The sequence below is a fragment of the Trichosurus vulpecula genome, chromosome 9 (genome assembly GCF_011100635.1).
Source record: "Trichosurus vulpecula isolate mTriVul1 chromosome 9, mTriVul1.pri, whole genome shotgun sequence".
Classification (NCBI taxonomy): Eukaryota; Metazoa; Chordata; class Mammalia; order Diprotodontia; family Phalangeridae; genus Trichosurus; species Trichosurus vulpecula.
Genome location: NC_050581.1, coordinates 13,751,756 through 14,040,113, shown reverse-complemented (window position 1 = coordinate 14,040,113; position 288,358 = coordinate 13,751,756). Strand labels below are relative to the sequence as shown.

The following is a 288,358-nucleotide window of genomic DNA, read 5'->3' as shown; positions in this document are numbered from 1 at the left end:
AATGAAAAAATTTTCCAGCTCACAATAACTTAGAAGGATGTCAGGAAAGGTCAATCTCACTTGAGTAAAAGGGGAGCACAACCCAGCACAGGCAGTGTCCTGGCAAGCCTGTGGGAAGCTATTAGCCGCAGCACAAATCAGCAACTGAGAACCCAGGGTCCTGCCTCAGCAGGCCAGTGGCATAGCAGACCAGCTGTGAGGCTTCCAGCCCCAGTGCAGTAGGCAAACTGCCATCCTTGGAACTCTAGGCACAATAGGAATAGCTAGGCTACACCACCCTAGTGTAATGGGCAAACCACCAGCCCAGGACACCCCAGCACAGAAAGCCAGTGACCAAGCGCCTGGCCCCCAATGCAAGAAGCTTCGGACGGTGGCCCCTGTGCCCCAGGAGCAGAGCTCAATTTTAAAAGTCACAAAATAGGCTAGGAAATGAGCAAAAAATAAAAAAAGAGTCCTGATCATAAGAAAGCTACTATGGCAACAGGGAAGATCAAAACACAAACTCAAAAGAGGACAACAATGTCGAAATGCCTACATGTGAAGCCTCAAAGAGGAATATGAATTGGTCTCAAGCTCAAAAAGTCCACTTAGAAGAGCTCAAAAAGGATTTTAAAAATCAAAGAAGAGAGGTAGAAAAATGGGAAAAGAAATGAGAGTTATGCAAGAGAATATGAAAAAAAGAGTCAACAGCTTGGAAAAGGAAGCACAAACATTGACTGAAGAAAACAATTCTTTAAAATACAAAATTGGTCAAATAGAAAAAAATTCGTTGAAGAAAACAACTTCTTAAAAAGTAGAATTGGCCAAATGGAAAAGGAGGTACAAAAGCTAACTGAAGAAAATAATTCCTTAAAAATTTGAATTGAGCAAGTGGAAGCTAATGATTGTATGAGACATGAGGAATCAGGCAAACAAAATTAAAAGAATTAAAAAATAGAAGAAAATATAAAATACCTCTTTGGAAAAACAACTGACCTGGAAAATAAATCCAGGAAGGATAATTTAGGAATTACTGGACTACCTGAAAGGCATGATCAAAAAAAGACCCTGGATAGCATCTTTCAAGAAATTAGCAAGGAAAACTGTCCTGATGTCCTACAGCCAGAGGGAAAAATAGTAATTGAAAGAATACACTGATCACCTCTTGAAAGAGATCCCTAAGTGAAAACTCCAAGGAATATTGTAGCCAAATTCCAGAACTATCAGGTCAAGTAGAAAATATTACAAGCAGCCAGAAAGAAATAATTCAAATATCAAGGTCCCACAGTAAGGATTACACAGGACTTAGCAGCTTCTACATTAAAGGATCAGAGGGCTTGGAATATGATATCCCAGACAGCAGAGGGGCTTGGATTACAGCCAACAATCTACTACTCAGCAAAACTGAGCATAATTTTTTGGGTGAAAAAATGGATATTCAATGAAATAGAGGACTTTCAAACCTTCCTGATGAAAAGACCAGAACAACTGAACAGAAAATTTGATCTTCAAATACATGAATTGTTTTTATGCTTCAGCTGAAGTAAAAAAAAAAAAAAGCAGGGATAACAAGCCTGATCTTAGACAAAGCAAAAATAGATCTAATTAAATGAGACAAGGAAGAAAACTACATCTTGCTAAAAGGTATCATAGACAATACTGAACATAAATGCATCAAATGGTATAGCATCCAAATTTCTGAAGGAGAAGTTAAATAAGTTACAGGAGGAAATAGACAGTAAAACTATAGTAGTAAGGGACCTAAACCTCCCCCTCTCAGAACTAGATAAATCTAACCACAAAATAAACATGAAAGAAGTTAAGGAGGTGAATAGAATTTTAGAAAAATCAGATATGATAGACCTCTGGAAAAAATGAATGGGGATAGAAAGGAATATACTTTTATCTCAGTGGTACATGGCACCTACACAAAAATGACCATATATTAGGTCATAAAAACCTCACAATCAAATGCAGAAAGACAGAAAAATTAAATGTATCCTTTATAGATCATGATGAAATCAAAATTATGTGTAATAAAGGGTCATGGAAAGATAGATTAAAAATTAATTGGAAACTAAATAATCTAATCCTAAAGAATGAGTAGGTCAAACAATAAATCATAGAAACAATCAATAAGTATATTAAAGAGAATGACAATAATGAGACAACATACCGAAATTTATGGGATGCAGCCAAAGCAGTACTTAGGGGAAATTTTATATCTCTAAAAGCTAACATCAACAAAATAGGGAAAGAGCAGATCAATGAATTGGGCATGCAATTTAAAAAGCTAGAAAAAAGAATAAATTAAAACCCCGCAATTAAACAACAAATTAGGAATTCTAAAAGTCAATGAGTTTTTTTTGGAGGGGGGGAAGGCAGGGCAATTGGGTTTAAGTGACTTGCTCAAGGTCACACAGCTAGTGTGTCAAGTGTCTGAGGCCGGATTTGAATTCAGTTCCTCCTGATTCCAGGGTCAGTGCTGTACTCACTGTACCACCTAGCTGTCCCAGTCAATGAGATATTAATAAAATTGAAAGTAAGAAAACTATTAAACTAATAAAACTAAGAGCTGGTTTTATGATAAAAACAATAAAATAGATAAACCTTTGATTAATTTGATTTAAAAAAGAGAAGAAAATCAAGTTACCAATATCAGAAATGAAAAGGGTGAATTCACCACCAATGAAGAGGAAATTAAAACAATAATTAGGAGCTATTTTGCTCAACTGTATGCCAATAAATCTGACAATTTAAGTGAAATGGGTGAATATTTACAAAAATATAAATTACCTAGATAAATAGAAGAGGAAATAAAATGCTCAAGTAACCCTATTTTAGAAAAAGAAATTGAAGAAGCCATCAATGAACTCCCTAAGAAAAAATCTCCAGGGCCAGATGGATTTATAAGTGAATTCTACCAAACATTAAAAGGACAATTAATTCCAATACCATATAAACTATTAGGAACAATAGGTGAAGAAGGAGTCCTACCAAATTCTTTTTATGACACAAATATGGTGCTGACACCTAAAACAGGAAAAGCCTGTTTTAGGAAAGAAAGGAAATTATAGACCAATTTCCTTAATGAATATTGATGCAAAAATTTTAAATAAAATACTAGCAAAGGTTCTCACATTGAGTGAGGTAATACCCATTCAGTGAAAAGACTAAGGCCTGAAAGGGCCAGGGTCTCCCAACGCATCCTGGGCCATCTCCAGTCATCCTGGTGAACATCAGGCCACTGGACCCAGATGGCTTAGGAGGAGAAAGGGAGGCTGGTGACCTTGCACAGCCCTCTGCCATTCAAATCAAAGTCAACTGCAAGTCATGTCATCATTTCCCTGAAGTCGTGGTCCTCTTCGAGAATGAAGGACAAACACAACCTGTGAGTAGCCTCTGCCTCTGTCTCTACCTCTGCCACCTCTCCATGTTCCATTTCAGTGGCTGAAGGCTGCCTCTTTAATTTCAGGTTTACTGGCTAAATTTCTCTCTCAAAAACCAAGCCTTAAACCCAATTCATTCTGGAGCTCATAGATTGGACAATAGGTCCCTGCCCTCCTAGCACAGAGTGAATGTAAATACCGAATAGTAACTGTTTCTCTTTTGGCCAGGAACCCTGAGGGTCTTCCCCTCCCAGTTTGATTTTTTTTTTTTTGGAGTTTTGATTAAAGGGGCCATCCCTTGATTAACTTCTTAAAGATGAATGACTTACCTCTACTCAGGATTGCAATGATCTAAGTCAATTCCAAAAGACTCATGATGGAAAATGCTATCCACATCCAGAGAAAGAACTGATGGAGTCTGAATGCAGATTGGAGCATACCATTTTCTCTTTTTTTCCTGTTTTTTGTTTTTTTGGATTTCCCTTTTTGCTCTGGTTCTTCTTTCATAACATGACTAATGTGGAAACACATTTAACATGATTGCACCATTCCTCAATTGAGAAATGGTCAAAGGATATGAATAGGAAGTTTTCAGAGGAAGAAATTAAAGATATCTGTAGTCATATGAAAAAATGCTCTAGATCACTATTGATTAGAGAAATGTAAATCAAAATAACTCTTAGATACCATATCTCTCCTGTCAGATTGGCTAAAATGACAAAACAAGAAAATGATAAATGCTGGAGAGGATGTGGGAAAACTGGAACATTATTACATTGTTGGTGGAGTTGTGAACTGATCCAGACATTCTGGAGAGCAATTTGGAACTATGCCCTAAGGGCTATAAAAATGTTTGACCCTTTGACCAGGCAATATTACTTCTAGGGCTATATCCCAAAGAGATCATACAAGTGGGAAAGGAACCCATATGTACAAAAATATTTACAGCAGCTCTTTTTGTGGTGGCAAAGAATTGGAAATCAAGGGGATGCCCATCAATTGGGGAATGGCAAAACAAATTGTGTTATATGAATGTAATTGAATACTATTATGTTATAAGAAAGGAGGAGCAGACAGACTTCATTACAACCTGGAAATACCTACATGATCTGATGCTGAGTGAGGGGAGCAGAACCAGGAGACCATTAAACATGATTACAGACACACATCTGTAAAGACTAACTTTGTTAGATTTGACTCCTTGCATCAATGCAAGTTTCAAAGACAGCTCCAAAGACTCATGATAGAAAAAGCTATGCACATCCAGAGAAAGAATTATGGAGTCTGAATGAAGATTGATGGAAACTTTTTGCTCTCTTTCCTCGCCCCACCCTTTTTTAAATTTTGTTTCTCCTTTCTCATGATTCATTCCATTGGTTGTGATTCTTCATTACAACTTGACTATTGTGTAAATAAATTCAATGTGAAGGTATATGTGGAACCTCCATTGGATTGCATGCTGTCTTGGGGGGTTGGGGAAGGAGAGGGAGGAAGAGAAAATTTGGAACCCCAAAACTTGTGGAACTGAGTGTTGTAAACTAAAAATAAAAAATAAATTTAAAAAACCTCCATTGTTTGAATGGAGGAAGGGAGAAAAATTTGGAACTGAAAATTTTACTAAAAATGAATGTTGAAAGCTCTCTTTACATGTACTTTGAAAAAACAAAATGTTATTTACAAAAAAAAATTAAAAATAAACATTTTAAAAATAGGGTCAGCGATAGATAAATTTGGGAGCAAAGTTAGCTGGCTCAAATAGCAGCTGAGACTAGGCTCTGATAGAATTTTATTCTAGCCTAGTGGGCTAAATGGGGCAGTGGATAAAGTGCCAGGCCTGGAGTCAGCAAGACCTGAGTTTAAATCTGACCTCAGACACTTACTAGCTGTGTGACCCTAGGCAAGTCACTTAACCTTGTTTCTCATATATAAGATGAACTGGAGAAGGAAATGGCAAACCACTCCAGTGTCTTTGCCAAGAAAACTCCAAACGAGGTCACAGACAGTCAGATGTGACTGAAATAACTCAATTAGCAACACCACCTCATTCAATCCTGGGAAAATGTTAGCACAAGTATTATTATCCTATTATCCCCAATTTACAGATGTGAGAAACAGAATCTCAGAAAAGTTAGGTAAGAAGCCAGTGCTCAGACCTAGGTCCAGTGTTCTTTTTACTAGTGATGTCATTCCGGTTGCTTTGCTCTAAGACTTGCTCCATCTTTTCTTTTTCTTCTTCTCTTTCTGTTGACCAGTTCAGAAGCTTTAACCTGCTCCATTTTTCAAACCTGAGCCCATTAAACTCTCCTTAGGCATCCTGGTGGTCCTGTGCTCCCAGGGGTGAGCTCACCACATTGTACCATTGGTACTGAACTTAGTATGGATACCTGGTTGACTTCATCCCTACTGTAGCTTAGAACCCTGGAGCCCAAGTGATCCACCAGCCTCAGCCTCCCCAAATAGCTAGAGCTACAGGCAAATGCTACCATGCCAATATTGATCCAGCCTTTCAATGTCTCTTTTAAATTGTGGAGACAACACTTCTACAGTACTTACATTTCTATAGTACATATCAAGGCATATCAGGCATATCAAGCGCTTGGCTCACTTTGAGAAAACAGGGTCACAGAAGTTAAGTGACTTGTTCAAAGTCAAAGAGTAAACCAGGACTTCTGATTCCAAGTCTACCATTTTTTCCCATTACCCCATATAATTGAGTCTCAGATGTGGTCTGACCAGGTCAGAGGACAGAAAGACAATCAACTTCCTCCTTTGGGACACTAGACTTCTGGTTTTTGTTTGTTTTGTTTTGGACCAGACCTATGACTTCATTGGTGGAGGTAACCTGAGGTGAAAACTTCTAACCAGGCAGATTGGCATTCTTCTGCAGTCTATGATCTTAGAAAGTTTCTTGGGGTACTGAAAAGCTAAGTGACTTGCCTAGGTTCACACAGCCAGTGTGAGAAGCAAGACATGCACCCAATTCTTCCAAAAATCTTCTCTCAATCCACAGCAGGACACTTCTCAGATATCTGTTAATGGAGCCAAACTTCATAGAACTTCACAGAAGTTGAAGCCAAGAGCTTGTTAGCTCACTTTTGTTGTTCAGTTGTGTCTGACTCTTTGTGACTCTGCTTGGGGTTTTCTTGGCAAAGATGCTGGATTTCCTCCTCCAGCTCATTTTACAGATGAGGAAATTGAGGCAAACAGAGTTAAGTGACTTGCCCAGGGTCACACAGCTAGTAAGTGTCTGAGGCCAGATTTGAACTCAGGTCTTCCTGACTCCAGGCCTGGCATTCTATCCACTGTGCCACCTAGCTGCCCCATAAGGAGAAGTCCTTAACCTGGTGTCTGTGAACTAGCTTTTAAAAAATGTTTCGAAAACTATGTTTCAATATAATTGGTTTCCTTTGTAATCCTATATATTTTATTTTAAACATTTAAAAATATGGTTCTGAGAAAGTATCCATGGGCTTTACCAGTCTGCCAATGGGGTCCAGGACATAAAAAGATCTAAAGCCCTTGTCATAGAGGATCTATTTAACACAATGGAATTCTTCCTCTGGTTCTTTAATAGTTCATGGATAACAGTGAAGCACCTGGGCTGTCCATCTGGTATTCCTCTCTCCTTAAATAACTAGTTCATCTTTTCTAGCCATACATGTCCTTGATACTGTCTCTAAGGCCATTTTTTATGCATACAGTATCTTTGCTGAAATGTAGTAGCCTTATACCATGCACCTTTCCTTTGCCCTCTGGGTCATTCCAAATTCTTATCATTTGCAGAAAGTATTGACAGAATTCCAGCATTTAAAACAAGAAAAGATTTACTCTGGGCCTCAGACCACACCTGGAATATTGTGTTTAGAAGAAAACTGATTTACAAGCTGAAGCATGTCCAAGGGAGGACAGTCAGGATAGTGAAACATTCTATGAGGATCAGTTTTTGGAATTAAATATGTTTAGCCTTGAGAAGAGAGACCCATCTTTGCTGTCTTTAATACTCAGTATCACAGAATTTTAGTTGGAAGCCATATATGAATGAATCTCCTCCATAAAATGCCCAAGAATTAGAAAGAGGAGACAGATTTTCACAAGAAGAGGCAGATTTAAACCTATCTAGCCTTCACTTGAAGACCTCTAGTGATGGGGAACCCACTATCTTCTGAGCAAGCCATTCCACTCTTAGCAAAGTGCTTGAGGGGTCTTCAGTATTAGACTTGTCACTCTCCTCACCTAGGTAGTACCTTGGACAGCCACAACCAACTTCCTTTCCCTTGTATTAGTAGCTTCTTACTTTATTATCAGCTTACCTTGTTTACTGACTAATAACCTCCTCCTCCTCTTCAGCTCTTCTTTTGCTCCTCCTTTTACTCTTCAGGTCCTTCTTCTCAAGACTTGCTCCTTTTCACTAAATCATTCAGCTTGAATGTTTTCTGCTTAGCTCAAGGCCTCTTTCAGCTCTAATCCTTCTCTTCTTTCAACTTCTCACTCCATCGACTCTACACCCTCAACTTTATTCAGTCTCTGGCCTTCTTCACAATACCAAAGCCCACCAAACCACCTTTACAATTGTTTTTTTTTTTAAACTCCAAGCCTTCTTCTACTCCTTCTACCCCCATTGGATTGTGAGTTCTTTGAAGGCAGGACTGTCCTTTGCCTCTTTTTGTATAGCCAATAATTAGCACAGTGCCTCACACATTGTAGGTGATTAATAAATGCTTATTGGTTGACTGACTGAAGTAGTCCTTACACGGACAGACTGAGGCATCATTTTTCTGGTCCCAGTGAGCAGAACTGGGGTGGAGAGGTGTATTTCAGCTTCTTATAAGGAAGAATTTTTTACCATCCCATCCAGTAATGAAATGAACTGACATAACATGATAAGTATTCAGAGACTGAGTGGCCATCTGTCAAAGACGCCATAGAAAGGATTTCTACACTGGCTAGAAAATTGGACTAGATTAGGGGTGGAGAACCTTCAGCCCTGAGGCCACATGTGGCCCTCTATGTCCTTAGGGGTGACCCTTTGACTGAATCCAAACTTCACAGAACAAATCCCCCTAATAAAAAAATTTGTTCTGTAAAACTTGGACTCAGTCAAAAGGCTGCATCCATGGACCTAGAAGGGCCTTGAAACTGAAGATTCCCCACCCCTGGGCAAGATGTTCCTAAAGTCCCTTCCAGCAGGAAGTCTAGGATTCCAAGTTAGAGACCAGAACACGGGAGTAGACAGACTTAGCCCTTCCAGAACACAAACACATTGAATAGGTTCCCTCTCCTCAGAAAGAGTCAGAATGCCCCCTCTTCTGTTGTCATCTATTCCAGAGGAAGCAAAGGTAAGATCCAGAGAAATGGTGGGGGAAAGCATGAGGTTACGCACAGAAGTCAGGCAGAAATGACTAGGACTCTCCCAGGGTCTGGAGACTGACCTAATTATTTCCTTTGGTTCAGAGCTAAAGTTCATCTGTCTTCCTCTAGTTGGTGGAATGTAAAGAAATAGCCCCTCAGGCAGATAATCGTTACTGAGCAATTTCCTGTGAAAGAAGAGGGTGAACTAATCACGTGGACCCCTAACAGAGGTTTAGGACAAGTCAGTTCTTGGTCCCCCTTTCTGAGACTGAGAGGCAAGTGTCTAATCCCAGTCCAACTAGCCCAGCCACTGACAGATACTTAGTCATGGGAAAAGTAGGAAAGAGGCATACCCATATTTCTCTCTCCAGCCCATCTTCCCCAAAACAACAAAAATCAAATATCACACACAAATATCACACACCTCTCTTGACAGGGAGAACCTTTGTTAACCTTCCAGCGTTAAGAGACCTCTGCCTGTCCCTTAGATACAGATCTTTTCGGATATTGTGGCTCGGAGTGGGGGAGTTGGGGGGTGGAGAGAGTCTCTTCTGCTGTGTTCAAGCTGATTTCACCTTTCTGAGCCTCAGTATCCTCCTCTGTTAATTATAGATAATATTTGCATAACCTACTTTATAGGATTATTGTTAATAAAGAGAGCGTGCGAAAGCCTTGCCCCCATCTCCGCACAAAGACCAGCTGTGTGATGGAGAGATAGAAAGGGCTTTAAAGATCTAATCTCTAACTACTTTAAGTTATACACTATTCTTTCCCTCTCAAGTGTCCAGGTGACCGAACGGTGGGTTTCCTTCCCTCCCTCCTCCCGCCCCCGACTTCTCCCCACCCCACAATCCGCCCTATCCTGGATAATACAAAAGAGAGTGAGAGGGGTTGAGCCGGATAATCAGACCCAGTCTTAAACCAGTCACAGAGGGGAGGGGTTGGGGATCGGGGAGAATGGTACTTCTGTGAATGGGCCTACAGCCAGCCTGAGGGAAGGAAAGGAAAACCGGCTATTTGAAAGGGGTGGGTCTGAAACTTGAAACTCGGGTTGTGTTCCCACCCATACCCCATCCACTCCCCGCCCCACCCCCACCCCCCACCCCTTTGGGATGGGGGCGGGAGGTTAGTGCAGGACCTGGCCCGCCCCCGTCCCTGTCCGTGCCTTCCTCCTACACTCCCATTACTTGGGGTCCGGGCCGGGCTGAGGGCGAGCAGCCCGGCCGCCCGGGGCTCAGGGCAAGCGGGTGGACATGGGCTTCTTCCCACGCTGCGCGCTGCGCAGCCTCCTGGGCCGCGGCCGCGTCCAGGGCACTAGCCGCACCCTGGGCACGAGGCAGCTGCTCCTGTCCCTCCCTCACGGAGGAGTGCCTAGCTCTATTCTGCTCCGCTACAACTCTGGTGAGTGGGAAAGGGAGGCCCTGGCCGCCCAGGAGAACGTGAAAGAGCGGCAGGGGTGGGGATGGTCAAGCAAGGGCCCGAACTATCTAACGTGGGAAGCCTCTGCACCCGAGAGAAGCGAGTCCGGCCTGGGATTCCCCCCTGCCCAGGGATGTGAGCTTGACCCGCCTTACCATCCCTCCACCCACCGCCGCCTTTCTCCCTAGTCTCTCTGTCGCCCTGCATTCCAGAGACTTGAAAAGAGCTGCGGAGCCAAACGCAGGCCAATCCTTCCCCCTTCCTTAGGCCCACCCGATCTTCCTGTATGATCGCAAAACCAGCCAACGGTTTAGCCGGCCGGCATCCTTACTTGTGGCCTGCTTCACTTTCTGAACCCTGTTAGGTCGTAGGGAGAGTTTTATGCGCCGGGCTCTTTGTTCCCTAGCCTGCACAGGCGCCCACGTGGACGATGGACAGTGGACAGGCTCTCACAACCGGCAGCGGTGAACGGTTGAAATTGAGGAAGAAAATTAGTCCTTCTCTCCAAACCCTTACCCAATGGTCTTTGCAGCCTACCCCTCACCTTCAAGTCACCCGTAGCTTTTTCTTTCAGACTTGTTTGTCCTTTACTCCAGCTCGGGTGGTGACTCTCCCCATTTCTATGGGGCGACATCCCTTTTGACTTGCTAGTCTGGAGGTCTGCAAAGCTAGCCAGGTTGTTGAGAGCAGGGTAGTATGGCAGTAAAGTGAGCAGTAGAGGGAAGCAGGGCCAGATGACTCTGGGTACTGGTTGGAAAGAACCTTGGAAGGACATCTGGATCGGAATAAGAATTTTCTTTACAACATATTCAATGAATTACTCAAAGTCCTCTAGAGAGGAAAAGCCCACTACCGCTTCAAGAGTCCCAGGCAGCTTTTGGATAGCTCTAATTGTTAGGAATTATCCTTGTCCTTAGAGTAAGCCTAAATATGCTTCTCTGAAAGTTTCTCCCATCTTCCCTTGCTCTGCCCTTGGGACTAAGCAGCACAAATCTAATCTCTTTCCCACTGTAATAATAATAATTTGCTGTTGCTGGTCTTTAATTGTTTCAGTCGGGCCTGACCCACCCCATTTGGGGTTTTCATGGCAAAGACACTAGCTTGCCATTTCCTTCTCCAACTAGTAATAATAGCTAACATACACTTAAGGACAGCAAAGCAATTACATAGGTTATTTCCTTGATTTACTGTTTTTATCCCCATTTTGCTGATGAAGAAACTAAGGCTGAGAGAGATGAAGTGACGCAAAACTGAGGCAGAATTCAGCTGTGGCAGAATGGGAAGTTGGGTGTTCGAACACCAAGTCCATCAGGCTATCTAGTATGACACATAGCTGCCTCTTGAAGACAGATGTCATATTTTCTCTTAATCTTCTCTTCTCCACACTATACCACTTCAGTTCCTTTGACAGAGTATATGGCATGATCTCAAGATCCTTCGTCATCCTGGTCACCTTACGCTCTTCTGGATGATCTCCAGTTTATCATTGTCCTACTTAAAATGTGGCACTCAGAAGCGGACGCAGTGCTCCAGTTAGGGTCTGACCAGGGAGGACTCCAGTAGTATTATCTCCTTGAATCATCTTGAATACTATGCATTTCAATGAAGACTAAAGGCCACATTTGAGTTTTGGGTTTTTTGGGGTTTTTTGGCTGCTATGTTGAGCAAGTGACTCATATGGAGGTTGTGGTCTATTAGAGCTCCTAGATCTTCAGAGCAACTGATTTCTAGCCATGCCTCTCTCACCTTGGATTAGTCAAATTGTCAAATGTAATGTGTAAGACTTTATGTTTATTCCTTTTAAATTTTATCTTAATTTGCTTCAGCCCAACATTCTAGTTAGCAGAGATCTTTGTGAATCCAAACTGTCATTCAACTTGTTAGCCAGCTTTCTGTTTCTGTCTTTGTCTCTGTCTCTGTGTCTCTTCGTCTCTGTATCTCTTAAAATATGAATATTTTATTGATGCTTTTTTTGGTCTTAAAAAATTACTGTCACTTCCCAATGACTCCTTCTCTCCTGCCCCCATCATGGAAACTCTCCTTTATAACAAAGAAGTACAGCAAAACAAATCAACATATTGGTCCTTTCAGACAACACATGCCTCATTCTGCCTCTGTAGTCTACCACTTCTCTTCCTGGAAACAGAGGCATGCTTTATTGTCAGTTCTCTGAAGTCACAAGTGGTCCTTGCAGTGATCTGAAATCTGATGTTTATTGATTGATTAACTGCTGTTTTTTCATGTTGTTTACCTTTACATTAACTATGAAATTGTTCTCTTGGTTCTGCTTATTTCAATCTGTATCAGTTCATACAAGTCTTCCCAAGTTTCTCAAAACTCTTCATAATTATCATTTCTTATGGCACAATAATAATAATGATAATAATGTTACATAAAAAACACAATTTGTTTAGCCATTCCCCAATAAAGGGGCATTTGTTTTTCAGTTCTTTCTTTGAGCTTCTTGTCATCTGCTCATTTGATAAGCATTCTATCTATGCCTTTACCCAAATCACTGATAAAAATTTTAGATAGCACAGGGCCACAGACAATTTCTTGGGGCACTCATTTTATCCCATTACAACCCTGGGAAGTAGATGCCATAATTATCATTTTACCAATGAGGAAACTGAGGCAGACAGAGCTTAAGTGACTTGCCCAGGGTCACCCAACCAGCAAATACTTGGAAGTATTTGAACCCAGCTTTTCCTGATTACAGGACCAGCTTTCATCCACTGCGCCTCCTGGTTTCCTTTAAATATAATCTAAGGATAATAAAGGGAAGGGACCTTAGAAATTATTTAGTTCTACTCCTTTATTTTAACAAATGAAGAAACTGAGGTATAGAGAGGTGAGGTGACTTGCTTAAACTCAAATGGATAGTAAGCTGGGAATTAAATCCAGGTTCTCTGATCCTAAGTCTAATGTTCCTTCTGGTTCAGCATCTGCAAAGGGGAAGCTTTCTACTTTATTTGCAGGTTGGGTGAATCAGGCATCTGTATCTCCCTACCTCCCCATCTATGAAATGAAGGCTGCATCACTTGCTGTTGTTGTTGTTTGTCCTTCATTCACAAAGAAGACCGTGACATAAGGAAGATGATGACATGACTTGCAAGTGACTTGGATTTGAGTGAGGGAGGGCTGGAGGGCTGTGCAAAGTCACCAGCCTCACTTTCTCTTCCAGAGCCATCTGGCTCCAGGACGACTGGAGATGGCCCCCTGTCATCTGCTAAGAAACTGAGCTGCAGAAAGGCTACATTATCAAGGCTGTTGCTTTGAGGATTACTATGTGGTGTTCTGTTTTGTATCAGAAGAGACAAAGGTTTTCATAACCATAACACTTGGTTTGCTTATTTGGGGTTCTCGAGGCTTCCAGCTTACTGAAAATGTGCTAGATTCTCACCTTTACCTACCTTCCTTGAATTGAATTCACTATCTCCAATTTCCTTTTGCTTGGACCAAGCCACAAAAAGGCATTGGCTCCAAGATCCAGGGAATGCTGGCCTGAAGTCATTGATGTCAGTCCTGGTCTAAGAAAGGACAGGTGGAGGCTGGGCAGGTTTAGGGGAATAGAAAACTGTCATTGTGAAGGGGCTGAATTTTATAACCTTCTACCTATGTCCTGTCCCTTATATTAACTCAACTGCCTCTTCAAGACCAAGCGATAGGATCATAGAATCGTAGCGCTAGAGCTAGGAGGGACCTCAGAGTCTGTCTAGTCCAATCCTCACTTTATAGATGAGGAAACAAGCCCAAAGAGGTTAATTCTTATGCCTAAGGTTCCAAGATTGGAATTGACGTCCTATGACTCCAAATTCAGTACTTTTTTTACATGCTGCTTCTCAATTCTGGGACTTGAGGGAGTTTGGAAATTGGGACAGCTTGTTTTCATACAAATCAGAGTATAAGCACTGCAAGAGATGCTGGCAATTATATAATCCAACTCCTGCTTTTTACATATGAGGAAACAGGCTCCGAGAGAGGAAGACTTGTTTAGGCTCACACAAAAGTTAGTAGTAGTGTCAGAACTAGAACCCAAGCCTTCAGATTTATAGTACCACTCATCTAAGGGTTAGGAAAGTGAATTTCAGTACCAGCTGGTACCATTAGGTAGCTAGCCACAGAGCATATGATCTTTGAAACATTTCTTAACCTTTCTGCCTCAGTTTTCTCAGCTGTAAACTAGAGGAGGAGTAAAGATCCCAGTTCTGCCTCCTTCCCAGTGTTGTTATGAGAATCAAATGAGATAATGGATGAAGTCTCCTTGAAAAGTTGAAAATTATATACAAATGCAAAGATATTATTTCCCAAAGCTGTAAGCAAAAACTGGGTCAAACCCCACATGTTCTGACATGGTGCCCAGCTTCCAGCCCTTTGACCCACATACATAAGACTTTGCGCCCTCACTCTTGCCCTTGACTATGACAGGTTAGTTTCGGGCTGGGCACATTGTAAGGGGTTATTAGAAGAACTATTTGGATCCTTATGCAGAATGGGACATTGTATCTTTAGAATGTATCTGACCTTTTTTTTCTTAATTGAATAAAATGGATTGGTTATCCCTTCAATTTACATATTCTCTCTAAGCTTCTGTAACAACTATGTTACTTGCTTGTAGATTTAAGCCCACCCACCCACCCATGTCTGCCCTTTTATGCAACTCTTTTTCAGTTCCTCACATAAATCCTGGCGCAATCTCTTATTCTTTTTCTTGCCATCTTTATCAGCATCTCTCAATCTTGTCCTGAGACCAGCCCATAGATTTCTTTGGTGATAGCTTTCACCCAGTTTGATGACATCTTTCATAATTTCTTCTTTACAATGTCTGTTGCTTCCTGGGAGATTCTCGTTTTCAATCCTTTGTAGACTATGCATCCTTATTAAAAAGATAAAGTTTTGTTTCAGGGAAACGCTTGGGGTCATTAAAAGACCTCTGCATTTTCCTAAAGAGAACACAGTCCACTTCTCTCCTCCCATTCAATTCTGGGTCTTTTTCTCCTAGCTTTTTTCTTTTTTTAAATTCTTTCCAAACCTCTTATCTCCTCAGGCTGCTTGCTAACAATCACCCTGTAGTCCTTGTCATACAGGGCAGGGCTTTAGGCGAATGTGGTATTATTAGGTCCAGTCTGCCCCTTTTTATCTCTGCTCAGTTTATCTCCAAGTTACTGTTGTGGGGCGCTAGGGAGTGCACAGGAGGACTGAGTCTAAGCCAGGCTGGTTGGCAGTTGATCTAACCCTGTTCCCTTCAGTACTTCTCTGTGGCTTTGAGGATAAACTGTTAAATTCTATATGCTGAGAGCTGCCTCTTCGTTTCCAGCCATTGCTTTATCTCCCACTTAGCAGTTCAGCTTAGTTTAACGGAGAGAACGATAGCTTTAAAGTGAGGAAACCTAGCTCCCTCAGTTACTAGCTCTGTGACTTTGGACAGATCACTCCAACCTCGTCGATTTCTCCATGTAAAATAGGGATAAATGCTAGCTGACCTGGGGGGCGGTATTATGCAGCTGGAAGGAAAGAATGCAAACTTGTATGTATGTAGTACTTGCCTCCCAATAACCCGGCCAGGCAGGTCATCTAAGGACTGTTATCCTCATTTCCTAAATAAGAGAACCGAGGCTCACAGCAGTAGTAATAGTAGCTAACGTGTACATAGCCCTTTAAGATTTACAAAGCAGTTTACATATAAAATCATTTGATCCTTAAAACAATCCTATGGGGTGAGTGCTGTTATTATCCCATTTTATAGATGAAGAAACGGAGGCTCAGGGAATTAAGAATAATAATGCTGTTCAGTTTTGTCTAACTGTGTAACCCCATTTGGGGTTTTCTTGGCAAGGATACTGGAGTGGTTTGCCATTTTCTTCTCCAGCTCATTTTACAGATGAGGAAACTGAGGCAGACAGGGTGAAGTGACTTGCCCAGGGTCATACAGCTGGTAAGTGTCTGAAGCCAGATTTGAACTCAGGAAGATGGATCTTCCTAACTTCAGGTCCTGTACTCTATCCACTGTGCCACCCAGCTGCCATGATAATAATAATAATAATAGCTAATGTGCATACAGCACTTTAAGATTTGCGAAGTACTTTACCTATCATCAACTCATTTGATCCTTGCAACTATCCTGTGAGGTAAGTGCTATCATTCTTCCTGTTTCACAGATTAGGAAACTGAGAGCAGCTAAATGACTTTTTCAGCATTACACAGTTCCTAAAGGTTTGGATCAATGTCTTTCTGACTCCAGACCCAGTGCCCCATTCACTTCACCACCCGGCTACTTCACCTGCTGTGAATTACCGTATCAGGATGAAACACAAACACATGCTGATAAGTAAGAATTGGGTGGAACATTGTAAGCTTTAAACTAGACTGTCATCGGGTCTCCAGATACAATAAAAAACACTGGTTGGTAAGCTGCTTTCTTCAGCAAAGAGCTAATGGGAGATGGGGGTGATGAGCTGGGTTGGACTGGCATTATATAGTCCTGCTCACCTTCACCTGAGCTTGGACTTAGGAAGACAAGACTGAGGCATGCATGGTAAAATCAGGAACCATCACCTGAAAGGAAATATCCTTTGGTCCTGCTTCAGGAGCCATGACACTTCTTAAAATGATTTACCCTAATTAAGGAACTACATTTCTATATTGATATTAAAATAACAAGGTTATGGGGAAAAAAGATTTGCTCTAGGTTTGACATAAAGTTAGTGGATGAAAGAAGAGGTGTCAGTCAAATAGGAGTATCTGGGCTGAGTCACTGAGTAATCACTATGGTTTATTTACCTGTACTGATGGGACAGTCTTATCTCTTGGGGAAAGAATAGTCAGGGGCCAAGGAAGAACTCCCATGTTGGTGGGGTGTCCCCATGCTGACATCCTCCATTCTGTTCTTAGGCACTGGGCTTGGAACCAGAAAGACTCATCTTCATGAGTTCAAATCCAGCCTCCGATACTTACTAGCTGTGTGACCCTGGACAAGTCACTTAACCCCTATTGCCTCACCCCTCCTCCAAAAAAAGAAAGAATTCAGGACTAGAGCTTTTTTTTAGGTAGGCTCTGAATGCTTCCCATGGTGTCTAGAATAACATCTGCTTTAAATCCTGCTGCTAACAACTCCCCAAGAAGTTTCATCCTTTAGCTTGGGATGGGGCAGGTTGTAGGGCGTGGTCCACAGTATTTAGAGCTAGAAAAAAATCTGAGCCATCAGGCCAAGAGGGAAACATTGTATAGTGGGGAGGGCGGTGGGCTTAGAGCTGGGTGAGTTCCAGCTCTTCCACCTATTTGCTTAGTACTATGGGTGAGTCATTTAATTTCTCTGAGTCTCGATGTCCTCATTTGTAAAGTAGAGATAGTATTTGTGCCACCTATGTGAAGACATTACTAAGGAGTCAATGTTTTGTAAACTGTAAAGTGCTATAGAAACATAATATTACTATCTTAATATTTATTGATACATCTTGTTTTTATATCACCTTTATTTCAAGCTACTGTATATCTTTTCCTTCATCCCTCCCCAGAAAGCCATTCCTTATAACAAAGGATAAAAAAAAAGAAAAAAAAGCCATTTAGCAAAACTCATCCAAACATCTACGGAGGTTCTGCTCCTCTAATTTCCCACCTCTGCCAAGGATCGGAAAGAAGGGTAATTTTTTTCATTCCTTCTTCAGGGCCAAGCTTGATTAGTCAACAGGCATTTCTTTTTTTTTTTCAAATAAAATCAATAAATGCTTATTAAGTACAAAATAGAATCATCACACATGGGAGCAAAGAACGTTGAGTTTCATTCTCTTCAACTCTAGAGTCAGAATGAACTTTAGAGGTCATATAATCTGAATCATTCCTAGAAAACAGCATATTTGACCCCTCTCTGCTTGAATGCTTCTAGTGACAGGAGGCTCACTACTTTATGAGGCAGCTTGCTCTATTTTTGAAACTGATAGTTCTTTTTAAAAAAAATTTATTTATTTGTTTTTAGTTTTCAACATTCACTTCCATAAGTTTTTGAGTTTTCAATTTTCTCCTCTTCCCTTCCCTCTCCCCTCCTTCCTCCCCGAGATGGCAATTTGATATAGGCTCTACATATACATTCATATTAAACATATTTTCATATTAGCATTCAGCAAGCATTTCTTAAGCACCTACTATGAGCTAGGCACTATGCTAAATGCTGGCGATACAAAAAAGGGCTAATAATCATCCTCGCTTTCAAGGAGCTCACAGTCTAACGAGGGAGACAACTATGTGCAAACAAGCTTTATACAGGATAAATTGGAGATTATCTGAGAGGGAAGATGCTAAAATGAAGGAAGATTGTGAAAAGCTTTTTGCAGATGTGACTTTAACTGAGATTTGAAGGGAGCTAAAGGAGCCAGGAGGTGGAGATGAGGAGGGACAGAGTTACAGGGATGGGGGATGGCAAGTAAAAATGCTAAGAGTTAAGAAATGGAGTGTCCTGAGTGAGGAGAATGGAAAGAGCGCGGAGGGTGCAGGGCAGCAGGTTATGAAGGGCTTTAAAAGTGAAACAGAAGGTTTTGTATTTGATCCCAGCAGTAATAAGAAGCTTCTGGAGTTAATTAAATGTGGGTGGGATGGGGTAACAAGGTCTGACCCACACAGGCTTAAGGAGGATCAGTTTAACAGCTTAGCAGCAGATGGACTGGACTGGAGAAAGACTTGAGGCAGGGACATTAACCAGGCTATTTCAAGAGCCTGGGCATGAGGTGATGAAGGACTGCACTGGAGTGGTGGCAGTGTTATGAAGGGGGAAACAACAGGATCTGACAGCTTAATGAATATGGGAAAGGCAGGTCAGAGAGAATGAAAAATTGAGGATGACACCTAGGTTGTACCTTATATGACTGGGAGCATAGTGATAATTTTGACAGTGATAGGGAAGTCAGGAAAAGAGGAAGATTTGTGGGGAAAAAAAGATGAGTCCGTTACATGTTCATGAGACATCCAAATAGAAATGTCCAATAAGCAGTTGGAGATGAGAAACTGGAGGTACAGAGAGAGGTTAGGATTGGACAAACAGATCTGGGAATCATCACAGGAGTTGATGAGATCAACGAGTGAAATAGCATAGAAGAAGAGAAGACCCAGGACAAAAGCTTTGTGGGACATCCAAGATTAGTGGGCATGACCCGGATGAGGATCCAGCAAAGGAGACTGAGAAGGAGCAGACAGGCAAGTAGGAGGAGAACCAGGAGAAGAGCAGTGTCACACAAACCTAGAGAGAAGAGAATAGCAACAAGAAGGTGATCACTAGTGTCAAAGGCTGCAGAGAGGTCAAAAAGCATGAGTATTGAGAAAAGGCCACCAGACTTGGCAATTAGGAAATCACTGGTAACTTTGGAGAGAGTAGTTCAGTTAAGCAATAAAGTCAGAGGCCAGACTGTAGAGAGTTAAGAAGAGAGTGAGAGGCAAGGAGTGAAGATGCCTATGGTAGATGTCCTTTTCCAGGAGTTCAGCCACAAAAAATGTAGACAGATTTAGAACAATAGCTAATGGGGAAAGATGGATCAACTGAGGGTTTTTTAAGGATGGGGAGACATGGGCATGTTTGCAGGCATTTTTTCATCTCTTCTTCAGGGCTGAGCTCGGTCATTATATTTATACAATGTTCAATATTTTTTCTTGTTATTGCAATTTACATTGTTATCGGTGTCATGTAAACTATTTTCCTATTCTACTTAATTTTTCATCATTTCATTTAACTCCCATGCTTCTCTGAATTTGTCATATTTCTTATTTTTTATAATTTGCTACTTTTCATTACATTCACGTCTCAATTTGTTTAGACATTCCTCAAGCAATGGCTATTTGTTTCCAGTTCTATAAAAAGTGCTGTTAAAAATATTTTGGTATGGATTGGCCCTTTCTTTCAATCATTGACCTCCTGGTGTATATGCCTAGCTGTGGGGTCTCTGGGTCACAGAGTAAGGATATTGAAATGTGACAGTATTACTATTGGTTCCCAGCATTTGCTGCCATGCTAATTACAGTCAGAATTCCCAGAATCTATGACTCTTTGTCAGAGTAAGCACACATGGAAAAGACTACATTCCATTCTCTCCTGTGTACTCTCTTTCTCCTTCTCTCTTTCCCTCTCTCTTCTCCTCTCTCTCTCCCCTTCCCCCTCTCTCTCCTTCCCTCCCTCTCCTTCCCTCCCTCCCCTTTTCTCTCCCCCGTCTCCTCTTCTTCCCTCCCCCCTCCCATCCTTCCCCCTCTCTCCCCCTTTCTCTTCTCTTCTCTTCTTTCTCTCTATTCCCCTCCTTCTCTCTCCCCTTCCCTCTCTCTCCTTCCCTCCCTCTCCTTCCCTCCCTCCCCTTTTCTCTCCCCCATCTCCTCTTCTTCCCTCCCTCCCCCATCCTTCCCCCTCTCTCCCCCTTTCTCTTCTCTTCTTTCTCTCTATTCCCCTCCTTCTCTCTCTCCTTCCCTCCCTCCCCTTTTCTCTCCTCCGTCTCCTCTTCTTCCCTCCCCCCTCCCATCCTTCCCCCTCTCTCCCCCTTTCTCTTCTCTTCTCTTCTTTCTCTCTATTCCCCTCCTTCTCTCTCTCCTTCCCTCCCTCCCTCCCGCCCCCCTCCCCATCCTTCTCTCTCCCCCTCTCCATCTACTCCCTTTGCCTTGTGCCTTATTGCCTGGTTTTGAAATAAACTACCCTTTAGAGGATAACCTAGTTGACTTTCCCCAACCCCCAACCTGGGTCTCTGCCATTCCTTAATTTCAGAAACACTGATTCATGAAACAACCTGATGAGGAAACTGAAGGATGACCCTCTGCCTCTGGGATGCAGGACACAAGTATAATGAGAAGAGGCAAAATCCTGGCTTTTTCCTACTCTGGGGAGCTGTGCTATCTCTGCCTCTACCTCCAGGCCTCCCCATGGATGTGTTCCTAATTAGCCTTCCTCCTTCCCAGCAAGGCTGTCTTAGTAACTGGGCAGACTGCGTCATTGAATGGTATTTTTAGGACTGCTGGTTTGCTCTGGAAAAGCTGTTGTTTTGTGGCTGTGCCTTTTGCCTAGCTCAGAGCTCTAAGTTACCATGCAATCAGTCAATGAATCAAGAAACATTTGTTGAGCACCTACTATGTGCTAGACATTGCCTAAACATGTATATTGCTGTTTTTGCTGGAAGGACCTGGCTTCTAGGTGCTTTTCTTCCAGGTATCCAGGGCAGTCTTAGGTTGAAGTCTCCTCACAATGACAGTGAGACGAGACAAATCCTGAAGCATCTCCATAGACTTTAGGCACTTCTTCTCCCTTGCAATGTAAAGGTGGAGTGTTCTATGGACGCTGAATAAGTTTCCTGAAGAGCAGAAAAAAGAGGATTCCTTTGTCAGAAAAACTGAGACCAAGTATTACTCAGCATATACCGCCCCCCACCCCCAGGCCAGTGGAAGAGATGAAGAGACTGTCTGGTTCATGGAGTCCTACAATTTCTGAGGAGTGTCTTGGGTATTCAGGAAGACTAGCATCTCTGGTGTGAGGGCTTCTGGTTTCAAGGCTTCTCATACACCTTTAGTATCCACCTGATTCACCCAACTCTCACCTGTATCTCCAAGTAGCTGTAGCATGTACAGTGATCATACCCCAGTAAATATCTTGGCAGACAGGTTAAACCGGGTTGAGGGTAATCAATAGATCTCAAACTTGTGAGTTAAGAGGACCTCAAGCATGTGAAGACTTTCCTTGCAGAATGAACAGATGAGAACAGTTTGTTCCAATGGCCATGAAGGCAGCTGAAGCAGGTGCTGTGGAGCACTTAGAGCTCACTCAGTCATTAAAGACACCAAGGTCACTTATTGCATCCCAGGCCATTGCCAGTCATCTTGACTTCTGTCCTGCCCCTGGATTTGCATGACTCTGGAAGAGAGAGTGAGGCTGATGACTCTTTTTTTGGAGTTAATGAGGTTAAGTGACTTGCCCAGGGTCACAAAGCTAGTAAGTGAGGCTGGGTTTGAACTCAGGTCCTCCTGACTCCAGGGCCTGTGCTCTATCTACTACACCACCTGGTTGCCCTAAGGCTGATGATTTTGTGCAACTCATTGGTTCTCTTTGAAAATGAAGAATAAATAACACAAGCTCTAAGTAGGAAGGAACTCCTATTCCATCTCATCCAACCTATACCTGAATACTTGAATAGAGATTTCCTTTATAACAACCCCAATATGTTGTTTGTCCTCTGCTTGAAAACCTCCAACAATGTGGAACCCAAGGCCTACTAGCCCAGCTCCTTTCCTCTTTTGGACATCTCTCACTGTTAGGAAGGCCTTCTTTATGCTGACTTGACATAAATTTCTTTGGGATTTCCACATGTGGTTTCTAGTTCTTCCCTCTGAGGTCAAGCAGAACATGTCTGATCTCTTTTCCATATGATGCCCCTTTGAATACTTCACTTTCTTAAGTGATCATATCCCCGCCACCCTCCACCATTCTCTTCCTTCCTCTGTCTTCTCTAGAGTAAACTCCCTAATTGCTTCAATGATTTTCATATGGTATGGTTTTTAATTCCCACACTATCCTCATCATTCTCTTTGGGGCACATTTCAACTTGCTATGAGGTCCCTAGAATCCAACTCTCCAGATGTAAAGTGGGATTATTTGACACTGTGCCTCTATCAGCGCGACCTAAGGTGGCATTAGCTCTTTGGATTGCCTTGTCACATTGTTGACTAATGTCAAACTTGTCTACTAAGATCGCCAGATCTTTTTCACATTTAATATCATCCGGTCACATTTCTCCTGTGTTGTACTTGTGCAGTTGATTTTGTTGAGCCCAAATGTAGGACTTTACATTTGCACTCATTGAATTTGGTCTTATTAGACCCCAGCAGGCCCAAGAAGCAAGTCCTGGTGATGACCTTCTCCCTTTCCTATAGGGGGACTTACTAGAACCCAGGAACGGACACTAGTTGCAGTAAAGCCAGATGGTGTTCAGCGGAGGCTGGTTGGAGATGTCATCAGGCGCTTTGAGAGACGAGGATTCAAACTGGTGGGCATGAAGCTACTACAGGTAATAGTGCCTACCATGGATGGGCCTGCGGATCTCCCTGTGTGGGTCCTAGACTCCAAAGCAAGGCACCAGCACTGACCAGAGCCAGATTCTCCTGCATGATGCCCTAGCCAACCTAAGCCTCCCATTTACAAAGACTTGAGGTCAAAAAAGACTTGCCTCTAGTCACAATTTCAATACTCTATCCTCATTGGTTCCATGGAGGCTGATCATTTCTGGTCCAAGCAGTCAGGGCGATGTTTTATATGTGAGGGAAATATCATGGAGCCTCTCTAACTTGACCCCTTCGCTTCTTTCGTGTATGCCTACAAGGGCCAATGGCATTTGATTTTCCAACAGCAGCCATGTTTTGTATTTGTAGTTCCTGTTTCCCTCATTGGCAGAGTGGCTGTGCTCTGGGAAGGTGTGGTGCCCTGGGGTTAGAAAGAGAGGGCTTGTTGGCTTTTTGGAACTGAGTGGTACCACTACTCAATTAGCCAACCAACCCAGCATCCGTTGAGGGCTTGCTCCATGCAGTAGGGTCTGAGCAGGCTAACCTTCCACAAGTTCTCCTGTTGCTATCTGGCTCAAGAACTCTTCCCTGCTCTCTCCTCGTTACCTTCCAGGCCCCAGAGGAAGTCCTTGCTGAACATTACCATGACCTAAAGAGGAAGCCCTTCTACCCAAACTTGATCAACTATATGAGCTCTGGTCCCGTGGTCGCTATGGTAAGACTAGACTGGGCCTGGGTTCTGCTAAAAGGGAAAGTGGGAAGGGATGGGGCTTCCTTTGAGGTGTTGGGAGTTCAACAAATGCTACCAGTGCTTCCTTATTAGCGCCTGATGATGACAAAAGGGACACAACTACTATGCTCTTTTGTCAGTCTCTTCCCAAATGTATTAGAGTCTTCCTTTTCTGTCAAAAGGGCATTGCCTGATGAGCAGGTGCACTGTCAGTCAGTCATTCAAAAACATGGTGAGTTAAGTACTTATCATGCGGGCCAGGCATTGTGCTAAGTTCCGAGGATACAAAGGAAAGCAAATATAGACAGACGTGCTTCCTGCCCTCAAGTTGCTAAACGCATGCAAACAACTATCTTTATACAAGATACAGATTCTTTATACAAGATATGGAAAATGTTCTGAGGGTGTGAGGGGGTGAGGGTGTGGGGTGTGTGTGTGTGTGTGTGTGTGAGTCTGGGAAAGCCCTCCTGAGGAAGAGAAAATGTACCCAGGGCACACTTTCAAGTTGAATTTGTATTATTAACATTTTCTCTATCACTTTCTTAAGTCTAGACAAGCAATAAAAGAATAAATCAAGTCCTGATTTGTGGCATTTGCCAAGTTTTGAAGTGTGAATGTTCACACTGAAAATTTAACAATCAGCTCTTGAGAGTTGTTCATCAAAGTGATTCTAGCACAGCTCTGATTCCAGGCATGGGAGAGAACCAGTAAAAGACACAGGGTTGGGAGGCAGAGTCTAGGTGTGAGGAAGAGTTCGTGGAAGGGAGTAAAGTATAAAGAGCCTGGAAAGGAAGGAAGGGGCCACTTTGTGAAGGGCTTCCAATCCCAAAGAAGATTTTATATTTGATTCTAGAGGCAATCAGTCTTCCTAGACGCCAGAGCAATTATTTCATTCGCCAAACATCGTTTAAGCATTCACGTTGTATACAAAGCATTGTGCTAGGAGACGAGTGAGATGCAAGGCTCAACGCAGCAAGGATCCTACCATCAAAAGGGATAAAATACAAAGACCGGTAGCTCTAACATACACAGTTACTTGATGAGTGCATTAGAGAGGTGGAAAACAAAGTTCCTTCAGTAGCCCAGTGTCCTTGTCATTTTGTCCTCCACATTTCTACCTCCTACTAGGAGTATGGAGTTTGGTTAGTGTCAGGTCAACCGCTCCATGAAGATGTACTCAGTTCTATGAGTCAACAGACGTTTATCTCTCACTTAATATGTGCTAGGCACAGAGGGTACAAAGTTGAAAAACAGCCCAGTCTCAATGCTTGCTTAGCCCCGGCACTCAGCACCTTGCCTGGTACATTGTATGTGCTTAATGAGCACTTGCTGATTCATCGATCGCCTCCGAGGGCGGCTGTGACATATGTACAGCCAGGTCCGGTATGAGGTAAAGGGTGATAGAGCAGAGAGGAGAGAGCTGGACAAAGTATCTACAATACTTCTACAACACTCTCCTACAGAGAATTTGAGCAACTGATATTTTTCCATTTGTGTAGATCTGACTTTATTTGTTTGAAAAGTGTTTTGTAATTGTGTTCATATAGTTCCTTGGTTTGTCTTGGCAGGTAGCCTCCCAAGTATTTTATATTGTCTACAGTTATTTTAGATGGAATTTCTCTTTCTATCTCATATAGAAATGCTGATGATTTATGTGAGTTTATTTTACGTCCTGCAACTTTGCTAAAGTTGTTAATTATTTCAAATAGTTTTTTAGTTGATTCTCTAGGATTAGCAGATTCAGAGAAATCTTCACAGAATAGGATGACACCTGAGTGGAATTGTGAAGGTAGAAAAGAGGCTGAGAGGAGTGCATTTGAAATGTGGAAAATGGCCTGTATAAACCCATGGAAATAAAAGGCAGATACTGGGGACTAGCTACTTGTCCAGTTGCCTTTCATTGACAGGAACAGGCTGGGTCTTTTTTGTGTTGCAGGTCTGGGAAGGGTACAATGTGGTCCGTACCTCTAGAGCCATGGTAGGAGACACTGACTCAGGAGAAGCTGCCCCTGGGACAATCAGGGGAGATTTCAGCGTTCACATCAGCAGGTATCGGCGGGGAGGGCCTGGCAGACTGTGAGATCTGAAAGGGGGGAGACTGAGAAGAAGCTGTAGGAAGGGAGCCAGAGGAGAGCAATGTTGCAGAAAACCTAGAAGAGAGTATCCAGGAGAAGAAGGTGCTTGATAAGTGTCAAAACTAGGTGGCCCAGTAAGGACAGTACTTGCCTGGAGCTAAGAAGACCTGAGTTTAGATCCAACCTTAAACACTTTCTAGTTGTATCACCCTGGATGGTCACTTAACCTCTCTTGGCCATCTGTAAAATGGGGATAATAGTACCTATCTCCCAGGTCATTGTGAGGATCAAATGAGAGCATAGTTTAATGCATTAAACACAGTGCCTGGTATGTAGTAGGCACATAATAAATGCTTGTTCCCTTCAAAGGCTTCAGAGAGGTCAAGATTGATGGGAACTGAGAAGAGGCCATTAGGTTTATCGATTTAGGGATCATCTATAACTTTGAAGAGAGAAGTTTCAGTTGAATGATGAGATCAGGTGCTGTGTAGAGAGTTAAAAAGACAGTGAGAAGAAAGGAAGTGGAAACACTTTCTATAGATGGTCTTTTCAAGCAGTTTGGCCCTAAGAGGGAAGACGCAATAGGTCTATAGCCAAGAGCCAGGGGTGGGAAATCTGCAGCCTTGAGGCCACATGTGACCTTCTAGGTCCTTGGGTGTGGCCTTTTGACCCAATCCAAGTTTTATAGAACAAATCCTTTTATCAAGAGGATTTGTTCTGTGAAGTTTAGATTCTGTCAAAGGGTTGCACTTGAGGACCTAGAGGGCCTTGAGTTTGCAGGTTCCCCACCCCTGGAGACAATAGCTAGTGGGGGTGCATGGATCATGAGGTTTGGGGGCTTTGGGGTTTTTTTTGAGGATGGGGGAAACTATATAAATGTGAATTATTCAAATTACTGGAGGGAAGGAAGTATAGAAATTCTGGTGGACTGAAGACAAAACCTAAATGGGGTTTTGGTGGGAGAAAACAATACTCTGTTCTTTGGACCATTCATTTCTCCATCTGTTTAAGCAACATAGAGCAAAAGAACCAGAGGTCTGAGGGTGGGGTAAGATTGGGAATATGGGGGATAACACCAGCGACCAGCTACACAGAGGCCCCCAAACCTTGGAGCTTATCCTTGTTGCTTGTTTCTCTGGTACAGGAATGTTGTCCATGCCAGCGATTCGGTGGAAGTGGCCCAGAGAGAGATCAGCCTGTGGTTTCACAGCAGTGAGCTGGTGGACTGGGACTGTTGCAGTCGCGGCAACCTGTACCACGTGTGAAGGAGGGTTTCAGCCCACCTCCTGCCCACTGCCTAAGGACCCAGGAGTAACTACCTCTGCCAATGAGAATGCTATGTTCTTCCCTTCCTTCCTTCCTGTCCAAGCTACCTGCCATCCCCCTACCCTAACCCCCTGTCCCCCACAGAGACCTCTCCATATTGTGTGCCTTTCACTCCATTGAAGGATCAAGTCTAATCCCTCAACCGCAGTGCCAGTCAACCTTGAGGCTGACTGCTTGTAACCAGAAAGAATGATGACTATTAAAGGAGACACATTAAAATTCCATCTATAACCTGGTAATAATTCACCCTTTCTTTTTTCTATAAATGGGGATCTTCCATAAGCTTTTAAGGTGGGGGAAAGGGGAAGGGAAGAAAGGTGTATTAAGAGCCTACTGCGGGCCAGGAACTGTGCTAAGGCGCTTTACAAATATTACCTCACTCGATCCTCACAACAACCCTTCAAAGCTGGTGCTGCTATTATTATTATTACATTTATTATTTATTATTACATTACTACATATACATTACATTTTACAGATGAGGAAACTGAGGCACACAGCGGTTAAGTGATTTGCCCAGAGTCACACAACTATAAAGTGTATGAGGGTTGGATTTAAACTCAGGTCCTCCTGACTCCAGGCTCACTGCTCTATCCATCTTAACACCTAGCTTCCTCAAAGCCCAGGACTTCCATGTCAGGCTTCTTTATATTCCCAAGAGCACCTAAGACAGTGCCCTGGGAGTGGAAGATACACATATCAAGGTTTGTTGAATGAATGAAGCTAAACCTATATCAGATTGTTTGTTGTTTTGGGGAGGGGGGAGGAGAGGAAGGTAGAAGAGAGGGGAGTGTTTGGTATGGATTTATGAATCCAAGAATTAAAAACAGAGGCATCGGTGAAAGTAGAAAGGAAAATTTATTACGATACCGCGGGAAAGGGCAACTCGGACACCAGGAGCACCGGGGTTCTCTCAGTGTCAGAGCGCGCTGGACACAGAAAATTGGGGTGTTTTTATAGGTCCTTAACCGCAATTCCCCCTCCCAACCTCCTTCCTCTCAGCTTGCAGACGTAAGCTTTGAGGGTACAATCTGGACACGATAAATCTATCCCAGGGACAATGGCAAGGAACAAACAGTATGGTTATTTTTGACAAGCAGGTGATGGACATAACCTTCCCACCATTCTTATCCCATTCTATAATCAATCTGAAGTGATAAATCTATCTTAATGACAATGACAATGAGCAAATGGTTTGGTTATCTGTGACAGGCAGAAGCCGGTTGTTGGTTACTTCATCTTCACATCTGTGGCAAACTAGCCTTTCCCATCACCCTTACATCTGTGATGGATATCCCCAGCACCCTTACACCTTGTCTCCCATCATTCATACCTAACTGGTCTTGCACGTCTACATTGCACCTGGCTTTCCGGCTTTTCATCCATTTTTCTGCTGAGCTGAGGGTCCCTTATCCTGGGGTCAATACTCAGGGGGTGAGCATCCTGTGTCCTATCCTTACTTTCAGAGGATTTTTTGGTTGCTGACTTATTCACCTCAACTCTTTTTTCTTTCAGGCCTCTCGCCATTAGGTAAATACACAGGATGTGAGCATCCTGTGTCCTGTTCTTAACCTTGGGGGCCTTATGGTCACTAGCTTAGCTTGCAGAATGCAGAAGGAAAGATATCTAAGTAGAGAAACGGCCTTACAGAAAGGAGAATATCTAAGTAACTTGCTATCCTACTTATTTCTATTTATCTAATTCGTTCCTTTTTATGAGAGGTCTTCACTCATTCCACACAGGAGGGAAGGGAGGAGAGAGGGGAGGAGATGGAGGGAGGGGGGAGGGGAGGGAGGGAGAAAAAATTTGGAACTCAAAATCTTGTAAAAGTGAATGTTGAAAACTAAAAAAATAAATTTTTTTTTTAAAAATAAAGAAGCTAAAGCCCCAAAATATCCCTGCTCCCACTGCCTGATGGATACAGGGACCTAGCCTGGGAACCTTGGTAATTGAGGCATGTCACAAAGCCAAGTGATTCTGATTTCTCAATTCCACTGCAGTGCAGCAGACACTAAGAAAAAAGCAAACCCAAGTAGCACCTGAGCTCTTTGCGATAGTTTACATGCATTTAATAGTTTACATTCATTTAATCTGCAACAGACCTTTTAGGCAGGTAGTAGAACTACTGTTTGTTCCCATTTTATAGGTGAGGGACAAGGGTCAGGAGGATGAAATGTATTGCCCAAGAACACAACTTGGAGGTGGCAGAACCAATATTTGAATCCATGTCCTCTGATTCCAGGTCTGGGTCACTTTGCCATATGCCCGTTTCCAAGAGGCAGCGAGGTGGATTAATGGATAGAACTCTAGGCCTAGAGTCAGGAAGACAATTTAAATCTGGCCTCATTCACTCCCTAGCTAGGTGACCCTGGGAAAGTTACTTACCTTCTTTCTACCTCTATTTCCTCATTTGTAAAAATGAGGATAATAATAGCACCTACCTCCCAGGTGCTAACAAATATTAAGATATTTGTTATATTAAGATATTTGTTATGTTGTATAGAAAATAACAGCAAGACAAGACCTGGGTTCAAGGTAAATTTAGGGTGTGGCTTTATTGGTTAAGCGCAGGACTACCTGGAGTATACACTCAAATCAGGCAGTCCCGAATTGAGGGACTTACAGGCTTATAAAGGCAAAAACTACAATGACACAGTTAAGGAGGGTCGCTAGTGGAAGCAATGACGTACAGAAGCAAAGATCAGCCATTGGTTGAGCTTTATCAGTTCAGAGCTAATTTGGGAATATGGTTAGATTCAGGGGTGCGACCATCCTGTGAACAGGGTGATCTGCTTCCTAGAATGGGTGGCCTTCAGGGGCACGACTGTCCTGTGACTCAGGGTGGTCCACTTCCTAGAATGGGTGGATGGTACGAGGTGGAATTCCCCAGAAAGTAACCCCTACTTGATCTATGGTCTGAGTGGGAGGAACCTAGCTTGGTCAGCAGAATAGCTGCACCATAACATAGGGTGTGGGGCTACTTGGTAACCAGGAGGGTTTTCCTTAAAATAAACTTTATGCCTTACCCTAGCAACTGATCCTTGCATGTAATGCTGATGTAGAGAGAATATACGAAATGCTGAATCATAAGGAAAGGGGGGCTCAGGGGACTAGCCTTGGGTAACACCCAGAATTATGCCTTAAACTGTTTCAAGCCATTTCAGGGTATAGGGCAGAGACAAAGACAAGAATATAAAGAGGATTAATGGTCGGCTTCAAGGGGATTAATGGTGGGCTTCTAATGGTGGGCTCCATGGTGGGCTTCAGTTTGGGTGTAACAGTTAAATGCTTTGCAAACCTTAAAGTGCTCTGTCAATACTAGCTATGTGCCCCCCTATGCCCTGAATTAGGGCTATTACTTGTTATTTGTTTAAGAAAAAGATTTTGTAGGAATGAGTGCGATAAGGCGGCTTACTCTGGCGGCCTGAATGCAGGTGTACCCTCTCTAGACAGGATGAGATTTTCTTCCCAAACACATGGCCACCTAAAAGAATTGATGCCCATTTCCTTGGTATCTCCCCCACCCCCACCTCCCACCTGGATTATTGCTGAGCAAAGGCCGGAGTCTACCAAGTTAGAAGAGGCCTCAAAGGGCATCTAATAGTTCTGCAAAGTGCTTTCCATATCTTATCTCATCTGATCCTTACAAACAATCCTCTGAAGTAGGCGCTCTTATTGTCACCATTTTACAGAGCAGAAAACTGAAGCTGAAAGGGCTTAAATGACTTGCTCAGGGTCATATATCTAAGGAAGAGTTGGCGGTGGGATTTGAACTCAGGTTTTCCTCCTAGTCTAGCACTCTATCTCCTGCATCTCCTATCTCCCTATATTCTGTATAGGGATCCCCTCTCCAACAAGTGATTATCCAGTGCGTTACTGAAGACCCATAGCTGGGAACCTACCACCTTTGGAAGCAGTCCATTCCACTAATTGTAAATGTTTCCTTACGTTAAGTAAAAGTCTGCCACTCTACAACTTCTACCCATCACTCTGAGTTCTGCTTTCTTGGACCAAGGAGAAGAATCTTAATTCCTCATTCAATTTCTCAGCCTTTTGCATACTTGAAGACAATCATCATCTCACCCCTTAATTTTTTTTTTCAGGGGGGGAAGGCAGGGCAATTGAGGTTAAGTGACTTGCCCAAGGTCACACAGCTAGTAAGTGTGTCAAGTGTCTGAGTTTGGTTTGTACTCAGGTCCTCCTGACTGCAAGGTCAGTGCTCTACTCACTGCACCACCTAGCTGCCCCCTTTTTTGTTGTTGTTGTTGTTGTTTTTTTTTTGGAGGGGGAAGGCAGGGCAATTGAGGTTAAGTGACTTGCCCAAGGCTCACCCTTTAATTTTATCCAAGCTAAATATTTCCAGTTCCTTCAATTGAGCCTTATATGGCCTATTCTGGGGGCCCTCATCATCTTGGTTACCCTTGTTTAGGCATTCTCCAACTTGTCAGTATCTTCTCCAAACTGGAGTGCCCAGAAACAAATGCAAATTCCAGATGAGATATGCCCCAACAGGGCCAGAGAACAGTGTGGGACTATCACCTCCCTTCCCTCCTTCTGAAACTTTCTTAATATAGCCTATTTGCATATAAAATGCAGCATTCATTTTTTTGGCCATCATATCACACTTATATTGATCTTCATTAAAAAGGGCAAAGGACCTATTTGTACAAAAATATCTACAGCAGCTCTTTTTGTGGTGGCAAAGAATTGTAAATTGAGGGGATGCCCATCAATTGGGGAATGGGTAAATAAGTTATGGTATATGCTCCATAAGAAATGGTGAGCAGGCCGACTTCAAAAAAACCTGGAAAGACTTACATGCACTGATGCAAAGTGAAGTGAACAGAACCAGGAGAACACTGTACATAGTAAGAGCAACATTGTGGGATAATTAACAACAAATGACTTAGCTATTCTCAGCAATACAATGATCTAAGACAATTCCAAAAGATTCATGATGGAAAATGCTACCTACATCCAGAGAAACAACTGATGGAATCTGAATGCAGATTGAAGCATACTATATTCACTTTATTTTTTTCATGTTTTTTTCTTTTGTTCTTTTTTTTCTTTTACAACATGACAAATATGGAAATATATTTTCATGATAAACCTATATCAAATTGTTTATTGTCTTGGAGGGGGAAGGAAGGGAAAAATTTTGGAACTCAAAATTCTATATAAAAATATATGTTAAAATTGCCTTTACATGTAATTAAAAATACTATTAAAATTTACATTGATCTTTTACATATATGTATATGTCTTATTTTTTAACATTCTTTTTTAAAATTTTGAGTTCCAAATTATCTTCCTCCAGTCCATCTACCATTCACTGAGAAAGTAAGCAATATGACATTATGCATGTGAAATCATGCAAAACATTTCCATATTAACCATATTGCCAAAAAAGTAAGAAAAATAAAGACAGTGAGAAAAATATACTTCAATTTACACTCAGAATTTTCTTTTTTCCCCTTTATTTATTTAATTATTTAACATTTTTAGTTTTCAGCATTGATTTTCACAATAGTTGGAATTACAAATTTTCTCCCCATTTCTACCCTCCCCCCCACTCCAAGATGGCATATATTCTGATTGCCCTGTTCCCCAGTCAGCCCTCCCTTCTGTCACCCCACTCCCCCCCATCCCCTTTTCCCTTACTTTCTTGTAGGGCAAGATAGATTTCCATGCCCCATTGCCTGTATATCTTATTTCCTAGTTGCACACAAAAACTTTTTTTTTGAATATCTGCTTTTAAAACTTTGAGTTCCAAATTCTCTCCCCTCTTCCCTTCCCACCCAACCTCCCTAAGAAGGCAAACAATTCAACACAGGCCACATGTGTATCATTATGCAAAACCCTCCCACAATACTCATGCTGTGAAAGACTAACTATATTTCCTTCCATTCTATCCTGTCCCCCTTTATTCAATTTTCTCCCTTGACCCTGTCCTTTTTCAAAAGTGTTTGCTTTTGATTACCTCCTCCCCCTATCTGCCCTCCCTTCTATTGTCCCCCCTTTTTAATCTCCTTCTTCCCTCTTTCCTGTGGGGTAAGATACACAATCGAGTGTGTATGTTATTCCCTCCTCAGGTCAAATCTGATGAGAGCAAGATTCACTCTTTCCCCCTCACCTGCCTCCCCTTCCCTCCCAACAGAACTGCTTTTCCTTGCCACTTTTATGTGAGGTAATTTGCCCTATTCTATCTCTCCCTTTCTTCCTCTCTCAATATATTGCTCTTTCGTCTATTAATTAGATTTTTTTATATCATCCCTTCATATTCAACTCACCCTGTGCCCTCTGTCTATATATATATATATATATATATATATATATATATATATTGTATACATATATGTATGTATATGTATATTCCCTTTGGCTACCCTAATACTGAATTATATGAATTATACACATGTAGGAATGTAAACAAAACAGTTCAACTTTAGGAAGTCCCTTATGATTTCTCTTTCTTGTTTACCTTTTCATGCTTCTCTTCATTCTTGTGTCTGAAAGTCAAATTTTCTATTCAGCTCTGGTCTTTTCACTGGGAAAGCTTGAAAGTCCTCTATTTTATTAAAGATCCATATTTTTCCTTGGAGCATGATACTCAGTTTTGCTGGGTAGGTGACTCTTGGTTTTAATCCTAGCTCCATTGACCTCCAGAATATCATATTCCAAGCCCTTCCACCCCTTAAGGTAGAAGCTGCCAGATCCTGTGTTATCCTGATTGTGTTTCCACAATACTCAAATTGTTTCTTTCTGGCTACTTGCAGTATTTTCTCCTTGATCTGGGAGCTCTGGAATTTGACAACAATGTTCCTAGGAGTTTTCTTTTTAGGACTCTTTCAGGAAGTGATCAGTGGATTCTTTCCATTTCTATTTTCATATTCTATGCTCTAGAATATCATGGAAGTTCTCCTTGATAACTTCTTGAAAGATGATATCTAGGCTCTTTTTTTGATCATGGCTTTCAGGTAGTCCAATACTTTTTAAATTATCTCTCCTTGATCTATTTTACAGGTCAGTGGTTTTTCCAATGAGATAGTTCACATTGTCTTCCATTTTTTCATTCCTTTGGTTCTGTTTTATAACATCTTGATTTCTCATAAAGTCACTAGCTTTCACTTGCTCCAATCTAATTTTTAAGGTAGTATTTTCTTCAGTGGTCTTTTGGACCTCCTTTTCCATGTGGCTAATTCTGCCTTTCAAGGCATTCTTCTCCTCATTGACTTTTTGGAGTTCTTTTGCCATTTGAGTTAGTCTATTTTTTAAGGTGTTATTTTCTCCAGTATTTTTTTGGGTCTCCTTTAGCAAGTCATTGACTCGTTTTTCATGGTTTTCTCACATCACTCTCATTTCTCTTCCCAATTTTTCCTCTACTTTTCTAACTTGCTTTTCCAAATCCTTCTTGAGGTCTTCCATGGCCTGAGACCAGTTCATGTTTTTCTTGGAGGTTTTTGATGTAGGCTCTTTGACTTTGTTGACTTCTTCTGGCTGTATGTTTTGGTCTTCTTTGTCACCAAAGAAAGATTCCAAAGTCTGAGTCTGAATGTGAGTCTGTTTTTGCTGCCTGGCCATGTTCCCAGCCACCTACTTGACCCCTGAGTTTTTCGTCGGGGTATGACAGCTTGTAGAGTACAGAGTACTTTGTCCCCAGCTTGAGGGGCTGCGCTGTCATTTTCAGAGCTATTTCTACACAGCAAGCTCTGCCACACCAGTGCTCCTCTTCCCCCAAGAACCACCAACCCAGACCACAGCTCATACCTAAGCAGGCTCTGCACTCCCACTCAGATGCGCCACTTAATTCCTCCCACCAGGTGGGCCTGGGGCTAGAGGCAGCTGCAGCTATAGTTCCTCAGAGCTGCACCCCCTCTACTGCCCCCAGGGCAGTGGCCAAACTGCAAACTCTTTTCATTCTTCCCACAGTTTTTCCCACTAACTTTCTGTGTTGTCTTTGGTATTTGTGGGTTGAGAAGTCTGGTAACTGCCACAGCTCACTGATTCAGGGCACTAGGACCTGTTCTGCCCAGCTCCTAGTCTGGTTGATCTGGGCACCAACTCTGCTCCACCCCGCTCCCAGCTCCAGGCGGTAGACCTCACCCAGAGACCATCCAGGCTGTCCTGGACTGGAGCCCTGCTTCCCTCTGCTATTTTGTGGGTTCTGCAGTTCTAGAATTTGTTCAGAGCCATTTTTATAGTTGTTTGGAGGGTCCTGGGGGAGAGCTTTAGGCTCCCTTTAGGATCCCTGCTTTCCAGCTGCCGTCTTGGTTCCGCCCCCCTGCACTCAGAATTTTCATCAATTCTTTCTCTATAAGTGTATAGCATTTTTCATCATGAGTCCTTTGGAATTTTCTTAGATTATTGTATAGATCAGAGTAGCTTAATCTTTCACAGTTGATCACCATTACAATATTCTCCTGAATCTGCTCTCTTCCTTTGCATCAGTCCATTTGGTCTTCTCATGGTTTTCTTTCTTTCTTTTTGGAGAGGGAAAGGCAGGGCAATTGGGGTTAAGTGACTTGCCCAAGGTCACACAACTAGTAAGTGTGTCAACTGTCTGAGTCCGAATTTGAACTCAGGTCCTCCTGACTCCAGGGCCAGTGCTTTACTCACTGTGCCACCTAGCTGCCCCTTTCTCATGGTTTTCTGAAACCATCCCCCTCATCCTTTCTTTAGCACAATAGTACTCCACCACAATTAGATGTTAGAACTTGTTCAGCCATTTTCCAAAAGATGGTCATTCCCTCAATTTCCAATTTTTCATCACCACAAAAAGAGTTGCTATAAATATTTTTGTACACATAGGCCCTTTTCCTTTTTCTTTCATTTCTTTGGGGTAGAGATTTAGTAGCGGTATTGCTGGTTCAAAGGGTATATACAATTTTGTAGCCTTTTTTATAGCCCTTTGGGCAAAGTTCCAAATTGTTCTCCAGAATAGTCAGACAAACCCTACCAAAAGCTCATTAATATACTTATTTTCCCTCATTCCTTCTAGTATCTGTCATTTCTGATAGGCATGAGGTGGTACTTCAGAGTTGTTTTCATCGGCATTTCTCTAATCAATAGTTATTTAGAACATTTTTTTACATGACTATGGATTGCTTTGATTTCTTCTTCTGAAAATTGCCTGTTGATGTCCCTTGAAAATTTATCAATTGGGAAATGGCTGTTATTTTTATAAATTTGACTCAGTTCCTTATATATTTGAGAAAAGAGGCCTTTATCAGAGAAAATTACTGTAAGATTTTTTGATATTACTTCATTGTCTATGGTACCTTTTATCAAAATGTTTTTTCCCTGATTATCTCTTTTAATTAGATCTATTTTTGCTTTTGTTTTGTCTGAGATCATGATAGATCATGATTGCTACTACCCCTGCCTTTTTTACTTCAGCTGAAGCATAATAGATTTTGTTCCATCAGTCCATATTTTAACTCTGTGTATGTTTTTCTGTTTCAGTTGTGTCTCTTGTAAACAATTGTTCACATTGTTGGATTCTGGTTTCTAACCCATTCTACAATCTGCTTCCATTTTATGCATGAGCTTATCCCATTCATACTCACAATTATAATTACTAATTGTGTATTTCCCTCCATTGTATTTTCTCCTGTTTATCCTTCTCTCTCTTTTTATCCTATCCCTCCTCAACAGTCTGTCTTGCTTCTGACTACTGGCTCCCTTAATCTGCCCTCCCTTTTATCATTCCTCTTCTCTTTTCTTTTTTTCCCTTCCCCTCCTATTTCCCTGTTGGGTACAAAAGCTTGTATGTATACGTGTGTGTGTGTGTGTGTGTGTGTGTGTGTGTGTGTGTGTGTGTATTCTTCCCTCTTTGAATCAATTCCAATGAGAGTGAGGCTCAGGCATTGCCTACTGCCCCCCATTTCCCCTTCCTTGTGCACCTCTTTTATGTGAGATAATTCTCCCATTCTACCTCTCCCTTCTTCTTTTGCCCAGTGCATCCCTTTCTGCCCCCTTCATTTTTTCTTATATCATCCCAAAATAATTGACTTACACCTGTGCCATCTATCTATGTAGACTGCTTCTAACTGCCCTAATGATGCTAAAGTTCTTAGGAATGATATGTATCATCTTCCCATATGTACCCCAGGAATGTAAGCAGGTGAATTTTATTGAATCTCATGATTTCTCTTTCATGTTTACCTCTTTATGCTTTTTTTGAGTCTTGTATTTGAATGTCAAATTTTCTATTCAGCTCTGGTCTTGTCATTAGGAATTCTTGAAAGTCCTCTATTTCATTAAAGGTATATTTTTTTTCCTCTGAAGGATTATACTCAGTTTTGCCAGTTAGGTTATTGTTGGTTGTAAGCCCTCTGCTCCTTTAACATGGAAACTACTAAGTTTTGTGTGATCCTGACCATGGCCTTACAATATTTGAATTGTTTCTTTCTGGTTGCTTGCAATATTTTCTCCTTGATATGGGAGCTTTGGAATTTGGCTATAATATTCCTGGGAGTTTTCATTTTAGGATCTCTATCAGGAGGTAATTAGTAAATTCTTCCAATTTCTATTTTACCCTCTGGATCTAAGATATCAGGATAGTTTTCCTTTATAATTTCTTGAAATATGATGTCTAGGCTCTTTTTTTAAATATGGTTTTTAGGTAGTCAGCCCAATAATTCTTAAATTATCTCTCCTCAAACTATTTTCCAGGTCAGTTGTTTTTCACATTTTCTCCTTTTTACTCTTTTGACCTTGTGTTATTGTTTCTTGATGTCTCGTGGAGTCAGCTTCCAGTTGCTCAATTTTAATTTTTAAGGGATTATTTTCTTCAGTGAACTTTTGTACCTCTTTTTCCCATTGGCCAATTCTTCTTTTTAAGGGGTTCTTTTCTTCAGTGAATTTTTTTGCCTCCTTTTCCATTTAGCCTATTCTTCCTCTTAAGGAGTTCTTCTCTTTAGTGAATTTTTTTTTGTCTCTTTTTACCATTAGGCCAATTCTCTTTTATTTATTTATTTTTATTTAATATTTTAGTTTTCAACATTGATTTCCACAAGATTTTGAGTTACAAATTTTCTCTCCATTTCTACCCTCCCCGCCATTCCAAGATGGTATATATTCTGATTGCCTTGTTCCCCAGTCAGCCCTCGCCTCTTTCACCCCACCCCCACCATCCCCTTTCCCCTTACTTTCTTGTAGGGCAGGATAGATTTCTATGCCCCATTCCCTATATATCTTGTTTCCCAGCTGCATGCAAAAAACAACTTTTTAAAAAAAATTTTAAGCATCTGTGTTTAAAAATTTGAGTTGCAAATTCTCTCCCCTCTTCCCTTTCTAGCCACTCTCCCTAGGAAGGCAAGCAATTCAACATAGATCACACATGTATCATTATGTAAAACACTTCCACAATGCTCATGTTGTGAAAGACTAACTATATTTCCTTCCATCCTATCTTGTCCCCCTTTATTGAATTTTCTCCCTTGACCCTGTCCCTTTTCAAAGGTGTTTGCTTTTGATTACCTCCTCCCCCTATCTGCCCTCCCTTCTATCATCCTCCCTTTTTTTAACCCCTTCCCCTTACTTTCCTGTGGGGTAAGATACCCAATTGAGTGTGTATGTTATTCCCTCCTCAAGTTGGATCCCATGAGAGTATGATTCACTCATTCCTCCTCACCTGCCCCCTCTTCCCTTCCAATGAACTGCTTTTTCTTGCCACTTTTATGTGAGATAATTTACCCCATTCTATCTCTCCCTTTCTCCCTCTCTCAATATATTCCTCTCTCACCCCTTAAATTTATTTTATTTTTTTAGATATCATCCGTTCATATTCAACTCATCCTGTGCCCTCTGTCTATATTCCCTTCAACTCCCCTAATACTGAGAGAGGTCTCATGAATTACACACATCATCTTTCCATGTAGGAATGTAAACATAACAGTTCAATTTTGGTAAGTGCCTTATGAATTATCTTTCTTGTTTACCTTTTCATGTTTCTCTTGATTTTTGTATTTGAAAGTCAAATTTTCTACTCAGCTTTGGTCTTTTCATTGAGAAAGCTTGAAAATCCTCTATTTTATTGAAAGTCCATATTTTGCCTTGGGGCATGATACTCAGTTTTGCTGGGTAGGTGATTCTTAGATTTAAAATAGCTCCATTGACCTCCAGAATGTCATATTCCAAGCCTTTTGATCCCTTAAAGATCTTGTGTTATCCTGATTGTGTTTCCACAATATTCAAATTGTTTCTTTCTGACTGCTTGCAGTATTTTCTCCTTGACCTGGAAATTCTGGAATTTGGTAACAATATTCCTAGGAGTTGTCTTTTTGGGATCTTTTTCAGGAGGCAATTGGTGGATTCTCTCAATTTCTATTCTACCCTCTGGCTCTAGAATATCAGGGCAGTTCTCCTTGATAGTTTCTTGAAAGATGATATCTAGGCTCTTTTTTTGATCATGGCTTTCAGGTAGTCCAATAATTTTTAAATTATCTCTTCTGGATCTATTTTCCAGGTTAGTGTTTTTTCCAATGAGATAGTTCACATTATCTTCCATCTTTTCATTTCTTTGGTTCTGTTTTATAATATCTTGGTTTCTCATAAAGTCACTAGCTTTCACTTGTTCCAATCTAATTTTTAAGGTGGTATTTTCTTCAGTGGTCTTTTGGACCTCCTTTTCCATTTGGCTAATTCTGCCTTTCAAGGCATTCTTCTCATTGGCTTTTTGGAGTTCTTTTGCCATTTGAGTTAGTCTATTTTTTAAGGTGTTATTTTCTTCAGTATTTTTGGGGTCTGCTTTAGCAAGTCATTGACTTATTTTTCATGGTTTTCTTGTATCACTCTCATTTCTTTTCCCAATTTTTCCTCTACTCCTCTTACTTGCTTTTCCAATCCTTTTTGAGCTCTTCCATGGCCTGAGCGCAATTCATATTTTTCTTGAAAGCTTTTGATGTAGGCTCTTTGACTTTGTCGACTTTTTCTGGCTGTATATTTTGATCGTCTTTGTCACCAAAAAAGGAATCTAGAGTTTGGGTTTGAGTCGGAGTTCATTTTCACTGCCTGTTCATGTTCCTAGCCAACTACTTGACCCTTGAGCTTTTTGTCAGGATATGACTACTTGTAGAGTAGTGAGTATTTAGTCCCAAGCTTTAGGGTCCAAGCACTGCTGTTTTCAGAACCACTTGTATTCCACCGTCACCTCAGGCTCTGTCCCTGCAGTGCTCCTCCTCCCCCAAGAACTGCCAGCCAGGACCACAATTCAGATCCATGCAGGGTACAGCAAGAGAATCTGCCTTTGTGCCTACAAAGCGCCTCTTGCACTCCCGCTCTGATCCGCTGCTAGATTCCTCCCACTGTGTGAGCCAGGGACTTGGGAAGCAGCTGATGCTGGAGTTCTGGAAGCAGCCTCAGGAGCTTCCTGCTGCTGCTACTGCCACTGCAGCACCAGCTCCTCCACCCCCAGAGCTGGCAGCCGGATCGCTCTGAACTCAATCCCACAGTTTCCCCCAATCTGTTCTTCGGTGTTCCTGGGTTGAGAAGTCTGGTAACTGCCACAGCTCACTGTTTCGTGGCCCCAAGGCCTGTTCCGGCTGGCTGATTCTGGGTCTGGTCTGTCCCGGTGCGGCCCATGCTGGGCTGCCCTCTGCTCTCAGCGCCATGTGATAGACCCTTCCCGGAGACCATCTAGGCTCTCCTGGGCTGGAGACCTGTTTCCCTCTGCTATTTCGTGGGTTTCACAGTTCTAGAATTTGTTCAGAGCCATATTTTACAGGTGTTTGGAGGGATTTGGGGGAGAGCTTAAGCAAGTCCCTGCTTTCCAGCCACCATCTTGGTTCCACCCCCAATTCTCTTTTTTTAAGGTGTTATTTTCTTCAGTATATTTCTGTGCCTCTTTAACCAAGCTGTTAATTCTCTTTTCATAATTTTCTTGCATGACTCTCATTTCTTTTACCAATTTTTCCTTTACCACTCTACCACTCTTCTCTCTTTCTTTAACTCTTCCAGGAATTCTTGTTGGGTTTGTGCCCAATTAGTATTTTCTTTGAGGCTTGGTTGTAGCTATTTTCACATTGTTGTCTCCTTCTAAGTTTGTGTCTTGGTCTTCCCTGCCACTTTAGCAGCTTTTTATTGTCAAGTTCTTTTTTTTTTTTTGTAGTTTTCTCATTTCCCCCACCTATCTCTTGATTTTGAACTTTATGTTTAAGTTGGGCTCTGCTCACCTGAGGGTGGAGAGGCACTGTCCCAAGTTTCAGGCTTTTTGTGCTGTTGTTTTCAAAGCTAGTTCTGGGGGTCTGCAAGCTTTTGGTGCTTCCAAGGTATTGTGATCCAGGTAGAGGTGTGGTTACTACTCTCTGATACAGTCTTTATCCAGGAAGAGCCCCTGTTCCTCTGCAGCTGCAAGCTCTAGAACTGTTCTTGGCTCTGGAATTGTGACCAGGTTCCAAGCTCTTCTGCAGCCACAAGCACTGGTGTTCCTCTCTGCCTTGGAACTGCAACCAGGGCCCCTTCTCTCTTGTGACTGACCAGAAGTACTCCTCTCTACCCTGGAACTGTGATTCAGATCTACACGTGGGCAATAGAATTGCCAATCAACATCAGCTACTCCCAGAGCCAGCAAAAGGTCCCCTGTAATCTCTTTCTGACCAGTTGTCTGACTCCCTTGCCATTTCTGGGCTGAGAGCTCCCAAAGCTGTTACTGCTGCTATCACAGCTATCTTCAAGGCCTAAGATGGTGCTGCCACCATTTTGCTCTAGGCTGGCCCCTACCCTGGTGTCACAGACCTCTTCTGCTGACTTCTAAGTTTTCTTAGGCTGGAAAGATGTCTCACCCTGACCTTTTGTTGTCTCTATTGTTCTAAAATTTGATTTGAGGCATTATTTTAAAGTTGTTTGGAAGAGAATGTTGGGAGAAGTTAGCTGGGTTGTGGCTTCTAATCTGCCATCTTGGCTCTGCCCCACTTACATTGATCTTGAGGTCTACTAAAACACCCAAATCTTTTTTTTTTTCAAAACAACTGCAATCTAGGCATGCTTCCCCCATCTGGTACTTGTAAAATTAAGTTTTTGAACATAAGTGAACATTTTATTGGAACTGGCCCCTCATTCTGGCCTGTTGGATCCGGACTCTGTTACACAATATGTTAGCTATTCCTTTGGTTAGTTATTCATTTGCAAATTTGGTAAATATGTCATTTGTATCTGTATCCAAATCATCATGAAAATCTCAGTATAGGATCAAGAACAGAGCTCTGGTTCAGTCCACCAGAAATATCCAACCACATTAACATCAAGTCAATAACATGCTATGCATCTCCATATTGATGTTAAACATTTTTCAATCATTTGGATTAATATTAGCATTTACTATTAGCTTTATTTCCTCACAAATGTTGACTCATCCAAATACAACAACTCTTTCTCTTCCTACATAAAATCAAGGGGTTGGCCTAGATGATATCTAAAGTGATATCTGTTTTGACATTCTATGTTCTAAAGCGCCATATATCTCTGACAGGCTATTTTTAAAGTTACTTCCAGCTCTGATATTTTTTAATTTAAAAAATTAAGGATATCTTTTGTTTTTACATACACTCGTTTCCAAATATATCCCTTCCATATATATTCTTACCCCTCCACACCAATATATCAATTGTTTCTAATAGCATACGCAATATTCCATATCATCCTACCAACTTCTGTACTTCAGGGAAAGGTGCATTATCTCAGTTCTTCTCTGGAACTACTTGGTCATTATAATTACACAGATTACAAAGAATTCAATTTTGCTTTATTGTTTTTTCTGTTTACATTGCTATATTGATTGTGTCTATTATTTTCCTGGTTCTGCCTACTGCATGTTGTATCAGATCATAATTCTTCCCATTCATTTTTGAATTTTTTTCAGAATCATCATTTGTTATGGCACAATAAATATTCAATTACCTTCATATACACAATTTATTTAGTCACTTTCCACCTTGGTAGCTGCTTGGTTCCAGTTCTTTGTTGTTGGAAAAAGTCTATCTCTGATAATATATATCTCTATGATTCATAAATTCAATGTTGTGTTTACACACGGCAAAGGTCCCTCAAACAGTTTCTTCAAACATCCTCATGAGGGCAGTGTTGTCCATCGGCACTGTCCTGTTAAGACTACTGTAATTCCCTAAGAGGTGAAGGGGGTCTGACCAAAGTGCATCATTTGCAAAACCTGGAAGAGACCCCCATGTTTCAGCTCTGAGCATTGGCCTTGAGGCGCCTGTGGCCTTTAGTGTGAATGAGTTCCTGTCTATAAAACATTTTAGAATCCATCTAACTATACTATCATCTGGCCCAAACCCCTCCACCTTGTCCAAGAGCATAAAATGAGATTTTTATGAGATTGTTTTCCTTCCTTCCTTCTTCCTTCCTTCCTTCCTTCCTTCCTTCTGTTATACCAAGAGCGAGCTAGACATGTCACAGAGTATAAGTTTTAAATGGAGAATTTATTAGCCGGCGACCATTCGAGGTTCAACCCAAATCAGAATAGCCCCGAGTTGGGGTGAAGAAGTCGTATTTATACAGAAAAACAGGGTGCAGTGGTTAATTATCTCTTGAAATTTATGGGCCAGGTCACAAGGTGGTCCGGGGGAACAGGAACAAAGGTCTTGACAGACTGAAGATTCTGACAGGTTATCCTTAAGTGGGATAATCTTATCTATTGACTTTCCTTGGAGGAGTCATGGAGCCAAAAGGTCTGAGTCCATTCTTTCTTATGCAAACTGGGGTTTTCTCAGGGGCTGTGGGGCAGGGGTCTCCTTAGCAATAACTGATTTCTCCAGTACCACCCTTCCTTCCTTCCTTCCTTCCTTCCTTCCTTCCTTCCTTCCTTCCTTCCTTCCTTCCTTCCTTCCTTCTTTCCTTCCTTCTTCTCCCTCTTCACCCTCTCTCTGTCCACACAGAGAATCATACCCTTTCCTGCAGGTGCTCTGCCCAAAGGAATATAAATTTTGAATGCTGGAACCTAGCAAGATATCTTGAGGTTTACAATCTAGATTTCTTTTTTATGGACCATGCCTTAAACCCAAATCACTCTGGCTCTCATTAATTGGCCAACAATAGGTTCCAACCCAAGCCTTACTTGGTCATTGTTTGGATTCTGATGGCTCAGAGTGAGTGTAAATAGCTATTTTTTTCTGTTTTGGCCAGTGACCCTGAGGGTCTTCCCCTCCCAGATTGATTTAGGTTTTTGACTAGGTAGAAGAGGCCTTTCTGTGCCTAATTTTTTTTACCTAGCCTTAATCACTGAATGGGCGTTGCCTGAGACAAACTGAGACCTGGGAAAGATCTCCTCACCAACATAGTGACCGTATTGCTTTTGTCTGCCACAGTTGTTACCCAAAGACACTCCTCCATGCCCTTCTTCTTTCATTTTGTTATCATCTCATCTTCTTTGTATCTGGGGCTGCTCCTGTGCCCCCCACCTTACCTGTTGTGTTCCTTTTGATATGCCCTTATGGAGCCATAGTCATCTATCTCATTCCAACAAATTTCAGTGACGCCTAAGAGGTCAAATTTGCCTCTTTGCATTAGTATCTCTACTTTATCATGGTTGTAACCCACACTTGGTGTAATTGTAATTGTGTGCTCAGCATTACTGATAAGGGAACTAAGGCTGAAAAAAATTGAGTGCTTATGGCCCTAGAACTACTGAGGGTCAAAGCCAGGGTTGTCTTGCTAGCTCCTGTTTTGGATTTTGTCTTCTGTGAATTTCTGGGTGTTGTAGGGCTTCTGTTGCCTTGGCTCCATTCACCTCTTTTACCTGGACTCTAAAGACACTTCCCTATGCAGCCACATATGGGAGCTAGAGGCAGTGGTGGCTTTCTATAGCAGGTGCAACCACAATGATATATCCCTCACACGTTGCTCTAGCCTAGATAGTAAGCTCAGAGGTAACATGGTATAGTTCGAAGAGCCCTTGACTTGAAACAGAAGACCTAGGTTTGAGTGCTGGCTCTGTCTAACCTTGCACAAGTCCCTGAACATCTCTGGGCCTCAGTTTCTTCATCTGCAGAATGAAGGAGTTGCAGTAGATGACATCTAAGGTCTTTTTCAGCTCTATAAAATCCATTGATTGTTGTTAAATATATTTCACGAAGCATTTGTATTTATTTTAGCATTAAAATGTCTATGTGTCCAAGTATAACAAAGCTCTCCTTTGCTCAATTATATAAAATCGGGGATGGGAAGGGGTTCACCTAGATGAAATCTTAGGCACCCTTCAGTTCTGTTGTTCTGAGCTCCACCTCATCCATCCATTTTTCATCCCTCACCTGTCATCCCTTCCCATTCTGACATTGTATGGTTTCTGTCCTAGAGTCCCTTCCAGCTCTGATATTCTTTGGTCTGTGTTCTAAGTCCCTTCTGGCTCTTCTATTTGGGGCCATCGCCAGTCTTCTTGATTTATGTCTCACCACTGGATTGTGATGACTCTGGAGGAGAAATCGAGGCTGATGACTTTGCACAGCCCTGCCTTACTTAAATCCAATTCCCTTGCAAGTCAAGATGTCACCCTCCTGATGTCATTGGCTCTCTTCAATAATGAAGGGCAAACGACAAAGAAGCTGTTCTATTCTATGTTCTAGGTCCCCTCCAGATCTTTTATTCTATATTCTAAGACCCTGTCGGCTCTGATGTTCTCTGTCTCCATAATTTAGAAGCTGTTCATATTCTCACAAGTTATTTTACATTAAGAGTTGGGCTTGTGACTTCCTTCACAAACACTTGGTTTCTTCAAATGTCCTCACGGGGGCAGTGTTATCCTCTAGGTTTTATAAAACACCACCGTAAGAGGTAAAGGGGCCTGCCTATCTGTCTATCCAAGGCTGTCATTTAAAAGCTGGAAGCAGGCCCTTGTTTTATGGCTTCGAGGCAGCCCCTTTGGACTTCGGGGTGAAGGAGCAAACTCGCCTCCCCATTTTGGTTTAGTTCTTTCCTTGTGTCCCCTCTACCTTCTCCACTCCCTAGGGAGAAAAGAAGATGGCACTCACAGTTGCTCCCCTAGTTCAAGATCCCCTAGACTCCCAGGTTTCCCCAAATAGATCCTGTGCTTTAAAACTTAGCACACAGCAGGTGCTTAATTCATGCTTGTTTGAATCACATTTAAATAGCACTTTTACATAGCCCTTGATGTTGTACAAACATTGAATAGGATTTGTGCCTCCAAACAACACTTTGAGGCAGATTCTAACGGCATTATTTTCTCATTTTACAGACGAAGAATTGAGGTTTTCACCTGTCTGTGGCTGCCCAGAAAACAAGAGGCAGAACTAGAATTTGAAGCAGGTCTGTCGGTTCTTTCCATCACACCACACTGGTTCTTTAAATAGACTATTTCTATTTTGTCACTACTATTTAAAACATAATTATTTTAATTATAAAATTAATCCTAGCATCAAAAAATAAAAGAAGGAATGAGAAAACTATCATTTATTTTCATTCTCTCCTTTTCTTTGGTCTTTTTCCTTCCTTTTCACCATCTGCTTCTTTGGGAATGGAGAAGGCAGATGTTGGCCGGTTGAAGTGACTTGCCTTGTGAACAGCACAACCTGTTTACTTAATTTAATTCAATTCATCAGTTAGAATAGAGAGATGGATATGTCAGGTTGAACCTGAAATGGTAGTGGAAGACAGAGACTGATTCAACCAGCCTAGTTATCTAGTTACCAAGAATAATTATTTCATTTAGGAAGCTACTTCCTCTCTCATTCATTTCTCAGCTTCTTGTAATTTGGCGTTTGACCCTGTAAGAAATGGGAGGAGGAGTTTTGTTTCCACAGAACTGAAGGTACACTCCCCCCACCCCACCCCAGCCTTAGCAGAAACCAGGCCTCAAGGTCGGTCAGGTGAAGGTCAGAGGCTTGTACTCATGCTTTCTGAGAAGGCAGTCAGGCGAACCAGGTTGAACCAGTTCAAGCTTATCTAGGGTCTAGTCTTGGTCAAGAGTCCAGGCCTACTGATTTGCATAATTTGCATATGTTAAAGAGGGAAATTAGGGGAGTAAGGAATGTAGATTAATCCTAAACTCAGACAAGGAAAATCTAATTAACTTCACTTTTGCTTCTGTACCCTTACTATCCTACCTATATAAACTGTATAACCTAGGAAAACTGTAAAAAACTAACTGTAACTCTAGCAGGAGTGGAAGGAATGGTTCCCTGCCCCCCCCTCCACTGCAGCTGTATCAGTGTGAGTGTTCCTGTGAGCAATACACCCACTCTCAAGAGAAGTGTAATAAACGCCTTCCTCTGCCCCCTCTGGTCCTGAGTTCTTTGGGTGAGAATGGGCAAATTGCATGGATCTTCCTAAGGTCAAGTGAAGGGAAGCAATGAGCAGTGGAAGCTCGTCTTGGGCTTACTCCCAGATCTTGCCTTGGGGTGTCCTGTGATCCCCACTGTGGTGTTAAGAGGGCTACTACTCTGGATTCCCTTGGGAAACCTTGTGGTCTGCACAACCTTCTTAAGGGGACATCACTTGGGTCTTCCGGCTCTGTCTCGGGAGCCTTGTGATCTTACTGCTGTTCTAAGGGGCCATCACTTGGGTCCTCCTAGGATCTGACCCTAGGAAGCCCTGTGATCCCCACAGATTAAGGGTGGGCTACCACTTGGTCTTCCCCTGGGAGTCCTGTGGTCTGCACAGCCTTCCTTAGGGATTATCACGGGGTTCTTCCTCAGGACTTTGGCCCTGCCTAGGAAGACCAGTGACCCCAAAACCGCATTTCTCACAACCCTATCACTCAAATAAAACTGCTCTCTTCAAGGCAATCTAGGCTCTCTTTATTTAGGAACTAAAATAGCTTATCTCAATCATCATCCTTCCTGACCTCACTGTAACTCTGGACACAGTTAACCATCCCCTCCTCTTGGGTACCTATTCCTCCCTTGCCTTTCTTAATGCTGCTCTCATTTGGTTCTGTTTCTTTGCTGGATCATTACCCATGCTTCACCCCCTACTGTAGGTGTTCCCTAAGATTCTATCAGGAAACCTGTTTTCTTCTCTCCCTACACTTAGTGATCTCATTAGCTCCTATGGGTTCAATAATCACCTCTTTGAAAATGACTCCCAGATGTCTATGTCTGGCCTGATTCTTCTCCTGAGCTCTAGTGCCACATTGTCAATGGTTGGTTATCTACAAATATATGTATCTCAAACTTAACATTCCTGAAACAGAATTAATTATCTTACCCCCACCCCCAATCTACCACTTTTTCTAACCTTCTTATTTTTGCTGAGGGAACGTGTGATAAGATTAGGGTTCTCCCATTTTCTGCAACAAAGATCAGTTTTCCCTAAAAGGCAACAAAGCTGTCCCTGAGACTTGATAGGCCCCTTCTCCCTGACACAACTTCCTGGTCACCTAAAGATATAAAAAGTTCCACCCACTACTTTACCACAGTCCCAGGCTGCTATCATCTCTGAATCCATGTGGTTTTCCTCTGGGAAATCCTTCCCTACTCTGCCAATCCCTTGCCAGAAGATTTTCTTTATATCCTGGACTGTTCTAATAGTACTGTGAAAAATTATCTTTCTTAGTAATCATTATGTTGGAGACTCAGAGCTTCCTCCCCCATCCCCCTTTCTTCCAAAGTTCAGTCTTTTCTTCAGAAGGATATTAAGCTTTAATCTAATGTGTCTATTCCTGTTCATTGTGTTGCCCACAGATGTTTCCCAGACAGGTCTGGGAAAATGTTGATTCCTCCCTGTTGTCAAGACAGGTGATATGGAAATTGATGTTTCTTTGACCAAGATTGGGTGACCCTCATTTTCATATAGCCCACCTCCCAGTGTATTGACCAACTGGAGTTGATTGGCACCTCACCTCTTGGGAGCACCTACTCTTCGAAGGATATGTACTCCAAGCCCCAAACTGAGCCAGTTCTGGACTGCAACTCCCATGCACTGCATTCATGTCTCCAGCTTAAGAGAAATTAAAAATGTGGACACAATCAAATTTCATTTGTCTTTTCTTCAAACAAACTCAGCAAGGCTGACAGTAGTGAGTCTTAACTTTTGTATAAATAGTCTCAAAATCATTATATTTTAGTTTGCTCTGTCTGGCTTCATTTCTCTCATCTCCTTGGCAACATAGCAATAGCAAATGATACCTGTAAGGTGTAGCTAGCTGCTTATTAATTGTCTAAAAGAAATTAACTTTTCTCTTAAGAAGGCCAGAAGTGGCTACCTTACAGTGCTTCAGCTTCTTGTCTTTCATTTTTGAGCACATTTATAACTTCTCTCTTTCTTTTGAAGAGGATCAGTAGTCTTGGATTGGAAGATAGCCAGGATTCTTTTGATCTTGTATGGGAATTATTTATTTCTGGAAATCCTGCTAAACTAGTCTGTGACTATGTGCTTGTTTATTAGGTCTTACTTGTAGTTATTTTAGGCAGTCAAATTCAGAAAAAAAATTGTTGAAAGAGCAGTTAATAAAATCAAAATATCCTTCTTTGTTGACTTATATGAATTCACCTCTTCTTTTCCTCCACTCTTTGTTAGGACGAACAAATAATGAAGTACTCAAAGCGTAGAAGCAGCAGGAGAGAGACCAAATACTTGATTTCTTCAAACTATATCACGGGATTTTGCATAATTGACATTTCCTTATGCCTTTTAAGTATTTACTAACTTTTCCTCTCCTTCCCTCACCCCTCTCCCAAATCTTCACCGAATTCTAATTAAATATCTAAATGCAATGTTTTTCCAAGTAATGGTCAATGTTGCTAACACTGTCATGGGGGCTGGGCAGACTCCCAAGGATGTAATTAAAACAGGGGCCATCGATCTTTAAATAGGTGTTTGATGATAGTTGTTAGAGCTGAGCTTGTAATTTTTTTTATATTATTTTTTCCAATTATATGTAAAGACAATTTTTAACATTCTTTTTTTTACAAAATTTTGAGTTCCAAATTTTTCTCCCTCCTTCCCCTCCCCTCTTCCTAAAATAGTAAGCAATTTGATATAGGTTATTGATGTGCAATCACGTAAAACATACTTCTATATCAGTTATGTTGTGAAAGAAGAAACAGAACAAAAGGAAAAAACCATGAAAAAATAAGGAAAGTCAAAATAGCATGTTTCAATCTGCATTCAGAGTCTACCAGTTCTTTCTCTGGATATGGATAACATTTTCCATCGTGACTCTTTTGTAATTGGCTTGGACTGCTGAGGAGCGCTAAGTCATTCATAGTTGATCATCACACAGTGCCGCTGTTACTGTGTATGATGGTCTCCTGGTTCTGCTCATTTCACTTTGCATCAGTTCATTTAAGTCTTTCCAGGTTTTTCTGAAAACCCCCTGTCTAGCTTATAAATTAATGGAATATAAAACCAAAAATTTTAATTGGAAAAAAATAAACATAAAAGCAAGGGAGAATGTAAGTACTTTGAGGTCAGGAAATGTCTTGTTTTTGTCTTTGTATCTCCAGAACCTAACAGCACTTTTTAGGTGGTCCATACATGTTAGCTGAATTGAATTGTTGATGGTGGTTCTAGGAACAAAGTGAACCAACCTCAGAGAATTCCCCTCTATTAATTCCCTAGAAGGACTTTAAGAGCCATTACAATACCAAAAGCGAGGTTGAAATGATAGAACAGGTGACTGGTGGTCGTGGTGGTGATGGTGGTGAAGGAGGCGATCGATGCGTTCAAGATGATGCTCCTGATGTGGATGCTTTGTTAGTGTGGTGATGTGATGTGGAGTTTGGGATATCATGAGAATTCACAGAGCCACTAGTAAAAGATGAAGAGATATTTAACCTCATTTGGTATGGCTGAAAAAACAGGTCAAGTGACTTGTCTGAGATCATGAGGTTCATCAGCAGAGTTAGCAAATGGTTTCCTAACCATAGTCCTCTTTCCATGAAACCACGCCACCTTGGACTTCTGTTAATATTAAACTATATTGCTAATAAATGGAAATGATCTTGTTTTTTACTGATTAGGTAGTAAGTTTACTTCTAGGCAATTATTAAACAGAAAAGACGCTTTTGGTATTTAAAAAATACTAAGTAGGCTGGTGGCACAGTGTGAAGAGCCCTGGACCAAGAATCAGGAAGATCTGAGTTCAAATCCAGTCTCAGAAACTTATTAGCTGTGTGATCTTGGGTAAGTCACTTAACCACTCTTGGTCTCAATTTTCTCATCTGTAAAATGGGGATAATAATAGCACCTACATCCCAGGGCAGTTGTAAGGATAAAATGACATGTTGTTTGTAAAGTGCTTTGTAAACTGTAAAGTATTAAAAATACTAGCTATTATTATTATTTAAAATATGAAAATGTAATGTTTCTTTCCTACTTCTTGTTGAACATTGACCTTTCTCCCTCTACCTTCTTTCATGTTATACTTTAGCACATTTCCCTTAGATAAACCTGTTGGTGTACATTAGTATAATGAATAATATAATCTGAGGGTAAGGCTTATTAATTTGTCTAATAGTAAACTATCCTGTTTTAAAAGCCAAGAAGAATTTTGTTTTTGACTTTGTTATTGTAGATTTTTAGAAAGAAATTAGATACCATATTTGGCTTGTGAAATATTTTTATGTTCCAGCCATTATTTATGATCTTTTGTTTATTCAGCGGGTATTTGTTGAATATTTGAAATATATATACCCAGCATTACACTGGGTATGAAGACATGATCTTTGGTCTTGAGGTTTATCTTCCTAGGTTAGGAGACACTTATCTCACAACTATGGGAGGTAGGCAATGCTATCAATCATTTCTCAGGTGAGAAATCTGATGTTCAAAGAGGTCAGATGGGAGAGCCAGAAATCAGACCCTGGTTTACTGACTCCAAGTCTAACTTTCTTCGAATTATACCACAGCAATGTGTGATAAACGCCTTATGACTTAAGCTGTACAAACAAAATACTGTAGAAGTTCAGAAAAAGGAGAGATCACTTCCAGCTAGGGATGAAAGGACAGGGCAGGGATAAATAAAAAAAGCATCTTCTAGGAAGTGGCATTGAGCTGTGCCTAAATGGGTGCTGATGGGATGGTGTATGTTGTATTGTGGGAGAGGTTATTCCAGGCAGGGCAAACGGCATCAATGAAGGCCCAGACAGAGGCAGGAAAGTGTGGAGGATTTTTGAGGAATGGTAAATTCTATAAATTGTCTAAAGCATAAAGTTAGTGTGGGAGGTGAGTTAGGAAAGGTTAAGATGTTGGAGGGTGGCAAATAAAAGGTGGTTGTGGATTTTAGACTTTGTAATACAGCAAACATTTAATTAGTGATACTATGTGCAGACACTGTGCTAAGCCCTGGGAAGGAATTAAAAACCAAAACAATACGGAGTCACTCTTGATTTTTGAACAAGAGACTGAAATACTCCCAGCAGTGCTTTAGAAAGATGAATATATGACAGTGTATGCAGGGCAAATTGGAATGAGAGGCTTGAGGAAAGGAGACCATTTAGGAGGCTATTGCCAAACTGGACTGTCAGCTAATGGGTTACTCAACTAGGGATTCTATTTTCTTCCTCTGAGCATTTTAACAAACTGATGGGGTACAGGCCCAGAGACCTTTTCTTCCTAACCCCCAAAAAAGCCAATTTGTCGCGTCAATATTTTGGGATGTCGAGCACCTCTCCACCTTTCACCTCTTCAAAACTGTCCTCCTTTCTGCCCCTCCTCCCCCATGCCTGGAGTATACTTCTTCATTTCAAACTCTCAGAATTTTTACCTTCTTTACGATTCAGATTAGGTGCCACCTCCTTCGAGAACCTTTCCAGATCTTTTCAATTAGTTGGCTCTTCCTTCTCCAATCACCTTGTTAGACTTATCTGTGTATATGCTTTATTATCCCCTTTACCCGGTACAATACAAACTCCTGGAAGGCAGGGATTTCAACGGGAGGCACTTAACAAATGCTTGTTGAAGAAAGGCAAATTTCTGTGAAAATTAATATTATTCGATTCACAAGCTCATTGCTCTAGCATGTTGGAATATTTTTAGATCCTGTTTTGGGTCATAGATTTAGAGCAAGAAGAGTCCTTAGAGGCCATCTGGTCCACCCCCAACCCCCATTTTACTGTTGGGGAAACCGAGGTTCGGGGAGTTGAAGGAATTTTCACAAGGCACGCAGTGGTCAAACTCCCTCTCTGGGACTTAATCCCTTGGTAACCGCCGGCCAGCAACTTTTTTGCTCTCTCTAGGCCTCAGACTGCCCGTCGGTAACATAAGAGGGGGCTCTAAGTCTCTGATCCTATGAAACCCGTGCCCAATGGCAAGGGACTGGTCCAGGGTCACCCAGGCAGCCAGTCGTCCAGCCCGTCAGCTGTTCGTTCCAGCTTCTGGTCATTTGTAAACTCGAGACACTTCTCTGACCCTTAATCCACGGTGATGTTATCAGCCACCACAAGCCACAGGGCACGATCTCCACTATGCCCTCCTCTTGGCATTTACTGCGCAGGTTAGGCACGTTGCGCAGTTGCAGGAGTTCCAAAAGTCCTAGCCAGCCGCTGGCATCACGCTGCGCCTGCGCCCCTCTCTCTTCCGGCCCGGGAAGACTTCAACTCCCAGCGGCCCACTCAGCTTTCCAGACCCTTAGAGGAAGGGGGGAGGGGGAGGAGTCAGCGGAAGCCACGCCCAGTTCTGCTTCACCCGTGTGTTCTCTGAGGAGGGGAGGAAGGTGGGCGCCTGCGGTCTGCTTGGTTCGAGGCTCCTTACTGGGCTCCCCCGATCGCTCGGTTTTCCAGAGGGAAATCTCGGCGGTGGCGGAGCCTTCCCGGGTCGGGCCTCCCCTTCTTTGCCCCTCCTGTAAGTCCAGGGAGCAGAGGAGCCATTCCACCCTCCCGGGCCGGACCGACTCACCTGTAGCCCCCTGAGATAGCCCACACCCTCCCGGGTCCCCGGCCCCTCCCCCCCAGGGAGCCCTCAGGGGATCCAGGACACCTCTGGACTTCTGGGAAGAGACCCCTCCGCACACACACCTTTGTGCCCTCTAGCCCCTTTCCCCAATCTGGGACCCCTTCCCTGTCCCTGGAAGGGGGGTGGGTGGTAGATAGGGCTGGGTTGCCTAGTTACCGTCCCCTCTCCTGGGCTTTCCCCTTTCCCTCCTCTCACTCTAGTTCCACACCTCCCCATCTCTGGAATCTGATCAGAAATACGGAACAGCAGGGTAGGTGCTGAGGTTGACCTCTCGGGGAGGTACTGAGCCCATTGCCGTTTGCAGGTGCTGCAGTGACCCCGTTCCTAAGTGACCAGCAGCCCGGCGCCATGTCTCGTCCACCCCCCGATGTCGCCACTGATGACTGTCTCCGAAGTTATAACTACCTCTTCAGCCCAGATATCCTTCGGTGAGCCCTCCTAACAATCCACACCCCAACCCCAAGAATTGGGGGTGTTGAGAAGTGGATGCTCTAGCCTAAGACTGGGAAAGAATGAGTGACCTCTTAGGATTGACCCCTTATTGGGGGGTGTTGTAGCAGGGCTTCTGCCAGAAAGAACTGATGGAATCCAAATGCAGACGGAAGCAAACTATTTTCACTTTATTTTTTCCTTCTTTTGGTCCGTTTCTTTCACAACACGACTAATATGAAAATATGTTTTACATGATTGAAAGTATATAACCTATTTCAAATTACTTACCGTCTTAGGGAGGGAGAAAATTTGGAACTCAAAATTTCAAAAAAATGAATGTTAAAATTTGTTTTTACATGTAATCGAAAGAAATAAAACTATTTAAAAATAAACACACTACAGACAAAAAAAATGAGAAGGGCTTCTGGTTTGAGGTGGAGGTGGAACTTCATACTTGTAGATGGAGACTCATGTTGTGCCTCTGGGGAGGCATATGGAAAGAACCAATCTATAGCCATTGAAACTAAAGACACTGATTTTAAAAAAAATTTAATGAAAAATTATCAGTGAGGGACAGAGTAAGATAGTGATTCTTTAGATAGTTATAGTATATAAAGGACTTTACCTTTGGGTAAAAGAAAGTGCAGTGAATAGAATGCTGCTTCAGATACTAGTTGTGTGACCCTGGGCAAGGCACTTAGTCTCTGCCTCAGTTTCTAATAATAGCACCTATCTCCCAGGGCTGCTGTGCGGATCAGATGAAAATAATATTGTAAAGTGCTTTGCAAACCTTAAGCTGCTACATAAGTGCTAGCTATGATGATTATAGGCCAGGAAACATCCTTACTCTGCCATTTACTAGCAGGCCCTGCCAAGCTCAAAAGGATCATTGAATCACAGACCTAAAGCTGGAAAAGTCCAGAAGCTGTCTGGTCCAACCCTTCATTTTACAGATAAGGAAACTGAGTTCCAGAGAAGTGAAATGACCTGCTCCGGGTCACATGGTAATTGTCAAGAGGTGGAATTTGAACCCAGTTTCTTTAACTCTAGAGGCATTATTTTTTCCTGCTGTTTTGTGATGCATCAAGTATAAGACAGGTGAAGGGCTGTATCTCTGTGATCCAAGGCCAGCCTATTTCAGAGAGGATCATCATCAGAAAGTTGGCCACCTTTGTTTCTTTTTGGTACCCATCTACTAAGGTGGGTGGCTAGAGGGCAGGGATACAATCTTTATTGGTGGAGAGAGGCTATACTCTGATGAAATCATAGACCTTGTGAAATATTTTTATTATTCAGAGGGCTTAGGGAACATTTAAAATTTTATTATTTTAGATTTTTATTATCCAGAATTTAACAATCATAAGAAAAATGAGCATTTCCATACATATACATTCTAGAACAGAAGGAGAGACTGCACATGAAATCTCCATTGCAGGGATCTTGCTTTTAAAATCTTTTTTTTTTTATTATTTTGAACTTAACATGAAATAAAATGGGAATTTCCACATACATGGGTAAAAAAGGAAAAGGAGGTGGTACATGACACTGTGGCTCTCTATTAAATGCAGCTTGCAATTCTTTTAAAATGTATAACAAATTCAATATGTATCTTTCAAAGCTATTCTGTTTGTCTGTGATTCTTTCTGGCCTTTTGTCGTTTTTTAGTAAGATAATCAATGAGCCTGTCTTCCTTCCTTCCTTCCTTTCCTCCCAACCTCCTTCCTTCCTTTTCTATTCTATTGCTATTCTTCTCCTTCCCACCCCCTCCCATTGGAAAAAAATTAAAAGCCCTCTTCTAACAGATTTGCATAGTCACTTGTTTTTCTTTTTAAGCATATGATGACTGCAAAATGTAATTTTCTGTAACATTTTTAAAAGGGATTTTCTTTTCTCCACAGTGACAAAGTGGCCTTTATCACTGGAGGAGGCTCAGGAATTGGGTTCCGAATTGCAGAAATTTTTATGCGGTATGTCTCTATTCAGTAGCTTCCCACCTCTCCTGTCTTGACAGACTTTGCTCACCTAGGACTGGACAGACTCATGTTTGGTGGCTGCTTTTTACTCTTTCACCAAATTGTCCATCCTGCAGGGGCTTCGGTCAATGCCTATAGTGTCCGGTCTTCCCCAGCCATTGTCCTTCTCAAATCATGTCAGTTACCAAATCTCCTTAATTCTAGTTCTGCAGTATGTCTATATTTGCTCCATTCTCTCTTCCCACTGCCATTATCCAAGGTTAAGCCTTCATTACTACCAGCCTGCATTACTACAGTAGCCTCCTAACAGGGCTTCATGCCCTTTTCTTTCTGCCTCCTGACGTCCTTCGTGCCAGAGTAATCATCTTCATGCATCCATCTGATCATGCCACTCCTTTGCCAATTCTTCAGTTCCTTTATATTGCTTCCCTGGAAAAATTCATAGTCCTTTGCCTGGCATTAAGGCTCTACACATCCTGTCACCATTCTATCATTCCAGCTTTACCTCCTACCATTTACTTTTCCTTTATAATTGGATAACTTTTTCTCTCCTGTATTCACTTTGTGCTTTCTGCCTCTATGCCTTTGCTCATGCTGTTATGAGCAAAGTTATGTCATGTCAAGCCTGTGCTTGGTATTCCCTTCCTGATCCCCTGCATGTTGAAATTCCTATCAGTCCTTTCCAAGCCAGCTGAAATGCCAATGCTCCTTCAAGAAGCTTTGCCTGATCTTATTGCCCTATCACATTCTTGGTAAATGACATTTCTTCCCTTAGATCTCGTGTAGTACTTTCTCTTTCATGTATTTATCATGGCTTATATTATATTCTAGTGCTGTATGTGTGTTATATCTCCCTACTATATTGTAAACTCTATGGCTGCAAAGCATCTTAGTCATTTTTGTCTATTTTTAGTTCGCAGCATGGTTCTCTGCACATAAAAGGTGCTTAATAAGTGTTTTGTTATACTGAACTGAGTGTAAGATGGGTATAATGGTCCCTGCCCTACTCACCTCATAGGCTTCTTGGGGAGATCAAATGGAATAATGGATGAAAAAATTTTGAAAGCCATAACATGATGTGCAAATGTTCTCTGCACTGGTACTGTTGTGTTGTTCATCCTTTGTTCTCAACGTTTTGACTTGGGAGTGAATTGGTTTTAAGTGAGGCAGAACCATGCAAAGTCATCAGCCTCACTCTCTCCTCCAGAGTCATCAGAGTCCAGTGGCAACACAGGAGTCAAGACCATGGTCGATGGTCTAGTGGTATTTAACTAGCCAAGGAATGCAGGTTTCAAGGCTAGAGAACCACATGGTGTTTTGGGGGCAGGAAGGACATCTCAGTGAACTTGTAAAGAGGGAAGAGAGATTTATAACTTCTCTATCTCCTAAGTCCCCTGGATGTTATATCTCACATACAGCAAGCGTTTATTAAGCACTTTATGTGTACAGAGTATTGCACAAAGTGCTGGGAATACAAAGATGATGAAAAACAGCCCCTGCCCTAAAGAAGCTTAAATTCTGTTGGAGAGGATACCACATGTAAATAGATAAGTATGTGCCTGATAATTTGAGGAAGGAGACAGCACTATCAACTGTGGGGATCAAGAAGGATTTTCTGGAAGAAGTATAACATGAGAAGCCTTTAAGGAAACTTGGGATTCTGAGGCAGAGGTGAGGAAGGAGTACATTCCAGGCCTTAAGGGTGGTTTCTGCAAAGGCAAAGAGGACCTCCCTGCTCTCTAGATAGGTCACAAGTTGGATTGGTCTCCATTTCATCCTATTGCTTGCCTTTCTTCCCAGAGGAAGCCAAAGAAGAAGCTCTTTTCCCCAGCTACTCTGTACACAGACTGCTTTGAATCACTCTAGCTGGGCCTACTGGCTGCTTCCTACCCCTTCCAATTGAATAAGGAGTTTTACTGGCAGATTCATGTGCAGGATATTTTATGTGTTGAGTCCTTGGTGCAAGTAGTCAGTGGTGGTGTTTGAGTCCTGGCCAGGAGTCAACATTTTGTTTATCTCTAAGAGACCCTGGGAGTGGGGGTGGGGTTAAGGAAATTATCCTGGTATTGGTGTTTGGTAGGCCCAAGGTGTGAATAAGGATAAGAAGTTGAACAAATATTTAGACATCTACTGAGTGCAGAAGAATGAGGCCTGAGGACAGATAGAGATAAATATGACTTGGTCCCTGCTCTCATATAATTTGTAACCAACTAGGAGCATATAACCCTGTCTTCAAAACTGGTGCAAAATAGACCATGTTAAGATGAGGAGAGAGGCACAGAAGTACTTTCAAAGAAAAGAAAAAAAATTGATTAAGCAAACTTTCTTTAGTACCTGTTAGGTGCAAAAAGCAAGGAATTCAGAGAAGAAGCTGGACCACGTGGAAGGCAGAGAGGAAAAAAGAAGAGATCCCTGCGCCTCCAAACTCAGTAGTTCTTTTGGCATGGCTTGCCAAAACCGTTTGGTTTGAAATGAGTTAAAAGTATGATACAGCAACAAGACAAAACTTAATGTGATATTGGATTGTGCCAACACAAGTATAATGTCTGAGGCAGAGGGAGGGTTGACAGCCTCACTGTAGTTTTCCACAGTCAAGTCAGGTTTGTTCATTGAACGTTTCATGTTCGTTCTATCTAGAGGATCAGACTTGATGGTTCCATTCCCTGTTCTCCTGACCTTTCCTTCTTCTCCTGCTCACATCCTCTCCCATGGTTGGAATGGACTTCTAATCCACCTTTTATCCATCACCAGTTTAAGCCTCTCCCTTCCTTCAAGACTGAACTCAGCTGCCATTTTCTCCGATATTTTCAACCAACAGTGACTCTTCCTTCTTTAGATTTTTGTAGCACTTTGCTTGTTCTTTTCCTTAAAAATCTATATATGTGTCTTATCTTTCCATAGGTCTAAAGCCTCTTGAAAACAGGGTCTATGTGGGTTATGTCTTTATAGTCTCAAGTCCCTAGCATAGTGCCTTACACATAAAGGTAGTTAATGATTGTTGAATGGAATTCTGATTCCTCATTTTGGGAAGGATATTTACAAGCCAGAGCAGGTTCAGAGGAGGGAAATTAGCATGGTTAGGGGACTTGAAGATAAGTTGAGAGAACCAGGGTTGGCCATCCTGCAGCAGAGGCAATTTAAGAGGAGCTTGCTCACCATTTTATACTATTTGGAGGGCTATCATATGGAAGAGGAATTATTTTAGATTTGATGAGACAAATTGTGTCGATAGGTAGAAAATGCAGGGAGAGATTTCTTCTCAATATGTAAAACTTCTTAGTGTAAAAGTGGAATAGACCTCCCTGTGAGGTTATGAACACCCCATAACTAAAAGACTTTAAACAAAGACTAAATAATGCCCTGTTTAGAATAGATTGTATAGAGTCACATTTCCAAAACTGTGCAGCATACTCATAGGGGCACTCCTAGATATTCAAAATTTTTAACTCAATTAATAAATGGAACTATTAGGTATTTCTTTTAGCCTAACGATTCCATGAAAAAAATTACCGAGATAGTAAGGACACCAAGAAAGTTTGGGAACTTCTGGTATGGAGGACTCAGACCAGCTAAACTATCAGCTCCCTTTCAATTCTAGGATTCTGTGGCTTTCACAGGGCTGTCAAGCCCACAAAACAATAGTTATGAGGATGGTGCCCGGGGTGTGGAGCTCAGAACAATGAGGATAGTTTGTGGTAGGCATAAGTATGGATCAAAGGAATTTAATTCCATTTTATAAATGTTTATTAAGCACCTATTACATGCAAAGGACTGTGCTAGTGTACCCAAAGATGAATGTCATAGTCCCTGTCTTTAATGAGTTTACTGTCTCTAGGGTGATACAAAATATATATAAATAATTAGAATAAAAGTAGAATTTGATGAATGCCTAAGAGAATGCTATGGGAATCTCCTGTATTACTAGCCCAAGGTGGCAAGGAATTGGGGTGGCATTGTGGGCACGATGTTCAAACAGAGTGTGAAAATTTCCAAGGCCCCTTCCAGTTCTAAATTGGTGGTCCTTGTGAAGGATGGAGCAGAGAGGGGTCTTTGTCACTGAAGTGTTCACCATTGTGTTCTGGGGAGAATGAATCTTTATGTTGACTAGGACTGCCCACATAAGGTGGACATTTAACTCAGGATTCCAGATCCAGGGAACTAATTCTAACCCAGTGCTATTCTTTAGCTATTAGCCCACTTGACCCTTACCCAGGCCCCAGCCCCTTTCCTGCCCTACCCTCCTTGCTAGAGCCTCCTTGCTTCTCAGGGATGATGCTTTTAATTCAGTAGGTCCTTTTGTAAGAAAGAACACTGTCCAGTATACCCTCTCAGATAAGTGATAAAGAAAGGAGGAATCCCTGATTATGTTTTGTTTCCTTCTCCTTACTGTTTAATCTTATCCTTTTGGTGTCACCCCGTTCTGCCCCCGCACCTGGTATTTGTTGACTTAAACTGTTTGTTTTACAGGCACGGCTGCCAGACGGTCATTGCTAGCAGAAATCAACAAAGGGTGTCCGATGTGAGTGGTATCTGCCTGACAGTCGGGACTTTCTGGGGCTCATTGTAGATGTAGCACTCTGTTCCTGGATCAGCAGGTGGCCTCTAGAGAATAAGGCATGAGAGTGTGATGGTGGCACCACCTGCCTGTTTCCTCTCTATTGTAGAGTTTCTAAACACCGTGACCCCAAACCTTGCTGCTTCTCCTTGTGTTTGTGCCCCTTAATAGTATTAACTCATTTTGAAGTTTACAAAACATTTTCATCTTTATAGGCCTGGCAGGTAGATAGTGTAAAACATTCCTGCCACTTTACAGATGAGAAGACTGGGGTTTGTAGAAGTCAAGTGACTTAACCTCAGAAACATAGCTGATGAATGTCTAAATATGGATTAAAACTTAGGTCTCTTGGCTCCCCAATTCAGTGTTTTTTCCCAATCTACCTGGCTGCCTTGCTTGGTTTTTTATTGAATTACTGGTATACTTTGTGACACTTGTAGGGTATGTGTTGAAGTCCTGTGGATAGAAGAGGATAGAAGTGGGTTATTTCTTTTCTTACCCATAGCACCTTCAGGCTGGAAAGGGAAACCTTTTCCCTTAGATACCAGTGTCCTGGCTGGTATCAAACCCATTTTATTGTAAGGGAAACAAAAGGGAGCTTGGCATAGCCTCCCTTAGGTTGCTGGTAGAGCCAGCAATGACTTGAGGTTTTCTTTCCCAATCTCCCCGCTCTTGTTCCTCCATGAATTTCTTCATGGGATGAAGATTCTGGTTTATGTAGAGCTTTACATGCATTACTTAAAACCTGTGAATTAGTCGAGTGTTGCTATGCTACCTTTATTATCCTCAGATGAGGAGACGGGTTTAGAAAGGTGGAGGGACTATTGGTAAGTGGCAGAACCATGATATGAAGGCACATCTTTTGGCTCTTGTTCTTTGTGCCATTCTAAACTCCCTCTTGTGGCTGTCACTGCTGCCACATTATAGTGTGAGTAGAAATACTAGTCCAGTGCTCAAATATCTTGTGTTGTCTGCTGGTGTAGGCTGCCAAGAAGCTGATTGCTGCTACCGGCCAGCAGTGCCTTGCACTGTCTCTGGATGTCCGGGATCCTCAGACTATTACTGTTGCAGTCGATAAGGCTCTGAAGACATGTGGCAAGATTGACATTCTCATCAATGGTGAGTTCCCTCAAAGGGAGAACAAGGGGCCTCAATCCTTGGTGGAACAAACTGAAGGAACACGTCCTTTTAAGCACATGTATTCATAAAGGTATGAAACAGTCTATGAAATTTAAGGATTATTGTATTTAGAACTAAAAAGAGATCTCAGAGATTATCTAGTCCAGCTCCCTCACTTTACGGAGGAGGAAACTGAGGTCCAAAGTCACACAGGTATTAAATAGCAAAGTCAAGATTTGAAGTTTAGGTCTTTTGACTTTGAAGCAATCTGTCCACTGTACCACCCTTCCTTATAGGATACCTAGTCCAAATTATATCTAAGAATGCCTTTTAAAATCTTCCACCTCCTATCCCCTGCATATAATCATTCAGTCCCTATTTGAAAACTTTTAGTGATAAGAAACCCACAACCTCCCAAGGCAGTCCTTTCCTTTCATATTTTTAATTTTTGAAGAAGTTTGTTCCTACATGAGCCCTCTGGGACTCAGGGATGGGGAACTTTCTGCCTCAAGGCCACATGTGGCTCTCAAGGTCCTCAGGTGCAGCCCTTTGACTGAATCCAAATTTCATAGAACAAATGCCCTTGATAAAAGGATTCGTCCTGTGAAACTTGGACTCAGTCAAAAGGCTGCACCCAAGGACCTAGAAGGCCATAGGTCCCCCACCCCTGCACAAGTCCAAGCAGAATAAATCTAATTTCTATTTGATAGGCCTTTAAGCCCAATAGAAGATAGCTATCATATTCTCCTTAAGTTCTTCCTGGGGTAATCACCCCTATTTCTTCTATCCCTTCTCTATCCTAGTCACCTTACCTAGAACTGCTCAAGTTTGTCACCATGCTTCCTAAAATGTGGTAACCAGAACTGTCTGTGATATTCCAAATGTGGTCTGACTGTGGGAAAATATACCAGGATTATCTATCACTTTCCTCTTTTTGGACACCTTGCCCTCTTCTCATGCAGCTTAGGGTAGCATTTGAAATTATTGACTCATTTTGAGTTTGCAGGCTACTAAAACACACAAGCTATTGTGTAGTCACAGAGTGTCCCCTCCCCCCAACTTGTACTTATAAAGTTGATTATTTGAACCCAAAGGCAAAATTTTACATTTATTCAATTTCACCTTATTACATTTGTCCCATGGTTTTAGGCTGTCAGGATTTTTTTGGACTTTGATTCTGTATTCAGTGTATTAACTATTCTTCCCAACTTTGTGTTGTGTGCATATTTGACAAGCATGCCTCCTTCAGTAATAAAAATTTTGAACAACAGAGAGCCAAGGACACATACTTAGGGTATTCTGGTAGAGACAAAGTTGACATCTACCCACTAATTATTACTCTTTAAGCCTAGTCAATTAGTTGTGCCAGTTAACATTTTGCAGATTCTACCTTCCTTTTCCTTTAAAAATCTGTATCTCCAGGCTTTTGGCACTTTATTTGTTCTCCAGAATCTTTCAGAAATCATCAGTATTAGCTCAGTAATTATGGCTGCTAGTTCCTTCAGTGCTCTAGATCAGGGCTATCCAACCTGAGGTTTTTATTGAAACAATAGACAATATATTTTGATTTGCCATTTTAGTGAGAACTCTGCAGTAGTTGGGCTTTGTTTACTAAAGCATTTATGTAAATTTCTATGCTTGTAGGCCACATGGGGCCCCTGGGTGCATTTTGGACAGCCCTGCTCTAGTTATAATTTATTTCATTCAGGTCTGTTGTTGTGAACATTAAGGGTGCCTGGTCAAGTCAAATTAACAAGCAGTTATTAGGTGTTGACTGTGTCCCAAAGAAAGGCAAGAACAGGCCCTACCCTCAAGGAACTCATAGTCTAGTGGGGGAGATAGCATGTGAAGAAGTAAGTACACACAAGAGGTGTACAAAGCAGATACAAGGCAGTCTTAAGAGGGGAAGGCCTAGCCTTCTATACCTTCTCCTTAGTTATCGCCTGAACTTTATACAGCAACTGTGGCCCAGAAGCCACCTTGACAAGAGTGGTTCTAAAACAAGGGCAGGGTGTGTCTGATACAGGTATACCAAACTTGCCCACTTGTGCTAGCCTGCAACATGGAAGGGTGAGGCCAAGATGAGGCTGCTCCCAGATAAGGCAGGATAAAGGCTCATGAGGAGGACCCTAAGAACTTGAAAGTATTTAGGAAAGAAAAGTCCTGTTGGGATGCCTAAGGAAGTCATAGCTATCAGTGAAGGGGAAAACTATTGGCGAGTTCTCGTATCAAGGTTTTATTTTAACCTGATGTAGAGTTTTACTTGGGCAAAGGGCTTCTGGCCCAATGTCCTGCCCTCCAGGGCAGATGCTCTCCAGAGACCATCTGTGTTCCAATTTTGGGGGTGGGGAATTATCTGAGGAGACTGACCCTTGGTCAGGAAGCATTTTGTTTTTATTGGACCTTTGATTTCATTGGTGTAGGACACTCCCTCTGCTTGGGGCTATCAGTAGCTATTCCTTAACTTACTATTTTAGAGCAGAGGTTTTTAACTTTTTTGTGTACGGTGGACCCTTTTAACAGACACCTTTGGACTTCTCAGAATATTGTTTTTAAATGCATAAAATAAAATGCGTAGGATTACACATGGTACACAAAACGGACCCCTAAAATCAACATGTAGATGCCTTGGCTGTCTGTAGATCCCTGTTAAGAATATCTCTTTTCGAAAGTCACTTCTAGGCACTGAGAGATTAAGTCATTTGTTCAGTGTCGAATAGCCCCCGTGTGTCAGAGCTGGGCCTCGGAGGCCATTCTTCTGTCCGCAGGACCACACTGCCTCTCAGTATTTTTAAGTACATTATACTTTCACGTGTGCTTATTGAACTGATTGCTTAAGGTCACCAAAAAACCAGATCCACGTTTTTCTTACTTTGTCCAAGGATACAAGAAGGAGCCTACAAGCAACTTTATTCTCCAGGAGTGATTTATTAATCTAATTATGGGGATCATCTCAACAGCAACCTTTCCTATTTTGTTTTGTATTGACTTCATCCAGAGATGAGAATCCTTCCTGGTCCCTGCACCTGAATCTACAGGACCATTTTCTATGGGAGTAAATGTTTGCAAGATTGTACCCAGTGCAAATTAGATACACAGATGCCAGTATTGATAATTGCCCTTTTGGGAGTGTGTGAGAGTGTGTGTGTGTGTGTGTGTGTGTGTACCTTGGAACATGAAATCTAACTTCATGGTCACTATAATTACCATTAGTATTGAAGTAGCAGCAATAATTCAGACTACATTAGTCCAAATTGTTATATAAAATTCCTTATCTATTTATTTTGTACTTATCTGTGTAAATGTTATATCCTCCCAGTAGAATCTGTTTTTCATTTTGTCTTTGTATCCCCAGCACCTTGCACAAAACCATGCATATGGCACAAATGCTTTGTTGAATGAATGAAATACACTGTGTGCAGTGTATCTTTGTTCAAAGATAAAAAGAGTCATAAAGTAATAGGATTTAGAGTGAGACCTTAGAGGTAATCTAATCCTGTGATTTTGTAGATTTTGCAGATAAGGAAACTGATTCCCACATGGATTAAGTGAATTTCCCAAGTCACTCAGGTAGCTGCACATTAGAGCCCACACCTTCTGACTCCAAATGAGTGCTCTTTCCATTGAATCCCACTAATCTGGAATGGATCTAAAGAGCCACCCAGTTGGACCAGATGGCACCTGAACGACCCTGATGGGCAACAAGGAATGTGAGAGCATTTCTCTGGCTGTCTTCATGGGGGACCTTGGACTTTCTGGGGAAATTGACTCTTTGCTCCACACCCAAAGACTGGCATTCATACTGCTCTGGTAGGTTGAGGCATCAGTTTTTATTCCTGTCTTCTTTCCTTAAAGGGCTTTCAATAAGATGTTCACAAAGAATTTAGACTGTGATAAGTATATAGCAAAAGTTTAAAAAAAAAAGTCAAACAGGGGTGAAAGACTAGGGAAGGGGAGAGATTGGTCACTTGAAGCTGTCAGGTTTAGGGATGTGTTCATTGAGGAAGGTCACACCTAAGTTGGGCTTTGAAAGTCTAGAAAAATTTCCATCCAGAAGGGATAGAGCGAACGTGTTCAAGGCATGAGGTATGGTTAGTGTGAAGGCCTGGAGCTGCTAGATGGAGTGTCCTGTGTGAGGAACAGAGAAAAGACCACTTTGACTGAATTGTAGGGTGTGGGAAGGGGAAGAATATATAATGAGATTGGACAGATGGCTTGTGCACAGGTTGTGAAGGGCTTTAAAAACAAAATATAGAAGGTTTCTATTTTATCTTAGAAGCAGTAAGAGCCACTGGAGCTCACCCAGTAAGAATTTAATATTCATTAAATATGTTTTCTTTTTTTTTTGGACAGTTTTTATTTTATTTTACCAGAACACAAATACAAAATAGAGAAAAGAAACAAAAACATATCATAAACTTAAATATTGAAACTTAAATAAAGTAAAAAAGAAAAAAAAACATGTCATGTACATAGCAGAACATAGGAGAGGGTTCAAAATATGTAACAATAAATTTTCATTTCAAGAAAGCCTGTATGATAAATAATACAGCTTGTGTTGAGAATTGTCCATCTTTTCTTTGCTTCCTTGTGTTTTCTTTTGTTCTCTGCTGTGCACTTTTTAACTTTGTTCTTTTTTTCCCACCCCCCCCAAGAAGGCTACAATATAGTTTAGATATGTTTCTTGACACATACATGCACATACACATACACATACATACATACATATACATACACATACACATACATACATACATATACATACACTAATACATATATACATGCATATATAGACATATACTTTCCCACACATACCCTACTGCCAATCTTTGTTTTTGTTTGTACCGATCTCTTGTTTCCTATCCCTCCTGCCTCCTCTACTTTACTTCTACCCACTACATCGCCCTCCTATTACTTGCCTACCTCCCTCCTCCACCAACCACCCTGCCCTCCTGTTACATGCCTTCCCCGCTCCAGAGATCCCTCCCCTATCCTCTCATTCCCATTGATGTAAACTCCCTTTACCTATTCCCTCATTCTCCCCTCTAAAAATCCCTCTCTTGTCCTAATCTCTCCCTTGTCCTCTCTCCCCTTACTAAACCCCTACCATTTTATTTCTTCCAAATTTAGAAGACTTTTATACTCTTCCAAATATATATATGTATTGTTCCCTCTTAAACCCATTCCTGATGAAAGTAGGTTACCAGAACTACCAGCCCTCCTCTCTCGTCTAAATCCTCTGTATCGTTTCTTCTTCTTGCACCTCCATTAAATGTTTTCTAATGAATAAATGGCTTGTCTATTTAACCAGAGCCCCAGACCTGCCTTGTACAACCCTCAGATTATCTCCTCAGACAGGGGACAGTAGATAAGGTATTAGGCAGGCAGCTTGCGTTCTTTTCTGGGTAGGGAGCAGACTGTTTTCTCAGCCCTCTAGTCTACACCCTGTTCCATATGCTAGGCCCTGTCAGTGAGTGCTTGTAATAATAATGACTCATTTCTATAATTCTTTGAGGTTTATTTTTACTGTTATTAATATTAGCTCACATTGCTTCATCAAGTTAAGATTTTGTGAGGTAGATAGCATAAATATTCTCCCATTTTATAGCTGGGAATATCGAGCCCCAGAGTGGTTAAGTGACTTGCCCAAGGTTGGTTAAAGCAGAATTGAACCTAGGCCTTCTGATTCCAAGTCCAATATTCTTTCCACTTTACCAGTCTCCTTCACTCTAAGCCTCTTTATTTTGTAGACTTCTAGCCTTCATCTTTGCAGAATGAAAATCCCTAATCATTTTAGTTTGTGGTCATATGGAGGTTTCATCTGTCCATCTTTGAATTTTATCCAGTTCTGTTTTAGCTGTCTTGAGATGTAGGGACTAAGTGAAGTCAAGTCAACAAGCATTTATTAAGTGTCTTTGATATGTCAGGTACTGAGCTAGTCTCTAAGGATACAAAGAAAGGCAAAAAACAGTACCTGTCCTCAAGGAGGTCACAATCTAATGGGGGAGATAATACACAAAAAAATGTACAAATATGATTATCTATTTATCTCCTTCTCTCTCTATCTGGCTAAATCTTTCTATCCAGAGTGTCCCAAAAGTCTTGAGTGTAGTATTACTTTAGCACTTTAAAACCTCACTGAGACTTTTGAAACATTCTGTATAACTACAGAATAGATTGGAGATAATCTCGGAGGGAAGGCACTAAGATTAAAGGGGACTGGGAAAGACTTCTTGCATAAGGTGAGACTTTAACTGAGACTTGAGGAAATCCCAGAGGATGAGATGAGGAGGGATGGAATTCTAGGCATGGGGGACAAACAGTAAAAAAAAAACTCTGGGTTAGGAGTTGAGTGTCATGTTTAAGGAAGAGCCAGGAGACCAGTGTCACTGGATTGCAGAGTATGTAGGAGGGGACTAAATTGTAAGAAGACTGTAAAGATGGAGGAGGGGAGGCAGGTTGTGAAGGACATTAAAAGCCAAACAAAGGATTTGATATTTAATCCTAGAGGTGATAGGGAGCCATTGGAATTCATTGAATGGGGAGGTGACATCGTCAGACTTGAGCTTAAGAAAGATCATTTTGACAGCCAACCGAAGGATGGACTGGAGTAGGGAGAGACTTGCGGTACCCACCACTGGGCAATTGCAGTAGTCCAAGTGCCAGGTGCTGGGGGCCTGTATGGTTGTACTGGGATGGGGAGGGGCCGAGTTGTGTATTCAGGAGCCATTACCAAGATAGAAACAACGGGACTTGGCAACTAATTGGATAAGGGGGAATGAGAGAGAATGAGGAGTTGTGAACCTGGATAATGGGAAGATGGTAGTGCCTTCTACAGAAACAAGAAGTTGAGAAGAGGATGTTTAAGATGCCTCACCAAACCCAAAGGGTATGGAATTCTGGATGTTTACTCTCCCAGAGTGGCTGCTTAGGAGGTTCTTTGCATTTTCTCTCTTCCTTCCCTCACTTTTCTCCTTTAGGTGCAGCAGGTAATTTTTTGTGTGCAGCCAGCAACATTTCCTTCAATGCATACAAAACTGTTATCGATATCGATACAATTGGTACCTTCAACGTCTCCAAAGTCATGTTTGAGAAGTACCTCCGGGTAGGTTTTTACCAGTCTTTGACACGCTGGGGTTCCTGGGGGCATTTCTGGCTTTTGCTCTCACTTTCTTTCTCCTGTCTGTTTTAGGACCATGGTGGTGTGATCATTAACATCACTGCTACCCTGGACTACCGAGGGCAGGTGCTCCAGGTGCATGCAGGCACTGCCAAGGCAGCTGTGGGTATGGCCAGCTCCTTATGAGGCTTCTCCTCCCTCTCGTCCCACATTATCTGGCTCCTCCACTCCTGACAGCCTGGGCAATAACAACGGTCATCATAGTTCGTGCAGGGTGTCCTAAAAGTGTGCTTGCAGTTTTAAGCTAAATACCCTAAAGCTTAAAACTTTTGGGCCGCCCTCTGTAGCACTTTAAAGTGTGTTTAATACATGATCTCCTTTTATCGTCATAGCAGTGATCTGAAGTAGGTACTGCAAGTATTATCATCCCCTACTCTATAAGGTTTCCTCTAAAAGAAAAGGTTGCTTTTTCATGCAGCAGCCTGAAGAAATTGGCAGGCCTGACCCCTTTCAGCCTAGTCTGACTCTTTTTCTTCTTCGTACTATTCTTCCTGTTACCCTGGTTGAGAGCTACGCAGGCCTTTGCTTCCTACCCTGACTTTTGTCTTGTGTTCCCCCTTGCTGTGATGTATATGTAGCCCCTTCTTCCATTTCTTGACCATTGAGGTGTTCTTGACACTTTTTTCATCTCTCTCTTTTTATCCCTTTGCAGATGCAATGACAAGGCACTTGGCTGTGGAGTGGGGTCACCACAACATCAGAGTGAATAGCCTGGCTCCAGGCCCCATCAGCGGCACTGAAGGGATGCGTCGACTCGGTAAGGCAAGGCCATGGAGACAGCATCTCCAGTGTTATTGAATCTTCTTCTACCTCCCTGTGATTTCACGTGCTTGTTGAAAGGCAGTATGATATAGTGAAAACACTGGGAAACCAGAGATCTGGGTTCAAGTTCTGACTTTGCCAGTTTCTCAACTTGAGACACTTTTTTCAATAACCTCTAAATAAAATTTAGCATTTGCTCTGGTTGTGAATCAAAAAAAAAAATATTATTCTGAAAAGAGGTCCCAGAGGCTTCACCAAACTGCCAGAGGAGACTATGACATAAAAAATGCGTAAGAACCCCTGATCTTAGTGGCATGTTCTTCCATTTTCTTGGAGATTTTCAGCTGGCAAATTACTGTTGTCCGCAGCCCTTTAATGTTTGCAAGCCCTATAGAGGTGAGTATTCTCTTTACTCTCTAGCCTTTGAATGTACTTCAATACCCAATCTTGTTGGTGTGAATGCTATCTCTGACAGTGCAGGTCCCCACTTTTCTGTACCTCATTTTTTATGATATTTGATTTTGGCCGTATCTTTCCATACATCCTCTACAGACAATCTACCAAATGTGCTGGAGGCCAACCTCTGGTTCTTTTGATATTTCATGAACGCCAGGGCAGCATATGGCTGTTATCCCTTATTCTTGCTTCATGCCTTACCTGCATCCTTTTCTAGTCGTAAGTGTTCTTGATGGAATTTTTTTGTGATACCTCTTCCATGGAAGTCACCCTTGGGAAGCCAATGAAATAGCCCTGGACTAGTTCTAGAAAATTCCTGACTGATGTCTGACTTTTCTAAGGGTTATAACCCTGTTTTGATTCAGTCACATTATTATTTTTCATTCCTTAATATTTAGCACCTATTCTAGACATGATTTCACATGGAACTGTTTGACAATGTGGAGAATTCTGCCTTAGTATTCTTCCCCTTTTCCACCACCCACACATATTCTTTAGCCTCACTGGTGAACATGTGACTTGGACCCCCTAATTCTTTCTCCTGTTTTTCTTTTCAGGTGGCCAAAAAACCAACTGGGATAGAAATATTTTGAGAAGCCCTCTCCAAAGATTGGGGAACAAGACTGAGATTGCCCATGCTGCACTGTACTTGGCCAGCCCCTTAGCATCCTTTGTGACAGGCACAGTCCTGGTGGTGGATGGTGGGAGCTGGCTGACTTCTGCCAACGATTCCATGAAGTTGTTGGGGATTGAAACTTACCCTTCCAAACTATAGGTGATGTACACCTCTGCCCTCTTGCCCCACCCAAGTTCTACTTTTAGCAGATGTCCTATCTCATTAGTAGGAGAGGGTGACACTGGTTTCTAGCAATTTGTTGTTGTTTGGAATGGATAAGGGTTGGTTTGGTTGGCCTGAGAGAGGAGATCTGTTGAGGCAATAGGATAGTAGTGAAAAAAGCCGTGAGGGAGTGTCAAGAGACCTGGCTTTTAGTCTCAGTTCTAGTAAAGATGAGCTGTGTGACCTTGTGCAAGTCACTTCTCTTGTCATTTGCCTCCTCTCTAAGATGAGAAAATCAGATTAGCCTATGTCTAAAGGTCCCTTCCAATGCTGACATTCTCTGGTTCTCTATCTCAGGTGCCTTCTATCCCTAATTATCTGTGTCTCTTAAGCCACCAAGTTCACTTAAGGGTGTTTGTTCATAAGATCTTCTTCATGGGTCACAATGCCCTGGGCTGCTTGTGTGCGTGTGTGTGTGCGTGCGTGTGTGTGTGTGTGTGTGTGTGTGTGTGTGTGTGTGTGTAAAATGTGTCTGGGGTAGAGAGTATGGACAGATAGTTTGTTGAATTGGTAAAATACTAGTAGGGGAGGAACCATCATTATCATCATCATCATAATGGCAGCATACAGTTGTAGTTTACAAAGTGCTTTAAGTGAGGTAAGGTAGGTAAAGGAAGTATCATTATTATCTCCATCTTATAGGTGAGGAAGCTGAGATCTAGAGTAGCGAATGTTCTGCCCAAGGTCATTTGACTAGTAATTGAAGCCAAGGACTTAACCCTAAACATCTCCTTCCCTAAAATACACCGTTTTCTACTATACCGTACCTAGTTCCCTTCCTCTTTGAATTGGCGAGTTTACTTATGTGTTGCGGCCAGAAAATGGGGAAACATTTCTTAGTCTGTAGATTCTTTTTCGTAACACCTGTTGGCTAGGAAGCACTGACTTTCTCTGTTCAACCTTAGATTCAAGCTGATGGGTATTTGGGAAAAGTGAGTGGCTCCTTCAGTTGAGTTTCATAAAGGATGGCCCTTTTCTTTAGTCACTTTAATGGCTGCTCATGAGTCATTATAGTTTAAAGATCTGGAGTCCCTTTTTTTTCCTTTTTAAGGTTTACGCTCTTTATTTCTCAGAAGGGTCATTGTACTTACCATACATTAACATTAAGAATTAGACAGCTAGGTGGCACAGTGAGTACAGCACCATCCCTGGAGTCAGGAGGACCTGCATTCAAATTCAGCCTCAGATACTTGACACACTTACTAGCTGTGGGACCTTGGGCAAGTTATTTAACCCCAATTGCCCTGCCTTCCTCCCTCCAAAAGAAAATTTTTAAAAAAGAATTCATGTAATATTAAAATTATAATTCTGCATATATTTAACATCATTGCAAGGTATAGTTCTTATTAAACTTACATCAATATTGTATGAATAGAATATTTTAAATTAATGTTAGTTATTATTAATATAATTCTTTATAGGCTCAAATATCTCAAGGTATGTCAGCTAACAAAAATAGGGACTTATTATAGTAACAAACGATAATTACATAGGGCTTTAAAGTTTGCAAAGTTCTGCATCTCCTCTCCCTTGAGCCTCCTACAACCCTGTGAGATACGTTCTATGGCAGAGGTGTCAGACTTGTTGGGACATAGAACTCCCCAGTTCAGCCGGAACCAGATTACAGTGTAATTACAAATGTTTAACAAAACAAAAATATAATACAACACAGATAATGTTAAGTTGTGGTTTTCTGAGTTAGTATACAGCAGCAGGGATCAGGACCCATTTTTCTTTTGAGTTTGATACCACTTTGTATAGGAATTATTTATTATCACCTTTTTGCAGATGAGGAAATGGAGACCTAGAGAGGTAAAGGGTCTTGTCCATGGTCACCTAGCTAGTAAATACCTGGTCAGGGGCAGGGTTTTGTTTTTTTAATTCTGAAATTAATAAACACCCCCCAAAAACAGTTGCATATTCAAAGTAGAGCAGAAATAGATTATCTGCAAAAACATGCATGGCTATTAAGTACAGCTTACTTTTTAAAAAAGTATATAATACCTTAAACATGTTACTTCCAAATATGTCATGCTTGTCTCTTTCCTTTTGAGCTTCCTCCATTTCTCTCCTGTGTGTTTTAAAACATCCTTCAACGACCCTTGTCCTTCTTTTTTTCACAATCTTGTTGCTAGCTTTCCCCTTGAATTTATCCCTCCAGATAAAAAATAAAAACACAGCCCTTGGAACAAGCAAGTGTAGTCAAGTAAAACAAATCTTTTCCAGATCTCCTTTGGCACCTTCAGTCCTTCACTAGAAATGGGATTTGAACCTAGTTCTTCCTGACACTGAGGCCAACACTATCCGCTCTGCAATGCTGCCTTTATGATTGAGTTGCATATTGCATAACTCAGTCCCAGTTTATAGGGACACCAGTTTCCCCACTTTAAGAAAGAGAGCCCTAGCTGAAGTGAGGACTGGGAAATTAGAATCCTTTCTGTTATTGATTTGCTATGTGACATTCGACTAAATACTGCCCCTCTCTGTGCTTTACCTCCCTCATCTGTTTGGGATTAGATCAAGGGCGGGAAAGGGGATTCTGAGCTCCCTGCACAAAATGTCCTTTGAATTGCACACCCAAGGGGACCTAAGAGCTCTGCTGAGCTTGTGCCTGAGTAGTCAGTCTTAAAGGGGTGCCCCTAAGCCTTCAGTTGCACTTCGTATGACAAACAGTAGGCTTTGAGAACAACCTTCCCCTCTTTCTCCTAAATGTATTTTTAAAATCATCACCAAGGGAATTGAGTATGCATCTGTGTGTATTACAGAGGGAGATGGTGGGAATTCCTTTGCCTTATTCATATGTGATTTATTGTAGTGCCATGGCTGAGGACTTTTCCAGGGGTAACATGCCCACTGCATCATTTCCCTTGATAGGCAAGGGGGTGCTGTGGCTCAAAGAAATGATCAAACTTTTTAAAAGTTTGGTTCTCAAGGTATCTTCATTTCAACACTGAAGGAAGGAGTCCTTGGCCCTGGCCCTTGTGCTGTCTGGTAGGGAGTGCTAGGCAGAACTTGCCGTTCCCTTTCCTAGATCCTTGAGTATACTCCCTAAAACAGGAGAAACTATTGTTTGTCTTGAGAATAATTGTCTGGTTATCCCAGGAAAATACTGAGCTGCTAGCTCCCACCTTCTCTCTCTGTAGCCCTCAGGATGAACAGAAGGACTCCATCACCCATAAACCCCTGAGTCCCCACCATGAGGACTTTGTGCCAGCCACCTGGCCCCAGGTTTCTTCTGGACTGTGGAAGGAATATTTTGCTTCAGCTCTTTATATTCCCTAGCTGTCAGTTCTGAGAGTCCCTGCTTCTCTACCCTTCATCCTAGCCACCTCTGCCACCTGTGCCTGGCTGAAATTAGTCACTCTGGAACCCCAGTCCAGTAAAGAATACAGAATGTTGTTGGGCATTTTCTTTTAATGCTTCCTGATTCCAGTTCACAGTCTGTTCTCACTTAGGTCCTAGTTATACAATGTAATGCTGACATCTGTTAATATTTCTTACAGGTAGCTGCCTTGCTGAGATAAATGCAGGAGGATTCCTCGCTCAGACCTGCTCTTTGATCCAGTGCTACAGCTTTCTCCCAGAAGCCTTTCCTGTCCTTTTCTCCACTTGATTCCCTCTGGCATGCCAAGCTATTTCAAGGCAAAGCTGTAGGGTGCTGAATCTAACAAACCTATTTCTCACAGCCCTTCCACTCATAGGGGTTTTCTGGCAAAAAAGCCTAGTGAATCTAGAAACATCCTCTCCTTTCTAGTGGCCCCATTACTGATGCTACCAGGCAGGTTATGGGGGCCAATTTGTTGAGCTGCTGGTAAGATAATCTTTAATTAGGGGGTAGGACTGGATTGGGTTCAAACAAACAAAACTTGAAATGCATTAAATCTGTATTTCTTATGCCCTTGGAACAAAGGGCTCCTATTGGAAAGATGTCAGCCTCCTCTCCCAACCTTTAGTGCTGACTAACCTGCTGGGAACATTGCTCAAAACTTGCCTAGTAATAAGAGCCTCATTTAAACCTGGGTTATCTTTGCTTGTTCTTTCTAAGGATAAAAAAGATGACTGTGATGAAATGAGTGCCAGGCCAAAATGACCAGAACTTCAGGTTCCTACCATAACTTGGACTCCTTCATTCCAAAGACCTAGGATCAGCTCTTGAATTTGCTTCCTAATCCAAACTGGGCCTTCAGGTTCTCTAAACTTTGGGGAGGGGAGGAAAGGATCATTAGACTAGACTTTATCATAGACAAAAGGAAAAAGAAAATTGATGCTGTTAATAATCCAGGTCCAAATCCCTCTTCTGTCCAAACTCTGGAGTATTGCTTCAACTGTTCCCTTTGCTTAGTGTAGTCTTGACCTTTTTCTTTGGAAGGGGAGAGTACAACAGGAAGGAATGAAGTGTGACTGGATCTACTCTGGCCTCCCAGACTTACCTGGAGCCCTTTTCCCACCATTCAAACACTACCAGCTGAGAATTGCTTATGGCAAAGTGAGACTTAATAATACACAGTGGTGTTTTATAAGGGCTTGGAGGAAGTGATATCTCTTTTTGGGCAGAATCCACCCCTTCCTGGGGCATGCTAATAGAATATTAACAGAAGCATCCCTCCTGGGTTGCATATAGATTTTGCAAGGGGTTATTCACAAGCTCTTGGTAACTGGGAGATGCCAGCAGCAGATAGGTTGCTCTGACTCAAAGCTAATTAGGGCTAGGTGTGGGGATGGGGTAGGGCTAGCTGGGAGAGTGAGTGATTGCATTAATTCATTAATTCCCTGTGATGCCGACTGCTTCAAACATAATAGTAGCAAGCTCTTCAAATGCAGCGAGCTTTTGATTATTCTGGGGACAGTTACCTAGACCTATGCTTTCTTATTCCTCCAGCTTCCTCCTGCTTGCCATTTTCCTGCATAATAACACCTCTACCCCTGTCTGGGCACGGACTAGGGAAATAGCCCCCTGGTTTAATTACTTACAAAGTTTTGTACTGAACTTATTGACCACAGTGGCATTTTGCAGCAACTTTGGAAGTGTTTTGTCCATGCATTCTTGTGTGAAGAACTTGCCAAAGGGGAACTGAATTTATACTATTTGTTTAAATCAGGCTGGGCCCTTTTACCTTCAGTATAGCAGCGGGAGACTGTTGTACCAGCCTTTTCTCAAATCCTCTCTTTTCCCTTCCTGTTTCCTGTCCCCCAGTACTCACTATCCCCAGGTCCATTGGGGCAGCCGATGCTAGTAGCATCAGCCTGGTAATGGGTTCCATCCGCCGTGTATCATTGATTTTTGCTACATTAATCCTGTTTTTACCTAGAAATTTGTTTTTCAGAGATCTTTTTTTCCTTGGTGCCTTATGCCACAACTTTCAAGTATAGGACATTGTAATAGTGGGAAGTACATCTTCCTCTCTTCCTTATGGTGCAAGGCTGAATTATGACACCTCCCTAGGGTCTGATGTTTTGTTTAGGAAAGATTCAGAATGTTGGATGAGGAACACATATAAATGATTGAATATGCTGTTTTTCTCTTTGTATCCTGGTCATAGATGGAGGGGGAAGTTTACAAAAAAAAAGTTGAGATAAATAATAAATTAATAAAATCTTTTATTTGTTTAATTGTCTCCTGCAAAGAATAAAAATTTTGTTCTTGAAGTTCCTTAAGGAGTGTCATTGACTGAAAAATCATCCTCCATCTTTGTTCATCAGTTTAGACTTCTTTTCCCCAAGCCACTGCCTCACCCCCTCCCCAGCTCCACTCTGGCTTTTACCTGTTTAAACTTAAGTTTCTTTCTCATAACAGCCAGAATGGGTGGTCAGTCTGTAACCACTAATGAAATTAGTGGAAATCAAAGCAATAATGCAGAGGACAAAAATGGAAATCCAGCAAATGATTTCAGATCCAAGGGTGAACACAACTCAGGGAGCTGTAAATAGTCCAACTATAAAACCCTTTCTCTACTTTTTCCATGTTTGTGTTGAACTAAAGCCACCCAACAGTATGTCACTGTGCTGGGTTCTCCTGGTGCTTTCTTGGCATCTTTGGCAGCTATACCCATCTGTCCCCTATGCTTAAGATTCCTACTGGTGACCTTTAACTCCCTGGACTAGTGTTCACACTGCATTCCTATCACCAGCAACAAAATGCCTTTGTAATAATGTCAGGTTCCTGCAGGACTCAAAGTCAATCGATCATTGCTAACATGATGTCCTCTTGTTCTGGACTTTCCTGATCTCTTCCCCTGCATTTTCAGCACTCCTCTCCCCTTAAATTATAGTCACCTGGCCAAGCCCCACCCCCCAAATTTAAGTATTTACTTCTTGAAAAGAAAGGAGGTTTTTGACAATTATAACCAGGGTTCAAATGAGTAAACAAAAGTTTATCGATAGAGGCTATAAGTTTTTAAAATGTAATTTTAAAAATTTTTTATATTGTTTTTAAACCACTGTGACTTTTCAATAAACTCTCCTCATACACATATCCAATTTATTCAACAAAAAAATTAAGCCAACAAACCCTACATAGCACCTGCATCTATAGCATATACAATAATCTATACCAACAACTTAAAAAGAGATTGCTTTGTAATTATAACGACCAAGATTAGCCCCTAAAAATAGATATGAGGAAGCCTGTCTTTCTCTTCTTTGTAAAGGTGAAAGACTACGGATATGAAACACTGCATATGCAGTTTAATTTGATCAATGCATTCATTTGTTTTACTAAACTTTATTCTTTGCTAAGAAAGGATAGTTGGGCAGGGTATGTTTGGGAAAGAAGGTTATGTAAAATTTTTAAAAAGAATTTGCCCTTTAGCAATGGTTGTAAAAAGGTACTTTTTTCTGAGGCTATGAGTCTTTGAAGTAACACAACAACTCCTCTTTCATGATTCCTTCACCTATGAAAAAGACACAAGATTAACCTGTCCCCCAAGAGAAAGTGAAACGTGTGCCAAGTCATTCATAGACCACAAGTGCAATGCCTGTGCTCAGTAATAACTGCAGCTGCATGAATATGGTGGTTAGAGAATTCCTGTCTTTTGACTATCAGTGTGTAAATGTCAGACAACTACTCATGGTCCTTTAGGATCACTAATCAGATGAAAGTTGGCTTTTTTTAAGCCTTTACTATTGTAATTTTGTATTTGACTTAATAGTGGTGACCTGAACTGGAACTAATTAGAGTATGTGGTATATAATGGAAATGATGCTAGGTTTGAAATCAAGAGGAATTGGGTTCAGATTCTGAGTATCTCACTGCCTTTGTGACATTGGGCAAGGCCTCAGCTTCCCCATCTATAAAATGGGATAGTTGGATAGATGATATCTAAGGTCCCTTCCTGCTCTAAATTGATCAGGCTATGAATATTTAATAGAATAAAGGATGAACAAATAACAAAACAAGCCAAAAGCTTAAATAAGTCTCTAGCAGAAAAAAGAGGAATCTTGTGGCTGGAGGTGTGTGGAGAGGAAGGTTAGATTATTCAGTCATTGTTGGGCCTTTTTTTCGGCAATTTAAGTATTTTGGCTAGACCAGTGGTGTCAAACTCCAATAGAAATGGGGGCCACTAAGTCACAAATAAGGCTCTCTGAAGGCCTCATCTTGACTTAGTTTTAAAATAGGTTACATGTATTTTTTTAATTTGTTTTGTTAAATGTTTCCAAATTATATGTTAACCTGGTTCCTGCAGCACTCAGGAGTATGGCAGGCTGTGGGTTTGACACTTCTGGTCTAGCACCTCTCCTCTAGAGCTTCCAGACATTTTAGTCCTAACTTAAGCCCCTTGGAAGTCAGAAGGCAATGCCTTTTTTCTGTGGCTTTCATTACTTGGCACTGAGCTTTACACATAATAGGCCACAATAAAGACTTGTTGAACGTAAACAGAAGAAGGAAATTGAAATATGTTTTCTAGGTTGAGGGAATAGCTAGCCATTTTGATTAGAAATTATCCTTAGTTTGTATTTCTACTTGCATGTTTAAATACTGGCCCCAGATGGCAGCACTGGACCTAACTAGCCCAAGAAACTCCTCCAGTTTCCAGGCATTTGGGGCAATTTTTGCTTATGGAAGTTTTGATTCCCTTTGAATAGTCACATTTTGAAGGGAGTTACTGTCACTGATAGTCCTCTGCCCAATTAATCTTTCCCCAGTAGTTCTGCTTACCAGAATAGAAATTCACACAGTAGGACATGGAAGAAGCACTAGACAGAAAATGTGGGTTTCAGTCCTGGATCTTCCACTTAGCTGTGACTGGATCTGTAGAATAAGACTAATGATCCTTTCTCTGTACCTTGCATTGTTGTAGTGGTCACATGAAACAGGATCAGAATAGGGACTAGAAGTGGGATTTCACTGGTGTATGGAACGCTTGGATAACTCCCTCTACCAGTGCAGGTTCGCAGCTTCTCTGCAACACAGAGAGCTACCCAGAGCCCACAGAGGTTTAGGTGACTTACCTAGGGTCACACAGTCAGGATATGTGCGACTTGAGATCATAAACTCAGGCCTTCCTGGCTGTGAGGCCAGCTTTCTCCATAGGAGCCTTTGAAAATGTAATACACTGCATAAATGTGAATTGAGAATCATCAGCGCGGTAGCTGACCTTGTTTGTCCTCACTGAAGGCGTTTGGCAACATGGATGAAAATATGCTAAAAAGCATGTGAACAAGCACACAGCCTTGTTTCACTCCACTGGTGACTGGGAAAGCACCAGAGCATTGTCCATTATCCAGAACCCGGGCAAGCATGCTCTCATGAGATTGACACACAATGCTAATGAACTTCTCAGGGCAGCCACATTTTGACAGAATTTTCCATAAGCCCTCACGACTGATTGTATCAAAGGCCTTGGTCAGATTTACAAATGTTACGTAAATTCTTCAACTTGAAAAGGCTACAAGCCAAGAGCAAAGTAGAGGGAATATTGGTGCATGATTTTCTGTTTGCAGATGATTGTGTACTCAATGCAGCTTCTGAAGCTGAGATGCAACACAAGTATGGAACAATTCTCTGTTGATTGTGCTTGGCCTAACAACACCAAGAAAACACAAGTGCTCCATCAGCCACCACCACACCATCCAGACATGGAACATCAGTTACAGCCAATGGAGAAGTTTTGAATGCTGTGGATAAGTTCACTTACCTTGGTAGTGTACTTTCCAGGGATGTACACATTGATAATGAGGTTGACACATGCACTGCCAGAGCTAGCTCAGTGTTTGGGAGGCTAGTGTTCGAGAGAAGAGGTATTAGACCAAACAGAAGGTCTACAAAACCATTGTACTGACCTCATTGTCATACGCCTAGGAAACCTGGACAGCATATTACTGCCATGCCATTTGAATTGTCTTAGGAAGATTCTGAAGATCACCTGTTGGGATAAGGTGCCAGACACTGAGGCCCTTACTCAAACTAAACTGCCAAAGCATTTAAACTCTGCTTCAGAGAGCACAACTCCGATGGGCTGGCCATGTTGTTTGAATGCAAAATGTATGCTTGGCAAAAAGACTATTTTATGGAGAACTCACATAGGGTAAGTGTTCACATGATGATCAAAAGAAGTGATACAAGGACACTCTCAAGGTCCTTTAGAATTGATTGTGTGACATGGGAGACACTGGCACAGGACCACTCAGCATGGTGTGCCCACATCAGAGAAGGTGCTATGCTCTACGAGATGTATAAATTTAGAAAATCTACCCCAAATGTTCACATGGACTATTTGTGCCAACCTGTGGTAGAACGTTCTGAGCTCATACTGGTCTGATCAGCCACGGTTGGACACACTGTAACTTGAGTCTAGCATAATGATGTCATTTGGGTTCTCCTCAAGAACGAAGGACAGCAACTACCAACACTGTATAAATGTGAATTGAGAATCACAGCATATGACGGTAGTACAGATCATCTCGTCTCACCCTCGACTTGCAGGGCACTTGCCCAAGGTTACAAAGCTAGTAAGCTTGTCCCCTGTACAAATCCAATGTGCTTTTCATCATTTGATGCTGCCAATGTATGGGTGTAGCCCAGGGGTGGGGAACCTGGCATAGCTCATACTAATGGGACTATCATATATGATAATCCTGAAGGATAGTATGAGCAAGAGGTGACCAATGGATAGCCCATATGCTTCACTGGTATTCGTGTAACTGGAAGAATTCCAGGAAAGCCTGTAGTATGGTGGGTGGATGCTTCTGTGGCGAATTTATAGGGAGACACAAATGAATCATACAGGTTAGGTATGGATGGGTTGTATTAAAGGAGGCAATACTTAATGCTGACAAGATCACAGAGCCTTTGGAGTATAGTGTTTAATGATAGTAATATTAGGTGGCATTAGAGTCAAGAAGACCTAGCTTCAAACTCAGTCTCCTGGACATACAGGTTGTGTGGCTGAGCAGGTCGCATAATTTCTTAGTGCCTGGGCAAGTCTCTTAAAGCTCTAAGCTGCAAAGCAAGTGACTGGGCTGCATTAGTAGGGGGACTTTGCTCATTGGGAGCTCCCGAAGCCAATGAAATCACAAGTCCAATCTAAAATTTTATATATATATATATATATATATATATGTGTGTGTGTGTGTGTGTGTGTGTGTGTGTATGTATACATACATACACATAGCTGAGTAGTAGCAGTACTGTTTATGGCAGTAGCTAACCCAAATCATTCCCCAGGATGCTTTTGATAATATAGGTGCTATGTAATTATCAGTAAGAAATATTTGAGATACTGCCTGTGCTGTTAGTTCCAGCCCTACTTGCTGTGGATTTTCCCCGACTAGAAAAACAGAGACACGTTCCAGGGAGAGAGGCCCGTTTCAAGGAGGTGCCTTGATAAACCTCGAAGCCAAACAGCTATTGGTAGTTTTCAATCAGGCGGGCAGTCACTGCTAGGGTTTTGTTACTGAAGCTTTCTAAGTACAATTTTGGGAACAGGGCCACATCCAGGTGGGACTGTGCTAAGGGATTTTATTTTTGAATTTGTTGTACTTGTGACTTAGCTCTCTGTCCCCCCATCACACATATTGCTTTATGTCTCTGTCACCCCCAATGGGCACCAAAAGTGGTTGCTCGATGGAAGCTACTGGGGCTTTAAGAATAAGGAAAAAGAGAAAATCCAGCATTCTTCACCAAGGATCTCAGTACAACTTAAACTGTAGCTCCTATTTGGAGGGGCCTCTGAGGTTTTTGGATCAGCCATATGGCACCCTGGAGAAAGCCCTGGCCCTAGAGTCAGAAGGACCAGAATTCCAATGTGGTCTCAGGCAATAACTGTGTCACCCTGGGCAAGTCACTTAACTTCTGTCTGTCTGCCTCAGTTTCCCCATCTATTAAATGAGGATAATAGCACCTACCTCCCGGGATTATTATGATATCAAACGAGATAATATTTGCAAACCTTAAATAGAGTGCTGCGTAGACGCCTATTGTTATTATTTTCAAGCGTTCTACCTTGCAAAGATTGGCCGTGACCTCTTTTTTCAGGAAGCTAGTGATTGCTTATTAAAACAGCTCTGATTTAAAAGGAAGCTCCAGGTTTCTTATGTCTAATTTCTGGTCATCAAATAAGGCCCAGTTACATGAGCCCTGTGGCTGGTGACAGTTGCTAGAAACCAAACAGAAGGTGGTGTAGGTTGATCAAAAACCCCAATACATTAGCCCTGGATTAACCCCAATAAGTTAGCCCTGGATTTTAGGCAAGATTCCAGAGCCTCTGTTTAGGAAGAATGCCCTGTACCTGGGTGAGGCACTCTGTGCATAAAAGTCAGTGACCCATGATTCATCTGGACCCAGTATAGACTTCACAAGAAGGCTTCAGCATTCCTTGGACTCCCAAGTCTGGGGAAAGTGCTAACCAAGAAGGGCTTTTTTTTTCCTTTTTCTTTTTTAAACCAGAGAAACAGCAAATATAGACCAGATCCTGTTGGCTGAGCTCACACCACTCCCTCTGCTTGGAATGTATTTTCTCCTGATCCACTGATCCAAATCCTTCATACTTAAGGCACCAACTTAAGAACCACCTCCTTAATAAAAACCTTCCTGGACCCCAGGACCCCATGTTGAGTCCACATTTTTCTAAACTTTTCATCTCCGCAACTCATTTTCATTCTAAAATATTTCCGTTCTTTAACTTTCACATGTGTATACCCTGTGTCTCCACTGAGAATTTAAGCTTTTCAAGAGTAAGAACATGCCTGAGGCTTCCTGTGCAACCCACCACCACCTAAATGGTACATAGTAGGTGGTCTATTAAATACTTGTTGCAATGAAAAATTATCAAAGAGAAACATAAAGTAGCAGCTTTGACCACAGGCCAAAAATGAACCCAGGGCACACATCTTGTTCCTATGCAAGGCATGTTGCCTCCAAGCCCTATTCAAGAATGAGGCCTTCTTAGTTAGATCTGGGTATGGTTCTCTGGCTAGGGAAGAAGAAATTCTGAGCAACTCTGCCCCTGGAAAAGGATTTGACCTGAAGAGGCATAGCTTGGCTTAACATGAGCCGCAACTTGGCACAATGCTTTTGCTCATTGATTGTGACTCCCTCCTTTTCCTTTTCGGTACGATCCCAACAAAGCCATCATCAGCTCAGCCAGTTGAAAAAAATGCTCATTTTTTTTGGCAAAGTGACTATTGTCCTATAATTCGAAGTAATGCATCTCTATTGCTTTACCTCTTGCCATTAGTAAATGTGTATCAGATGCTTCTCTAGAAATGACTTAAGTTAAATTTCAAACACATTCCAACTTCTGGGCTGAATCCAGTAGATGGAAAATTCCAGTTTGTGCTTAGAACATATATTCAGTTCAATCTAATGAACATTTTTAAAGCACCTTCTTTGTTCGGGGCAGAGTTGGATACTAGGGGAGAATACAAAGTTTAGTTAAGATAGTTTTTACCCTCATAGATCTTACGGTCTATTAGGAGAATTTGAAATATACAAGTAACTATAATGCAAAATAACGCATGATAGGTGCATAAGACAGATATGAGACAAGTACTTTGTGAAAAAAAAACCATCATTATTAACCATGGGGATCAGGAAAGGCTTTGTAAAGGAGTGGGTATTTCATAGGATGTTAAGATTTAGAGCTAGGAGGGACCTTAGAGGTTTAATTCCCCAACTTCTTTTTATTGATAAGGAAATAGGTTGAGGGAGGGGAAATAGCATACCTAGAGTTATATAGGTGATAAGTAGCAGAGCCAAGATTTGAAACCATCTTCTAATTCTAAATTCTATTCTTCTTCCATGTTGGGCTATAAAGGCTGGATAGGAACTCAACAGATGGAATTGGAGTGGGCAAGTAGAGATTCTAGGGAGATAGCATGAGCCAAGCTATGGAGGAGAGCAAGTATAGAGTATGTACAGGGGATAGCAAATAGTCCAGTTTGACTAGAACTTTGAGTATATGGAAAGGTGGCAACAGACCATGTAACTACTTGACTATTAGGCTGACTGAACTTTACTGGAGCCATTTGCCTGGTTTTGAGCAAAAGAGTTAACATAACCAGATCTATACATAAGGAAAAATCGGTCTAGAAGTGGATATGAAGAATAGATTAGACACGAAAAGTGTGGAGGTAGGAAGACCTTGATTTTTTTTCCAGTAATCTAAAGGGGTGTCAATTAAGACTTGAACTATAGTGGTAGAAGTGAGAAATGAAAGGAAGCGATAGATAGGGGAGATATTTGGGGAAACGAGTAATTGCCTGGATATTTCTCATTGTTGGGGCAGCCTTGAAGTAAGGAAGACCTGGGTTTAAATCCCACCCATGATGCATACTGGCTGTGTGACCACGGACAAATCACTTTAACCTCTCAATGCCCTAGGTAACTCTAAAATTAATTTGTAGAGCTATAGTTGATCTGCATTAGAAAAAGGAGGTTCCTCACTGGAGAGCTCTCTATACAAGTCTGGGCAAAAAATAAAAAACATTTTAGGAAATGTTGGGTCCAAAGTGCTGAGCAAGATACCTAGGTGGATGATCTATAGGCATTTGGAAGCGCAAATCTGGAGTTTGGAAGACAGGTCAGGATAAAGAGACTTGGCGACTTGTGAATTATTTGTAGAGGTTGAAGCTATGGGTTCAGAAAGGGTGTAGGGAGGAAAGAGAAGAGGACTAAGGACTGAACCTTGGGAAATGTCCTCACCATCCCCTTAAGGGGTCAGAAAGAGGACTAGAAAAAAGAAGGAACACTCAGAGAACTAGGAGAACCAGAAAAAGATGGTCTTTAAGAGACTAAAGAAGAAGAAACTCTCCTGAAACATATGAAAGGTTGCAGAGAAGTCAAGCAGGACGAGGACAAAAATAGTCTTGACTATTAAATAGACTTGGCTATTCAGAGAATATGGTGACTTATGAAAGAGCAATTTCAGTAGAATGATGGGGACAGAAATTTGACAGCAAGGGGTTGAGGATAGAGTAGATGGTAAAGAAGTAGAGGTATTGGGTTTGTACAGTATTTTCAAGAAGTTTACTTCTGGGGGGCAGCTAGGTGGTACAGTGGATAGAGATCCAGCCCTGGAGTTAGCAAGACCTGAGTTCAAATCCAGCCTCAGACACTTGACACTAGCTGTGTGACCCTAGGCAAATAACTACATTGCCTTGCCAGCAGCGCCATCCCCACCCTCCCAAAAAAGTTTGCTACTGAAGGAAAGGAAAAATGGGATGATAGGTGAAGTGGGTAGAAGAGTCAAGGAAAGATCTTTTTTGTTTTTTTAAAGAATAGGAGAGATTTGAGCATGTTTGTAAGCATATGGAAGAAGCCCATATTCAATTATTGAATTCAATAAATATTTATTATTATTAAGTGCCAACTATATGTAAGAGACTTTGTTATGCACTGAGGGTACAAAGACAAAAAGAAACGAAACAGTGATAGTGGAGGATACATCATCTACCCAAAGGAATACAATGTCGTTTCAGGAGAGGAGGTATTAATAAATGAGAGGATCACAGAAAGGCCTTATGTAGGAGATAGATGACTGAGCTTTGTTTTGAAGGAAACTTGAGATTCTCTGAGGTCACAGTGAGGAGGGAATACGTTTCAGACTTGGAAGCCCACGTGTACAAAGACATATAAGCAGGTTCCTTTACGTCCAGGGCATTGCGGTGAGAGATTCCGCAGTTTCTCAGCTACAGGAAGAATGATTGTAAACCTCCAGCATGAATTCTAGCAGAATATAAGCTCCTTGAGGAAAGTCATTATTTCTTTTCTTTTCTTTCTTGCCTTCTTTTCTTTTTCTTTCTTTTTTTTTTTGTTCTTTGGATCCTTAGTAGATTCAGCTGGGTGGCATAGTGGATAGAGTCTGAAGTCAGGAAGACTCATCTTCTCTGAGTTCAAATCTGGCCCCAGACACTTACTAGCTGTGTGACCCTGGGCAAATCACTTAACCCTGTTTGCTTCAGTTTTCTCATCTATAAAATGAATTAGAGAAGGAAATGGCAAACCACTCCAGTATCTCTGCCAAGAAAACTCCAAATGGGGTCATGGAGAGTCAGACACAACTGAAAATGACTCAACAACAATGTAGAATTCATTTGAATCTCAAATATTAAAGGGAAAAATAATTACTTGGTTCAATCTGGTCTTTTCCTGTCTTTTAAAGTCAGGTTCATTTAAGCAGGTGGCAATGATTATGCGATTGTTACTGCCAGAGAAAGTCAAGGTCTGGACTACCTCAGCCATCCACATAGTACTCACTGAGTGAGAGCTCTCACCCCAGCCCTGAAACATCAACCTGCTATCTAAAAGCGCTTCTTGTTGTCATGGGAACCAGCGCATTAGTTGCATCAGATTCAGCTTGCTTTTGTGATGGGGCTGCTGAGAAAACTGGTTTGAGGAAATCATCACTTTAACTAGTGAGGGTTACTGAGGGGGGAAGCACATTAGAAATACCACAGAGGCCATCTGGCCTGTTCTTTTGTACCTCTGCCCTTCCCCCACGCCCAAAATGAGGATAATTATTTTATGGAATACCCGTGGTTTGAGAGCGGCCTCCACTAAAGATAGTCCCAGGGACCAGCAAATGACATGTCTCTCCTGCCTTTGAAGGCTGATGGTCAAACCTAGAAGGGAAGGTAGGATTAGACTGAGAGATGTGTTTAGTGCAGAGGTCAGAAGCCTATAGCACTTAATGCTTAAAAATACCACCTCTTCCCTGAAGCCTCCTGGATTTCTTCAGAAAGAATTGATTTCTCCCTTATCTGCCTTTGTTGCTGTGTTATTTTCAGGCTTATTTTTTGATTTCGCATCACCGACACTTCCTTGTATATCCCTCTCTTTTCCCCTTTCCAGAGAGCAAGACTTTAAAATGAAAAATGAAAAACACGGTGGGGAAAACAATTCAGCAAAATTAACCAACACATCAACTGAGTCAAACAGTAACTTCAGGGCTCCACACACTCACATCCCCTTACATTTTTTGCACTTTTTGGGTTTCTTTTTTGAGGCTAAACTTGGCCATTAGAATTTCATAGCATCCAGTTTCAACTGTTGTTAACCCTCATTTCCTTTGGCAGAACTTTGTCGTGCACTCAGTCCTTTTCAGTTGAGTTTGACCCCATACGGGTTTTTTTTTTGGCAAAGGTACTGGAGTGGTTTGCCATTTTCTTTTCCAGCTCATTCTACAGATGAGGCAACTGAGGCAAATGGGGTTAAGCGACTTGCTCCGGGTCACATAGCTAGTAAGTGTCTGAGGCCAGATTTGAACTCAAGAAGCTGAATCTTCCTAACTTCAGGCCCGGCACACAATCCATTGTACTACCTAGCAGCCCCACAAAATCTTATACACTTACTCTAATTTGCATCATCTTTGTCTGAACCTGTACATGTCTTATCTCCCACTGCTTAGATTGTAAGCTCCGATTTGACTATCTTGGTATCTCCCCTACATCTAGCACTGTATTACAGGCAAAAGGCATTTAATAAGATGTTTGTCGAATGAATAATGATCACCTGAGGCAACTGTAAATGGTATTGTCCCACAGTGTTCCATTATATGCACCTCTTTTCTCACTCTTCCTGCCCCCCCACCCTGTTTCTCGTGCCTCCTTTTCTCTTATCCTACTCATATATATATTTTTCCTCCTACCTACGCCTTTGGTCTACCAAAGACACCAGGGGTATTGCTTAGCTCCATCAGGTCTAAAGAGATTGTCAATGTCTAGGCTGGTTGGTCTGTGTCCCTTCCTACAAGCTGAGAGTTCCATGATTTGTGATCCTTGCATGTGATACAATGATCAGCCTATGACTCAAACCTGGCAGTCAGCGATAGTTTAGTTGGCCAAGCCAAAAGACAGGGTAGTTAGTTTACTGCGACTGGAAATTGCAATGTGCAGATCTAGGGTGCTTCCTTTAATAAGGAATATGGACTAAAAGTTAGTTAAGGAAGAAAAGATAGAAGTTTGGGGACACTTATTCAGAAATTGTGCTTTGGAGAGAATATTTTGATTCCTTGAAGTAAGTATCCAGGGTGGTAATTATCTATCTCAGGTTCACAATGCATCCTGGGCCATCTCCAGTCATCCTGGTAAAATATCAGGTCACTGGACCCGAATGGCTCTGGAGGAGAAAATGAGACTGGTAACCTTGCACAGCCCTCTCTCACTCAAATCCAAGTCAAATGCAAGTCACTTCATCATTTCCCTGATGTCATGGTCCTCTTCCAGAACAAAGGACAAACACAACCTGTCTCAATCAGCTCACAAACCCATGCAATCTGTCCTGATTAAGCCAGAATAAATGACATGGCATTATAGTAAAAGACATCTTTACTTAAGACAGAATGTAAGGTAAATAACAAGAAATTAAATCAAATAGCAAGATCTCTCACCACTCATTTCCTAATGTTATACTCTTCCAGGCTTCCAGGGAGCGAAGGCTATGAGTACACCTCCTAGACTGTATTTTCAACACAAGATAAAATGATACTGGCTTTCACTCACGGCCTGGTCTGTTAAAAAGATTGGGGTACAGAGGTGACTTTCTGTCTGCCTCCCTCTCTTTTCCTTTTTCCCTACACACTCTGTCTCTGCTTCTCCTCTCTCCTCCGCCTCCTCTATCATTCTTTCTCTCCATTTCTCTCTTGTCTGTGTATCTTCTTCCTTCTCTTCTTCTCCAGCAGTGCTCTCCCCACCTCCACCCCCCTTTTCTACCATCTATTTTACTTGGGAGCGCTAACTTCAGCATGGTCTAGATACTGCTGAAGGGAAAGAGTGTGCTTCTTTCTCTCAGCTTTTGTTTCCCAGATTTTCAAACCAGACTTTGGGAGACTCCCATCCCCCATTCAAACTGGGTTTGATGAAAACTGTTGAGTTCTGCATATGATTCTGGGAAATATCATTTCCAAAGGGAGCATGGGGTAGACATATATTGCCTTATACACAGTTAGCAAAATAGCTCTTCAGAGGAGTATTTTTTTTTCCTCTCCAAGAGGAGGAAAGCAGCTGGGTCATTGATAGTGGATTATGGAATCTCTTTAAGTGAAGTAGCCTCATACACTTGTACAAGAAGAATGAGCATCTTCCTTAATCCCAACACAACCCTATTAAACCTATTGGTCCCAAGCCTCTGCTTTTATCATCTTTTTTTTTCCTATTTATGTTAATAGAAATTAGGAAATGGTAGGAAAGACAAAATAGGGTAGAAAAATCCTATTGTGACTCTTGCTCCTCACACTTTTGTCTCTACTGTTATAAATATACTCACATTGTCTAGGAATAAACAATACTCGTTGGGAAGCCAGGAAGATTTTAATTATATTTTACATTTATTTGTTTCGAATAAATGGGTACTTCCCCTGAACAGAGTACAAGGGAGTACAAGGACTGAGACAAAGGCCAGTCCTTTTATTGACTCCTGTGTGGGACAGCAACTTCACCCAAAATTAAACTTAGAGGCTCAACAAGTAGAAAGTAGAAGACTGATGGACAATTGGTAGGGAGAGGCGAGGCCCACAGGGCAGAACCCAGCTATATACCCTAACACAAACAACCCTCACCCACCACTGACCTTTACTCTCATTGGTGGAGTTCAGGCTCACAATCTAAACTCGGAAATGTACCCCAGGTACAAGGAACAAGGAAGCGCTAATTTAGCCAATACCAACTCTAAAGAACACTTTTATCCTTATTTGGAGAGGATACAGTTCAGGTGATTTTTAGTAACTGGAAACTTAGGCCTAGCTGTCAACCAGAAGCCCTGAGCCATGCTGAAAAGTGCTCACCTTTATTTATCCCACTAGATTTACAGAAAGGTTGAGATTTAGATTTTATGAGAGGTCTTCACCATCCCACTCAATCGCAATTCGGATCTCCGTCCTGGCCCTTCATTGGTCAGATACAACCCCCTGACTGCCTAAGTCATGCCCTCCTCAAATGGCCGGTGTAAGCACGCATTCCAGCCTCTAACCTTTCACCAGACCAGAAGACTAGTCTCTGCTAGATCACAGCTCTGATTAGAACTGGTTCTAATCAGTCACCTGACTTACATCCTGTAAAGCTGGAAGGGGGAAGATCCTTTTAACTCTGTGGAAACAAAACTGCTTCCACCACTTGTCACATCTACTGAGTAAAAGTAGGCGGCTGGAGTACTGGGCCTAGAGTCAAGAAGATGTTAGCTCAAATTTGACCTCAGGCATTTACTAGATTGTGACCCTGGGCAAGTCAGTTAACCTATGTTTTCTTCAGTTTCCTCAGCTGTAAAATGCGTATAATAATAACCCCTGCTTCACAGGGTTGTTGTGAGTTTCAAATGATAAAAATATTTCTAAAATAAAAGTGCTTAGTAAGTGCTTGGCACATAGTAGGCATCATACAAATGTTTATTCCCCCTTCTTAGGCAGTATTGATCAAGTACAAAAAGCACTAGACTTGGAGATCTGGGAACAAATCCAGCTGTGCCACTTACTGTCCCCTTGAATGTGAGCAAGTCAATTAACTACTCCAGACCTCAGTTTCCTCGTCTGTAAAATGGTCTTTAGTTAGTCTTTAAAGTCTCTCCCAGCTCTTCATTTATAATCTTCTCTATTCAGATTCCTTCCCTTAAAAGTGTTCCTTGTCAACAGCCTTAGCTTCACCAAAGGATTGAGTGGGATGGTGAAGACCTCTCATGGAATCTGGATCTTGGCCTTTCTTCGAATTGAGTGGAATGAATGGGGTGGGGACCTTTTGGCATGGCTCAGGGCTTCTGACTGACAGCTAGGCCTAAGTTTCAAGTTACTAAAATCACCTGAACTGTGTCCTCATCAAATAAGGAAAAAAGTGTTTTTAAGAGTTTGGCATTGGCTAAATTGTACCTGGGGTAGTAGATTTCCACAAAACTGTGAACCTGGACTCCACCAATGAGAGTAGAAGGCCAGTGGTGGGGGGGAGAGGGGGGCGGGGTTGTTTACATTAGAGTATGAAGCTAAGTTCTACTCTCTGGGCCCCGACTCTCCCTATGGGTTCAGAGACCACCCTTTGAAGCGGGATTGTAATAAAATTCATTTCTACTTTCTACTTGAGAAGCCTCTGAGTTTAATTTTGGTTTTAGTTTTTGTCCCACACAGGATGAACCAACCAGGAAGAGAAACAGAGAAGTCAGAGCTAAGAAAACCTTTGAAATGGGTGAAAAGGATGACAAAATGACTAGGTTTTGTTCTTTTCCTCTTTTTTATTCCATCTCAGTCCATAATAGTCAATTAGCATTTATAAACACCTATTATGCACCCAGGCACTACACTAAGCCCTGGGGATACAAAGAGAGACTAAAGGCAGTCTCTGCCCTCAAAGAACTCACGGTCTAATGAGGGAAACAACCAGCAACAAATACAAACAAGTGTAAACAAGCTACACACCATTTCTAAAGTTACTCATTGCATTCTAGCTTCATGATCTTTGATCATTCACTTTCCTTTTTCTGGGCCTCAGTTTCTCATCTGGAAAAGTAGATACAGAGGACTGATGTGTATCTGGAGGGAAGGTTCCCCTAATCCACCTTGATGAGCTACAGAGTGGTGAGCCTTGGGACTTTTGAGTAACTCCCTTTATTTTTTAAAATAATAAATTAATTTTTAGTTTTTAACATTCACTTCCATAAGATTTTGAGTTTTGAATTTTCTCCCCTATCTTCTCCTCCCCCTCCCCAAGATGACGTGCAATCTGATATAAGTTCTACTCATACATTCGTATTAAACATATTTTCACATTAGTCATGATGTAAAGAACTAATGGAAGGAACCACAAGAAAGAAGAAACAAACAACAAAAAAAAACAAAGAAAAGGAGAGCAAATAGTCTGCTTCCATCTGCATTCAGACTCCAGACTTCTTTCTCTAGATGTGGATAGCATTTTCCATTGTTAGCCTTTTGGAGTTATCTTGGATCCTTGTATTGCTGAGAGGGGCTAAGTCTGTCAAGGTCAGTCATTGCACAATGTAGCTGTTACTGTGTACAATGTTTTTCTGGTTCTGCTCATTTCACTCTGTATCAGTTCATTTAAGTCTTTCCAGGTTTTTCTGAAGTCCGCCTGCTCATCATTACTTATAGCGCAATAATATTCCAGCATATTCGCAACTCCCTTTAGATGGTGTGCACATGCCCACTGGCCCTTCATACCACTGAGGAGAGTGTCATCTCCTGTGGTTTGATCAAAACAACCTCCTGGTTAACTTGACGAGCTTACCTTTGTTTGGGACTTTTGATTGTGTCTTACTTACTGTGGAGAGAATAGAAATATGGTGCTCCCTGAATGACATATGCTTCAATCCACATCCTGAGTCCATCATCATCTCTTTGTCAGTAGGTGGGAAGCATACTGTATCATGAGTCCTCCAGAACTGCAGTCGGTCAGTGTGTTGATCAGAGCCTTTGAGTAACACAACTGTGGGCTTGCCTTTGGTTGGAATTATAGTACACTGCTTATTAGACTCTGCGACTATCAGCCATCTAGAAAGTTCTGCTGGTTCAATCATTCAATAAAAATTTATTAAGCACCTACTATGTGCCAGGCATTGTGCTAAACTGTGTTCAGTTCATTGCACTCAGAGTGACAGAATTGCATGCTTCCCTTTAGCCTAGCCTTCTTCTCCTGGTTTTCTGCTATAGATTTTAAACTGGTTTAGGGGCTGATTCTGTTCCATTCCTGGGTTCAGAGCCACACAGCCGAGCCTCACTCAATGTACAATCTGGTGCCTGCAAAAGCTCTTTGCCTTGCATCACAGCCTCTAGGCACAGGTCCTCTGCTCCGTCTGTCCGAGGTCTGTGACCTAGCACTCAGTGGTGGACAACCGAGCTGCCAATTAGCAACTGTTCTTGGTCCTTATACAAGGTCAGCTCTTCTGTGCTTTATCTGGGACCTTTTCTTGCCCTGGTGCAGGTAGTTAGTTGGCACAGTGGACACATCGCCAGGCCTAAAGTCAGAAAGACCTGAGTTCAAATCCAGCCTCAGACACTTCCCAGCTGTGTGACCCTGGGCAATCCAGTCCATGTGTTTCCCTCAGTTTTTTCATCCGTTAAATGAGCATAATAATATCTACTTTAAAGGGTTATTTTGAATCGGAGGAGGTAGTGAATATGGTTAGCACAATGCTTGGCACATAGAAAGGGTTATAGAAATTGTAGCTTTTTTTTTTTTTTTGGTGTACAGCCGCAGGCTGGCCCTTGTTCAGTCCCTGTGCTAAAAAGAATTCAGAGACCTTCTGGGCTAGACCCTGTCCTCAGTGTCCTCCACCCTCTATGTCTCCTTAGGCTGACCTGGGCTGCAAACATGCCTCACTGTGATTTTTTTCCTTGGATTTCTCAATCAGGATATGGTCTGGTGTTTCATTTTTCCCCCCAGTTCTTTGTGAAGTGCATATAGGGGAGAAGTTGGCTGCACTGCTCTCTTCTATTCCACCACCTTCTCCGGTCCCCTCCTTTCCAATCTTCTTCTGCATTTCATACTTTCCATACAATTCGATGATCCAGCATCCTAGTCTGTCCCATTTCCATGCCCTTTCCCTGGCTGCTCTCTATGCTTGGAATGTTCTCCCTTCTTCCCTGTCAGCCAATCAGTTGGTCAATAAGCATTATTAAGTACTTACCATCCAACAGACACTTTTCTAAGAGTTGGGTGTATAAAGAGATTGTTGAAAACACTGTCCCAGCTCTCAAGGAGCTCACGTTCTAAAGGGAGAGATAACATGCCAACATCTGTTTATACAGGTAAACAGAAGGTTATCTCAGAGGCGGAAGGCACTAGCAGAGTGAGGGGTTGGGAAAGGCCTCCAGAAGGAGGTGGGATCTGAGTTGAGTCTGAAAGGAAGCTAAATAAACCTGGAAGCAAAAGTAGGGAGGGAGAGCATCCCAGGCATGGGGCACTGCTTGAAAAGGTCACGTGTGAGGAACAGCAAGAAGGCTTTTGTTACTGGATTGTAGAATACACCAAGGTGGAGAAAAGGCCGGAAGGGGCCGCTTGTGAAGGGCTTTAAAAGCCAAACGGGAGATTTTATATTCGATCTTGGAGGTAAAGAGGGAGTCACTGGTGTTTATTGAGTGGAGGTGGGGTGGGTGACAAGGTCAGACCTACGCTTTAGGAAAATCGATTTGGCAGCTGAGTGGAGAGAGACTTGAGGCAGAGAGACTCACCCACAGGCCGCTGCAATAGTCCAGGCTCGAGGAAGAGGGCCTGCAGGAAGAGGTTGCGGCAGAGGCAGAGGAGAGAAGGCCTGTGTGCAAGAGATGTTAGGAAGGAACATCTGCTCTGGTCAGGCTCTCTCATTTTATAGAAATGGGAATGGAGGTTAATGCAATCCAATCAAAAAGGCATTTATAAAATTTATATAATAGGCAAAGCTCTGGGGCTAAAGAGATGAAATGAAAGCATCCTTCCATCCCCTACCACGGTGGTTTTCTGAAAGTGCAGGAGCTCTCCAAGATTACCTTCCATCTACTCTATAGGTGTCTCGTACAGACCTGTACCTTTATATTTTCTCTCCTCCTCCATGAGAATGTAAGCTTCTGGAAGGCAGGGACTGTTTTGTCTTTCTTTGTTTCCTGAGCACTTAGTAAAGTGCCTGGTACATAGTGAGGTCTCAATAAATGCTTGTTCACTGATTGACAATACAAGGAACAAAAAAGAGAATTGTAGGTTAAGAATTGTATGTTGGGAGCAGCTAGATGGCACAGTGAATAGAGCACCGGCCCTGGGGTCAGGAGGACCTGAGCGCAAATGCGGCCTCAGACGCTTGACACACTTACTAGCTGTGTGACCTTGGGCAAGTCACTTAACCCCATTTGCCTTGCCTCCCCCCCCCAAAAAAAAATTGTGTGTTGATTCTATGTTAAGCTGGGAAATTCTGTTATGTTTGTTTTTTTAAAAGTTCGTATTAAATTTAATGTGGTAGTAACAAAATTGCCTTGTTTTTCTGTCCCCTTCTAATCTTCTTTTGTTTTCTTATGTGTAGTTTATTTATTTTTTGATGGTTTTTTTTTGGCATCTCTATCACATGTCCAAAAATTGAACCCATCTTTTCCACTTAACCCTCCCCGCTTCCAAACTTCCTTGTTACTGTTGAGGGCAACAGCCATCCTCCTAGTCCTCTAGGCTTGTAACCCAGGAGTCTTTCTTGACTCCTCACTATTTCTTATCCCCCACATCCAATACTGAGCCCTATCAGTGTCTACTTTGCTACATCTCTCGAATACACCCTCTTCTCTCCTTGGATACTGCCACCATCCTTTTGGTTGGTCAGCCTACCACAAGTCTCTCCCCTCTCCAGTCTATTCTCCATTTTTAAAAAATTTTTAAAACATTTTTTAGATTTTTTATTTTTAGTTTACAACACTCAGTTCCACAAATTTTTGAGTTCCAAATTTTCTTCCCTTCCATCCCTTCCCCCCTCCCCCCCAAGATGGCATGGAATCCGATATATGTTCTACATATACCTTCGCATTAAACTTATTTACACAATAGTCAAGTTGTAAAGAAGAATTATGACCAATGGAATGAATCATGAGAAAGAAGAAACAAAACCAAAAAAGAAGAGAAAAAAAAGAGAGAGCAAATAGTTTGCCTCAATCTACATTCAGACTCCATAATTCTTTCTCTGGATGTAGATAGCTCTTTCTATCATGAGTCCTTTGGAGCTGTCTTTGAACTTTGTATTGCTGAGAAAAACCTAGTCTATCAAAGTTGGTCATCACAGAAGCAATATGTCTGTGGTTGTGTACAATGTTCTCCTGGTTACTCAGCATCACATCATGTAGGTCTTTCCAGGTTATTATGAAGTCCATGTGTTCCCCATTTCTTATGTCTGACACGTCACCTCCATACTCAAAAATTCTGATACACACACACACACACACACACACACATTCCCTGGCTTTCCCCTATTCCTAGAATGCGCTCTCTCTCTCTCTCTCTCTCTCTCTCTATATATATATATATGTATATATATATATATATATGTATATATATATATGTATATATATATGTATATATATATGTAAAAATATATATTTTTTTTTTCTGGCTTCTCTGGCTTCTTTAAAGTCTCAACTAAAATTCTACCTTCTACAAGAAGCCTTTACTAATCCTTCTTACTTCTAGCACCTTCCTTCTGTTAATTATTTACTATTTATCCGGTATATAGCTTGTTTGTACATACTTGTTTGCTTGTTGCCTCCCTTAGTAGATTAGGAGTTCCTTGAGGATAGGGACTGTCTTTTGCTTTTCTTTGTATTCCCAAGGTTTAGCACAGGGCCTGGCATATAGTAGGTGCTTAATAAATGCTTATTGACTATGAACAAACTCACCTCCCTTCCTCAATACAAGTCCTCCCTTGTAACAATTTAGTATATTTTATTCAACTAGTATTTATTAAAAGCCTGCTATGTACTAGGCACTGTAGTGAGTGCTAGAGATACAGAGAAAGGCAAAAAATAGTCCCTGCTCTGAAGGAGTCACAGTATAATAGGGGGAGACAACATGCAAACAACTATGTACAAACAAGATATACACAGGATAAATTGTGGGTAGTCTCAAAGGAAAGACCCTAAGATTAAGGAGGAATGGGTACTTGTGTCAGTTGTTTACATGGAGAAAAAGAAGAATGTTGTGAATAGGATCTCAAAAAATTCAGCCTGCTGCAGATGGATGGCTTGGATTGATGTGGAAACTGTCTCCCACATAGTCTTGTAACACCCTAATATAATCCATATGTGATGGTGTGCTGTGTCTCTGGTTTTATCTACATGGATAGCAAGAGACTTGTCCTGATTTTCCCTTTCACTAACATTAGTGCAGCAGTGAACAAAAATCATGTGGCTTCAGGGATGATTAGGAGCTACTATTCTGCAAAGATGTTTTTATCAGAGAACAAGGAAAAATAAAACAGGACTTTCACACTTTCAAAGTGACATGTTAAAAATGGGAAAATCATCAAACCTGAGTCAGGAGAAATTATATAGTTCCTCATAAACTTAACTTCTATTTTTTACTTGAGAAATGTATTTTAATTATCAAATTTAAAGCTGAGAAAAAAAATTCCCTCACTGAATAAAACGTCAGTAAACACAAGTAGATAACCACACTTTCCAAAGTGGTAGTATATCAGGAAGATGGTGTGACTGAGAACTAAATTGACTTTTCTTTTTTAATATTTGTTATTTTTAAGATAAAATATTTAAAAAATTAAGATATTTTAAGAAAATATTATCTTAAAATATAAATTTTTAAGATAAAAATACTAATTTGGCTTTCAAGATTGAAAAAAGTCAAGATGATATTTGAGAGCAAAGTACAATTCTTAAAATCACTCAAAGTATATAGGAAAGAAAAGAGAGTTTAAAGAATGAAGGAATGTGTCATCTCAGGATACCTCCACAAATATTTATGTAGGCCCTACTATGTACAGGGCACTCGGGACTCAAAAGGGTGTAAGGGAAGAGACATTAAAAAGGTAATTTACAAAATAAGGCAAGAAAAACAAACCAACCAACCATATATTCAGTCAGGCCATAAAACCAGTCAGGTAATGAACTCCAACTCAAATACTTATGTGCCATGAACATCCAAGACACTAGGCATGGAGATGCAAGCCCAGAAATGAAATCATTCCTGCCTCAAGGAGCTTAGGTTCCATTGGGATGGGAGATAAGCCTAAATGTCTATATAAGTAAACACAAAGCAATTCAAAGAGGGAGAACCCATTAGCTTCATCCCATAAACGAGTGACAAATGAGTGATAGACCATAAGCACAATAGGTGTTGAGTGTTAAGGCAGTCAATGAAAGGCTTTATGGGACTAAAACTACATCTCTAAGGAAGGTAAGGAGTTGGATAAGTTAAATTTAGTGGGTAGGGCATTGCAGAGAAGGAGAAGAATTTGATTGAGTACATGCAGGTGGGGATGCACGTGAATATTTTGGCTGGGATGGAGGTTTTATTGGTGTATAGGAAATGAGGGAGGTTAGGAAGAACAGCAGATTGTAGGGCTCTTGTTCCCAGAATTTGTTATCAGTCACACACTCCAAACATGTGACTCATTTCTCCTAGAACAGATTCCCCACTGGGATATACATCTCCATTTTTCTATTCTCCCAACCCATTACACTTTCTAGAATCTTTGTTTTGGGCTCCCCAACATCACTCTCCTCTTCAGCACTCCATTTTGAACTGCCTCTCATGTTTTTTTTCTTAATTTTGCATTAAATTTCAACCAGTTACAGCTAACAATAACAATGATGACAATATTGGTGTTAAAGAATCCTTACCTTTGGGGAGACTGCACTGCTCTCCTGGTCTGATTGCCGTGATGATTCTTTTACTTTCTACCCATGAGATTTTCTTGACCTACATATGCCTATTCTGGCGGGAGAAACTCAAATGATGCTCTGCAGTAAATCTGCTGATTCGTTGTCCCTATCCTTCCTGAATAGCCCTTTCTCTTCTTATATTTTTCCATTTGTAGGTCATATTATCGACCCTAAGAAAAGGAGTTAAAGAAAGCAGCTTTCAATCAATCAATAAACATTTATTAAGTGTCTATTATGTGCCAGGCACTGCACTAAGTGTTCAGCATACAAAAAGAGCCAAAAGACAGTCCCTGCCCTCAATGGGCTTAAAATCGAATGGGGGAGACAATATATACAGCAAGCTACACACAAGATAAATAGGAAATAAATAACAGAGGCAGATGTAGGCATCAGACAGCTCCTGACTTTAGTATCTTTAGCTGCTCTGCCAGCCCCGCCCACTCATGGTGTTAGGGTTATCTCTCCCCAGTCAGTTCCAGCTCTAGGACTCTGCTCTCCAGTGTTAGAATCTGTAGAGGAGCAGGGCCACAGTGAAAGGGCAGCAGTGGCCCTATTCTTCCCCATCTTCATCTGAAACCCCATCCTATCCTTCTCCCCATCCAAGGTCCCAAGATCACCCAGGAGGGTGACTGGTAGCAGTTCCATGGAAGAAGCTCTAGGCTGGGAGTTAGGAGAACTGGGTTTTACTTCTTACTCTATGCAACCTTGGGCATGTTAGGCAAACTCATTCATTTTCTCACCCGTAAAATGGGGACAACATAACTGCCAAGGGTTATCTTGGTGGGGATGAAGATTAGCATAGTGTGAATTGGGCTTTCCCCTGCTGGAAATTTTACCAACTGAGAATTCTGCGTCAAATCCGTTTCCAGTCCTAGAGAAGGATGGGGAAATGGGTATCACAGAGACATAGATACACACAATTATGCATAGACACAGGCACCTCACACTTCAGCTCAAAGCTCTCGTTCTCACATTGCTCCCTCAAGCGATTGGTTTCAATTTGGAGGTTGATGAGTTCCTTATGAATCTGGTGGGAAGGGGGTGAAGAAGGTGGGTCATAAGGCTACTCGAGTCCTAAGTTTTTTGGGAGAAAGATTATTTGTGTGGCTTCCCATACTTTGTGGGAAATGGGGAGCCCACTGGCTCAGTCCTGTGCTGCACATGGTTACAGGGACAAACAAGTAACAGACCTAGGCTCTGTCTTTGGGGAGCTCATATTCTGGGGACCTAGGCCCCTGACTTTGGGGAGCTCACAGCTTAAAGGAGGAGACAAAACTCACATGTGAACATATATGCTGTGAGTATATGGCAAATGAGGATTATAGAGAAGAGAATTAGGAGCTTAGAGAAGGATGCAATCACTCTGAATTTATGGGATGCTCAGGGCCTGAAAGAGTGGGTCAGGGCTGAGTAGAGAAGAGGGCAGGCCTTTCAGTCAAGGGAAATGATGTAAGCAAAGGCAGTGAGGTGGGGATACGCATTTTCAAGAACACTGAGGAGACAGGCTGTAGCAAAAGGTATGTGTGAGGGAGGAAGGGGAGATATAGTCTTCTCACTTGGTAGAATTAAGAGGGGGTGGAAAAGGCTTTCTGTAAAAGACAATATTTTAGTTTAATCTGCTCAAGAAACACAAAAGAAGAGAGAGTTTCCCCATACTCTTTCAAAAGTAGAAATTCACAGGTGGATTTGAAAAACAACCAACCATGTATGCAATCAGGCCATAAAACGCTAACACATAAATGAAATCATCTGTCTCAAGGAGCTTAGGTTTTATTGGGAGGGGAGATAAATCCCATTAGATTTCACTCAGCCCCCAACCCATTTCCTGGGGTAACTATGTGGGAAGGAGGGGAAGAAAATCTGAAAAAGCTTCCAAAAGTGGGTGGTACATGATTAAGACTTCCTGGCTACCTTCTCCCATGTGTCTCAATTATTCTACATCTAAAAGGAAGAACGATTCTTGCCAAAAGGTAAAGGATTTTCTGCTACTGGTTGTTGGCAAGACTTGATTAATTTAATTGTTTAGAATGCAAAAAATTGAAAACTTGATTACAATATGCTACTAAAATGATTCATTTAGAATGAACTATTATTTTAGTTTTCTGTTTAAGGTAGAGATTTGTTGTTTTTTTTTTTGTTTTTTTTTTTTAACTAAGCAGGAAAATGAATGTTTTTACTGTTGTGATTTTAAACCTCAGCACTTGGGTTAGCCAACAAAATAGTTTTAGCAACCAGAGAACTATTCTCTCGGTACATCGTACAGGAGATTCTTGTTCAGGTTCAGATTGGACTAGATACCCTTTGATGTCCCTTTTGGTAGGTCCTGAGATTCTGAAACAATATACCATAGGGGCTTTTTACAACCAAACCAGCTTTCCCACTTTCTACAGATCTCTTCGGCATGAAACCTTTCTTTATCTTGCAGGAGGAACTGTGGCTATTGTCTCATCTGCATTAACACCACCCTTCTGTTGAGTAAACTTGACACACAAATAAAACTCATGTGAAAAGCTTATCTGGCCAAAGTCAGGAGCCTATTTTCGAATTCCTGCTGAAATAAGAAACAGATCTTTATCTCCCTTGAACACAGGCATTCACTTGTTTCAGTACTTGGCTCACAACTTAAAAAATAGTTTTGAGTCTTTTTCTTCTTTTACCTCCCAAAATTATACACACACACACACACACACACACACACACACACACACAGAGTTTCTGTAGTCTTCCTGTGAATCAAGGATGGGAGATGAGTCAGTTAATTTTCAGGGCTACACACAGGGATAGTATGAAGTAACCTATTCTTTGGCCCACTCTCAATTCTGGAGCTCTTTAGTGGTAAGATAACAGTTCATAATTATATTCATCATAACTTATGACCCTGCCTGAAGCTACCGCCACCCCCTTTCTCTATTTACCTACCTGTTTCCCTCTAAAGTGTGAGAGACTATGTAAACTGCCATACTACCCAAGCGCTATCCTCCATGTTTCCCCAGGTTAAGAGATTGAAATTCTGCTGGTTAGGGATTTTGTCATTCTTCATGTTCGTCCAGTGCTAGAACAATACACTGTGGTTATCCAACTACACTCTCCCATTGTTGTAGTGAAAAGGGCTTTGGAATTGGTGTCAGAAGACCTAGATTCAATTATGAGCTCTGTGGCCTTGGGGAAAGTCATTTAACCTCTGTGCAGTAGTTTCAACTTCGAAAGGGGGATAATGAGCTCTACCTAACCTACCCCACAAAGCTATAGTGAGGATCAAATAAAATCACGAAAGAATCGCAAAATCTCGGCTGGAAAGGACCCTCCCAGGTGTTTTAACAATCTGGCTAGCAGCTCCTGTGGGGGTGTAAGATCCACCCACAGCCAGTACCTGGAAAGCTGCCAACAGCACAGGTTCTTTTGATCTGCTTAACTAAGGAAAGCAAGGTGAAGGGCTTGACAAGCTTACTTTAATCCAGCATACAGACAGCATTCACTTAGTTCAGGGGAAAAATCCAGCACCCTGAACTTCAGAATAAATTATAAACAAAGTACAAACATCAACAGACAGACCCAATACAGATTCATAGTTACCAACATCTAGGTTCAGCCTGGGAGCTCAGACCAAGGGCTGGCCCAGAGTCAGCGCACCACCACTGCTGCAGGTAGAGCTCCAACAGAAAAAAGAGTCTTCAAGCTGTCTTCTCTCCTCTTACAGAGTTTTTGACATCATCAAGTGTCCTCTGAATGACCAGAGCCCAGGCTCTGGTGATTGGTTCTTGAGTTGGCCCCTCCCCTTAGGACCCTGGGAGGTTCACATCCACATAGATTAGGTTAACACCCAATTGGGCATGGCTCTGGAGTTAACACCTCCCCTTAGCCAGCCCCATCTTGGGCGTGGCCCCAGTCACCAATCCGCACTCACATAGGTTCCACACCTAATAGGGCTCTGGACCTAGTAAGGCTCAATGAAATACACTGAGTTACTCAAAGAAAACAAAGGCCATTTTGCTTACCAACACACCAGGTTATCTCCAATGGCTGAACAAATCATTTCTTCAACATCTTTATGTATCTTGGCTTGAGGAACTCTGAAAATGGGGAACTCACTATCTGATGAGGCAGCCCATTCCATTAAAAAAAAACAAACAGTTCTATTAGGAAGGTTTTCCTTATTTTGCATCAAAATTTACCTCCATAGGACTTAGACTTATTATTCCAATTCTGACTTTTGGCAGTAAGTATTAGTCAAATCCTTCAATTTAATTCAGTAATAATCTTTTAAGTGCCTACTATGTTCCACTTACTGTCCTAAGCTCTGGGGTTACAAAGAGGCAAAAGACCTGTTCCCTGTCTGAAGACAATTGTGTAGTGGGAATAACTCTAGGGTGGGGTTGGAGTCTGGTAAGCGGTCCATTTACTGGTTCTTCCACCACAGAGAAATCACTTTGCCTCTCTCTGGGTCTTTTCCCTCCCCTGTACTACCGGCCTTATTAAAAGGTAACCAGTAAAAACCTTTTTTAAACAAACTTAAGTTAATAAATCCTGTCCCTTCCTCAGGAAAAACAAAATACCATCCCTATTGCCAGGTCTTTATTTAATAGACATTGAATGAAGCACCACCTACTACGCGCAAGACACATCCCCAGTTCTTCGTTTCTGAGACAGTTTCTAGTGCCTTCTGTTGCCCTCTTCCGTGTGGAAGTGCTTTACAAACTTGTCATGGGTGAGTTAGCTCTGGGACAAAGATGCTTTGAAATCCCGCCGCCAGTAGCCAGATAAATCACGGCAGTACTGTTTTCTCCCGGCACAGTCCAGATTCCCGGTAGCAAGACCTTGGCGATGACCTGCTCCCAGGAGTTCGAGCCAATAAGCTTCTGTTCCCCAGCCCGGTCCTGGGCGGAAGGGAGAGGGAGGGATGTAGAGAGAGGAATGTGGGGCGGCTCCCCTGAGACAAGGGCAGAATGGGGTGTGTCAATGGTGGGTCCGCGGAGAGGAGGAGGGCAGACCCAGCCCCCCTCCCCTCCAAGCGGACACGGACCGGCTGGGCCCCGCCAGGACTTCAGAGATCCTCCCAGTCGGGAGGACGCCCCGCATTTTGAGGAGAGAATCCCGGAGGGATAGCCACTACGAGAGGCAAGTGGACGACAGACGCTCGGGCTGGCCCGGGAGGTCCCGGGCACTGAGGCCACGCCGCGCCCCACACAACTGAGTCTCTTTATGGGGAAGGCTGCCTCTCCTAGAGGACGAGGACGGCACCAATTCTCCCGCCGGCTGTGGGGGAGGAGGCTGGGAGCCGGCTCGGTCCCAGATCTCCCCATCTTTCAGCACCACCTCCGCTCACCCCAGCACAAGGCAACGAGGTGACGTCACCGCCCAGGCAGCGCGGCGGCCCCGCAGTTCTCACTTCATCCTCGCCCTCCCCCAGAGGGAGGAGAACCACAGGGCCTCTCGGTGCGTTCCGTGGCTCAGCACCTGGAATGGCACCATTGCCACACTCCAACCTCCTTTCTCGTGGAGGCGGAGACAAAGACCCTGGGGCGTGAGTAAGGAGCCCGGTCTAAACTCCCACGTTTGCACGCAGCACATCACCCACCCCGGCACCCGCCGCAGCAGGGCCTAGTCCGGCCACCGCGCCGCTCTTTTATAGTCATCCTGCAAGGGAGCGGGGCCAATCCCGACGCCCATGAACGTGTTGACGCCACGCGGCCGGGCGAAGGGGCGGGGCTAAGGGCTCGAGCTCAGCTGCCGCTAGACTCTCAGGCTACCCTCCGCCCCCTCAGCTTCGGGGATCGAACCCGAGAATAGAGCGGCCGGGGCGGTGGGGTTCTCTCCTTAGGCTTGCCGGCCCGCCGCCGCTCCTCAGCCCGACCCCATCCAAGGCCCTTTCCCTCCTCTCTCGTCGTGGGCCTCTTCCCAGCCTCCATGGGCCCCCCCCCGCCGCTCCCGGCGTGTGTGGAGAGATGAGGGGCGTCGGTGGTCAAGATGGATGCGGGGGCCCGACGGCCCCAGCAGCGGTATCGCCTGCTCCCGGAGCTGGAGGGTCTGGTGGTTCCCGCAGGGCAGCGGCGCCCGCACGGATGCAGTGATGCTCTCGGCAGCCACCTCCGCCGCCGCCCGTCCTCCTCCTCCTCCTCCTTCTCCTCCTGCTGTGTCTGAGGAGGTCTTTTGTCTGCGTCCCGAGCCGCAGGGAATCAACCGCCGCGCAGACCCGCCATCGCGGGCCGCAGCCTCGCCTCGGCTGTGAAGGGGGTGGGGGCTGGTTCTCCGTCGTTGGCCTCCCTGGCCAATTTCCTTCCCATGAAAATGGAGCCGGATTTATTCGTGACTCTGTCTGCATCGGCCGGGACCACGTCGGACTCCCTGCTGACATTTGGGGACCTGTTCCCGGAGCAGAAGGGGAAGTACTTCCTCATGGACCTGGAGAAAGTGTCGGAGGAATCCAGGGGGCAGGTGGCTGGTCCCGATCTGGTGCTGCTTCCTCCGGAGACCTCCCCGCAGCCCTCGGTGCTTCTAGGGCCTGTTCTGCAGGAAACGGGGTCTGTGGCTTTCCAGCAAGTTTTGGGGGAGGTGAAGCTCCACCAGGACTTATTTTCTGAAGGGCCCATCAAATATTTGTATCGGTTAGAAAATCAGGACCTCTGTCTTTTGGACCAAGAATCCAATACTTCCGTCGCTGACATCGATCAGGATTTATCTGTTAGTGACAAGCAGATGTCTTTGCTAGGTGTGGTTAATGATTCTTCTACCTTGGTGCGGGATCCGGTAGTTTCCGACCGGTTAACAGGTTCTGAAGAGCAGGAGCGGGAGGACCTTTATGCTCTTGCTTTGGGCCCTCCTCGGTCACCTCCACAGGATTTACGGTTGAGCATAGAATTTAGGGAGCAGGAATCATGTACGGAAAACCGCCTTCGAGAAAGTGATGACATTCTTCAGGATCAAAGAGATTTGTACTTAGGCATGGACCAGGCTACTTGCCCGGACACCAAAACCCAGCTCTCAGGACTTGATCCAGCTTTTTCCTGGACTAAAGAGCCGGAGGATTATGTGCCCGAAAGATGCCAGAAAAGTGTTTCATTAAGTGCGGATGATTTAAATCACAGTTACCAAATTAGTAATGAAATAAACTTCTTTCCCTCTTACACTACTTCCACTTTGTGTGATCTGAAGTTAGATATAGTTCAGAATAACCTGGGCCAATCCTCTGATTTCAACCAGACTGAACCAATTCCAAATGAGCCTTCAGGGTGTCCGGAAGATGGCCCTCGCCTCAGAGCTGTATTTGATGCCCTAGACAGAGATGGGGATGGTTTTGTCCGAATAGAAGAGTTTGTTCAATTTGCTACAGTTTATGGTGCAGAACAGGTAATATAATCCAAAATTTCTCTGATTTGGATGACTGTATGTCCTTGAGTATGTGTCTCCCATGTTTTTATTTCATCTGAAAATTTATCTCTAAAAGACCTTCCATCCTGAACAAATAATGTCATTTTTGTATCTATTTACGCCAAATACTGGGCAATCTTGAGATGTATGTACAACGATAATAGCTTTGGGAGGTCGTCCCCCCCAAACTGGAATATTCTTTATCTCTGATCATATTTCATTGAATCCTTTCCCCCTTTTCCCCTCCCCCCACAAATACAGTAAATATCTTCTAGATCTAGTGAGGATAAATTTGTCAACTTTAGCCTAGAACAATCTTGGATATAAAGTTAGAGGAGCCAACCTTAACCAAAAACCTGGACTTAAATATCTCGGGTTTTTTGGGGAGGGGGATTGAGGGTAATACATTGAAGTCAAGGACCTATAAAATCCCAATTCTGTTGGAGCAGTTAAGGACATATTAGTAGCTTCTAGTTTTGAACAGTTATTTTAAAACGTGTGGTTAAGAATTTTTTTAAATAAGGGAGGCTTTTATTTTGAGCCAAGAAAAATAGAATAATTTTTCTCTACCTCCACTTTTTTTCTGCCTATGCTCCTGTGAATTACTTAATTACTAAATGCACAAATTAACAGATGATTAGTGTTGGAAGGGAAGGTTGAGTTTGAACCAGCTACCTCTGGAACCTCAGGCAAACTCCCTCTGCCTGAGCTACCAGGCAGGAAGCTCAAAGGCTCTGTACAGTCAGCAAGCAGCCTTTTGGCTTGGCAGCCACAGCCTGCAGTGATGCTGCTGCTGGGTGGGATTCCTCCTCCTGCCTTCCCTCTTCTCTTCAACTCAGGGCTTCTCTCCAACAAGAGATAGTCATGGTATATGGTAGATCCAGAGCTGGAAGGAACCTCAGAGACCATCTAGAGTCACTCCTTTATTTTATAGATGAGGGAACTGAGACCCAGAGAGTTTAAATTACTTGCCCAGTCTCATCTAGTCTCATCTCTTCTTATTTTACAACTAGGGAAACTGAGGACAAATAATCATTTTTCACCACAACTAAACTAGTCACCAATAATAATAACATTTATATAGGCTCTTAAGATTTGCAAAGCACTTAGCTCATAACAGACCTGTGAGGTAGGTAGGTTGTACAAGTGCTATTACCTTCTATATATATGTAGATGAGGAAATTGAGGCACTGAGCAGTAAAGTGACCTGACCATGATCACACAGCTAGTAAGTGTCAAATGTGGTATTTGAATGATTCTGTCATAACAATCTCCTAATGTTTCATATGCATACTTTTTATATATACCTCTAATTATGCATAGGAATTTTCTTATAAGTTTTATTACAAGATTTTGTTAGTGGTAGACATGATTAAGTTTTTAGTTTGCCTTAAGGATTCCACCAGTTTTTCCAAAAATCTCTCATTAAACATTGTCTGCTGATTAGTTGAAAGCTTTAAACATTGTTACAAGTTCTTATCTTAAGTAGTCTTTAAGTTACCATCCTTTTCACAACTCATCATTTTCAGACACATATTTACATTTGTTATACGTATATGGTACAAGATCATGGTCTTCATGTGACTTTGTTTTATTAGAAGGCTGTCTATACAGAGTAATGACAAGTTCTTTATATGTGGCTCTGATAGAATTTTATACTATGCTGGCCTCTTGTACATATGTCAGCAATAAATTGGGCATTAAAGCATATTCACAATTTAAGCAGAAATCCTTTTAAAGATAAAATATAATGTCAACTATTCAGAGTACTATTTACTTACTGTAATAATCTTTGTAAGTCAGCCTATCTATAAAAACACAATATTTATGATATCTGTTGTCCAAAGTATACTGTATATACATGGCAATATAGCTATATCATGGTTCTTTGAGTATAGCCTAGGAAGGTATGGGGGCTGCTTTAAAAAATCTTTATGTTGTCACTGTTAAATGACACCAAGCCTCCCCTCCTTCTGTCCTCCTTCACCACTCCCAAAACCCTCCTTGTAACAAAAGAAAAATATATTTAGGCATAACAAACCAACACCTTGGCCATGTGCCTCATTTCGTGTGGTGGAAAAGTGGTCAGACAACCTACCTCCTATGCATACTACCTGAGTGACCTTGGGTAAGTCATAATCTCCTGTGTCCTCATTTTCCTCATCTGTAAAATGGACTACATGGCTTCTGTGGCTCTTTCTAGCTCTAGATCTATGATCTATAAGAGTCCCCCACTAATCAGAGATTTCTAAAGTCTCAGGTTTTTCTTTATACTATTGTGATCATTGCCCAGGGATTGTTCTCTTTTTTTCTGCTTATTTTGTTCTACCTCGGTTTATTTATATAAGTTTTCTTGTTCCTCTGTAGTCTTCATAGCTGTTATTTCTTATGGGGCAAATAATGTTACATTACATATCATTTGTTTCAATTTTTTTCTTGTTACCATAGAAAACATATTTTTGTGCACATAAGATCTTTCTGTCTTTGATCTCCTTGTGTTACATGCCCAATGGTGATTTCCCTGGGTCTGATGGTACATACAGTTTAGTGCCCTTTCTAGAATAGTTATAGATTGTGTTCCAGAATGGTCAAATCAATTCATAATTCTAATAGTACATTGATGTGACTATCTTCCCAAAGCCTCCCTGACATTTACCATTTGTGTCTTCTGGTGCCTATTTACATCCTGAAACTTATCTATTAATTTCATTGTTATTAAATGACTTATATCCCTGCATTTGCAGGTCATCTCTGTGTTAGTATTTCTATTTGGAATTAAGGTATAACTGAGAAGTGACACACCTGCCAATTCCACATTTACCATATTGGTTGTCTGCTATAGTTCCGATAGTGTTTCTATTTTGCAGCCTTTTCTCTTTGCCATGTGCTCTTGACAATACCTTTGTCTTTGGTTTCTATATAATTGTGTGATATTTTTATCTAACCATTGACCGTGCCATATAGCTTAAGAATGTGGATGGGTTTCAGTTTGTACTTATGAAAATATTTCTTATATAGATCATTAAGTTGTAGTGTGATGGGAAATCTTGGTACATGGGAGCAAACATAAGATAGAATGCTGACTTGGAGTCAGGAAATCTAGAATCCTGCCTCTAACATTTACTAGCTGTGTGACCAAGGGCAAATCATTTCACCTCTCAGTTTCCACATCTGCAAAATGAGGATAACTATATGTATATATAATATTACCTTACAGGGTTGTTGTAAGGCTCAAATGAGTTAATGTATACAATCTGCTTTGCAAGCCCTAAAACAAAATATAAATATCAACTATTTTTATTATCAAATACTCTGATAAAATTTTCCTACATCTTAGGTTCTTTTTCTGGTTTTAGAATTTTCTTATTTACCTTGTTTGATTTCTATATATCACATGTACTCTTTTAGTAGCTAGAAAATCCTTTGAGGAAAGTTTCATCTTACTGACTTCTGGGTCCTTAAAATTATATCCATTTGAAGGTCTCCTTGTCTTCCCTTATTGGTCACAGTGAGAAAACTTTGAATTGCTATTTAGGGGGTTGGTAAAACAATGAATCAATTCAATGAATGTCTTATAAGCACCTATTGTGTGTGCAAGACTGAAGTCTTACCTTCTTCATGGCATAAAAGTGACTTTGGATTCTTAAAAGTTGTACCTGTGAAGCAAATTTTATCCCATTCTATCTTTCCCATCTCCCTTCTCCCAGTGCATCCTTCTTCCTCACCCTTTAATTTTAGTTTTTTTAGATATCATCCCATCATAGTCAGTTCACACCCACGCCCTCTGTCTATATATACTCTTTCTAACTGCTCTAATGATGATAAAGTTCTTAGGAGTTCTAAATATCATCTTTCCATGTAGGAATGTAAACTGTTTAACTTTATTTAATCCCTCTTCCTGTTTATCTTTTTGTTCTTCTCTTGAGTCATATTTGAAAGTCAGATTTTCTATTCAGCTCTGGTCTTTTCATCAGGAATGCTTGAAAATCCTCTATTGTATTAAATATCCATTTTTTCCCCCAAAGGATTGTACTCGTTTTTGCCGGGTAGGTGATTTGTGGTTGTAATACAAACTCCTTTGCCCTCCAGAATATCATATCCCAGGCCCTCCAATCCTTTTATGCAGAAGCTGCTAAATTCTGTGTTATTCTGACTGCAGTTCCATGATATTTGAATTGTTTCTTTTTGGCTGCTTGTAATATTTTTTCCTTGACCTGGAAGCGCTGGAATTTGGCTATAAAATTCCTGAGAGTTTCCTTTTGGGATCTCTTTCAGTAGGTTATTGGTGGATTCTTTCAATTTCTATCTTACCCTCTGATTGTAGGATATTAGGGCAGTTTTCCTTGATAATTTCTTGAAATGTTTCTAGGCTCTTTTTTGATCATGGCTTTCAGGTAGTACAAAAACTCTTAAATTATCTTTCCTGGATCTATTTTCTAGGTCAGTTGTTTTTTCCAATGAAACATTTCACATTTTCTTCTATTTTTTCATTCTTTTGATTTTGTTATATTATTTCCTGATGTCTCATGGAGTCATAGTTTTTGGTTGCCCAATTTTAATTTTTAAGAAATTATTTTCTTCAGTGAGCTTTTGTAACCCCTTTTTCATTTGGCTAATTCTTCTTTTTAAAGAGTTCTTCTCTTCAGGAAATTTTTGTACATCTTTTACCACTTGGCCTACTCTGTTTTTTAAGGTGTTATTTTCTTCAGTATTTTTTGTACCTCCTTCACCAAGCTGTTGACTTTTTCCCCCTGATTTTCTTGCATCATTCTTGTTTCTTTTCGCAGTTTTTCCTCTACTTCTTTGATTTTTAAAATCTTTTTAAGTTCTTTCAGGAATTCTCTTTTGGGTTACTGAGACTCATATTTTTCTTTGAGGCTTTGATGGCAGCTGTTTTGACTTTGTTGACCTTCCCTGTCACCATAGTAACTTTCTATGGTCAGTTTCTTTTTCTGTTTTTACTCATTTTTTCAGCCTATTTCTTGACTTTTAACTTTATGTTAAAAGTCTGCTGTGCTTCTAGAGTGGAAGGGCCACTGTCCCAAGCTTTAGATTTTTCATGCTGCTGTTTTCAGAGCTAGTTCTGCAGGGGAGGTCTATAAATTTTCAGTTCTTCGAAGGTGGTATAAGAAGAGACGTGGTAACTGTACTCCTGGCCTGTGCTGTGGTCTGTGAGCAACCAGAAGCACTATTTTCTGCCCTGGACTGTGACCAGGTTTCTTGCTCCCCTGCAGCCACACACCCTAGTGTGCATTTGTTCCTCCTCACCTTGGGACTAAGACCCAGAATCAAGTGTGGGTAGTGCAACAAAGGCCAGCACCCAGTGCAAACAAATTTCCTTCTGACCAGTTGTCCAACCCCTTTACAGTTTGTGGACTGAGCCCTCCAGAAACTTCTGCCAGTTGATAACATGTGCCCCCAAGGCGTGCTGCAGGCTTATGTCCTGGGTTTGCATTGTACTCTACTCTTATCTTTCCTTTCTGACCTTCTAAGTTGTCTTGGCCTGGAAAATTGTTTCACCCTGTCCTTTTACTGGTTCTACAGCTTTAAAATTTGTTTTGAGGCGTTATTTTAAAGTTGTTTGAAGGGCATTTTGGGAGAGCTCAGGTGAACACCTACCTTTACTCCATCATCTTGGCTCTGCCCCCTTCCACGAATTTTTTTTTTGTGGAGGGGGAAGGCAGGGCAATTGGGGTTAAGTGACTTGCCCAGCTAATAAGTGTGTCAGGTGTCTGAGGCTGGATTTGAATTCAGGTCCTCCTAACTCCCGGTCCAGCGCTCTACTCACTAAGCTACTTAGTGAGTAGAGTTTTACGTAGTATTTGTAACAACTTAGAAGGGAGAGTTGATTCTTTCTTGAATTGGCATTGCTTTGGCTTGGTGGGGTGCTTCTGTTTTTCATAATTTTAGAATCAAAACAAAAATCAAGCCCAGCTGTCCTGTCTTGGTTTAGTGCTTGGGCTACTGGGACGTGTGTTCCAGCTGCTGTTTTGTACTGAAAGCTGCCGCAGATTGTCCGTAGACTGGGCAGGGCATGTTGTATAGTTGTTGACATTTAACAGCCCTAAGATCTTCTGTGAGATTTTATAATATTGATGATTTTAAGTTTCAAGTTTGTGATAACTTGGAAAATTTTTAAATAAAAAAAACAAAGATGATGGGTTATTCATTGCAGACTCAGCACTGCCATAGTGTTGATTTTTATTCTTTTTACTCACAGCTTTCCATGACTTGAAACCCAGATAACACCTTTGCTCTTTCTGGCCTTTTTCTTTTGGAAGGGAAAAGGTTAAAAGAGCTTACTGAAGTGTGTATATATGTGTGTGTGTGTGTGCGCGTATACATATATACATATACATACATACATATATATATATATATGTATATATAATTTGTTAAGTGGGCTTCCTCCTTCTTCCTCATTCTTTTTTTCAGTGTTTGGGATTTTCTCCTCTATATTTGCTGAAGTTCACATATGGTCTTCAAACAGAGACTTTATAACTGGATGTCAGGGATGCTGTAGAGGAAATTCTTCAAGTTGGACTGAATATTAGCCTTGGAGGTAGATCATTGGAAATGATCATTGCAACAGAAAGTCCCTTCCAACTCAGAGATTATGAGTGTAAAACTTACCTAAGTGATAAACATGTTGTAATCTGTAGCAGTGAATACTTGGAGGATCTGTAATTTTGGGTGTTGTGTAGTTTATAAACATCTGAAAATGACACAGGCACGCACAGCAGGTGTACAGGTACTATTGGGGAAATTCTCCCACACAAAACTTTGTAGATGGAAAAGGTATTTTTTGGCCAACTCTAGAGCATTTTAGTGAGCAAGAGCCCTTCCCTCCATTTTATATTTTTGGTGGGACAGAGTGAGACACATGATAAGTAGGCATAAATGGGTTGGGATTTACATTGCTGTTATCATTATCTTTCTCCAAAAGTCAACCCGCTGATGAACTTCCATATTTTTATAAAGGACACTACCATTCATCTAGTCATTCAGGTTTGCATTCTTGCTTCCTTAGGATTGCTTAAGCCCTTATAACCAGTCAGTACCTAAATCTTGTTGATATCTGTGTATCTCTGAGGTCTCTCTCTTTCTCTTTACTAACATCATAAGTCATCACCCTATATTAAGCCCTCATCATCTTCCAGTTAGGTTGTTAGAATAGTCCCAAGACTCTTCCCTCTCCAATCTATTCTTAGCACAGCTGCCAAAGTGCTTTTCCTAAAGCCAGGCCTGACCTGACTCCTCTTCACAATAAACTCTAGTGACTCTTAATTGACTCTAGAATCAAATATAAATTCCATTTGGCATTTAAAGCCCTTCACAATTATGGCCAATCTACCTTTGAAGCATCATATAGATTACTTCCCTTTCTTCACTCTATGATTAGATAGACTAGACTTCTTGCTGTTTCTCATACATGAAATTCTATCTTCCATCTATACACCTTTGCATTGGTTGCCCCATGCCTTTACTGTACTTTGCTTCTTCCTTAGAATCCTTTATTTCTTTAAATACTCAGCTCAGATATTGACTTCTACAGGATATTTTTACCCTTTGATCCAACATGAAGCCTTTCCAGATCTCCCCAGTTCTTAGTGCTCTCTGCCCCCAAATTATTTTTTGTATATGTGTATGTCTGTTCTCTGTTACGTATTTATGTACATATTATTTCCCTTCACAAAATGTATGCTCTTTGAGGGCAGGAAATGTTTTATTTTTTTTGTCTTTGTATTGCTAACATCTGGGTATAGTGCCTGATACATGATAGGTACTTAATCAGGGCTTACTGATTGGTTATTGGAGGGAACTTCAGAATTGATAAGATCACAGATACATTTGAGTATTGGAGAGATTCACCTGTGTGGTTTCAGTATCTTACAAATTTGTCTGAATCTTCAAATTCATGAAATAAGCCACAGGAAAAATAAGACAAATATCTAGAAAATGATATGAAAGGAGTTATGCAATATACTATGAGAACATTTGCAGAATTCTAGACTCAAGTATTGGAAAAGATGCAAATATTTCACCATGAAATATTCATTTGATAGATGCTGCCCCCTCTCCCATGTACACTTTCCCTTTTTTCTACGAATGGTTTTCTTCGTCAATGACCTTCAAATCAGAGGCTTTGGTGTATACTTCCAAGAAGCCATGGGATGACCCGTTGGGCTGCAGTGACGAACAAAAATCTTACAAACTTTATCCCCCAAAGAATATATATGCCAGCATTTTCTCCATACAGAATTTCTGGCAAAATATGTAAAGGAATTGTCAAAAAGATGAATGTCCCAAGTTTGGTGACCAGTGTCTGTAAATAATTTGTTACTGATATTTTCAAATAAACCCAGTAACTTGCTTTTCAAGGTAAAGTGACTTAAATTTCTCTTTTTTTTTGCTGTCTTTTGTTTTTTATATTACTCCTCCCCCCAGTATGTCCTTTCCTTTTCTTCAATCCACAGAATCATCCTTTATAGCAAAGAATAAAAAGAAAGGAAAAAAAAGTTCAGCAAGATTTATACATCAATAGAGTCCAGTAGCATATGCATAAATCCATAACAATAGTCACCCATCTTTGCACAGAAGGTAGGGAGATGCATTCTTGTATGTGTTTTCTGGGGTTAAGTTTGGTCATTATAATTATGCAGCATTCTTTCAGTTTTCTTCTTTCCATTTACATTTTGGAGCCATGTGAATGTTGTTTTCTTGATTCTGCTTATTTCACTTTATTCAAGTTCATAAAAGTCTTTCCCTATCTGAATTTTTTATATTTGTCTCTTATGGCACAGTAATATGTTACATTTGTGTACCACAACTTGTTTAACCACTCCCCAATTGATGGGCATCTAATCTATTTCTAATTTGTTGCTACTACAAAATATTGCTATAACTACTTTGGTATATATTGGACTTTTTCTTATATATGACCTCCTTGGGGGTATCTATCTACCACTGGGGTATTTGAGTCACAAGCTATGACATTTTAGTTAACTGTCACCATAATTCCAAATTGCTCTTCAGAATGGTTGGATCAATTCATTGTTCTGCCTGTCTTTTACTGTGCCTGCCTCTACACAACCCTTCCATCATTTATCATCATATTTCTGTCTTTTGACATCATCACCAGTTTCGTGGATGTGAGTTGAACCTTCAGAATTGTTTGTTTTATGTTTTTGTTACTAGTGATTTGGAAAAATCTTTTATATGGTTGTCAATAGTTTGCAGCTCTTCTTTTGAATAGTTTGTACATATCTTTTGATCCTTTATTCATTGGGGGAACGCTTTTGGTATTAAATATTTGTGTTATTTCCCTATATACCTTAGAAATCAGACAAAGTGATGTTTTAACACTGAATGAGAAAGTAACTATTTTTTAGAAGAAACTTGTACTATGGACATTTTGAAAATGGATGTTTGGAAATGTTTCCATTGTTATGTGATTTTATTACCAAAAATGATATGTGTGTCACCTAAATGAACGTTTAAAACACTTGGAAATAGAATTTTCTAACCTGTTTAAAGATCTTTCAAATGAAGAGTCTCAGTGGATTTTTGCCTATTTGTTAAAAATATAAAAATGCAACATCTTCAAATTAGTTTGCCAGAATAGCTGACATTGGGCAAGACAGAAATTTATGAGCTGAATTTCAAACTTTGCATGATTGGTGGGGTAAGATTCCGGTGAGTGTCACGATTTAGTAAGCATAGCCACTTTGTAAATGAGGAAAGCTGCCCTTCTTTCATTTAGAGCTATATAACTTTGTGGAGCACTTTTTTCACGAACGACAATCATGAAATTAACCAAAATAAAATCAGTTTAGACCCATGCACAAGTATATAATTTACACATAATATGAATAGATTTGGGGTGAGAAGCAGCAAGTTGTAGTGGGTAGAGAGCCAGCTTCAAAACCAAGAAGCCATGATGTAAGTACCAGATCGGAAAGATACTGATTATGTACTGAGCAGTTTGATTAACCTTTCACTGCTAACCTTTAGGCAGCCCTGTAAGACTAGGTAATGTGCCAACCAATGCTGAGGAAGTTTCTTCACCTGGGAGTTTCCAAAGCAATGGAATCACAGGTTCAGGAAAATTCCATGAAAGTAATAATCATCTTCTAGTAAGCTTATAATTGTGTGGTTTTGGATATTTTGTTACAAATCTTGAATAGAGATTGATGATAATTAAAAGTGACTTTATAAATAGTGCTGTTGAAATAATTAGTGAACATCTGAAAAGTCTAGGTATAATACCTTTTAAGGAACAGCTAACTGGAAAATTAGGCATTTTAGAAGCCACATTAAAACTTTCGAGCACCTCCCTTCTCCTGAGCACCAGACTCACATTTCCATTTGCTTCCTCACCCTTTAGAATTAAAACTCACAGCTTTCCATGACTTGAAACCCAGATAACACCTTTGCTCTTTCTGGCCTTTTTCTTTTGGAAGGGAAAAGGTTAAAAGATCTTACTGAAGTGTGTGCCTGTGTGTGTGTGTGTGTGAAGAGCCTCATTTTTGTCTTTGTATCCTTAGTACCTAGCACAGTGCTGGCACATGGTAAATACTTAATACGTGATTACTAATTGGCATTGATTTTACATCTTTTTTTCCACTTTGGACCCCAAATTCAACATGTCCAAAATAAAATCCATCCATTCCCCACAGAAAACCTTTTCTGCTCAAAAAGCTTTCCCACTTAACTTTGCTGTTTCTGTTAATTGACATCAGTCACTCAAGCTCAAAACCTTCTTCAGTACAATAATGGGAAAGTAGCTGGCTTTGAATTCTAGATCTTGTCACTTAGTGGCTATGTGATTGTGGCAAGTTCCTTCGCTTCTCATCTATAAAATGTGGGAAGTGAACTAGGTGACCTTTCTAGCTCTAAGTTTGTGATGCTATGATTTCTGACCCTCTCCTTTGTTGTCCCGATATCCATTTGATTGCTGAGTCTTGTTGGTTCCATCTCTAAAAATATCCTTCTTTCCAGGTAGCTAGGTGGTGCAGTGGATAAAATGCTAGGCCTGGAGTCAGGAAGAACTAAATTCAAATCCAGCCCCAGACACTAGTTGTGTGACCCTGGGCAAATCCCTCACGTTTGCCTTAGCTTTGTCAACTGTAAAATGAAGATAACAGCATCTGCCTGTTGTTGTGAAGATCAGATGAGATATGTGTAAAGTGCTCAGCACAGAGCCTGGCACATAAGCAGGCACTACATAAATACTTATTCCCTTTCACTGCTGTAGCAACCTTTGTTCAGGCTCTTGTTACCTCTGAAGTGGACTGTGGTAATAGTCTCCAAACTGGTCTCTCATTTCTCCAGTCCATTCTTTGTACCACTGCCAGAGTGCTTAATGCCCAGCCCTGGTCATGTGATTACCCTGTTTAGAAACCTTCAGTAATTTCCCATCGCCAACAGGAAAGCACAGATTCCTTTGCTTGGCATTCAGGACCTTTTACTATCTAAGCTCCAGTCTGACTTTCTGAGCCAACTTTGTACTTTGTGCTGTAGCCAGATTTGACTGCTTGTTGTTCCCTCAACTGACCTGGGCCTTTCCTGCCTCTGCCTTTTCGTGCTCTATCCCCTGTGTCTTTAATCTTTTCTTCCCATGTGCCCCATTTCTGTCTGTTAATCTTAGCTAACCTTGAAGGCTCAGTGAAGTTCCACCTCTCCCCCTCCCCCATTGATGTCTCCCTCTTCTAGTTTATGTAGCATTTTTACACTTTTGTACTTCCTACATCACTACATTATCATTTGGATTATACTTATTTGTGTGCATGTCTTCTTGTAAGCTCTTTAAGAGTAGGGACCACGCACCTGTATCACCTTGCCTGTAGTGCGCACTAAGTAGATACTGGTTGAATTGAATTTCTGTTGCATTTTTACCCATTACATTGAATGAATTGTAACCTAATGGTTTGGCAGTGTCTTGGATTTTTAGTGCCTTCTTTTTAGCAAGGAATAATCTTTTTTTTTTGGATGGGGGAAGGCAGGGCAATTGGGGTTAAGTGACTTGCCCAAGGTCACACAGCTAGTGTGTGTCAGGTGTCTGAGGCTGATTTTGAACTCAGGTCCTCCTGACGCCAGGGCTACTGCTCTACTCACAGCAAGGAATAATCTTCAACATTAGGAGGATTGAGTCTATTTTTTTAAGGTTTGGAATTGTATTTATCTGGAGACAGTTTAGTCAGGCTTCCTTAATAGTTTAGATCTTTTCTGGCTTATCCAAAATAGGCAATGAAGGGAAGAGACAGAAAGTACTTGGAAATACTTTTTGGAAATACATCATCTGCTTCAGAAAAAGCTCCTCATTAACTTGTTCCAAAACACAATACTTAAGTCTCTAATCCCAAACTGCTTCTTTTTTTTTTACCTTCCCAGTTTTTTTGGCTTCCTATTTGGCATGGTGAATAATTCCATCATGTAACTGTCGTACAGTTGGAAAAATTATGCGAGACTTGGCTTATTCTGGATGATTTTAGTGTGTATTTAGAAGAACATGTGAAGGGAAAATATACTGCAATTGATGACATTCTGGTTGACTATCTCCACGGGGAGCGTGTTAGTGTAACATGCGTAAAATGTAGCTAATTCCTACTTGTTTTATACTTAAAAGATATTTTAAGGATAAATTAATGAAAATGCCTGGAGATCTTTGGAAGAATGACATTGCAAATTCAGAGTATAATTATTTCAAATAGAAAAACCAGTAGGTTTTAATTTTCCATAAAACACTTCTGTGGTAATGCCTTAAAAAACACAACTGTGTTTCTTTGCATAAAGACTTAGCTATCTGGATTAGGATCATGATTCATAAATCATCAAAGAGAGAATTTAGAGACTAGAAAAGTTATTTTCACTCTGAAATTATTGGTCAGCAGAGTTTATTGAGCAGTTAGCGTGTGTTGAGAAGGATACTAGTTGTGTCAGGGGGTTACAAAAGAAATTGAAACTAGTTCTTGGCCTTAAAGACTTTATGGTTTTAAAATGTTTGTGAAATAGAGGAGGGAAAAAAGAATAATTTTTTTAATTTTAAAAGAGCACGCTGCGCTCTTCTTTTGAGGTACTTTGAAATATCTGTCACTTTTCACTTTCGGCCAATATTCAATCAGTAACTCCATTTGAAGTGACTATTACCCGAATATTGTCTTTGGTTCTCTCTAGGAGGATAAGCTGTTAGTCTGGTGCCAGTAACATAGACAGATGGCTGCATTCTGAATTTAGACAGCAGTAGTCTTATATGTACACATTGATAGTAGCTTACGCTTGTGTGGTGGTGACTTACGGTTTACTAAGCACATTTTTCTCACAGAGCCAGTGAAGTGGGCAGTGCAAGTATTGTTTTCTCCATTTTACAGATTAAGAAACTGAGGCACAGCAAGGTTAAATGTCCTTTTGTCTGTGGTCACTATTAAGTTTCCCTTAGGTCTTTTGAAGTTCTAGTGATTGTTGTGGCTTGGGTCTGGATTTTCTAGCGCTATACTGTGCTGTGACTTGTAATATTAACCTCTTGCTTGGATGTGTTATATTGAACTTGTTATCGTTATGAAGCACTGACAGACATTAAAAAACCCATTCTGAAAAAGTCTGGCAAATTCATCTCGGCTACTTTCTGTTTTTACTTGCCTTTCAACAACTAAAATAAGACAAAAATAACATTGGGTATGGCACTGTATTATTTAGAGAAAATTAAATAGACAAGTTATTTCTACATTCCAAGAAATAGAAGATTTTGCTTTGTGTTTATGACAGAAAGATAGTCCAGTGGATAGTACTGACCCTGGAGTCAGGAAGCCACTAGTTCAAATCCTGCTTCAGACTCTTCCTAGTTGTATGACCTTGCCCATGTTGTTTAACCTCTCTCAGCCTCAGTTTTCCTTTCTTGTAAAACAGGAGTAATAGCACCTATCTCACTGGGTTGTTGGGAGGGTCAAACAAAATGACATAAAGTCCTACACAAGTGTTATCTATTATTATTAACAATTTCTTGCAGTGTTACAATAGCAGTGATGTCCCAACTTTGGTGTAAATAGTTCTGAAATCACAATACCTTTGTTTTGTTTCACTTCCTAAAAGACATTTAGGATATTTAACCAGTTTAAGGTGCTTAGAGCACTTCACCTTGCTATTTTTGAGCAGATGCAGTAACTCCTTTTTTATATTGAAAGCTAGTATATCGTTCTTTTATGTTATAGGGAATTTTTTTATATGGTTCTTTCATATGGAAATTTTTTTCAAAGGAGATTGTAAATGTACCAGAATTTGGTTGTGAGAGACAGTAATAGCAGAGTGGCTGAAGAGCTGGCCTCAAAGTCGGGAAGGACCTGGGTTCAAGTCCTTCCTCTGACAGACATGACCCTGGGCAAATCACTTAATCTCTTTGAGCTATTGCAGAGAAGCTGCCATTTTTAATTCCTGTCCTAGCATTTGGCTAAAATAACCACAAGAAGTGTAAACAATACACTTCAGGAAAAAAAAAACATTCAAGAGTTCATTTAAAAAAAATCCACACAGCCATTTCTTGTTAGGGGTAGTGGGGCAGGGAAAACATGTATAATGTCATTCCAATTCCTGAATACAATGCATTTAACATGAATCAATTTCAACTCTTTAACTCCCTTATAAAAATGCCTAGAAAGTTTCAAAATTGACTGATAGGAATTTACCTTATCTCTTCATTATCCTCTGACAAAGGTAAAGAGCTGAAAAGTAATAAAATGGCAGATTATGTATCGGTGAATAACCTTGGGCTATTTGTACTTTTGAGTATTTATTAATTCTTCTTTCTCTCTGCTCCCCCCACCCCTTACCTAATTCTTATCAAATATATAAAAAGTAGTGTTTTTCAAAAAATGGGAGTGGGCATCTGTACCCTACCTCCACCCCGCCCCCAGTCTCAGGGAGAGAGTGGGGGAAGGTATATAATTAAATCCAGAAGTATAGATCTCTAAATAGGTGTTTGGTGATGGCTGTTTGAGCTTGTATTGCTAATGGAAAATAAAATGTTATGATTTAATGTAGAATGTAAACTTTTCTAGGGCAGGGACTTTTTTGTTTTTGTATCTACAGTGCACCCAGTAGGTGCTTACTAAAGGTTTATTGAATTAAATTGGTGATGGTGGCTTTAGAAGTGGAGTGAACTAATCTCCTCTGCCTCTTGGAGCCTTTCCCTGTACTAGTACCCTAAGGTCTTTAAGAACCCGTGTAATACTAAAAGGGAAGTGACTATAGTTATAGAACTTTAAACAAGTGTTTGGTGATGGTGGTATCTGTAAGATTAGTATGTCAGATAGTAATGTTTTTTTTTAAAGTATTGATGTTCTTCATTATTGGCTTTTTCACCAAAAATTGATTTCTGAATATAGTCCTCCCTCCCTCTCCTACCTAGGCAATTTACTTTTTAAGAATTTAAAAGGAAAAAATAGTTCAGCAAAACCAATCAAGGCATCAGCTGTATTTCAGAGCATAATCGACATTCTGTTCCTATTGGTTCCCCATTCCTGCATGCTTGATCTTTAAAAATTCACAGAATTCAATTTAACATTATTATTCTTTCTGGTTACATTGTGAAACTACTGTATATGTTGTTTTCCTGGTTTTGCTTATTTTACTCTGGTGTTAGTTTATACAAATCTTCCCAAGTTTCTCTGGATTCTTATTTATTATTTCTTATGGCCAAATAATATTCCTTCACATTCATGGACCACATTTCGTTTAGCTGTTATCCAGTTAGTGGGTGCATGCTTGGTTTCTAGTTGTTTGCTTTGGGGGGAGGTTTTGAAAGGATGGTATGGAATTTGGGCTATTATGAGAGCCTACCTGGATTTTATCCGGTGAAAATTTTATGAATCACAGTTAATAGGCATTTTCCCTTCGTTGTACAGGTGCAGAAACAGATTAAGTGACTTGTCTTAGGTCATAGGATCTATTAGCAGGGCTAGCAGATGACTCTAATCTCCTGACTGCAATTCCCTTTCCATAAATCAATCTGCCCTGGCAATCTATAAATGTTGTGCCACATAGTTCTTGCAGAGAAAGAATCTTGTTCTCACTGATTAGATAGTGTGTTCAATTTACCATTATTCCATAAGGAGTCATAAAACATATTTTTAAAAATTGTTTTCAAGCTTTTTTTGGTATTTCTTTCCTTGTTTTTGGCAAACATTAACTTTCTCTACTTGTCCCACTTTCTTTCAGATTTTCCTACAACACATTTCCACTTAATATACCTGTTAATCCATGTTATCTTAGAATAAGTCTTGCACTGTTTTAAGAGTCAAGGGCAGAGTATATATTTTTGAGTGAACCAGATCCATTACTTGAACCTGTGGGAGATTTTTTATGCTTGGGCCATTTTTAAAAAGTATTTGGTTCATATAGTATATTGAGTGCTCTCTATATGCAAAACATTGTGATGCATTTAAAGACAGATATATGAGAAATGGGCTGCGAACTTGAAGCTTATGGTACTTGGAGGGGAGATCACAAGTAACTCTAAGAACAGTCACTCACACTTCTGAAATCACTTCACAAGGCATTTTTCTCCTAACAGCCTTGTAAGGCAGGAAATATATTATCCTCATTTTACTGTTGAGGAAATCGAGGCTCAAAGAGATCAAGGGATTTCCCTTATTCACATATCTGGTAAGAGAGAGTGCCAGACTGACTCCAACGCTGCCATTCAGATGCCAAGTCCGCTTTTTTTAGTAGGTGCCATAGAATTCTTTGAGTGTTACAAATGAAATGTTGACAGAATTCAGAAAAATGAGACATTACTTCCAACTGAAAAGGAGAGGTGGGGAAGGATAAAGAAAGGTATCTTCTAGGAAGTGGCATTTGAGCTGTGCCTATAGGGGCAAATGGTACAGCATGTGGGAGGCCATTTCAGGCAGAGGGAACAGCATGTACAAAGATGCAGCTTCAGGAAAACAACATAGACTTTAGGCAAATGGTGAATAGTTCAAATTTGTCTGGAGCATAGAATTTTGTAGGGAAGTATTTGGAGATAAGTCTTGAAAGGTAAGGTAGTTTTGGGTGGGATGGTAGAGTTTGGACTTTGTTATGATACAATGAACCCTTATTAATTACCACACACACACCCACACACACACACACCCACACACACACCATTGCATTATGGGGAAAAGACAAAGTTCAAGTAATAGGGAGCCATGGAAGGATTTTGAACTTGGTAATGAAAGGATCTAAAAATTCAGGGGTGGGGAGCCTGCAGCCTCAAGGCCAAATGTGGCCCTCTAGGTCCTCACGTACAGCCCTTTGACTGAATCCAAACTTCACAGAACAAACTTTTATGGCCTGCGGCCACAAAATTCTAAATGATGTAGCAGGTTGTTCTGAGTGAATTCAAAGAGAGATACTTGAGGCAGGGAGGCCATTGAAACTGACCGTTAGCTGGTTCTCAAACTGGACTTTCTATCTTTCTATCTTAGGCTTTCAGCATTTGCACAGTTTGTCTCCAAGCTTAGAATACAACTCTGTCCTTGCTTCTTTTCCTTAGAGTCCTTTTCTCTGAGTCTCAGCTGATCTAATATCTTCTCCCTGATGTTCCCAGTTGGCGATGCTTTCTCCTTCCTCAAATTGTGTTGCATTTACTTATCTGTGCACATTATATCTGTCCTCTGGTAATAAGTTCTTTTTTGGTAAGAACTGTTTCATGTTTTTGTTTTTGTCTCAGAGCCCCTCAGACTATAGATTTAGAGCCAGAAGAGATGTTAGAGGTTATTTCAGGCAAACACCCTCATTTTTATAGATGAGGAGAGGAAGGTCCAGAGAGATTCAATAATTTGCCCACAGTCACAGAGGTAATAAATGCCAGAGGTAGCATGTTAAATCTGGTAATGTTTTGTCAAATCGAATACACCTTTTGTTCCATATGTACAGTAGGTACTTAAATAGTTTTCAAATTTAATTTACTTTCAACAGCCTACATTATATGCGAAGTGGTAAGGGGCTGAATTGTGCTGGTGGTATTGGGGATGAATGTTTGTCTTAGAATCTAAGTTACTTTTAAGTACTCGCTGAATGAGTGTTCCTTTCTATGTAGACTCTTTGATATTGGCCTTGTACCCCAGAAAACTGATATCCTTTGTTGTGTCAATTCAACTTTCAACAAACATATTTATAAATGTCTTTAAAGTTATACTCCTATATTCAGGCCAGGCAAGGCAGGCATGATTCCCACTTACTATTGGTCTTGAATCCTATCTCTTTGTTGGCAATCTTTCTCTTCTGATAGTCAGTCTAGTTAGGGTTTAAGCGTAAATGAAAGGGAAGAAGTTGGGAGAGATGGCTGGTGTGCTTTACACGTTGAGTTTAATTATCTCTACCTGTTAATCTGGATTTCATAAGTCACACCTTTTAAATAGTCCTATGAAGGATGCCAGTACTGAAAAGTAAACTGAATGATATTGTATGGGAATAGGCAAAAGAGTGTACGCTACATTAGTCAGGAGCTGATTATCTAATATCTTGGCATCTCTACATGTATATTCCAATTCCTAATGTGTTTTGAATGTTTCAGCGATTTTTCCTTTTGTAGTTCTGCACCTGGAGCACAAGGCAATCAAATAAAAAATGCAATAAATCCCTGTGTTCTGCTTTGGTATGTTCTGGCTGAATAGCCAATTTTTCCCCTTGTGCCATCCAAAATTGTAGAAATGTTATAACAAAAAGGTGTTTGGTGTGTGCTTTTTTGGCTTAAAGTATGATATTGTCCAGGGCTAGCTGTTGAAATCAACCTGATACTAGTTTCACTTGGCTGCCTGATCAGAGACCTCCTTTGAATGAAAAAGGAAGTTGTATGGGTTATTCTTCATTCTGCGTAAGAATTCTCTTGAGGATCAAAAAAAGATCAGTCCCCTGACTAAAATAGTTACCTCTGGAATGCCTTTTCCCCACTAATTTCTTTTTTTTTTTAAATTTATCAAATCTTTATTGGGCAAGTGGGGAAGATTGGCAGGGTCCAGTTTAGTCCTTCTTGGCAGCAGCCTTCCTCATGGCAGCTAGGGTGTTGCTGAGCCCCTCTCTCTTCCTCTTGGCCCGGATGTGAGTTCCCACCCTTTTTTGATGAACTTAAGGGCTCTCTTATCCTTAGAGACCTTTAACAATTCCACGGCTTGCCTCTCATTAGGGGCATATCCACACGCTTCTCAGATCATATCTCTCACAAACTTGGTGTGTTTGGTCAAGCGCCCACGGTGGCGGCAGTGTCACAGCTTCAAAACGTTTTTGGTAACTTTGTGGCCCTTGTTGAGGCCCATGGCCATGGCTGCAGCGCTACTGTAGCCCCGATGGCAGCCACAGCAGAAGCCCCCACTTCTCTCTTATACCTTCTCTCCCCACCTCCGTTGTTTCCCTTGCTGTTTACAAGGTTTAACTCCATTCCACTGTTGGGTTGGTTGATTTATCAGAATAAAGTTTAACAAAAAGAAGTCTTGCATTTAATGCCATTGTCAATGAAGGGCTTACTGGGAAAGTCAATGCTGTGAATGCCAATATCTCTGTACTGGTGATGATAGCAAAGAGGAGGCAGCTAGACATTTTTCTAGATATTTGGTTTCTTTTTTTTTTTTGTTCACTTGGTTGTCCTGTCCTCTGGGAGAAATTAATCTTATTCATTTGCTTGTTAGCAATAATAATTGCTAATGATATTCTAACAAAATAATAATAATATTATAAAATAATAACAAAAATAATAATTTCTAAGAAATCTTTGTTTTGTAACGTATAGCATTTATTGTTTTTGCCATTAAGATGGTGTATGTAATTACTTTATAATGGAAACATACTATAACAACATACTTTGGTATCAGTTGTTCATAGAATCATCATGTTAAAATGGAAAGAAATTGTAGAGATTTTCTAGTCTAATGCTCTTGTTTTACAGTTGAGAAAACTGAGGCAGAGAAGGAAGTACTTTTTCCATCCAGATCAGTTTTCTTTCTACTGTATTACTAGTAATTTCTTCTTTTAGATTAAGAATTAATCTAATTTAATTAAGCTGTTTCTATGTGCAAAGCCCTGGGCTAACCAAGGTGACACAATGAGAAAAGTAGGATAGTCTAGGGTCTCAAGAAGCTCACAGTCTATGGGGAATATAACATGTGTGGAAGGTTTTAGCTGCAATCAGATTGGAAGGTCCCCTGGTCCTTTGAGTGTGGCAGCAAAGCAGATGATAATGCCTCTTCTTTAATGTTATTCCCACTGATAAAATCCTATCAGTTTGTGACGTTGAATCATTCGATAGATCCAAGGATTCTGTTGATGAGAACTTTCTTTTCTGGATCTTTAGTAGCTGTGGCTGCAGCCCCTGCAGAAGCTGCAGCCCCTGCCGAAGCAGCTGCTAGCCTGCATCTCCAAGGGAGCTGCCTCCCAGGATGATGGCTGAGGGGACGGGGCTGGAAGCATCGCTACTGCTATAGTTCTTGGATTCTGGATCCTAAGCCATCTCCTTCAGGGTTTGAGGGGAGATAGTGATCCAGGTGGAGGTGGTGGTCTGATTAGTCTGGCACAGGCTGCTGCCATCTCTCCCACAGGGTGTTTTGCTGCGTCAGCTAGACTGGGTGGCCTGCCCTGTATGTGTGTGGCAGTTGGTGGGTTTGGCTGGCCCCTTCTCTGCATGGTGGATGATAGTTGTGAGAACTGGGCTAAAAGAAGTACTGGTGATGTGGGAGGGTGCTGCTACTCCCAGGGCTCCTGGGCCTGTCTAGAAAATTTTGATTGAAGAACAAATAAAATACCAGAATGAAGAATATACTTACCTGACCTGGTTGTCTGAATTTTGAGTTAGTCAAATTATACATAAATAGGTCATTTATCCCTACCCTAACTGCTGACCTTAAGTCTGGGGTCTCCAGCTGCCTAGCAGACATCTCAAACTTGATGTTCCTTAACATGTCTCAAACTGACCTCATTGTTTCTTCTTCCTTCTAAACTTCCTCACTACTGTTGAGAGCACTATTCTCCTCCCAGTCCCTTGGGCTCATAACCTAGGGGTCATCTTCGATTCCTTACCTCCCATATCCAATCTGTTGCCAAGGCCTGTCAATTTTACCTTTGCAACATCCATATATGTTCTCTTCTGTCATCTGATACTGCTGCCGCCCTGGTAAAGACCCTTATCTCCTCATGCCTGCACTATCGCAACAGCCTGTGGTAACTCTCTCCCCACTCTACTTCATCCTCCATTCAGCCACCAAAGTAATTTTCCTAAAGCATAGGTCTGACCGTGTCAGCCTTCCCTCCCTCATAGTGAGTAAATTCCAGTGGCTCCCTCTTACTGCCAGGATCAAATTAAAAAAAATCCTACGGGGTTCAAAGCTTTCATAGCCTGTTACTCCTTTCCAGCATTCTTACGCCTTACACCCCACCAGCTCCTCTTCAATCCAGTGACACTGGCCTCCTTGCCTTGTTTCCTGAGCAAGACGCTCCATCTCTCAGTTCTAGGTATTTTCACTAGCTGCCCCACATACCTCAAATGCTCTCCCTCCTCATCGCTACCTCCTGTCTTCCTTAGCTTCCTTCAAGTCCTAGCTTAAATCCTACCTTTCCTATTCCCTCTTAATTCTAGTGCCTTCCACCTATTCCTTTTTTCCTATTTATCCTGTATATAATTTGCTTTTACATAGTTATTTGCATGTTGTCTTCCTTATTAAGATTGTGAACTCCTCAAGGACAGGGACTTTCCTTTGCCTATATTTGTGTCTCCAGGGTTTAGGCCAATACCTGGCACATAGTAGGCACTGACTGATTGATTATGGCCCTTTGACAGCTTAAAGTTTTACATCTAAGCATTCTTAGATCTTCATTACTGCTATGCCATAATCAAAATTAGTCTAGGAAGAGATTTTTATATAATATGCAGTCATTTAACTTCAGTGGGTCTCCAACCGCCTATCAGACATCTCATCAGTGTTATGACTCTCACTTTTATCCATGCCTTTTTATTCGGTTCAGTTCTTGTCTTTTTCTTTCCATAAATTTTCTTTAGAAGTTGTATCCAATATATTGGGCGCCTTCCTTTGGGTCTTTTAATATTCCGTGTGTCCTGGTGCAGCACTTGCTGTCAATACATGGTCAGCCCATCTCCTTTTCCAATTATGTATTTCCTGGATGATATCTTTTATGTCCCTTCTCGTGTTCAGTTTTGTAGTGAAACCATATTTCTCTGTTTGAAAAGTAGTTTTCCTTAATGACATAAAATCTGAGTTGGGAGAAGCCTCAGAGGTTATTAGCCTAACCTATTTCATGCAATATTTCCTTTTTAGCAGTAACAACTTAGAAGCACATTTTTTTACAGCAACCCTAAGATAAGTGGTATAAGTAGTATTACATAAATAAGGAAGGTGAAACACAAGTAGGTTAAGTGATTAGCCCTGGTCATATGATTAATGAGTGTCAGAATCAGAATTTGAACCTGAACCTTTCCTGGCTCTCAAATCCAGCCTTCTTTCTCCATTACCATCCTGTAATTCCCTGAGAGCTAATCACCTGTCTTTTTCTTCAATGTCTCCAATGAAAGAGAACTCACTAACTCCTAAGACAATCCTGTCTATTGTTGGACAGCTATTATTGTTCATTATTGTTTGTATCAAACTAAAATCAGCCTCCCTATAACTTCTCCCTATTTGTCATACGTAACTCATTTAGAGCAAGTTAAATCCCCCTTTCACATGACTGATTTTTCTGTTACTGTTCTTCTAAAAAAGCTATCATCTTCTTAACTAGCCTTTACCAGCTAAGCATCTGTCAACCATTCCTCATGTAACATGAGTTTGTCATTTCTCACCATCCTAGTCATGCCTCAGTTTGTCCATGTCTGTCTTAAAATTTGGTACCCAGAAGTGAATACAGTACTCCCACTGTGCTCTGATTCATGATTATTTTGCATGTTACTGTTCTAGTTCTAGACATTATATTTCTTAGTAGTGTAGGGTTATATCAGGCTTTTTTCCTGGTCATGCCTTATTCTTGATTCTTGGTAGTGCCTCTATTTTGCCACGATATGATTGTGCCAACATCTACTTCCTTATATAACTTCTACTTATTGGTCCTGGTTTGCCTTCTAGGGTCAAGCAGAATAAGTATAATTTTTATTTTTGCTGACAGATTTTCAGCATCTGAAGACCTTAATCATGTCTCTTTATATTTTCTTTTCTCAAGGGTAAAAATCCTCAGTTCTTTCAACTGAGCTTCATATAATATTGTTGCCTTCTCACCATTCTGCTTGTGCAAGTTTTTTAATGTCTTACCCATATTTTGGGAAGGACATAACTGAATGCAGTATCCAACATGTAATCTTACCAGGACAGAATTAGATAATTGGTATCTCAGTCATTGTGGACATTGTACTTCTGTTAATATAGCCTAATATCACATTAACTTTTTTTTGACAGCCACATTATTTTGTCGACTCACTGGGCTTAGTTTTCTAAAATTTCTTGGTCTTTTTCGACTTGTATCGCCAGTTCTTCTTCATTCCTGTACTTGTTCAGTTGACATTATGATTTAAAATTTATCCCTGTTAAGTTTCATCTTAATAGGTTTGGCTCACTGTTGCCATTTGATATCTTTTTCAGATTCCAGCTCGGTCATCCAATGTATTATTAGGTATCCCTCCCAGCTTAATGTTACCCACAAATTTATCCCTATCCCAATGTCTTGTACTGGCAGTTACAGATGTTAGCTGTCCAAATGTCTAATATAATTATTCATTTGTTATATGGAAAGTTTTTCTCTTTAGACAAAAAGAAAAGAGAAAAGTCGAGGGTTCAGAATGGGGGTGGGCCTTTGTATATTTATACTACTGTGCTGCCTTAGACTTTGAAACTTTTAGAAATAAGGTCTCCAACATATGAATGTTTTCATAGACTTTTGAATTGTAAAAAACCTTAGGAATTATTCATCTAATCTCCCCTACACCCATTTTACTGATGGAAAACTGAGTTCCATACAACGGAAATGACTTTTCAAGCTTATGATAGAGTTAGAACTTAAACCCATTCTTCTGACTCCTAGTCCAGTGTCCCGCTTTAGAAATGCTTTTCTGGTGATGGTATTCCCTAAGAGGGAAAATGTTTTTCACATGCAACAGGACAATGACAGAATTTGTTATGTAGTTAAATAGTGTTATAGGCTTAGGGAAAAAGAACTGGACCGATGATTTCATTGATATAGGGAACTCCCAAATTAAGGAAACTTCCCCTCTACCTTCTCTGCAACTTAGAGCGATAAACAGTTTGAAAGATTGAAACTATACTTTTTACAAAATCCAAACCTATGATTTCATTGGTAGAGGGAATACCTTCTACTAAGGCTCCCCAACAAAGACAGACAGGCAAATATCTCTGCAATTTGTAGTCTTAGCAAGTTGCTTGTGGTGCTGAGAGATTAAATTACTTGCCTTGGGTCAGAGCCAGAATATGTCAGTAGTTGGACTTGAACTCAGATCATCCTGACTCCAAGGCTGACGAGTCTTTCTTCCATGCCAAGATGGCTCTTATCTACACATTTTTACTATATATGATTACCAAGACATTGATGTCATCAACTAACATTCCCAATTTAGCTTTTAGGAAGGAAGAGTAGGATTTCATAACTTAACAAACAAGGTATGAGAATCAAAATGTAAATTAAGTATTCCGATAAGTCAAAAGATTTTGCTTAGAAATAGAACAAATTGAAACTAAACAAGTAGAGAAAACAAAAGAATATTTGAGTTAAAAAGGGTAATAGCCATGGAATGTCACCTGATAAAAATATAACCTGTTTTCATTGACCAAGGTTGCTACATTTTAAAACTATGCAACTTTTTTTTTTTCAGTTCTTGTGAAACACAGCTGACGTAATGTGAACACTGGGTTCAAGTCCAATTTCTGAAAGATAATAACTGAGTGACCCTGGGCAAGTCACTTAAACTCTTAGTGCATTCTGGGAGGTACTCTTTTCTGGTGCTGGCTTTGTTGGTATGGGGCCTGCTAGACTTTTTGTGCAGGGATAGAAGTCACTTGCTCTAATTTCTTACTGAATTTCTTTATTATTTAGGCTGGTGCAAACTTCAGGTTTTGCTAGAGTAGGTATGTGGGAGTTGGGTGACCTGCTTCCCATTCAGGTGACCATCTTGGCAGGAAATGTACCATCTTATTATCCTGATAAGAATAGAGTTACAAAGTTGTAACTTAAGTTGATGGAAGGGTACTCCCCTAGAGTGGCACATAGGGGATAACTTGACCCAGTTTGGGAAATTTCATTTAGTTCAGATACAGAAAGAATTGATGGAATGTTCAGTCAAGATGTATACTCATGAGATTTTTTAGTTAGTAAATATCAAAGAGACTGTTTGGATTTTAATAATAATAATGGTTGACAACTCTATGTTGTTTTAAGGTTTGTAATGCTCTTCGTACGTGTTATCTCATTAGATCCTAGCAACAACCCTGTGAGGTCAGGACAGTTATTATCCTCATCTTATAGATGAAGAAATCAAGGCACACCAAGGTTAGGTGACTTGTCAGGTCTTCCTGACTCCAAGTCCAGCATTCTTTCCACTAATCTATCTAAGTGACTGCTCAAAATATCAGGAAAAACCTTTGTAACTTCCTAAGTAGAATTATCCAAAAATAGAGTGACCTGCCAGAGAAGGTGGTTGATTTCTTAACACTTAAAGTTTTAAGATAAAGGTAGAGGTCCACTTTTGGGAAAGCTGTTCCAGCTCAAGCTTCTGACTTTGTGGACTATGCACCCTAGATGCAACCTTAATCTGGAATTTCCTTTAGTGCTTGGGACTCCTCACCTTGAAACATTCATTGTTTTCTGTGATTTTCTTATCCTGGAACAACCCTTTACCTTGCTGGCCCCCAGTCCCATTAGTGAGTCGCTTTGCAGGTCTCCATTTTTAGGATGGGTTCTAACAGCGTAGGCTTCATTCCCCTCCTGAGGCTGTGCCTTTGACCTTCTACATCTTCTCCCTGGTTTTCATTTCCTTTTTATATCATCTTCTCCCACTAGAATGGAAGTTCATTGAAGGCAGGTACTGGCTTTCTTTTTGCTTGTATTTGTAACCCCAATGCTTTGCACAGTGCTTGGTATATAGTAAGCGTTTAATAAATGCTCTTTGCCTTGCCTTTTATTTTTAGCTCTTCTAAATTTGACAAATACCAATAAATATGAAAATTTCTAGCTACAAAGAAGAAAATAAAAAGAGGATAGTAATGAAACCATAAATAGCTATAACAGTCAGATTTTTGTAAGTGTATAATACATTTGGAACATTAGTTCCAAAGCTATCTCACTTGTCTATTGCCCTCTGAATTCATTCTCTTTTGTGCATTTAAAAAATGCTTATTATTCCTTTAAAAATATCTGTTATTACATCTTTGCCTTAAATTATCCCCTTCTCCCTTCTCCACTTCCCCCAAAACTTCCTTGTAACCCCTTAGCATGGTTAAAGAAAATAAATATACACATTGGTCATGTTCTTATAGGCAGCTTTTCAGGTAAGTTGTAGAACAGATTCATTTCTGTCAGATATGAGTTGGATCTCTGAAGCCTTTCCTGATTACCCTTATTCCTAACCTGGAAGTGATTTTCCCTCATTTGATCTAATAATCCATTTTTTGTACTTATTGTGGCTTAATTTTAATTTTATTCTTCAGCATGTTTTATCTCCCCTTATTGGATTGTAAGCTCCTTGAGATGAAGGACTTTTCTTTTTGCCATTTTATTCTCGGAGGATAGCACAAAGCCTGGTACATAGAAGGTGCTTAAATAGTTGTCTATTGAATAAATATCTTCCTAGTACTTAATAGGTACTTAATGCAGTTTCAGGTGTTGGTTGGACTGGATGACCTTCGACATTCCTTCTAACTGTGGGATTCTATGATTAATGATACTATTTTTTGAAATAAAATTCAGTAAACACTCATTAAGTGCCTGCTGCCTTCTGAGCAGTGCTAAGCCTTAGGGGAATGAAAAGTTTAGTTAAGACAAATTTTGGTACTTGGAGTCTAATACTACAAGGCATAAGAGAAGTGTAAAGCAAACTCTGTTAGGCCTGGAGGGAAAAGTTCTTTGGGAGAGGAAACTTGGGAGGAAAATCTAGGGAGACTTTTCAGATCAGAGTATTTGAGTAAGGCTTTAAGAAGGAAAGATGGGGTTTCACTTGAGAAGGAGGAAGGGAGAAAGAATGAATGTATGAATGGATGTATAAACTTGCCTGCTGACTCATTTTCCCTTTTTTGTAATAGATCCCTTAAAATTTTTTTTTGTTCTGAATTTGACAAACCAACAAACATGAACATTTTCAAATATAAAGAACAGTGCTATTCGTATGAAACCATGCAATTCTTATAATGTACAGCTTTTTTTTTTTAGCATATACTACATTCAGCATGTTGACTCCAAAAAACTGCCCCAGTTATGCATTTCCCTCTGAACTTCCTCCTGTTCTCTTCTGTGTACTTTTAAACATCTTCACTGATCTACTGAAGCATTCCTTTTTTTTTGGTGGGGGGACTTTAAGGGGGAAAAACAGGGTAATTAGGGTTAGGTGACTTGCCCAAGGTCACACAGTTAATAAGTGTGTCAAGAGGCCGAATTTGAACTCAGGTCCTCCTGACTCCAGGGCTGGTGCTCTACTCGCTGCACCACCTAGCTGCCCCTACTGAAGCCTTTCTTAATAGCTTTAATGATGTATCACTCACTTTAAAAAAGTCTTTTTCTCCTCCCTTCTTCCTTTTAATAGAGGAAAATAACAATTTTTAGCAGTGGCTATGAGATGGGAATTTAGTAATATCTCTGGTGAGGATTGTTGGTATGGGCCTGGTCACACCAGACAAGCAACTGGCATCCTAATTCTTGACTGAGCTCTACAAATGTTTACTTCCAGTTTCTCATGCTTGAAATAAATTTGTATTTTATCTATATGTAAAATTAAACTGAAACAAAGCCTTTGCTTTGAGTAATAAATTCAAGGACACTTTCATCTTTATGATGAAATGCTGATTTCTCATTAAAAAGTAAAAGCACATTAAAGTCCTTGAAAATAGTGTCAGTGGTTAGAAGGCTGAAAAACTAGGGAAAAATAAGTCTGTAGCTTTATAGACCTTTCATTTGATTGTTAGATATCTTTTCATTCACTTTTTTTGCCTCTTAGAGATTCTAAAACAGATTTTTGATGAGTAAGTTTGTCTCATCAGTGCTACTTTCTTTAAATTTTTTCACTTAAGGCCAGTTACAGACTTGTACCAACTAACCTAGTTTCTTAAATTTGCATAAGGAAATTTGTTAACTTCTTGTGTGGGTTTTCTACTTTATAGATCAAACTGGCCTTTACATTTTTGTAGGCTCTTTTGGTACTGTATTTGACTAGTTTGGGGCTGGTTTTTTCATTCCTTTAATTTTGATTCACACTATATTTTCATAATTATTCAACATAGCTCATATTCTGTTTTGTTGCCTTTTAAGAATTATGGTTCATTCTTTTACCATGATTTTATAACCACATGGTATTCACCTCTTAAAACAAATTGTTCTCTGATACACTAATTTTAATATGAGCAATTATTTTCTCAATTTTCCATAGTGAGTTTAAAATTACATGAAGATACATTTTATATTTTTAGTTCTCTCTGACCCCTCCATCCTTGCCCTAAAGCCATTTTGTTGGATTGTGTATTTCATTCAGGTTTCCTCAAGTAAGTACTCTCCATACCTCATTAAAAAGATATTTCTTATCTGGAAATATAGATAGAGGAAAAGAAAACTAGGCAATTTCTTCAGGTTGACATAGGGAATCCAGGGGCAAAGCTGGAGAGAACTGTACAAAATCTTGACTTGAGTCGTCTGCTGTAACCACTTTTAAAATTAATGAAATTCCTAGAAAATGTGAAAACTGAGATGCTCCTTTCATTTTCCTTTCCCTTTTCATGATTGGTTCTGAGGTGCTATGATTCTGTGATTTGCTTGGAAATATTTTCTGCCATTTAGATTTGGTTTCCCTCATGGTGATTGTGTCTTTTACTACATAGGAAAAAATCCTGATTTATTAATGAACATTTCACAGTGGTGTTAGTGAGATATTTCAGGTGAATTTGCCATAATGTGAGAATTAGAATTTAAGAGCTGGAAAGGATATAGAGGATCATCTAATTCAACCTCTTCATTTTTCAGATCAAAGGGTTTTGAGTTGGAAGGGCCCACAGTGTCTAGCCATATATTCCAGTCACCTCTGAAAAACATTGCTCAAGAGAGCCCTCATAAGAAGAAATCATATAGCATGCATGTGTGTGTGTGTGTGTGTTTAGCACAGTGCCTGCTGCAAAGTGGGCTTCTTCAGTACTTGTTGATTAATGGATTTCTTTCAGAGAAATCCATTAAATCTCAAAGCCCATGCTACTTTTGGATAGTTCTGTTAGGATGCATTTCCTTTTATCAAGCCTAAATCTGCCTCTTTGTAAATTCTTCTCCTTGTACCCATATTGTACCCATATAAGTCTTACCTCACTACCCTGATGATAGCCTTTCACTATTATGTCTCCAATTAATTTTTCCCTTCTCTAGGCTAAACATCCTGTTTCAACAATCCAGATAGCAGCTTCTGTGGGGGTGTAAGATCCACCAACAACCAGCACCCAGAAAGCTGCCAACACACTGCAAAAGTACAGGTTCTTTTGATCTGCTTTAGTAAGGAAAGCAACGCTAAGGGGTTGACAAGCTTACTTTAATCCAGCATACAAAAATCATTCACTTAGTTCAGGGGAAAAAGCCAGCACCCTGAACTTCGGAGCAAATACAAACAAATTACAAACATCAACAGACAGACCAAATACAGATCCATAGTTACCAACATCTAGGTTCAGCCCGGGAGCTCATGACAAGGGCTGGCCCAGAGTCACTCGCGCCACCACTTCTGTGGGTAAGAGCTCCGGGAAAGACAAAGCCAATCCCTGGTTTTATATCTTTTTCAGGGTCAGGGGTGAGTCACACATGCAACTCACCCATGTGACCTAAAATCGTCACAAAGAGGCAACTTAAACCCACATGGTCTAAGAGCCTCTGATGTCCCAAACCTATCACTCAAATTCATGTGTAAACTAGGCCCTCCCGTAGTTAGTCCCACGTGGGGCCCCACCTTGGTTACCAGTTCACACCCACATAGGTTTAGCACCTAATTGGGGTTTGGGCCTGGGGCTTACCACCTAGTGAGACTCAAAGACAATTAATCATTTTAAAACAGTAAGAAAGTCCCAACTCAATTGATATTACACATGCCCAGTTCATTCAGTTGATACATGACATGATCTCTAGTTCTTTCACCATCCTGATTGCCCTCCTTAGAATGTAGCCTGAAAAGTTGAACACAGTATTTGTCATGGTCTGACCAGGACAGAATAAAACTAGACTATATCAAACAATATTTACAGAGTTCCCCCAGTCTGCCAAAAAGGATGTAAAGTTAGTCTGGGAAAGCCTGTTCCAGATGAAGCCCTGCTGACCCTTTGTGTTCACCACTTCCTCTTCTAGATGCTCATTAACCATCCTTTGAAAAATATGTTATAGAATTTTATTAGGTATAAAAAGTCAACCTCACCAGCCAGTGGTTTGCATACGCTATTACTCTTTTTTTATGTCAAATCATAACTATTTACCTCTTTTTTTCAGTCCTATGGTGCTTCTTCCATTCTTGATCTTTCAGAGGTCACAGACAATATTTAAATAGTCCCATCTGCCAGTTTTGAGGATATAGTTCATCTGGACCAGATGATTTGAGATCATTCCTGGCAGCTAAGTACTCACACTATTTTTAGAAGGTTATGCTAAGGTATTGTATTCCTATTCTTTCTTTCATTTAAAAAACCCACCAAGATTAATTATCTCTTCTATGTATGTATGTGTGTGTGTGTATATATATATATATATATATATATGTATATATGTATATATGTATGTATCACTGTCTTATACCATTGACTTCTTTCTCCATCTTCTATGTAACAAATAAGTGCAGTTTAGCAAAACAAATCAGGTGGCAAGAACTAGGCTTTGAATTCAAGTCATTTGATTCCCAATCCCACACTGACTCTGTCTAACTCTGCTTGAGATTCAGTTCTCTAATAAAATTTGCCCTTGCTGGTTCCTATACTTTTTTTGACAGTTTTTTTATTTTATTTTACCAGAACACAAATAGAAAATAGAAAAAAGAGACAAAAACATATCGTAAACTTAAATAAAAAGTAAGAAAGAAAAAAAAGCATGTCATGTGCATAGCAGAACATAGGAGAGGATTCAAAATATGTAACAATAAATTTTCATTTCAAGAAAGCCTGTATGATAAATAATACAGCTTGTGTTGAGAATTGTCCATCTTTTCTTTGCCTCCTTGTGTTTTCTTTTGTTCTCTGCTGTGCATTTTTAACCTTGTTCTTTTTTTCCCCTTCCCTCTTCCCCCCAGAAGGCTACAATATAATTTAAATATGTTTCTTGATTATACATACACATACAGATATATACTTACACTTATGCATATATACATACATATATAGACATATACTTTCCCAAACATACTCTACTCCTGCTCTTTGTTTTTTTTTTATATTTGTACATATCTTTTGTTTCCTATCCCTGCTGCCTTCTCTACATTACCCCTACCAGCTGCATCGCCTTCTTATTTTTTGCCTACCCCGCCCCCCACCAACCACCCTGTCCTCCTATTACTTGCCTTCCCCCCTCTAAGGATCCCGCCCCTATCCTCCCATTCCCATCCTCCACCAGCTACCCTGCCGTCCTAATACTTGCCTTCCCCCCCTCCAAGGATCCCTTCCCTATCCTCCCATTCCCATTGATCTGAACTCCCTTTACCTATTCCTTCATTCTCCCCTCTAAAAATCCCTCCCTTGTCTTCTCCCCTGTCACTATACCCCTATCATTTTATTTCTTCTAAATTTAGAAGACTTTTGTATTCTTCTAAATATATATGTATTGCTCCCTCAAACTCATACCCGATGAAAATAGGTTACCAGAACTACCAGCCATTCTTCCCCGTCTAAATCTTTTGTATCCTTTCTTCTTCTTGCACCTCTTTTGTATAAAATAGTTACTGTTTTTAGCTGTTTCTAAATGGTTTTATTTTTTAAACTCATATCATAGTTAGGTTTATCTCCCTCTTTCTTACGAGCTCGACAATTATTAATAAGAATGTTAGACATACATTTTACATTTTATGTTATATAAAAGGTAAGCAGTCTGTTCTTATGAATCCCTTATAGTCAGTCTTTGGTATGTTTCTCTTGGTTCTTGTATGTTGAATCTTCTATTAAGTTGAGGATTGTTTTTAACAAAGTCTTGAAAGGCTGAGGGTTTGTCAAATGTCCATTTTTTTCCATTCAAAATAATACTGAAATTCGAAGGGTATGATATGTTCGGCTGGATCCCCAGGTCTTTTGCTCTTCGACGTAGTATTCCAAGACCTGCGGTCCTTTAATGTCTCTGCTGCTAGGTCTTGTGTAATTCTAACTGTGGCGCCATCATATTTGAATTGTTTTAATCTTGAGGCTTTTAATACTTTATCCTTGAGCCAGGAGTTTCAGAGTTTGACTGTGATATTCCTATGAGTTGTCCTCATAGGATCTCTTTTAAGTGGTGATGGATGGATTTTCTCTATTTCTACTTCCCTGACTTGTTCTAATGCTTCAGGACAATTTTCTTTAATTATTTATTGTATTATTGTATCAAGATTCTTTTTTTGATCATAACTTTCAGTTACTCTGATTATTTTTTGTATTTTCTCTTCTTGATCTATTCTCCAAATCTCTTGTTTTTCCTATTGATGATTCACTTTCTCTTCTATTTTTTCATTATTCATGTTTTGTTTAATTATTTCTTGATCTCTTATAATTTCACTGGCTTCACTTTGCCCAATTCTAATTTTCAAGGTGTCATTTTCCTCCTTGAGATTCTGGATCTCCTTTTCCAATTGGTTGACCTTCCTTTCATAACTTTCTTGTTTTTCTTGGATTTTTTTCTTTTTAGTTTTTCTTCCATCTCTGTCATTTGATTTTTAAAGTCTTTTTAAAGCTCTTCTGTAAATTCTTTTTGGACAAGTGACCATTTGACGTTGCTCTTTGGGGGTTTCTTTATTCAGTATCCTCCTCTGAAGATGAACCCCGGTAATCTCTATTCCCGTAATAGGTCTCTATGGTTGGATTCTTTCTCCTTTGCCTGTGCATTTTTTTTTTTGCTGTGTGTGGTAATGCCTTGATTTTTGTAATACCTCTAGCCCTGGGATATGGGAAATGGTGCCTTCTGGCCAAAGTCTTCAGTTCTGTCCTCTAGCCTGGAACCTAAGCCAAACCTCCAACTTCCTGTAAGTGCCCAGGTCTGGTGTTCCTTGTCAGCAGAGGTTCCCTCAATCTTTCTGGGCTCAAACACACAACTCCCCTCACTATCCTGGGGTGAAAAGTTCTAGTGGCTGAGTCTGAGGCAGCCTCTCAAACCAACTACCCCTGGGGCTTGCACGCTAGTTATTTAAGCAGCTTGCCACTTGTTGAAATGGAACCTAGTCTGGAGTTTACTCCTCGAAGGGACCAAACCTGGTCCTAGGGTTTTTCTTCAGATCTTCTCAAATTGTCCAAGGAAGATCCCGGGTGTGCCCCTGTTTTTTTGTCTCCACCCACACTTTGTTCACCCTGAGGTGCTATTTTAACTCTTTTGTGGAGGAAAATCTTGAGAGCTTGGAATTTTCTGACCTACTCTGTCATCTTCCCAGAATCTTCTCTGGTTCCTATACTTTTTGAAGGATGAAATTCAAGAAATAGTTTTTTACTCTGCTTTGGTCAGGAACAGAAAGTTCTAGCAGATGTCCAGATCTGTAATTACTATATCACATTTCTGTGTCAGCTTGCGGTCTGTTTCCCAAACTTTTCATTCATTTCTTCCTTCTTTCCAGGTGATTTGTAGTATTCTTCAGTGATAATATTGCTTTTGTTAAAGCTTTCTTGGATCTTCTTTCAAATGTCCTCCACTATGCATACCTTCTTTGGTTCTGGGATTTCCTCATATACATTAATGTATCTTTTTAATACACAGTGCTGGTTTGTCCTCCCTTTTGTCTAATCTGTTTTTTTTAAATAAAATATAATTTTCTGAAAGCATATTCTAGACATGAGTCTTTATCCTACCAAATGTTTTTGGTACCTGTAAGAATTTGAGAGTTGGAAGAGTCCTTAAAAACTATTTAGTTAAATCCATACCTGACCAAGAGTTCCATTCTTCTGTAACATCCCTGACAAGTGATCACCCATCCTCTATGGAAGATCTCTAGTAGCAGAGAATCTATTCCCAAGATCTAACCCATTCTACTTTTGGATAGTGCTTTTATTGCCCTTTAAGTTTTCTCTAGGCTAACTGTCATCACTTTCTTCAACCAGTACTTGTATGGAATGTCTTCCAGTCATCCCAGCATCCGGGTAACCCTCTTCTGGACATTCTCTAGCTTGTTTACTTTTTTCCCCCAAAAAATGAGGTTCCTAAAACTGAGCACAGTTTTCCAAATATGGCCTGGGTACAATATAGGAATATGTATGTATGTATGTATCTATCTATCTATCTGTCTATCTATCTATTCCCCATCCCCATGCCCCTAGGAAGAGTGTAGTAAAACTATTACTTTCCTCATTTTAGACATTGTACTTCTCTCAATGTAGCTTCTTTTACTGCCCCATCCTACCTTTGATTCATAATGACCTTGTATTCCATTCAAACTCTGAGATCTTTTACACAGGAGCTATTATCTCCCTATATTGTATCTATGAAATTGATTTTTTGTAATTGGTGTGTAGAGTTTTACATTTGTCCTTGTTAAATATAATTATTTTGTATTCAGTCTATTGTTCTAGTCTGTCAGGATCTGTTTGGATCTTGACTTGAGTGATGAGCAGTATGTAGGGTTGACATACATTTTGGGGAGGCACAATTGGGACCTGGAATTGAAAATGAAGAGGTTTTAAAGTCTCTTGGACCCATTCTGAAGAAAATCATTAGTGACAGAATAGCTAGTATTCAAGCTATTTGTTTTAAGTGTAATACTTCTGAATTATAAAATCAATATTTTTAGTTCAAACATTTCTCAGAGGACCTTAGGCATAAGAAGCGTGTGTTTTAAAATGTATTTTTCTTTTATAATAACCACCCTCCCCTTTTTAGTGGTCTCCCATTTTTTTCTTTAATTTTTGAGAACAGGACAATATTACTCAAATTATTCTCTGCTCCTTATTTTGTAAGATTTTCCTTGAATTATATTGAACAGATATCTACTGCTTCAATGTGGGAACTGTTTTATATTATAAAAAACTAGAATGAGTTTCTAGAGAAGGTTATGAAATAGCCTTCATTGGAAATCTTTAAAAATCATCCAGTCATTCATACATCTTGAATACTTTAGAGTCAGCACCGCAAATGAACAAAGCAAAAGTACATAATACTTGCCTAATTGTAGAGAGAGTCAGTGTCAGATGTTTTTTCATGAGGATGAAGAGCTGGAGAATGAGAATTCAAGAGTGGTTTACAGATTTGAATCTGTGAGACTGTGAGCTCCTCCATCAGACTCCTTGAGAACAGGGGCTGCCTTTTACCTTTCTTTGTGTCATCAGAGCTTAGCATAGTGCCTGGCACATAGTAGTTGCTTCATAAATGCTTGTTGCCTTGATTGTACCATGATTGCTGCATGCATTTGCTCAGTCGTTTTTTCTGACTCAAGTGATGTACCATCTCTTACGAGAATTCTTTCTTATCCCCTTAGTTGTTAGTGTTCTCTCTCTACTCCAGTTGTCTCTTCCATTCTCTAAGATCTTTCAAAAAACATTGACAAGAGCTCAACACTGATATCTGTTTCTTCAGTACTCTTTAGAATGTTCATCTGGGCCTAGTGACTTAAAATTATTGAGAGCAATGCAATACTGCCTGACTTCCTTATCCATACCCTGATAACTCTTTTTGTTCTGTCATTTTCAGTCTAAAGATCATTCTCTTTAGAAGATAAATAGCCAAGGATAAAAAAAGTTGAGTGGTTCAGCCATCTCATTTTTATAAGCTATCATACCTGTTCACCTCTAGCAGCTCTTTCCACCTCCTCTCACCACCATTATATTTTAAACAAACTAACAAAATTTTCTATTGTCTTTACAATTTATCTTCAGCCTCAATTCATATTGGTAAATACCTCTGATGGAATTTTTACTGGAATACTGCTAAACTTTTGTATTCATCCACTGTTACTTGTCCTTGTTCCCATCTCCTGAGAGGCTGCATGACAGTGGAAAACTGAATTGGGAATCCAAATTTCCTGGTTTGTGTCCTACCTCAGGAACAGCTGGGCTGTGTGGGCAGGTGACTTCATCTTGTGGTTCTCTAGGTGACCATCAAAGACATTAAGTTGCAGAGAAGATGCTGGCCTGCATTGGTTAGAGTTGTTCCTCACCTGGGAGTTCTATATGCCAGTGAAATCACAGCTCTAGTTGCTATCCTTTATCCCCTACCATCTCCTAAACATATTTTTTAAAAATCTGAGTTTATCTTTTGAATTCCCAATTGTAAGGTTAATGGGGAATAAGAGCTTCCTCACCCATCGATAGGCCCCATGTGGAACCCATTAAGGGAGGCTTGCTTGTAGGAAGGCTTGCGCACCTTTGGTAATTTCTAATTAGGCAGTGAGCCTAAAGACTATATATTCTGAGTTTGCTTTAGGGACTCACTTATGAGAAAGATATTATGATTCTCTGGTTGAGAATCTGGGTGGCCATATGTTCAGAGGTCCCTGACTCCTCAGAGGTAAAGGCTCTCTCAATGCAGTGGTGGATGTAAAGCTTTGATTCAGGCAGTAGAGCCCTGCCTGTTGGTCATTATTTCTCTTTGTATTTTTTCTATGTAATTAAAGAAAATCATTGACCTGTTTTAAGTTGTTTTCCTCGTAAGGCAGATAAAATAACCTGCACTAGCAGCCATCCTGGGTATGCCAGTGTGGTTGTTATTACACCAGTACATCTACAATTGGTCTTTTTAGGAAATTCCTTTTTTTTCTCCTTTTGATTAAAGTCATCTCTGCTGCAGTCTAAAGAGGGAAAGACTTGTCCAAGGTTATTGGTACTTCGGGGTGGTTTTCAAGTCTTTGAAAAATATTTCTTAGATAATTCCCTTAGAGACTACAAAAATTTTATAAAATAAGAAAAATACCATTTACAGACTTTTCGTTTTGAAACTATGAATAATGAACCTCAGCAAGGGTACCCTTCTCCTTTGCCTTCCCTTTGACTCCTTATTTCCCTACCACTCAGCAGTTGAGACTCCAGTCGGGTAGGTGAGAAGCATTTCACTATGTGCCTTCTCCTCTTTACTTTGCACCTCCCCCTGCCTCAGGCTGTAGCCTTGTGGGCCTGTCCTGATGGGAAGAACCGTCAGGCCAGCAGTATGCCCTTCCCTTTGTCCTTCCCCCATCTAGGCCCTTATACTCCATGGATTATGGAGCAGAGCTACTTGGCTATTCATATTACTTGGATAACCTGGGAGTTACCAACTACAAACTTTCTAATGAGATGGAGGACCAAGGTCCTATATGCTGTGTCACTCTATCCTGAAGTCCTCTGGGTCTTACAATCTGGAAGTATGCCCTCCAGACCCTTGGGTATGTAATCTGACCTGCTGGTGTGCCTACCCTAGGATACCCAGGCCTTTCCATCCTCCATTCCCCTGCACCCTAAGGACTTTTGGGCCTTTTTTTCTACAGTGTTGTTTTGTCCAGTTATAGAGTGAACTTCTTGCAAAGAGGAATTTTTTTGTGGCATCCCCTAGCAGTTAGCACAGTGCTTGGCAGATAGTGCTAAATACTTAGTAAATGCTTTTTTAATTCACACTTAATAAATGCTTTTTTCATTCATTCAAATAAATAAAACTATATATGACTTTGCTGATCTAAAAGTAAGACTAAAAATATTGAAGCAAATGTTTCTCCTGCTTTTTAATTGCAATTGTTAACAGAAGTGTTGAGTGTAAAAGGAAGTTAAATAAAGGACTTCTGAGTATTTGATATTGTTCACATATATCAAGTCTATCATTAAAAAAATAGGTTAGAAAAAAGTGTTATGGGGGGGGTGGAGCCAAGATGGCAGTTGGAAAGCAGGGACTTGCTTAAACTTGCCCCCAGATCCGTCCAAACACCTGTAAAAAATGGCTCTGAACAAATTCTAGAGCTGCAGAACCCACAAAATAGCAGAGGAAAGCAGGGCTGCAGCCCAGGAAAGCCTGGATGGTCTCTGGGAAGGGTCCAGTGCACGGAGCCGGGAGTGGAGCAGAGCAGAGCCCAGTGTGGGCCATGCCAGGACCAACCAGACCAGAAGCCGGGCGGAACAGGTGTAGCACCCTGAATCAGTGAGCTGTGGTAGTTACCAGATTCTCAACCCACAGACGCCAAAGACAACAGAGAAGGTTAGTGGGAAAAGCTGCTGGAACAGAGTAAAAGGAGTGCATGGTCATCCACCGCCCCAGGGATGGCAGAGGTGGTGCAGCTCTGAGGCTGCTTCCTGAGCTACAGCTGCAGTTGCCTCTGGCCCCAGGCCCACCTGGTGGGAGGAATTAAGTGGAGGATTAGAGCGGGAGTGCAAAGCCTGCTTTGCCCTGCCTGGATCTGGGCCGCAATCCTGGTTGGTGGTTCTTGGGGGACAAGGAGTGCTTGTGTGGCAGAGCTTGCTGTGTAGAAGTAGCTGTGAAAACAGCAGCACAGCCCCTAAAGCTTGGGACAAAGTACTCTCTACTCTACAAGCAGTCGTACCCCTACAAAAAGCTCAAGGGTCAAGTAGTTGGCTGGGAACATGAACAAGCAGCGAAAACGGTCTAAGATTCAGACTCAGACTTTGGAATCTTTTTTTGATGACAAAGACCAAAACATACAGCCAGAAGAAGTCAACAAAGTCAAAGAGCCTACATCAAAAGCCTCCAAGAAAAATATGAATTGGTCTCAGGCCGTGGAAGAGCTCAGAAAGGATTTGGAAAAGCAAGTCAGAGAAGTAGAGGAAAAATTGGGAAGAGAAATGAGAAGGATGCGAGAAAACCATGAAAAACAAGTCAATGACTTCCTTGAAGGAGACCCAAAAAAATACTGAAAAAAATAACACCTTAAAAATAGACTAACTCAAATAGCAAAAGAGCTCCAAAAAGCCAATGAGAAGAATGCCTTGAAAGGCAGAATTAGCCAAATGGAAAAGGAGGTCCAAAAGACCACTGAAGAAAATACTACCTCAAAAGTTAGATTAGAGCAAGTGGAAGCTAGTGACTTGATGAGAAATCAAGATATTATAAAACAGAACCAAAGGAGTGAAAAAAAGCAAGACAGTGTGAAAAATCTCACTGGAAAAACCACTGACCTGGAAAATAGATCCAGGAGAGATAATTTAAAAATTATTGGACTGCCTGAAAGCCATGATGAAAAAAAAAGCCTAGATATTATCTTTCAAGAAATTATCAAGGAGACTGCCCTGATATTCTATAACATAGAATATGAAAATAGAAATTGAAAGAATCCACCAATTGCCTCCAGAAAAAAGATCCCAAAAAGAAAACTCCTAGGAATATTGTCGCCAAATTCCAGAGTTCCCAGATCAAGGAGAAAATACTTCAAGCAGCCAGAAGGAAACAATTTGAGTAGTGTGGAAACACAATCAGAATAACCCAAGATCTAGCAGTTTCTACATTAAGGGATGGAAGGGCTTGGAATATGATATTCCAGAGATTAAAGGAGTTAGGATTAAAACCAAGAACCACCTACCCAGCAAAACTGAGTATAATGCTCCAAGGCAAAATATGGATTTTCAATAAAATAGAAGACTTTCAAGCTTTCTCAGTGAAAAGACCAGAGCTGAATAGAAAATTTGACTTTCAAACACAAGAATCAAGAGAAGCATGAAAAGGTAAACAAGAAAGAGAAATCACAAGGGACTTGCTAAAGTTGAACTGTTTTGTTTACATTCCTGCATGGAAAGATGATGTGTGTAATTCATAAGACCTTTCTTAGTATTAGGGTAGTTGAAGGGAATATACATTCATACGTACATACATACATATATATATATATATATAAGCATACATATATATATATATAAGCATATATATATGTAGACAGAGGACACAGGGTGAGTGGAATATGAAGGGATGATATCTAAAAAAAATAATCAAATCAAATTAAGGGATGAGAGAGGAATATATTGAGAGAGAGAGAAAGGGAGAGATAGAATGGGATAAATTATCTCACCTAAAAGTGGCAAGAAAAAGTAGTTCATTGGAAGGGAAGAGGGGGCAGGTGAGGGGGAATGAGTGAATCTTGCTGTCATCGGATTTGACTTGAGGTAGGAATACCATATACACTCCATTGGGTATCTTACCCCACATGAAAGTAGGGGGAAGAGGATAAAAAAGGGGGGATGATAGAAGGTAGGGCAAATAGGGGGAGGAGGTAATCAAAAGCAAACACTTTGAAAAAGGGACAGGGTCAAGGGAGAAAATTGAAGAAAGGGGGACAGCATAGGAGGGAAGGAAATATAGTTAGTCTTTTACAACGTGAGTATTGTGGAAGGGTTTTGCATAATGGTACATGTGTGGCCTATGTTGAATTGCTTACCTTCTTAGGGATAGTGGGTGAGGAGGGAATAGGGGAGAGAATTTGCAACTCAAAGTTTTAAAAGCAGATGATCAAAAAAAAGTTGTTTTTGCATGCAACTGGGAAATAAGATATACAGGCAATGGGGCATACAAATCTGTCTTGCGCTACAAGAAAGTAAGGGGAAAAGGGATAGTGGGAAGGGGGAGTGGGGAGACAGAAGGGAGGCCTGACTGGGGAACGGGGCAATCAGAATATATGCCATCTTGGAGTGGGGGAAATGGGGAGAAAATTTGTAACTCAAAATCTTGTGGAAATCAATGCTGAAAACTAAAAAATATTAAATAATAAGGCATGTGAAAAAAAGAAAAAAGTGTTATTTTTTTTAAAGTCATCTAAGGTTAAACATATTAGGTACCAAAGAAAATTCTTTTGTACTATTTCATTATGAGACTCATTATGAAGGTGTTAAGAATATTTTTCTCTAAATAGATTGCTTGTAACAGGTTTTCAGTGTGATTTTTAGAAGTTTGCTATATTTAGTCCTTGGACAATTGTTTTGACCATTTCCCTGGCCAGAAACCTAGTGTGACATTTGATAGTAGGTAAAGCAAGCCCACTATAACCCTTTTGATTGCTCGCAGTTTAAATTGTACAGTGAAATGTGATAGTAAAAAATAAGCTGCAGAAACTGCCCTGGTTTCTTTTCTTGTTTGAAGTAATTAACTACAAGCTAAGTTGGCTTTGATCTGCTGTCATCATGCCTACCAAAGCGTTGAAGGATTTTTAAATATGTTTCTAAACTCTAGTTGAGAGATGTAATTCCTATGACATAACTTGACAAATTTAGAGTAGCCTATTTAGCAACAAAATCGTTAGCTGTATAGGGTCAGTTTCAAAATGTGAGTTTTTCACTAATAAATCTGGTCAATTTGTTGTTTTAGTTAGTTGGAAAGGGTGTTGGCTGGCTTATGTATGTATTTTGACTTTAGTTATTGTCTCTATTGGTAAGAGTTTACACTTTAGGGAAAAAATATGCAGCTTCATTTTTCATATTTTCAACAGTCTCTTCTCCAAATGAATCTTAAGGACAGAATACCAGTAAGTGTAAGTTAAGTAATATAATTAAATAGTGGATTCAGTATAGTACAACATATAAACAGGTAAGTATATACATGACAATTTGAGGTCTAAGGGAGAAAATAGTAACTAAGAGGATCAGAAAATTATTTCCTTAGGAGATGGCCTATGAGCTGAAACAGAAATGAATGAATAACTTACTTGAGGTACAGATATAACTTTGCAGGCCTAATTCTAAGGCCTCTGTCCTTTGCCTCCATGAAAAAGAATGTTTGACACTTCTGTAGCTTAGTACTCAGGGGAAAACATTCTGCACATAAAATTGCCTGGCTAATCCCAAATGAATCAACTATTTGAACACTTTTTTGACTTAGGGCAATCATTTAAAAATTTACTTCCAACTCTGAAATTCGTTTAATCTAAAGGCCTTTAAAGATGCTACTAAGTTACTGTTTCACTCTTTGTACATCAACAGTACCATTTTGAATCTTCTGATTTGTGTGTATAAGCTAAGATTTTTCATAGTGTTATTCCCAGTTATTGTTTAAAAAAAAGTATTCGCTTCAGGCCAAGAATTGTTTCGTAAGTATTAGTATTTGTATTTTCATTAAATGTATAATTATATCAGTATTGACAATTCTTAGTGTTGAACTTCCACTTAGGAATTAACTTGAGTGTTCAAAGGCAATGGAGTTTAAACTGGCAGATCTTACTGAGCTGGAAAGGCTTTGATATAGGCTTAGGGATGAACCAACTTTGTCTTTTGTCTATTGTCTGACGACTGGCTATCTTGGAAAAGGCTCATTCTAAAATCCTGGATGTCTGGTAACAATTTTTTTTGGACACAGCAATTCATGAGTACTTTCTGATAAGGTAATAGATTATGATGTGTTGGTGGAGTTAATACCCATAAGCAACAAAATTATGAATCTTCAAAGAGTGCTTAACTCTAAATACTGAAATTCTTAGGAGTTCTTAGGCAGAGTATTTGCTGTATATAGGTTAGGTAGGATGATTTAAGTTTTAGATAGTCCCTTTAAGTGTACTCTTGAATTCTGTTGATAGTCTAGCTGTACATCACATGCTTTTAAGAATGACTTGATATAGATAAGAGAATGATATTTTCAGAAGAAACCCTCTTAGTTTCTAAGAAATCAGCTGATAAATGGACTTTGGACCCCTTTTCTGCATTAGAATGTAAGAAGTATAATTTTGGGGAGGGAATGAATTCTCTATCTCATTTCAAGTGAAAATTAAAGGGAGTGGTTTTGTTATAAGGTTCAGCTTTTCAAGGATCCTTGATCTCTTTGGTATAGGTAATTCTACCATTGACCCAGATCATAACCTCTCTTTAACTTAGAAGATTGCCTTCTAAATTTGTTGTGGACAAAAAGTTCACCACTATGTCCCAAACAAAGACTTTCCAATTTGGTAGAAATGCACTCTTGCCTTCAAGAACATAGATTACCTCTGTGCTGGTAATGAAGTATTAGAAATAAATCTACAATAGAGTCTATTCTCCTATAATTGGCTATAAAATACAACTAATCTGTATTACAGTATTTTATATCAATTTTTCCTTATGTACCTCCTTACAAAATAGTCTAACAGCCCAGTAGAAATAAAACATTTGCATATCACATTGTAGTACAGAAATCTCAAAATATTATACTCATCACTACTTGGAAATTACTATAGTTATTAGCTTACTGTTACATAATATGTAACTATGGTCTTCCTGTTTGAAGACTGTATTTCAATATAATTCTATATATTTTATTTCATATATTTAAAAACATTATTCTGAGAAGGAGTCAGACATCACCAGACTTCCAGAGGAGTCCAAGATACAAAAAAGGTTAAGAACTCCTAGACTAAATGATCTCTAAGATCTTTTTCAGTCTAGATCTTTGATACTAGTTGTGATCAATTGTTTTTGATGATATTTGGCCAAAAGTACATTTTTTACACTTAGGATGGTTTGACACACATTCGTAGAAAATATCTATTTTATTTTCATTAAGATATATTTATATCTCAAAGATCACCAGCAAACCTTTTACCTATATTTGTTTTGTGGTCCTCTTCAGTGAACATTGAAAGAGTATAGTTTCACCAATTCATTGGCCATAGTAATTTTTTTTGTGGGGGGAGGAGTTCTATAGAGGTTCTTGATTGAAACCTTGCCAGATAGACTGCATATGATTTGGCATTTAATTTTTTAAAGTTTGAAACCTGGTTTTCAAATGGAATTTTAAAAAGCCTGGCTATTACTTTAGGCCCAACAAAATGGAGGACCAAACATTTCCTTTGAACACTACAACGTCTCAAGCCTCTCCAGAGTAGGAATTTTGTGTAAGAGATACAGCATATTCAACTCTCTCTCTGAGACTAGGACACCAAGAACCCTAACAAGGTAACAAATCAATGATCTAATAGCAGAGAATGTGCATTCCTAAGCCCTAAAATGCTCACTCAGCATCACTTTACCGCCACCTACTATGCCCTTTCATCCAGGGTTACACAAACTGACCCACAGGCTTACAACAGAATTCAACTCTATCTTCCTTTCTTTTCCCAGTGGTAGAAAATCAAAAGACAGAATCATGCTTAGACTGGGGCAGTTACAACAGAACTAAGCCAGAGAACTGAGGAACAGAGTAAACTGGGACAGAGATATGTGTGGGGTACTATGTGACACTCTGTTAAGCCAGAGGTAAAGAGCTGTCTAGCTCAGGTCAGTTCTGTCCCTCCTAAAAGTCACTTTGAATAGAGACTGAGGACTGTGAAATGTGAATTGCCCAATGTGGGAAGAGGTCAAGATGGCTTTGAGATCCAGTTCCCAGAAAATCTGCCATCAAGGGGGAAGGAGTCAGAAAGTAAACAATAGAATTTTTTAAAAGTATGACATCACCAAAGACTTCAGGAGGAAGACAATTAAATTAAAGACTTTGAACATAAACAAGTGTATTGGCGATCAAGATGGGCTCTTAGCACTTATTCAACCAAGTGCTCTTGAAGAGTTTGGCCTTTGTTGGAACCTGGAAGGGGTGGAGTGTAATATCAGTTAAATTGGGTGTCTTTGATTGAGTCTTATTAGATGCCAAGCCCCAAGCCCAAACCCCTATCAATTAGGGGCTAAGCCCATGTGGGCATGAAGCCCTCAGGGTCCTAAGGGGAGTTGCTAACATCAGAGCCAATAGTAAGAGCTTAAGTTCGGGTCGCTCAGATGACGTTTGATGACAGCTAAAGAGTGCGTAAAAAGAGAAGACAGAGCTATTTGCTTAGGGCTCTCACTCTTGGCAGTGTGCTGATGTGCAGACTCTGGGCAGCTGTAGTTAAGAGCCCTCCAGCTTGTGAACCCGGATGTTGGGACTTTGTTAAACTCTGGTAACTATGCATTGAGATTTGAATCAGACAAGGTCTGTCTGTTGATGTTTGTAATTTGTTTGTATTTGCTCTGAAGTTCAGGGTGCTGGCTTTTCCCCCTGAACTAAGTGTATGTCTAAGATGTCTGTATGCTGGATTAAAGTAAGCTTGTTAACCCCTTGACATTGCTTTCCTTAGTAAAGCAGATCAAGAGAACCTGGGCTTGCAGCGTTCCTGTTGTTGGGCTTGTGTTGGTTTTTCACTGCCACAGCAGCTGCTAGCCGAATTGTTGAAATAGCAGACACAATATTAATGACAGAAGGAAATATGGCCTCATTAGCTAAAAGAGTCATATATCTATGAATAAATATAGCAAGACAAAGGAAAATGAGTTATCACCTGATGAGGCAGAGGACCCATGGATTCGTAAGAGAGGATGTTCCTGAATGGTTTAAAAAGAGAAAAAAAATGTAAAAGAAAAATTTATGGCTTGCAGGCAAAAATAATAGGCAGAATAGAAACAAACAAACAAACGACTCTGGTGGCAAGTTTGACCAAAGAAACAAAAGAGAGGATAATTGTTTGGGAATACAAATGCAAGGAAGCGAAGGACATTTTGGAAGAAGAGAAGCAAAAAGCAACAGCATTAAAAGAATATGTCTCCATACAGGCAAAACATACTGAAGACAGAATGTGTTATAGGTCTCCCAGAAGAATACTACCAGTTTAAAAAATAAACAAACAAACCCCTGAGCATCACAATGCAAGACATAATACAAGAAAACTCTCCAAAACTTCCATAGAAAACAAAGTTCCAATAGAAATAATTTGTTGATTGCCTCCTGAAAAAAAATCCTGTGCTGTAAATTCTAAGATATCACTTAGTGGATAAATTTAACAGTTCCATTGACAAATGATAAATTCTGCAAGCAACAGGAGAATGACTTTCAACTATAAAGGAAAGGAAATTTGAATAACTCAAAGGTGGTGCAGCCATCAGAAACTACAGGAAGGAATAGAATATGTTCCAAAGAATAAAGCATCTCAAGACGCAAGCCAGGATGATATACCTTATTACAAACCTGGACTTAACCTTAATGAAAAAAATGGACATTAAATAAAGAAGAGATTTTTGAAGCATTCCTACAAATTAAACTAGACCTAGTGAAACTATTTGCAAAGGCAAAGGGAGGAGATTACAGCAAGAGGAAAGAAGGGGAGAAACCTTATTTCATTAGTGGGAGGGGATACCACCAATGAATGTTCCCATGTGATAAGAGAGATAATTTGTAAAAGATGATGGAGACCTTTCAGTGCATATAATCTGAAGGGATTTGGTGAGACTCTTCATTCTGCTTCAGGAGATGGGAAGTCAAAGCTTGTGATGGCAGTTGACACCCAAAAGAATGGAATGACATGGACCCAGAGAGAAGACTTCAAGACAAATGGTGGAAAAATAACCCTGGGGAGGGCAAAAGACAATAATGAACTGCACAATCAAGGACATTAAAAATAAATACTAATGTGGGACAATTTTATTTCTTAAAATGAGCCACAACAGAAACTGTTTAGAAGAGGGAACTCAAAATACCAATGTTACAAATTTTAATTTCATAAGGAATATAGAGACTAAAGAAGGACTAAATAAATATGAAGGCCATGGATCAAAGAATAAAAGTCTAACATAGACAGGGAAGATAAATAATGACAAAAATGAGAAAAAGGAATACTTTCTAGAAAAAAAGTACAGAAAATGAGAATTTTAAAACTAATAAGCAAAACTAATTGGAGTGGGGGAGAAGAAAGGGGTTTTTCCTTGACTTACAGAGGAAAGATGATGAGAGGAAGAATTAAATAACTAGATAAAAGAAAGAAAGAAAGAAAAAAGAACTAATAAGTTATGCAACACAGCAAAGCTAGGGAAAATGGTAAGGTGAAGGGAAGAGAGCCAGTGGGAATGGAATTGCCTTAATGTAGATTAAGTTAGAACAACTGAAGATACATAGGACTGCATTTACAGGAAAAGAGAGAAAACAATTCAAATTTTGAGGAAAAACAATGTTATAGACAAGTGGAGGAAAAGAGAAACAACTCTTTTAACTTTAAATTTCAATGGATTAGGCAATCCAACAAAATGAAAAAGAATGACAGATTGGATAAGAAAACAAAACTCTATGATTTGTTGTTTACAAGAGATACATTTAATAAATAGCTGTACACAGCATAAAAATGAGGGGCTGAAAAAAAAACTATCATCCATCATGTCAATCCAAAAAAGCAAGAGTTATAATAATACTATCAGACAAAGCAAAAGCATGCACAGCACAAAAAGTTTTAAACAAAAAATGCATGATGCTGAACAAATGAAGACAATAAAACAATGTCAATATTAAACTTATGTGTTCCAAATGCCTTGCCACCTATAAATTCATAAAGGAAAAATTAAACTACAAGAAGACATAGACAGTAATACAATGGTGGCAGGGATTTCAGTGTCCCTTCCTCAGTTTTGGATTAATCAGAAGTTAAACAAAAGGGAAAATGTGAACTAAACAAATTATTGGAGAAACTAGAAGTAAAAGATTTGTAGTGGCTTCTGGAATGGGCTTACTGAAAAATAGGTGTATTTGTCAGCACTACATAGAATTTTTATTTTAAAAATTGACCATATATTAAAAGGCAAAAATAGTAAATACATTCTTTTTTTTTTGCAAACTTTAATTTATTTAGTATATTTAGTTTTCAACATTGGTTTTCACAGGAGTTTGAATTATGAATTTTCTCCCCATTTCTACCCTCCCGCCCACTCCAAGATGGTGTATATTCTGGTTGCCCCGTTCCCCAGTCAGCCCTCCCTTCTGTCACCCCACTCCCCTCCCTTCCCCCTTTTCCTTCTTCTCTTGTAGGGCAAGATAAATTTCTACGCCCCATTGCCTGTGTATCTTATTTCCTAGTTGCATGCAAAACTTTTTTTTTTTTGTTTTTGAACGTCTGTTTTAAAACTTTGAGTTCCAAATTCTCTCCCCTCTTCCCTCCCTGCCCACCCTCCCTAAGAAGGCAAGCAATTCAACATAGGCCACATGCGTATCATTATGTAAAACCCTTCCACAGTACTCATGCTGTGAAAGATTAACTATGTTTTGCTCCTTCCTAACCTATCCCCCTTTATTGAATTTTCTCCCTTGACCCTGTCCCTTTTCAAAAGTGTTTGTTTTTGATTACCTCCTCCCCCTGTCTGCCCTCCCTTCTATCCCTTTTTATCTTCCTCCTCCTTCTTTCCTGTAGGGTAAGATACCCAATTGAGTGTGTATGGTATTCCCTCCTCAGGTCAAATCCAACGAGAGCAAGATTTACTCATTCCCCCTCACCTGCCCCCTCTTCCCTTCCTACAGAACGACTTTTTCTTGCCACTTTTATGCAAGATATTTTACCCCGTTCTATCTCTCCCTTTCTCCCTCTCTCAATATAGTCCTCTCTTATCCCTTAATTTGATTTTATTTGTTTAGATATCATCCCTTCATATTCAACTCACCCTATGCCGTCTGTGTATATATATATACACATATAAATATATATGTATGTATATATATACACCTACATATATATACATAGACACACATATATATATACACATACACATATGTATATGCATATTCCTTTCAGCTACTATGATACTGAGGTCTCATGAGTCATACACATCATCTTTCCATGTAGGAATTTAAACAAAACAGTTCAACTTTAGTAAGTCCCTTATGATTTCTCTTTCTTGTTTACCTTTTCATGCTTCTCTTGATTCTTGTGTTTGAAAGTCAGATTTTCTATTCAGTTCTGGTCTTTTCAGTGAAAAAGCTTGAAAGTCCTCTATTTTATTTAAAGTCCATATTTTGCCTTGGAGCATGATACTCAGTTTTGCTGGGTAGGTGATTCTTGGTTTTAATCCTAGCTCCATTGACCTCTGGGATATCGTATTCCAAGCCCTTCCATCCCTTAATGTGGAAGCTGCTAGATCCTGTGTTATCCTGATTGTGTTTCCACAATACTCAAATTGTTTCTTTCTGGCTGCTTGCAGTATTTTCTCCTTGATCTGGGAACTCTGAAATTTGGTGACAATATTCCTGGGAGTTTTCTTTTTGGGATCTTTTTTGAGGAGGCGATTTGTGCATTCTTTCAATTATATCAGTTCTCCTTGATAATTTCTTGAAAGATGATGTCTAGGCTCTTTTTTTGATCATGGCTTTCAGGTAGTCCAATAATTTTTAAATGATCTCTCCTGGATCTATTTTCCAGGTCAGTGGTTTTTCCAATGAGATATTTCACATTGTCTTGCACTTTTTCATTCCTTTGGTTCTGTTTTATAATATCTTGATTTCTCATCAAGTCACTAGCTTCCACTTGCTCCAATCTCATTTTTAAGGTAGTATTTTCTTCAGTGGTATTTTGGACCTCCTTTTCCATTTGGCTAATTCTGCCTTTCAAGGCATTCTTCTCCTCATTGGCTTTTTGGAGCTCTTTTGCCATTTGAGTTAGTCTATTTTTTAAGGTGTTGTTTTCTTCAGTATTTTTTTCAGTATTTTTTTGGGTCTCCTTTAGCAATTCATTGACTTGTTTTTCATGGTTTTCTCGCATCCTTCTCATTTCTCTTCCCAATTTTGCCTCTACTTCTCTGACTTGCTTTTCCAGATCCATTTTGATCTCTTTCTTGGCCTGGGACCAGTTCATGTTTTTCTTGGAGGCTTTTGATGAAGGCTCTTTGACTTTGTTGACTTCTTCTGGCTGTATGTTTTGGTCTTCTTTGTCACCAAAGAAAGATTCCAAAGTCTGAGACTGAATCTGGGTGTGTTTTCGCTGCCTGGCCATGTTCCCAGCCAACTTACTTGACCCTTGAGTTTTTCATCGGGGTATGAGTGTTTGTAGAGTAAAGAGTACTTTGTCCCAAGCTTGAGGGGATGTGCCGTTGATTTCAGAGCTATTTCTATTCATCCAGCTTTGCCACACGGGCACTCCTCCTTCCCCAACAACCACCAACCTGGACCTGATGCAAATCTTAAGCAGGCTCTGCCCTCCTTCTCTGATCTGCCACTTAATTCCTCCCACCAGGTGGGCCTGGGGCCGGAAGTAACTGCAGCTGTAGTTCTGTAGCTGCACCTCCCCCTGCAACCCCTCCCCCCCCCACCCGTGGTGGCTGAACCGTGAACTCTTTTCACTCTGTCGCCTGCAGCTTTTCCCACTAACCTTTTCTGATGTCTTTGGTGTTTGTGGGTTGAGAAGTCTGGTAACTGCCACAGCTCACTGATTCAGGGCACTAGGCCTTGTTTTTATCCGTCTGTCATGTGTTCTATTTAGCAATTAATTCTGAAGATCTTCAGAGATAGGAATCAGTAATTAGGGTTATTTTTAAATGTTAACAAAATTCTTTATGGCCCAGCTTTTTTTCTTCAGTAGTGAATGATCCAATTTTCATCATTGTAAGAAGACTGCTTTGTAGACAAAGTACAGTACAATTAAATTTTTATATAATATTTCAGTAGAAATGCAGGTCTTACAAAATGTAAGTAGCAAAAAATTGAATGTTTTATGAACCTTTTATGTAATGTAAGACATTTAATGGCTATGTTCTTCCCCCTTGATTTATTGATAAAAAGAAAAAGTAGGAAAAACATTAATAATTGTATTATGTGATTCTTTAATGCCTGCAAAGTACCTTATATATGTGTATATTTATATATGTGTATATGTATATATCCATCTATCTATATCCAATCTTATTTGATCCTTACAACAATATTATGAGGTATCATCCTCATTATGCAAATAAGGAAATAGGCCTTGAGAGGTTCATTTATTTGCTAAGGCTTCCATAGCTAAGTGTCTATCTGGGTTTCAGACTCAAGTTCCTGATTCCAGATCTGACACTCCATCTACCATGCCACATAGCTGTTTTGTGGTTTTTTTCCCATTGATATTCAAAACTATTACTTTGGCAAATTACCCCAAGATTATTTTTAGTGAAAAGCTTTTGTTTTTCCAAATGAACCTGATCCATAATGCTTTCTATAATTACTGACAATATACTATTTATTGTTTGAGATCTTTTTACACAAAATGTTCAATAGGAAAATTTTGTCATAATTGAATTGAACATAATTTGTGATTATGTTATTTTATTATTGAATAATTGGAGATTCATCTTCTTTTGCCTGGCGTTATCCAGAAACATAATGATCTGAAAAGGTTAGCTGAAAGTAATTCTATGACTTTAGATTCCTGTAGGCATAGGACTCTGTTGTATTTTACTCTGAGTGGTTTTTCATATACTTTAAATTCCTTTTATGGTAGGAACTACTTGTCGTTGAAGACGCGTTAAATACGCAGTCTCATTCTTCGTCTATTGGATGGGTAATCAAAATATTATTCCAGTCTTGTTTAAAGCGCGCAATGAGAAGATTCTTTCTTAATTTTAATGCCTTCCCTCTGAGACTGTCCTCCACTTTGTCATACATACATAGTTGTTTATATGTTATTTCCCCCACTAGAGAGTGATCTCCTTGATCACAGGAGCTCTTTTTGTTTGTTTGCCTCGATCCCTGGTGGGGATGTACAATGTGCAATGAACAATGCTTAAAAGAATACGATAGGCACTTAATAAATGCTTGTTGACTGACTGTCTGGAAAACTCTTGTCGGCTCGTTTGTAGAAAATAGCATTTATGTGATAGATGCTTTAGTATCCTTGATTTTTTCCTTGCTGTGATTCATTTTCTGTGAAAATACTAGTTTTGCTAAAATTCATGTATTTATGCATAGACTTAACCTCCAAATATTCATCTTCATGCCAGTTGCTAGGCTGCTGCTGTTATAGAAACTCATTACTTAAAGCAGAGCCTTGCAGTCTCAAATATCTTTCACAAGCACGTGATCTTCTACCCTTATTTGTACTTTGCTTTGTTGTTGTGTTTAAAAACTTTTTTAAAAATAGGATTCCTAATAATTAGCTAAAGAAGATTATAAAGGTCAAATAAAATGACTAGTAGGTCTTTGGGTATAGAAGAAAGAGGTTTGAATTTGTAAATAAAAATATAAGTAGTATTTTCCCCTTCTTAAGAGATGATATAGCGTAGTATATGGTTCTCTCTCTCTCTCTCTCTCTCTCTCTCTCTCTCTGTCTCTCTCAACAATCAAGATTAAGTACCTTGCCGAGGGTCACATATCTAGTATGGGTCAAGTGTCTGAGGTCCTATTTGAACTCAGGTCCTTCTGACTCCAGGGCTGGTGCCCTATTCACTGTACCACCTAGCTGCCCCCAAGGTCTCTTTTAAAATCTATAACCCTATATATAATCTTTGGATCTTGGGCAAATCACTTAACTTATCTGACCCTTAGTTTCCTCATCTACAAAATGAGGAGGTTGGATTAGATGATCTCTGATATCTTGATTACAAATGCACATAAATTATTGTAGGGCTCTACAATTTAATTGAGTAGATTATCTGCCGCTTAATCTGCAATACATATATAGAAAAAAAAACCTCAAAAAACAACCCTGGATTTAAAGAGATTTTTGTGTCTTTCCTCTGTCGTTACTCCCTCTTTTGTTTAAATAAATTTAAGAAATTTTTTTAAAACCCAGATTTTTGTTTTTCTTGCCTTCTCAGTGGGTGGGAGAAGAGTTAGAGAAATAGAGAGAATTCAGAAATGAAGAAAAAAGAATAAAAAAACTGTGCTTGAAAAATAGATTTAAAAATAAAAAAAAACACAAAGAAAAAATTTATTTCATCCTCTCATTTTACAGATGGGGAAACTGAACTAGAGAGAGAAAGTAACTTGCTCAAGGTGACACGTTGTCTTCTGGTTATTTGTCATCTCAAAGCTTCTTTTGCTTCCCATCATAGGAATGTGTGATACTTTGAAAGGAGATCAGATCAGAATGGAGTAGGTAGGGGTTTACGGGCTGATAGGCTATAGTAAAAAGACTGAAGGGAGTTATTTCTAGGATGTTTTCATACTTGGCATATCCTTTTCATTCATCCTCTCACCCCCCGACCATGTCCCAACCCCCTTTCTTGCAGTTTGATAGAGCACTAAACTTCAGTAGTGAGTAATCATTCCACCTTTTATATTATACATGTAAGGTATATGCATTGTAAAGAATGTAAAAGAATGCGTTGTAAAGTTTTTTTCTTCTATTTCAACTCAATATTTGCTACTAGTTAGCCTGATAATACCAAATACATCTATAGTTTCTGAGTTAATGCAAGACTCAAGTATTTGTGTACAATTCTGTAACTTCGGAAATGACTTGTGACCAAAATGTAAAACTGAGATGCAAAGAAGTTTTATGTTCCTAGAACCTATTGATGTTGAGATAAATAAACTATACAAGGTAGAAAAGTACTTCTAAAAATATAAATGTATCATTGTTCTGAAGAAGAAAGTCTGTATCTTAATCTAAACGGCACAGTTTAAGAAACTGGACCAAGAATCAGGAAACCCAGGTTTTGATCTAATTTCTGGAGATGATTGTGTTGCATTGGCCAAATTACTTTCTTTCTCCAGATCAGTTTCCACATCTGCAAAATGAGAGGATTGGAATAGATGATCATTTCCCTTTCTTTGTTTTTTAATTTTTTTAAAGCACAGAGACTTTTTTTTCAGTTCCAAATTCTCTCCCTCCTTCTGTCTCCCTTCCCATCTCTCACCCATTAAGTCTTTTTTTTTTTTTGAGGGAGGAAGGCAGGGCAATTGGGGTTAAGTGACTTGCCCAAGGTCACACAGCTAGTAAGTGTGCCAAGTGTCTGAGGTCAAATTTAAAGTCAGGTCCTCCTGACTCCAGGGCCCATACTCTACCCACTGCACCACCTAGCTGCCCCACCCCTAACTTTTAATTGGGCAAAACCAAAATAACAAACAGATAACAAATAAGCACTTAAGATATTTTTGTTCTGCCACATTTGACCCTGCTTTCTTTCTTTGTTCTTTTCATTACCTCTTTACTTATTTTCCTTCCTTCTTTATTTCTAATTTCCTTTAAAAAAAAGTTCTCAATTTTTGTCATGTATTACTGATTTCATTTTATATCACCTTATATAAGTTTCCAGTGTTTGCTTGTTTATTTCATATTTATTATTCAGATGTCATAATACTCCATTATAATGATGTGGCATGTTTTATTTAGTCATTTTAGATTATCTCTAATTTTTATTAATACAAAGCAGTTACTAACATTTATATACAGATCTTTTTTTCTTCCTCATGGTGTTTTTGGTAGAGTCCTAGCAGTGGGTTCCATACGGTGGAATGAGTACTGGCTCAGGAGTCAGAGGACCTGGGTTTGAATCACATCTCTAAAGCTTCCTACCTGTGTGGCTTTGGGCAAGTCACTTAATCTCTCTTTAAATTGAACAGGTTAAATTAGATGACCTCTGAAGTCCCTTCAAACTGTACACCTGTGATCCTGTCATCTGTCATCAGTTTTATGACTTATTACATGTAAACATGTTACCCGTCAAAACAGTTGCACTACTTTGAAGTCCTGTCAATGATGTATTCGTGTTTCCCTGCAGCCTTGCCAACGTTAGACTTGACCATTTTTAATATTTTTTGATGTAATACTTGTAAGGTAGTATAAAGTTTCTTGATTTATACTTCTTCAGTAATTAGACTTAGAGAGTTTGAGATTTTTTCAGTTTGAAATCTTGATCAGTGATGGTTTATATTTCCTCTTTTGTTATTTTTCTATTTATTTCATGCATAGCTTTCAAAATGAAAATATTTTGGTTATAGTTCTCGTTTTTGTGATTGCAGGTGAAGGATTTGACTAAATATCTGGATCCCAGTGGACTTGGTATCATCAGTTTTGAAGATTTTTTTCGAGGGATTACAGCTATCAGCAATGGAGGTTAGTTTTAAAATTGTATTTCTAATTATCTTATGTCCCATAATATTTCTTCTGCTTCTATCACATTCTTCCATCTTTCAGGAACCATGTCTAAAGTCTCTTCTGTGGCTAAATCTCATCCCATATGCCTCCAGTCTTTCTAAGCCTTCCTTTCATACTAGCCTCAGCACCCTTCTTAACCCCCTTTAGCACTCTAGCTACTGCCAATTCCCCTATGCCCCTTTTGCAATACTTTGTCACCTCTCCATCCCTTTGAAACCTCCTAAATTTCCCAGACCTCTAGTTACCATTGGTTTCATCCCTTATTCCTTTGCCCCAGTCTTCTATCCTCATTCTGCTTTCCAGTGTGGACATTGACTCACCAATTGTCCCTCTGATTTTGTAATCTTTTATTTATTCAGAAAGCCACGATTATGCTTGATGATCATGTTCTGAAGATTTGAGTTAATCTGTTAATTATTTTATTGTACCTGTGAACCTCCTAAGGCAGGGAATCATTAGAGTATAAAAATGTTGGACGAGATAGATTATCCTCTTTTGTGTATATTTATATCACTTTGCTTAATTTCTATAGTTTATGTGGATATATGTACAGTCAGTTTAGCTGATGAGTTCAAGAATTGGGCCTGGAAGAGATCTGAGTTTGAATCCTTCCTTACTAGCTAGATGACTGGTAAACAAATAGCAGCAAAGTTGGAGGGATGACACGCCTATGGATGAGGTTCTAGATCTAGACTAACTTGAAAAAAAAGTCAAGATTTAACCTTACTTGTCTTTAAAATGGGAATAACAGTACTCACCATGTAACTCACAGAGTGGTTGTGTTGAAAGTAACTTGTAAACCGTAAAGCATAGTGCTTCCCATACCCTAGCAGCATTGAGGGCAGCATTCCAGGTGGTAAAATTAACCCCATTTAGGAATGCGTCTAGAGTGACTCAGTGATCAAAGCGTTTAGGAAAAAGGGCCAATCATTGCCATTCCTGGTCAGCCAAGGTAAGCTTGGAATAATGGAAGGGCTGTTGGATTTGGAGTCAGAGTAAATCCTCTGGAGGCTCAGCTCTGCTCCTCAGGTTCTTTATCTGTAAAATGAGGTGGTTGGACTAGATAGTCTAAAAAGTTCCTTCAGCTCTAGAGCTAAGGTTGGAGAGAGTACAGAAATGAGGGGAGCTCCAGGTCCCTTGAAAAGCTGATTTTAGGTTGGCCCATTGTTTTTCTCCATGGAAAGGTGATCGCTGTCTCCTTACACCAAGGTCAGATTTAGGAAGACTGAAGCATGGCTTATGTTTATAGAGCCAACAGATAAAAGATCTGGTTTAGAAGACTTTGTTTCTCAATTGTGTTTTTCTTAACTAGAGAGAAAATGTTTTGAAGTAGGGTATAAGTGTATTTTCAGAATTTGTGTTATGATCCTCAGGAATACAAGGGGAACCAAGAAGTCTCTTCTTTGTAAAGGTGTTCTTTAGATAAAGTTATCTTGGTGATTTTTATGGCAAACCATAAGCTATCAAGTTAGAAGAATGAATGAGCCTTTGGGTGAGGGTTTGGATTTGGATCAACTTAGAAAAAGTCAGATATTAATGAATATCAGAAAGTCTCATATAAAGGAACATCCTAACTCTAAAAATGCCAATACAAACTCAGAATTGCACATGATTTCAACTTTTTTCTACTTGATAGCATTTTATTTTTTCTAATTACATGTAAAGATTGTACAATATTTTTAAAGGAAGACCAATCATGAAAATATTTAAGTATAATATAATTCCTAGTCTTCAAAATGTTTTTCAGCCGAAATGGACTGATTTCTAAAAAAAAAATGTATGTGAAGTTCTTTATGGAAAAAAATGAAAAACTACTTAGTCTCAATAAAGTTGACTGTAGGGTGGGGAAAGGAGGGGAAAATTAGTGCAGCTGAACAGGGAAGATAGAGTTCTTTCATCTGAGGAGTTTAAAGTGCTTTGCAACCTAGCATTTTTAGCATACAGATGGTGTTTACAATATATTATTGCAACAAACAGACAAAAAATGTGATTCATTTTACATTGAACTTTAAATCAGTTTCATGAATAAAAGGCAAAAGATTTTTTTAAAAAAAAATCTAGGATTACTATAGCAACTTTTAGAAAAACAAAAATAAACCTTGAAACTCCTAGGGTTTTTATTTTTGATACTAATAGAGCTAGGAAACAAAGTGACTCTGAATATGATACCACTAAACTTGGCTCTGACAGGGCTAATCCAGTCATTTCAACAATCTTTATTAGTTTCTAATGGTGGCCTCTATTGATCTTGCATATAGTCTAAGCAATCAGATTGATTACACTACAGAAACATGTTACATATAGATTTGTTCTGTTTTTGTAGGGTAGCAGCTAACTAGTTTACTTCTAGCAGAATGGTTAGAGGAAACTTAGATATACTGTTTAAAGAGAATTCAGTTAAAAATGTAAACAATGCAGGTTGTCAGCTATTAAATCAGTGAGGTTTTTGTCACTGTTGAAAAATAATCATATTTTCAAGGTTCTCAAATAAGGAAATTATAGACTGGCTAAGATTACAACATAGATTTGAGGGGAGGTAAAATATTACAAATAATTTTAAAGGTGAGTGAGTACTTAAGTATATACTAGCTTTATACTGAGTCAGAATGTTCTGGTGTGAGAGGTCAGTAGCAATTGCTTCTGTGATTTCATCCTTGTCATGTGATCCTGAGTCTAGCTCCTAGTATTTAACTTATGTTAATAGGAATCATGTTACTAAGGAGATAATTGGGAGGTAGATTAAAGAGAAATAGCAAAAGCTATAAATGTAAAAGACCTTTCTTATAATAGTCCTTTTTACTCCTTCTCTTTCTTTCTTTCTTTTTTTGAAGCAGGAGTAGAACAGGGATTGAGTTAATACAAGAAAGCCCTAGGGTAGCTTGAAAGAATTAAAACTATCAAACAAACGTAATCCATGTAGTAACTATTAAGTTACAGTAATAATTTGGTATGTTTTAATAGAAAGAGTATAGGACGTAGTGTCCATTCTCTATTTCTTATTAGCCACAGGAGCTTGAACAGGTCATCAAAAAGAGGAGGAGAGGTGCTTTAGTGATGGCTGCCCTGGAAAGGTAGCTTGGAAAGGTAGGCTGGATCCAAATTATGGAGGGTTTTGAGGCCTGTATTTTATCCTGGAGACAATAACGGTGCCACTGGAGCTTTTTGAATAGGGGAATTACATAGTCAGACCTATGCTTCCTTAAGTGTCCCAGGTGACTACCTACCTTACCTATCCCAGGCCCCACTCTGTTTATCTTTTAGAGTTGTTATGGAGAAATGACTTTAAAATCTCTTGAATTCTGATAGTATGATTCAAATTTATTCTCACCAGATTTGGTCTAATTGAACTCAGACTTTTCTGATTGAATATAATGTAAGACCACATTTGTGACCCATTGAGAAAATTTATGAACATTTTGCCAGTGAAGTTACATGAGAAGAAGGTAGTATTGTGGAAAGAATACAGAACTTGAAAGAAGACTTTAAATCTTAGGGCAGGGGCCAATCCTAGATTGTCTTCATAAAACCAGTGGCATAAGGTTGTTGACTCATGATACCCTTTGTGTTGTGAAGTAGATTTACTATCATGCCAGTGAGTGTAGGCAGTGAATGTAGTGCCACTGAGCATAGTGTAGGTGAATGGAATGGTAGTGGGAGAATGCTACATATAGAGGGCAGATGAAGCGGAGGATTCCTGTCTTGTATGTGCGTGTTTCCAACAGTGTTCCAACATGATTTATAGAAAATAGAAAGCAGTTGCCATGCTACTTGTTGTCTTTTAATTTCTTCTATTAAATAATTAGTGACAAATGGGCAGTCAACATGAGGGGAAAAATGAAAATAGCCTATTCATTTTAAGGAGAGATTAAGTGACTTGCCCAAAGCCACACAGGTAGGAAGCTTTAGAGATGTGATTCAAACCCAAGTCCTCTGACTCCTGAGCCAGTACTCATTCCACCGTATGGAACCCACTGCTAGGACTCTACCAAAAAAACCATGAGGAAGAAAAAAAGATCTGCATATAAATGTTAATAACTGCTTTGTATTAATAAAAATTAGAGATAATCTAAAATGACTAAATAAAACATGCCACATCATTATAATGGAGTATTATGACATCTGAATGATAAATATGAAATAAACAAGCAAACACTGGAAACTTATATAAGGTGATATAAAATGAAATCAGTAATACATGACAAAAATTGAGAACTTTTTTTTAAAGGAAATTAGAAATAAAGAAGGAAGGAAAATAAGTAAAGAGGTAATGAAAAGAACAAAGAAAGAAAGCAGGGTCAAATGTGGCAGAACAAAAATATCTTAAGTGCTTATTTGTTATCTGTTTGTTATTTTGGTTTTGCCCAATTAAAAGTTAGGGGTGGGGCAGCTAGGTGGTGCAGTGGGTAGAGTATGGGCCCTGGAGTCAGGAGGACCTGACTTTAAATTTGACCTCAGACACTTGGCACACTTACTAGCTGTGTGACCTTGGGCAAGTCACTTAACCCCAATTGCCCTGCCTTCCTCCCTCAAAAAAAAAAAAAGACTTAATGGGTGAGAGATGGGAAGGGAGACAGAAGGAGGGAGAGAATTTGGAACTGAAAAAAAAGTCTCTGTGCTTTAAAAAAATTAAAAAACAAAGAAAGGGAAATGATCATCTATTCCAATCCTCTCATTTTGCAGATGTGGAAACTGATCTGGAGAAAGAAAGTAATTTGGCCAATGCAACACAATCATCTCCAGAAATTAGATCAAAACCTGGGTTTCCTGATTCTTGGTCCAGTTCCTTAAATTGTGCCGTTTAGATTAAGATACAGACTTTCTTCTTCAGAACAATGATACATTTATATTTTTAAAAGTACTTTTCTACCTTGTATAGTTTATTTATCTCAACATCAATAGGTTCTAGGAACATAAAACTTCTTTGCATCTCAGTTTTACATTTTGGTCACAAGTCTGGCATTTTCTTTGGTTAAGATATAATCAATTTTTATGAACAGGCAGTTTTTAAAAGAAAAAATATAAGCTGTCAACAAATTTATGAAAAAATTCTCCAAATAACAAAGAGTAAGGGAAATTCAAATTAAAACAACTTTAAGTTTTACCTCATTCCTATTTAATCATGAAAGAAGGAAATAGTCAATGTTGGTAGAGTTGTGGCATTGTGGAACTGTGAATTAGTTGGTCAAACCATTCTGGGGGAAAAATTAGTATTATTTTTTTTCAAAGATAAACTAAAAATTTATTGGAAACTAAATAAACTAATCCTAAAGAATGAGTGGGCCAAAAAAAAACCAAATCATAGAAACAATTAATAACTTCAGTCAAGAGAATGACAATGATGAGACAACATACCACAACTGATGGGATGCAGCAAAAGCAGCTCTTAGGGGAAGTTTTTTCTTTCTTTCTTTCTTTTGTTTTCTTTTTTTTTATTTTTTAAATTTATTTATTTAGCATATTTAGTTTTCAGCATTGATTTTCACAAGAGTTTGAATTACAAATTTTCTCCCCATTTCTACCCTCCCCCCCACTCCAAAATGACGTATATTCTGGTTGCCCTGTTCCCCAGTCAGCGCTCCCTTCTGTCACCCCACTCCCCTTCCATACCCTTTTCCCTTCCTTTCTTGTAGGGCAAGATAAATTTCTACGCCCCATTGCCTGTGTATCTTATTTTCTAGTTGCATGCAAAAACTTTTTTTTTGTTTTTGAACATTCGTTTTTAAAACTTTGAGTTCCAAATTCTCTCCCGTCTTCCCTTCCCACCCAGCCTCCCTAAGAAGTCAGGCAATTCAACATAGGCCACATGTGTATCATTATATATAACCCTTCCACAATACTCATGTTGTGAAAGACTAACTATATTTTGTTCCTTCCCAACCCATCCCCCTTTATTGAGTTTTCTCCCTTGACCCTGTCCCCTTTCCAAAGTGTTTTTGATTACCTCCACCCCCATCAGCCCTCACCTCCATCATCCCCCCCCCTTTTTTTATCTTCTTCCCTCTTCTTTCATGTGGGGTAAGATACCCAATTGAGTATGTATGGTATTCCCTCCTCAGGCCAAATTTGATGAGAGCAAGGTTCACTCATTCTCCCCTCACCTGCCCTCTCCCCTCCTCCCACAGAACTGCTTGCTCTTGCCACCTTTATGCGAGATAATCCACCCCATTCTATCTCTCCCTATCTCCCTCTCTCAATATATTCCTCTCTCATCCCTTAATTTGATTTTATTTCTTTTAGATGTCTTCCCTTCATCTTCAACTCACCCTGTGTCCTCTCTCTCTCTCTCTCTCTCTCTCTATTTATATATATATATATATATATACATATATATATATATACACACACACACATACATACACATTAACTTATATATATATATATATATATATACATATACATACATATATATGCATATTCCCTTCAGCTACCCTAATACTGAGGTCTCCTGAATCATACACATCATCTTTCCATGTAGGAATGTAAACAAAACAGTTCAACTTTAGTAAGTCCCTTGCAATTTCTTTTTCTTGTTCTTTTTCTTGATTACCTTTTCATGCTTCTCTTGATTCTTGTGTTTGAAAGTCAAATTTTCTATTCAGCTCTGGTCTTTTCACTGAGAAAGCTTGAAAGTCCTCTATTTTGTTGAAAGTCCATATTTTGCCTTGGAGCATGATACTCAGTTTTGCTGGGTAGGTGATTCTAGGTTTTAATCCTAGCTCCATTGACCTCCAGAATATCGTATTCCAAGCCCTTCGATCTCTTAATGTAGAAGCTGCCAGATCTTTGGTTATTCTGATTGTGTTTCCACAATACTCAAATTGTTTCTTTCTGGCTGCTTGCAGTATTTTCTCCTTGATCTGGGAGCTCTGGAATTTGGCGACAATATTCCTAGGAGATTTCTTTTTGGGATCTATTTGAGGAGGCGATCGATGGATTCTTTCAATTTCTATTTTGCCCTGTGGCTCTAGAATATCAGGACAGTTCTCCTTGATAATTTCTTGAAAGATGATGTCTAGGCTATTTTTTTGATCATGGCTTTTAGGTAGTCCAATAATTTTTAAATTATCTCTCCTGGATCTATTCTCCAGGTCAGTGTTTTTTCCAAGGAGATATTTCACATTGTCTTCCATTTTTTCATTCCTTTGGTTGTTTTATAATATCTTGATTTCTCATCAAGTCACTAGCTTCCACTTGCTCCAGTCTCATTTTTAAGGTAGTATTTTCTTCAGTGGTCTTTTGGACCTCCTTTTCCATTTGGCTAATTCTGCCTTTCAAGGCATTCTTCTCCTCATTGGCTTTTTGGAGCTCTTTTGCCATTTGAGTTAATCTATTTTTTAAGGTGTTGTTTTCATCAGTGTATTTTTCAGTATTTTTTTGGGTCCCCTTTAGCAAGTCATTGACTTGTTTGTCATGGTTTTCTTGCATCCTTCTCATTTCTCTTTCCAATTTTTCCTCTACCCCTCTAACTTGCTTTTCCAAATCCTTTTTGAGCTCTTCCATGGCCTGGGACCAGTTCATGTTTTTCTTGGAGGCTTTTGGTGCAGGCTCTTGCATTTTGTTGACTTCTTCTGGCTGTATGTTTTGGTCTTCTTTGTCACCAAAGAAAGAATCCAAAGTCTGAGACTGAATCTGGGTGTCTTTTCGCTGCCTGGCCATATTCCCAACCAACTAACTTGACCCTTGAGTTTTTCAGCGGGGTATGAATGCTTGTAGACTAAAGAGTTCTATGTTCCATGTTTGGGGGGGATGCGCCAGCTCTGCCACACCAGCACTCCTCCTTCCTCAAGAACCCCCAACCCGGACTGGGCTTAGATCTTCCGCAGGCTCTTCACTCCTGCTCTGATCTGCCACTTAATTCCTCCCACCAGGTGGGCCTGGGGCCAGAAGCAACTGTAGCTGTAGCTGCCCCACTTCCACTGCCTTGGGGGTGGTGGCCGAACCTCGAACTCCTTCCACTCCCGCAGCTTTTCCCACTAAACTTCTGTGTTGTCTTTGGTGTTTGTGGGTTGAGAAGTCTGGTAACTCCCGCAGCTCACTGATTCAGGGTGCTAAGGTCCGCTCCACCCGGCTCCTGGTCTGGTTGGGGTCTGGTTGGTCCGCACCGCTCACGCTGGGCTCTGCTCCGCTCCACTCCCAGCTCCCAGCTCCGTGTGGGATAGACCTCACCCAGAGATCATCCAGGGTGTCCTGGGCTGGAGCCTTGCTTCCCTCTGCTGTTTTGTGGGTTCTGCAATTCTAGAATTGGTTCAGAGCCATTTTTTATAGGTTTTTGGAGGGACTCAGCGGGGAGCTTACGCTAGTCCCTGCTTTCTAGCTGCCATCTTGGTTCCGCCCCCTGTGCTTCTTAGGGCAAATTAGTATTATTTGAGAAAAGTTACTAAACTGTTTATACCCTTTGACCTGGTGATCCCACTACTTGATGCATACCCCAAGAAGGTCAAAGACAGAAAAAGGTCAATATGTATGAAAATATTCGTAATAACCATTTGTGGCAACAACAAAAAAATGGATAAAAGTGTGTGTCTGTTGATTGGTGAATGGCTGAATGAATTGTGGCATATGAATGGAGTGGAATATTATTGTAACATACAAATTACTGATCAATTCAGAGAAATATGAGATTTGTATGAACCGTATAGGAGTATAAGAGTGTATAAGAGTGCAGAAAGCAAAACTAAGGGAACACTATACAAAATAATGTAAATGGTATAGATAAAAACAATGCTAAAATATGTCAGAATTCAGATTAAATATTGGTTCTTCTGTCCGCAGAAAGTTGGTGAATTACAGGTGTTAGATGCATTTGCTGTGATGTTGTCTTTCACATAGCTGTTTTTCTTACTAAAGATTTCAATGGAAAGGTGATTTATTGGGAAGTAACAATAATATGAAAACCAAAAGCATCAATGAAGCATTTTCTTTTTAAAAAGTAACTCTAATTTTTATGACTTTATTTGATATTTGCTATGTCTGGTATCTACTAGCTTACTTCTTGAAGAAAATAATCATAATATACAGATATGAGGCTTCTGAATAATGTACTAGCCTCTGGCTCTTTGATTTCTTAATCTTGAACCATGTTTTCTTTTCTTAATAATGTTTTATTTTGCCCCCTAATTACATGTAAAAACAATTTTAACAGGTGTTTAAAAAAATTTGAGTTCCAAATTCTCTCTATCCTCCTCTTTCCCCTGCCCAGATGGTAAGCAATTAGATATAGGGTGTACATGTGCAACCATGTGAAAATTTCCATATTAGTTATTTTGTGGAAGAAAACAGGCAGGAAGCAAGCATGTATGCTTTGGTCTGCATTTAGACTCCATCAGTTCTTTCTCTGGAGGTGGATAGCATTTTTCATCATGAGTCCTTTTGGATTGTCTTGGATCATTGTATTGTTGAGAATACCTAAGTCATTCACAGTTATTCATCATACAGTATTGCTGTTACTGTGTACAAAAATGTTCTCCTGATTCTGCTCACTTAACTTCAGTTTGTGGTAAGTCTTTCCAGGTTTTTCTGAAACAATTCTGCTTGTCATTTTTTATAGCACAGTAGTATTGCATTACAATCATATAACACAACTTCTTCAGCCATTTCCCCAATTGACGGGCACCCCCTCAATGTCCAGTTCTTTGCTACCAAAAAAAAGAGCTGCTATAAATATTTTTGTACACATAGGTCCTTCCTTCCACTCCTTACCCCCTCCCCTTTTAAAAATCTCTTTGGGATATTGACCTAGTAGTGGTATTGCTGGGTCAAAGGGTATGCATAGTTTTGTAATGCTTTGAGCATATTAAATCATATTTTCTAACTTTTTAAGTTCATCCTCTTCTGTGACCATCTTTGCTTTGAAGTCCCCAAATATGAATGTACGTGCTAACTTGTTTTTACAGAATTCTTTTCATAGAATTTCTTTGCTTCTTAAATCTTCACAATAGATGCTTAGTATATAAGCTGAACCACTTTTTCCATTAATGGTCCCCTTGTTCATGCTTACCATGACCACTGTAAGAGATGATTACCAAGATTCCCATGAAATAATGTTTCTTGCCACTAATTTTTCAAATTTATTTTTTAAATTCTGAACTTAAACACTAGAAAAAGAAATATTTTCTTACATACAACAGAATACAAAAGAGGATTCTTTATGAAACTGTGAAACTCCTATTTCATACTGCTTCCTTTAAAAAATGTGTGTATATGTACATGTACATATATAGTTGATATGCTTGCTTTATACACATACATAATTCTATTTTCAAAACTATAATGTTTATCTGTACTTCCTTCTGTCCTATATACTTAACAGTGTTACAATGACTCTCTTTTTGGGGGTGAAGCATTACTATATTGCTATTGTTAACCCAATCTTTCTCCATCACCAAAATTAACCTAGGGAAAGAAAAAAGCCCTTGAAACAAATAATTATGGTGAAGAAAAACAAATCCTCATAGTAGCCATTATAAAAATATATGTCTCAGCATCTTGTGTCCGTCACTGCTTTGCCAGGAGGTAGGTAATATCCTTCATAATAAGTCCACTGGAGATATGATTTGGATATTTCTTAATTCATAATTCTTAAGTCTTTTTCAGTAAGTCATTAAACAATAAATATGTATTAAATGTCTACTGTGTGCTAGGTACTGTGGTACTATGTTAAGTGCTAGCACATAGTTGTTTAAAGTTGTTTTTCTTTACAGTGTTATTGTCCTTATATAGATAGTTCTTCTGGTTCTGCTCACTTTGCTGTGCATCAGTTCATACTACCCAAGATTCTCTGAAATTATCTCTTTATCATTTCTTAAGCTATAATAATATTTAAGTATAGTCATTCATTGTCTAAGAGGCAATACAAGGTACTCACATAGGTTCTAGTTCTTGTCTTTTCTTATTCTAATTTCTTTACTTCTCTCCCAACTGCCATCCTAATTCTCCTTTCAGGGTCAGGAAGTTTGTTTCTCTTGCTATCATGTCCTTCCCAGTCATATCCTCCTTTAACCACCCCAATTCCTTCCTCTTAGCTTGGCTCGCTGTTGAAATTGACGTATTTGTACATCAAAGGGTTTGTGTATGGCTTTGTGGGTTCAACCCTCTTGTCCATTTCAGGTAAGAGTTAAGTTCATCTAATATCTACTCCATCTCTTTCCTTCATGTTTATGTAATCTTCTCATGTATTCACTTATGAGAAATTGCAATTCCCTCCCCCCCCCCTTCTTTCTGTACTAGTGTATTCTTTCTTTTATCCTCCTTTCTCTTTCCCCTCGTCAGACATTCAGAACAGAACTGACCACTACCTCATGGAATTTGGCCCTTTGGATCTTTAAGTTTCTTGATGCTGGACCTTCAGAACCCTTTCTGGTGTCTCACGAAAGAATTTTAGGGATTTCTGAGCTCCTGGGCCTGGGCTATCTGGATCTGAGTATTTGTCTATACTGTGCTGTTTGCTTTCTGGGGCTCTCAGGGTCCCTACCCTGGGGCTTTCTCAGACCCCTCGTCTCTTGCTACACATCCTTTTTTGGTCTCATTGGGACCCCTTTGCTTGAGGAACCCTCCTTCCCATGGTCTGAAGACATCTCTGTGACTTTTTATGCAGTTTTGTGGTGGAAGACTTTTCTTAACTGTCGTTTCTCATTAGATTTGTTTGTCATTACTTGATTTGATGTGAACTTCATAGTTTTTTCTTGAGTAAGTATGTGGGAGCTGCACAGCCTGCCTCCTGGTTAGGCAGCCATCTTCACTAAAAGTTCCTCTTTTCTTCCTTGGCACCTACTGAAACAATTCTGCCTACTCCTTTTCTCCCCTTTCCAAGGAGCACCTATGAGCCATTCTTCCATTTAGCTACAACTGCTTTTCTGGTTTCATTTATAGTGAAGGTGTCCATTATAGTTATGATTTAATTCTTCTTGTAAAGTATCAACTTATTAGTTGTTGGACAAAGATTTCACATTTAGAACACTAGTAGTTAAATGTTCATAGATAGTCTAAAAACTTATTTTTAGTACTTGTTTCTTTTCTTAACAATCCAAATGATTACTATGTAAACAAAAGATGACCACGTAGGCCCATGTATTTGTATTTTTATCAATTTCAGGGTTATGTAAGGTTAATGGGGAGTAAGATCTTCCCTGCCCATCAATAGGTCTCATGCGGAGCCCATTAAGGGAAGCTTGCTTGCTTGTAGGAAGCCTTACACACCTTTTGTTAATTTCTAATTAGGCACTGAGCCTAAAGAGTATATATTCTGAGAGGTGAGCTTTTGCTTTGGGAGCTCACTTATGAGAAAGATGTTGTGATTCTCTGGTCAAGGCTGTGAGTGGCCATATATTCAGAGGTCCCTGACTCCTCAGAGGTAAAGGTTCTTTCGATTCAGTGGTGGATGTAAAGCTTTGATTCAGGCAGTAGAGTCCTCTCTGTTGGTCTTTATTTCTCTTTTGTATTTTATGTGATTAAAAAAGAAAGATTGTTGACCCCTATCTGTCCTTAGTAAAGCAGATAAAATAACCTGTACTAGCAGCCATTCTGGGTATACCAGTGTGGTTGCTGTTACAGGTTGGCATGCCCAAAGAATTCCTAACTTAGTGGCCAACACATTGGTAATGCTTCTCTTTCTGGGAGACTGTTCCCCAGACAACAGTTTTTATTGATAGTATAGTCAAGACCTTTTCATCTCATTGGTACTACGTCTTGTCTTTGTATCTTCAGTTTTTATCACAATGGCTTGTATATAGTAGGTACTTAACATATGTTTGTCAAATTGATCAAAGTTTGTTCTGTATTGATAGTCTTCAATAACCCAGGTATCTCTGTGTTTTGATGAGATATTTGATTAGGAAATACAAGTATCATCCCAAAAGACATATGCTTAACTGAAGCTACTAAAAGCTATCTCCTTTTTCCTATAGATCCTGAGAGCCAGGTGTATGACATTCGATATGTCCAGGAAGATTCCCATGCCTGCCCTGATGAGTTTGATGACTTTGTTACTTATGAGGCAAGTATCATGAAAAAAAATCAGGGGCCTGTGGTAGGAGGCCTATTTAATACAGTCTGGCACATAATAAAGTGGTTGTTGAAATGAGTTCAGTGTTAAGTAAGGACTTTGATTCAGTTAATGAAACAGACCCAACCACAAAGAGTGTTTTAATTTATTTGTTTGTTTTAAATTTGGTTTAACAAAAGAGTTTGATTTTTCATTTGAACGTTAATTGTTTTGGTATATAGTATAGGGAAATTTTGTATTGCTGGGGTGATAGTTACATGTTTTGAAGTTGCCATAATGTTTCTTGACTCTTTTACCAGAGGTGCCTCTGTGTCTTTTATCAGACACTGATTAAGTACCTAGCATGTGGAAGGTCCTTTGCAGATCCTTGGAGAGGCATAAATATCTCTTCCTTACATGAGGGAATGTAGTCTAGTATCTGAATTGCTGGGCTTGGAATCAAGAAAGCTCAGATTCAAATCCCACCTCTTGACAGTAGCAATGGGGACAAGGTCAATTAATCGTAGAGCCAGACAAGTCGATTGACCAGCCCCCAAGGTAGAACTTTGGGGAACACCAACATTTAGGTAATGATACATGCATAATGAGCCAGCAAAGGATACTGAGGAATGGTCAGACAGGAAGGAGGAGGACCAGGACAGAATAGTGTCATGAAATGTTAAAGAAGAGAAAGTATCCAGTAGGACAAGGTAGTCAACAGTGTCGGAGTGCAGCAGAGGGGTCAGGCAGGAGGAGGACTGAGAAAAAGATCATTGATAAGCAAGCCATTTAACTAAGTCTAAGGTTCACCATCTCAGAAGGATGTAGTGAGAGTTAAATTAAATACTGTATAGACAGCCTTTTGCAAGTTGTAAAACACTGTGTAAAGTCAGTTATTACATGTTGGTACTGGGAGATGCTACATATATATATATATATATATATATATATATATATACTTATGTGTATATATATATATGTATGTGAATATAATATAAATTTGGACATTAGTGCTGGACACAGTAATCATTAAAAAGAGTTATAATTGACTGCATAGGAGCAATGCAAAATGCTTTATAATCAAATAAGAGCAGATTGAATTTGTTGTTGTTATAGGTCTAACTGAAGCCTGACGCTTCTAAAAATATATGTGACAAGGCCTCCTGTAACTGCTTAATATTCACAATTGCTGAAGAAGAACATCTAAGAGCTAATTTTTATAAACTCATGCTTTGAGATATTGAGGCACCCTGTATAAACTAAGCTCTCGAAGTCTGCGTCAAACAGAAGGACAGAGCAGAATGTTATACATATTCTGTGATGTCAGAATCCCCTTTCTATTAGGTTACCAGAAAAGGGCAGCTCAGAGGACTGTGAGTTTTCATTTTATCAAAATTTCCTTTAAAACAGAAATTTCAACCATGTTAGGAAGATTGACTAATCTATGTTTTTTTTTAACTTTGCCTTCTCTTCCTCCTTCCAAATGTAACCAATACTATTGTTATAGTGACTTGTTTGTCACCCATAGTTGTAGGCCTTTTGTTCTCCACTAGTGTTGAATTTTATGGCCTGAAAGCACAGTTACTGGGGATAAGTTGTTAGAATTATCCTTTCACCAAATTCTTTCCTGGTTCTATAGAATAAGAATAGACACAAGGAGAATTAATATCTGGCTGGCTTTAAATGTTTTTAAGACTTTAAAATGTACTTCAGGCATTTTGGAGATCCTTTAAGTCTTAAAGGTTAACTTCTAATGTTAAAAAAGCATTGTACTTGGGAGTGTGGCTTTGGGCCTAGTTCAGAGTTTGCTGTGTACTGGCTTTGTGACCTGGGCAAATTACTTAACCTTAATTGGGCTTCAATTTCTTCTCCTTGTAAAATGAGAGGATAGATCATCATCCTCATCCTCATCACTATCCCATCACAATAACTATTTGTATAAGATTTTGTGAACAGCTGTGTGTGTGTGTAAGTGTATAAGAGAGCAGGCCTTTGAGACAGGAAAACCTGAGTTCATGTCCCACCTCCAACCCATACTAGCTGTGTGATCCTGAGCCAAGTCACTCATCCTCTCACAAAAGTTGCTGTGAAGGGGCCCACTGCCATTAATAGTGGGAGTTTTTAAATCCAGCAGTTCCCTCTAACAGTGAAATCACTAGGGCAGTCCCTCTCTATTCCTATACTGCTCTCAATGTACAAAGTGATTTACATACATCATCTCATTTGATCCTGTTATCATCCTTGTAAAGTGACTGGGGACACTGGGGCTCAGAAAGGTCCACTGACTCGTTCATGGCCAGTCAGTCAAGTGTTTATTAAGTGCCTGCTTTTTGCTAGGCCCTGCTAGTTATAGAGGTGAGATTTGAATGCAGGATTCTCCTGACTCCAAGTCCAGCATTGTTTCAGCCGTGCTAAAATGGCTTTCACAGACTCTTCCAGCTTCCCGATTATTTTATTTATTGTTGTTGTTGTTGTTGTTCTTGTTTTAACCAATATCCTCAATACTTAAAGAAGCGTCCCCATATATATCACTGTTACATTTTAGATGTCTCTGTTTTCATGTCCCCAATGAAAGTGATATCACTTGGACATACAATTACTAATGGATCTTACAGGAGTCAGAGAAAGGGCTTTTAAAAACAGGTTGTTCTTATCCTGATTATCATAAAGAAACTAGAAAGAGAAGAGAGTCAGAAAGGCTCATGATGATCTTTAGCATTTAGATTCGTCAGTCCCATGCCATCCCTAGGCTATAGTGAATGGAATCTCTTTCCCTAAGCCCTTTCTTTAGAGGGAATTCCTATGCTGCTACACCTGGGCACTGACCCAGGAGATGGTCCTTTTATTGAATACTTTCCTGCTTCCATAGAATAGGAATAGACCCTTGTCGCTGAAGAAGGAAGGATATTTAAAGACCTTACAATAGCCATGCAATCAGAAAGCACTAATTAAATCCCTAGAGTATCAGGCACTGTGCTACATGCTGGGCATAAAATAGAAAAGTGAGACAGTAAGCTGTTTACATTCTGCTTAGGGAATATGACATGTTCACAAGTAAAGATATGACCTATACAAAATAAATACAAAGCACTTTGGGGGGGCAGGGTACTAAAACCTAGGGGAATCAGAAAGAGATTCTTGCAGGGGGTGGCACCTCAGTGGTGAAAAGTGATGGGGTTTCACAGAAGGGACCAGCGGTGCATGGAGACAGCAGATAGTATGTCATGTATTGTGAGGAATTGGCAAGTGAGCCAGTTTGGCGGGAGCACAAAGTGTATGAGTGGGAGTAATATGTAATCTACCCATCCTGGGAGGGTAGATGGAGCCACATTGTGAAGGACTTTAACTGCCAGAAGAGTTTGTGTTTTAGCTTGAAGTTCATGGGGAGGCCCAGAAGCTTCTTGAACAAGGGAGTAATATGTTTAGAATGGGAAGATGATCTTGGTAGCTGTGGGAAAGATGGTTAGATATGAGCAAGACCACACAACACACATGAACCCAATTATGAGGCTCTTATTCCAGCCATAGATGATGTGCCTGAGCTAAGGTAGTATTATGAATGTAGAGTAGGGGACAGTTGAGAGAGATGCTGAGGTAGAATTGACAGATTTGATCTATGTAAAGTAACATGCCCCACCTCAAATTACCAAGGCCAGGAGGTAGGCTCTCCTCCCTATTCTTTGACCCTCCACCCCAAAACATATACTCTATAGTTTTCCTCTTCAAAGTGGTCCTTGTTAATTTTAACCTGATTTTACCTGCACCACACTATTCTTTATTCTACCTCTACCCCCTTAGGATACCCTCCATGCAGCAGTGTTACCACTTTCTTCTAAGGACAGCAAATCTCTTACATTTATTGACTACTCATTGGCTACAAGTATATTAAAACCATGGGTCATAAGCTCAGGCTTTGAAGTCAAGAAATCCTGATACCAAATAAAAATTTGGCTCCTAGTGCTAATACAATCTATTTTTGAGTTATTGCTTCCCAGATGCCTTACCATTTTTGAAATCTAACAAGCAAAGGAGTTATACAATTATTGTGGTCTGTTTAAAAAATAACAAATATAATGTAAAATTGTTGTGGACTTTATAACTAACATAAGTACAACCATATATGTATGTACTTGAAATATGTTTATATATATATATATTTGAAATATGTATAGATGTATATTTTACCTGTATCAAAATATTGATTCGGTACCAGTACAGTTATATATAATTATATGTAACTATTATATATGTGTATATACACACATATAATTAATTATATATACAATTTAGTTTTATGTATACATAATTTTATTGATCAGACTTATAGTAGGTCCTGTTCTTAAAACAAAAAAAAAAGAGAATGAGTTTTCTTTTGAGGGATGGGGAGGTAGGCCTCTGATTTTATCATTAGGAGGACTTCCTTGTGTGAAAATTCTATCCACTGATGGAGATTGGCAATTTACCTGCTGCTTAAAATCTTAAGTTAAGTAATTTTCCCATTAAAACTTGAACTCATGTTTTCCTTACTCCAAATCTGGCTCTTTGTTTTTTTAAGGAGTTGAAATAAAATTTTAGGGACTTAAAACAATTTAAATTTCATTCCTGCAAACATCGGAGAGTTATCTCTCAGTGGAGCTAATCATCTTCTTGAACCTGGGTAAACATTCAGAACTCTATTGTAGCTAATTTTTTGTTGTTAAAAAATTTAATTTAGACTTTTGAGATGATGCCTAAAATACACACACAGCCACAGTAGTGATCTCCTAATTTTGAGAGAGGGAATTATGATATTTTATTATTTCTTCCTTATGTCTCTTTCTGTGTGGGTTTTGGTGTCACAAAAACCTAACAACCTTTTTGTTGCAACAATCTTGCTAGCAGCTACTGTGGCTGTGTAATACCAACAACAATTGGCACACAGAACGCTGCAAGCCCAGGTTCTTTTGATCTGCTTTACTAAGGAAAGCAATGTCAAGGGGTTAACAAGCTTACCTTAATGCAGCGTACAAATATCATTCACTTAGTTCAGGGGAAAAAGCCAGCACCCTGAACCTCAGAGCAAATACAAACAAATTACAAACATCAACAGACAGACCTTGTCTGATTCAAATCTCAATACATAGTTACCAGGGTTTAACAAAGTCCAAACGCCTGGGTTTACAGGCTGGAGGGCTCTTAACTATAGCTGCCCAGAGTCTCCATATTAGCACACTGCCAAGAGTGAAAGCCCTTCGCAAATAGCTCTGTTCTCTGTTTTTATACACTCTTTAGCAGTCATCAAACGTCATCCGAGTGACCAGAACTCAGGGTCTTACTATTGGCTCTGATGTTAGCAACTCCCCTTAGGACCCTGAGGGCTTCATGCCCACATAAGCTTAGCACCTAGTAGACAGGGGTTTGGGCCTGGGGTTTAGCACCTTATAAGAGTCAATCAAAAACACCCAACTTAATTGATATTACACTTATAAGTTAAGATTTTCAGAAAACAATACAGCGTCTGTGTTACTTTGAAAAAATAAAATGTTATGTTCAGCCTATAGTCAAAATGAGCCAAAATATATTATGCTAATGGGTAAAATATGTTTCCAAAATAGGTGTCAACAGAGATGAAAAAGGTTCTCATTCTTACCATCCTTTTTTTTATTAAATAAATTTTTTATTTTTAGTTTACAACACTCGGTTCCACAAGTTTTTGAGTTCCAAATTTTCTCCCCTTCCCTCCCTTCCCCCCTTCCCCTCCTGCCCCAGACGGCATGAAATCTGATGTATGTTCCACATATACTTTCGCATTAAACTTATTTACACAATAGTCAAGTTGTAAAGAAGAATTATAACCAATGGAATGAAACGTGAGAAAGAAGAAACAACCAAAAAAGAAGAGGAAAAAAAAGAGAGAGCAAATAATGTCTCAATCTGCATTCAGACCCTGTAATTCTTTCTCAGGATGGAGATAGCTCTTTCCACCATGAGTCCTTTGGAGCTGTCTTTGAACCTTGTATTGCGGGGAAGAGCCAAGTCTATCAAAGTTAGTCATTACAGAAGCAATATGTCTGTGGTTGTGTACAAAGTTCTCCTGGTTTGGCTCCCCTCACTCAGCATCAGATCATGTAGGTCTTTCCAGGTTATGATGAAGTCCGTATTTTCCCCATTTCTTATAGCACAATAATATTCCATTACATTCAAATACCACAGCTTGTTTAGCCATTCCCCAATTGATGGGCATCCCCTTGATTTCCAATTCTTTGGCACCACAAAGAGAGCTGCTATGAATATTTTTGTACATATAGGTCCCCTTCCTACTTGTGTGATCTCTTTGGGATACAGCCCTAGAAGTGGTATTGCTGGGTCAAAAGGTATGCACATTTTTATAGTCCTTTGGGCATAGTTCCAAATTGCTCTCCAGAATGTCTGGATCAGTTCACAACTTCACCAACAATGTAATAATGTTCAAATTTTCCCACATCTTCTCCAGCATTTATCATTTTCCTGTTTTGTCATATTAGCCAATCTTACAGGAGAGATGTGGTCCCTAAGAGTTGTTTTGATTTGCATTTCTCCAATCAATAGTGATTTAGAACATTTTTTCATATGCTTATAGATATCTTTAATTTCTTCCAATGAGAGTTGCCTGTTCATATCCTTTGACCATTTCTCAATTGGGGAATGACTTGTATTTCTATTAATTTAGCTCAGTTCCCTGTATATTTTAGATAGGAGGCCTTTATCAGAGACACTGGTTGTAATCTTACAGTCCTTTTGGTCATCCCTATTTAAAACCTATGTTGTAGTGTCTTTTTCATTGGTTACTATAGATGAAGGAGTAACTGTATTTAATTTGGCTTTACTCATAGACTGTAAAGGGGACTAAAAAAATTAATTTCACTTGAATACTTATTGTGTTGGATGCTAAGAGAAATAATAATTGTGGTGTTTCTGTCACTGGTTAAAGAAATAAAGATTTAGGATATATAAGATTAAAGGAATTCAGACTAGAGATGAACCTTAGAGATTATTGACTCTACTCCTTTCATTTTACAGATAAGGAAATTGAGGTCCAAGGAGATTAGATGACTTGCTCAAGGTAATACAGGTACTAAGTAGCAGGGCCAGGATTTTATCACACCTCAGACTCCAAAGTCAGCATTCTTTCTATTCTGCCTTGTTTTTCAGAGGAGCAAAATGAGGTTTAGAGGGTTTATGCTTGCCTAAGGTCACACAAATAGTAACCAGCAGGCCCTAAAGAATCTGTCTTTTCAGTTCAACAAACATTTACTAAATGACTACCAAAGTGTACAAAGCACTGTCCTCATGAAGAAGACTACCTAGTGGAAATATATGACATGATTCCTTTTTTTTGGAGGGCGGAAGAAAAGACCATTGGGTTTAAGTGACTAGACCAAGGTCAAACAGGTAGTAAGTGTCAAGTGTCTGATGCCGGATTTGAACTCAGGTCCTCCTGACTCCAGGGTCGGTGCTGTATTCACTGAGTTACCTAGCTGCTCTATGACGTGCTTTTTAATAAACAAGCACAAATCAATGAAAGCAGTGCTGGATGAAGTTTGAGGTAAGATACAATCACTACCAGTGCAGGGAACAAGGGAGTTTATGTGATTACCCAGATTTATGCCTAAGAAAGATGTCTGCTAGTTGGTATAAAAAATGGCTTGAAGGAAGGAAAGGGGAGATGCGAAGGTATGTTAGGAGACCAGAAATAAATACACACACACACACACACACACACACATAAATAAGAGAGGAGAGAGAGTCCAAATGGACAGTACTAAGGGCCTGTTACTAGGACGGTAGCAGTAGAAATAGATATATAGAATAGATGTTTTATGGTAGGATCAATAAAATCTGATACCTTATTGCATATGAGATTATAGAAGAAAAATTTATGGTAACACTAAAGCTATGAGCCTGGGAGACTTATAGAAATGGTGAAGTCAGGAACAGGTTTTGGAGGAAATGTAGTAAGTTCAGTTTGTATTGTTACATTTGAGCTGTCACTGAGGCATATCCTAAAGGCACTTGAAAATGTGAGCCTAGAGCTTGGGAGAGAGGTTAGAGATGGAGATTCAGATTTCAGGTTCCCTGGTATGGGGGGGATAGTTCAAGCTGTATGAGTGAATAAGATTGCCAATGGACAAGATGGAGAGAGGGAAGGTGAAGAAGGAAAATTTGGTAATGCTAACTTTAAGGCTTTGAGAAGAGGATAAGCAGTCAGTGAAGGAGAGGAGCAGTTAGAGAGGGATGAGAACCAGAAGAGTATGGTGTTTCAGACAGAAGGAAATTTCTATTCATCCTTTAAAACTCACTTCAAATGCTACTCCTGAAAAGAAGTTTTCCTTGATTTTTTTATGCCCCATCTCCTCAAATCAGTAGGAAGCGTTTCCTCCTTAGGTTGCCAGTTGTTGCTTGTATGTTCTTAATATACTTTTTGTATATTATTTATTTGTTCATAATTCATCTGCAAGATTCCTCAGAATAACCAAAGTCAGATCATTTCATTTAATTCCTTTCATTCATTCCTGAGTATTACGATCCAGGTGAAACCAAAAGCCCCAAAGTTTGTTAAATCCTAGAATAGTTCTCCAAAAAATAATTTGAAACCTCTTTTGTTGGTCATTTTTAAGAACAACAAAAATATCCATTCTCTCTAGAATAAATTATAAATTGCCTTGACAAAACACAGGCTCTTGCAAAATTCAAGCAACTTTCTTCCTTTACTTGTCTATGTCAAAGTAATGTCACAGCTGATTGTAAGGAACCATATTTGGAAGAGTATGGTACCAGCATTGTAGTTCATAATATTAATTTGTTTAAATTTTTACTTATTTCCTTTAGGCCAAAACTAATTTCCATTAAGCTTTCCCCAGTTTCTTTTGAGCTTTCTTTGGGCTTCTGGTCTAGAACTATGTTACTGTCTTAGGCAACATAGATTCCTTAAATACTATTAGTGTAGTAATGTCTGTTAGACATTGTAATGCAACACTTCCCTCTGCTGGTTATACATAGGAATAAAATACTTGTTTTTAGGCAAGAGCTCATGGAAGATTAAGTTTTAAGAATGTGTATAAAAGATTTTCTCAAACTTTTGAAAATAAATTGTGTTCGTGTGAAAAATTTGAAAATAAATTTTATTAGAATTAGGGAAATGGGGGTGGAGCCAAGATGGCAGCTGAAAAGCAGGGACTAGCGTGAGCTCCCCGCCGAGTCCCTCCAAAAACCTATAAAAAATGGCTCTGAACCAATTCTAGAACTGCAGAACCCACAAAATAGCAGAGCGAAGCAAGGCTCCAGCCCAGGACAGCCTGGATGTTCTCTGGGTGAGGTCTGTCCCACACGGAGCTGGGAGTGGAGTGGAGCAGAGCAGAGCCGAGCCCAGCCAAGCGCAGCGTGGGCCACACGGACCAACCAGACCAGGAGCCGGGCGAAGTGTGCCCTAGTGCTCTGAATCAGTGAGCTGTGGCAGTTACCAGACTTCTCAACCCACAAACACCAAAGACAACACAGAAGGTTAGTGGGAAAAGCTGCAGGAGTGGAAGGAGTTCGAGGTTCGGCTACCACCCTGGGGGTAGCAGAGGTGGGGCAGCTACAGAACTACAGCTGCAGTTGCTTCCGGCCCCAGGCCCACCTGGTGGGAGGAATTAAGTGGCAGATCAGAGCAGGACTGCAGAGCCTGCTGAAGATCTAAGTCCAGTCCGGGTTGGGGGTTCTTGGGGAAGGAGGAGTGCTGGTGTAGCAGAGCTGGCGCATCCCTCCCAAACATGGAACATAGAACTCTTTAGTCTACAAGCATTCATACCCCGCTGAAAAACTCAAGGGTCAAGTTAGTTGTCTGGGAATATGGCCAGGCAGCGAAAACACACCCAGATTCAGTCTCAGACTTTGGAATCTTTCTTTGGTGACAAAGAAGACCAAAACATACAGCCAGAAGAAGTCAACAAAGTCAAAGAGCCTACATCAAAAACCTCCAAGAAAAACATGAACTGGTCTCAGGCCATGGAAGAGCTCAAAAAGGATTTGGAAGAGCAAGTTAGAGAAGTAGAGGACAAATTGGGAAGAGAAATGAGAAGGATGCGAGAAAACCATGAAAAACAAGTCAATGACTTGCTAAAGGAGACTCAAAAAAATACTGAAAAATATACTGAAGAAAACAACGCCTTAAAAAATAGACTAACTCAAATGGCAAAAGAGCTCCAAAAAGCCAATGAGGAGAAGAATGCCTTGAAAGGCAGAATTAGCCAAATGGAAAAGGAGGTCCAAAAGACCACTGAAGAAAATACCACCTTAAAAATTAGATTGGAGCAAGTGGAAGCTAGTGACTTGATGAGAAATCAAGATATTATAAAACAGAACCAAAGGAATGAAAAAATGGAAGACAATGTAAAATATCTCATTGGAAAAACCACTGACCTGGAAAATAGATCCAGGAGAGATCATTTAAAAATTATTGGACTACCTGAAAGCCATGATCAAAAAAAGGCTAGATATCATCTTTCAAGAAATTATCAAGGAGAACTGTCCTGATATTCTAGAGCCACAGGGCAAAATAGAAATTGAAAGAATCCACCGATCGCCTCCTCAAATAGATCCCAAAAAGAAATCTCCTAGGAATATTGTCACCAAATTCCAGAGCTCCCAGATCAAGAAGAAAATACTGCAAGCAGCCAGAAAGAAACAATTTGAGTATTGTGGAAACACAATCAGAATAACCTAAGATCTAGCAGCTTCTACATTAAGAGATCGAAGGGCTTGGAATACGATATTCTGGAGGTCAGTGGAGCTAGGATTAAAACCAAGAATCACCTACCCAGCAAAACTGAGTATCATGCTCCAAGGCAAAATATGGACTTTCAAACACAAGAATCAAGAGAAGCATGAAAAGGTAATCAAGAAAAAGAACAAGAAACAGAAATTGCAAGGGACTTACTAAAGTTGAACTGTTTTGTTTACATTCCTACATGGAAAGATGATGTGTATGATTCAGGAGACTTCAGTATTAGGGTAGCTGAAGGGAATATGCATATATATATATATATATGTTTATGTATATATATGTATGTGTGTGTGTGTGTGTGTGTATATATATATATATATATATATATATATACACACACAGAGAGAGAGAGAGAGAGAGAGAGAGGACACAGGGTGAGTTGAAGATGAAGGGAAGATATCTAAAAGAAATAAAATCAAATTAAGGGATGAGAGAGGAATATATTGAGAGAGGGAGATAGGGAGAGATAGAATGGGTTGGATTATCTCGCAAAAAGGTGGCAAGAGGAAGCAGTTCTGTGGGAGGAGGGGAGAGGGCAGGTGAGGGGGGAATGAGTGAATCTTGCTCTCATCAGATTTGACCTGAGGAGGGAATACCATACATACTTAATTAGGTAACTTACCCCACAGGAAAAAAGGAGGAAGAAGAAGATAAAAAAGGGGGGGATGATAGAAGGGAGGGCAGATGGGGGTGGAGGCAATCAAAAACAAACACTTTGGAAAGGGGACAGGGTCAAGGGAGAAAATTCAATAAAGGGGAATAGGTTAGGAAGGAGCAAAATATAGTTAGTCTTTCACAACATGAGTATTGTGGAAGGGTTATACATAATGATACGCATATGGCCTATGTTGAATTCCTTGACTTCTTAGGGAGGGTGGGTGGGAAGGGAAGAAGGGAGAGACTTTGGAACTCAAAGTTTTAAAAACAGATGTTCAAAAACAAAAAAAAAAAAAGTTTTTGCATGCAACTAGAAAATAAGATACACAGGCAATGGGGCGTAGAAATTTATCTTGCCCTACAAGAAAGAAAGGGAAAAGGGTATGGAAGGGGAGTGGGGTGACAGAAGGCGGGGCTGACTGGGGGACAGGGCAACCAGAATATATGCCATCTTGGAGTGGGGGGGAGGGTAGAAATGGGGAGAAAATTTGTAATTCAAACTCTTGTGAAAATCAATGCTGAAAACTAAATATATTAAATAAAAAAAGAGTAGAATTATGTAAATGTCTTTATAAAGTTTTAACTATTTTCAAAGGAGTAGAATTAAAGGGAAAACTATATAGTAACTAATTGAGAAATAAAAAAATTCCTCTTTTTGAAAGCTTAAATACAAGCTTTAAAATACAAGTTTAGCCAATATCCTTTTGTGTTTTAAATTAAATAGCAGATATTTAAATGGAAAGAGCCTATATTTTATCAAGACAATTTGCAACTTATTATAGACGAATTAGTACCTTTCCCCTTCTTAACAATGACCAACAAGGGAGGTTTAAAATTATTTTTTGTAAAACTATTCTGGTATTTAACAAGCTACTGGTTTTTTGTTTGACTTGGTTCCTAATAATCAGGAACATCTTAAATGAAAGATGCCTAATTTTGGTTATTTACCTCTAAGGGCTTTGTTGGGAGTTGCCCTGACTTAGCCATTTTTTAGTCTACTGGATACTGTAGTATGATTATGATCTAGCACATTGGTTCCCAGATATTCTCTACCAAAAGAACCTTTTGGCTACTTCCTAAATTACAGATTTCCCTGCCCCTAAAATATAGTTCTTCACCCTTCATATAAGAAATCTTATAGATACGAATAGAGGTGAGATTGGACAGAAGGAGAAGAAATAGATGATGTTGTTTAATCCTTACTGGCACCCCACTTTCATAGCTATGGTAGTTAGAAAAAAAAATGTTCAGATTTTCCAAGTATGTCAGCAAAGTGGCAAGGATGGAGTGATAAGGGCCATCTAGAGTGTGGGAGAAAGAAGGAATTTATCTGAAGTAGTTCATAAAGGGAATAATTGGCAAAGCACAAAGAGATCCAGGCCAGAGCAGAACTGATAGCATATATAGCACACAAAAATTGTTTCCAATATGCTTTCTTCCTTCCTGACTCTCTCACTGCTGCTTTCTTGGTTACTGGAGGATTGGGGAGGGGGAGGAAGAGGAATGCTAATAAAAATGATATGGAAATGTGTCTTTGCACACATATTGTTATCTTGAAGGTTAGTAGGTCAAGCAAAAAAAGTCTTTCTGTTTTGAGTGCTGAGGCTAGTTTGTTAAAACAAAACTCAACATGGAGTACTTCCTGAACTTTGGTTCCCTCCTCCCTTCGTCAGAAATAGTTGGATGTTCAACAGAGCATAACTAGAAGCAGATTAAACTTTTCTGAGATGGTGATGCACCTTTAGGTGAACACACACATTTCATGTTGAAGAGACTCCACATTGCCCAAGAGGAAGGCTAAATTCATGTTAGCTCAAAGAAACCTGAACTTAAATGCAGTTGGAAACCTCCTAATGTTGCAGGTAAGAAGTCAAGTCTGTCTTTAATAGAAAATAATTTATTTTGAAATAAATACTTCCCATAGACATTTCAACTCTTTGAAGTGTATGGTAAAATTTTGAAAAATCAATAACTGCCAAATTATAGGTGTTTAGAGCTAATTATTAGCATTCCTATTTACTTTGGAAGAGGGGAAGGAATGTGCACTATCTTTGTGTCTACAAAGCACACAGAACCAGGACCAAAAAATGTCCACTTATTCTTAAGTTATTAATTTGAAGCCTCTAACTCTTTTAACATTTGTGGTTCTTTGAAGATGAGCTAATGCTAACTGGCTAATTACATTTTGTTACATGGCATACTAAATTTGTCCAAAGTCAAGATAGAATTGAGCCATGTAAAGAAAAATCTTAAAGCCTTTGTACATTATAAAACTTATTTTAAAAGATGGTAACTTGTTTAGTTAGCATTGTATGTGTTGTTAGATTCACAGGCTTTGAGACATTCCTAAATCTTACTCAGCTATTCAAAATTCAATTAATTCAGACTTACTTTAGAATTCAGAATATATGCAAATCTAGTAGACTATAAAAATACACAATATATTCTAAATAATTTTTTTCTAAATCAAAGACATTTATCTGGTTAAGCTTGTGAAGGAGTTTTCCAGGTAAATATGTATAGAAGGCACTATTCATTAACAAAAGACTAAAATTAATTCAGAAAAGATAGAGGTTTGAAATACTGTAAGGAAGTACAAAAATAATCTTAACAGAAAAGTGGGACAACAACATTTCGCTAATGTTAATTGGTTTGAAACTCAAGGGCTTTCATTAGGCCAATTATTAATTTTGATGCCCACAAATGAACTCTCCTCCTTTTCCAGCACAACTCTTTTTACACCTGGCACCTCTTTTTTATTCTTTCCCTTTAGTGTGTTGTTCCCTCAACTTTTCAGGGGGACTGTGGACAACTTTTGTTTTCTGTCTAAATTTCCTAGGCCTATTGTTCATGTTCTAATATTTGTTTCTTCACACTTGATCTTTGTGTCTTAAAGCCTTTATATATTCCCACTGGAAGTGCCTTATTGTATTCAGAAAGCATCTAATGTGGATGTTTAATAAATATTATTCATAACAATGCTGGATAGATTAGATCCCTGTGATACTCATTTATGACAATGAGTATTAAAAGGATTGATAAATGGGAAAGTAAAATACCTTGTAAATTAATAGAAAAGCATTGTATAAAAATATAGTTTTATATCTAATTTAATTTTTTTTGAATGGAAGGGAAGGATGAAGCTTTCTTTAAGAAATGTGGAATTATCATTGACAGAAGATGGTGGTATACTTTTTTCCTTAAGAATTTACATTCACAGATAGTCAAATGCAAAAGATTAGATTCTCATACATGACGCTTTGAATCGTTGAATCATATCGTATTAGAGCTGGAAGGAACCTTTGTCCTCATCTAGCCTGACTCCCTCATTTTACAGATAAGGAAACAGAAACTCAGAGAAATACAGCATCTTGCCCAAGGTCACACAGGTAGGATACAAGAGAACAAGGATTACAAGATTTTGGTTTCAGATTTTGTGTATAATAAGTCAAGATTGACTTTTTAAAAAAATTACTATGTTGAATTTTCTACAATTAGCTGTTTCTTTTAAGGTGTAAGGTAGTTAAACTGTTACTTTCTAGAGGAGTTTCAACTCAAGGTAACACTAGTTACTGATTGAATAGTTAAGCATGATGTCCTTGCAATTTGAATAAATAGGTTTAATCTTTGTGACTCTTTGTTAGATCTCCTTGTGGAGAAAAAAATAGTTTCAATAACAAAAATTACCTTTTTCCTAACATAGTCTTCAAGTTTATATGTTATTGAGCCAAGCATAAGCTTAGATTGCCTATCTTGGGATCAGAGATCGATGAGAGAAGAAAATGTCATCATTGGTTTGTTACAAAAGGTACTTGAATCTATAAAAGTACATTTAGATGCTTTTAATAAAAAATAACAATGCTTTAAAGAGAATCATAAATATATCCTTTGGTTCTGGTATTTGGAGAAAAATCATCAAGATATATTTTATTGACTACTTTTGTCCCTTTCTTAGTCAATTAAGAATAGTGTTTAATGTCTCAGACAAAATTCCTGTAGCTCTTCTTGAGGGTTTATTAGTTAATGTTTGAAAGGGAAAACAGGCCTGTTCTACAGATTATTGTGCTTGCCAAACACTAGGGGGAAAAACACCCATACACACAAACACGATTTGTTAAGAAGAGTCAAGTTGTGGGGTAGCTAAGATTTATTTTAAGTGGTGTTTTACAATTAGATTTTTGTGAACTCTAAAGGTTTGTTAAAAGTCTCTTCTAAGAAGTTCAGAATTCCATGACTATAGTTCTTAAAAGCCTCATTAGTGAATTATGTTGATGCTTTATTATACTACTTATAAAACTATGCTTTAAAAAGCAATATTCCTGAGAGAGTGACATGTATTATCTACTATGTGGAGGGGGGAATTTTTCAAGAGTATAAGAATGATTTCTCAAAACAAATTTTAAAATTCCCTTTTCATTGAATTTATTATACTTCTTGTCCCTTGTTCCTATGATTTTAAATTTTTTTTTCTTTAAAAAAATGTTTATTTTGAACTTAAGCACCAAAACAACATTTCCATCCACACAGTAGAACACAAAAGAACATTCTAAGTTTTTGCACAAACAAAACAAATGCAACCAAGATTAGGAAGGCAGAAAGCTGGGGAAAAAATTTTATAGCAAGTGTGTCAGACAAAAGCCTCATTTCTCAAATATGTAGAGAACTGGATCAAATTAAGCCATTCTCCAATTGATAAATGGTCCAAGGACATGAACAGGCAGTTTTTAGATGAAGAAATCAAAGCTATTTATAATCATATGAAAAAAATGCTTTAAATCATTATTGGTTGGAGAAATACAAATGAAAATAACTCTGAGGTACCACCTCACACCTATCAAATTGGCTAATATGAAAGAAAAGGAAAATGATAAATGTTGGAGAGGATGTGGGAAAATTGGGATACTAATGTGCTGTTGGTGGAGTTGTGAATGGATTCACCCATTCTGGAGAGCATTTTAGCCCCAAAGGGCTATAAAACTGGACATACCCTTTGATTCAGTAATGTCACTATACTAGGTCTGTATCCTAAAGAGAGTTAAAAAAAACAAATGGAAAAGGTCCTATTTATACAAAAATATTTATAGCAGTTCTTTTTTGTGGTGGCAAAGAATTGGAAATTGAGAGGATGTCCAACAACTGAGGAAGAGTTGAACAAGTTGTGATTTTTAATGTGGATTTTAATGAAATACTATATAAGAAATGATAAACAGAATGGTTTCAGAAAAAACCTGGAAAGAGTTACACAAACTGATGCAAAGTGAAATGAGCAGAACCAGGAGAGAACATTGTACACACTAACAGCAATATTATATGATGCTAATCTGTGAATAATGTAGGTATTCTCAGCAGTACAGTGATCCAAGACAGTTCTGAAGGACTCATGATGAAAAATGGTATGGGCCTCCAGAGAAAGAACTGATGGAGTCTGAATACAGACTGAAGCATACTGTTTTTGACTTTCTTTAGTGTCTATGTGTGTGCGCATTTTGGTCTGTTTTCTTTTTCAACATGACTAATATGGAAATATGTTTTGCATGATTACACCTATGTCAAATTGCCTGCCATCTCAGGGAGAGGGGAGGGGAGGGAAGGAGAGAGGGAAAGAATTTGTAATTCAAAATTTTAAAAAACGAATGTTAAAAATTGTTTTTACATAGTAATTGGGGAAAATAAATTATTTTTTTTAAAAAAGAATTCTGTGGTCAGCTTAATCTCCAATTCACACCAGTTGCTTAAAAAAATATGCACGTTACTTTCAAAACTGTCTCAATTGTCTATGCTTCCTTGTGAGTTCCATCTGTTTTCTTCTGTGCATTCAAAAAATGTTGTCTCTCATTTTCTAAGATACTATAATATTCCATTATATTCATGTAACATAATTTCTTCAGCTATCTCCCACTTGTCTAATAGACAAACTAAGGCACTCTCTTGGAAGTTCTCATGTTCTTTTCCCCCTTCCCCATTCTTCCTTTCTTCTTCTCCATCAGGAAGTTGGTTTTGCTTATCACTATTCCCTCCTCAGTATTATCTTCCCTCTTAAAATATCCCCTCCATCCCTGCTTGGCTCCCTGTTAAGATTAACTTCATTTCACATCAAACTTTATGAATGTGTTTGTGAGTTCAACCCTCCTTTGTCCATTTCAAATAAGTATAGGTTCATCTGATGCCCACTTTCCCATCTCTTTACTTCATGTTTGTATATTCTTTTTCTCTTTATGAGAAATGGCAAGTTTCTTCCCTTCTTCCTTTCTATACTAGTGTATCCCTCCTTTTTCTCTTCCCTTTTTTTTAAATTTAAATTTTCAGTTTCAAATTCTCTCCCTGCCTAAGCCCCCTCCTCTATCCATTGAGAAGGCAAGAAATGTGATATTCATCCTACGTATGAAGTCATACAAAATATATTTCTATATTAGCCATGTTGCAAGAAAGAAAGAAAGTAAATATATATATATATATATATATAGAGAGAGACTTCAGTCTTCACTCAGAGTTCATCAGTTCTCTCCCTGGAGATTCTGGATAGCATTTTTCATCTTGAGTCCTTTGAAATTGTCATAGAACATTGTATTGGTCAAAGTAACTTAGTTATTCATGATTAATTAGTGTTACTAATATTTCTGTTGCCATGTACAATGTTCTCCTAAATCTACTCACTTCACTTTGCATCAGTTCATATGAGTCTTTTCCAGGTTTTTCTGAAACCATCTTCATCATTTCTTAGAGCGCAACAGTATTCCATCACAATCATATACTCTAACTTGTTTAGCCATTACCTAATTAATGGGCATCCCCTCAGTTTCCAATTTTTTGCTGCCAGAAAAAGAGCTGTAATAATTATTTTTGCAGGTGAGTAGTTTTTCTTTTTAAAAAATCTTTTTAGGGTATAGACCTAGTAACAATTTTACAGGGTCAAAAGGTATGAACAGTTTTATATCCCTTTGGGCATAGTTCCAAATTGTTCTCCAGAATGGTTGAACTAGTTCACAGCTCCACTAAAAGTGAATTATCGTACCTCTTTTTCCACATCCCCTCCAGCGTTTGTTATTTTCTTTTTCTGTTGTTAGCCAATCTGGTGGGTGGTACCTCAGAGTTCTCTAAGTATGCTGTCATATAGTCTGTAAAAAGTAATAATTTTGTTTCCTCCTTGCTTATTCTTATTCCTCCAATTTCCTTTTCTTGTCTTATTGCAGTCGCTAGCATTTCTAGTACAATATTGAATAATAGTGATAATGGACATCGTTGCCTCACCCCTGATCTTATTCGGAAGGTTTCTAACTTATCCCTATTATAGATAATGTTTGCTCTTGGTTTTAGATAGATACTACTTATCATTTGAAGAAAAGCTCCATTATTCCTATACTTTCTAATTTTTTTTTTAGGAATGGGTGTTTTATTTTGTCAAAAGCTTTTTCTGCATCTCTTAATATAATCATATGATTTTTGTTGTTTTTGTAATTGATTTGGTCAATTATGCTTACATAGTGAGCCAGCCCTGCATTCCTGGTATAAATCCCACCTGGTTATAGTGTATGATATTTGACATATTGCTATAATCTCCTTGCTGGCATTTTATTTAAAATTATTGCATCAATATTAATTAGGGAAATTAATTTGTAGTTTTCTTTCTCTGTCTTTCCCTGATTTAGGTATAAAAACCACATTTGAGTCATGAAAGGAATTTGGTAGGATCCCCTTTTCAATTAGTTTATGTAGTATTGGAATTAATTATTCTTTAAATGTTTGGTAGAATTCATTTGCAAATCCATCAGGTCCTTGGGTTTTTTTCCTTAGGGAATTCATTTATGATTTTTTCAATTTCTTTTTCCAAAACATGGTTATTCAAATATTCTATTTCTTCTTCTATTAATCTGGGCAATTTATAATTTTGTAAATATTCATCCATTTCATTTAAACTGGCAGTTTTACGTGCATATAATTGAGCCAGATATCTCCTTATAATTGCTTTAATTTCATCTTCATTGGTTGTTCATTCACTCTATTCATTATTGATACAGGTAATTTGGTTTTCTTCTTTCTTAATCAAATTAACCAATGGCTTATCTATTTTATTACCCTCCCTTCTCTTTCTCCTCTTCAGATGTTCAGAACAGAACTAATCTACCCTATCACATCTGTTTTTCTTATTTCTCTCATTAATTTTTAACATTCATTTAAAAATGTTTTTGAATTCTAAATCCTCTCCCTCCCTCAAGCTCCTCCCCTACCCGTCAAGAAGGCAAGCACCTTCAGTACTCTTTGAAGATATTAAGATTTATAAGAGGACACTTATTTCTTCTCTTCCATTAAAATGTTAGCACTGCATCATCATATAGCTCCTTCTAGTTATTCAAATAGATTTTCTTTCTAGCTTCCTCTGCACTCTCGTGTTTCAAAGTTCTCATTCAACACTTTTCTTTTCATCATAAATGCTTGAAAGTCCTCTATTCTGGGAAAAATCCCTTTTCCCCCCTGTAGGATTTTATACATGTATATGCACATATTACATATATGCATACATAACACATATACACGTGTATGTACACATGTACATGAGAATGTCTGACTTTGACCTTGGATGGGGTGGGTCACAGTTGGCAGAGAGTTGCTCGCCTTGCAGAAAACTCCGCCCCATCGGCATCACTGTCTGCTTCCAGGCTACCATCAGCAGCGGCAATTGCTACCAACCGTCACCAGGAAGATCCCTGGGCGCTACAGCATGTATCAGGTCATGTGATTCCAGCCCAGCCCTCGTAGCCATTATCTGAGTAAGTAATTTCTGTCGAGAAGGGCCAGTTGCCACCAGTGGCTGTGGCGTTGAAATGACCAGAGATGGCCAAATGCTGCGGAGAGTGAAAAGAAAAACACAAGACATGGGCTGGGTGGAAGAGTAAAGAACAGCTCCATTCATTAGTCTGAGGGACAGGGCTTATGTACCTTTATAGGCAAGCAGAATCAACAAATCCACGTGTGAGGCACTTGCATAATGCATGACTTCCTTATGCTTTTGTTCCCCTTTTGCTGTAAACAATATTGTGTTAAATAGCCCACAGGTGGTATTTAGTACATGTGTGCTGTGGGGGTTTTGGAGAGAGCACCTGTGTACCATGTGTACCGAGGAGGCTTGAAGAGCCTTCATCCTGAGCAGCACATGCATGCCGAGGGAGGGATGGAGAGCCCAAGGGCAAAAACAGGCCTCTGGCCTATATCTTATCCCAGAATGGACTTTCAGAAGGGGTAAGCCATCCCTGCCAACTTCCCTGCACAGATCAGGTAAGCCTGACTAGCTAAAGCAGCAAGGCACCCTGGGGAAGAGATAGGAAGCAGCCTGTTACAGACCAGTCAAACTACTACCACCAAAACCAGCATCTTCCCTCAGACCCTGATGGATAAAGCCTAGGACTCAAAGTCCTAGAGCCTTTGGAATAGAACTACCATCAAAACCAGCCAACTTGCTTCCAGACCAGCCCCTGTAGCCTTTTACCCTTCCTTTCCTTTCATCTCTTCAGACATTCTGAACAGAACTAATCCATCCTCATCAACTCCGTTTTTCTTACTTGAATCTTTTAGTTTATGCAGTGTTCTATACCCATAGTCTCCCCACCTCTACAAAGAAGGAAATGAGTTGCTTTTTAAAATATCTTCTTCAGGGCCATGGTAGATCATTATTATAATACATATTCAGTTTCAGATTTTTTGACATTATTCTTTTCCATTTTCTGTTATTGTCATTGTGCGTATTGTTTTCCTGATTCTGCCTTACTTCACTTTGCATGTTTTATGTCCTCTTTTGTTTCTCTGTATTCTTCATATTTATAATTTCATACAATATAGTAATATTCTATTCCTGTGGTATAGTCATGTATTTAAGTTTACTTAGCCTTTCCCTGGTCAGTGGCCACCTACATGGTGAATATGGGTTCTTTCTATTTTTGACCTCAGGGTTTATGCCTAGGAGTGGAATCTCTGGTTAAAAGGGCATGGATTGTACTTAGATTTTATTTTAGCAAGGTATTTGACAGAATTTCTCATGTCATCTTTGTAGACAAGATAGATATGACCTTGATGATAAGGTGGAATTGGAACTAGATGACTGACTGATAGTGTTCATTAAAGAAACAATATTATCTTGGAAGGAATGTTTGTAGTGGTGTGGTTCTGTCCTTGGCTGTTTTGTTCAGTGTTTTGTTTTTTTGAATCTGGGATTTGGATGAGGTCATATATTTCTTGCTCATCAAATATGAATGACATGAAGCTGAGAGGTCTAGGTAATTTCATTGAATGACAGATTTGGGATAAAAAAATCTAGATAGGCTAGAACCATATCTAATAAAGTGAAAATTATTGAGGATAAAATGTGAAGTTCTATAATTAGGTTCAAAAAATCATCTCAAAAAGTTCAGGTTAGGGGAAGTATTATCAGAAAGCTGCTCATGTCATTATGAGTACAAGAATATGATAAAGTGAGAAAAAAAGGCTGATGTACTCTTAGGCTATATCAGTTGATCAATAAATATTTATTATACTATATATTAGGCACTTCAGTAAATGCTAAGGATACAAATAAAGACAATAGACAGTCCCTGCTCTCAAAGAGCTCACAATCTTATTAGGGGGAAAACATACAAACAACTATGTACAAATAAGATGTATACAGGAGGAATGGGAGAAATGGCACTAGCTTTAAGGGAGTTTTTAATTTGTGGTCCACTTATATCTTTGTCTTTGCTAACCTCCAACTGAAATTTCACATTTCCTTCAATTATTTAAAAATATTCTTTTCTGGAAGTCCATAGGCTTCACCAGATACGGGGCTCCTGGCACAAATTCTCCTGGGTTGCATTAAGAGAAATACAGTATTCTGAATGAGGAAAGTGATAGCCTTTGGTACTCTTCTCCAGTTGAAATTAAGTCACCTCTAATATCAGTGTCAGTTCTAAATACACATATTAGAGAAAACACTGGCAAGTCAAAATGTGTATAGAGGAAAGTGAGATGTTAAAGACATGTGAAACAATGTCATATAAGGAGTAGTTGAAAAAACAAAACCAAACTAGGAATGTTTAGTTTGAAGAGGCAAAACTTTGGGGAGATATTTCTAAATTCAAGTATTTGAAAGATTGTCCTGTGGAAGAGGAATTAGATTAATTATGTTTGGTCCAGCCAAGAGGCACAAACTGGAGGAAATTGGAGGGAAGCAAATTTTAGCTCAACATAAGGAAAACTTTCTAATAATCAGAATTGTCCACCAGAGTTGATATAGTCATAAAGTAGTTACAGCTATCCCTTCTACATCTTAACTTTCCCCATTGAAGTTTTGCTATATCATGGGTCAGCATGTGAAATTAGATGGGAATTTGGGAGGAGTTTTGTGGAAGCCACAGACAACACAGAAAGTTTGGGAACTCAGAAATGAATAAAATACGTGTATAGAATTATATAATGTAGCCTATAACCAAATACTTGACCCATATTTTACAATGAGGTACTGTAAACACCCCATAAAAGAAAAGGAACAAAATTCAGACTTCTCTGGTACAAAGCAAGGGCCAAAAAATTTTACATAGATTTTCTAGATCATGGGGGCTCTGTGTCCCTAACCCCAGCAACATGGAAAGGATAACTGTAGTTTCCTGGCACTAAAAGTATTTAAACAAAGACTGGGTAACCACTTGTTAGACATAATGAGAAGGTTGTAGAGAGAATTTATGTGTCAGATGTAGATTGAATTTGATGATCTTTGAGGTTCCTTCTAGTTTCAAAATGTTATTCATTTTCATTTCACAGGACCCAGAACAGATGTGTATATATGTGTATATGTATAAATGTATACATATATGTGCACACATGTATGTGTCTGTGTGCATATGTATCATATATGTGTGCATATATATGTAATATATATATAGTGCTGCAACAACTATTTTTAGCAAACTGGATTTTTTTCCATTCTGTGTACTTATAAATTTGTTAACTCAACAGACCTCCAAGCCATAAAATACTGATTACTTTTTCTAACCTACATTAGTATCTTCATTAAACTAAAATTTAGATTGCAAGCAGAACATGCCCTGTTTCATGGTTATTTTTTAGTTTTCAGGTTTGTAGGTGGGTGGTAAAGGCCAAGTACTAATTGTACCTTTAGACAAGAACAGGGCAACTCTGGATAGGAATAGCCAGAAAGTGATACAAGAAAATACTTGGTCATCAAGTTTTCCCACTTACAGAACTAAAGTACTTTGAAGAGATATTTGAAAAGGAGTACAAAAAGTTAAAATAGGGAAAAAAGAAAAACAGGTACATCCACTCATTCCCCCTCACCCTCAGGTGTGCTTTATCTCCATTGATTTAGATTCTCTTTAAAAGAATTTTAACACTAGGATCTATCCTCTATACCACAAACTATTGTTTTGATGTTCTCAACATGTTTAACTTTTAGAAGTTCTTTTTATGGATTCTGCTTTTAATCATATAATATTGGAGCTGAAAGGGACCTTAGAGATCATATAACCCACTTGTATTATAAATAATAAATCTGAAGTCCAGAGAGAAGATCATCCTGCTCGCTATCAGTAGATCTCACTCCTCCCTGTGTGTTGTTTCTTATTCATACCCCAAATCATTTATATACTGGTTGACTTTTATAGAGTTTGCAGGTGATCATAATGTGTGGTCGACCAGTAACAGAGCATAGTATAAAGTACACAATCTTGGACAGGGGCAAAAAACTAGCCCTACTCAAGGACTTCATAGTCTAATGGGGGAGATAATAGGCAATCAGCTACGTATACACAAAATACGTGCATGGTAAATTGGGGATTTTTCAGAGGGAAGGCATTTAAGATTAAGGCATACTAGAAAGGCTTCTTGCAGAAGGTAGGAATTTAGCTGAGAATTGAAGAAAGCCAGCAGGAGGTAGAGATGAAGAAAAAGAGTTCCAGGCATATGGGACAGCCAGTGGAAATGCTTAGTCTGGAAATGGGGTGTCACGTTCAAGGAACAGCAAAGAAGGCCAGGGTCACTGGATTATAGAGTATATGGTGGCAAATAATTGGGTTTCAAAAGGCTTTAAAAGCCAAACAAAGGATTTTATATTTGATTCTGGAGGTAATAGGGAATTACTGGAGTTTATTGAATGGGGTGGAGTGATGGAGTCATACTTTCAGTTAAGGAAGATCAGTTCAGCAGTAAATGGAGAATGGGCTAGAGTGGGAAGAGACTTGGGGCACTAGCCTGCAGACTGTAGCAATAGTCTAGGAGTGAGGTGATGAGGGCCTAGTGGTGGTGTCAGAGGAGAGAAGGGAGTATGTACTAGAGATGTTATGGAAGTAAGAAATTGATAGGCCTTGACAACAAATTGGATATAGGGGGAGAGAGTGAGAAGTTGGGAATGAAGCCTAGATTTTGAGAACATAGTTGTGCCTTTGACAGTAATAGGGAAGTTAAGAAGAGGGGAATATTTGGGGAGAAAGATAATAAATTCAGTTTTGGACATGTTGAGTTGGAAATGTTTGTGGCATGTCCATTCTGAGATGTCTTGCAGGCAATTGGAAATGCAAGAGTGGAGGTGAGGAGAGAGATTGGGGTTGGATAAATAGATCTGAGAATCATCTGCATAGAGACCAATAATTGAGTCTTTGAGACCTGATAAGAGTACCAAGTGAAAAATATGTGGAGAGAATCCTTGGGAGACCCGCCACTGTTAGAGGCGGGTGACCTAGATGAAGATCAGCAAAGGGGATAAGAAACAGCAGTCAGGCAGACAGGAGGAGAACCAGGAGAGAGCAGTGTCATAAAAACCTAGAGAGAAGAGAGTATTGATGAGAAGAGGGTGATTGGCAGTGTCAAAAAGCTACAGAGAGATCAAGAAGAAAGAGGATTGAGAAAAGACTATTCGATTTAGCAATTAGGAGATTGTTGGTAACTTTGGAGAGAGATATTTCAATTGAATGATGAGGCCAAAATTCAGGCTGCAAATATCAAGAAGAGAGTGAGAGAAAAATAGTGGAGGCACTTATTGTAGATAGATTTTCCAAATGTAGTCCACAAAAGGGAGACATATAGGACAATTGCTAGTTGGGATGGACAGATCAAGTGAGGATTTTTTGAGGGTAGGAGAGACATAGTCATGTTTATAGGTAGCAGAGAAGGAGCCAATAGACAGGAAGAGATTGAAGATTAGTGAGAGTAGGAATTACAGCTCTCTTGGAGAAGATGGAACAGAATGGGATCGCTTGTACATGTAGAGAGGGTTGCCTTGGCAAGCACAAAGGCTGCTTCTTCATGTGAAATGGGTGAAGGAGAAAATAATAAAGGGAGACAGCTGACTAATGTGAGGTGAAAGGGAGAAGAGGGGAGCTCCTGGTGAATGGCCTGTTTTTTCAATGAAATATGAGGCAAAGCTCTCAGCTGAGAGAGTCAGGAGGGGAAAGCTGTGGGAAGTTTGAGAAGGGATGAAGAAGTTTGAAAAAAAATGCTGTGCTGAGTGGGATAGTGGATCAGTTAGAGAGGTGTAAAAGGATGGCCTAATGCTGCAGTTAGGACACAATGGAGAAAATGCTGCATTAATTTGTAATGAATCCAGTCAGCATGGTTTCATGATTTTCTCCAGCTTTGTCCAGTGACTTCCTACACTGTTAAGTTCTCTGTGCTGATGAATTCACAAGAGAGGAGAGGAGAGAATAAATGAGAATGAGAGCAGTATCACTAGGGGGATGTTGAGGCAAGGTTAGCCTGATTAATGGGAACTTCTTTTTGCACTTTTCTTCTAGGCAGTAAAAAATGCTCATCTCCAAGTGAATGAACATTAATTTTTAAAGTTTTTTTTATAAATACATTTTGATTTATAAACTTTGAGCCCCTAAAAAGAGGTGATGTGATTCTGAAATGATAAGAATCAAGATAAAGTAGAGAGCAAATAGAATGTATATTTTCTTCATAGTAACGTTACTAATGATGGAAAAAGAAAATTCAAACAAGTGTTGTAAGCAAAAAAAACATTGACTTGGGAATATGTTTGCACACCTAATTTATGTCTATACAACTTAAAAGCAACTAATTTTTTTTGTCACGTCAAACAATTCGCCATAATTTGGAACATTTTAAAAAAGTATTGATACATTTTGTTTTGACATAACAGATAACTTTCCAACACTGATGTAACTTTCTCAACAAAGTACATTGCCCCTAAACAGTTTACTGTTTCCAATTCAAAAACGTATTTGTTGTACTAGAGATATAAAGATAAAAAGCAACATAGTCCTTGACCTCAAAGAGCTCACAACCTAGTAGGAGTGGTGAGATGTACATAGAAATATAACACAACTTGGAAAATGATTGAGTGCTTGAGAGAAGTCAGACAGTAACCTGAAAATCAATTAATTTAAAAGCCAAATGACGATTTTATATTTGATTCTGGAGGTAATAGGGAGTTACAGGAGTTTTTTGAATGGGGTGGGATGACATGGTCATACTTTCATTTTGGAAAGGGCAGTTCAACAGGTAAGTGGAGAATGGACTGGAGTGGGAAGAGACTTTTGGGGCACCAACCTGCAGGTTGGTAGTAGCCCAAAAGTCAATTAACCCACCTATTTAAATTACAAAACTGTAGATTTGATAGTCTCCATTGGATACTTGATAATGCTGTTGCCCTTATGAGTACAGAGGAAATATTGATGACAGTTTATTTTGAAATACATATTATGGCAGAATAAAACCTTGTTTTCTAATATATGAAAATGTAGTTTTCAAATGCTGGAACAAATAATTTGACAATTGAAGTCCTTTATATCGGAAGATTATTCTTTGAATTAAGTGTATGGAATTAAATTGTATGATTTATGTAATTTTTGTTTGTATTCTTTAATAGGCAAATGAGGTGACAGACAGCGCTTACATGGGTTCAGAGAGTACTTATAGTGAATGTGAAACCTTTACAGATGAGGATACCAGCACACTGGTACAGCACGAAATGCACAACGAAGTAGAGACAGACAGCGCTATTGATTCTGCTGGTCACTCAGAGTGCCCAGATGGCATTGAAGAACCAGAGAATGGGCCGTTGCTTCTTACACCTGACAAGTATGTATACAAAATTTCTATGAATTTGAAAAAAGTGTTTTCTTTAGATAGTAAAACAGGTACACTGAATATCTGGTATTAATAGTAAAATCTTATTTAATAAATAGTAGACACATTAATTAAATTTACTTTTTGACCTTTTTATTTTATTTTATTTTATTTTATTTTGTTTTATTTATTTTTTTAAATTTATTTAATATATTAAGTTTTCAGCATTGATTTTCACAGGAGTTTGAACTACAAATTTTCTCCCCATTTCTACCCTCCCCCCCACTCCAAGATGGCATATATTCTGGTTGCCCTGTTCCCCAGTCAGCCCTCCCTTCTGTCACCCCACTCCCCTCCCATCCCCTTTTCCCTTACTTTCTTGTAGCGCAAGATAAATTTCTATGCCCCATTGCCTGTGTATCTTATTTCCTAGTTGCATGCAAAAACATTTTTTTTTTGTTTTTGAACATCTGTTTTTAAAATTTTGAGTTCCAAATTCTCTCCCCTCTTCCCTCCCCACCCACCCACCCTCCCTAAGAAGACAAGCAATTCAACATAGGCCACATGCATATCATTATATAAAACCCTTCCACAATATTCATGTTGTGAAAGACTAACTATATTTCCCTTTTCCTATGCTATCCCCCTTTATTCAATTTTCTCCCTTGACCCTGTCTCTTTTCGAAAGTGTTTGTTTTTTATTACCTCCTCCTATCTGCCCTCCATTCTATCATCCTCCCTTTTTTATCTCTTTCCTCCTTCTTTCCTGTGGGGTAAGATACCCAATTGAGTGTGTATGGTATTCCCTCCTCAGGTCAAATCCAATGAGAACAAGATTCACTCATTCCCCCTCACCTACCCCCTCTTCCCTTCCTACAGAACTGCTTTTTCTTGCCGCTTTTAAGTGAGATAATTTACCCCATTCTATCTCTCCCTTTCTCAATATATTCCTCTCTCATCCCTTAATTTTATTTTTTTAGATATCATCCCTTTATATTCACCTCACCCTGTGCCCTCTGTCTATATATGCATATATATATATATGTATATATATATATATGCACATATACATATACACATATATGTATAGTCCCTTCAGCTACCCTAACACTCAGGTCTCATGAATCATACACATCATCTTGCCATATAGGAATGTAAACAAAACAGTTCAACTTTAGTAAGTCCCTTGTGAGTTCTCTTTCTTGTTTACCTTTTCATGCTTCTCTTGATTCTTGTGTTTGTAAGTCAAATTTTCTATTCAGCTCTGGTCTTTTCACTGAGAAAGCTTGAAAGTCCTCTATTTTATTGAAAATCCATATTTTGCCTTGGAGCATGATACTCAGTTTTGCTGGGTAGGTGATTCTTGGTTTTAATCTTAGCTCCATTGACCTCCAGAATATTGTATTCCAAGCCCTTTGATCCCTTCATGTAGAAGCTGCTAGATCTTGTGTTATTCTGATTGTGTTTCCACAATACTCAAATTGTTTCCTTCTGGCTGCTTGTAGTATTTTCTCCTTGATCTGGGAGCTCTGGAATTTGGCAACAATATTCCTAGGAGTTTTCTTTTTAGGATCTTTTTGAGGAGGCGATCGATGGATTCTTTCAATTTCTATTTTACCCTCTGGCTCTGGAATATCAGGGAAATTCTCCTTGATAATTTCTTGAAAGATGATATCTAGGCTCTTTTTTTGATCATGGCTTTCAGGTAGTCCAGTAATTTTTAAATGATCTCTCCTGGATCTATTTTCCAGGTCAATGGTTTTCCCAATGATATATTTCACATTGTCTTCCACTTTTTCATTCCTTTGGTTCTGTTTTATAATATCTCGATTTCTCATAAAGTCACTAGCTTCCACTTGCTCCAATCTAATTTTTAAGGTTGTATTTTCTTCAGTGGTCTTTTGGACCTCCTTTTCCATGTGGCTAATTCTGCCTTTCAAGGCACTCTTCTCCTCATTGGCTTTTTGGAGCTCTTTTGCCATTTGAGTTAGTCTATTTTTTAAGGTGTTGTTTTCTTCAGTATTTTTTTGTGTCTCCTTTAGCAAGTCATTGACTTGTTTTTCATGGTTTTCTCACATCACTCTCATTTCTCTTTCCAATTTTTCCTCTACTTCTCTAACTTGCTTTTTCAAATCCTTTTTGAGCTCTTCCATGGGCTGAGACCAGTTCATGTTTTCCTTGGAGGCTTTTTATGTAGGCTCTTTGACTTTGTTGACTTCTTCTGGCTGTATGTTTTGGTCTTCTTTGTCACCGAAGAAAGATTCCAAAGTCTGAGTCTGAATCTGAGTCCATTTTTGCTACCTGGCCATGTTCCCAGCCAACTACTTGACCCTTGAGTTTTTCATGGGGTATGACTGCTTGTAGAGTATAGAGTACTTTGTTCCAAGCTTGAGGGGCTGTGCTGTTGTTTTCAGAGTTATTTCTGTACAGCCAGCTCCGCCACACCAGCACTCCTCCTCCCCCAAGAACCACCAACCTGGACCTGACTCAGATCTTCAGCAGGCTCTGCACTCCTGCTCTGATCCACCGTTTAATTCCTCCCACCAGGTGGGCCGGGGGCCAGAGGCAACTGCAGCTGTAGTTCCTCAGAGCTGCACCACTTCTGCTGCCCCCAGGGTGGTGGCCAAACCACGAACTCCTTTACTCTGTCCCTGCATCTTTTCCCACTAACCTTCTGTGTTGTCTTTGGTGTTTGTGGGTTGAGAAGTCTGGTAACTGCCACAGCTCACTGATTCAGGGTGCCAGGGCCTGCTCCACCCACCCCTGGTCTGGCTGGTCCCGGCACAGCCCACCCTGGGCTCTCCTCCCCCCGCTGCCAGCTCCGGGCAATAGACCTTACCCAGCGACCATCCAGGCTGTCCTGGGCTGGAGCCCTGATTCCGTCTGCTATTTCATGGGTTCTGCAGTTCTTCTCTGTTGTCTTTGGTGTTTGTGGGTCGAGAAGTCTGGTAACTGCCACAGCTCACTGATTCAGGACACTAGGGCCTGTTCTGCCTGGCTCCTGGTCTGGTTGGTCCAGGTGCATCTCATGCTGGGCTCTGCTCCACTCTGCTTCGAGCTCTGTGCCTGATAGACCTTACCCAGCAACCTTCCAAGATGTCCTGGGCTGGAGCCCTGCTTGCCTCTGCTACTTTGTGAGTTCTGCAGTTCTAGAATTTGTTCAGAGCCATTTTTATAGGTTTTTGGAGGGACGTGCGGGCGGAGCTCACGCAAGTCCCTGCTTTCCAGCCGCCATCTTGGCACTGCCCCCCTAAATTTACTTTTCTGGGCATTTGTCAGAGTAAATTCACAGCTTAATATGAAGAGTTTGACTAAGTAATATAACATCTTACAAATTTCGTATATAGATGGTGGGCCCATACAAATAATTTAGTATGTGGTTTAGCCATTTTTACTAATATTGATTTATCTGAGACAAATGGCAATACTTTTACTTATGCCCAAACTTCCATGATCTTTTTCAATGTTAATTTCTCTATATGATGGTTCAAACAACCATTTATTAAGCACCTACTCTGTACCAAGCATGAACTAGTTTTTGCTCTGGTGAATCCAAATAAATTGATATTTTTATGTCTGAATTTTGTTGCTGAGAGGAGAGGAAGAAATGTAGGCAAAAAGAAAAACATACCTTTATGGTGAAAGGGAGAGATTTCAGTTCAGCAAATATTTATCAAGTGCATTCTATGGACAATGTACTGTGTCAAGCAATAAGAGGCAAAAATGAAATAAGACACTTCCTCTGTCCTCAAAGTGCTTACAGTCTAGTAAGGAATATTTTCTACGAGTATCTTAGAATCCCTGAGAATCTGCTTGGAGGCCTCAAGTAGGGAACCCCTCCCCAACTCTATGTCAGTAGCCAGCTTTGTATGTCATGCCTGACATAGCCATAAAGTCTAAGAGCTTATGTTTGGAGATGGGGAAAAGGAAGTTTGCAGATTATAGAGCATAAAAGATGACTGGCTATATTTATTTGCCACATTTAGTACTAGGAAAAACTGTGGGTCAGAATAGTACTTTTAGAGGCTGAGGGTTTACCATTTTGACCTGCTAAGATGTTTGCTTTCTGCATTAAGATTCTATCATTCCACCTAGTGCAAATATTAACATTCCTGGTAACTTATGTCTAATTAGTGTCTGGCACACATTTTCTGCTTAATAAATGCATATTTGTTGATCAATAGATGGGAACCCTGAAGTATAAGTTATATAGATTTTCTGTTACAACTTGCTACCATCCAACCTATATGAATAATTTGATGTTTATGTAACACGTGGGAAGATTTGTAGGAACTATTAGGTTAATAGAATACTATGGTCTTAAGCCTGCTAAAGTCCTACTTCATACCTCATCAGGATTCTTGTGGCTGTGCCAGAGATTTGTACTCTTGTCAGGTCCTGTAAAGCTGGAAAGACTTCAATAGGAGACTAGCAGTGGGATGTTTACTGTAGTTTAGTGAGCCTTACTGCCAGAAAGGTGATCGTGAGGTGATTTTTTTTTTAGACACGGCATTTCGTGAGACAGTCTACTGAGGTGTGGGGGGTTGTGATGTGAATCAGTGGAAAGAGCAAATGATAGATTTTTTTTGATAGGTTAGTTTTTATTTCTTAATCATAAACTGAACTTTGCAGTCTAGCTAGACTTGTGGAAGGAAAAGAGAAATTAATCCAAGAAGAACTGCAACAGATGGGAGCACAAGGATTGTAGGGTATGAGAACAGACAGGGTTTAAGGGTGTTCGTTCTATCTCCAGAAGAATGTTTGGTGATTAAGACAAAAAACAAAACAAATAAAACCAAAAAAACTCATAAGAGTTGTCCATAGTCAACAATAATGGTCTTTTCTGGTTTTGCCATCCCAAGATCTGAAGTGATCCATGGCCTCCATGCTGTTCTTGCCTTCCTTCAGCTGGCCACAGACCACATGCTTGCCAACCAACCAATCAGTCTTAACTGTACAGAGGAAAAAATGTGGGCCATTTCTGTTGGGCATAGCATTTGTAATGGACCAGATCACAGGATGAAGTTCTCATCAACAAATTTCTTCCCGTAGGTAAACTTGCCCACAGTGTCATTATGGCATGTGAAGTCACAACCCTGACGTTTGAACCCAGGAGTGATTTTGAGAAAGCCTATTCCCTTGTCACCACAGCCCTTCTTTCCATTGCTTAGACCACAGAAGTTTTTTACTATCTTGGAACACTGTCTACAGTTAGCTGAAAAGTATCTCAGTCCAGGGCTCATTATGGATGTTGATATGGAAATATACGGTGAGGTTGGCCATGGCCGTGGATAGAGAGACTGGAGGGTGGGGTTGACAGCACAAGCAGTGGATTAGCGTCTGTTTCTGGCAGTGAGCAAAGCTGAGGGCTCCCAGTTGGGGCGTCTGCAAAGGCTGGAATCATGGCAGAGAGCAAGGTACAGTGGAAAGAGTACCACATTTGGATTTAAAGAACCTGGGTTTAAATCCCAGCTCTGCTTCTTGGACTTGTGGGACCTTGGGTGAGGCTCTTTTTGTTTTTGGAGGCTTTAGTTTTCTTGTCCACAAAATGAGGAGAGTTGTACTAGATGATCTCTAGGGTCTCTTCACATTCTAAATCTGTGATCATGTGAGCCAATGAAGTATAATCTTCAAATTATTAAGTCAGTACTGAAAATGATAGTTTAATGGAAGAGAAATTTCTTTGAAGAAAAAGAAAGGTAAGAAAAGAAAGAAAAAGAAAAACCTTTTTTGTTTGATTTTTAGTAGAGGGAAGATAGAGTGCTATCTTGGACTTCTTAGCCCAAGACCGTCCTATAGGAATGTTACCAATTAGTGGTATTTAGATTATTTACAAAATAAAATTAGCTGTGCTTTTCTTTCCTGAAAATATGGTTTCATAATGATCAGTTCTTAGAATGTAATTACCCACTGAGCAAGACCACAAGAAAGTGGTTTTAAGTAAGCAAGCCATTAAAATATATGACAGAATCCTGAGAATATTCTTCTTTTTCTTGGAATTATCATCATAAAATCTCATATAGCTGAAAATTGATCCTTAAAAGATATAATCTCTATTTTAGCTTGGTTGGTGATCAGGGAGAAGTATTTTTGTAGAGTGAGAGAAAGAATAAACAAATATAACAAGGTAAGAAACTGATGCTAAAGGTTTTGGCTTCTTGCATTGTAATTTTCTAATTATCTTTAAAACACTTTAACAAAATTCTGCAGTCCAAATACTCTTTGATTGGAGAGAATGGAATAGAATTAAGCAAATCATTTGTTAGGGACATTATGAGAAAAAGCACCTTTCTAAGTATAAATTTTCCCGCATACCAATGTAGTTCTCTTCATATATTAGGCACTCTATGAAAAATGTGTATTGAATTCATTTGAAGAAAAGATGAAAGAAGATTCCCAGAATCTCAGAATACAAAGTCACTCATAAAGTGAAGCATTAGAAGAGATCATAAAAGGTCATTTAGTCCAATGCATTCCTGGGAAATTCCCTCTATTCCTGAAAAGTGGGTATCAGTCAGTCTCCTCTTAAGGAACTCTAGTAAAGGGAAACCCACTGCAATCAGAAGCAGCCCATTCAGCTTTAGGTCACTGTAATTGTTAGGAAATTTTTCCTTATGTCATACAAAAATCTACCTTTCTGTAATTTCTACCCATTGCTACTAGTTTTGCCTTCTGGGGCCAAGGAAAACAAATTCAATTGCTCTTCCTCACGGCAGTTTTTCAGATACTTGAACACAGCTGTCATATTCTCTCTGAGTATTCTCTATACCAGGCTAAACATCTCCACATCTTTCCAGTTATCATATGGCATAACTTGTAGTTCCTTCATGATCTTGGTTGCCCTACATTGGACATGTCTCAACTTCTCAATGTTCTTCCCAAAATATGGTGCCCTAAATAGGTGTAGTCTACCAGAGCCTGAAATTTATACCTCCTTAAGTCTGATCACTGTATGGTATAGTAGAAAGAGGGTTGCGTTTGGTGTGAAGATCTGAGTTTAAATCCCTTCCTACTCTTGTATTCTTGGTCAAGTTTCTTAACCTTGTTAAGTCTTAATTTCCTCATCTATAAAATGAGGGGATTGGATTAGATGACCTCTAAAGTCCCTTCCAGCTCTAAATCAGTTATTTTAAATTTGAGTTTATCTTGAGATATTTTTGAATTTTGAAACTTACTTAAAATACAACCAGTGGCGTTTGTTGTAAAGATTATTCAATTCAAATGAAAACAGAATTTTAAAAATTACTTTAAGATTCTCATTTGCTTCTTAAAGATTTTGTGAATATCTTTTTGAAAAAATTTTTCATGACAATGCTTTGAAACTTTTTCCACCTTAGATTGTTAGATTGTTAGATCGCAACCCAACATTATGTGATTTTCCATTAATTTCTGGGGAAATTCTTGGGAAAAAAAACTGGTACCTCTCAAGAAGTAAATAATCTTTGATTTTCTTAATAGCAACTCTGAAGTCAAAGACATTCAAGTTTGAATTTGGCTCTGTGAAATTTCCACCAAGGCTCTTTTGCAGAATTATAGCATTTGAGAGTTGAAAGAATACTCAGTGGCCGTTTACCCAACCTCTGCACAAAAGGAATCTCTACTGTTATTTTCTTGGCAAGTGGTAGTAGAGACTACTTAGATGTTCGAAGAAGACGCATCTACCACCTCTTGAGGCAGTCATCCTACTTTTAGTCAGGAAGTCTGTCCTAACATCAAGCCTAACTTGGCCTCTGAAACATCTGCCCTCTGAGGACAAATAGCACACATCTAATCCCCCATCCACATGACAGCCCTTCAGATTTTTGAACATGGGTATTCTGTCCCTCCTGAGTATTCTGCAGACCAAGTATGCTTAATTCTTTCGACTGATCCTCACAGGAGATAGATCCCAGGTCCTTCACCATTCTGGTTCCTCTCTTCTGGATACTTTGCAGCTTATCGATGTTCTTCTTAAACTGTAGTGCCTGCATTGGTAACTAAGGTGGGGCCAGTGAAGGGAGGTCTGATTATATCTTGGCTCCCAAATAGGCCCAAAACCCCTAGCTACTAGGTGCTAAGCCTATGTGGGCGTGAAGCCCCCAGGGTCTTAAGGGGAGTTGCTAAGACCAGAGCCAATGGTAAGAGCTTAAGTTCTGGTCGCTCAGATGACGTTGATGACGGCTAAAGAGTGCATAAAAAGAGAAGACAGAGCTATTTGCTTAGGGCTCTCACTCTTTGATGTGCAGACTCTGGGCAGCTGTAGTTAAGAGCCTTCCAGCTTGTGAACCCAGATGTAGGGACTTTGTTAAACTCTGGTAACTATGCATTGAGATTTGAATCAGACAAGGTCTGTTGATGTTTGTAATTTGTTTGTATTTGCTCTGAAGCTCAGGGTGCTGGCTTTTTCCCCTGAACTAAGTGAATGATATTTGTATGCTGGATTAAAGTAAGATTGTTAACCCCTTAACGTTGCTTTCCTTAGTAAAGCAGATCAAAAGAATCTGCGTTGGCAGCTTTCTGTGTGCTGGTTGTTGGTGGGTCTTACATCCCTACAGCAGCTGCTAGCCAAATTGTTACAACAGTGCCCTGAGCTAAACACAGCACTCCAGAGAAGGTCTGACCAAGTCAAAGTACAGCGAGACCATCACCTCTCTGTTCCTAAGAGTGACGTTGAATAATGATTTTGCTCCTCAGCATTTTTAAAACTAAATACTAAACTTTTATGTATTTACTCATTCTGGGCAGCTCGATGGCACGGTCAGTAAAGCACTGGGCATTTAGTTATTCTGCAGTTTTCTATTCTTTTACACTTCCCTATTTCCTTCTTCTTTTCACTACCAGACAGTTCTGAAAAGCACTGCTTTATGGTGTGATTTATGGTGTACTAGTCAATCTTCTGGATAACTTTGCTCATCTGTTTTTCCATATAAGTCTCATTATGACTAAATAATTCTGTGAATTAACCAAGTATTGCATTAAACATGTGCATTAATTTGCGAGGTATTGACATTTTTAGTAGCAGTTGAGCTAGCATTTATGTAATGTTTTAAGGCTTGCATTTTACATGTATCATTTGATCCTCAACCTTATTTTGCTACTGTTATCCCCATTTTGTAGATGAGGAAACCAAGACTGAGGCAGAGAGGTTAGGTGACTTCCCAGGATCACACCATTAATTATCTGAGACCACAATTCAAGCTGAGGCCTTCCTGTCGCCAAGTCCAGCACTCTCTCTATTGCCTCATTTAGCCATGAACAGGAAACTAGACCTTCATTTGTTCAGCTCTTCCTTGATTTCTGTCAAAAATCATTTTAAAATTGTCTTTGTATAGATTTCTCATACATCCTGATAAGTTAATGCCCAAATGCTTGATGGATTTTGTAATTACCATAAAGCGCATCTCTCTCAATTTTTATTGATTTTCACTGGTGTTTTATAGGAATGTGAATGACTTTGTGGGTTTATTTTATATCCTTGTACTTTACTGAAGTAATGTATTACTGCCAAAAATTTTGGGGGTACTGAAGTAGACATGACTGTTTTAACAGCTATTTTTAATGAGAAAGGTTCCAGTGCTTCTTGTATATAACAATAATTCATGGATTCAAGTATATACTTGCCATATTATATTATAGAAAGACTTTTCTATTTTCATATTTTAAAATGATCTATCAACATAAATGAATTCTTTTTTGTCATTTTCTTATCAGTCAATTTTATCAGTCTCTTTCCACTTAATTATATGATCATGTAGTTATTATTTTTCCTTTCTTTCAGTTGCTTTTTGTTGTGCAAAATTTTTATTTTTGTATAATCAAATCCATCAACTTTTTCTCCAGTAATTTTTTGTAAGTAAAAATAGCATTCCTCTTAATCATTTCTCTGAGACAAATACATTACTTCCCTTTTGTTCCAGTTTTTTAAGTTTTAAAAATAAAAAGATTAGTATTTTATTTACAAAGCATTAAGGAGGAGAATCATTATTCAGTAAGAATGATTGGGAAAACTGCATAGCCATGTGTATGGCAAAAAAAAAAAGTTTGGCTCAGTACCTCACAACATATGCTACATTAACCTCTAACTAGATCAGTGATCTATCTATGTAAAATTTGTATTCATTTGGTATATATTTTGCATTGAAGGCATACTGTGTAGAAAGCCATCTTTAGAGCCAGGAAAAATTGGATTCAAGTCCTTTCAAACCTGTAGTGACTGTATGACCTGGGCAAGTCTCTAAAAGGAGAAATTACAGAACAGCTACAGATCAGCGTTGGTGGAGGGAGTTTCCTTATCCAGAATTTGCTATGCTAATGAACCCAAAAGTCTAGACCAAAAAAAAGTATAGTTTCTTTTTATTTATCTGTATGCATGTTTTACCCCAGTAAAACATAAGCTTCTTAAAGTCAGGACCTGTTTCCACTTTTTTTCTTTTTATCCCTAATACCTGGCATAGCGTTGAACAAAGAGTAGGAGCTTCACAAATACTTGAACTGAATTGTTGTTACTGTTGCAAAGTTTTCCAATCGATCTCTAGAATCAAGCCCAATCAGCCTTCTTACTGTTCCCCCATGATGCTCTGTCCCTTGGCTTTGTTCTTCCCCATGTACATAAATTGTACATAAATATTTCTCTGGTAGAGTATGAACTCTTAAGGGCAGGGGCTATTCATTTTTACCTTTGTATCTATAGTGCCTAGTATTATGCCTGGCATATAGTAGGCACTTAATAAATTGGTTAATCTAGTAACCTCAATAAAAAGAAATGATCCAGAAGTACACATCCATATTAATAAAAATCACTAGACCTAGGTTCCAACCTGGACTGTGCCACAGACCAACCATCTGATTTGAGGCAAATTACTTAGCATCTCTTTACATCCACTACCTTATCCAGTAAATGGGATACCAGCACCTAGCCTATAATGTCCAAGATCCCTTCCAGCTCTAAATTTATGATTCTTTAGCTATAATTATGTGAAAGAAAAAAATAAAAATTCATAGGTAGAAAAACTTTATTAACTTGGAAAGGAAGCCCCAAACAAAAGTGGTTTTTGTTTTTGTCCTTTGTTAATCCATTTAGACTTTGTTGTTGAATGCTAAGAATTTTACCTAAGTATTTATTCCTTATTTTATATGGTTATTTCATCATTTTTCTTGGTAGTTACTCTTTATAATTGAAAATTTTATAAGAGTCCTCATGCTTTAAAAGGTTAGGAAATACTGTCTTACTAAATACTCATTTATATTATCATGCCTTCAGAATTCTTTCCAAGAACTAGCGTGTTTCTAAAATAAAAGCTTAATCTTAACAAAAGGAAATAACATGTTTAAATGGAGTGTTTTTTCTCTGACCTTTGCTGTTAGAAAGAAGCACTTTGTTCTTTTGTTAACACTGAGGACAGCACATTATTAGATAAGGATCTTGGACTACAGAGACAGTTTGAAGTCAGGTGAAAATTGAATTTTAATAGTATTGTTCATAACATTTTAAATGTGATCATATTCTGATCCATTATTTATTCAAGCAAAGGTTTCAAAATACTAGAAATTAATTGAACATAACTTTTTAATTTGTTAATAATAGCACATTTTTTAAAGGCATTGGAAACATTTTAAGTCATGTTCGGTAATGGTGGATACACAGCTGCATGATTTGTAACCTTCTCTCTATTCCACCTGAAGCCTTGAACAAGCATTGAACCTACTGTGGTTCTGTCAGATCTTTTAAAAATTATTTGAATTAGAATGACCTTTATGATGATACTGTGGACTTTCAGAGCCTTGAAGATTTCAAAGCTTTACCCTTACCTGGTAGAGGTATTAAAAGAGTAATTATATTAGGCAACATTATACAATAAATGAAGAGCATACTGAGTGGGTAGTTAAAATCCTAGGTCCTCTTAATGCCTTTGTCCTAAGCGAGTTTTCTGTGTCCATGTCTGTTTCTTGACCTTACCAGTGACCATTTTCTCTTGTCTCTTAAATTCAGTCATAAGAAACCCAAGTTCTTCCAGCACTTGTTCCAGTAGGGCTCCTTGTCAGAATGGTAATGCTTCCTTGTCTTTTTACTCTTTGCTCTTTTAGATCCCGCCCACATGACCTATCCTTGAGCTCTGATATGAACAACCACTCCATCGTTACAGTGATCAGTGGGGAGGAGCACTTTGAAGATTATGGAGAAGGGAATGAGGCAGAATTGTTTTCTGATAACTTGTGTAATGGAGAATCCAGCTTTAGCAGCTCTTTTCTTTCTCCCAGGTAAAGACATGTCAGTAGTGGTGTTGTGCTTTTGTATTTCCTCAACTTTGTTGTCTTTAATCAGCTGGGATGTTTTTGCCTTTTTCGTTTTAAGGGGGGAAAAGACCCAAATGTAGAATAATTTGATCAATCTTTTGAAACATTGTTATTAACCTGAGTAAAAGTTGACAGAACTCATCCAGTTATATCTACAGATTTACATAAAATTTTAAGGCTTAAAATATAGTAATATAGCATTTTACTACCTTGAAGCAATATATGTATAAATTCCTAATCTTTAATCATATTATAACTACATACCAACTATATTATAACTATATACTTTAATCATATTATAACTATAACTATATACACTTTTGTTTTTGTCTACTGGTTTCATAAGATTCTTTGGGTTTAGTAACATTGTATGGGCTCTTCCATTCTCATTTTCTATTATTATTTCTGACCATGAACCTTATTTTTGATACTTTTAATATTCCAGGAATGACCCTTCAAAAGTTGATAATTAGTAGTCCTTAGGTAATATATGTATATCATATGTATATCATATATATATGCATATGTATTTTATAATGTAGACACAGCTGTCTTTGAAGACTTTATATATGTAACTAAAAATCACCTTTTTATTTTGGCCAAATAAGCAGTTCTAACATTTCATGTTTCAAGTCATAATCATATGTACTCCCTCTTATTAATATTTATAGTAAATCGTGTAACTTTCTAGTTGAAGAAAATGCAGTTAAATTATTTGTGATTTAATTGGTATGACCATAAGATAGTAGCATGTCCGTAAAAATTAGTTCTCCCTTCAGAATTCCGTGTTCCTTCTGTGCTTTTGGTAACAGGAGCACCTTATGCCTTAAATAAAATAAAAATTTTAAGGTAGAATTTTGAGCCATGACTGCCTAAGATTTTTCTACAATCCTGTTTGGCAGGGCAAATTTTATTCCCAGGTCCTAAAATAAACCAGGTCTAAAACCTGAAAGAAATTCAGCACTTTATATCATTTTCTATTTACTTTTCATGAAACTTCCTTGGTATTTAAAAAAATTTTCATTTGTATTGGTAGCTTTTTGTTTTTCCCTCACCTTTGGGGATTATGCCACTATCCAGTAATCCATTTCCATAGAAATATTTATGCTCTCTTGAAATGGATTCTAGAAGAGAAGAGTTAGAATTATGAGTATTGTTGTTAATTGTGATCTGTTAGAAAACTGTGTCCCTACCAAAAATTTGTAGGACTAGGAAAAAATATACAAAATGAACCTCCAGCTCACTGTTCACAAACTTGGTATTAATCTTATAGAACTCTCCTTAGCAAGTAGATAGTGGCCTTACCCTTTAAAAAGTACTTTGTATAGGCTTTTAAGTTCAGCCCTTGTATCTCAGATGTTGCTTTGCTGGTTGTATCACCAAGGGTTAAGTGATTTGCACAAAGCAAGTCAGTGGCAGAGCTGGGAGGACTTGGGATCATGAGTCAGGAAGCTCCTCCTTCAACTTGTTAGAAGTGGCAGGAACTTGACAATTGCTTTATTGCCATTCACCTTTTCTCAGTTTTATAAAAGCTTTTTTCTAGGTTTTATGACCTGAGAAGAGAAACTGCACAGTAGTAGAATACCAGGCTTAATTAAGGAATTTTAACCTAGAAGTCACACAGTAGCTAGTAAAGCCATTTCCCCCCAATGTTTAGATATTTTAACTAAGAACAAGATTTCATGTGTTTTAAAGAGAAAAACCTTTAAGTATTTTAAATTGGATATATCAAGTCATGATCATGTTAAACAAAAATAAGTGTAGGACAATGTCATGGGATAGATCATTAGTTCAGGCCATAAATGTCATAGGTTTTGTTTCTCTATTATTGACTATATAGTTGTTTCGATAGAGTCCAGTACAAAACCCTTGAGTCTTAGAATGATTAGGGACATAAACCGAAAAATTCATACATAAATCTCTTAGGTTTTTCTCTGGTTACTTTTCACATTTTTATGTAATTTTTGTCGTATTTGGGTACATAAGAAATGTTAATTCTTTGCATTTATAATGTTATTTGTAAGAAAAATGAAGCTTTTCTCACTTGGCCTTGTTAACTCATAAGTGCCAGGAAGAGAAATTTTAAGGTAATACTTGGAAACAGAAGGAATGTCAGTACCCTAAGAGAAGGAAAGAAAAATTAGCTCTAATACATAGTTTTACTAGGCCTTTGTTTTTCAAGGTACCAGAGGTGTATAAGAATTTAACAGTCTACTTTCTGTGCCTTTATGATATGAAATACTCACCTTTTTCATGAAGATATTTGTGATATAATGGGGACTTGTGACAACCCCTCCCCCTATGAATATGATGAGTATTTTCATCGCTCACTTAAGTTGTTTCTATGTATAATGATTTTAAAATGAAACCGAGTTAAGAATTTGAATGGCAAAATTAGTACAGATAAAAAAATTGCTATCATTGTGATAATTCTAATTAGTTTGGATTTTTTTAGGAATATCTGAAACAGATAAGTGTTACCTTGTTTTTTTCTGTGTTGTGTTATGTGTAGTGGTTTAGAGATCTTTCTTGAAATAATATTTTTACTTTTTACTGCTGAAATAATATTCCTGTTATCATAGTGTTGCTACAATACATTTCCTTTCAGCGAACACCAGAAATTATTCTTTTCTGCCATACTTAAGAGAAAATAACACAATGCAGTATGGTCCAGATTCCATTTCTTTCCTGTTTAATGCATGTGCATTTTAAATATTATTTTCTTGTACTGTACATTTTATGAGAGTATAAAACAATTTATAGAATTCCGTTTGGCTCATATGACCGAGAGTTCAAGCATATCCTGTAAACTGTGCTACTATTTTGATAATCTACCTCTGTTTGTTCACTCTGCTTCCTGTCCTCTTGTGTGATATTGCCTTTTTTCTGTTTAGGTATAACTTCTATGTGAAATTATATTTCAATATTAACTATCATTTATATTAAGCTGGTGGCTTCCAAAAGGTGTTGTGTTTGAAGATAGCCCAGATATACTCTATTATAGTCCTCCTTGCCCATTAACAAATGGTTATCAACATATTCTATAAAATTGAAAATTCAATTAAAATTCAACCATGGGCAATTAACGTATGATTCATAGTTTCATTTAATATAATTAAATTGGCAAAACTATCCCTTATAGACCTCTGATATTATTGATTTATACAATAACTATTGAAACAATTGTAAAGTTGATTCCAGAGGATTCATGATTAAACAGACCACCTCTATGATTAAACTCTTCTGACAGAGAGGCAATGAACTCAGAGTACAAATTGAGACATTTTTGTACATGGCCAATGTCAAGAATTTGTTTTGCTTGATTATACACGTTTGTGACAAAGGTTTTCTTTTTCTTTCTCACTGAGGGGTGGAGGGGCGGGCAGAGGGAGAAAGCAAATTTTCATTGATTGGAAAAAAAATAATTAAAAAATTAGTTGTAAAGTATTACTTGACTTCTTCAGATGATCCATTTTCGTGGTGTGAGTATTCCTTCCCTTGATGCAGATTGAAACTTTCAGTGCTTTAGCAAATAGTTTTCATTAATTGCTGTGGCCAGTCATGTAGGGATGAGCCTCCTTCTTAACTAGGCTGATCGTTGTAGAGCAGACCCACAGGCAGATGCTGAAGCCAGGTTCACAGAATCTTAGCATTGAAGGGGACTTCAGAGTCATCTAGTCTAGCCTGTACCTGAACAACAGTCTCCTGTACAACCTACCACAAAAAGGTGATCGTCCAGTTCTTGCTTTATGAGCTCCCTTGAAGGGGAAACTTACCCCCTCCCTCGGCAGCCCCTTCCACTTTTGTCTAGTTCTAACCATTTGAACTATTTGGAAGTTTTTCTTGATGTTGATCCTAATTCTGCCCCCCTTGAAACTTCCTTATTTTGCCCTCCGCGTGACAGTCCTTCACATACATAAAGACAATTGTCATGTCTCCCATGCCTTCCCTGCTAGAGACTCAAGATCCTCAGTTTCTTTAACCATTCAAAAAATATTTGCTAATGCTCATGATATGCCAGGCACTGGGCTGGGTACTGGAGGTACAGAGACAAAGCTGGAACTCTCCCTGGGCAAGTCTTTCCTTTTCGAGAGCATGACGGTATAGACCCAGTACTTCAATGTACAGTACAGTGGGATGACCAGTTCCCTTATCCTTATAATTGCCCTTCTCGTAAGGTGACATTGGCCTCTTCAGCTGCCATTTCCAGCTGTGGGTTTATGTAGTTATTATATAGAGTTTGAAGTCCACTAAATCCTGATCCTTTTCAGACCAGCTACACCTTGCCTGTCTTGTGAATATGAAGTGTGTCTAAGTTTAAAACTATAGATTTATCTCTTTAAAAAAATCTAGCCCTGTGATTTTATTGGTGTAGGGAACTTCCGGTTCAACTTGGAGTCTTGGAGAGGGGCTTGGGCACCGGGCAGATAAGTGACTTACCCATAATCACCCAACAGCGTGTGTCACAGGAGGGATTGAAACTTAGGTCCTGGTGGCTTCAAGGCCGGCTATCTATACGTTGTATCACTGTAGCTATTTCCCTCTACCCCATACACACACATATCCATCCCTCCTTACATGCATGTGTATGTGTATGTGTTTATATGGCAGTTGTGTTGTAGTGGATATATGTGATGGATTGGGAACTGGAAAACCTGAGTTTGAATCCTGGCCCAGCCGCTTAATAGCTGTGAGACCTTGCCTATGTCATTTAACTTCGCTGCCTCAGTTTTCTCATCCGTTAAATGGGAATGGTACTCTAGAGTCAGAGGACTTGGGCTGAAGTCCCACCCTGGCCAAGTCACTTAACACCACTGGGCCTCAGTTTCCTCATCTGTTAATTGAGAGGTAGGATCAAACTCAATGGCCTCTAGTATCCCCATCAGCTCTATACGTATGGTCTGAGGCTGTATTCTTAGTATGTCACAGGATTTTTGTGAGGAGCAAATGAAATAATGTCTCTAAAGTGGTTTCATCTATTGTAAAGTCCTTTATAAATGTCAGCTGCTATTTTATGTGTGTGCTCCTATATGTTATATAATCTTTTACCAAAGTCCTGCACTGATGACTCATCATGGCATGGAGGTAGCTCTGGATTCTTAGTCCATACCGACAGAGTGTACTAGCTCAGGCAGAGGTTACCAAGCTGGCCAGCTGAAAGCCTGTGTATGCCCGTTACCCAAGGACCAGGCAAGTAAGTTTAGAGTCTTTCCAGAAGATTCGACTACAGAAATTCATGAAGGTAGTTTGCTAAGTCTACTAAAGGCATTGAGGGTCATGTTATGCATCAGCATAGGGAATACTGGCATTGGTGAAATGATGGATCTTTTGAAGTAGAGATGTATGGGCATACATATATATGGATATATATGCATATGTTTGTATATATATACACATATACATATGTCTATATACATGTATATACACATCCATTTCCCCATTACATTGAGGGCAGGGACCGTATTTGCCTTTGTTTGTATCCCTTTGTATCAGTTAGCACAGTGCCTGGCACATAGTAGATGCTTAATAAATATTTATTGATATATCATTCTCCAGGGTTATTTCTTCATCCTGAAGCTGCAGGTGTTGGCCTGCCTTTTTTTTGTCCAATATATACCATGAAGAATAACTAGGCCTATTAAAGATACTAGACTGCAAAACTGAAGTGGGATATAGTATCTACCTTTTTATTTCTTTTCATGTCTTTTAAAAATAAAGTTAGAGAACTGCAGAATGTTTTATTTTAAACAACTTATGAAAATTAGACAAAAGATACTTTTGATAAATTCCTTTTTTGCTTATTAAACCAGGTTACATATCACATTCCTATAATAATGTTGCCTCTTCCCTCCAAAAAAGTAATTGCTTAAGAAAACATAGGCTAAATATAATTCCAACTGAGAAAAATGAACATTTGCCATGATTTTTATATGACACACAAGTGTTTTGTATACTTGCTCCATTGTTCGTCTTCAGACACAAACTTATGAAAGCCACAGCTATAAAACTATACTTGTCCAAGCTCTTCTCCTAAACTGACACTTCTGATCTCTCTAGTACCAACCCACTTGCTGCCAAACTGCACAGCATTCTCACTGATGAGGCGTTTGAATTTTACTGTAGCCAGTGTCACAAACAAATCAACCGCCTTGAGGATCTTTCTGCTCGCCTGAATGATCTTGAAATGAATAGGTAATTGGTTCAGTGAGTGGCATGGTATTTTGTTTCTTGGAGAAAAGGATATGTACATTGTCTGTTATTTAGTTACTCGACTTGGCATTTTCTCATCTTAGTCTGTTAAATTGATCAAAATGTGAACCATGGTGGCCTCACTGTACCTTAGGATGCACCTTGTGACTCCTTGTTCATGAACACCTGAATTCCTGAGCTTCCAATTAAAGAGAAGAGTATAACTGGTGATGGGAATCTTCCCTTTAGACCTGACGCAACACCTTTGCATGTTGTTGGTTCTGTGTTTAGTGAATTCATCCTTTCTTCATTATACTTTGCATGATGCAGTCTAAGAGTAATTTTTTTCCCAGTTACTGGGGATAACAATTGTTACTGGACTGTCCTACTGAGGTAAATCCAACATAGGCAGATCTGGACTTGCCAAGTAGATAAATTAGGAAGCTATTTCATTTATTTGAACTGTTTCATGCTTCACATTACAAAAAGACTTATTTTTCCATATAGGATTCATTTAAATAACATACAACATAATTATAAACCTAATTCATTTAACTGCTTTGCAAACCTTAATGCACTATATAAATGCTGGCTATCATTATTATTATTATTATTATTTGCAAAAATTTGGTTTACATGAAATTCTAGGGAATATCCTTATGTAAAATAAGATATCTGTACTCAAAATTAGATCTTGTTTTGAATAGATTTTACTAAGACTGCCTTTGGCTTTAGTTAGTTACCATAAAAATTCAGCTTTGTTTTTTAACTTCTATGTTTAAAAGAAAAAATCTGAGTTTCAGCAGCAAATCAGTGGTACCAGATTCAACTTTTTTTCCTTTCATTTATGAATATCTGTTTTCTTCTCTCATTTCTGACCCCTGACTCTAGTTCAAATCAAAACCTCCCCAGTATTAACACCTCCAAGTTAGATTTCTCTAGACCTTTTCCTTTTACAGACACTTCTCAACTTTTAAAAAAAACTTGTTTGTAGTTAATATTTTAGATTTAGATTTTTGTATGCAAGAACATTTCTGCTAATGATGCTAAATATTCTTCGGGCATGGTCAATCCATGTACCCTGAGCCTTAAATGAAGGTAAATTCGTGCTAATTTCAAAAATGTTAGAAGTCATTCATAGTGCTTTCTTAAATATATATTTTTTTTCTTTTTTGCTTTCTTAGAAATCACTCCCAATTTCTATCTTATATACTTTTGTTGTTGTTGTTGTGTTTGTTAGGCAAAGGTGAAATCACTTGTTGATCTTCAGTTGCAATTAAACTGATATAGTTAAATTTAGACCACATCACACACTAGCACTTTGTCCGAGTTCTAATTATAGACTACCTATAAATTTCTCCTGATTATTTATAGCCCTTGGCCTTTATCTGTAGTGTCTAAGGATTTTTTTTAAGTTAAAGTCTTAACTCTGATATTACGATTTATACAGCAAGAGACATGAAGACAAGATAATAGGGGTGGTAATAGTATGGATATTTAAGTTCACCTTGGTATTTTTACCAGTCATTTGTAGAAATAGTAGTTCTGTTGTGGGGAGAGAAACAGATGAGGCTGAGGGAGGATTGAGGTAATAGGTTACATAATGAGCACTGGCTGAGGAATCAGGAGACCTGGATTCCAGTTCCACCTCTGGCAGGTACTTGCTGTGTAACCTGAGGCAAGATCCTTTTCTGCCTTAGGATTTGTTCACCACATTTCTCTTTGTATATCCTACCTAATGTCATTCATTGCGTAGATCGGAAAAAATGATAATGGGTAATATAGCATTACCAAAAATGGTTAATTCCATAGCTGACCTAAGTGGGTAGAACTGGGATTTTAATGAGTACATTCAGGGACCATGGCAGATAACGCTGTCTCCTTTTGGAAACAATTATACCAAAGGGTAGGCAGGGAAAATTGGAGTTAGGCCTAGGTAGGAGGACAGTTTGGTAGGCCAAGGGAGGGGAGCTAGAGGTGAGAACTGAGCCACCATAACTGAGTATAGCATAAAGAATAACAGATTTGGAGGATCTAGGTTAGAATTTTGGTTCTGCCAATTATTCATTTCTGTGAATTTGGGCAAGTAACTTAATCAATCTAGGTCTCAATTTCTTAATTTCTAAATGAGCTGTAAGTGACTTCTGAGTTCCCTTCCAAGCTCCAAATCTATGATCTTCTGTTGCCAGGTTTAGGCTGTTGTCCCAAAGATGCAGCATCAGTGTTAGGAAGGTTGTAGTGGAAATTATCTATAATATTTTAATAGCATTATTGATGTAACATTATTTGGGGTGTGCCTGGCTTATATAGGCCACAGGAGTAGTAGATAGGTGAGTGTTTTGCATGGACAAAAGGATTTGAAATTGATGAAAACCTGAGGCATGAAGAATAGGAATCTGATCCATTGGACATAGGTACCAAGTAAAGAAATAAAAGGCAAAAGAGAACATGAACCTTACTCCAGTGTTGTTCATAAAATAATATTACATTTATTTAATACTTTGAGGTTCGCAGAATGCGTTACATACTTTATCTCATTTGACTCTTACAAGAACCCTATGTTGTTATTAAGTGTTCCTGTTATTCCCATTTTATAGATAAGGAGTTCTTCGAAACCTGAAGTCCACTGTGCCCTCGTAACATGGCCTAGTTAGTCATGCCATGACTGTAATGAATTGACTTAGCAGAAAAAAGGAAGTGCACCCAAAAAATCAAGAAAATAGAAGTTGGAAGAGTTGGCTTGAGGACAAAATTAACCATTGTTTTAGTCATCATATGTATTAAGTTTCTACTGTGTGCAGACCACTATGCTAGATGCTATTTAGTAATTTCTAATCTAGATATGTCAGCCGTCTTTGAAAGTATATATGAAAGCAGTCTTAATTTACATCTCATTCTTTAGAGTTTGAAGTTGAAATCCATGCTATACTATGCATAACTAAAAAAATTGTATAAATTTTTCTCACCACATTTGGAATAAAACTGTACTAGAGCCTTATCTCTCTCAAGATGATCACCATTATAACATTTGTTTACAAGTATATAATACTCAGTTATTTACACAGAGCTTTGATAAACTCTCTGGAGGATAGAAACAGAGAATAATACATAGCTTTATAAGAAGTAAATTGGGTTAATTTAATATAATTTGGTTTACAAATTAATCTTACTTAGCTTGCATTAGAACTCTTTTCAACCACATCTTCCCCTAGGCAAAGCAGTGTTTCAATTCATGGGAATAGGTTAATGATTTTCTCATAACAAAATCTTAGGAAATAATACATTTTGCCAGTGAACACATAGCCACGATTAAAGACATTGCTAATAATTAGATCCTAATTTCCTAGGAAGAAAGGAACCTTAAAAAAAAAACAAACCTCTGTCTCCTTAGTACCTAACATAGTGCATTGCATATAGAGTAGATGCTTAATAAAAGCTTGAATGAAACAAATGATTGTCCTAGGCTGGAATTCCATCTCAATGAATTTTGTGAAGAAGAAAAAGTATGATTTAGTTTAGCTCTGTTGTAGAATATTCAGGATCTATTCTAACACTTATTGTAAATTCAAAAAATAAGCACAAAGCCCCTTTATCTTATTGGCATTTTCCAGATATATTTTATTTCACTGAGATTTTAAAAGTGATATACTTGGGGTTGCAGACTCAAATAATAAAGACTTTTAATGGGATAGCAACCAGTTTACTGAAGTGTAATGGTTAGTAAATTACACTTGAATTTTTGATGATGTTATATTTGGGGAGTCTAGCTGATGAGCAGAAGAAGGGTAGAAAGGCAGGCTGGTAGAAAAGTTGTTATATAAAGTTTTTTTAAAAAAAAGGCATATAAGTAAATTCCCTGCATTAATTTTACTCCTGGAGCTTTATAAATGACACAGATCAGTTATGTCTTAAATAATTAAGCCAAAGAATGATGTGGGATTGTATGTGGGTCTTTTTGCTCGTGTAAATGAATTTCAGGAGAGCTAACTTCTTAATATATCAGTAATCATGATTTCATCTTTCTAGTTGTTAGAGATAACAGACTTTTCACACATACTATCAATAATAAGAAATTATCAAAAAATTACTAGACTTAGAGTAAGTATTGTTCATCGTTAAAGCATTCAGTAGAATATTAGTAGTTAAATGGCAAAAGATGAGTTTAGAAGGGAAGAAGCACCAGCCTCTGGGAAAGGTAAGTTGTAAAATGTTGGCAGTTTATTTCTTTTTAAAGAGAGGGAAAAAAAACACTGTCTAACAAAATAATTTGGTTTAAGTAGATGGGTAATGGTTTTTAGTAGATGATTAACTGTTCTAATGGTAAGATTATGTTACTATGTTTCCTATATACCAAGTAGCAAAAATGAATAGCAATTAGAAAACCACCATAGAGTTATCCCAAGTGATTGTGAAGAAACAATGGTGAAGTTACACTAAAATAAAATTCTTCTGAATTGGTAATTATTTGAGGCGTAACACTCCAGTCATGGTTCACTTTTTTGTTTTTATGACTGTGTGTTATCCATTCTGATTACCTGCTTTCCCACAACCAGAATATTTGGAAGACTTTCCTTCAAGCTAAGCACCTTTTGAATATTCTGTCAGGTGAATTAGTACAGCCAGTAGACTGAATTATCCTAACTTGGTCTCGTTATTGCTATTTTGGGTAAAGATCTATTTCAGAACTAAAATAAGCCAGCCATTAATGCTTGTGATAACCACAGAAATCTCAGGGAATTTATTAAAGTCTTTTTTGTGCTTATTTGTAAGAGGGGGCCTAACATAGGACTGTGCATGGATACTGTCATTGAAAAACTGAGTAATGCATGCTTGTGTTTACACCATTTGGTAAGGATGTACCCCCATTCCTATATCTCTCTAGTTTGAATTTCCTGTTTCCTTTTGCTTTTCTCTGTCAGTTTTCCTGACTCTGTTTTCCTGTTGTTTTTGTTCATTGCACAGCCCAAATAAACGACTCTCCAGTAAGAAGGTAGCAAGGTAAGCAAATACTTTATTATCCGTTTTTAAAGAAATGTTATGCTAAAACTCATTGTTGTTTAAAGTGCATGATTTCTCCTTTTAAAGAAATATTTTCATTCCTCACCCCTGACCACCAGAAAACTGAAGAGGACTTTAAAAATTTCAGTTTCGTTTGGGAAAACTTTTAAAAGATATTTCTAAGTACTGCAAAGTTAGACTTGAATTCATCTAGTTATGTGTGCATACTCATTTGTGTTATAGGATTTGGTTGCATTGGAAAACTTACTTGCAAAACATTTTCTCCAGTAAAGTGGTAGCAAAAATATTTACTCCCAATTTCCTTAGAATTTAACACAATGGTCTAAAGAATTGGAACTGGAGGTTTGCTACCTGTATACTAAGAGCTATAGAAAATAGAATTGAAGTCTTGATAATAGAATGATGTGTCATTCCATTTTTAGTTCATATTAATCTCAGGATCATCTGCCTCTCCAGGACTGCTTTCTTCAATGCCGCAAGGGCTATCTCTGTCTTACCCCCAAGTTTTTTTCTTGGGTCCTGTAAAAAACCTCAGTAAAAAGACTTAGCCAGTTTAGAATGTGGTTTTGTGGTGTTTCTTTTTTACTTTGACCATCTGCCATGATCTATTATGTTTGATTTAATTTTACTTCATAAAGAGCAATAAGATTTACATAGATTTCTCCTTACCATAAGTGTACAGCAGGGACAACTGATTTTTTAAAATTATGGTACTCTATCATTGTTTAATTGGGGCTATATATCATATTTTAATTTGAAAATTAATATCATTAAGTTTTTTTAAGATTAGGCAGCACCTCTCTAATAACTGGAGATACCCTGGAGTTAAGCTTAGTTATCACTAACATAGAGGCAAATAATCAGTAGATTTTCATTTTGAGAGTAATTTCATTTAGATGTCAGCATTCCCTCAGTGTTCCCTAAGACAGATAGTTGGTTTAGAGTTGATTATTCATAAGATATCAAACCATTTGTTTTATTTAAATCAGTTAATGGAATGACACTAAACACCTAAATTCTTACTTTTAAAAAGGATTTTTGAAGTGAAGGAAACTTTCAGTTATCTGTGGACATAAGAGACAAGAATAGTAGAAAGAACTGATATTTGAAGATTATCTGAAAACCATATTTTGGCCATATCTTCAATTTCTTTTATTTCCCTATTACTCCCTACCAATCACTCCTTTTTACCTGAATTGTCCACAAATAGTAAAATTGAAAAGAGGTGATAGTCATTTAAGTTTTATCCTCTACCTACCCTGTGGAAAAAATGTTAGTGAACAAGTAAAAATATGGTTAGCAGAAAGGAGAAATAACCAGGGCTTAGATGATCCATAGATTGATTAATCTATGCAGAAACTAACCCTTAGTACATGATGGAGCTGGAATTCAGTCAGGTCCTGTGGTCCAAGTTCAACATTCTTTCCAGTGTACCACACTGCCTCCTAGTTGTAGATGAAGAAGAAATAAATAATAAATAAAATAATAGATAAATAAATAGAAATAGAAATAGATAAATTCAGTGAATAAAAGACCATATATCATGCATCAAAGACCAGAGGTATATTTTTACTTCAGTAATATTAACTTTTTCAAAAGAAAAATTGTTTGATGTAATTTTCGGTATAACAACTATAAATTTAAGCTTCTTTTTCCTTTGTTCCTCTGGTCCCTAGGGACCAAACACAAATTGGTTTAAAAAAAAAACCACCAAGTTTTTGTAAACTTGATAAACACCTTTATCCAAGTAAATCCTAAAGAAAAAAAAAAACCAATTCAAGAGTAGCTATGGACATACGTTCCTAATCTGTACTCATCCTGGTAGGTCAGGTCCCATCTTTCCCCTCAGAGTCTAGAGGCAGCTCTGTGGGGTTGGGGGGCATTATTTTTCTAAAGCTATAGCATAGAAGCCCCAGACAGTGTGCTTTCCTCCATTATTACTTAATATCAGTCAAGCATAATTAATTCATTTTTAGAAAAGGATGTTTTGCCAAGGTAGTATGGTATGAACTCTTGGTCTAAACCCCTCATCCTCCGCCAAGTCTGTGACCCACTCTCTCACTAGTATATATAGGGTCCAGGATAAAGTGAATTTAAACTAGAGAGCACATGTGGCAAAGAGCAAAGGGGTAACTCAGATCCTAGAAGTTCTTTCGCTGGCATCCTCAAGGTGTTCCCCTTAGCTATAGAGTACCATTTTTACGTGGGGTCCTTCAAGAGCCTTGAATCTGCCTTTCTTTATTGAGTCCAGTCTGTCATTGCTATCAGCTGCTGTTGTCCCAGGGAAACTGCTAGAATGACAGTGAAAAAGCCCCAAGTCCCCTGACCCTCCAAAGTTCACATGCTAGTCCCCTGGTCAAGGGAGGGGGAGGAGAACAAGGATAAGATGTTTCTTCCTCCATCTTGCTAACAGATTCCTTCTTGTGCTTGGTCAGAGGTTTCTACCACTAAGCTACTAGACACTTGAATCCCTTGGGTTCAGACTTCCAAGAGAATGCTCAACAAATAGAAATACACTTCTGTGCAACATCATTCTAGTTTATCCAGTGACTTTTAAGGATATTTGAATTGATCAAGGACTTTTTTGCATTGATACCTATGATTCAGTCAAGTAAGGTATCAGGACAGACATGTTGTTGGTGACTTTAAATTGGATGAGGTAATAGTTGAGGTTGACTCCCTTTCACAAGGAAACTTCTCAAAAATTAACATGGTTGTAGCGTGACTTATGGTAATGTTAAGCTTTAGAATTGGAAGGACCCTTAGAGATCACATAGGCCAACTTTGTTTTTGAATAAGGAAACTAAGACTTACTCTGGGGAAGTGACTTGCCCAAGTTAACAAGCTAGTAAGCATTGGAACTAAAATGCAAACCCCGGACCTTTAACCCACATCAGTTCAGTAAACATTTAACCCTTAGCCAGCAGGCTGAATTGTTGCTATATAATGACTCTTTCAAAAGATAGAGTGCCTGCTATAAGAAACATTCTATTTAAGACCTCCTGGTCTTAAACCTTTGGCTCTCTGTATATCAGCTTTCTTTTAGAGGCTGGATATTCTGTGACATGCGTTTACTTTTTGTGGGCCAGAATTATTATGATCATTCATCATAGTTCTTGTTGATTGGGATGATTATTATTCTTTTTTTAAAAGCAGCTTAGAGTCCACATGAAAATAATAACTTAAAGCTAACTTTTAAGGATCAGATTAATGATGTAGCTTTTAAGAAAAAAAATGGCAAAACTAAGTTAATTTTCTCTTCTAGCTAGGTGCATATAAAATTTTTTTCTGGCTTTTTTATTTGGGATCTTTATGAAAAATCAAATTTAGAAAATCAGTGGGCTATACAAATTACCAGAGCAAATAATATTTGCAGCTCTTTTAAGTAGTCATACTATGTCCTATTTAAGAAATATAGTAACATTTTTAGATACTTGACGTATTTCAGGCAAATGGGAGTCTCTCAAAACAACCCAAGAAAGTGGGGCCTTTATTACTTTAGCAAGTTTTCACTGGTAATCCATTCTCCTCATCCACCATCGTGCTAAGTGGAATTGAAAAGAAAGGTAAGGAGGGAATTCTAGAAAGATGGCAGAGTAGGTCAGAAAATTCTAAGTTCTCAAGATTTTCTCCTACAAGAGTTAAAATAGCACCTTAGAGTGAACGAAGTATGGGTAGAGACAAAGAAGCATAGGGGCATGACCAGAATCTTCCTGGGACAATTTGAGAAGATCCGAAGAAAAATCCCAGGATGAGGTTTGGTCCCTGCAAGGAGTAAACACCTTCAGGCTAGTTCTGTTTTAACTAGTGGCAAGCTGCTTAAATAGCTAGTGGCAACCTCTGGGGTTAGTTGGTTTGAGAGGCTGCCTCAGCCCCAGCCACAGGAACTTCTCACCCCAGGACAGTGAGGGGAGTCGGGCCTTTGAGCCCAGGAAGATTGAGGGAACCTCTGCTGGAGAGGAACGCCAGACCCACCTGTGCTCCAAAGAGCAGTGGGGTGAGAACGAACCAGCACACACCCGGTGAGTGCATAAGCAGTGGGGCAGAAAGCCCCTGGCTGTGGGCCCTTACAGGAGGTTGGACTTTTGGCTTTGGTTTCAGGGTAAAGGGGAGAGCTGAAGATCTGGGGCAAGAGGCACCATTTCCCATACCCCAGGGCTAGAGGTGATTACAAAAATCAAGTTATTAACACACAAAAAAAATGCACAGGCAAAGGAGAAAGAATCCAACCATAGAAACTATTATGGGCATAGAGATGACTGGGGTTCATATTGAAGGAGGATATTGAAGTAAGGAAACCCCCAAAGAGTAACGTCAAATGGTCACCTGCCCAAAAAGAATTTATAGAAGATCTTAAAAAGGACTTTAAAAATCAAATGACAGAGATGGAGGAAAAACTAAAAAAAAAAATAATTAATTCAATAAAAACAAGAAGGTTATGAAAGGAAGGTCAACCAGTTAGAAAAGGAGATCCAGAATCTCAAGGAGGAAAATGACACCTTGAAAATTAGAATTGGGCAAAGTGAAGCCATTGAAATTATAAGATATCAAGAAATAATCAAACAAAACATGAATAATGAAAAAATAGAAGAGAAAGTGAAACATAAGAGAAACAACAGATTTGGAGAATAGATCAAAAAGAGAAAATAAAACAGTCAGACTAACTGAAAGTTATGATCAAAAAAAGGATTTTGATACAATAATACAAGAAATAATTTTTTAAATTGTCCTGAAGCATTAGAACAAGGCAGGGAAGTAGAAACAGAAAAAAAAATCCATTGAATACCACTTAAAAGAGATCCTATGAGGAAAACTCATAGGAATATCACAATCAAATTCTGAAACCCCCAGCTCAAGGATAAAATATTAAAAGCATCTAGATTAAAACAGTTTAAATATGATGGTGCCACAATTAGAATTACACAAGACTTAGCAGCAGAGACATTAAAGGACCACAGGTCCTTCATATATCGAAGAGCAAAAGACCTGGGGCTCTGGCTGGAAATATCATACCCTGCAAATTTAAGTATTATCTTGAATGAAAAAAATGGACATTTGATAAACTCTCAGACTTTAAAGACTTTGCTAAAAAAAAAAAATCCTGAACTTAATAGAAGATTCAACATACAAGAACCAAGAAAAACATAAGGTGCATACCAAAGACTGATTATAAAGGATTGATAAGGACAGACTGTTTTTTTTTAGCTTTTTTATAATGTAAAATGTAAAACTTGTGTCTGACATTCTTATTAATAAATGGCAAGCTCATAAAAAAGAGGAGGGTAAACCTGACTGTGATATGAATTTGAAAGCAAAACCATTTAGAAACAGCTAAAAAGAGTAACTATTTTATACAAAAGAGGTGCAAGAAGAAGAAAGGATACAGAAGATTTAGATGGGGAAGAAGGGCTGGTAGTTTTGGTAACCTATTTTCATCGGGTATGAGTTTGAGGGAACAATACATATATATTTAGAAGAGTACAAAAGTCTTCTAAATTCAGAAGAAATAAAATGGTAGGAGTATAGTGACAGGGGAGAGGACAAGGGAGGGATTTTTAGAGGGGAGAATGAGGGAATAGGTAAAGGGGGGGGTATAGAAGGGTGTTTAGATTTATAGGAATGGGAGGATAGGGGAGGGATCCTCGGAGGGGAATAGGCATGTAATAGAAGAGCGAGGTAGTCGGCTGAAGTAAAGTAGAGGAATCAGGAGGGATAGGAAACAAGAGATATGCACAAATATAAAAACAAAGATCAGGAGTAGAGTATGTTGGGAAAGCATATGTCTGTGTATGTATGTGTATGTATGTATGTGTGTGTGTGTACGTATACAGCTGTAGAAAAACATATCTAAACTTTATTATAGCCTTCAGGGGCAGGGTGGAGGAGGGGAAAAAAGAACAAAGTTAAAAAGTGCACAGCAGAGAACAAAAGAAAACACAAGGAAGCAAAGAAAAGATGGACAATTCCCAACACAAGGTGTATTGTTTATCATATAGGCTTTCTTGAAATGAAAATCTATTGTTGAATATTTTGAATCCTCTCACATTCTGCTATGCACACAACGTGCTTTTTTTTCTTTCTTACTTTGTATTTAAGTTTCAATATTTAAGTTTATGATATGTTTTGTTCCTTTTCTCTATTCTGTATTTGTGTTCTGACCCTTGAGTTTAAAATAAAATTGAAAAAAATGTAAGTCCGTTCAGCTGTTTTCTAGGGTTGATTTTGTAGGTTCTTCTGTTCACAGATCCTGCTGTGAACACTTTTATACATTTCTTGTTGTTAGTAACAGAATCTATGTCCAGTGATTGGGAACTGGCTGAACATATGAATGTGGTAGAATACTATAGCAATTTAAGGAATGATGCATATGTAGCATTCATTCAAGTCTTGAGTGAAGTGATGCAGAGTGAAAAAAAGGAAGAGACAAAAGAACAATATCGATTACTACAACAAAGAAAAAAGATATCTTTGAGAAGCCATAAAACTTGGGTCAAATGTAAGAGTGGTGGTTCCATGTTATCAAAGTTATAGGCACATATCTTTCCTTTCTATGAATATTTTCCTTAATTATTTTGGGGGAATATACTTTAAGGAGATTTTGGAGGGTGTTAGGAAATGTCTGTGTCCAAAAAAAATAATAAATTAAAATAGAAATGTAAGACACAATCTGTGTATTCTAAGAGCTTTGCTTTCTAATGGAGGACAGCTGGCACAAAAACATGGAGATGGGAAGTGAGATTGAAGGTTATGTGTGAGTAACAGCAAAGTCACGTAGTAAATATCAGAGACAGGCTTTGAATCTAGCTTCTCTGAATCTAAGTGTTCTTTTTATTGTACCACATTACTTCTTAATCAGAATTTTTTTTAAATAACAACCTCATACTGAAACTGAGTTAGCTTTGCCTTATATACTAAAACATCTACCTGTTTGGTTTAGCTCCTCAAAATTAAAAATCCCACAGCCAAACATTTCCCTTCATGACAGAAAACTTCCATGACCAGGCTCTTCCCCAAGTGTCTCTTCCAAGACAGTGAAAAATAGTGAAACTTTCCTGTTGTGGTGGAGTAAAAACTCCTCTGTGGAAGGAAAGAGACAGCTTGCTGAACTCTAAATTAAACCTCATCAGAATTGTTTATCTTTGTCTTCATAATTTCTATAGACTTTGGGACCTTTTGAAAACTGCTCTCCCCAAATCTAGGATGCATGGCAAACAATACCCGCTTTCTTCTTTTCTATTGCATGTTCTAAGATGGAGTAGTCACTCATTCCCCATATTTCTAAGGATGTGTGATATATGACCTAACTGTGGCCCCTGAGGAAATGATCTGCTGGAAGTTACGTAGAGTAGTAACAGAGTTGGGATTCCAGTGCTTTCCCCATCTATGACACTGGCTCTTACGTTACATGGTCATTTCTTCGTGCAAGTAGGACTTTTTAGAGTTGGTAACCTCCCTCTGGCATCCCTACTGAGGCATAAATATCACTTATCAAATAGGCAACTTGACAAATATGTTAAGGATAAATTTAAATGATAAGGTTGTGTACAAAGTGCCATTAGATTAAATTAATATTTTACTAGTCCGAGAAGTAAGAGGAGAATATTTCATAACAGAAGATGCATGTTATTTTTTATTACACCTGAGCACAAAGTTCTTTTATCCCACCAACCTGATAGAACAAGTTGGAGGAATAAGAACTTGATATTCCAAAGGTTGTTGGAAAGGTTGTAGAAAATGATATGTTAGTGAGAAAGTTCATTTTCTCTTTCATACAAAAAGAGTTTAGCACTAAGGAAATGTTCCATCTCTGGATAAACTGTATAAATTCTGGAAATTAACCCCTACCTGACTTCTCCTCTATTTACTCATAATAATTAGGAAATTCTAATGCTTAAGAAACTTTTTACTAAACTAGGTTCTACATTTTCCATCTTTCTAATGAACAAGTATTTTCTTTGGTTTGTTTTGTTTTTTTCTCCTTATAGACATCTCCATCAAACTGGGAACCTGACTGTAGAGGCTATGGAGGAAACTTCTCAGGATCTTATGGACTGTACAGATGAGGACATTGCCGACAAGGTAATTACTCTACCTGGACATTTGTTTTCATCAGAAGACCAGCACCTGAGAGAAATCTGGAGTAAAACTTGAAATATATGTTCATGTAAATTGCCTTTTGTAACAAGCATGTTCTACTATCTCATAATTGAAGGCTTAAATACTTAATTGTAGTGAAGCACTGAGACTTTATTCTCAGTTTATCTGTCTCCTTCTGTGCATTTAGTCCTTACAGACAGGTATTTACTGAATAGCAAGAAAGTATAAGGAGGTATAGGGAATGATAGGAGCAGCTAGGTGGCTAGAGTCATGAAGACCTGAATTCAAATAGAACCTCAGACCTTCCTAGCTGTGTGACTGGGCAAATCATTTAACCTCTATTTGCTTCAGTTCGTCATCTGTAAAATGGGAACATACCAGAGAAGGAAAGAGCAAACCACTCCAGTATCTTGGCCAAGAAAAAACCCCACAGACTTGGTCATGAAGAGTGGGATGCGACTGAACAAATAGGGGATGATGCTTCAAATGGTGCACTCACAACCCAAATTATCTTTGGGCATGCTGTTTCTGTGCTTGCTGTGCATGACTCGGCTTGAATATCTTCCTTCAAAGCCTTGTGGAGTTCTTGTCTTTTTCATCAAGCACCCAGCTCTTCTGTGGTAGGAGCAAGGGGGAGCTCAGTGGCAGGAGGAGGGAGCAGATTGGGGCAGCCTGAAGGCGAGGCATCTATGGAGAGGTAGAGCCTAGAGAGGGCTTGACTCCAGGAAGTGAGGCTGAGTTACAGTGTCACTCACTGTCGATGTGACCTTGGACAAGTCATTGAATTTCTTTAGGGTTGGACTAGATGTTATGAGATCTTTTCTAGCTCTGAATGTCTAATACTACAAGCAGATTGACTCTTTATCAGGAGACTTCAGGCTAAGAGACCTTCTCCCCACCATGGAGTCCTTGGTCTCTGAGACAAAAGGAGGGGAAAATGGAGAGCTTTTCCAGATGATTCAAGTCCTACCTAATTATTAGCTGGGCAAATCACCTAGCATCTCTGAGCCTTGCTTTCTTTATGTGTAAAATGAGAATACTAATAGCATCTATCTCACAGGGTTGTTGTGAAGATCCATTGAGATAGTATGTGTAATGTACTTTGCCAGCCTTAAATTACTATATATAAATGTGAGCTATTTTTGTCATGTTCACTGTTTGGTTTGAAACCCTAAGCAAACTAAAGCTTGAAGTAGGTGGTTTATCTTTGGTATCACTCAACACCCTTGCATGTGCACACACCTGTACACACACACACACACACACACACCAACCACCACCATCTCCCAGGATCCCAGTACCTTCTAGTTGTTTTCTCTTTGCTTAGAGCTTGCTACTCCTCTGCTTCAATCAAATGTGCCTTCCACTAGTGTCTTCTTCTCCAAAACTATCTATGCCTCCCCTCAAAATGTCCATTTTTAAGTATACTGACCATAACTATTAAAAGGAAGCATGATACAATGGAAGGAACATTGGCTTTGTTAGAGCTGGAAAGTATTCCCAAGTTCATTTAGTCCACAGGTATTATGCTCAGGCTGAGGAGATTACTTCTCTTTGAGTTGGACACTTCTCATCTAGTCCAGACCTTTAATTTTTTAATAAAGTGAAATTCAAAGTCATGAAGTGACTTGCTCAAGATTGTACAGCTGGTTAACAACAGAGCCAGTGCTAGAACCAGGGCTCCTCATTCCCTGTTTAGTTTCCTTTACACCACCACACTGCTGTCTCCTACAATACAGTGCTGTCTTTAAAGGTAGTTATTAATATGTGGTTTAGTACTTTTTTTAATTTTTAACACTATAGAGTATCAGCATATAGTTCTGATTTTGCATATTATGTTTTTAAAAATTAAGCTTAGATAAAATGATATTACTCCAACATTTTCTGTATTTCACAAACCTTAAGTGGATTTTTTTTTCTATTCCTATTTATACAACCTTATTTTAAATCAAGTAACTTATAATGGTGTATCAGTAAGGCAGAATTCATGACTTCAAAGATAACCATGAATATGCCTGAATGGTCCAGAATCTCAGGATATAAGGAATTCTCTAAGTAGAAGGCAGAGGAGTTAAAGCATTTATTGAAACTCAAAAGTAGTAGACCCACAGACCAGTGTCCTCAGTTCGACATCCTGGCAAGAACCTTCCAAGACCAGTATGCCCATCTCACAATAGTGCCCAGGAGGCCACAGAAAAACATTATGGCAGCAAGCCAAGCCACACTGGTGCTTCCCCCCCAATGCCAAGGCCCTCCAGCAAGAAGACCCCTCAGTGGCCTCAAGCCCCTGCTCAGCACTCTCCAGTCTCCACAGGGGTCAGTCCTGCCTTTTTGTAGCGCCTGCCGCTGCTTTTGCTGCTTCTGCCAAAATGTCCAAGCTGTGTTCCAGCTAGCTGACTGCTTCCTCTCTCCTTCAGCTCTTAACTGCTCCGTCCAACTGCCTCACCAACTAACTGCCTCTTAGCTCTGCTCCAACTGCTCAGCAAGCTCCTCCCACCACAGGCTTCCATTGGCTCCAGTTGTAGCCACTCCCCCCCAGGACCCTGAGAGCCCCACCCCTGAAGCCCACTCAAATGGGCGGGGAAGATCTTCCCATTCACTGACTGCCTTTACAAATGGCTAATGAAATTCCTCTTCATCATTGCTGTCTCATTTTTTAGTAGTGCAATGTGAGGGAAATTATGGCCGTTGTGTGGAAAAGAAATGTATTTGTTTTTGAAGGATGATTATAGAATTGAAGCGGAGCTCTTTCCTTAGCCTTGTTCTGTTTAACATTTTAGAAGGAAGAGAGAAGGAGCTAATCAAATTTATAGATAACATTTCCAATCGTCTGAAACTTTGACAGGATTAAGAATATCGCTGATATATTATGTAACAGGCTTGGTCTTCAAAAATATTTTGTCACCTTGGAATAGTGAATCAAAACTAACAAAATGAAATTTAATAGGGCTAACCTCCATCAGCAAGCATTTATTATTCACCTGCTAGATAAAAATACGATGAATGAAACAATCCCCACTCACCTGGTTTTTTGGTTGGTTTTTTTTTTGGAGTGAGGAAGGCAGGGCAATTGGGGTTAAGTGACTTGCCCAAGGTGACGCAGCTAGTAAGTGTGTCAATATCTGAGGCCGGATTTGAACTCAGGGCCTCTTGACTCCAGGCTGGTGCTGTACTAACTGTACCATCTAGCTGCTCCAGCTTTGATTCTTTTATCGTTGTTCTTTCTATTTACATTGTCGTAGTCATTGTGTATTATTTTCCTTGCTCTGCTTCACTTTGCATGAGTTCATGTAGATATTTCTAAGCTCTGTTATTCATCACTTTCTCTCAATTCTTATAGCATAGTAATCTTCCATTACTTTCACATAACACAGTTTGTTCAGCCATTCCTCAATAGACCTATGTTTCCAGTTTTTTGCTATATAAAAATGCTGCTATAAATATTTTGGTATGTGTGGGGCCCTTTTTTTTTTGGTTAATTACCTACTTGGGGTATATGCTTAGCAGTGGGATCTCTGGGTCAAAATACATGAACATTTTCATCACTTTCTCTGCATAATTCTGAATTGCTTTCCAGAATGGTTGTACCAATTCACATCCCCACCAGCAACGTATAGGTGTGTCTGTCTTTCTACAACCACTCCAACGCTGACTATTCCTTTCATTTGTGAATTCTGGCAATTTCCTGGGTGTGAGATGAAGCCTGAGGGTTCTTTTGATTTGCATTTCTTTGATTGCTAGTGATTTGTAACATTCATTCATATGGTTATTAATTTACAATTCTTTTGAGAACTATTTAAAATTTCATTTGATCATTTAACTATTGGAGAATAGTTTTTGATCTCATATATATGCATATATATATCTTTTTATTTGTCTATATGTATTAGATAGAGAACCCTTATCAGTTGATATTTGATATGAAGATTTTTATTTCCCAGGCAGCCACTCCCCTTCTTAGCATTAATTTTATTTGTGCAAAAGCTTTTCAATTTCATGTAATCAAGATTATCCATTTTATCACTTATAATTACCTCTATTGTTTGGTTTAAGAAGTTATCCTCTATCACAAATGCAATTTAAAACAACTCTGAAATTATATTTCATCCCCATTAAATTAGAAAGATGACAGAAGTCAAAAATAGTAACTAATGGGTTTGAGAAGATAGGCACACTAGTATACTATTGATAGAACTGTGACAAGGTCCAACCATTTTGGAAAACAATTTGGAATTTTGCAAAAAAAAAAAAAGTTGCTGGACTGTTTTTTGTACCCTTTGAACCAATGATCCCAATACTGGTCATATCCTTAAAGAAAGTAGAAGACAGAAAGAACCCACATATGGCAGAATATCTATACCAGGACTTTTCATGGTAGCAAAAAACTGGAAACAAACTGGGTGCCCTTTGGTTAGAAAATGTCTGAACAAGGTATTGCATTTGCATGGAATAAAATGCTGTTGTGCTATTAAAAGTGCTAAGTTTGAGAAATTCAGATAAACACAGGAAGACATGTATGAACTAATAACAAACGACTACAGTAACACAAACAGGAATGACACTTATGGGCGATCTAACTGGGATTAATTGTAATGTCCAGGCTTGGTCCTAGAGAATGGAATCCCAGAGCCAACATGCTTCCCTCTTACGGGAAAACAAGAGGCCCACAAAAGCAGAATGTTACACATGCTGCCAAATGTCATTAGGGTCCTTTCTGTTTAACTCATTTCTTTGTTAAATGAGAGTGAAAGGACGTACATATTGGGAAATGGCTGTGGTGGGAAAAATAAAAGGCATTGCTAAAATTTTAAAACACAGAATGGAGGAGAAGGAACTCAGAAATTCTCTTGTTAAAATGGTATTTTTACATTCATTTTTAAAAATTTTGAATTCCAAATTCTGTCCCTCTCTCCAGCCCCTCCCCCACCCATTGAAAAGGCAAGCAGTTTGATATCAATTATACGTGGAACTCAAAAATCCTATTACACAACAAGAAAAAAGCATAGAGCATAACTGATAGACCAAGTTGTGTCAGATCCTTCATCGATGGCAAAGGGATTGGATACTTGAGTTTTATGGGACTGTGGAAGTGGGTACTTTGTACTGTTTTTCTAAAAAGCTCTCTTGTGAATAGACTCTGTTTTATTCTTTGCCTCACATCAGTTCTGTACCTCTTATTGCAAAGGTCATCTTCTTGGAGAAGAGAGTGACGGAACTAGAGAAGGACACAGCGGCAAATGGCGAACAACACAGCCGGTTAAAACAAGAAAACCTGCAGTTAGTGCACAGGTGAGCCTGCTTTGACTTTGTGGAAGGGAGCTATAGTATTGGTAGCAGTAAGAAGGCAGATTTGACTATGGAAACCTTCTCAGAGCAATTATAAAAATGTCCGGACTGGTCCTGGCACCAGCCTTGGAGAGACCCCATTGTTTACACTCCTTTTATGTCTATGCCTAGACTTTGGGACTTGCAAAGAACTCTTCATAGAGCATTTTAATGCAAGAAAGTCTTGTAAATTGAGAAAAGCACCCCAAAAAGGGCTATGGATGATGAGAAGATTGTGCTAATGCTAGAGGAATAAGTTTGATCAGGAAATATCTTTTGAGCTATCCAGGTCTGTGACTTTCAATTCAGCAAATAGTCAGTCTAGAGCTATAGTGATTATCTTGTTTAGTCTCTTCATTTTACACATAAGGGAACTAAGGTCCAAAGAGATGAAGGCTAGATCTAGTGGAAGTGAGAAGCGTATACAAGGATACATAATAAGGGCAGTACATGGGGAGTTTTATGTGGATGGTACAGACAGAAAAACCTGTGAGCACAGTATGAAATACCAAAAAGGTCAGGTCATCCCAGAAAGCTTCAGAGAAGCTCCTTGAGGGCGAGCGTTCTCTAACTTTTGTCTTTGTATCCCCAGCACCTAATGCAGTGACTGGCGTGTAATAAACATTTCTGAATGCTTGCCATTTGATTGGCTTCTCTGGAGCCTTAAGGAATGGCTAAGATTTCAATAGGCAGAGATTCTGGGGAAGATATTCTTGGTGAAGGAAACACCCATCTCTATGTCATTGATCATGTGAAGTTTAAGGTTTGCATAAGAGACAGCAAGTAGATCAGATTTGCCAGGCTGAGGGTTCACATGAGAAAGTAAAAGGTGATAAAGCCAAGGCTAAATTGTAGAGGACCTCAAACACCAGGCTAAAGAATTTAGACTCCAGACTTTAGTAGAGAGACATTGGAGAAATATCATGAACGCAATGTCTTAGAGAAAATATTCTGCCATTCCTGCACAATTTAGATTGGTCTGGGAAGATCAGATAGCTCATGACAGCAGTCCAGGCATGAGACCAGCTCTTAACAACACTTTAAACTATGGCTGATGATATCCCCGACTGGAAGGTGTTCTTTCTCACCCTTTAATGTACCCCATAACTATTTCTGGCACCCCATTAATACAGAATTCCTGTATAGAATCCTGGCATGAATGGTTTGAATTTATAATTTTATTACTACTTAGAAGTTGTCATCCTTAGTGAGATAAAAGAATTAATTTCATATTAAAGATTATAGCATAGAATCATTGAATAAAATTCAGAAAAATAAAACTTTGAATATGTCAGGAAAAAACTTTTAAGTAGTAGAAATGATTAGTATCTTTGAGAGATTGGAGAGCTTTATAAGGAGAATAATGGAGACACAATTATTAAGATAGGTCAGATTTTAGGATAAGTTGTAAGGGTCTATATGAGTCAATAGACTTGTTTACTTTCTTTATTGCTTTAATGTATGAGTCTATTATATGTTTTTCTTTTAGATCTTTTTTTTAAGAGTCTATTATATGTTGATGGGTTCTGTTTTAAGCAACCCTGATGTATAAAAATCTTTCTTTACTTTCACATTTATATAGAGTACCTCCTCTAGAGCCTCTCTTCCCAACTCACACTCAGTTGGGTTCCTAGGAGGGACAACTGTTACCTCAGGTTCTAGGGGTAGCTTGGTGGTCTACACCCTCAAAATTGTAGCTCATGAGCCCCCACCAATGAGCTTTTTCTTTAATAGTCAGCCAGTAGACACAGTTAGCTCAAAGCAATATCATTTACTAAAATGGCAAAGTAAGACCATTAGCTACAAAACATTGTCCTCCACAAACCTGAGTTATACCAATTAACAAATACACACAGTTTAAATAGAAAGAGTGGGAACAAATCTAAGAGTACAGTAATAGTGAGGTACACATGTAGGAGACATGTGTGACCAAGGTGTCCCACACCTCCTCTTCTTGTGGTGTCTTCTTGCTCTTCCTCCTCTTACAGCAGTATCTTTATTAAATGAGTTGCTCATCTAAGTTCCCTGGGGCTACTTCTCTCTGCAGTTTAACTTCCAACTCCCAGGGCTAATTCTAGTTGGCTTTTCTCTCTGCTGCCAAAAGCTCCACTCCTTGCCTTGAGTGCTGCCTCTTTGTTTCTGTCTCCCTAGAGAGTGTAGGTCTCTGTCTCTCAGTGCTTTCCCCTAGACATAACATGTTTTACTGGACAAGTAGTTCACCTGCAAGATTCTGTGGCTGATATGGGTTTGCAAGAGGAGAGAAAATCTTTTGCCCTCTACCCCTACTCTTCCACTTCTCTCCGGTAGAGGCACAAAGATCATACTGCACAAAGCTGCTCCCTGCCTCAGATTTCTCACATGAATACTAAGTGGCAAACCTATAACTCTAAACTTTCCCATGTCAAGATAAAGATTCTACCACCCAGTGCTTTCTCTAGCACCTGTCTATTTGAGACAAAACCCCCTCCACTTTGTACCCCTCTCCCCCAGCCTTCTTTAGCCTTCTTTATCCATCAGATTGCCCCCACTATCATCCTCACTCTTTCTCTTTATTCTGTATTGGCACTTTCCCTTCTGCCTACAAACACACCAGTGTGTCCACCATCCTTAGCAAACCCTCACCTGATTCTACAATCAGGTACTAGTTATTGTTCTGTATCTCTCATCTCTTCCTTAGCTAAACTTCTTGAGAGAGCCACTCTACATGGCACTTCCACTTCCTCTCCTCTTACTTCTAAACTTTTTGCAGTCTGGCCTCCAGTCTTAGCATTTGCCTGCAACTGCCGTCTCCAGATCTGCCAATGATCTAATTGCCAAATCTATTAGCATCTTCTCAGTCGTTATCCTTTTTTAATTCTCTGTAGCATTTGACCCTGTTAATCATCTTCTCCTCCTGGATCCTCTGTTCCCTGCTGCTCGCTTTTGGTCCTCCTGTCTGACCACTCCTCCTCAGTTTCCTTTGTTGATTCTTCATCCATGTCACACCCAGTAATTGGGCGGGTCCCCCAAGGCTCTGTCCTGGATACTTTTCTCTTTTCCCTTATATCAGTAAGGCAGCATTCATGACTTCAAAGATAACCATGAATATGCCTGAATGGTCCAGAATCTCAGGATATAAGGAATTCTCTAAGTAGAAGGCAGAGGAGTTAAAGCATTTATTGAAACTCAAAAGTAGCAGACCCACAGACCAGTGTCCTCAGTTCGACATCCTGGCAAGAACCTTCCAAGACCAGTATGCCCATCTCACAATAGTGCCCAGGAGGCCACAGAAAAACATTATGGCAGCAAGCCAAGCCATACTGGTGCTTCCCCCCCAATGCCAAGGCCCTCCAGCAAGAAGACCCCTCAGTGGCCTCAAGCCCCTGCTCAGCACTCTCCGGTCTCCACAGGGGTCAGTCCTGCCTTTTTGTAGCGCCTGCCGCTGCTTTTGCTGCTTCTGCCAAAATGTCCAAGCTGTGTTCCAGCTAGCTGACTGCTTCCTCTCTCCTTCAGCTCTTAACTGCTCTGTCCAACTGCCTCACCAACTAACTGCCTCTTAGCTCTGCTCCAACTGCTCAGCAAGCTCCTCCCACCACAGGTTTCCATTGGCTCCAGTTCTAGCCACTCCCCCCCAGGACCCTGAGAGCCCCACCCCTGAAGCCCACTCAAATGGGCGGGGAAGATCTTCCCATTCACTGATTGCCTTTACATCCCTTTATGTCATTTCATTTAGTGATCTCATCAGTTCTGATGGGCACAGTTATTATCTCTATCTGGCCCTAGCCAATCTATATATGCACCTGTGTCCTGAGCGACAGTTCTGCCTTTTGAATATCTTGAATTGGATATTTCCTGGGTATTGCACACTTAATGTGTCTAAAACAGAATTAATTTATTTTTACCCTCTTCCCCACTTTTCTGTAATTGTAGATGGCATCTCCAGCCTCCCAAGCTCACAATCTAGGTGTCTTCCCTAACTCCTCACTCTCATTCACCCCACATATCTAATCAATTGCCAAACCGTATTATTTCTGCCTTAGTGACGTCTCTTGTATGCATCCCCTTCTCTTTATTCATGTAGCCAGAGCCTTGATTCAGGGCCTCATCAGCTCTCTTCTGGACTAATGTAATAGCCTTCTATTTGGTCTCTGATTCAACTTTTCCAACTTTTCCACAGTCTAATCTTTCCTCCAATCAGCTGACCATCATTTTTCTAAAGCGGTAAGTTTGACTGTCGCCTCTCTCTCTGTCTCTCTCTGTCTCTGTCTCTCTGCCTCTGTCTCTATCTGTCTCTCTCACACACACACATACGCACACACACTCACACGCATACACACTCACACTCACACAGTTTTTACCTATAATCTCTAGGATCAAATATACTTTATTTGGGATTAAAAATTTTGTATCCTGGTTCCTTCCTACCTTTCAAATTTTCTTATACTTTATTTCCTTCCACATGCTCTATGACACAGCTACTCTGACCCACTTACTATTCTTCACACACAATATGGCATCTTCCAACTCCACTTCTCTGCCCCGGCCACCCCCTTATCCCCCATGCCTGGAATTCTCTCCTTCCTCAGTATAGTTCCTAGTTTCCCTGGTTTTCAGCAAGACTCATGTCAAATCCCATGTTCTGAAATCCCTTATTGCCCATTCCCTTCAGGTGCTCATGCCATTCTACCTGAGGTTACCTTCCACTTACCCTTTGTCTGTATGGCACGTGCCTAGTTATTTCACTTGTGTGTTCAGTGCTTACTTAGTACAGTGCCTGGCGCCCAGTAAAGCATTAAGTGCTTTTTTTTTAATTGATTTGCGACCCATACAAAGTTTATGTACACACAACTTTTCAAGACTATGATTATGCAACAAACCAGATCTGCTCATTCCTTAATATTTTAAGTGCTTTTAACCAGGACTTTAGAAACAGATCACATCAATCTGCCTGTAGTTTTGAAGCACTCCCTCGGTAGAACGGTGCCCTGTATTGAATGCCTTGGAAAGTTACCCAAAACAGAAAGCCCATTTCCTTTAAGCTCCTCACAAGGCGTGTGCCACGTAGTGATCTTTAGCATTCAAACTCAGTGGCTTCCATAACAAATGAGGTTTTAGGAAGTCTTCATATTTCTTTGCAAAGGTTATCATGGAATCAACTTATATCTCTTTCCTATTGAGATACTTAACTTCCCACAATTATTTTTTTTTCTTAGTTTCTCATTTCTGAACAGGCCAGTTAGTTCTTCAGTCATTGGAGAATTGGAATGCATCATACTGTTGTTCACATATGAATGTACGATTTCAAGACAGAGGAATATTCTTTTATTTTTCACCCCTCTGCCCTACCTCTCCCCTCCAACTCGCACGCACAGTTATATCCCTCAGTGGAGAAAACCACCCCAGGATCCACCCTTTTGGATGCACATTACAGACTATGGCTCAGGAAAAACCTCACCATTGTAACAGCTAAGCAAAGGCATTTCCTGAAGAGGAAAAATAAAGAGGGTAGTGCCAGATCATCTCCCCCATCAGCCTCGGACCCGGTAATAGTGGAGAGTGGATATGCAGAGTTCACAGGGGACGGCTGCTCATTTATAGAACCCATGTGGCTAGAGCATCACACCTCTGGAGCTACCCCTGATGTCCTCGAACCCTTCTCATCCACAGCCTCTGTTAGAGCCTACCCCCTTGGGCCCTGGCAGAGGCTGCTCCAGGGGCGTTGCTTTGCTGGTTGAATGTAGTCTTCTCACCACCTCTGGTGCACATTGCAGGACTGGCTGGAGTCTTGGCCCTTTGTTTTCCAAGCAGAATCCTAGTTCCATGTGCTAGCTTCTACTTCTCTCTGAAGCTGGACGCTTCCAGGCTGAGTGCAGACATATGTCTTATAGCAACATGCTTCTGATGCAAGATGCTCTTGCCAGTGGAGGAAAAGGAAGAAGAAATCCCCTCACTGCTTACCAAACCCTTTAAGAGACACAAGGGAAAAAGCAAAGGGCAGAGATTCAAGAACCTTCCTCAAGAGCTGGGTTCTTCCTCCAAAGCTGGCTCTTTTTTTTTTTTTAACTGATTCCATAACTCAGTCTCCTTTCTCTTAAGGAGTCTTTGTCAGTCCTCAGTCAAGTTTCCTAACCCTTTCCTAACCCTAACCCTGACAGATGAGTCAGCCAGAGTCTAAAGGGGGCTTGTTCTTGCATCTTGTAACTTCATTCTAATGGATTGGGTGGGGTGGGGGGGGCAGGGGACGGAGCTGATTGAGGTTTCCTGATTCACCCACCTCTTACTACATCAGAAAGTACTTACTTGTTTTATTTCCGTTCCATAGAAGAAAATTAACTCAATCTCAGAAGATCTAGGGTTATGAGTCTCAAGGACTGTTAACAGCTTGTCAGAGCCCAGTTGGGTGTTTCAACCTATTAGGTAATAAACAACTTTGGAATTCTAGCCAGATGAACTGTCAAGCAATGAAGCATCTATTTGGCAGCTCTCCTATGTCATGTACTATACTGGACACAGGAGATAACCAACACAAAACCAAAACAGCTCCTACCTTCAAGGAGTTTATCTTCTACTAGGGGAACAATATATGCATATGTTTGTAAATGGAAAATATTTATGGAAGAGTGGGATGTAACAACTGAAATAATCAAGAAAGGCCTCATGGGAGTTGGCATCTGATTGAAGAAGACTGGACTTCTAAGAGGCAGAGGGGAGAAGGGAGTAAATTCCAAGGATGGGGGCAGTCAGGACAAAGCACAGAGGCAGGAGCTCTAGTGTCGGAGGGGAGGTCAACTTGGTCATAATGTTCAGTGCATCAAGGGATGAACATATGCAGTAACCTGAACAGGTAGGCTAGAACCACATTATAAAGGACTTTAAATACCAGGCACCAGAGCTTGTGGAGCTTGTTTTTTATATCCCAGAAGCAGGAGAGAGCCACTGGAGCTTTTTGAGGAGTCAACGTGGTCAGAGTGGTGCTTTAGGGATATTGGGATGGCAGCTCTGTGAAGGAAGGATTGGTAGAAGGAGGGGACTAAAGTCAATGGGATGTCAGTTAGAAGTTCTTATAACACTCCAAGCAGGAGGTGGTGATGGTCTGAACTAGGGTGTTTCTGGTGTGAGTGGAGAACAGGGGAAGGATGTGAGCTATATTGTGAAAGGAGGATTTGTAGGACTTGGCAACTAAATGGAGGTCTGTGTTGGTAAGCAAAATGGCCTTTGTTTTCTTTGAGTAATTCAGTGTATTTCATTGAGCCTTACTAGGTGCTAAGCCCCAGGCCCAAACCTCTATTAGGTGTGGAACCTATGTGAGTGTGGATTGGTGACTGGGGTGAGGCCCAAGGTGGGGCTGGCTAAGGGGAGGTGCTAACTCCAGAGCCCTGTCCATCTTGAGTCTTACTAAGTGCTAAGCCCCAGGCTCTAACCCCTATTAGGTGTTAACCTAACCCATGTGGATGTGAACCTCCCGGGGTCCTAAGGGGAGGGACTAACTCAAGAACCAATCATAGCAGCCTAAGTTCTGGTCATTCAGATGACGTTTGATGACGTCTGAAGCCCAATGAGAGAGGACAGAGCCATTTGCACAGGGCTCTCACTGGTGATGGTGCTGATGCAGAGACTCCGGGCAGCTGTAGCTAAGGAACCCTCCAGCTCATAAACCCAGATGCTGAGACTTTGTTGAACTCTGGTAACTATGTATTGGGATTTGAATCAGACAAGGTCTGTCTGTTGATGTTTGCACCTTGTTTGTAATTTGCTCTGAAGTTCAGTGTGCTGGTCTCTTCCCCTGAACTAAGTGAATGATATTTGTATGCTGAATTAAAGTAAGCTTGTCAAACCCCTTCACGTAGCTTTCCTTATTAAAGCAGATCAAAAGAACCTGTGCTGTTGGCAGCTTTCTGGGTACTGGCTGTGGGTGGATCTTACACACCCACAGAAGCTTCTAGCTGGATTGTTGAAACAAGGTCATGGAGGGAGAAGAATCACAGATGATTCTGAAGTTGTGAACCTCGATGACTGAAATCTGCTCACCTTTGGTATTCAGAGGACTCTCTCCCTGCTTTGTAAAGAGTTATTTGCAAAATTTTGGTTTTTAGCAAGAGGTGTTTCTTATCTCTAGGCACAAGATTTGTCTTGGCACAATTGCTTTTTAAAATAAAAATAAAATCACAGAAGAAGGATTTTGTGTTTTGTCTGTTTTTAAAGAGCCTGTGTGACTAGAAGGCTGGTGATAAATACCCTTATCAAGAGCTGGAAAGTTAACAAGAAGGGTGGGTTTGAGGGTTTGAGGGAAAACTTAATGAGCTCTGCTTTGAAAGTATGGAGTTACTGAGTTTTTGTCATATTTTCCAAATCATAGGCCTGGACTCTTGTTTTTTGTACGAACCTCATTTTGATTTTGAACTAAAGCAGTTGAAAACATAGCTTCCAGTCTGCTTGGGTACATCCTTAAGCATTGGGTCAGATCTAAAAGCCTTGGAAGCCCATCAGATCCATAGGAAGTTATGCACTGCTTTTATATATCTTGAATGACCTTTGCAGCAAGCTGTTTTGAATTATGATAGTTTCTCTTTGACATTGTAAACGTTGTCTTCTGAGTTCCTGGGAGAAAAAGAAACAGGTCCTGTAGAAGCAAGCTGGACTAAAATGAGATTTTTGAGAAACGTTGATCTCTCTCCTCTGTCTCTAAAGAGCCAATGCCCTTGAGGAGCAATTAAAGGAGCAGGAATTGAGAGCTGATGAGATGATCCTTGAAGAAATCAGAAAGCAGAAGGAACTCCTGTGCAAGATGGAGAGAGAAAAAAGCATTGAAATTGAGAATCTCCAAGCCAGGTATGGCATGACAAAAATAAGAGTACTGATAGTGAGAGATGAAACATGAATCAGATCTGTATAATAGAAGATCTTAGCTCAGTGTATGAATTACCTTGAAGTATGCTGTATGCCTTTTAATCCAACCATTTAACTGGTAGTATGCACTGAAATCTTTTAATTATATTTAAATAAAAGAGTAGGACCCTAAAATTTGCTTTCCCAATTACTTTTCTCATCTTTATGGATTTTTTCCCCCACACATCCAGTCATTTCTTTCTTCCTATAAATTGCCTTAGCCCCAGGCCATTTGCACCATCTTTATAGAAATGGGATTGCTAAGAGAGGGTTATGATTGAGAATCATTGTAAAATGTGGGAAGGGAGAGAGCAATTTTAAATCTGTATGCCTAAAACTGCTTCACCAAAGGAATGCTTAAAGATCTTGTGTGATGCTAGGTTTATCATGAAGGCAGTGTGCTCAACCTTTGGCCTTTCATCCCTGGTTTTGAGCCCTCCAGGCGAGTTTCCCAGACCACTGTGCTAGTCTACTCTGAGATGTAATGTTTCTTATAAGAAACATAATATAGAAAATAAGAATTAATAATTAAGAATAAAAACAAGGAACGGATTTCTTTCTGGGATCATACAAATACAAAACTCCAAATATGCATTTCTTCGGGAAGTGACAAATAGCATTTTCTTTTTGATGCTTTCCATGTGAATGTGATTACATGAGAGATAACATACTGTAATCTGAGTTATTGGAGATAGGTTCCAAGGTTGAACAAATTTTGCTATTCCATACATACATTGTATTGGTGTGCACATTTTCCAAACTTTGCCTTTAGAGGTATCAAAATAAAAACTAAGGAATTTAGGTGAGGAAGTACTATCCAATTTACAATGTTCATACCAGACTATCAAAGTTAAAGCTTGCATCCTTCCTTTTGTTAGCAATTAGTAAACTACAAAAATGAAAAGCGGCATGTACCGTCAACAAAAACTGTATTTTTAGTCAGTTTGTGTAACTGCTGTCAGGGAATGTACCATGTAGAGGAAGGGATTGTCTGGCTGTTTGTTGGGAAGTGTCACTGCTATATCAAAATGGAAAATATGTCGATAACTTTTTTTAAATGATTCAGTTTGGAGGCTCTCACAAGTCAGTGATCTGTCATCATTAGGAAAAAGAGCATTCCTGTCAGGATAGGCATTTGAATTGGAAAGTTTACCGTTGAGGGTTCAGCAAAAGATTCTTTTAAACAGTGTTTATGTACCTCTTGGTGCTTATTTTTTTATTTCCCTCAACTTTTTGATTCTTTCTGATTTGGACTCTTTATGTATTTTGACCCCTGTGAATTACAGTTGTCCTTTGTGTAACTAATTCTATCTATGTTACCTTAATGTGTTTCCTGTGGCTGCAAACCAAGTACAGGGTCACAAAAAGACCTTTTATTGGGCACTGCCATGCTTACCAATTCATATAGCCATGAAGTAGGTTTCACATTTTAAAAGATGGCAGTGGGAGTAGTCTTTTTACACTATTGGAAATCTAAAAACTTGCTTTCCTATTTCCGTGAGGCGGGCAGAGGGGTAGAAGATGGGGGGAAGCAGTGAGGAAGGAGAAGGGGGCAGCAGAATTTCAAAGGAGAACTTCTAGATCCAGATGGGAACTTCTCAAAATAATGACCTGAGTGATAGCCTGTAAACATGTCCTTAAGATGCTTTCAGTAAAGCTCTTAATTTAGTTACAACCCTATATGAAAATGTTGAGGTCAGGATGGAGTCAGTAGTACCCTTGTTACCTTTCTCTGTAAATTGCCAGGAATTTTGACTTCTAGAGTGTGGCTTATTTTGTATATCTATAGTTAAAAAAAAAGCAAAGAGGAAAATACTTTTATTTTAACATTAGGGTTTATGAAGGGACAAACAACATGTAGTGGTCCACATAGCCTTATGCCATGGTTAGACTCAAAAGCCACTTATCAGGCATTAACCATTTGAGGAAGTAGAGGATTTATAGTTCTGGAAATTGGAACAAGAAGGGACCTTGGAGATCCCCTTGATTTATATTCCTAGGGTACCTCAGAGGAGGGGGGTGGGGGGCTTTCTCTCTTAGGTGGGTTCACACTGATTTTTTCTAGATTTAGAGCTCTCAGAACCAAGCTACAGTAGAGCAGTCTGTACAGACTAAAGGTTCAGATGCCTGGAACAGATCCAGAGGTACAGCTAAGTTCCTCCTAAATAATATCAATTGAATCTCCTGCCCATGAAATATCTCTCTAGCTTCTTGGTCTTTGTCATTCTAGAATTGTCCCAGAACTTCCAGGCAGAAGAGAAGCAAGAAAAGGTTCAATTTTTACCACAAGAGAAAAGTGCTAACTAATTCTGAAACCTGGGCAAGACTATAATGAGGGTGAGGGAAAGGGGTGCTTGTTAAGGTGCTAATTAAAGAAGTGTTATTGAGGGTTAAAAGAAATCCAGTGAAACAAAATAAACATTTTATAAGAACTTTCTAAGAACTTAAAAGTTCTTAACAAAAAATTTTATCTTAACTTCTTTTCCTACGTTAAAAAAAAGTCTGCAATTTTTTAGTTGGCGTGTAGTAATCAATGGTGGCTGTAATTTGTTGGGAGAATGAGAATTTCTGGATTCTGGAGTATATCATATACAAGACTAACAAAATCCTTGCATCTCTGAAAGAGCTATGTTCTCTGTGGCTTTTGTCATAAACTTCTGTCTTTTGGTAAGCAAATAATGAAATTTTAAGCCTGTGCTATTTTCTAACAGATTACAGCAGCTGGATGATGAAAACAGTGAGCTGAGATCCTGCACCCCATGTTTGAAGGCCAATATCGAGAGACTGGAAGAGGTGAGGGATATTCAGCATGGATTTCCCCGTTTATGTATCTCTTGGGCCCAGGAACAAACTCTTCCCTTGCCTAGGGGAGATAGTTTGAAAGTGGTGCTTCAGGTTTGTCTGATACAGCAATAGTCTCATTGATTCACTCAACAAGCATTTATCAAATATCAAACCAAGTGCCAGGCACTGTGATAGACCTGAAGGATACAAAACCAAAATAAAATAGTCCCTGTCCTTGGGTCACGTAGTCACAGATCATAAATAGAAAATATATGCAAAGTAAATGCAGAGTAATTTTGGGAGAGGGGAGGATGCTAGCAACTAGATGGATCAAGATAAAGTTTGCATGAGAGTTGACAATTGAGCTGAATCTCGAAGTGATTTCAGGGCTCTGAGAGCCAGAGATAAGGAGGAAATTCATTTCAGATATGGGACATAACCCGTAAAAAGGTGTGGAGATAGGAAATAGAATATCATGTACGGGCTAGAACACAGAGTGGCTGAAGGAGGAATGCTGTACAGTCATCCTTACAAGGTAGGCTAGACCCAGACTGTATTTTGTCCCAGTGGCAATAGGAAGCCTCTGGAATTTATGGAGCAAGGAAGTGACATGTATTTTAGGAATTTCAATTTGGCTGCTATGTGGAGGATGAATTGAAGATGGAGAGACTCAAGGTGAGGAAACCAATTTGGAGGAATTTATAATAGTCCAAGTGAGAAGTGATGAGGGCTGGACTCTATTGGAGTAGATATCAGGGGAGGGAAGCAAAAGATGTGGAAGTAGAATCAACAAAACTTGGCAACTGATTGAAAATGGGGAACAAAGAAGAGAGAACAGTGTGACCAAGGTTGTGAGTTCTCCTCAGTAGAAAAAGGGGAGTTAGGAAGAAGAGAGGATTGGAAGTAAAGATGGTTTCTGTTTTGAACGTTTTGAGTTTGAGATGTCTACAACACATCCATGTCACATAGGCAGTTGGTGATGTGACACCTGGAGCTCAGAAGAAAGACTGAGGTTGAATGTGTTAATTTGGGGGGCCGTTAAAATAGAAATGGTAGTTGAACTCACGGGAACTGATGAAATCACCAAGAGGTGGAGGGTAGAGAGATGGCAGAGGACAAAGACGTAGGCAGAGATAGGACGTGTATGATGATCTAACAGAGCATCGCGAGGTGTGAATAACAGGGGTGGCCAGATAAGTTGGAGGAAAGGCAAGAGATTAGTGTCATCTATCCAGGGAGAAGAGTAGTCATCACTGTCAAAAGAAGTCAAAGAGGATGAGGACTGAGAAAGCCAGATTACAAGGAATTAAGAAGTGAAATTACTGCACAAACAAAACCAATGTGGCTTAGAGTAGTAGGGAAACAGTTAATTTTATAACAAGTATCTCTGATAAAGGTCTCATTTCTAAGGTGTATAAGGAACTGATTGAAATTTATAAGAATAAGAGCTATTTCCCAATTGACAATTGACGTAGGCAGTTTGTAAGGGAACAAATCCAAGCCATTTATAGCAATATGAACAAGTATTCCAAATCACTAATAAATAGAAAAATATAAATTAAAGATACCCTGAGGTTCTATCTCACACTCTTTGGCAAACTTTGCCATAAAGGAAAATGACAAATGTTGGAGGGTCTATGGGAAAATAAGCACATTAATGTATTGTTGGTAGAGCTTGAACTGGTAGAGCCATTCTGGAAAGTAATTTGAAACTGTCCCCCAAAACTTATTATCTTGTGCATACCCTTTGACTCAGTAACTCCACTATTATATCCATACCCCAAAGAGAGCAAAGAAAGAGGAAAGTGACTCAAATATATAAAATATTTGTAGCAGCTCTTTTTTGAGAACTAGAAATTAAGAGGATACCCATCATTTGGGGGATGGTGAATAAATTATGATATATGAAGGTAATGGAATTCTATTGTGCTCTAAGACAGCGCTTTTTAAACTGTGGGTCGTGACCACATATGCGGTTCCAAAAAATTTGGCAACAGTAAAAGGTTTCTGAATGTGCAAGGACCAAAAATTAATTAATAAAACATGGAATGAACCTAAAGTGTTTCTGGCAGTACTTGCCCATATTGCATTACACAACTGTACTGCAACCTTGGTCCTGAACACAAAGCATGAGCACTTTGCACTGCACGTGCCCTCAGGCCATGCTACACCAATGAACTCTGAGGAAAAATGCAAAAAAGTCAGGAGTGGAAAAAGTTTAAGAAGCCCTGCTCTAAGAAATGCTGAAGGGGATGGTTTTGGAGAAACCTCGGAAAACTTGTATGAAATGCTGCGGGATAAAGTGAGCAAAACCAGGAGAAGAATTTATACCATAACGACAGCACTCTGATCAACAGAATGATCAACCATGGATCCAGACACCTGATGGTGAGGAGGGCTGTCTGCCTCCCAGCCAAGAGGCGATGGGCTAAATGTCCACAATGAAATGCGTGATTTTGGATGCAGCCAATGTGGAAATTTGTTTTGCTGGAATATGTATATTTGCTACATAGTTGAGAAATATGGGAGGGAGAGAAAATAAATGTTTGTTAATTGAAGAAAATAAAATTTAATTAAAAATAAGTTAATGAGAGAAGAGAAAATGGAGGAAACAAGTGCCACTGACTTTTTCTTTGGAGTCTGGCTGAGAAATGGAGAATTATAGGAAAATAGCTGAAGCAAATGGTAGGGTTAAATGAAGATTTTTTTTTCAGGATAGGACAGATGTGATCATGTTTACAGGCTACAGGGAAGGATCTAGTAGATAAGGAGATATTGAATATTAGATGGGATAATTTTATGGTCAAACTGCAGGAATAGATGAGGGGGGAGATTAAGGGCACAAGGAGAGGGGGTGGCTTTGGTAAGCAGAAAAGCCACTTCTGACACTTGGAGCAAAGGGAGAGAGAATGTAGGACGATGTCAAAGGGTTTTGAAATGTGGAATTGAGAAAAGGGAGCTCACTGTGAATGGCCTCTTTTCTTAGTAAAGTATGAGATAAGATCCTCTTCTGGGAGGGAGGGGCAAGGTTTGGAACTAAAGCTAAGGGGATCACAATAGAGTCTATTAGGGAAAAATATAAGGATTTCCTTGTAGCAGTGAGGGCCCAGATGAAGTTAGATAACATACATTTATAGTGGACTCAAATCAGCAGTCATGTAACTTCTTTAAGTAAGAGCAGAGAAGGTGGTGATAATCTGGCGTTAGAGTTTGGAAAGGCATGAATAGCAATAAGACAAAGGAACAAAGGATATAAGTGTGGACTGTATGTGGTTGAATTTGTTACAGTTGTAGGTGAAGGGACTACTTTGGGTAAACTCACTTGGAAGCAAGTACTTTAAGGCCCCGGAATATACTCTTTGTTTATACATACGATTTTGAGAAGATGTCAGAATATGCCTTCCCTCTCACCTCTGTTACAACCAAAGGGCACAGGCTTTGGGGTAGAAGCAATGTTGGGGATTAGGTCTGTACACATGGAGGTACTAAATAAATAAAATTCCCTTGAAAATATTCCACTAATAGTTATGTTGTCCCAGCCAGATCACTGAGTTGGTTTAAGCATGGAGCAGATGAGGCCAACAACATGGGATTGATCCCAATAGAGGCCAGGGAGCGTTACTGAAAGGAATCTTCACTGTTTGAGAGCTATAAGTGCCTCCTTAACTCAGACCAGATGTCTCACCAATTCATGTTCTTGCTGTCTCAGTGTGGCCCATCCCAGCTCCTGGAAAAGCAAATGATTTTGTATTATTAATGTTGTCTTGAAATATGAAGGATCTGACACTTGGAAAGATACCCTGGTCTTGATTGGTCTCTGACTTTTACTTTCAGGGTGAAATTTAGAGGACCAAACTAATTAAAAATGATTGCTGCCTTCAGAGAGATGGGGAAGGGCTCTTTTTCAATACAAAAATAAACTTCAACTTCAGATCTAATGTCTTATGCTCCTTGAACTTTTAAAGGACAAAAATAGCAAAAAGCATAATAGAATCATTTTAAAATTCACAATGACCTTTTAAAAATTCAAGTTGTTCCAAATAGTTCATTTCTCTCCCTCTCTGCTTTTCCTCCTTCATGTGATCCTGACCGCAGCCCTAAAATCTGACAATCTTCAGATCCCTCTTCAAAGATCTTGTAGAATCTGAAGGGTCCAAGAGATCAAACAAGAGTGGCCCTCGTTCTAGCCTGTTCTTCAGCAGTCTAAATCTTCCATCTGTAAAGATGCATCTGCATCCAACCCTGGGGACTTTTTTTGTGTTCAAGCCTTTTATACTTTCATACAAACCAAAATCTGCTCCATTCCTTTTGGGACCCTCAATTCAGGCTATTTCACTGCTTCTGGGAAATAAGTCCTGCCGCTTCATGACAGACTTAATTTAATAATAAAAAGCTTCCTAGGTTAGTCATTACCTTTAAAAACAAATCAGTAATGTCCTATGAAATTCTTACCCCCACTTTGCTCCACCCTCTTAAAAAAGTTATTATTAATAATTATACTCATCCTCAGTAGCATTTAGCTTCCATCCAAAGCAGGTTATCCAGAGTGGTCTCAGCTTTCTGGGAATCTTCAACTAGATGCACACACACACACACATGCAAGCACACACATGCGTGCACATGTATGCACTACACATATACACATAAAATTATGTACACTGTGGACGAATTAGTGAATGGCATATAGTGAGAGGGAGGTAGGCAGAATATATTAGAGCTGTTTCATTTATATAAAGCTTCTCCTAGAAGGGTGGAGCCTTTGCCAGAAAAATATTAACCCTTCTGTGAGCAAAAATTCAGTTCAATAAATGTTTATTCTGCTCCTCCTTAGATGCAAAGCCCTGCGCCAGATACTAAAGGTAAAGAGACAAAGAGGGAGGACAAGGACGCAAACATCTCTGACGTGAGGGAGAGTCCAAGCAAGGCGCTATGAAAAATCGGAGGGAACAGAAAGCAAGAGGGCAAGGAGAAAGATACTAGGAGAGGCTTTCTGAAGCGAGTGATACTTGAGTTAGACCTTGAAAGAGAAAGGGCTTCAGCAGACAAGCAATAAGGGAAAGGGAATGGTGGGGCTGGGGGAGCCGTTCTAAGCATGGTAGAAAGCGGTAGCAAAGGCGCGAAGGTAGGAGAGAGAGACGGATAAAGAGTAGGAGACTAAAAGCAGTCCGGACCAGCTAGAGCCTAGAGTGTGTGAAGGGGAGCTCTATGAGATGGAACTGAAAACCAGTATCATTTATTTGTACTTCTTCAGTAGGTCACAGGGAATTACTAAAGATTTTTAAGCAGGAGGGCCATGGTTGGAAAAGTGTACTACGAAGATGATGTTTGAAGTTCTGTAAAGGGTGATTTTAAGGAAGCAGTCGACCAGTTGAGAGGCTGTTACAGTAATCGAGGTGAGAAGTAATGAGAGCCTGAATAGTAGGGTCATTGTGGTAGAAGTTGAGAGGAAAGGTTAGATGCAAAAGATACTGTGAAGGTGGACTGCTGCTGACTGGGTAGGGAGAGGGAAGAGTCAAAGGTGACTCCTAATTACAAGCTACTGATATAATTTCATCAAGAAATTGCCTCCAGTAAGTATGGAAGATGAAAAAATTCTAATTGGATATAAAATAAGTGCTGCCACGCTGAATGAATGGGATCGTATTTGGTGAGATGAATGTCTCTTTGGCTGGATTCACTTTTAATGTGGTGTATGGGGGGTGGGATTTTGCTTTTTTTTCCCCAGGAAAAGCAGAAATTGCTGGATGAAATAGAAGACCTAACCATTCAACTCAATGAAGAGCAGGAAAACAAAAGGAAAATGGGAGATAAACTGAGCCATGAAAGGCATCAGTTTCAGAAAGACAAGGAGTCAACGCAGGAGGTGAGAATGCTGTAGAATAGTCATATGTGAATGTTGTCTCCCTGAAATCCAGCAGACAGCAAATATTATACCCCAAGTGAAGTACTGAGCGTTGACTGTCATCTGTAATAGAAAGTATTCCCACTGAGGCAGGAATGGTGTTGGCATTGATATTTGGTTGATCCGTATAGTTCCAATATAGATAGATTGTTTTCTATCCCTGCGTTGTTTCCATCCCCTTTTCCTGTTCTTTACCCATTAAGCCTGGCCTCCTTCTTCAGGCCTTTGTCAGAACCCAGTAACGGCTACCTGTGGTCTGAAAACAAGCTCTTATCTTTCCCCTTCAATGCCAGATATGAACTTAGTTAAAAGTCAGCAGGCACAAATCTGAGGTCAGCCATGACCAGTAGTAGTAGTATATGCCTGAAAGGAAGCAGAGCACAGGCATCTGCATTGGATTCTCGTGAGATTCTAGGACTTGGAAGGAAATATTATCTGTGTATGTTCTTACATTATCAACCAATGTTAACTGTATCAAAACTAATTCAAGTTTGTAATGTTTTGTTTCATAATGCAAAGGGTAGTTAATTTTAGCCAGTATTTACTACATCTCACTTTTAGTGTGCTTTTCTGATTGATGTTTGTGTTGGGGTAGAAGTGGGGAACACTTATTTTTCGCATGGAAATTCAACGCAGAGTATTAGTAGAGATAAATCCAGCCAAGGTTTACTTGGATTCACTCTGTAAAGTCTCCATGGGCCTTTAGAGTCCTGTCTTCCATGACACATTCATCTCTTTGGTTGCCTTACAGCTGATTGAGGACCTCAGGAAGCAGTTGGAGCACTTACAACTGTTTAAGCTGGAAGCTGAGCAAAGACGAGGCCGGAGCAGCAGTACGGGACTCCAGGAATACAACAGCAGGACCCGAGAGACTGAGCTGGAACAAGAAATCCGCAGGCTAAAGCAGGTATTGGAGCAGGCAGAGAAAGTGACAAGAAGGAATCCCCACTAAAACCTTATGTAGAAATGTCTGTCTTCACCACTTGTCCTTCCCCACTAGTGGTCTCAGCCCTAGATTCCAAAATGGTGCGCTCGCTGTCTCTTCCTCTCCCTCCCTCTCCTCCCCCCCCTCCCTCTCCCTCTCCCTCTCCCTCTCTCTCTCCCTCTCCCTCTCACCCCTAGACAGTATCTGACCCATATCCAGGAAAACTGGTCAACAAAAGAATAACATTTGTACTAGCTCTGTTCTATCAGTGATTAACTTCCCAGGACTTCTTTCCCTCTAGGATGTAGAGTTAAACATGCTTCCAGGATTGACTCAGTGCCTCAAACAGGATCAGGAATGATGGTATAATGTTTTTTCTTATAACCAGGATAATCGAAATCTAAAGGAGCAGAATGATGAGTTGAATGGGCAGATTATAAACCTCAGCATCCAAGGCGCAAAAAACCTCTTCTCTGCCTCTTTCTCGGAGTCCCTGGCGGCTGAGATCAGCTCTGTTTCACGTGATGAGGTAGTGAATCAGTGTTGTAAATACACTTTTGGAGGTCCAGCCTCTAAGCCATTTATCTTCCCATCAAACTGTGCTGCAAATTGGGATGGACCCTGGGCATTATCTAGTTCTGGTCCCCTCACTTTTACTGATGAGGAAATTGATCCTAAGAGAGGTTAAGTGACTTGCCCAAGGTTTCAGTGCCATTAAATGCTTGAGAGGAGACCAAAACTCAGGCCTTGTAAATCCCATCACACTGCTTCTTCCACTAAATCATGTTGCCTCACATTCATTCCCACTGAAACTAACAGTTTTGGAGCTTAGATGATGATGTTTGTAATCTTGGTCTTCAGTTTAGTATGCGTTTTTATCTCACTTAATTTCTAATTATGATTTTAGATGCAGTTTTGTCTTGGTCTTTCATTTACATGGGAACTGCTAGAGTTACATGAAAATCATCAGTAACCATTTATTAAGCACCTACTTTGTGCCAGGCACTGCTCAGTGCTGGGAATACAAAGGAAGATAAAAGACAACTCCTGCCCTCAAGGAGCTCATAGTCTAATGGGGGAGACAACATGCAAGCAATTATGAACAGACAAGATAGATACAGGATCAGTTGGAGACAATCAGCAGGATTTGGGGTGCTGGGAAAGTCTTCCTGAAGAAGATAGGATTTTAACTAGGATTTAAAAGACTTGAAGGAAGTCAAGAATTCAACATGAGGAAAGAGAGCATTCTAGGAGAGGGGGACAGCCAGGCCTTGGAGTTGGAAGATTGGGGAATGGCAAGAAGACCAGTATCACCAGATTATAGATTAGATTTGGGGGTGGGGGAAGTGTAAGTTGTATGAAGACTGGAAAAGTAGAGGAAGTGAAAGTTATGAAGGGCTTTAGACACCAAAGAGAGGATTTCATGTTTGATCCTGGAGGTGCTAGGGTATGACTAAAGTTTATTGAATATGGGACAGTGGATGACATGGTCAGACCTGAAATTTAGGGAGATCAGTTTGATTGCTGAGTGGAGGATGGCCTAGAATGGGGGAGAAACTTGTGACAGAGAAATAAACAACATAGTCCAGGCATGAGGTTTTGAGGGCTTGCACCAGGATAGTGGCAGTGTCAAAGAAGAGAAGGAATCACACGTCAGATGTTATGAAGGTGAAATCATCTGGCCTTGGCAACAGATTGGATACAGATTGGGAGTAGGAGAGAGTGAGGAGTAAAGAATAACAGGTAGTTTTGAGAGGGTGGTGGTACCCTTGACAGTAATAGGGACATTAAGAAGAGGTGAACATTTAGGGGGAAAGATAATGAGTTCAGTTTTGGACATGTTGAGTTTCAGGTGTCTAATAATAGTTGGAGATGAGAGTCCAGAGGTCACCAGTTTCAGTCTTCTTATTTTATAGTTTTCTACATTTCTGACTGATTTCCAACATTGTTAACAGTGTAACAGTTGGAGAAGAGCAAAAGGGAGTTTAAATAAAACTGCCGGTGTGGAAGAGGGTGCTATTTGGCCAGCCAGCTTCCAAACTTCTCCGGGATATCAACATGGATGGGAATCCCAAAGACTTCTGCATCATTACCACATTCAAATTTTGACTGAGTTCGAGTGATGAGAAAGTGTCTTAAAACCAAATAAATTTATCATCATCTTGGTTGACTATGAACATTCTTGTTGAATGTGTGATATACTAGAGAAAGGAAGATAATGAAATGTTTGTGGGATAACTTAGAATGACCTACATGAAGGGTTCTTAAACATTTTTAAATCCAGTAAAATTCCTCTTTCTCCCCAGTACCCTTTACCACTCTCCTTAAAACTCCTCCCCAAAGCTCAGCAATCTCATAGAAGCAGAGAAGTGTAGTGGGAAGAGAAGTGGACTTGGAGCCCATAGAGACTTTGCTAAGAATCCTGCCTTTGACACTTACCAGTCGTGTGACCACAAGCACTTTGTACCTTTCCCAACTTTGGTTTCCTTGCCTGTAAAATCAAGAGAAACAATGTGACTTAGCCGAAAGCTAGATTTGAGTTAGGAGTACCTGGGTTCAAATCCTGCCTCTGACCCCCACTGGCTGTGTGACCCTGGCTGAGTCACTGAATACTGAATCTCTCATTGTCAAAATGAGAAGTTGCCAACTTGTGTTCTTCATTAGAAATTCTCTCTACCAATTAAATCATGGGCCTATTTTTAAAAAAAAAAGGATAATAATGCTTATAGTAGTTTCCTCACAGGGTTATTCTGAGAATCAACTATGTTAATGAATGTAAAATGCTTTGTAAAGCTTAAAGTGCTATATACATATTGACTATTATAATTAGGATTGTCAGACAACTTTGGGACATTTCACATTTCCCATTGTCTTCATAGGCTGTATAGTCTCCGAGGCCTTTGTGGGCAGAGACAAGGAAGGCCCAAGGGGTAGGGAAGATAGGCTGAGACTAGTTGCCTGGTGTGCCATTTGCTGTTCCAGCTTCCACCATAGCCCTCATCCTCAGTAACCCCTCTGAAATCCCCTATGACCCACTGTGGGTCATAACCTGATCCCCCAGCATGAAAAACCCAGGCTCATAGTAACTCATCTCTTCATTTTCCCTACAGCTGATGGAGGCAATTCAAAAACAGGAAGAGATCAACTTCCGTCTCCAGGACTATATTGACAGGATCATTGTGGCGATCATGGAAACCAACCCCTCTATCTTAGAAGTGAAGTAAAGGAATGAAATGCTGCCCCTCCAATCCTGGTGACCTGGTGTGACCTTGCTGCTCTGAGCTTCAGGAGGCCCTGCTAAGCTCTCTAGACCACTAAGGTCTCATCTCCATCAAGGGGCAAGGAGGATCACATCCCATTGCCTGAACCAGCCCAGAGCTATTGAGAGAAAAGCAGATACAGCTTTGGTTTGGGGTGCTACCCTTGCTTGACCTAGCAGGGTGAAGGGGAGTGTAGTCAAACAGAACAAGAAGCAGGGGAAAGATGGAGAAATGGGAAGGAGGAAGAACACTGCCTCCTCGCCAGTGGCACCCTCTGAGTACAAAGTTAGAAAAATAGGCAATGATTCAATGAGTGTGATTTGATTCTCCACCTTTATTCTGGCAGATTCCTTTAGCTCTTGAGAGAAAAGGCTTCTCCAAGTATCTTGCCATATTAGATAGACTAGTTAGATTCCTTCTGACTCCAGCAAACCAGTCCCTATGAATCCCCAAAAGCCCACTTAAATTCTGAAATGCTCCCGCTTCTATCCAGCTCTTTTGGGCCCAGTCTCCCTCACAGGTAATGTGCGGACAGGTCTGCAGGGGAATAGTGTTTTGATCCAGTGCTGCTAAGGTGCTTGTGCAGGTAGGTTCCTCCCTTAAGCCTTGCTTGGCTTCTGCCTCCACACTTCAAGGAACATCCCTGGAAAGTGACTGGCTGATTTTTAGTGGAATAAAAGGGAAAGGAAGCTGTTAGACTTCCTCTTCAGACATGCACTGTGCATTCTGACTTCATTTTGAACCCATCTGTGACACATGTGATCCAGACAGTTCCTATTTGAGGTCAAGTTGATTTTATTTCACACCAGATGTAAAAGCGTTTTCAGCTGTGTACCCAGCTCCTTTTTCCCTGCTCTGAGCAAATACAGTTGTAGCCATGAAGGATATGGTTGAGACTGAATTACAGCTAACTAAAGGGTATTGGAAGGGACTGGATAGAACAGTGGGTTAAAGTAGAAGTGTGGTTATGAACTCTTGTAAATGGCCTGTTTTTTCTCTTGAGGTAGATTGAGGGAAGCTAGGCTTAGTTTACAGCTGTTGGAACCAGATTGGTAGCAGATTCCCCCTTCCCAATTCCTTTCCCATACTTCCCCTTGCCCATGTAGCCTTAGAATTGCTCAGGCATGCATCTCACAGTAAAAATTGGGCACGCTGCACCTTAATCAAGGTCTGCCTCACCCTGTCCCTTGCTGTAGTGTAGACAAAGGAACATTATCATGAGGACCTTCAGGAGTCAGTCTTATGTTCAGGATTTAAGGATTATTGGCACTTAGGAATCCTTTTAGGCCCTGATAGCTGAGATCTTGGGGGTAGGTATGGCTTATTGCAATAATCCTTTGGGTCTGTTAGTGATATTTTAAAACTATACAGAATTACCCTTCTCCAGCTCACCTTCACTATTTCTATGATATGAAGCTTGTATTCCTCTCAAAATCAGTTGAGAGAATAGGCTTTTGGTTTTATATTTAGTTCTTTTTCTTCAAAATAGGAGAGTACCTCCATTCTACTGGTTTGGATACTATAAGTACCTTGATATCCCCTGGACAAGTCACATTAGGGATCCAGCCTTATCCAGCATTCCAGTGGATTGATGGTGGTGGGAAGATAATTTATTAGAAATTAACTTCAGATATTTAGGAGACTAGATCCCCGCCCCCCCCCCAACATTGGACACTTTAACATTAATCATGGCTCAGTTGTTTTTTAAATACAAAAAAGACTCAGAGAAGGCCATCTGAGATCCACTCCTAGGTGAAAGTGGCTGGCTTTTAGGATCTTCTTTTTACTTTTGAGTCTCTGGACAGTCAAATGATAAGACTCTAGCCTCCCAGCAAGGCTTAGGACTGCATTGACACATGCCTTGAAGAGGCAATGACTAGTGTGCGTTATCCTGTTGCTTGTAGAATAACCACAGCCACTGCTGCTTTGGGGAGCATACCCAAGTCTGATTTACAGAGTAATTTTTCTACATCTGCCCCACAGGAGAAGTGTGGACTTTTCTGGGCTTCATGTTATAAAACACCTTAAGGTGCATAACTCTCTGAACTGGGTTTCCTTCCCACCCATCCACCATGTTGTTGGTTTTTGTTCTTGTTCCTTAAGAATAGCTTGTTCCTTCACCACGGTGTGTCTTTTGACAAGATGAGGGGGAGACCAGAGTTGATCAAATTCCTGCCTTAGAAAGTGATAGGTGACTGGGAGTAGTTGACAGTGGCATTCCAAAGGCAAAAGTTGAATGGAAAAATGTCATCCCTGAATATTTGTGAAATGTACTTTTTAAAAAATCCCCCCTCTCCTGAATTCTTCCTTTACTGGGTCTCTTCCATTTCCCTCCTTCCCATCCATTCCCTCCCTACCTCCCCCACCCCCCACTCCCCACTCCCCACCCCCACCACCGGCCTGGGTTGGGTTGTGCTTCCAGATTCCTTGAGACTTTTCATGAGTTCGCCGCCAGACCACCTGCTGCTTTGGCAGGTCCCCCTGGAGACTCCACAAGGTATGTTCCCCAAACTCCACAGAGGAGACCGATTACACCTAGTCCTGAATCTGAGCACTGAGCCATGAGGCCTGCCCTTCTTCCCTATCACAAACCTGTCCTGTTCCCAATCAGTATTTCCCCCTCCTGTGAGTATGGGTATGTGTGCATACTCCCTCCTTTCCCTTCAAGATGTTGCCTCGTACATTTTTGGAAAAGCTTTGGGTGTAAATCAGTGTATGCTGGGAGGAGAGATTTTTCTATCTTGTAGAGTAGGTATTTTTTATAGACTGAAGGTTGATCAATTTTTTAATACTTTCAAGAGAGCAAACTGTATCTGTATACACATTAAATATATATATATATATGTATAAATATATAAATATTGAAGCTCAGCCTTTCTCCACTTGGGGTAATGTATCCCTGGTGACACACAGCCTTTTTGTTTTCTGTTGATCACTAAGAGGTACTGTAAATGTAAATAAGACTCGCCGGGAAAAGCTTAAAGACAAAACAAAAACCAACAAGCAAACAAAAAAAACAAAGCACTGACTTGACCACTGACCATGCTTTAACCCTCTCCCCCCACCCCTCCAAGGAAAATGACTTCCAGGTGAAGTTCCTGGGCCCCTGGTACGTGAAAGGAATGCCGAAGAAAAGGTGACCAATGTGGTCTTCAACGATGTACCAATTGTCCGATTAAAAGCTGTTACCGTCAATGGCTGGGCCCTTCTCTTTTTCTTTGGAGGGGAGTGGGTGACTGTGCGTGTTTATGGTTGGGGTCCAGCATGCTTGTTCTCCCAAAATCTGTTGGCATTGCAAAAATGATAGTGACATTGGCAGTCCTGCCCTAGGTAAGGAAACTGATTCCCCAGGAGATGAAGTGACTTGCATGTCAATGGTAGACCCAGGAGGGGAACTCAGCGCCTCTGACTCCTTACCCCCACGCTTCTCCTCCTGCTTCTTCAGAGAGTAACAACTCATAGTAGCTGAGTTCTTCATAGGTACAAAACACCTTAACCTCCTTATCTCCAAAGGGGAAGTGTAGGAGTCACACCAAGGGTGGATGTTGATCTGCTCTGTCCCTTACCAGCTGTGTGATCTCAGGCAACTTACTTAACCTCTCTGGGCCTCAGTTTACTCCTCTGGAAAATTAAGCATTGGACTATATTGATTCTAATATCTCTACTCCTTCTAACTCTGTGATATTCACAAGGGTTATGTGATCAAATGGGATTCCATAAAGCTCTCTGAATCTCATACCTTAATGAAATGTTACATAATGACAGTTATTATTATAACAACAATAGTAGTAAATGAGACAGATGAAAAACATTTTTCCAACTGAAGCATTGTACCGTAAAACACAAGATACAGTTATTGGTTGAACGAACACTAGAATCTAAAGTCAAAACATCCATGGGTTTGAAACCTACACTGTCGCTTTTATGTCCTCGAATATTTTATCACAGATGTGTTGTCGATTTATATATATCTTACACACGACGATGTCATGCAACATGTACCGTGTGAGGCGTGTGATGGCTTATGGCATGACGTGTAACAGTCCACCTGACCAAACAAAATAATAGAATGAGAGTACAGGTATTAGAAAAAACACTGGGCATGGAGTCAGAATGGTAAGTGAACAGGGCAGGTGCTTTCAACAGCAAGGTCTTAATTTTTCTATTGGGGACTCCAGGTAATTGAATATTATTTTATTTTGTTTCATTTGCCCCAATTAACATACTACCGCAATGGAAAGGTAGCATAACTCCTTGGGACCCCTGTAAGGGGCTGAGTATATAGAGAGCTTCACACCTGCTGGACTTCCTTAAATTGACATGATTACATCTGACAAAGTGTTCTCTAGGCCAGGGGTTCTTAACCTGGAGTTTGTGAACATTTTGAAAAAGATCTGTATTTTGTTAAGGCGGAGCTAAGTGACGCAGTGGATAGAGCCACTGGGCTTGGAATCAGAAAGACACATCTTCCTGAGTTCAAATTCAGCCTCAGACACTGACTGGCTGTATGACCCTGGGCAAGTCACTAACCCTGTTTGCCTCAGTTCCTCATCTGTAAAATGAGCGGGAGAAGGAAATGGCGAACCAGTAACTTTGTCAGATACGACTGAAACAACTAAACAACAATAGTAATATTTGGATAACTTTTTCGATACAATTGGCTTCCTTTGTAATTCTACGTACTTAATGCATTTTATTTTTATTTATTTTTCGTCCTAGTGGCTTTACTTTTAATAATGAGAAACTGTAAACAAACTATATATCCAACCACTGGAAAATGGCTGGATAAATTGTGGTATTCCATGGAATATTGTTGCCTATTAAAAAATACAAATGTAAATATTTTTTAAAAGTGATGTAGAGCAAATTATGACTAGGGAAAAAAGGTTTTAAGTCCCTATATGAGACAGTTGATCTGGATGGAACGTGGCTGACTCAATATGGTGATTTTTATGTTGAGACCACAGGTATGATGTTTATTAAACCTAATGCAACTGGGGCTCTCACTGAAACCAATTTCAATAAAGGGTAGCCGAGTCACAAACCAATTTGACATATTTTTTATGGTCACAAGTATTTTAATTTTGGAAACATTTTGGCTCCTAATGTTTTGATTGCTTTTAGCATATCAACTAAAATGTATAACCTCTTGAAAAAAAGCAGTGTTCAAATTACATCTTGAATTAATCTAAAGTGAACTAGAGAAAAACAATTTTAAAACATTATTCAGAGAAAGGGCCCAGCACACAAAAAGGTTAAGAACTCCTGGTCTAGGCCATTTATTTCCTTCCCCATCCTCACCACCACCTCCTTAAGACTCTAGAGTTCTTAGTGCCCTTGACAGATATTTCTGTTTGGAACAGTGTTGGAAGGCAGTACTTTTCTTTCTTGCAAGAACGCTATCCATACTGGAAGTATTTCCAGCTACATAAGACCTACCAAGGCTGAGACTCTGCTGGCAAGGCCTTGAAGATCCTTGGGTCACCTCCACCCACAACGAAGCATGACTTTAACCCAGGGGCTTCCTAAGAGACTCAGGGTCACATGGACCCTTGAAGCAAAATATCAGAGAAATCTCCTGAATAAAGCTTAGGTGTGATTTACGCCTAGGTCTCTCCAACTGTGAGTAACAAAATCCCCTTCTCCAAAAGTGCTCAGTGTACAAACATGGGTATCAAGTTTGGGATAGCTTTTATTTCAGCTACCACTGAAACGCATAAGGACTTAGGCCTGTGTGAACAAATATGGGAAACATGCTAAACATTCAAGTAGCTGACACATCCAGTACTTTGAGATTTGTAAAGACTTTACCTATATTATCTCATTTGATTCTCACAGTAACCCTGGGAGGGAGGTGCTCTTATAATCCCCAGTTTACACCTAAGAAAGGAAACTGAGGTTGGGAGGTAGAATGATGTGCCCAGGGTCACACAGCTGTTAAGTGTCTGAGGCAGGACAGCCTTTCCCAGATGGTAAAGATACCCGCACCCCTGCCCTAGACTGAACAAATATTCTACATTCACTTCAGACTGGCCTCATTGGAGCAACAGTTAGTAATATCATGGAGACCTGGGAAGTTCCCTATCTCCTGGCCCCTCATAGCGTGGCTTTATTCCTTCAGCTGCAGAATCCTGGTCCTCTGAGAAGCGTATTGTTAAGGAATGATTGCATCATAGTAGCCCTTCAGATATTTGTAGACAGCTGTCATGTACCCCTGAGTCTTCTTTTCTCCCAGCTAAACATAACCAAGTCCTTCAACTGATAGTAACATGTCGTGCAGTTGAGGCCCTTCACCAGCCTGTTTGCCCTTCCCTGAACACTCCAGTTTATCAATGTCCTTAAACTGTGATGCCCAGAACTGACGCGGTAAGGCAGATAAGGTCTGATAGACCAGAATACAGTGGAATTACATTAGGTTTGGTGTTTTGGTTTTTGCCTGTCCTATTACAGCGCTTACTCATATTGACCATATTTAGTGGACTTAACTGTCCACTAAAACTCCCAGATCCCAGAACAGCTATTCAGAACTGCTATCTATCCATGCCTCTCCCATTTTAGAGCAAGACTACATTTATCCGTATTGTGATAAGTGAATCCATCTTATTGGATTCAGCCCAGGAGGCTATTGTCATCCTTTTTGATTATGACTCTCTTCAAGGGTGTTAACTATCCCAGCTTTGGGTCATTTACAAATTTAAAGAACTGATAAAAATGTTAAACAGCACCAGGCTGAGAAGAGATTCCTGGGATACTCTACTGGAGACCTGCTGTGTTGATGTTGTCAGTCAATAAACAGTACCTGCTCTATGCCAGACACTGTGCTGAGTGTTCAGGATACAAAAAGAAAAAAAAAAAAAGGCAAAAGACAATCTCTGCCCTCAAGCTTACAATCTAATGGAGGAGCAAAAGGGAGTTTTGGGGTTTGGGGTTTTTTTTGAGTTGGGGAGTGACAGGTCAGACTTGCACTTTAGGTGGCTGAAAGGAGGTTGGATGGGAGTGGGCAGAGGGAGAGCCACCAGCAGGCTAATACAATAGTCCAGGTGTGATGTGATGTGTGCCTGTACCAGAGAGAGTGGTGGCAGTGTCAGAGGAAAGACGGGGAAGTGTTCAAGAGACATTGCCAAGGTGAAATCGACAGGGCTTGACAACATATTAGTTGAGTCTCAGGGAGTAGGAAAATGCTAGTGCTTTAAACAGTAGTAGTAATATAATCTGCTATTTTGTTACCTAATCAATTCCAGCAAACCCTCCCTAAATTTTGCCCCCAAAACAAACAAGTAAGGGGTTGACTAGAGAGAGATATAAATGTGAAGTTAGGCAGAAAGCCCTATTTTTCCCTAAATGTTAGGAATTTTCCTAACGAAGGGTTCAGAGTGATTTTGATTAAATTCGTATCTTTTCATCTAAAATTCCCTAAAGCCAAAGAAGAGGGAACTACATGGACATTAAAGGTTATATAATATTGACCTTAGGCTTAAATGAGCTAATTATTTTAATAGGGTGTTACAGCAACAGTTTGGTAGCATAGTTCAGTAAACCACGAATTCCAACTAGTGGAGTAAAATCTAAATAACAAAAACTCCTGGGAAAACTAGAAACAAGTATGGCAGAAATTAGATTTAGACCAACACTTCATACTATATAGCAAAATAAGCTCCAGATTGATACATGACCTAGATATAAAAGGTCACATCATAATTAACATAAATTAGAAGATCAGGGAAAGAGATATTTTTCACAATAGAGGGAGAGTTCTTAACTAAGCAGCAGATAGGTTTTCAGGAAATAAAACAAGCAATCTTGACTAGTTAAAATTGAAACAGTTCTATATAAAAATGCAGTTAAAATGAGAAGGGTAACAGGAAGGAAAAATCTTTATAATTAGTGTCTCTCATAAAAGTCCAGTATTCAATATGTGTACATATGTATGTATGTACCTGGAACTAATTAAAATATATATATAAACAAGAGTCATTATCCAATACATAAGCAACCAAAGGGCATGAATCGCCTTCTCAAGGGAAGAAATTTAAGCTATCAACAACCATATTAAAATGCATAGTCACTAATAACAAGAAATGCAAATTATTTTGTCCAAAATGGATTCTTCTATTTTAAAATAATTTTTGTTTTTCTGAACTTTGCAAACAGTAAGTAATATGGATATTTTCATATTCAAAAACAAAAACAAAAAAGAAGATTGTGTATATAACTCCAAATCTCTATCATGCACAGCTCACTTAAAAAAAAAAAGGTAGCAGATTCAGTGTTAGTTTCAAAGCTGTCCTTGTTCATTATCCTCTAAATTCTTTTCTGTATATTTTTTAAATGTTTCAACTCTTCCTTCTTATTTTTGCTATTGCCTTCATTTGCCTCCAGCTTCACCTTTTCCCTTAAGAAACATAAATTAAGACAATTCTGAGGTTCTACCTCACACCCATTAGATTGGCAAAGATGATGATAAAGGAAAATGACAATTCTCGGAGGAGTTTTGAGAGGGCAATCATACCAATGCACTTTTGGTGAAGCTATAAATTGGTCCAAACTTTCTGAAAAGCAGTTTGGAATGATGCCGCAAAAGTCACCAACCTGTGCATACCCTTTGACACAGTGGAACCGCTACTAGGTAATATGTGTCTAAAGAGATCAAAGAAAAAGGAAAAACATCCCAATGTACAGAAAAATTTATAGCAGCACTTTTTATTGTAACAAAGAACTAAGGGGGTGCCCCTCAATTGATAAATGGCTGAATAAAATATAGTAGATGAATATAATGAAATTTCATTTCATAAGCATTGATAAAGGGGTGAATTCAGAGAGATCTGGAAATACTTGTAGGAACAGAAACAAAGTGAAATGAGCAGAAGCAGGATGATCCTTGTATAATGACTACAACACTGTAAAGAAAAACAATAGTGAAAGACTCCAGGATTCTGACCAATGTGATCCCCTTCCAATGACAGAATTGTGATGGATTTTGCATGACAGATGAGATGAACATTGCCAAACATGAACAATGTGTGGATTTGTTTTGCTTGACTATGCTTACTTGTTACAAGGGAGAGGAGTTTTTTTTTTTGTTTTTTTAAGGGGAATGATTTGGCAGACAGGAGGGGACAAGTGATAGTGATATAAAAAAAGGGGAAAGGAAATATAGTCACTGAAGCATTTTAAATGCTTTTGTGCATTAAAAAATTGCACAGAAGAGAACAGAAAGAAGTTCAGCTGGGGTTATAAACAAACAGGACAGTTTTGAAATAAATATTGGATTTATTATGGTTTTTTAGGGGTTTTTAAGAATATTTTTAGTTTTCAGCATTGATTTTCATAAGAGTTTGAATTACAAATTTTCTCCCCATTTCTAACCTCCCCCCCACTCCAAGATGGCATATATTCTGGTTACCCTGTTCCCCAGTCAGCCCTCCCTTCTGTCACCCCACTCCTCCCCATCCCCTTTTCCCTTACTTTCTTGTAGGGCAAGATAGATTTCTATGCCCCATTGCCTGTACATCTTATTTCCTAATTGCATGCAAAAACAGGTTTTTTTGAACATCTGTTTTTAAAACATTGAGTTCCAAATTCTCTCCCCTCTTCCCTCCCCACCCACCCTCCCTAAGAAGGCAAGCAATTCAAGATAGGCCACATGTGTATCATTATGCAAAACCCTTCCACAATACTCATGTTGTGAAAGACTAACTATATTTCCTTCCATTCTATCCTGTCCCCCTTGATTCAATTTTCTCCCTTGACCCTGTCCCTTTTCGAAAGTGTTTGTTTTTGATTACCTCCTCCCCATCTCTGCCCTCCCTTCTATCATCCCCCCCTTTTTTATCTCCTTCCTCCTTCTTTCCTGTGGGGTAAGATACCCAATTGAGTGTGTGTGTTATTCCCTCCTCATATCAAATCCAATGAGAGCAAGATTCAGTCATTCCCCCTCACCTGCCCCCTCTTCCCTTCCTACAAAACTGCTTTTTCTTGCCACTTTTATGTGAGATAATTTACCCCATGCTATCTCTCCCTTACTCCCTCTCTCAATATATTCCTCTCTCATCCCTTAATTTGATTTTATTTTTTTAGATATCATCCCTTTATATTCACCTCACCCTGTGCCCTCTGTATATATATGTGTGTGTGTATATATATATATATATATATATATATATATATATATATATATATATATATATATATATATATATATACACTCCCTTCAGCTACCCTAATACTGAGGTCTCATGAACCATACACATCATCTTTCCATGTAGGAATTTAAACAAAACAGTTCAACTTTAGTAAGTCCCTTATGATTTCTCTTTCTTGTTTACATTTTCATGCTTCTCTTGATTCTTGTATTTGAAAGTCAAATTTTCTATTCAGCTCTGGTCTTTTAACTGAGAAAGCTTGAAAGTCCTCTATTTTGTTGAAAAATCCATATTTTGCCTTGGAGCATGATACTCAGTTTTGCTGGGTAGGTGATTCTTGGTTTTAATCCTAGCTCCATTGACCTCCCAAATATCATATTCCAAGCCCTTTGATCCCTTCATGTAGAAGCTGCTAGATCTTGTGTTATCCTGATTGTGTTTCCACAATACTCAAATTGTTTCTTTCTGGCTGCTTGCAGTATTTTCTCCTTGATCTGGGAGCTCTGGAATTTGGTGAAAATATTCCTAGGAGTTTTCTTTTTAGGATCTTTTTGAGGAGGCGGTTAGTGAATTCTTTCAATTTCTATTTTACCCTCTGGCTCTAGAATATCAGGGTAGTTCTCCTTGATAATTTCTTGAAAGATGATGTCTAGGCTCTTTTTTTGATCATGGCTTTCAGGTAGTCCAATAATTTTTAAATTATCTCTCCTGGATCTATTTTCCAGGTCAGTGGTTTTTCCAATGAGATAGTTCACATTGTCTTCCATTTTTTTATTCCTTTGGTTCTGTTTTATAACGTCTTGATTTCTCATAAAGTCACTAGCTTCCACTTGCTCCAATCTAATTTTTAAGGTAGTATTTTCTTCAGTGGTCTTTTGGACCTCCTTTTCCATTTGGCTAATTCTGCCTTTCAAGGCATTCTTCTCCTCATTGGCTTTTTGGAGCTCTTTTGCCATTTGAGTTAGTCTATTTTTCAAGGTGTTATTTTCTTCAGTATTTTTTGGGTCTCCTTTAGCAAGTCATTGACTTGTTTTTCATGGTTTTCTTGCATCACTCTTATTTCTCTTCCCAATTTTTCCTCTACTTCTCTAACTTGCTTTTCCAAATCCTTTTTGAGCTCTTCCATGACCTGAGACCAGTTCATGTTTTCCTTGGAGGCTTTTGATGTAGGCTCTTTGACTTTGTTGACTTCTTCTGTCTGTATGTTTTGGTCTTCTTTGTCACCAAAGAAAGATTCCAAAGTCTGAGCCTGAATCTGAGTCCATTTTCACTGCCTGGCCATGTTCCCAGCCAACTTACTTGACCCTTGAGTTTTTCGTCGGGGTATGACTGTTTGTAGAGTAGAGAGTACTTTGTTCCAATTTTGAGGGGCTGTGCTGTTGTTTTCAGAGCTATTTCTACACAGCAAGCTCTGCCATACCAGCACTCCTCCTCCCCCAAGAACCACCAACCCAGACCTCGACTCAGATCTAAGCTGGCTGTGCACTCCAGCTCAGATCTGCCACTTAATTCCTCCCATTAGGTGGGCCTGGGGCCTGAAGCAACTGCAGCTGTAGGCCTCAGAGCTGTAACACCTCCATTGCCCCTGGGGTGGTGGCCTAACCTCAAACTCTTTTCGCTCTGTCCCATGCAGCTTCTCCCACTAACCTTCTCTGTTGTCTTTGGTGTTTGTGGGTTCAGAAGTCTGGTAACTGCCACAGCTCACTGATTCAGGGTGCTAGGGCCTGTTCCACCTGGCTTCTGGTCTGGTTGGTCCTGCCGCCACCCACACTGGGCTCTGCTCCCCTCCGCTGCCAGCTCCATGGGATAGACCTTACCCCGTGACCATCCAGGCTGTCCTGGGCTGGAGCCCTGCTTCCCTCTGCTATTTCTTGGGTTCTGCAGTTCTAGAATTTGTTCAGAGCCTTTTTTTATAGGTGTTTGGAGGGACCTGGGTGGGGAGTTCATGCAAGTCCCTGCATTCCAGCCACCATCTTGGCTCCGCCTATTGTGTGTGTGTTTTTTTTTTTAAAGTAAGCTGCATGTAATAGAGATTCAAGATTTCGAAAAAATTCTCTTTTTTGTTCTTTGTACATGGAAATTCTAGTGTTTGTTGATGTTTGTCAAATTCAGAATAACAAAAAATAAAAATTAGTAAACAAAAGAGTAAGGGGGGGAAAAGGTCCCCACATGGTGAATAAATATGGAGTAGGGAAGGGAAGTAAGAGAAAGTGAGAAATATTCAGAAGGAAAATAAATACACACAGAGAAACACACACACACACAAATGTAAAACAACAATAAGACATTCCAAAGCAAAAAAAAATAGATGTCATAAGAACCTGTAGGGCAGTTAAGAAGCTCCCTAAAAGACATGAAAAAAGATCTGGCTTGAATAAAAACAGTTATAAAGTCAGTGAAAGAACTGAAACAGAAAGGGAGGTGCATAAAACTTGATAGCTTAGAACAGTCAATGGAATATTTTAATGGTGTATTCTCAGAGGAAAAGAACGGCCTGGTGGAATCAAAAATGCAGACATGAAGAAGAAATTTTTAAAAATCACTGGAAGATTATCTACAAATTAAGGTGAGAGGTAGCATGGTGTGGTCATTAAAAAGCCAGCAACAGAGTCTGGAAGGCCTGGATTCAAGTCTTATCTCTGACATATACTACCTGTGTAACCATGGGCAAGTCACTTAACCTCTCAGTGTCCCAGACAATGTGCTAAAACTGTCAGTTACCAATAAGTAGCCGATCTACATCAGTGCAGGGAGTCTACACTGAGCGCACAATCCACTGATAAAATCATAGCTCTGTGTCAAAGGAAAACAAATTTAAGGTAATGCAATGGAGCTAGAAGACAGGCTTTATGAGACAACTGGGAATTATTAGTGTCCCATAAAAAGCTGAAGAAACAAATAATTTGAATACCAAATTTCAAAATATCAAGCAATAAAATTTCTCAAAAACTTTAAAAACAGGCTGGAGCCAAGATGGCAGAGAAAAGCCAAGAAGTCAACTGAACTCTCAGTTTCCCTTGGAAACAACTTTAAATCAAGCCTCTAAATGGATTCTGGAGCAATAGGACCTACAAAAAGATGGAGTAAAACAATTCTAAGCTTAAAGGACTTCAGGAAAGGTTTACTGACTTGGGTAGAAGAGGAGTGCAGCCCAGTGCAGACGGTGTCCGGGCAAGCCAGAGGGAGGCTCTTAGCCATAGCACAGATCAGCAACTATGGCCCCTTGGTCCTGGCTCATCAGGCCAGTGGCATAGCAGGCCAACTGTGAGGCCTCCAACCCCAGCGCAGAAGGCCTTGGAACCCAGGGCACAATAGGCACAACTAGGCTGGGCCACCCCAGCACAGTGGGCAAGCTGCCAGCAGCGGAAGCCCTGATGCAGAAAACCAGTGACCAGGCCCCTGGCCCCCAGTGCGAGAAGCTTGGGACAGTGCCCCCCGTACCCCAGGAGCAGAGCTCAATTTTAAAAGCCACAAAATAGGCTAAAAATGAGCAAGAAACAGACAGGGAAGATCAAAAAACAAACTCAGAAGAGAACAACAATGTCAAAAATGCTCTACATGAGACATCTCGAAGGGGAATATGAATTGGTCTCAAGCCCAAAAAGTCTTCTTGGAAGATCTCAGAAAGGATTTTTAAAATCAAATAAGAGAGATGGAAAAAAAATTGGGAAAAGAAGTTAGAGCTATGCAAGAGCTTAGAAAAGGAAGGACAAAAATTGACTGAAGAAAAAAAACTCCTTAAAAAATAAAATTGACCAAATGGAAAAGGGGGTACAAAAGCTAACTGAAAAAAAATAATTCCTTAAAAAATGGAATAGTGGAAGCTAATGACTCTATGAGATATCAAAAATCAGCCAAAAAAAATCAAAAGAATGAAAAAATAGAACAAAATGTAAAATATCTCATTGGAAAAACAACCGACCTGGAAAATAGATCCAGGAGAGATAATTTAAGAATTACTGGACTACCTGAAAGTCATGAAGTGCCTGGACAACATCTTTCAAGAGATTATCAAGGAAAACTGCCCTTTTATCCTAGAGCCAGAGGGTAAAATAGTAACTGAAAGAATCTACTAATCGTCTCCTGAAAGACATTACCAAATGAAAACAACAAGGAATATTGTAGCTGAATTCCAAAATTATCAGGTCAAGGAGAAAATACTGCAAGCAGCCAGAAAGAAACAATTCAAATATCAAGGAGCTGCAGTCAGGATTACACAGGACTTAGCAGCTTCTACATTAAAAGATCGGAGGGTTTGGAATATGATATTCTAGAAGGCAAAGGAACTCGGATTACAACCAAGAATCAACTATCCAGCAACTGAGCATAATTTTTCACAGGAAGAGATGAATATTCAATGAAATAGGGGACTTTCAAAATTTCCTGATGACCAGAGTTGAACAGAAAATTTGATTTTCAAATACAAGACTCAAGAGAAGCATAAAAAAGTAAACAGGAAAGAAAAAAAAAAACCATGTTACCCACTAAAGTTAAACTGTTTACATTCCTACATGCTTGTAACTCTTTTTTTTTGGAGGGGGGGCAGGGCAATTGGGGTTAAGTGACTTGCCCAAGGTCACACAGCTAGTAAGTATGTCAAGTGTCTGAGGCTGGATTTGAACTCAGGTCCTCCTGATGATGCTTGTAACTCTTGAGAACTGTATCTCTATTAGGGCAGTTAGAAGGGGTATACATAGACAGAGGGTGTGGGTATAAGTTGACTTTGATATGATGATATAAAAAAATTAAGGGGTGAAAATAAGGATTGTACTGGGAGAAGAAGAAAGGAAGAGGCAGAATATGGTAAATTATGTCACATGAAGAGGTGCAAAAGACCTATTACAGTAGAGGGAAAGAAGGGAGGGGGTGAGCATTGTTTGAACCTTACTTTCATTGGATTTGGCTCAAAGAGGGAATAACATACACACTCAGTTGGGTATAGAAATTTATCTTACTCTATAGGGAAATAGGAAAGGAAGGGGAAGAGAAAAGAGGGGGCCTGATAGAAGGAAGGACAGATTGAAGGAGGTGGTGGTCAGAAACAAAACATTAGTGAGAAAGGACAGGGTGAAAAGAGAGAGAAAAGTATAAACAGGAAGGAAAATAGATGAAGGGAAATACATGGTTAGTAATCATAACTATGAATGTGAATTTGCTTCCCATAAAATGGAAGTGAATAGCAGAATGGATTAAAAACCAAAGGCCTACAATATATGGTTTACAAGAAACACATTTGAATTAGAGAGACACAAGAACAGTAAAGGTAAAAGGTCAGAACAAACTATATTGTGCTTCAGCTGAAGTAAAAAAAAAAAAAGCAGAGGTAATAATCCTGATCTCAGATAAAGCAAAAGCAAAAATAGATCTTGCTAAAAAGTACCGTAGACAATGAAGTAATAGCAACACTAAACATGTATGCACCAAGTGGTTTAGCATCCAGATCCTTAGAGGAGAAGTTAAGTCAGTTATAGGAAGAAATAGTCAGCAAAACTATACTAGGAGGGAACCTCAACCTCCCCCTCTCAGAGCTAGATAAATCTAAAATAAACAAGAAACAAGTTAAAGAGATGAATAGAACTTTAGAAAAGTTAGATACGATAGACCTCTGAAGAAAACTGAATGGCACCTTTTTCTCAGCTGTAAATGGCACCTACACAAAAACTGACCATGTGTTAGGACCTAAAAACCTCACAATCAAATGCAGAAAGGAAGAAATATTAAATACATCCTTATCAGATCATGATGCAATAAAAATTATATGCAATAAAGGGCCATGGAAAGATAGATTAGAAATTAATTGGAAACTAAATAATCTAATCCTAAAGAATGAGTGGGTTAAACAACAAATCATAGAAACAATAATTTCATCGAAAAGAATAACAATAATGAGACAACATACCAAAATTTATGGGATACAGATAAAGCAGTACTTGAGGGAAATTTAAATCTCTAAATGCTTATATGAATAAAATAGAGAAAGAGGAGATCAATGAATTGGGCATGCAACTAAAAAAGCTAGAAAAAGAACAAAAATCCCAAATTAAATACCAAATTAGAAATTCTGAAAATCAAAGGAGAAATTAATAAAATTGAAATTAATAAAACTATTGAACTAATGAACAAAACTATTTGAGCTGATTTTATTTTTAAAAAATCAATAAAATAGATAAATCTTTCATTAATTTGATTTTAAAAAAGAAAGAAGAAAACCAAATTACCAGTATAAAAAATGAAAAGGGTGAATTCACCACCAATGAAGAGGAAATTAAAGCAATAATTAGGAGCTATTTTGCCCAACTGTATGTCAATAAATCTGACAATTTAACTGAAATGGATATGTATTAAAATATAAATTGCCCAGATTAACAGAAGAGGAAATAAAATACTTAACCCCATTTTAGAAAAAGAAATTGAACAAACCACCAATGAACTCCCTCAGAAAAAAATCACCAGGGCCAGATGGATTTACAAGTGAATTCTACCCAACATTTAGAGAACAATTAATTCCAATACTATATAAATTATTAGGAAAAATAGGAGAAGGAGTCCTACCAAATTCCTCTTATGACATAAATATGGTGCTTATACATAAGCCAGAAAGAGGCAAAACAGAGAAAGAAAATTATAGACTACTTTCCCTAATGAATATTGATGCAAAAACTTTAAAATATTAGCAAAGGGATTACAGCAATTTATCACAAGGATAATACAATATGACCAGGTGGGATTTATGCCAGGAATGCAAGGCTGGTTCAGTATTAGGAAAACTATCAGCATAATTGGCCATATTAATAACAAGATTAAGATACAGAAAAGGCTTTTGACAAAATACAGCACCCATTCCTATTAAAAACACTAGAGAACATAGGAATAAATTAAGTTTTCCTTAAAATGATAAGTAGTATCTATCTAAAACTATCAGCAAGCATTATACGTAATAGGGATAAGCTAGAATCTTTCCCAAAAAGATCAGGGTTGAAACAAGGATGCTCATTATCACCATATTACTCAATACTGTACTAGCTTTAGCAATAAAAGAAGAAAAAGAAATTGAAGGAATTAGAATAGGCAATGAGGAAACAAAACTATCACTCTTTGCGAATGATATGATGGTATACTTAGAGAGTCCTAGAGAATCAACTAAAAAACTATCTGAAGTAATGAACAACTTCAGCAAAATATAAAGGATAAAACATTTCCATATATTACCAACAAAATCCAGCATCAAGAGATAGAGAAATTCCATTTATTCCATTTATTCCATTCCAAAAATCTGGAAGTCTACCTGCCAAGACAAACCCAGGAATGATATGAACAAAATTGCAAAACACTTTTCACACAAATAAAGTCAGATCTAAACAAGTGGAAAAAATATCACTTGCTCATGGCTAGACTGAGCTAATATAATAAAAATGACTATCCTACCCAAGTGAATTTACTCATTCAGCACCATACCAGTCAAATTACCAAAAGATTATTTATACAGCTAGAAAAGATAATAACAAAATCCATCTAGAAGTACAAAAGGTCAAGAACATCAAGGGAATTAATGAAAAAAAATGCAAAGGAAGGTGGCCCAGCCATACCAGATAAAACTGTATTATAAAGTGGCAATCATCAAAACTATTTGGTTCTGTCTAAGAAATAGAGTGTGGACCAGTAGAATAGGATAGGTACACGAGACAGTAGTCAATGACTATAGTAATCTATTGTTTGATAAACACAAAGACTCCAGCTTCTGTGATAAGAACTAACTATTTGACAAAAACTGCTGGGAAAACTGGAGAATAGTGTAGCAGAAACTAGGCATATACCAACATCTTACACTGTATACCAAGATAAGGTCAAAATGGGTACATGATTTAGACATAAAGGGTGATACCATAAGCAAATTAGGAGAGTGAGGAATAATTTACCTGTCAGATCTATGGAGAAGGGAAGAATTTATGACCAAAAAAGAGATAGAGAACACTAAAAAATGCAAAATGGATAATTTTGATTACATTCAATTAAAAAGGTTTTGTACAAACAAAGCCAATGCAACCAAGATTAGAAGGGAAGTGGAAAGTTGGGAAACAATTTTTACAGCCAGTGTTTTTGAAAAAGTCCTGATTTATAAAACAATATAGAGAACTGAGTAAATTCATTAGAGTACAAGTCATTCCCCAACTGATAAATGGTCAAAGAATATGAACAGGCAGTTTTCAGATTAAGAAATTAAAGCTTATCTATAGTCATATGAAAAAGCTCTAAATCACTAATGATTAAAGAAATGTGAATTAAAACAACTCTGAGGTACCATCTCACATGTATCAGGCTGGCTAATATGACAGAAAAAGGAATGATCAATGTTGGAGAAGATGTGGGAAAATTGGGACATTAATGCATTGTTGGTAGAGTTGTGAACTGATCCAACCATTCTGGAGAGCAATTTGGAACTATACCCAAAGGTATAGTGTGTACCCTTTGATCTAGCATAGCCACTACTAGGTCTGTATCCCAAAGAGGTCATAAAAAAGGGGAAAGGACCCATATGTACAGAAGTATTTATAGCAGCTCTTTTTGTGTTGGCAAAGTATTAGGAATTGGAGAATGGATGAGCAAGTTGTGTTATATGAATATAATGGAATACTCTTGTGCTATAAGAAATGATGAGTAGATGGATTTCAGAAAAACCTAGAAAGACTTACATGAATTGATGCTGAGTGAAGTGAACATAACCAGAACATTGTACACAGTAAGAATAACATTGTGCAATGAACAACTCTTAGTTCTTCTCAGCAATACAATGATCCAAGACAATTCCAACAGACTCATGATGGAAAACGCTATCCATATCCAGAGAAAGAAATATGGAGTCTGAATGCAGATCGAAGCATACTACTCTCACTATTTTTTGTTTTTTTCTTTCTTGTGGTTTTTTCCCTTTTGTTCTGATTCTTCTTTCATAACATGACTAATGTGGAGATATGTTTAATATGATTGTACATATATAACCTATAACAGATTGCTTGCTGTCTTGGGGAGGGGGAAGGGGAGAGAAATGGAGAAAGATTTGGAACTCAAAGTCTTATAAAAAAGAATGTTGAAAACTATCTTTACATGTAATTAGGAAAAAAATACTATCAAGTAGGAAAAAAAACCACTTTAAAAACAGAGAAAAGTACAGTTCGATAAAAATCCACAGGATACCGTCAGAGAAACACAAAATTTAACTCACTTAGAAATGTCAAATGTGAGCTTCAGTGAAAGAAAATCTTTCCAGCAAATCACATATTAAAGAGGTCCAGTTTGAGTCATGCAGCATTTTTCACTGTGAATGACAAATAAGAGGCTGGAATACTGAAGAAAACAACTCCTTAAAAATCTAAATTGGCCAAAGGATAAAAGAGGTACAAAGCTTCATTGAAGAAAATAACTCCTTAAAAATTAGAATTGGTCAAGTGGAAGCTAATGATTCCATGAGACATAAAGAAACAATAAAACAAAGTCAAAAGACTGAAAAAATAGAAGAAAATGTGAACTGTCTCATAGGAAAAAGAACTGATTTGGAAAATAGATCAAGGAGAGATAATTTAAGAATTATTGAACCACTTGAAAGCCATAATCAGAAGTAGAAAGTCAACTCTAAGTAGAGTGATGGTTAAAGATAACTCTGGCCATCTTTCTCACAAACAAGATATTGTCATTGGTAACTTTTACCATCGCATTGTTAAACTGTATAGCAAAAAACTTTAATGTTGTTAATCTATGGAATTGAAAGGTTTTGATAGAAAGATATGAGCAACTGCTTATGAAAACAGAGGTTTCTCTAGTTTATTAAATAATATCCAATAAATTTGAGTAGGGGATCTGAGCCAACTGATAAATGAGAACAAGGTTGCAATTTTATTAATTAATGAGAAAATATCTAACCATATCTCTGAATTGTCCTGGAAATCAGGATGATGAGAATGAATTTGATAAGGAGTCAAGTAGCAGGCTGAGGTGATCTATACATGAGGTTTGTCTGCCCCGTGCACCTATTATACTTCATTAGGTTTCACTTTAAGAAAGAACTTCCTAACCGTTAGAGTCATTCAAATGTGAGATGGGCTCCCTTAGGAGGTAGTGAGTCATCTATTTCTGGAGGTCTTTGAGTTGAGGATGTCTTAACCATTTCTCAAGGATGGGCATTCCAACCCAAGCATGGATTGCAAAAGATAAGAGTAACGACTCACGGTTCTATTGTTTTTTAAGGTTTAGAAAGTGCTTTTCTAACAAGTCCATGAGGTAGGCAATGACAGTACCATTTCCACATGAAGGAAGGAATTAAAATTCAGAGAACGACTTGCTTAAAGCTACACAGCTAATAAGCATTCAAGGGCAGGATTCAAACCAAGATTTTCTGAATTCTATTTCAGTGCTCTAAAGCTCTTTCTAATGCTGAGATTTTTAGGAATAGGAGTATGGTGTTAACTAGCTAGACCATGGAGGTCCAGCTCTGGTATGGGGGTTCTGGGCAGGCCTGGAAGGACACAACTATACCCAAAGTGAAGTAACTGAGAAATTGCTACTATTCCCAGATGCTACTGTACATCTGAAAGATTGTTCCAAATAACTAATAATAATAAAAACATAAATCAAAACGATGAGGTTTTTTACCTTACACCCAGCAAATTGGCAAATATAAACAAAGATGGAAATAATTGATGTTAGGGGTGCCATGGAAATACAGGCACACTAATTCATTGCTTGAAGAGCTGCGAATTGGTCCAAAAATGCTGTAAAAACAATTTGAAATTATGCTTTTAAAAAAACCAACTGAAATGTCTGTGTCCTTTGATCACACAATCCTGCTGCTAGGAATATGCAACAAGGAGATCAAAGATAGAAAAGTTCCATGGCAACACTTTTTATAGTAGCAGAGATCTGGAAACAAGATAGATGCCCATTGATTGTGGAATAGCTGGATTGTGGCACATGAATATAACAGAATATTATTGTGTTGTAAGAAATAATGAATATGAAATCTTCAAAGAAGCATGGGAATCTGTATAATTATAATGAGCAGGCTTAAACCTAGAGATGAGATGAAAAAATATATCTCTTTCACTTCTTTGAGAGGTAGAGAACTGTGATTGTAGAACTTTGTATATACTGTCAGACTTGATTGTTGAATAATCTTACTTTTCTTTTTGTGTTTCTTCTTACAAGGGAAAAGATAAAAACAAGGAAGAAAGGATACATTTGGAAATGTAGGTCATGTAAAACCAAAGCCTAAATTTTTTTAAAAAAGAAGCTATTAGATGACACATTTCTGATGGGTTTGGTGTATCCTGGGTCCCCACTTATTTATAACCTGTGGGGTTTTCTTTTTTTGCCCACAAGGTGGTTTGCTGTGGTATCTCCTATCACAGTCCTGAAGTCTCTCCTCAAGGTCTCCCTCCACTACAGGTCCTCACTCAATTAAATGTATCTTTAAAAATCGATTTATGTTTAAAGAAGGGATTTTCTTGTCTTCCTCCCATGAGCATGGCCATCTCCCCCATCAGACTGGGGACACTATTCTTCAGAGATTAAGGGGCTCTGTGGCCTGTAGTTTCTTTTTAAAAGATGTTAATTAGAGGGCATGAGTTTTGTGGTACTTTCCAGTTGTCATTTGGCTTAATGGTAGGACAGTATTAAAGCCACTGGTTTGCCCAGAATTGGAATTCTGAGAAAGGACCACCCTTCTTTACAAGTTCCCATTTTGACACTAGGTGGCGCCAAATAACCACAGAGTGGGCAGCAGGCCCAGAGCAATCTTTCCCTCAGCCTCTGGCCCTGATGCAGCCACTTTTTGCTATTGGGATGACCCCCTTCCTCCTCTCCTATTACCCACACTGGGAAGGACTGTGGGAAGAATCTGAGAGTTTCATTCCAGCCCATTGAATAGAGAGTCAGATTAGGAGTCAGGAAGACCTGAGTTCAAATCCTGTCCTAGATACTTAATAGCTGTGTGACCTTGGGCAAGTCACTTGTCCTTGGTTTCCTCATCTGTAAAAATGAGGATAATCATAACATCTATCTCACAAGGTAGTTGTGAGGATCAAACGAGATAACATGGTAAAGTGCTTCGACAATCTTAAAGTCTGAAATAATTGTTATCGATGCTGTTGTTATCCCCAGGATCTCAGGAAAGACTGAGCAGTAAAACAGGCATGCAGTTTTTGTATGCAGGTTGAGAGTCGAGGGGGGAGGTGTCAGAGTGTAGGTGTGGGAATGGGTGCCCGCCACTGTATTCTGACATTCCAGGGATTTCTCCCTCAGTCATCCTAGCTTCAGATTCCCCCAGTCCTTCCTTCCTCCCCTCCACCCCATTCTATTTCTCACACCCCTGGGAAGGAGAGAGCCAGGCTTCCTTCCTGTGACTGCCCAGACCCTGGGCTTCCTGTGCCTCTATTTTCCTGTTTGCAAACTTTTTCTGATTACAGGACCCTTTCCAAGTTACAGATGACAAACCGCAGGATGTCAGAGCTGGAAGGCACTTTAGAGACCATCCAGTTCAGCTCCCCTTATTGTACAGGGGAGAAAACTGAGTCCAAAGAGAGCGAGTAATTTGACCAGAGTCACATGAAGAGACAGAAATGAGGTGAGAGCCCTGATCTCCTGTTTCTTAGGCTAAGCCTCCTTCCACTTTCCACCCTGAAGATTCAACAGCCACTGTCCACAGAACTCCTTCATCTCTGGAGAAATGACAGAGGAGATTTGGCCTCATCCTCCTACTGCCCCTAGGCTGAAGGGAGATTCAAGGCATACTCATGAAAAAAAAAATTAAGAGAATTCTCTCCCCAAACACAAATGTAAATCAGGATTGGAACCCAAATCTCCTGACCAAGTCCAATATACCCTTACATGATAAGTGATTCCCAACCCTTTTGAGTAAGAGAAGATGTTTTGACATTTGTGTCCCTACGCATATGAGAGTAGTTATACTACTAATTTCAAATGACTGGGGGGAAAAACCCACAATGACAGAAATCTACTTTGATTTCGGTAACATTTTGAATTTGTATTTTCATGATGACAGCATTTACACATGTTTTGAAAAAAGTTATATTTGTATGTGAGCGATGTCTTTAGTATATCTTTTCTTATTGGTGGATTAAGTTCCCCTTGTAAAAAATGAATAGTGATTTTTAAAAGTTAGTTACAAAACTACAGAATTTCAGAGTGGGAAGGGGAATTGGTAGCCACCTAGTTCAAGTGGTACAGAAATAAAGAATCCTCACTCTATATAACATACCTGATGAGCAGAGGTCAGACCTCCAGTGAGGATGTACCCATTGCTTCCTGAGGCAGGACAATCTACCTCTGGATAATTTTGGTTGAAGTTTTTCTTCCAATCAAGCCTACATTTTTCTCCTTGCTCCTAGCTCCTAATTCTGCCCTCTGGAGCCAAATAGAACAAATCTTTCTAGTAGTTTTTTCTTCTCCCAGCTAAACAGCCCCAGTTTGGGAAAGACTTTTTAAAGGAGGTGAGTTTTGAGTAGGTTTATAGAAAGAGATCAGAGACTGTTGGCCCAGGGAGGGTATTTGAGATGGAGAGAGTGCCTGGAAGTAACCTATGAGTAAGGAATAAGCAATGGGTCATTCTTGTGTGAGCTTACTAGGCTTCTTCCTAGTTCGGGAGGGGTTTGTCTGGTTTAACCAGCTTCTCTGCGTTGGGGAGCGATGTGAGTATGGGGGAAGAGGGAGCAAGGAAGGCCCAGGATGAGGAGCTGGTTTCTCCAGCCTTGAAACCCTTGAATAGGGTCAAGTCAACAACATAAATCAGCCATAAGCACAGCCTACCTTCTTAGACAGTCTCCTTTTTATACTCTGATTCAGCCATACCTGCCCACTGGCTGTTCCCTAATTTAGCATTCTACCTCCACTTCCAGGTCTTTGCTCTGGAGGTTCCCCTATATCTGAAAAATAGTCCTTCCTCACTTCTGCCTCTAAGAATCCCTGGCTTTTTTCAAGGTTCAGCTCATGTGTCACCTCCTACTAGACACCTTTCTTCATCCCTCTAGTTGCCAGCACCGTCTCCCTCCTTCAGGTATCTTATATTGATTTCTCTGTCTACAAGTTGTATCCCAAATAGATTTTTATCATTGCACGTAGTAGACTCTTATTAAATGCATGTTTAATAGCTTTAAGCCATCAAATAACTATTGATAGCATTTAAAACACTCTCCCAAACCTAGAATGCTCTCCTTCCTCACATCCACCTCCTGGGCTTCCCTGATTTCCCTTGTGAATCAACTTAAATCCTACCTCTTTCTTTCCGGAGACCTTTCCCAGTATCCTACCCACTGCTAGTGAAGTCCCTCTGAGGTTATGAGATTACCTCCTATTCATACACACACACACACACACACACACACAGAGAGACACATATGTATATATGTATATGTAATATGTGTGTTATATATGCGTGTATGTGTACATCTTGCATGTACGTGGCTGTTTGCATTTTGTCTCCTCCATTAGAAGGTGACCTCTATAAGGGCAGCAACTGTGTTTTTGCCTTTTTTAGTATTCTCTAGTGTATTTAGCACAGTGCCTGGCATGTAGGAAGCCTTTAACAAATGCTTATTGACTGACTGTTTAATTAAATTATTGAAACAAAGGGGTAAAAAAGAAGAGAAACAAAGAAGTAACTTGGACTCTCTCTTCTCTTTGGCCTCAGGCTGCTGGGGCTTCCCAACTCAATTCTCCTTCCCAACCTTTCTATACTTGGGCAGTATTCCAGGATTCTCGTCTGAGGTTGTGAGGTTCAGTGGAAAAAAATCTGGACTAGGAGTCCAGGGCCTGGGCTTGCTGTTGTTGTTCAGTTGTGTCCTACTCTTTGCAACCCCATTTGGGATTTTCTTGGCAAAGATACTGGGGTGGTCCTGCCATTTCCTTCTCCAGTTCATTTTAAAGATGAGGAAACCGAGGCATATATTCATTATTTCATTGCCCTCTAATGGAGGCCTTGTCTGCCTCCTCCCTTGTGAAAGGAATAGCTTGGCCGGCCCAGATCCCAGGGAGCCCAGAGGAAAGGATGACAACCTCACTTCAATCAATCAAGGCAGCAGACATCACTACCTTTTTAAAATGTGCAAATAAAATTGTTTGCACCTTGTGATCCCTTTTTCCAGTATAAACCCCTCTTTAATTGGGTCAAAGAGGCAACATCATGAATGGCTAACTGAACAAGCTAACCATACCTCTGGGGGCTTTTAAATGATGGAAGAAACTTCGACAATGGTTTGATTAAGCAATGGGCCAGTCTGGTGGTGAAAGAGCTCCAGTAAAGTGCATTCAGCAAGATAGCCACTTAAAGGAGAGAGCAAGCTTTAAGCAACATACCCCTTTCCACCAGAAACCAGTGTTGGTTATGGAATCGAGAAAGGACTCCTAGTAACCAAGAGTTGTGAATTTACCCTTCGATCACAAATGTTTCTACCCATGTGCCTCCCCATCATAGTTTCAGCCTATTCTTCCCATGCACCTCCTGGGTGTATTTGTGAGAGAATGTATTTCACACCTTTGAGGAAATGTTCTTATGTCACCTTAATAAATAGTTTTTTTCCTAAACAGTTAGCCCCAGTCCTCCAATAGGAATGGGAAGTGGAGGGGATAGTTTCACTAGTTTGAGGGAAGAGCCATCCCTACCCTCTGGGAGCTACTTTTGCCTTGGGGATAGTGATGATCAGATCGAGGGGCTGGTGAAGATACCTGTCATTGAGTACAGAAATTTACTTACTGCCCCTTGCTAGAACAGGTGAGGCCTAGGACAAGAAATATATCACCTTCTTCCACTCCCAGGGAACTGGCGCCATGACTAACATTAAAGACTTTGGTTTTAGCTCTGTTCGGAGAATAAGGTCTATCCAAGCCTTAAGGATCCCTGGGAACACAATCCTGGCTTCTTAATCCCCTGTGGGTCAGTGTGGCACTCTCTTTTTGTTCTTTTTCCTCTCTCAGGTTCCCTTGCTGAGAATAGAGCACATTAAGAGTTTTGAGGGCAATACTGGCATCTCCTTCCTGGAATCTCTTTGGGACCAACTCCAGGAAGGAGAGACTTTTTTTTTCTCAACAAACACATAAGGGAAGTGTCCCCTCAATATGTCTCAGATTTCCAGTTTGCCTCTCTAGAGACTTCAGAGAATTTCCTTTTGGATGAGATCAGGATCTCTCTCTCTTTGTTGAATTGAGATGTGCCCCTTCCACCAGAAGAGCTTATTCACTCTGTGTATTTTCTGGTATATTCTAATCTGTATAACTTCTTTGATTTCTGTTTGCTCTTAGCTTGGATAATTGGGTTTATTCACTATATGCCATTTGTGATGGTCTTTCATGTAACCTACATTTGGTAGTAAAGGACCAAGCTGGAGGACAAAGCCTGGTATACCCTCCCCCTTAAGGGAAAAAGGCTTTTTGTTCTGAATCCATCCTAACTGTAGACCAGCAATATTCAGCAGGGCAGATGGATACATTTCTAGTTCAGGGGTGGGGAACCTTCAGCCTGAAGGCCACATGTGGCCCTCAAGTGCAGCCCTTTGAATCCAAACTTCACAGAACAGATCCCCTTAATAAAAGGAGGATCTAGAGGGTCATGTGTGGCTTCCAGGCTGAAGGTTCCCCAACCCTGTTCTAGTCTGTTACCCCTCTCTCAGAGAAGAGGAATGTTGGTACTACAATGTTAAACTTAATATGCATGAAAAAACCAAGACGTGAGTAATCTATTTACAGTTTCATATACAATCCTCCTTTCTGGTCTTCTTTGTATAGTAAATGCTTGTTCATTGATGGTTTTCTAGTTCATTGAAAAAAAATTTTTAAAAAGAGGAGGGGAGGTGACTGAAGAGGCAGAATGAGAAAGCTAGGAGAGGTTCTAAAGCAAATGGGAACTGGGAGAAGTTTGAAGTATGATGAGGCTTAAGGTGTTCCTTCTGAAGATGTGAAGACAGGAGGCAGATGGGGATTGAGAAGGGTTTGAGGCAGAAGGAGAAAGTGGTCTTTAGAAGGTCTGGAAAGGCAGAATGAAAACGCAAAATGACCCTGAGGAGATGAGGGGCTTCAAAGAAGCAGATATGTATTGAATAAGGCCTGAAGAAGATGAAGACTGAGAAAGATTGATCCTGTGGAGAACGGGGAGAAGGGGTGGAAGTGTGAGGAGGTAAAATAAGGAGGTTGAGGAGGGACTGGGAGGCATTTCTGAGGAGGCAAAGTAACCCTGGGACTGGAGTAAAGGGGCAAGGGAAAGTGAGAGCACTGAGGGAGCAGCGGGAATCCTTGAGGCTATTGCGAAGGGGTAGGAAGGCCTGGCCGGAGTGGGCGGGCGGGGGAGGGGGGTGTCGAGAAGGCAAGGTGGTAGCTGAGGCTGGGAGGAAAGTGCAGGGAGATGTGGGGGCGTTGAGGAGGCAGGGAAGTTGCTGGGACTGGGGCAAAGGTGCAGGGA

The 288,358-nt window shown here is 39.5% G+C and overlaps 3 protein-coding genes across 6 annotated transcripts; all 3 read left to right on the top strand.

Moving 5' to 3' along the window:
- The first annotated feature begins 9,818 nt into the window (after positions 1 to 9,818).
- On the top strand, positions 9,819 to 27,496 carry NME4 (NME/NM23 nucleoside diphosphate kinase 4). Its single transcript, XM_036738785.1, has 5 exons — positions 9,819 to 10,118; positions 23,016 to 23,149; positions 23,755 to 23,856; positions 25,808 to 25,920; positions 27,091 to 27,496. Exons 1-5 carry the CDS (start codon positions 9,971 to 9,973, stop codon positions 27,209 to 27,211), a joined length of 618 nt encoding a protein of 205 aa, XP_036594680.1. The 5' UTR covers positions 9,819 to 9,970; the 3' UTR covers positions 27,212 to 27,496.
- A 23,765-nt stretch (positions 27,497 to 51,261) lies between these two features.
- DECR2 (2,4-dienoyl-CoA reductase 2) lies at positions 51,262 to 77,065 on the top strand. 2 transcript variants are annotated; one of them, XM_036737663.1, is made up of 10 exons: positions 51,262 to 51,371; positions 54,445 to 54,568; positions 56,471 to 56,539; positions 61,013 to 61,064; positions 62,084 to 62,219; positions 69,200 to 69,324; positions 69,412 to 69,505; positions 70,052 to 70,156; positions 71,175 to 71,392; positions 74,959 to 77,065. In XM_036737663.1, the coding sequence occupies exons 2-9, from the start codon at positions 54,489 to 54,491 to the stop codon at positions 71,390 to 71,392; spliced, it is 879 nt and encodes a 292-aa protein (XP_036593558.1). In that variant the 5' UTR covers positions 51,262 to 51,371; positions 54,445 to 54,488; the 3' UTR covers positions 74,959 to 77,065. The 2 variants fall into 2 exon arrangements, with proteins under 2 accessions (XP_036593558.1, XP_036593560.1); XM_036737665.1 differs by lacking the exon at positions 51,262 to 51,371 and adding an exon at positions 53,873 to 54,029.
- A 28,423-nt stretch (positions 77,066 to 105,488) lies between these two features.
- Positions 105,489 to 263,956, top strand: RAB11FIP3 (RAB11 family interacting protein 3). Of its 3 annotated transcripts, XM_036738395.1 has the most exons (15): positions 105,489 to 106,566; positions 161,503 to 161,596; positions 174,541 to 174,629; positions 201,923 to 202,134; positions 214,186 to 214,359; positions 220,453 to 220,587; positions 225,547 to 225,582; positions 233,589 to 233,682; positions 238,886 to 238,989; positions 247,693 to 247,833; positions 250,602 to 250,683; positions 256,400 to 256,537; positions 257,328 to 257,483; positions 257,890 to 258,030; positions 260,612 to 263,956. In XM_036738395.1, exons 1-15 carry the CDS (start codon positions 105,502 to 105,504, stop codon positions 260,723 to 260,725), a joined length of 2,775 nt encoding a protein of 924 aa, XP_036594290.1. In that variant the 5' UTR covers positions 105,489 to 105,501; the 3' UTR covers positions 260,726 to 263,956. The 3 variants fall into 3 exon arrangements, with proteins under 3 accessions (XP_036594290.1, XP_036594292.1, XP_036594293.1); XM_036738397.1 differs by lacking the exon at positions 220,453 to 220,587; XM_036738398.1 differs by lacking the exons at positions 214,186 to 214,359; positions 220,453 to 220,587.
- The last annotated feature ends 24,402 nt before the right edge of the window (positions 263,957 to 288,358 follow it).

What these genes read in the sequence shown, in the direction of transcription:
- NME4 (XM_036738785.1), top strand. Translation starts at nt 9,971, where the DNA reads ATGGGCTTCTTCCCACGCTGCGCGCTGCGCAGCCTCCTGGGCCGCGGC. An exon ending in TCTGCTCCGCTACAACTCTG is followed by an intron (nt 10,119 to 23,015) that starts GTGAGTGGGAAA and finishes CCTTTCCTATAG; the next exon opens with GGGGACTTACTAGAACCCAG. An exon ending in TTCAGCGTTCACATCAGCAG is followed by an intron (nt 25,921 to 27,090) that starts GTATCGGCGGGG and finishes TCTCTGGTACAG; the next exon opens with GAATGTTGTCCATGCCAGCG.
- DECR2 (XM_036737663.1), top strand. Translation starts at nt 54,489, where the DNA reads ATGTCTCGTCCACCCCCCGATGTCGCCACTGATGACTGTCTCCGAAGT. An exon ending in GATTGACATTCTCATCAATG is followed by an intron (nt 62,220 to 69,199) that starts GTGAGTTCCCTC and finishes TTTCTCCTTTAG; the next exon opens with GTGCAGCAGGTAATTTTTTG. An exon ending in TGTTTGAGAAGTACCTCCGG is followed by an intron (nt 69,325 to 69,411) that starts GTAGGTTTTTAC and finishes TGTCTGTTTTAG; the next exon opens with GACCATGGTGGTGTGATCAT.
- RAB11FIP3 (XM_036738395.1), top strand. Translation starts at nt 105,502, where the DNA reads ATGAAAATGGAGCCGGATTTATTCGTGACTCTGTCTGCATCGGCCGGG. An exon ending in TACAGCTATCAGCAATGGAG is followed by an intron (nt 161,597 to 174,540) that starts GTTAGTTTTAAA and finishes TTTTTCCTATAG; the next exon opens with ATCCTGAGAGCCAGGTGTAT. An exon ending in ATGAGGACATTGCCGACAAG is followed by an intron (nt 233,683 to 238,885) that starts GTAATTACTCTA and finishes CTTATTGCAAAG; the next exon opens with GTCATCTTCTTGGAGAAGAG.